At 43.8% G+C, this 288,358-nt stretch overlaps 2 protein-coding genes and 1 long non-coding RNA gene across 17 annotated transcripts; 2 read left to right on the forward strand and 1 right to left on the reverse strand.

Annotated features, from left to right (window-relative positions):
* Nucleotides 1-6,195: 6,195 nt before the first annotated feature.
* PTPN14 (protein tyrosine phosphatase non-receptor type 14) lies at nucleotides 6,196-155,894 on the reverse strand. Of its 11 annotated transcripts, XM_036342262.1 has the most exons (22): nucleotides 155,755-155,880; nucleotides 144,775-144,889; nucleotides 141,262-141,356; nucleotides 111,381-111,481; nucleotides 96,793-97,118; nucleotides 83,411-83,580; nucleotides 54,548-54,645; nucleotides 51,109-51,176; nucleotides 46,741-46,811; nucleotides 45,254-45,341; nucleotides 41,778-41,866; nucleotides 38,728-38,815; nucleotides 37,594-37,676; nucleotides 35,009-35,066; nucleotides 33,059-33,137; nucleotides 29,551-31,025; nucleotides 26,782-26,925; nucleotides 25,472-25,690; nucleotides 22,295-22,423; nucleotides 20,568-20,802; nucleotides 17,821-17,984; nucleotides 6,196-13,498 (listed from the first exon to the last, which is right to left on the reverse strand). In XM_036342262.1, exons 5-22 carry the CDS (start codon nucleotides 96,964-96,966, stop codon nucleotides 13,370-13,372), a joined length of 3,561 nt encoding a protein of 1,186 aa, XP_036198155.1. In that variant the 5' UTR covers nucleotides 96,967-97,118; nucleotides 111,381-111,481; nucleotides 141,262-141,356; nucleotides 144,775-144,889; nucleotides 155,755-155,880; the 3' UTR covers nucleotides 6,196-13,369. The 11 variants fall into 11 exon arrangements, with proteins under 11 accessions (XP_036198155.1, XP_036198152.1, XP_036198153.1 ...); XM_036342259.1 differs by lacking the exon at nucleotides 144,775-144,889 and having other exon boundaries at nucleotides 155,755-155,894; XM_036342260.1 differs by lacking the exon at nucleotides 111,381-111,481.
* Nucleotides 107,334-123,634, forward strand: LOC118672676. 2 transcript variants are annotated; one of them, XR_004973172.1, is made up of 4 exons: nucleotides 107,334-107,542; nucleotides 107,692-107,975; nucleotides 117,067-117,215; nucleotides 119,174-119,475. It is a non-coding gene; the product is annotated as an uncharacterized LOC118672676 (long non-coding RNA). The 2 variants fall into 2 exon arrangements; XR_004973173.1 differs by lacking the exons at nucleotides 117,067-117,215; nucleotides 119,174-119,475 and adding an exon at nucleotides 123,452-123,634 and having other exon boundaries at nucleotides 107,344-107,542.
* A 30,394-nt stretch (nucleotides 155,895-186,288) lies between the features above and the next one.
* On the forward strand, nucleotides 186,289-234,845 carry CENPF (centromere protein F). Of its 4 annotated transcripts, none has more exons than XM_036343411.1 (20): nucleotides 186,289-186,405; nucleotides 189,008-189,209; nucleotides 189,973-190,169; nucleotides 192,204-192,325; nucleotides 193,152-193,243; nucleotides 194,883-195,174; nucleotides 196,539-196,741; nucleotides 200,529-200,654; nucleotides 202,772-202,900; nucleotides 204,109-204,231; nucleotides 209,578-209,713; nucleotides 211,786-215,183; nucleotides 216,407-219,217; nucleotides 220,692-220,844; nucleotides 223,539-223,715; nucleotides 224,061-224,222; nucleotides 226,687-226,852; nucleotides 227,954-228,409; nucleotides 230,023-230,201; nucleotides 233,925-234,845. In XM_036343411.1, exons 2-20 carry the CDS (start codon nucleotides 189,048-189,050, stop codon nucleotides 234,120-234,122), a joined length of 9,282 nt encoding a protein of 3,093 aa, XP_036199304.1. In that variant the 5' UTR covers nucleotides 186,289-186,405; nucleotides 189,008-189,047; the 3' UTR covers nucleotides 234,123-234,845. The 4 variants fall into 4 exon arrangements, with proteins under 4 accessions (XP_036199304.1, XP_036199305.1, XP_036199307.1 ...); XM_036343412.1 differs by having other exon boundaries at nucleotides 227,978-228,409; XM_036343414.1 differs by lacking the exon at nucleotides 227,954-228,409.
* Nucleotides 234,846-288,358: the final 53,513 nt, after the last annotated feature.

Below are 288,358 nucleotides of genomic sequence, written 5' to 3' on the forward strand. Positions count from 1 at the left end.
GCGAGCAAGTAGGACGCATTCTCTTGTCCAGTCGAGTGCAATAAGACATTTAGTGAACACCTACTATATGCAAAACAGTCCGCATAACTCTCCAGGTCCAGCATAAGGAATATAGTCAATAATATTGCAATAGCTATGTATGGTGCCAGGTAGATGGCTGACCACCATCCTGTGCACCTGAAACGAATATAACACTGAATGTCAATTGTAATTGAAAAAAATCTTTTAAAGCGAAGCAAAATAAATAGTTAAATTAAAAGGGGGAAGGATAAAGGTACCCGTGAGGGGGAACAATTAAGTGAGCTGGGTGTCCCTCCCTGGCAGGAGCCTGCGTGTCTGTGTCGATTCTTGCGTCTGTGCCTGGTCTCCCTTCAATGCATACAGGTGTTTCACATGTGCTTCTCTTTCCTGGCTCTTTCCTCATCTGCCTGAAAGCAGACTTTCCATCTCTCCTTCTCTTCATTGGTCTGTGCAGTCCTCTCCTTGTCTGGAAACACTCCAGGGAAAGCTTAAGAAGGAAAAGAATTTTTCCTTACCAACTCGGTGTTGTTGAGCAAACACTGGTCTCTCCCCGAGCGCACGGCCAGCAGGAATCCAGCTTCCCCACGGCCCAGAAGGTAGCAACCTGGGGATTGTTTGTTAGCAACCGCTGCCGAGAAGCGCAGACCCAGAACCAGGCCGTTGCCAGGGGCAGGGATGTTTCCCGTAATCCAAAGAGGAACTTCCCCATTAGGTAATACTGAAGCCTGATGGAGTTGACGCCAGCTTTTTTATATGCATGATCATGCAAATGGCTTGAGCAGCCATAAACCTGCTGTGTTATCTTTCCTTCCTTATCTCCACACACCCACACGCATCTCTCACACACAGTTCACGGCACACAGTGGGCCCAGCAGGTGGGATGCATTCTCTTGTCCAGTCAAGTGCAATAAGGTGTTTATTGAACACCTACTATATGTGAAACAGTCCTCCTAGCTCTGGAGTGTGGAGATCTGAGGAAGGCATGGTCCTGCTTCTGGGTAGCGTAGGGTTTTAATAAAGCTAATTTACTCTGTAGCTAAGCCTAAAATAAGCATAGCCCACCATCTTGGCGTTTTATAAAAGTCATAACTGTTCAATAAATTTAAAATAAAACAAAGGGATCTGAAACAAGTGCGCAGTTTCTTCTCCCGCACCAGTCCCCCTCCCCAGGGGAAACCACTGTGAGCAGTTTGCGTATGTGATCCCAATTTTTCCATCTCCATATAAGTAGATTTCGAGAAACCAAGGCAGAATGGCACTGACGTATTTTGTCATCTCTGACTCAACAACAAGGACCTCTTTCCATTTTAGCTTCTGCAGATTTGCCCCATGCTTGTAAGAGGCAGAAGAATGTGCATGTTGTAATTTACTCAGCCGTTCTCCTCGCTATGGACCTGTGGTTTTTCCACTTTGCTGTTATTATAAACAATGCCACATTGAACACTCTTAAGACTAACAACTTTGCTGACGTGTGTGGTAGGTAGCATTTTGGGAATTCCTAGCAGTGGGATTTCAGAATCAAATAGCGGAAACATTTATGTGGAATAAATACAGCCACATTTTTATTTCAGGGGTAGGGGAGGAATCTGACCATTTTACTTATTTTTTTTTTAAATATATTTTATTGATTTTTTACAGAGAGGAAGGGAGAGAGATAGAGAGTTAGAAACATCGATGAGAGAGAAACATCGATCAGCTGCCTCCTGCACATCTCCTACTGGGGATGTGCCCGCAACCCAGGTACATGCCCTTGACCGGAATCGAACCTGGGACCTTTCAGTCCGCAGGCCGACGCTCTATCCACTGAGCCAAACCGGTTTCGGCTACTTATTTTTTAATGTACTTTTTATTGTATAGTATTACAGATACCTCTCATCCCTCTCCCCCTTTACATCCCTCCTTCCAGCCCTACCCAGCCCCTTCCCAGGTCTTCATTACCCTATTGTCCATGTCCATTGGCTATGCATATAAGCATATAAATTCTTGTCCCCCCAACCCCACATCAAGGTGTGTCAGTCTGTTCCAGGCCTCCATGCTTCAGGTCTTATTTTGTTGGTCAGTTCGTTTTGTTCATTAGATTCCACAAATAAGTGAGATCATGTGATATTTATTTGTCTTTCTTCCATTGGCTTATTTCAGTGAGCATAATATTTTCCAGGTCCATCCATGTTGTCCCAAAGGGTAAGAGGCCCCTCTTTTTTCACAGCTGCATAGTATTCCATAGTGTAAATGTCCTACAGCTTTTTTATCCACTCATCTACTGATGGGCACTTGGGCTGTTTCCAAATCTTAGCTCTTGTAAATAACGCCGTTATGAACATAGGAGTGTGTATATTCTTTCTGAATGGTGTTTTGGGGTTTTTAGGATATATTTCCAGAACTGGGATCACTGAGTCGTACGGAAGTTCCATTTTTTATTTTTTTGAGGAAATGCCATACTGTTTTCCATAGTGGCTGCACCAATCTGCATTACCATCAGCAGTGTACCAGTGTTTCCTTTTCTCCACATCCTTGCCAGCACTTGTTGTTTGTTGATTCGTTGGTGATAGCCATTCTGACAGGTGTGAGGTGGTTTTAATTTGCATTTCTCTGATGATTAGTGACTGAGAATTTTTTAATATGTCTCTAGGCCAGTGGTTCTCAACCTTGGCTGCACATTAGAATCACCTGGGAATCTTTTTTAAATCCTGATTTCTGGGCCTCCTCCTCTGGAAATTCTGTTTCTTTGTTACTCATGTTGTGGCCCCACCCCATAACAAAGAAACAGAATTTCCGGAGGAGGCGGCCCAGGAATCAGGATTTTAAGAAGATTCCCAGGTGATTCTAATGTGAAGCCAAGGTTGAAAACCACTGCTGTAGGCCATTTGTATGTCCTCGTTGGAGAAATGTTTATTCAGGTCTTCAACCCATTTTTTAAATTGGATTGTCTGTTGTTGAGTTGTACGAGTACTTTATGTACTTTGGATATTAACCCCTTATCGGGTGTATCATACGTTCTCCCGTGCAGTGGGCTTTCTTGTTGTTTTGTTCTTGGTTTATTTTGCTGTGCAGAAGCTTTTTATTTTGATGTAGCTCCATTTGTTTATTTTCTCCTTAGTTTCCTTTGCCCTAGGACAGTGGTCGGCAAACTGCGGCTCGCGAGCCACATGCGGCTCTTTGTCCCCTTGAGTGTGGCTCTTCCACAAAATACCGACTTCTGCGCATGGGCCACGAACTTTCAGTCGCACTGTACGTGCGCGCCGGCCCGTGGTATTTTGTGGAAGAGCCACGCTCAAGGGGCCAAAGAGCCGCATGTGGCTCGCGAGCCGCAGTTTGCCAACTACTGTCCTAGGAGATGTACCCGTAAACATATTGCTATAGAGATGTCTGAGATTTTACTGCCTATGTTCTCCTCTAAGACTTTTATGGTTTCATGCCTTACATTTAAGTCTTTTATCCATCTTGAGTTTATTTTTTTGTATGGTGTACTAGTAAGTTGGTGGTTTAGTTTCATCTTTTTGCATGTGTCTGTCCAGTTTTCCCAGTACCATTTGTTGAAGAGACTGCCTTTATTGTATGTTCTTGCCTCTTTTGTCAAATATTAATTGACCATAATGGTGTGCGTCAATTTTGGGGGTCTCTGTTCCATTCCATTGGTCTTGTGCCTGTTCTTGTGCCAGTACCAGGCTGTTTTTGGTTATAATGGCTTTGTATTATGGTTTGATATCTGGTATTGAGATCTCTCCTACTTCCTCCTTCTTTCTCAAGATTGCTGCAGCTATTCGGGGTCTTTTGTGGTTCCATATAAACTTTTGGAGTATCTGTTGCCACATTTTTTCCTAAAAAACTATCCGGTGCCAGTAGGATATAATCTTTGTAGTATTTGTTTCCCTCTACCCTCCTACCAGTACTATTAAAAACTTTTTTTTTGCCAATCCACTGTATGAAATACTTTGTTTTACATGCATTTGTTAATGAGATTGGGTACTTTTTCATCCACCTAGGAATTGTTTCTTCTCTGAGTTGTTATTTATGGCAGTTGCCGATTTTGCTATTCATGTCCTTTAATGTAATTTATAAGAGCGCAATGTGTATTGGGATATTAGCTCTTTGTCCTGTACTGACAATGGTTCCTCTGGTTGTCCATTAACTTTATTTTTTAAAAGTGTTTTTATTGATTTGAAAGAGAGAGGAAGGGAGAGAGATGCATCAATGTGAAAGAGAAACATCATTTGGCTGCCTCCTGCACACCCCCTACTGGGGATCGAGCCCACAACCCAGGCATGTGCCTGAACCCAGAATTGACCAGTGGCCTTTTAGGTGCATGGGATGATGCTCAGCCACTGAGCAACACCAGCCAGGGCCATTCACTTTATTTCTCATGACACTTCTGAACCCAAGCAGATTGCATCTTTAAATGAAGAAAAGAAAGAAAACCATTTTTTAAAATGTAAGTCTTCGCTCTATCTGCAATTGTGTTAATAGAAAGAGATCTGATGGTACTATTTAAAATTTTTAATGTTCACAATTGCTAGCTACGTATGCCAGCATCATTTATTGAATGGTTTATTTTCCCCTGCTGACGTGAAATGTTCCCATCCCATAAGACTTCGGTTTATTTCTGTACTATTTCATCCCATTGATTTGCCAGTGAAATACTCCTGATTTTTGTTGCACGCTAAAACTTTCAGTATCTCCTGGAGTTAATCTGTTGTGTTCTCTTGGATTTTTCTGACCATTATCCCATGTTTAACCCTCCAAAGTACTTGAGAGTTCTCTCTTGGCCTTTCCCCACCCCCCGTCTCCAAAAATGCTATTGTGATATTTACTAGAATTGCTTTGGAGTCAGCGATACAGAGAAATGACCTCTTCTATCCAAGCATGTAGTGTTTACCAGTTTGTCTATGTTTTGCCTCAAAGGGTTTAGTTATGTTTATGTAGGTCCTACAGATCCCCCTTAACACCTAGATTTCATGTTTCCATCGCTACTATGAATGAGCTTTTCTTCCATTATGTTTCGTGACTGGTAAGTCTGACAAGTTCTCCCCGTTTATTTTTATTGAAGAAAATAAAATGTAAAAACCAGAAAATAGGCATGTGTGAGCCCGTTTTTGTCATTTTACTGCAAATTTGTATTTAATATTTATCTTTTGTTCTACATTTTTTTAAAAAAGTTTCTTCTCCCGCTCTGTTTGGAGATAAACAGAGGTCTACTAGTGTTTTCTAAATTATATAAAACCACTTTTTCTGTTTATCAACCAAAGAAAATAAACTGAGTCTATTTACTCAGTCCATGAGAGAGAAACCAGATCAGTGTGTGTACCTATTCTTTTGCCATCTAGGCTGTTTTGGTTATAATGGCTTTGTATTATGGTTTGCCATCTACCGGACTTCTCTCCATTTTCATTGGCATTTTGCCTATTGTCATCTTTTAAAAATAGTATGTGGCTTTTCTCTCAAGAACTAGAATCGTATTGTTGTCACAGTCAACATATACAGAGATCTTTCCGTTTAATGAGACATTTGCCATCTCCTTCCACCTTTGCTGACCGTATTCTCATTTGCATCATGTGAAGCACGCTGGGACCTGTGTAGTGAACAGTAGCTGGTCTGGTGCCAGGGCTGTACATGGGTCACTCCCAGCCGTGGTGCTGTGCCCTGTTATGTATCAAAGCCCCATAGGGTCGGCCCTCATCACCAGGGCTTCATCGTGTGTGTCTATGGCAGCTGATGGGCTGGAAATAATAAGGGTGGGGCCGCCGCCTTAAAGCTAGTGATGAGTTGTGCTCTTAATAACGCTGAAAGACAAAAACTAAAAGTTGGGTCTCGTCTGGCAGCCTGGCGTCTGCCTTTTGCAGGTGCACGGCTGGGATCCGAGTAAAGGACAGTTGGGGGAAGGGACTTGGCGCCCACTTGTGAGAAGGGGGTCCGTTTCTGTGTCGTCTTCACTCCATCTGCCTAGCGATCATCCCGGTCAGATATTTTTTCTAAACGTGACAACTCTGGAAATGTCGAACTAATTATTTCGTGTGATCACGTTACACAGGAATAAAACGTGGGCAGAAATAAGTGGGTGTTAGAAAACTGAACAGTAGATGTTCCCAGGCCCTTGTGCTCGTGAAAATAACCCTCGACGAGATGGCTGCTTTCAACTAAAGCGAACACACATAGTACAGACGAGAGAAAATGCAACTGTTTTTCTCTGGAAAAAGAAACAAGTTTATTGCATATGTAAATCAATAGATATCTTTTATAAAAAAAAAAAAGGTTAGAATAAAGATCTCACATTTGTAAAGGCACATATGAAACATTTCACAGCCATGACATGGGCAGTGAGAACATACACAATAGCAACTAGGACCAGTATAATGTAAATAAGACGTTATAAAAACAGATAGGAAACAGTGCAAAAAATACTGTCAAAAGTCAGTTTTATACACCGCATAACTGTGTACAAAACTGCCAAGCATAAGCTTATTTACTGATATAAAAAAAGCGTAGGATAGCATGCATAGTTTTATTTAAGGCTTTCAATATTATTAAATTGAGAGGGAGTCTGTAACAAAGTCGAGCTGACATGAATATTGATAAACCACTTCCCCACTTAGGGAATGTCCTATGAACGTCTCACTCCTTCTCCCCCCTTACAAGATGGTGATAGACTGGACTTCCATTTGTAAGGTGGCAACTCAGGATCCCAAGTCCCAACCCGGAATGCGTTTCTCACAGCAACAACCTATCAGGCGGCTAAATTTCCAGGTCAGCCCTGGAAATAATGATAGCCAACCAGCTCTGGCTGACCCAACCCGAGATTTCAGCTGCGCTGCAAGCCAGGCTTCTGTGGGCCAACCCAAGAACCTTCAGAACCAACTCGTTTCTAAGCTGTCTATGCATCCTTTGGACTTGAAACCTATTCACTGTCAAGTGGTTTGGATGATACCACAATGCACAACATTTTATAAAACACAGACCAAGGAAAGCATCAAAATACTGAAGTCGCAGAACAACAGTTCAGTGAAACAAACTAGATAAGCCTGTTATTTGAAGCAACACAAGTTACATAAGGTTATAGAGTCAATAGTCATCTGCATATGTAACCCTTTCTTTTTCCACTTCAGACTCCTCAAAGGAGTGAGCTATTAGAGGAACAAAGGACATCCCAGGGAACCATCTCTACTGAAGAGGAACCTCACTCGTGAAAGGATGGAGTCGATGGATTTTGAAGGTCCCAAGCAGTGGCAAGGAAGTTCAGTGAAAGGGAAATTACGTTCAAGTTGGGAAAAATAAATGGCTCTGAGTGACAGCTTTCAGCTCTTGGCCGGAGGTGACTAATTAGCTACCCTGCAGTTGAGGGAGGAGGGAGGCCCCTGAGAAGTGCCCAGAACACCGGGCACCCCGGCCCTGAGAGCCACCTCCCTAAACTCAAAGCAGGGTTCCTGAGATTTCAGCAAAACAGCACCACCCCAGCGCACACACAGACCCCAATCCGATCTTGGCAGCTTTCTCCTTGAAACTGTGTCAGGTGAGGAGGCCTGTGCATTGCCCTGGAGGTTGGGGAAGAAGAACAGGGTAAGCTAGAGAGTTGGATGAGCAGCGTGCCCTGCCCCTCCCGAGGAGCCGGGCGCCATCCCTGATTCTGGCTAGGATGGAGGGCGCATGGGTGCAGGAGGAAGCTAGAAACAAACTCATCGGACCACAGACACCATGTGCCAAGTGCAGCCGCTGGGAATCCACGTAGGTTACCTTGAAAGGAACAGCGGGCGCTGCGGCAATCATCACTGTAAACAGGGCCGGCAACCGAATCCATCCTGGCTTTCATCTCTCGTGATGAGTGGGGGCATCGCCCAGAGTGAAAGAGTGGGTGGGTCGGGCAGCGTCCTGGCTGCTGACAGCTTCCTAGCTGTTTCCATTCTGGTTATTTCCATCTGTCAGATCTTACACTCCTTGAAACTACGTAACTTTTAAAAATTAAAATCCGATTTCCTAATTACATTGTTTGGAGAGGTTTAAGAGTGGTTCTCTATGACAGATGAAACCATTTGGTAGGGGTCACCCTGACAGGAAAGGGGAAGAAATGGTGCGCTGGTGCAGAGCAAGGCGAGGTCAGCACAGCCCTGGGTGAGTGAGGTGCTCTTGGAATGAAGAGGGTGACGTCACAAGATAGTCCCACCCAGCCCCCCAAGAAGACAAGGAACAGCTGCAGCCACTGTCCTGACACCTCCCAGTTCTGGGGCCCTGATCATAGACACAACTTGCATAAAGGGCAGGAAAGAGGAATGAAGATGCCCGGGAGCTGCGATTGCCAACGCTGGGAGCCGCACGGAGGAGCAGAGCCCCCTGCTCATAGGACTGCCAGGAAGGCATCAGCTACCAGCAAGCGAGGGGAGGCGGGATTCCTGAGCAGCAAACGCGGGCACCACCAGAACCCACACCATCAAGCGCTACGCCAACCGTGAAGACGAGGTTTAAAACCACACACAAGGGTGAAACAGACGCCAGCGTGACCGCCCGTCTTTCCCAGGGAGGCCACCGCATGGTTTCTGGCCGCACAGAAAGGGAGGTAGGGAGCAGGACAGACATTCTCGGGTCCAGAAAATTATTTGCGAATGTTTTGGTAACAACTTCAGGGCTGATCTAAAAGCCTCCCCCCTCCTCTTCCCCTTCCTAGCTCCGCTCTGGGCAAGCTTATGGCACTTTCTGGAAAGAATGATCCTTGAGGGCCCAAAGTGTGGTGGAAGCAGCAGTGACTTCTGCGCAGCTGCTTGTCAAATTCGGGCTGCACTTCAGCTCCAGCCCTGCGGCCTTACAATGCAGTGCCCTTGAATTTGCTGTTAGAATGGGAGGGCAGGCGGAAGCGGTGAACAGGAGGAACTGATGTACATCCTCCCCTTACGGCACCAGACCACACAATCCCAGGCTCATGGGCATTTTTACAGAGACCCTTTTAGTTTGGCCTTGAGAGCAGCATGCAGATGCATTAAGCTGGAAAAGATAAGAAAGGTGGTCTTATCTGGATAAAAATGCTCACCCACTCGAGTTTATGGGTTGGCTGAATTGGAATGGGTACAGCTCACATTTCTCCCAGGCACGTTGCTACTACTTGCAACCAATGGTCACTAAGGCCTTTAGCCCCCCCAGAGTCTTAGAAACAGGCAAAGACAAGAACCATTCTGCTTTCTCGCTCAGAGCTCAAGGGAAGTGTCAAACACAACTGAGCGCCCTAGCGATTTCCACCCGACAGGGCCAACTAGTTTGTCAGTCACAGAGCTGTGGGCCACTGGGACACGTGTTCAGTGTCCACGGAAAACCCCAACTTCTCCCCTTGGAGGTGGCGCTAGGTGGGTTGTTGCTTTGCTCACAGAATGGAATCGCTACTAAGAGCATGAGAAGTGTCTGATAAAAACCACAGGCAGCGATACAAAACAGCAGCGGCAGAATCTTTGGTAAAACGAGAGAAAGCTGAATTCCCACAAAGGGCCAGCCGACGAGCCCGACAGTGACCATTTGGTGCCTCTGGGAATGTCCTACACCAGGAGGCCACTATCCCTGACACAGAGGTGGAATGAGGGGTAGATGAACATGGGTCTGATCCAATCCCAACCCTTGAATCTAAGCTCCCTGCACCTGCCTCCCACCCCAAGTGGTTGACGTATCTGCCCCAAAAGAATAACTATACCCATTTCCCCTGCCAAACACGCATTGGAAGTCGGAGAGAGATTAGAAAACATTCTGTGTTCTGACAGGCCACCTTCGGGGGTCGTACATCCCGTTCCCTAACCACCGGGCTGAGGACAGCTAATCCTGATTGCACATCCAGAAAAGACGGCAGCGGAAAACCCCAGGGTGATGCGCCTGATGGCCAAGCCCACCCATCAGAATCAACATGTGCTAACATCTCTGCAGTGACTCCCAGGCCCCACGAGATGGCCCACTCACCGAGTGAGGCGAGAATCACCAGGGCAAGACGGCACGCCCACCCAGGGCCACGCTGCCCACTGCTCAGGCCTCCGTGAGCTACAGCACTTGCTTGAAAAAAATGGGAATAAACACTCTATAGACTAGGTTGATCCATGTTATTATAAGTAAAATATGGTCCAACCATTGGAAATTTCATCTGGGTCAACCTATGGTAAGCTGGGAAAGATCAGAAAAGGAAGCAACTGGATAAAAACGCTGACCTGCAGTACCCGCTGGAGCTTATAACGGAACCCCAGAAGCTGAGAGCAAACAGGATGAAGGTGAGGTGGGCACTGGGCGAGCCCGTGGTCAAATCTCAGAGAGCAGCCCACAAGGAAGGAGCCGAGATGGACAAGTGACCCCTAGGCAAACAGTGGCATTCATTACAGTTAAAAATTAGTTCCTCTTCTCAACCTAGGACCACAAAAAGTATAAAAGTGAGATGACCTGTACTGGGGCTCCTCGGAAGTCTAAGTATTCCATGTGGAGAAGTTTTCCCCTTCCCGATCTTACTGCTCCCCTCCACTGGAGGGGAGGAGCCCATTCCTCTTTATTGTCCTATGAGGAAATCAATGTGTGATACTTCCTGTCCGGGGAAAGAGGTGTCTGTCAATGGAAATGCTACTGAAAGGTGGTGTCTCCTTGGAGAAACCCATGAAGCTCACAGGCTCAGCTCAGCTCCAGGATGAAGACATCAAGCTCCACCCCCACAATCCAGCGACCGTACTGAACAAGGACAAACACGGGGCCGATGCATCCAAATGAGTGTGGATTAGAGAAACAAAACATTTCACCTGGAGAACTTCAAAACCAGAGGCCTGCGTGTGTTTGAGGGCTTTGCTGTTGAGAAATTTTTTATTTTCTCTTTTCAAACCCAACCCGCAGCAACAGACTCCGACAGCCCCTGCTTCAGACTTGGTACATCATCAGGAACTCATTCCAAAAGCTCTAACTAGATAACTAATTTAATACACTTTGCTTCAAGGTTTATTCCTTGGCAGGCTTCCCAGATACAAAGCATCTCTGGGCAATGATTATGCAGATGCCACTGGAAGAACTTTAAGTGGCGGCCGCTAATTGAACAGGAGAGGGGCTGGCATTTGCTGGAGATGTGAAAAGGAATGCAAAATGTGCTGAAGGACCCAAAGCCCTTGTTTTTCAAAAGGAAAGATGGGGCATAACTTTCAATGTTTGCCTTTGGGTTTCAACATAAACTTTGGCTAGGAAATTGGATATTAAACCCATTTATTTCCTGCATTCACAAATACTCCTGGAGCACAAGGTGGCAACAGCGGACGGGTTGAAGAGGGGACCGTGAGTGATGAGCGCAAAGAGACAGATCTACGGGCTGCCCACACGAGACCTGTCAATGGCACCCACGCTGGGGCCCACGAGATGAAAGAGACATACTGGCAGTCCATCAAACAATAAAGCAGGCAATTGTTTGACGTCCCTCACAGCAGAATATCCCAAGGATGGACTGTATCTAAGGAAAGGAAACCAATACCTCTCTGCCTGTGGATGATCCAAGTCCTGAGCGCCCGAGGGAGGGCTGTGAGCTCTGTTCCGCTGAAAATAAATGGCGTGCTAATAGCTTTCTTTTTCAGAATATAGACCCAAATCCCGGAACCTACAGAGCTCGGCTGAAGTGATTAGACTCCTTGACCGATTCTTTAGACTTTGGGGTAGAAGACAGAAGGCCCTCCATCACCAGAGACTCTGCGTCTAACGAAGAGAAAAATCATACCATCTGGCCAGATGTGGAACTGAATTGATTCCTAAGCCAAAGCAGTTCCTGGGGACCTGTGTCCACACCCGTCCGTTGGTGTGCGGTGACCAAAGTTACAGAGGCACACTCTTCTTTCTGGTTGATCTGATGCCTTCTTTCCTTGTATTTTCAGCGCAAGAATAGATAAAAAAGAAAATGAAAGCAGCAGTGGAAGAAGGCCTGGTAGAACACCATGGTGATCAATTCCGAGAACAAAACAATTTAAAAGTTACATTCAGGAAAAACTAGAGAAGAAAATCCCCCCAAATTCAGCAAGATGGAAAGTGTGTGGAATATCTGTGTACTAACCTAAGAAATTCCGAATCACAGGGACCAGTGAAGGCCAGGAAGAGACAAAGTGAGGACCGAGCTTCACTGAAGGCAGCGCTGACCCCACAAATGACCAGACTGAGTTGTATGGAGAAAGGAGGGACCACCACAGGGCTCTGTGCGACATGAACTCCACCACGTTCGTCATGGGGGCCAGGACCGAGTGGGCTGAGTTTTACTCTCACAGACCAAAGTCTAGAGACGGCACCAGCACAGCGGGGTCACACTTGGTGTGGCTCCTGGCCAGGGCCCCTGCTGAGTGTCAAAGAGCCCCCATCAGCTTTCTCAGGTGTCTCCTGTATAACCTTTCCAATGACTTGGTGGCTCATGGAGGGACAGAACACCCCCCAGCACCTTGACCTTCAGGCCCCCGTCCAGCACACCCATCCTAAACAAACACAGGATCAAGGGCCTTCCTGTCTCCTTTCTCCTCTCACTCCGGTCCATTAGCTTCTCTCAATCAGGCAAGAAGCCGATCTGCACAGATGGCCTGGCCCAGGGCCTCCAAGGCCACCAGCCTGGCACCCACCGAGCAAATGAGGAGAAGCTGCAAATACGGAGGGTGCGGCCCCCGGCAAGGAAACAAGCTCCAGAGCCCAGAGTAACGGGTGGTCAAGAAAGAGTCAAACAAAGCTCCCCATTCAGCCTGGGCAAGGATTACTCCACTGTAAATGCAGCCTTTCCTCTGGCTGCTCCGGCTGTCACTCAAGGTTGGAGGAGGGACTGGGGGAAGACTACTGAGGGTGAGGACAGATGGAAGCAGGGAGGAATCATCCTGTCCATCAAGGCTCCCGAGCCCAAAATATAAGAGAAGAGCGTTTTTTCCCTCAGAAAAAAAGATCTTGGCCCTAATCTTTACAATTTAGGATAAATTCATTTTCTTGCCATCTTTGATTTGGACATGAGCAATTAAGCTGATGAATTTCAGGGTTGGTTACCCAGCTGGCTGCAACTTCACCAGAGATGTGTTCCCTTCTGCCTCTGTCCCCCAAATGGTCCACCAGGCGACCTTTCCCTACCAACGTGTTACAATGCAGATCGGTCAAAATGTGGTTCAAATGAAAAGCACTACATTACTGTGAAAACTGCAATTACAATGATTCACACAAGTTATTCCAAAGGGGGAAAAAATAAATTATCTCATATAAAATAATACATGATGCTGATGAAGAATCTTGGCTCCCGTGACGAGGGAGCCCGTGTCCTGCCGGCTCCAGCCACCCATGCTCTGCTGGGGGAGCAGGCTTTGTGTGGAGGTGCCTCCCCATCTGCAAGATGGAGCTGGGTCCCTCTTCCAGGGGCTGGGTCCGGGAGTTAAATGAGTCTGGAGTTTTGGAGGAACTGAATGAGGACCTGGTAGACAAACTTGTACTGAGCGATGGTCTGGATCATGAACATCCTCTGCTCCCGGAGGAGCCGCAGCATCATGGGCACTTCCACCTTCTGCAAGAAAAGAGAAAAAGCACAAGGTCCTGAGATGGGGAGCTTCCCATGAGTGTTTCCTCATTCCTTCATCCGAGAAGCATTCCCTCACTGTGTGCAGGTACAGGAGACAGCAAAGGGCTCAGCCCCCTGTAGATTTTCCCAAAGACTCGATACCAGCAGTTGGAGAACCTGGTTGGCATGTACCACTGATGTGCTATTGTATTTTATTTTTAATACTAGAGGCCCGATGCATGAAATTCATGCAAGAATAGGCCTTCCTTCCCCTGGCTGTCGGCACCGGCTTCCCTCTGGCACCTGGGACCTGGGCTTCCCTCGCAGCCCTGGGTTCGTCTGGAAGTTTGTCCGGAAGGACGTCCGGTCTGATTAGCATATTATGCTTTTATTATTATAGATATTTTTATTTCAAAGAGAGGACGGAAGAGGGAGAGAGAGATAGAAACATCAATGATGAGAGAGAATCATTGATCGGCTGCCTCCTGCACACCCCATATTAAACAATAAGGCTACAACCCGGGCATGTGTCCTGACTGGGAATAGAACTGTGACCTCCTGGTTCATGGGTCAACACTCAACCACTGAGCCACACTGGCCAGGGATGTGCTATTTAAAATACAGACCAGTGTGTCAGAGAAAACATAGAGGCTAGAGTTAAACCCGACTGGTATTCTCAACTCTATCGTGGCCCAACGGTAGGATTTATGCTATCTCTTGCTCTTAGTTTCTTCACCTGTAAATAAGGATAATGGTGCTTTCCTCCAATGGCACAGTGGCGCTGCCCAGGTTAGTGATGTGTCCTGGGCACTGACATGGGGTATAAGCAGTACCCACCTCCAGGATCACCTGAAGACATGCATGTAAAGCATTGAGCACAATGTCTGCACACAGTTCTTAAGACCACGCATGATCATCTTATAATGTTATGAAATGAACAATCACCTGCTGAAGCCGCACTCTACCATCCCTTCATCACCTGTGCCTCTGTTTCTCTGTGTTACACAAGGGTGCTAACAAGACCCTTCCCACAGAGTTAACTGTAAAGGCTTCTCAAGTTGGAAAACTGCTAAAATAGTGCTGGCACATGGTAAACACTAAATACAGGTGAGCTGTTATTGTTATGTTTTCATTATTGTCATCATCACCACTATCACCTCCACCACCTCCACTTCCATCTCTGCAACCACCATCACCATCATACTACCTACACCACCACCTCCTCCACCACCTCCACTTCCATCCCCACCAGCACCACCCCCTCTACCACCTCCACTTCCATCCCCACCAGCACCACCCCCTCCACCACCTCCACTTCCATCCGCACCAGCACCACTCCCTCCACCACCTCCACTTCCATCCCCACCAGCACCACCCCCTCCATCCCCTCCACTTCCATCCCCACCACCACCATCTTAATAGCCTGTAAAACTCAGCCCCAAGGACAGATGATCTGATACGGTGCAGTTTGGAAATAAGACCAAGAAAGGTCCCTTGGTCCTCAAGGGAAGAGTGCTAGTTGCCTTGAAGATTCACTCGCACAGGCTCTGATGTCCACTGGCCCTAACGCAAGGAATCAGGAGGCAGCTGATGCTTGCTCAATCTTGCTTGGAAGGCATTTTCTCCTCCTCTACTCTATGAAGGAGGGACAGCCAACGCAGAAAAGCAGGAAGACCAAGCCATCTTGCTATTTGGCTGGGGATAACCTGGTATTTGTAATTAACTCATCTGGGACAGACAGCTAAATCCAGGGGCCAAGAGAGGGTATTATAAACCATAAAACGTATGGGCATTAAAACATAACAGGTAATATTCTGTGACCAAAAGCAACGGGCCACAAAGAGGCTTTTCGGAACAGCCTGGGTGAGTCCCCTCCCATCCCTCCCTCACAGGTGCTGACCTCACACATCTTTGTTTCAGGGAAAAGAAAAGGCATTTCACTGACAAAATTAAAACTGCATGGATTAGAGAATAAAACATACAGGGGGTTAATCCAGAAGCCATGGAGAGGAGGCAGGAAAGTTTAGACAGGAAAATAATAGGACATACAATTTCATATTTGTCAAAAAAACAAAAAATGAACGATCTAAACATGTTCCACCCTTCTCCCAAAATAAGGGCTTGGAGCTTACTCGTCAGGCCCGAAACAGAACAAAGTGGAGAACTTTTTTCGCCCTCACCAGCTACCAATAGCACTGATGGGAAACGGGCAGATAAGGCCAGCTATATTTGTGCTGGGGAAGGGAAGTGAAAAATGAGTCATCCAGCTATCTTTGAATATCAATGGGAACAGAAGTCCCTTTTGGACTGACCACGTTCCAGCAAAGAATGTTCTGGCGTGCGACTGGGCATTGAGGAAATCCGCTATGTTTGGACACACCAGAGAGAATTTAATCGCCCGAGCCCTCATCAAGTCCACGCGAGGCCCCAATGGCCGGGTCCCTCCCTCGGTGCCATACTGGCTGACATGTGCTGTGTACTGTTCTACTGGGCCAGGAACATCTGGTGATCAATGAGCCTTCGTGTCATCGCCTCGCTGAGGCTTGGCCTTTAATGGGTCTCTGAAGAGCTCAAAACGGAACAATCCTTCATGTCAGACAAGATGGACAGAATAGCTTCTCAAGTTGAAAAGTAGGACGGTGTAGCAGAGGTGTGCACAGGGGATGGAGAAGAGAAGGGGAAGAAAGTGATATGAGTGGGGAGAAAAAGACTTGTGGGGAGGGAGTAGATGATGAGGCCCTTCCTCTGCCCCTGGAGCCCATGGTTGCTCAAGCCATAGTCCCCTGGTTCCATTCCATCTTATCCCATCTCCCAGTACTGAGTGGATTTGGGACTTGGTGGCAAGCTATCCACTCTTCTAGAGACTTCCACTATTGACAGAAGCAAACAATCCAGAACTTCATGTGAGACAAAAGGATAAAAACTCACAGAAGATGATGAAACCTCTGTGACGCAGTCTCAACTGATTCCATGAGGGGCATTTTGCTCATCAACAGAACGTTTGGTGTTTTCCAACACCAGGCCACATTATTCCGAACTCCCCTCCTCCTCCTCCTCCTCCTCCTCCTCAGCAGCACAAACATGCATGCTACAGACGGGAAGCTTCCAAAATGAACTTTTATAGGCAGGGAGTTTACAATCCTCTGAACATGTTTACACTAACCATTTACCGTTTTCCTGCAAGTTACACTATAACAAATTTCATGGTGTAGTAGTTAGTCTGAATTTCAAGCCACGGATGGTAATGAGTAAATACGTATATTATTACATAAATTCCTTCGCAGAACGTGTGTTGTAACTTTCCCGAAAAACTACCGAACCACTTGGAAAGTGTCCTCGGATTCTCCAAGCTGTGTAATTTGGAAAAATGAACAAGAACCTAATGACACTTGAAGCTGGAGAAGGAAATAACAGGTCGTGGGGAGAGGAGGGGTACAAGATCTCGTTCTCACCGTGGCACCACTGCTTCGGAGCCATGTGGCTCCGGACAAGCCGCTGAACAGTGTCTGGGCCTCAGTTTCCCCATCTGTAAAGCAGGAGGACTGGCCTGTGCCCAGCCCCATCTACCTGGCTGCTATGAGGACCCCACTAAGACAAAAAACGTGACAGCCATTCTAAGCCCCATATAAACAAACAGCAGACGGTCTTTAGCCTCCACGGCTATTGTTTCATCTTGAGGAAATCAAAAGCCCCTCAGAGTAACGCCCTGGTTAGAGCAGGAAGGAGATGCCACGCACTGCGTGGGCGCCACATCGGCCACAGCCCCTTCTTCAGGAAGAAGAGCTGGGCGTGACCTTGGCAAAGGCACTCAGATGCCCACTTCGCTGTCACTCCAACCACTGCTCTAGACCGGAGCCAACAACAGCCCCCTTTAGAGAAAACCCCTCTGAAGGATGCCAAAGCTCTGTACGCTACACGCACTTTCACACAGGCTGGAGGCCAACACACATCCCAGACACGCCAGACGCATCGAAACTACATGTGGCCAAACCACGCACCATGGGAAAGTACCCACCATGAAGCCAGACTGTCTACACAACACTGCCGACTTCCGGAAGTCCATGCCGACGAAGATCAGACTTTCTAACCGGTCAGTCCCTACCGCACAGGCCGACCTCTCTCTATGACATGGGTGTCAGCACAGGGCAGTGACAGACGAAAGGTAACCAGGCCTGGGAATGTCAGAGCCCGAGCAGGGATCCGGGCCATGGAAAGCTCTCGTCAGGACAGAGGGAATCGGGCCCCGGGAAAGAGGGGTGCAGGCGAGACCCCGCCAGGGTGCAGCTCTGTCCCCAGGTGGAGGGTTCAGGAGGCCCCGGGAGACCCACCTCATTGTGCTCCAGGCAGTAGATCATCAGCTCGGAGAGGATGACCACGCCGGTGCGGCCCACGCCCGCGGTGCAGTGGACCACGATGGGCGGGTGCCGGCTCTGGGTGCCCTCCAGCATGCTGTTGGTGTGCCGGCGCACCGACTGGATCTCCTCCAAGTAGGCTGCAAGACAAAGGGCACGTCCGTCACGCGAGCCCCGCGTGGCTTTGCCTCCAGGAGCCGGGGGGGGGGGGGGGGGGGGCAAAACGGATGGGGAATCTTTTTTCTTTTTTTTTTAAGTGACAATGATTTACAGTTCTTACAAGACACTAATTATTTGGCTGGTACCCACGGTACAGTCCTGGAGCCAGAGAGGACCAGCTGGGAGTCAATTAGTCCATGGGAGAATTTGTTCTTTGAATTAAATAGTTCTTTTTTAAAAATTAAATTCGGTTTTCCCCTCTGCAAATCCCCAAGTCCCCCAAGCAGATGAGTCTCGACATTACTTACAGCAATTCCTCCTATTAACAGACGGGGATCAGAGCACCAGCGAGGTCCCCTTGAAACGCCCGCCTGGCAGCGCCAGTGTCTGGTGGGAAGAGCCTCCATCTGCCCTCTCTCTTCCCCTCCCTGAATGAGCGAATGTCAACCGAGGCTCAACTTCGTTTTTAGGTTTTAAAATAGACATCGGGGGCCTGCTTTACAGCTTAGATTCCAACTGGTTGAGTAGCTCAAGGTAAGCCACCCCCAGCCCCATTTCTGGAGGCCACATGTTTGGGGGGAGTCGTGCCACCTTCCCCATCCCTCCCAGCATCTGCCTAGCTCAGCAGGGCTAGGGGGAGGGGGGTCTGTTCACTACTCCATTGGGGCACAAGTGAAAAATTACACTGTCCTTCAGGACCGTAAAAAAATATGGGTATAAATGTACTTCTCCAACAGTCCAGGAAGTGGAGAAAGCGGATTAATAATTGAGATTTTTGCAGCGGCTGGCTCAGGGAGAAGCGGATTGGAAGGCCTGGGCACTCAGAAAAAGCTCACCCTGATGCAGCTACATACACGAGACTCGGGGAGATGCTCAAATTGGTGAAGAGGAAAAAGGGCATGCAACCTGATCTGGTTCATCTAGAAGCATCTGTTTTACATACAGTCAATAAGAACTCCTGTTTTCCTTATTCGCTTCTCTCATTACAAAGTCATTCTAGGACCTGACTCGACACACTTGTCTGGAGTCCCTTAGCAATGTAAATGAATGCACTCACACTGTTTAAAAATATTTTCTATATTTTTTTAGTAATTTAGATCAGCCTTCCCTCAGTGGGTTCTGAGATCAAACCCTCAACCTAGGTATGTGCCCTGACTGGGGATCGAACCCGCAACCTGGTGTATGGGACGACGCTCCAATTAAGCCACCCAGCCAGGGCCACCACTACCTTCCACTATCTTTTAGACTCAATCTTGTATTATCAGAGCTGTTAGTCCATCATCAAACTGGTCTATTTTTTTAAGTGATCTACTTTTATTGTTCCCATGTTCTGTGTTTTGTGTGTGTGTGTGTGTGTGTGTGTGTGTGTGTGTGTGTGTGTTTTGAATATATTTTATTGATTTTTTACAGAGAGGAAGGGAAAGGGATAGAGAGTTAGAAACATCGATCATCGATCAGCTGCCTCCTGCACACTCCCCACGGGAGATGTGCCCACAAGCAAGGTACATGCCCTTGACCGGAATCGAACCTGGGACCCTTGAGTCCGCAGTCCGACGCTCTATCCGCTGAGCCAAACCGGTTAGGGCCATGTTCTGTGTTTTGGAGAAAATTCTGATTAGTCAATTAGGGAAGGATTACTGGAAAGGACCAAAAAGAATACTACTGTGAGGAAAGCGAGTTCTGCGGAGGTCACTGCCCTCCCTTATTAGTATCTGAGCTACAAACCTCAGCAACTCACAAACCCTCTCCATCACGCTCTAGAGCAGCCGTGGGCAAACTACGGCCCGCGGGCCAGATCCGGCCCGTTTGAAATGAATAAAACTAAAAAAAAAAAAAAAAAAAAAAAAGACCATACCCTTTTATGTAATGATGTTTACTTTGAATTTATATTAGTTCACACCAACACTCCATCCATGCTTTTGTTCCGGCCCTCCGGTCCAGTTTAAGAACCCATTGTGGCCCTCGAGTCAAAAAGTTTGCCCACCCCTGCTCTAGATTCTTTGATTCCAATCACCTTTCTCTTCTCCACTTTCAGTGTCCAACTCTAGCACCATCATCACGTTAGTGGGAAACTAAACTCCTTTATCAATGTATAAGTATACATAGAAATCTTTCTGTTGGAATTTGTGAAATAGTACATTTAGCCTTTTAAAAACCTGTCTTCTCTCTCTTTCCCCCTCTGCCTCCCATTCTAAATGAATATCAAAATAAACTCAAGGTGGGACGATGCCCAATCAACTGAGCCATGCCAACCAGGGCTTACGTGGCATGCTTTCAAGGTTCAAACATGTATCCGAATAATTATGCATTCATGAGTAAAGTTCTAAATCAAGGTGGAATCAATTAGTTTACCACAGTTTTAGCAGCTTACTTGCATAAAAGGTAAAGAGAATATGGTAAGTGACATATATTTGTCTTCTCTGTTCCGCATAAGAAGGGACAGATACGTCCTTGTTATAATACTTTTGCCACTTAATAGAGAGCGTCCTCTCTTTCCATTTCACCTCCAACAGATCAGACCACTGACACAGTTGGTAAAACCCAGCCGGGAAGAGAACACTTACACAGAAACCCTTGGACATCCTCCGGGCAGCCGTGATCTGGCCAGTCAGTATACTGCAAATGCCACACCGTCCTTTCCTGTCCAGACAAAAGGTGCTTGACCTTCAAGCCGGTGGTTGCATAGCAACCAGAATCTGTTCGGAACTTTGTGGTGACCTTGAACTTGCCATAGGTGGCTGAGCTGTGCTTGGAACCCAGCTTGGGCCAGTATCGGTGGCTCTTGGTGCGTCCGCCCTCCTGAATCACACACAAAAGTAAAGTTGGAAATTAGTCAAGGGAAGCAAGCGCTTATCCTCTTAATCTTAAAATCTGAGGATAGGGGGAAATGTGAATAGCTTCTAAGTCACTAACTCAGTAGCACTGTGCAGTGTCTATCACAGATTAGATCCTACAAATCTTAGCTAAGACCCATAAGAAGATGTACAATGGCAGCTACATCAACGGAAAATTTAAAAGATTCACAACTGAGCTGCAGGTGAATGTCAGAGAGAGAAGAGCCAGAGCGGAGTCTAGAGGTGAGAACGCGCTTGGGTGTTAAAGAAACAGGAGGAAGGTGGTAGCGAGGAGGTCGGAAAGGCCTCCTGGTCCATGGGAGGCAGTTTGGGTTTCACTCCAAGGACAGTGGGAAGCTGTCCAAAGGGGATGGAGTGACCTCAGGCAGGGGAGTGACTGCATCTTAGTGGTCAATCCAGGTCACACTCTGCATTTCTGATGTTCAGCCCAGGGCTCTCTCTATTAGACCACACAGAGAGAAGAGAGAAAGAGAGAGAGAGAGAGAGAGAATGAGATGTGAGAGAGAAACACCAATTGGTTGCCTCCTGCATGTGCCCCAAACAGAGATCGAACCCTCAACCTAGGTATGTGCCCTGACTGGGAATCGAACCCGCAACCTGGTGGACGGGACGACGCTCCAACTGAGCCACCCAGCCAGGGCCACCACTATCTTCCGATGGGCCGTTCTGGAAAGCAGCTGATCGGAACAGTCCATGAATAAAATGTGACTCTTTTCAATGATCTCTGTTCTCCACCTTTAAAAATTGTTAGCAAAGGGGTAACCCCATAAGTATTGGTCAAAACCACATGAAGCTAGTCCCTTAAGTGGTTAATATAAAACACTGAGCAAGTGACAAGAAAAGAAACCTAAAACGTCTTCCCCCTCAAAGACAGCAACCCCTGGTGAACTGCTTGGTGGTATGTGCCCATTTTCATAACGTAGACGTTTCTATTACAACAGAACAACTGTGTGACTTGGCAAAGGAAGAACACACATTTTTTTTCTCTCCCTAAAGAATAAAGACCTCTACAGGCCCCACAGCTCCAGGCTCCTTCTGTGATAAGCATGAGGTATGTCAGCTGGCCATGGCCGTGGTTGGAACATGTGCCGATTCACCCACAGCAGCCCAGGTTCTCGAGTCCCAGGGCAAAAACTATGGATGGTGTTGTCTGGCACACAAAAAGGAGCTGGTTCTTTTTGGTTTAATTTTTGTTCATGGCAATGCAGGGAAAAGAGTGAAAAGTTGATGAAAATGGAAGCCAACAGATTATCTTTGGGAAACAAAACCCATATACGTGGAAGTGAGAAGAGGAGACACGTGCAATGCCAAAGGAAGAGGATTTGCAGAGAAATGGTGCCGCAGGAAGCAGCACGGAACAGCCTAGTCCCCGACACGAAGCCCATTTTCTGGCCACCCCTCCCCCTGGAACAGGGGGCTGCCGGCCACTCCCTTACCTCCTCCGCGGTGACCATGGCGATCACGTTGGCTCCCTGCTCCCACACCATCTGCCAGAAGTCATGGCACGTGTGCGGCAGGGGCCCCTGCGTGGCGATGTAGTGCCATTCGGCCCCGCCAACCACCACCTGCAAACCAAAGAAAGCATCGATGAGGCAGCCCCCAATCCAGGACCAAGTTACCTGCTGACCACAGGGGGCACATGACTCTGTGCCAACATCAGAACCCCTGCAGCCACAGGGGGCGATGGAGACATTCTCACATGAAAATGCTACTAATCTTTTTTTCTTACTGCAACCCCCAGGGATTATGCACAAACCAGTGCATTTTTTAAAAGCACACATATACATAAACATATCCACACACACATACACACACACGTTAGAGGAATACGCCCGTGTGTGTGTGTGTGTGTGTAGCCTAACAGAATTTATTACAGAAACGAGAGTGATGCTTGTATGCAATGCACTTGAATCATTTCCATTCTTTTCTCTATTCTAGTCTATTTACAAACAAAAAGAAACACCACCACCACCCAAACTGGTCCTGACTCTAAATGGACTCTACACCCCACTGCTATACCATGACCCCCAGTTTGAGAAACAGTGCTCCGCGGCGTCCTTTCAAACAATAACGACGTCCACATTGGAATAAGACCCTCCAGGAGGAATGTCTTTCTGCTGCTGCGGACCTGATGCGAAGAGCGTCATGAACCTCAGCTGTACCCGCCACTCCCTGTGCCACACACGGTGGAGGCGTCATGAGGGCACTTAGGTCAACCACACATGATGTTCTGCCATTCACAGCGTCCAGCCAAACTTTGGAGCTGTGAGATGGTTTTAGATAATCAAATCGTTACCCCGGACAGCTCAGGGTGGCCTTGGGAGGAGAATTCTGCAGCTGGTAGTTTCAGCGGCGGACACCGTAAGTAAGTTGTGAGCTGAGTGCTGAAGGCCGTGCCATCTGGGGGAGATGGCGGCCTTTGCGAGGACTCTTTCATGTCCCCTTCCATTCCTGTGCCTTGGCATTGCAAAGCCAGGCCCCTACACTCCACCACTTGCAGATCTCTACATAGTTCTAGGAGCAATGAAGTGATCATTGTTTGAAACTTTTCCCCCCTCATTTGTTTTATGAAACTATATGCTAACTTGATTCAAACAAAAAACAGTGTCAGTGAATTGTCTCATTACACAAGGCATGTTCAGGTCAACGCTGGCAAGCCAGATCCATTTTCCAAGTTCCGGGGGGAGATAGCATCCACATAGCTGCCGGCTGGCGAGGCGCTGGGTTGTCTGTGGAGCTGTGATTTTAAACATTAGCCTCCCTGGCATCCAACATATAGGAACCGTAAATACTCGCAGAGGCGGCTGCTGCTGCCTGGGGCCTTCAGCAAATTCCAAGTATTGACAGGAGGGTATTAAAAACGGCATTAAAAACACAACCAGCAAGGCTACGGAGGTGGATTTCACAGATGTGATTCCACCTCTGGAACAAATCAATCTGCTCTGTTAACGGCGACTCAGAACCCGGGGAGCAAACGTTGGCAAGGTACACCGCTCGATTCCGACTGCACCGACAAGTTCTTGCAAGCTCTGCGGGTCTATGAAACGCACCCATGTCTAACCCAGATCCGCAAGATGAAATGTGGGCCCCGGAGAACACTGAGGAAGGGAATGCCTCTGCTCAGTGCACCCCGTGGGCACGGCTGAGGCACAGGGACAGCTTTTTCCAGGCAACAGATGGAAAACGGGAGGGGAGACTGAGCCACTGAAGAAGACAGTATAACATCGCCACAGAAGCGTTCCATAGACTTTCTATCACGAAGCAGCTGTGGGAGCCGCATCCTTGTTTGACCACATTATTTTGGCCACCGTTTGTCAAGCCTGACGAAGCCCATGACACACACCATCGTCAGTTTACTTAAGACTCGTTTCCTGGGGCTCATGTGTTTTTTTTTTATTGTTTTCCTTCTCATTCTCAAAAATGAGAGTAAAATATGCAACCTGATCCAGGATGATGCTCTTTCATATTTCTTTTGACAGTACTTCCTGACACATTAAAAAAATACACGTGGTTATCTATGCCCTGTGTGCAAAAACACTACACCCCACACCCTGGTTCACTTTTCATATTTTGATTCAAAACTGTTAACACCGATACAGGAGCCAGACATCTGGCTGTGTTTTGGAGGCTCAAAGGAACCTACCAAGGATCTGGCTACAGTTGAAAAGCCCAATGAGGAAAGGAAATAACCCTGGACGAAGCCAGAAACAGGTTTCTAAGGTTACTGATCATACCGGACTCATAATGTGAGCCTTCTCCTGTTTAAAAACGTCCTGTAACAACTGCTTTAACAGCGGTATGTGCATAAATTCTTCTATTTCAGACGGCAGAGCAAATGGTGACGATCTAAACACGTATGTTCTGTTATCAGAGACATTGAGGAAGGTAAGTGATTTAGGAAACATCTAACTCGAGCATCCTTATCTCTGAATTCTAACCGGGGCCAAACTAAGCTGACTAATTTTCAAGTCTATGAAATACTGAGATAAAAAGGTTTAAGTTTCTGAAATATTAACAGAAATTGAATGACCCTAACGCACTGGATAAGGAGGCAAATCTTGCAAGTCACTGGCAAGCACACCTCCATGGTTTATGATTACACTCCCCCACTCTTCTAAACAACATGCAACTTGGGGACAAAGTCAGGTGTCAAACGCATCACCTGTCGTATTGCCAGGGAGAATGGTGCGTTTTGTGACTCCTGAGCATCACAAAAGCTTCAGCGACAGTAAGGTAATGCCTGTGACTTCCAAAGTCTCCACGTCCGCTCACTACAAATGGAAAAGGACAGTCCTTGGGTTCTCCTGGGAGTCTGGGGGAGAGTTATAACCCACATAGAGGAGAAGAAGTTAAATCCTCTGTAAAGTGCGAGCTTCAGAAATAGCTGACCCTCGCGAGCTTCTGCCAAGGCCGCCAGCTTCCTTCTGTCTGCAGTGCTGGGCATGCCCTTCCCGTTGAGTCAGAAAAGCCCAGAAGTTCAAACACTTTCCCTCGGGGTCTGGGGACAAGCCAAGATGCACAGTGGCAGCCGTCCTACATTTTTCTCTCCCTGCATTTTTACCTTTAACCCCCGGCATCTTCCACAAACCTTCCCAGCACGCTCCCCGGCTCACCTTGATATGGGAGGCGTTAATGTAACCTGTGTTATTTTCTTTGGTCGGTATCAGCTCCACGCGATTCTCCTCGTAGGGGACAACCTCGCGGATCCGGCTGCGCTCGGCATTTTCTGGCAGAGCCGCTGTGCTGAAAATGCCGTTGGCCTTTTTCTTTGGGATCTGCTCGTATTCTGTGAACACCATGCCCTCTTCCAGCTTCTTCTTCAGGGTCCTGAACTGCAACAGAAATGAACCTTCAGCTCACTGACCGATCGCACCCCAAAATCCCAACAAAACAACCGGGTCTCTTTAAATATTGACAGTGAGGCTGCTAGTGTCAAGATGCCCAACGAATGCTTGATGATTTGGTCTCATTAGTAACCACAGTGCTAGTTTCTCTTGTCCAACCACCAATTTCCTTCTCATTCACAGCTTCAACAGGACCAATCAGCAAAGCTAGGCAAGAGGTGAAGTTCAAAATTGGTATCTGTGTCACTAACACCTCTGTTTAAAGTCTTAATGTGAGGAGATTGTTACTCTTCATTACTCAAACCCCCTTTTCTCCACGTATACAGCCCATTTTACTGAGATGAATATTAAGATGATGCTAGTCCATAATCCTGCAGTTCTGGCGATTATACCCCCCTCTCGCTTTATTTTTCCCACAGCCAAACTACTAATTATAATAAAAGGTACTGATTGGATTAAACAATTCCTCTGAAATCCCTTCTGGCTTTAAAAACATTCTAATACTTCATATATACCGACAGGAATCTAAAACCCTGATGTTATGAGCACTCGAAGCCTGTTTCTTTAACCTCTGATTGCAATTTCAGGCGCTAAAGGAACACTTTCCCCACCTTGGAAATACCAACATGCACCTTATTCTGACCGTGGGTGGAGGGGATGGCGTTAGAGAATTCTATAAATGCTTGGGTAAGCGACTCACTTCCTAATAAATGCTGACCATTCATAAACATCACAAACCCTGAGAGCGACAGCAATCGTTTTTGCAACTTTCTCGGATTTGCAAAAAGGGAAAGAGGCCCGAAGAAAATGAGTGGCTTGACCCAGGCCCTACGGCCCATTAGCGGCTTTAGGGGCCGGTCTCTCGGTCAGCCATCACCACGCCACCTCAACAAAGGAACAGTAGGTACTTGGTCAGGACCCATTTAATACAACACAGTCAGACTACATCTTGCTAATCTCAACCTGAAGAATTGATTCATCCCATAAACCTCGGTACTGGCATGTTCGGGCAAAGAGAGAGCTCAGGAATCCGAAGAGCACAGGGAATGAATCACATGCTTGACACGCCCAGGGCTTACCCTCTCGTCCATGAGAATCCGGGTGCCATCAACTCGGCCGTCTTCCCGCCCCGAGACCCGTGCCACCGAGAGGCCATTCAACGCTGCCAACATCAGAGGCCGCTTCTGCGCCTCCAGGCCTGCCATCTTCTGCTTCTCTAGATTCTTGTGGCAAGAAAAGGCATGTTCTCATTGTTTACAATACCGGGAGAATTCTGGAATGTGTTTTAATCTCCCCAAATCTGTAACTCCCCAGCCAAGGAATGCAGACAACCACCATTAGTAGGGCGAATTCAAACACAGCCTACCCATTAATTCCCACCGTGCCTGAGGAAGCCCATCCCTCCGGGACTCCTGCGCTTTTAGTTTAAAGCAGATGAATGAACGAACACACAACAAATAAGAGCAAAGACTGCGCACAGCCCGGCCGGTGTGGCTCAGTGGTTGAGTGTCGACCTATGAACCAGGAGGTCACGGTTCGATTGCTGGTCAGGGCACATGCCTGGGTTGTGGGCTCGATCCTCAGTGTGGAGCCTGTAGGAGGCAGTCAATCAATCATTTTCTCATCACTGATGTTTCTCTCTCTCTCGCTCTCCCTTCCTCTCTGAAATCAATAAAAACATATTTTTAAAAAATAAAGCATACAAACAGATGCGTGTTACAGTTTGAGGTTTTGATGCAAACAGAAGTGGAACCAATGTGCAGACTCTTCTGGCCACCACAGGTGAGGGGATCATCTTACCCCTGGTTTCTTTTCAAACCTTTTAGGTATTTTTTTCTTAGTCTATCATTTATAAATTTATTCCCCAGAGAGCAGTGTCTTGATAGAACCATGGGTGCAGGGGATGGCATCACACTCATACCCTCAGTGCCCCCTGCAGTAGGAATGGAGCCCTGGTTTGTGAAGTTACGACACTTGCACCAGGGACTGGCTGGACCCCTCAGACCTACAAACGGAGCTTCTCAGAGGAGGATTAACTGAGACAGCGTGAGAAGAGGACCCATGAATTTCAACAGTAGGGGCCAGAGAGAGGAGCGATAGAGACAGCAGGCCTGATTCAACCATTCAACACACCAGCAGCTCCTGAGTTATGGAGAGTTGGCTGCAGGGCAAATTCTCACCATGCCTGTCCCCTCGGTTCCCATTGGGTGTAACTTTCTCATTGCTCTTACCCTGGAGAAGCCCAGGCAGCCTCCTCTTATCACCTATTCCTGAGAAGCCCAGCCAAAGCTGCCCATCGGTGCGGAGGGCAGAGAAGCATCCGAGATGTGGGGAGGAGGTTGGGGTTGTTTCTTCGTCAAAAGCCAGGTGCAGAACCACCTGGCACTGTCGCCATCGTGCCTGGCACACTGGTTTGCTAAAGAACCTCCTAAACCTGCTCTGAGGCCAGGACACCAGCCCGGGAGGAGTCCTTGAGCTCCTGAGTAGACAGGATTTGGGGAAAAGTTCGACGGGGAGAATGAAGTAGGGATGGGGTCACGATGATTCCCCTGGACGGGATGGGACAGCACGTGGGACACACATCGGAAACCCCTGCTCCTTGGTGTCACGCCTGAAGCTCCAGGTAGGGAACCAGCGCCATGGGGTTGGCTGCAGGCCTTTGTTTAACACGGGTAACAAGGGAAGTGGAGGGATTTGACCAAAATGAGGCAACGGGACCGTGGAGGCATCAGTAAGTATCAAGTGAGCAAAGTGCAGACTGACAGGCTGAGCTGTGTTAAAGGGGCCTGGGGCCAAGAAGTGCTGAAAACGCTTTTCTGCCAATAAATCACTTTTCCCAGCTGGGAAAGCTCTCCCCTGAGGCAGCCACACTCCATTTCCTCTCCCAGCCCAGAGGTTGTACTGCCAGAGGCCCAAGCACATCTTTCACAACTTCCCTCTGGGTTTGCCAACCGTGGGAACAGTTACACCTGGACCATGCCACGGATGGCCATCTGTGAGGCTGAAGATGCTCGAAGGTTTGAACGAAGTCATGAAGTCGTTGCAGATTAGATTCTGAACCCAGGAACTTGGGTTCCTTAAACATTGGCCCCTGACGGTTCTTTGCAGGTTAATTCCCACTGTGTGTGTGTGTGTGTGTGTGTGCACATGTGCATTCACATACATGTATCTGAATTCTTAATAGACTAAGGTTAATGGGGAATTGCAGCTCAACAGTAAACTTCCAAGTTTACTGTAACTTTCTTGGCTCTGTGTTAACCGTCCATTGAAAAAAAATCTGAAACTCAAGCTGACACGCTGCACGCAGGCCGGTCAATATTGGCGAGCCATCCTGACATATAGATTCATAGATACAAAAAACTCTCAGGGATGTTGTTCTTTTAATATCTAACTGGGTGGGGGGGAGCTTTCCCCTGGGAAAAAATAACACACCCACAAAACACCAACAGGTGCAGGAAGGTGAGCTCCTGGCAGCTCACACAGTCAGTCGGATCCTGAATAAACAGCAAAATACTGGCCACGACCTCAACCTGAACACCACCGGCCTGGAACATCCTAACTCCATGACTGCGCTTTGTACCAAGCGTACCCATCGGCATCCGTGCAGGAGAATGGAAGATGTACTTGAAGGGGCAAGCACGAAGTTTTGTGAAAAATGCCACCTGTTTAAATGCCAAGTGACCCTCGACATCCCTAACCTGTCCCTGAACGCGCCTCCCATCTTCTTCAGTGTCTGCGACAGGTGCTCCCGCTGTGAACTTTCTCAGGGACAAGGAGCAGAGGAGGCTGCGGGGGAGACCAGCGTGTGAACTGTCCCCCCACATGGCCCGGGAGGGGAGGACACTTACCCGGATCATCATCTCTCTTTCTATAATGCTGTCCTCCAGGGAAAACATTTCGGACACCGGCCTCTCCTTCACGGGCTCCTTCTTGACCCGCTCCTTCACGCTCGTCAGGTCGGGCTCCGAGATGGACGGCCCGAGGGAGGACCCGTTGACAGCCAGCTGGTCGGCTCGGGAGACGCTGACGGCCTTGGCCGGCCCGTGTCTCAGCACCCGGGCTCTGGCGATGGCCGGGGGGACGCTGACCTGGTCTTGCCTCAGCGCCCCGTTGCTGACACTCTTCCTGGGGCCGGGGTACTCGGGCGGGGGCTTCTTGGGGATCCGCGCTAAGGCCGCCTGCAGCTGGGCGCTGTACTCCATGTTCTGGCGCAGCCCGGGGATCCGGGGCGCCGGTGCCGCGGGCTCCTCCTCCTCCTCGCTCTCACTGCTGTGGATCAACATCGTGGCGTCCGAGAAGGTCTTCTTGTGGTGATACTGGGGCAGCTGGGGGACCTCGTGGCCCCCGGGCACCTCCTTGGGGGGCCCCTGCTCCCGGAGCGTGTTGCGGCGAGCCATGGGGATGTTGAGGGACTTGAGCGTCATGGCCTCCATGCCCCGCACCATGCTGCTCATCACCTCCAGGCTGTGGCGCTTGTTCACCGTGCCGTGGTGCTTGGTGGCCGTGAGCGGCTCGCTCACCTCCTGCAGGGACTGGTGCACCACGGGGGCGCTGTCCTCCTGGAAGGTCTTCACCGACAGCTGCACTTTGCGGGTCACCAGGTCGGGGCTGCTGCCGCTGACGTACTTGTGGCGGTGGCTGGCCAGGTCCGGGGTGCTGGTGGCGGGGCGGGGCCGCGGGTAGGGGGGCGGCGGCCTGAAGAGATGGTTTTTGAGCATATGGGCCGTGTTGTAGCTGTGCGTGCCCTGCAGCTGCATGTTGGCCAGCTCCGGGGTGCTCACCGTGTGGGAGATGGCGCTGGCCCCCGGCTTGCTGGGCACCGAGTTATTCTTTGGGTTTATCTGGTCGGACGGACCCACAAGTTTGCCGCCGTAGCCCCCCTGTGGCCCATAAGGGACAGTGTAGGGGTGCCTCTCCCGCATCTCGGGCTGGCTGTACACCAGGTCCTCCGGCTGGTTGTAGGCATGCGTGTTGAGGATGTTGAGGTTCCGCAGGGACTGGCTCTGGCTGTCCGTGTGCACGACCCCCCTCTTCATCTGGCGCATGACCGTGTCATAATCGGGGGTCGGCCGGTACGATGGCACGATGATGGCGCTGTGCCGGTGGCTAGGGATGTAGTCGGCCCGCATGATGTCACTCCCGGGGATGCTGAGGTTGGAAGAGACGGGCGACGCCTGGATGAAGCTCTGGGAGCAGTTCAGGGAGTTGATGCTGTGGACGCTGCACACGCTGCCATTGGTGATGGTGCCGTTTAAGTAATTTAAGTCCAGGCTATTGTGGGAGTTGCAGTAGAAGGCATCTTCGTTCCCATGGAAAATGCTGTCTGCAAAGGTCAAACAAAGGCCCGTGAACCACCACGCCATCCTGCTTTGGTCAAGTCTATCCTCATCTAAGTTAGAGCTTAGGTTATGTGACATCTGACCTAAAGAAGTCCTAGCAAGTGCACACCCATCGGCTCCACCCACATTCCATCAAACCTGGACATTGCTTGGATGAGATGCCAATATACAGAAGGGACATTTTAAAGCATCCTGAGAAGGAAAAGCGAATCTAAACAAAGAAAGCAATGAACGTTTGAATAGATGGTCCCTTGGTAAGTTCTCGATTTTGCCATGAGCGTTGAAATCAGGCAGGAAGTGTGGCCTCCGTTTGGGTTGACCTGTTCTCTTGTTCAGGGGTCCGCTTCAGGAAGGCTATCTGGGCCAAGAAGCCAAGAACTTGAACCCGTTCGTACGCCTTAAGTGTCTATAGACGCAAGCGGCGGACCTTTTTCCATTAAATTCAAAATACCGTGGCAGTTAACTAGTTAACAGGTCAATAGACCTGAAGTTACTGTGTACGTGGAACTGATCTACAATGAGAAAGGTCCCTTTACTAACCAGAGGGACTGCTAAGCCAACATAAAGACACAAGACAGATAATGTAGCCCGGAGGTCAGCAGGCAAGGCCAACACCTGACCAGCAATCAATTGAGGGCAAAATTGGAACCAAGAGTTCTCCCAGCTACTGCCGAACACTCTCCCCTAGACCTGATCTCATCACCGAGCCCAGGCCACATAAAAATCATGGCTTAAGGAGGTACCTAACGAGCTAGAACATAGAAAGTAAGAACCATTTCAGGCATCCAGTGTTCCTTACACACACACACCCTAGGGAGGCAACTTCTGGCCACTTTTCTGTGAGCAAACTACATGCATGATTCAGCCCACAGATGTAAGCATGAGCCAAGTAGAGAAACAAAGGCAGAAAAGGTGGCTGTAAATGCTCAGCCGCTGAGGAGGAGGGGTGTGGTCACAGACCAGGTGGGATGAAACAGTCAAGATAAACCAGGCGACCAGAGAGACAGAGGCTGCATTTCTCTGCCTCTACTGGTAGGTGGGGTCTGGTGCCTGCCCAGGGAAGCAGGGTTACTGTGCTAGTCTGCTTATACACAGTAATGTTTTATTACATTAGATAGTCTCTTAATTATCTTAGTTTTCATGCGCACACTGACAGTGCAGAGACATTAAAAATAGCCAGCATACGATAATGTAGAAAGACATTTTCCATTTCACACTGTCAATATTCAACATCTAATGCCATCCCTTCTTTGAGATGCAGGTGGTGTCACGATCAAGAGCACTGGCTTGAGGGTCAAGACACTGATTTTCGTATCCAAGCCCCTCCAATACCCTCCTGCATCCCAATCCTCTATTTGTAAATTGGAAATAATAGTAATCCCTATCTCATCTCCTAGGTTTATTTTGAGGATTATTGAAGGTACTGAGAACAGTGCCGAAGGAGACGACTTCCTCTATAAATGTTAATTATTATTATTACAACAATTATTGGAATGGTTTTTACCCCCAAATATTTTTCATATGAGTTAAAAGAGAGGAATATAACGGACTTCCTTTATAAGTGCTGGGAGAGAGGGGCTGGCAGGAGAGACGGGAAGCAACCGCTAATGTGAAAGATTGAGATTATTTGTATATTTCTTTCAATTGTTCTGGATGCCTGTATTCTCTGTCCACATGAAAACCTGACCGACGGTGACGGGCTTTGTGATACTGGCAGTGAGGGTCAGGGGTACCCCCGTGGGCTTTGCTGCCACTCTCTCTTCTCTACGGAGGAGAAGAGAACCCTGCTCGCTGCCTTCTCCAGCTCCCTTTTGCAGCCAATTCTGGGGCAATTCCTCTCTCAGGGGTAAACGCTATTCTATGCGTTTCACAAATCGAAGCTGCTGCTTGCTGCCATTCAGACAATGACAATATTAAAATTGAAAGCATCACTATCCCCTTTTTAAAAAGTCTTCTTTACTGCTTCCCTGTCCTCAACCGTTCACCCGAAGAAGGGAAAATGGCAAGCCAGCGTTACCTTGCGAAGTGTGTGTTTCCGAGTAGTGTTCTCCACACTGGACGTGCATGGGAGGCAAGATGTACGGCTGCTGCCGGGGCTGAAACAGAGAACAGCACAGGTGGGTGGGCCTCTCACAAAGGGCCCTCCGCTGCCACGGAGAGCCAGCCGAGCACACAACAGTCCCCAGCGTCTGCAGGGGAGCAGGCTGGGGCTGCTCTGCCGTCTACCCCTGGCCCACCCCTCTTCTCCTCCGTACCCCCTCCTCATCCCTAAGTCAGGACTGAAGAAACAAGATGGCTGGTTCAAGGTGAGAAAGACAAAGAGGCTATAATCAACATGAACATATCTATTTATAATCTATTTTCTAATACACGTGCAAAGCTCTCAATGTCTCTTTTTAATAGGACAAAAGTTTATATGTGAGTAAAATACATTAACAATGGCTAGAACATGCTGGGTTATCCAGAGAAGTTTTAGTGTGACCAAAGAAACCCACTCTCTCCAAGAAACAAATTGCTTTTTTTTCTCTAAGTACACGAGACCAATACTGATCTACAAACGACAGTCATTGTTGTTGCTTTTTAATCTTATTTCTCAATTACAGTTTACATTCAATATCATTTTGTATTAGTTTCAGGTGTACGCACAGTGGTTGGACCGTCAAATCAGGGGGAACACTGTGTAAAGTAGATGATGCCTTTCTTTAAGGAATAACACAGAACACATGTATTATTATGGTCCACGTAAGAAGTAATGAGAATAAGGGTGCACCCTGTTTCATTCTGTTCAAAACTGGCTCCCTCCTAGAGCCGTGAACTCCTACACATCATCACAGCTGCACCTATGACCCAGTTCACAGCGCCACAGCAACCTCGAAGAGGGACAGGGTAGTATTGGGCTGGGCCCAATTGCAAACTGATGTAAAAATCAGAACTGTGATCCACAACAATGAGCATGTAGTTCTTGGGACCACATATTGGCCCTCCCATTGCAGAACCAAATGTAGAGAATCCAACCATCTACCACCTACCCCTCCAGTGAAGAATCTTTTCCCAAGACTCTTAAAAATGGCCATTCAGACTCAGTTTGAATAACTTCCATCTGCAGAGGATGGTAAAACTTTTAAAGAACCAAAAAAAAACACACAACAATGCTAGATGAATTTAATATTTGGGGAGCCAGCAAAGGAAATAAATCATATGTTGCTCATGTGATTCAGAGCAAGTCATTTAATCTCAGTAGGTCTTAGCTTCCTGTCAATCAAATCAAGCCCTTCCCTCGCCCTACCACAAACATGATCCATTTTATTTTTATTCTAGAGGCCCAACGCAAGGAATTCGTGCAAGGGGCTCAGCACTTGCAGCCCCTCGCAGCCCCGGCTTCCTCTGGAAGGTCATCTGGACAGTCGTCCAAATGAATGGTCGTTTGGCTGTTCAGTCTAATTAGCATATCAGCTCTTTCACATCAATGTTTCTCTCTGTCTCTCTGTCTCTGTCTCTCTTCTTTCCCCCTCTCTCTTTAAAAAAAATTAGTAAAAAACCTGAAAAGCATTTTCTGATTAGTTTATTAAGCTCTATCTATGGCAATGAATACAGAAGAAATTATGGAGCTGATATCTAAAGACATGCCTACATGTAACAAGCAAAATCGGTGATAAAACAGCAGATGAGAACAAGTGGATTGAAACAGCAGGTTACATGCTGAAGGAACATGGTCTCATCCCCCAGAATAAGACTTACTCACGGGCTGAACCTTGAGCCACACTTAGAGAAGTGATGGACATGATGGGCACAATGGGGCAAAACGGATATGCGTCACACCTACTTGGAAGACTTACACCCTTCTGCATTCTCACCTGATCTCACCTGCCATAATGCACCAATCACCTCTCCTCTCAAATTAGCAACAAAAGGACACTCCATCCCCAGCACACAGGCTACTTTTGATTGCTGAATATTTTATACATACCAGAGAGGATCGGCTCCAGGTGGGCTGGCGTCTGATGGGGGGTGGAGAATTTGATTGTCTACATAAAAAGGTGAAAAGTAAGAATGGTTATTATTTCCTAGATACAAGACAGACAAGAGAGGGAGAAAAGGGGAAAGGAAACAGGATGGTAAGATTTGCAGCAAAACATAAATATTATTTCTGGGTGGTTAACAGTAAGAACAATTACGATTCCCTTTTTTATTCTTTTCCGTATTTTCAAAATGTTTGGAACATAATGTACTTTTACAAAAAGTTTTACAAAGCACTGTTAGAAGAGCAAGGCTTATTTCTACGGAAACATTATGAGGGAAATACGAAAAGCGGACATTTTGCCATTATTACATGGATTTTTAAAAATTGTATTTTTTGTCCCTTTGTAGATGTGTAAACTCTTTCATAATAAAAAAGAACAAAAATATTTTTAAATGCTGTCAGTAAAATGAAAAAATAAAAATCCAAAATAAATATTTTTGAGGTATCAAGGTATTTTTCATTAAGATCAGACGGATTGCAAATATTCATCTAATCAGATCCTTTCCAGACTGAGACTCAACATGATTTTTTAAAAATGTAGACTACAAATGAGCAGGGACTAAGAATATCATCAAACTCTGAATATATCTTCAGAACTGGAATATAAAAGGTGCCTTTGAGAAACAAGTCCCAAATTCCAGAATTACATTTTCCACTGTCCTCAATGAAAAATGCAATTCTTTAAAAGCAAAAAACAACAACAACAAAAAACAGGACACGTAGAGTTGGCCATCAAGCTAAAACTCTTTAATTTAAAGCACTCTCCTTAGTCTGATATTGATGGAAACAATATAGTAATATTGGACTTTATTTAACTGGCCAAATACATTATAATTAGAACCTTCTCTCTCTCTCTCTACATTTTTCATCCCCAAGTCAAGAAATATGGGAGCCACTCTCCAGGCTGTATCGGAGGTGACAAGCAGTAACTGTGAGAGAGGAGACAATATAAATGGCAGTCTTTTAGAAGTCAGAGAGTGGAGAAGGATGCTGTTACGATGATGCTAGTTTCGTAAAACTACAGAGGGATGTCCCGGGTTGAGACTCTGCAGCTGTACTCAGAATGTACTGTGTATGTGGGTGTATGGGTGTGTACTTTTAAGAGAGGCCCAGATTTTATCAGATATGAAGTGAGGAACCTCCCATAACTGGTTAGGAAGAAGAAAGGAATGGTTATTAACCAAAGTAGAAAGGGAAAATACAATTTCTTTAGCTTTTAGTCTAATATGTGATGTTTGTCGATATCCTAAGAGAAGTCCACAGAAGAAATACAAATAATCAGTAAATTTTATAGTAAATCCGCTTGCTGAGAAGTGGTCAAACCAGAATTTTATTACAGGACAATTCACTTGTCATCATATTTTGTAATTCACCCCACAGAAGCTGACTACAGGACTCTTGTTAATGTCAAGGACAACCCCCGCAAATGAACGGCCACAGCAAAGAAGACCTGAAAAAAAAAGAGTTAGCGGGGATCCCTGCCCCAGAGAAGAGCGAGTGTGCGCATGTGGGCTGGGAGGTAGCTCTGGCTGTGTCCTTTGCAGCTCTTTGGTCAACGCTCCTCTGATTTACATTTGCAAACTTGGCTGGCAGATCTGATACTACCACTACACCTCCAGACCCTGACAGCGGCCAATGGCAGCAACTGCTGTGAGAGAGCGTACATGGTGCAGGGAAAAGAGTCTGCAGGCCCCAGTGATGCAGCCGCCGTGTCAGGACCACACTCGCACGCCCTGGGATGTGTCCACTGGGGCAGTGGGAAGACAGTCCCTCTCTTGCATTTACATCCCTGACGTTCTTTGAAACGAAATTAAACACGTTGGGCGCCCCGACTGCGGACGTACTCTGTCGAGGAGCAACCTTTTGAAGGCAATCAAGGGAAAGGCAACACGAGCGTGAGCCCCAGCACGCGGTCTCCAAGGTCAGGTCACATTTAAGTTCCCTCATCAGACTCCCTTTATCATCTTTATTTCCAAATTAAATGTAAAACACACACGCGGATGGGTGACATCCATTAGTGTCCTCCAAGTCCTCCTCTAATTACCCTGGCCCCTCATTTACAGGGAGATGCCATGACCCACAGGCTCACGCGGGGTTACCCAACTGTGTCAGCGAAGCGGGGCCGAGGATGACAGGCGCGTCTTCTCTTTCAAGCGGGCTCGTCACTGTGTCACACGCTTCTGAACCTCCTCCGCGTCTGACACGAAGGGGCGCCCTGGCAAATTGGGAAGAGCTCAGCTCCTCCAAACTCATCGCAGAGCTTGGAACAGTGGGCCGAGCCATCCAGGCAGTCCAACACTCACAGTCAATTTGTGAATTATTTGCTCTCTGGGCATAGGCACTAACTACACCACACAGTCCTCATCATTAGAGCGCTCTTGGGCCCGCCTGGCGTGAACGTGCTCCTTTAGCTTCTACAAGGAATGAGGGGAAGGGAGGGAATGGGAAAAGCCATCTACAACATCCCCAAAGCACATGCATTTAATTGGGCCAAACCATCCATCCAGAGGGCAGACGGAACGTTTACTTACTCAGTGCAGATTTTGTTTTGTTTGTAAAACTTGTGCCGTGTAGCAAACAACCGAGAGATATACTTGGCATTTTCAATATCATCCTTGGAAAAGAGAGAGAAAAAACACACAAACATTCCTTTGATTATATACGCATTTGACAAGGACTCCCTAAACAGGGACTCGTCCCTTCCTCCCTTCCTGTCAATCACAAAGTAACACCCTGAGCCATACACCAACGTGCTGAAGATTCAGTGGCAGCCACGGGCATGAAGCCCATCAAAGGACAACAAGACAGGACTGTCTGCTAAAGAATCCTTTATGCCCAAGGCCTTGGGGGCACGGTGATTAACTGGCATGTCTTCACATAATTCCAAACTAAGTGCTTTAAAAATGAATGAATGGCCCTCTCTGGTTTGGCTCAGTGGCTAGAGCGTCGGCCTATGGACTGAAGGGCCCCAGGTTCCATTGCAGTCAAGGGCATATGCCCGGGTTGTGGGCTCAGTCTCCAAAAGGGGGCGTGCAGGAGGCAGCCAATCGATGATTCTTTCTCAACATTGATGTTTCCATCTCTCACTCCCTCTCCCTTCCTCTCTGAAATCAATAAAAATATATTTTAAAAAATAAATAAAAATAAAAATGAATGACTGGAGGCAGAGTGTGGGATGAGCACCAAGCATCATTAAATGAGAGGTGGGGAGCTGCACAGCATTGGCTCTGGAGGAGGCCCTCAATGGAAGGGCCATCGCTCAGCTGACTTCAGACAAGGTTGGGCGATGCTGGGAAAGAAAACCCAGGTCAGCCAGCAAAAGAAAATGCCAGGCAACAGAATCAGAGGTTGCTTGATGAGGGCTGTAACTGGAGTGCTGAGGAACCTGGTCTGCCAGACAGACAATGCGATCCATCACACAGAAGGCAGGGGGAGGAACCCCAATCCGAGAGTCAAACCTCCGCTTGGAAAGCAGGCGTTTTGAATGTGAAATCACTACCATTATCCTGGAGTGAGGAATGACAGCACTGGGCCCAGGGCTGGGAGTTTCGGTTCCATAGAATATGTATTCGCTCCAGGTGCGGACAGCAAGGAAGGACACTTAAGAGTTGAGAAGTGAAGGGGCGAGCTGCCGGCTGGACCCTGCCTGCGTGCGCTTTGCTTACCGTGTGGAAGAGCACAGTCTCTTCCTTGTTGATGAGCTCCACCAGAATGGTCGACTTGTTATGAGTGATATTCCCCATGTCGTTCCACCTGCGCAAAACAAAGGCAACCGTGTTGGCCCCCAAGACAGTCCATGCATTGATGAATCCTCACAGGCGGGTCCCTGGCGGATTTTATAAATGATGACGTAGCTATATTTTCAAAAGCAAAATGTTCCTTCTCTCAAGGCTGAGAGTATAGAAAGTGCAACCCGAATCTATTGAAATAGCTAAAAACTCCTATGCAAACAATATCTAGATACTGTTGTCTAGTAGGGGGGACATTTGCAAGGGACTTCTGCTGCCTTGTTAGTCCCAGTTCCAAACCGACAAAGGATCTCCCGTGATCCTGGCTTTAAATGATGGAGGAACACGTTATTGGGAAGTCCAATGTTCCCGGAATCTAGGCGAAGAATCCACGTGGATTCTGTGCTGTCATGTACATTACTGACACATCACCTAGGAAACATGCCTGGGAGGCAAGTATGTAATGTGCCTACATTTTTGTGAACTACACACACACACTCCTTCTCTTTCCTCATGAAGACCTTATCTAAAGGGTGATACACAGAAATAACCACCAGACAAGGGGAGGTAAGCTACTGCTTCCCATTCTACTTGGAGCCCATTTCTAACCGGCTCTCACTACTGCCTACCCTTCACCCTGTGCCCCAACCTATAACTCCTGCCCACTGACTGCTCTCCATCGCGCTTTTCCTCGTCACACTTCCCCCTCTGCCTGGATGATCCATGTAACTCAGCTCAGGAGTCACCTTCTCTTGGCAGCTCTTCCTCATCCCCAACCACCCACATGCTAGGAAAGAGCCTGGTGTCGCCCTCTCCTGGTTACCACATTGCATCATGACTGCTTACTTCTGTGACTAGCTCCCTGATGAAACCAAACTAGACCATAAGCTCCATGCCCCGGGTAGATTCTGCTTTCCGCATCTCTGTATTCCAAGCACGGAGCCGCGTACCTGGCACACAGCAGGCGCTCAATGTTTGCTGAAAGCATTGAATGTAATAATATTGCCTCCCATCTGTACAGAGTACGGTTCCTTGATCAACTCTCTACGGTAGACAAGGCAGCTATTATTGCTTCTAGTTTGGTGATGAGGCAATTTAGACGCGTGTGAGTACATGACTTAGCCACACTCACTCTGCTCACCAGGGATGGGTGACTTCTATACCTGGGGCTTCCAGATGTTCCTCCAATCACCTTTTCCTGACACCAGTACCAACTGTGTTTATGTACATCTGCTGGGGCCATACCGGCTCCAGGTGCTCAGCGTGGCTGTCTGCCAACCTACAATCCCATCAGATCACATCTATCTGGACACAAAGCTATATGCTTCTCAGTAACGGTTTCTAGAGAAGAGAGTATTTGGTTTCCTCTGGCTCCATTCCTTCAAGTCCACTGCCAAAACTCCGAATCCACTCCTCACTCCACCATATGACTTCACCTATGGCCTGATTCGCGTGGCATTATCGCAGAAATAAATTCCCACCTTGTGAGGAGTGTCATGATAAATACTAAAGGAAGCGGTCTGGAAGCAGTTCCCAAGGATACTGAACACATCCTGTGTGTGGCTTGTGATCAGCCAACTTTCAAATTGCTATTTTTCTTCTATTTAACCTCACTAGCTATAAGGCAAGACTTGTCTACGTCTCCAGGCTCAAGGGAAAAAAATAAAAATAAAGCATTGATTTAGCTATACAGAACTCAGCACCACTATCTTTAAGTGAGCACTCAGCAAGTATTGGAAAGTTTCCAGTTCAATAGAGTCTTTATTCTCTCGTGCTACGGAGAACTGTGTGGGACCAAATACCTGGATAGCTTCAGATATGCGTCAAATGTTATAGTTATAACTCTGCACATATTTCTATATTTTACTCAATTAATTTATAATTTCTTGTCGGTGTATGGGGTTGACTAAGTATATCCAAAAATCAAATATACTCAGTAGCCCCACAGATCTCTCTCCGTACTCATGCTTCAATGATGTCTCTAATCAAAGAGCAAGAGAAAATAAAGGACAACAGTAATGGCAGAGTGGAGACCTAGGGGGACAAAAAAGCCTGTTAGGGAGCCTTTGGTAGGAAAAGTGTCTCAAAATGACCTGCGGCAACCGCTGACCCAGAGAGCAGGTGGCTGGCCCAGGCTAACCTCCAGGGCTTCCATAGAATATTTATTCTCTATGTGTTTCCCTCCAAGACCTTCTTGGATCCTTTACCCTAGTGCACAGCTATGCCCGCCAGAGGCACACACACGAAAGCTGTTCTTCCAAAAAATAACAGGCCACATATCTTCCCTTGTAAATAAAAGCGAGCATGCCATTGTTTCAGATTGTTGACTAACATGGGATCTATGGATACAAAGCAAGCTCACTGGCATGTCATTGAGGGGACACTCGGACATACCCCTATATTAGTTCTACGCATGTTACATGGGAAAGAGAGTTAAAGGGTCAAAACAGTAAAAAGTCCCAACGTCCTTTAATTTGTAACAAATCGGGTGCTTTTTCAAAACACACCTTCATAACTAATCCTCTTTTGTGAATCTAGAAACTAGTTAGCGCTCTTCTAGCACCTGTGGTTAGGACAAGGGGAAGCAGTCAGTCTGAATGGAATGACTGGTCATGGAGATTCCAGCAAAGGGAACCAGCAAGAGACAACTGGAGAGCCTGTCTCCAAACAGACTCTTAAAATTTGATCCCCATTCTCCTGGGTCAGTGGGGTTCAATAATGCACTTCCTGGGTCAGGTGGGAAGAAGGCCTCCCCCACCCCATCCCCCCCACTCCCAAACAGGCCTCCAGGAAAAGTGAGATAAGATTCCCCATCACCACTTAAATCCCACAGAGGGTGGATCTTAACTGAGTTGAGAAGAGCTCAGCGCTGATCAACAGTGGGATCCAATCATTTGAATAACTTTTCTTTGTAGTGGGTTTTTGTCTAGTTCCTCAATGAAATGAAAGACAAGGGGGGGAGAGGGGGAGAAAGCAAATAAGACTACCTGTGTATTACAGCTTGTCTTCCAATTCTGTTTCTCACGAAAATCCCCATAAAGAAAATGCCCAGGTGCACACTGTTTCCATGATTGTCCTGTAGGAGATCAAGGAAAGATAGAGGTGATGAAACAGATGCCCAGCGGTCCAGCAGCACCCAGCACTGGGCCTCAGCCACCCGTGGGGACCACGCCCCGTTTCTCGCCCATTAATCAAATGAGTCGCAGCAGCATCACGGCAATCAGGCAACTAGATCCTGAAGGGATGCGCCCCACTGCACATCCTAACGTACGAGGTATACATTTTTCTCAATCCGTCACCACACCTTTCCTGTTTAAAATAATTTTAGGGTTTTCCTCAGATTTGTTGGCAGTTCAGAGGTTCTCTTTTGCAAACATCTATGAATATCGATGCTTACCCTGGTTTCTGTTTTCTAAACTAAAATTGTACATGCACATAGCTTGATTATATATGCACGTTACATACATGCAATGATATATGCACATAGTTGGAAGAACTGAATATTCTTTAGAGCTTGTTTAAAAGAAGCCAACAGCAGGCCGGGATGGACCCACAGTTTCCTTTCCCTTGGAGGCACCGACTTACATCAACTAACGCCCTAGTGTGTATCTTATATGAACCCACTAAGCTTGGCTTTTTCCTTCAGAACCTCACATTTATCAGTTCTGGGAAGTTTTCTCGAATTACTACTTCGTGCTTCCTGTTTACTCCCTGTAGAACTCCTCTTATTCAGATGTTGGACATCCTGCACTGGCCCTCTAATTTTATCTTCTGCCTCCCACGTCCCGTTGCTTTGTTTTTTGGTGAGATTTTCTGAATTTTATCTTCTAACCTATTACAGTTTCCATTTCTGATATCACATTTTTAATTTCTGATAGATGTTTTATTTTCTTTTTAAAAGCAATCTATCCCTATAAAGAGGTAGTACGTGTGTGTGTGTGTGTGTGTGTGTGTGTGTGTGTGTGTGTGTGAGAGAGAGAGAGAGAGAGAGAGAGAGAGAGAGAGAGAGAGAGAGAGAGAGAGATGAGATTGACAGGATGGTATTTTGGTCAGGGGGTTCTTCGTCCTACAGAATCTCTGTCTTCTAGGCTTTGCTCTCACCGTGTTGGCCACTGGGGTTCCTATTAGGGCATCATGTAGGGTGATGCTTCACTATCTATTCACAGTCCAGCGTGGGATGCTAAACGCTGGTTGAGAGCTTTATGAACATGGAAGAGGCACGTGGACTGTGGCTTCACTGCATATAATCTGCTTGGCCCCGTGTCCCCTCTCAGTGATCGCTTCTCAACCCACCTTCCAAAGCTAACACTGAATAAGAGTCTTCCAACCGGGATGGAGAAAGGTGAGACCCTGCTGGCAGCCAAAGTAGAAAGAGTTGGGAGAGAAAGAACTGGGAAGGGAAAAGGGGGTCTTGTCAGTATGAGAAATGAGGAGGGAAGTTATACAACAGGAAAACATGTGGGAGAAGAAGGCAGGTGACGTGGAGACGGGAGGAGAAAGGAAAATCCTGGGGAAAGCTGCCCCGGGCACTCTGCCAGCAGATGGGCCAGAGCCTGGTGGGGATGGGGACCCAGGAAGAGCAGATGACAGGATGGGAAAAGCTCAGAACGGACGCCTGAGGCACTGCACTGGGCAGAACCGCAGAGCTCGACCTTGAACTTCGCCAAGGACCAAGGCTCCAGACTCTGACTCACTCCAGAGCACCCATGTGCTCTGACTGTACAGGAGCTACTGAGGCAGCCGCCACACCTGTGTCTGTGGAGAGGCGGGCAGACCTGCTGGGAGCCGGACTCATCCTCCTCCAGCCTCGAGCATCTTTAAGGAGCCACTCATGGAAAAGTCCTCTCTAAACGGAAATGTCCTCCCCTTGGACGCCATCACAGGGTTTTATACTTTCCTTGGTCAATGGGACCTGCACGAACCCGCAGGGACTGCCTCCCCACAGTCTGTCCCTGTGTTCTGTCCTGTCTGCTTGCCCAGTCTCAGCGCTGACCACACCCCTGCCCCCACTGGTACCGCTGACCCGCCCCTCCTCCGCGGGCTGCCAGGAATCCTGTGGTGTGTAGGTGGTCACCTTAGTCATGCACAGAAATGTGGGGGGAAAGGAAAGAGGAAAAAGAAGCCCAGCTCGTTGACGCCCACGGGCAGTGAGTCAGCAATGCCTGTCTGCCCGCTCAGGGTAAGGTACGGTGTCCCCTTGGGCTTCGCCCACTAAGGAACATACTAGAAAGTGCATCAGAGCCAAGCACAGTGGATTCCACACACTATCTCCACTGCCTCTCCCTCCCACAATTCAGCAGCACTGAAATCAAAACAGGCAAATGACCACCACGACAAAACCCCCGACTCCCAGGGACTGGAAGTCAGTTTTCTGGAAGTGGAGAACAGCTTACTCTATTTCCGTGACCCAGAGCATCCTGACTATAGATGGGCTGCTGAAATGTAAGTGGGATGCAGATGGCGTCTAAGGCATTATGGCAAGGAAAATGGGTTCCAGCCCCACGAAGGGCGGCCATGAGAGAAGCAAAAGAAAATTAAACACATCTGAAAAGGAGCCATTTAGCCCTTTCCACAAGCTGCGGCCACCCCGCTCCATTCTGCTTGATGCACACGGGCCTTCTCATTACGGCAAATTGCAAACGCGCAGCAGAGGGGGGACGGAACACTTATAAAACAGCCAGCGGAGCCAGCCTGGAGCGAAATGTTTATGCCGAAATGGCAGGCGTCTCCCAAACTGCTGACACGTGCCAGTTGCTTTAGGTTTCTGATACAAAAACGCCATCTTTTGCAAAGCTGGTCAGCAGAGAGAGGAAAACGAGTTTGGCTTATGGGCTCAGCTGTATAAACGCCCTGTGCACCATGACCTCCCCTGCGCCGCCCGCCCCCCCCAACCACACCCACTTCAGGAGGTAGATTTTTTTTTGAAAAGGAGGTGACATGCTGTCACAGTTTCCTGTGCACAGTTTCCAGAGAACACCAGGGGGACTGGACACCCACAATGGAGGCTCTCTCGGACAGGAGAGAGAAAGCATGGGTGCATAAAGGACGCCCGAAACCATGGGTATCAGCTTAAAGAAGAGGAGAGGGAATACGGATGGGGAAGAGACCTGGGGGGGAGGGTCTTTATTAAGGCACATGCGACCTAGCTCCTTGTCCCGGGGTAAGACTGGATATGGGCCTTGCCCCCTTCGCTGTGCAGGATGGGCTGGTGTTTGGTACTCACTCATAGCATATAAACGAGATATTCTTCTCCTGAAACCCATCCAATCAAAACCTCTCAGTTACAAAAAAAAAAAAAAAAAAAAAAAAAAATCCGCTTTAGTAACGTAAACGGGACTTGCCAACTAATGCCACGTGGCAAAGAGAAAGCCAGGCCGTTCTGCCTGCTACTATCAACACCGGTTTCCCACATGCCTGTGCCCTTCTCAGAAGACTGACGCACGGCCAGGCCAGCGGACGCTACCTTCACGGGGAAGATTTCCTGTCCGAATCCATCCAGGCGCTCCACTTCGTTGATGTACAGAAGCTCAGCCTCGGCTGGCAGGATTCCACTGCGGTCAAGAGGCACGGAAGGAGGAAACGGTTAAGGGAGATCCTGCCCTCCCCATGGCACATTCCAGAGCTGGGGTTTAGCTGCAGTTCTGGGAAGAGCAATCACCACCCACCCAACCGTGAGGGCAGGTGCATTACGTGATGCATTAACATAGTCCCCAGGAGTCTGTATTCACCAGGGACTAGTAAGAGGAAGGTGAAGTATGCAGTGAAGAGCCGCAGCCCCTGTAAAGCCTAAATCACTATTCCAGACATCCCTAAGAATAATGCTGCTTGCTTCAAAAAAAAGCTTTTCTCCCACCTGGGGGGAAAAATCACAGCTATTAAAAAGGAAAAAGGAAAAAAACAATAAAAAGTTTATGAGGCCCTGGCTGGTTTGGCTCAGTGGATAGAGCATCAGCCTGCAGAATGAAGGGTCCCAGGTTCAATTCCAGCCAAGGGCACATGCCTGGGTTGCGGGCTTTATCCCCAGTGGGGGATATGCAGGAGGCAGCCAATCGATGATTCTCTCCCATCGTTGATATTTCTATCTCTCTTTCCCTCTCCCTTCCTCTCTGAAATCAATAAAGATATCTTTTTTTAAAAAAGTTTATGAGGATGGCATTTTGGGAGCCAAGCGGCCAAGAGGAGAGACCCTAGAACCCCTGCCTGGGTCCTCTGAGGTCGGAGAGAAGGACACGGTTTCCATCGTTCCCAAAGCGCCCCAAGCACTCAGGACCTACTCACTTTAAAAGGCGCCCTCCTCTTCCCTGTGATGTTGACTTTCCCACCCAAAGGAGCTCTCTTCCGTCTTCACTCCTAGTATGGCCAGCACCAGGCTTCCCAGGCCGGGCAACAGGTTTGTTTTTTGTTTGTTTTTTTTAGGAAGGCTCCAGAGAGGAACTCTCCAGGCCACCAACTTCACGTCTATGCAGGCTTGCTGGCATGGAAGCAAAGGTGTGGGGGGGGGGGGGGAAGGAGCGGGGAGCCCGGGGGGCTCAGTGGCTGAGCATCGACCTGTGAACCAGGAGTTCACTGGTTCTACTCCCTGTTAGAGCACATGCCTGGCCTCAGTAGGAGCGTGCAGGAGGCAGCGGATCAATGATTCCCTCTCATCATCGATGTTTCTATCTCTCTCTCCCTCTCCCTTACTTTCTGAAATCAAATATATTTTTTGAAAAAAAGGAGAAAGAGATAAGAAAACAAAGGGGAGGGAGGGGGGAAGAGAGAGGGGGGGAGGAAGAGAGGGAGGGAGGACAAGTAGCCCAGTCTACACACACCTCTGGGAGCAGAGCTGACTCAGGCTGGAAGACATAAAACTTGTGGACTCTGGCCAGGGGTGGGGTAGGGGCCAAAAGCCTCCTGCCGTGGACAGGACAGCGGCTGGCACTGGGCCCAGCCGGCAGCCTCCTGCCTTACCTGTGGGCTTTGTGCTCTTGGGCCACCTTCTGTGTCAGCTCCTCCAGAACAGCCTCTTCCAGGGCCAAATCCTATGAAAACAGACGGCAGCAAAGGTCATTTAGCATCCTGCTTCCAGCGTCTCCAGACGTCCTCATTCGCCTCCCTTCTCCCATCTCCCCTCTACTGCTTCCCACTCAAAGTTGTAGTTTTCAGGACTGGGGGTTCCTGATTACTTTTCTAACGTTCTCTCCATTATAACTTAGACTATTTTAAGGCTCATTTAGGGTTGCCACGTAAACGCTGTAGAGTCCAGGAATAGCTCTTTTTTCATTAATGTTCTTCTTTCCTACCAGACTCACTTTTATTAAAAACTAGAGGCCTGGTGCATGACATTCATGCATTGGAGGCAGGGGGGCGGGGGTGGGGGAGTCCCTCAGCCTGGCCTGCACCTTCTCGCACTCCGGGACTTCGAGTGCAGCATCGAGGCAGGAGCCTCTCCCACCTCCGTGGCAGCACTAGGAGCAGCGGGCCCTATGGGAGCGCACTGACCACCAGGGGGCAGCTCTTGTGTTGAGCATCTGTGCCCTGGTGGTCAGTGCACGTCATAGCGACCAGTCATTTCAGTCTATTTGCATATTAGGGTTTTATTATATAGGATGCTTTCTAAGTATTTACATGTTTTTAACCAAGGCAGATGAGTGTCCAGGCCATCATCCCATCAAAAGCTGAGCTAGGAAAGGACTGTGCCTGGCCTTTCTGTCCACCACCACCAGCAGCAAACCAAGTCAGAGCCACCTGCTCATCCCGAAGTTCCCTGATGGAGCCTTGGGAGCCAAAGAGGCCAGGACAGCTAACATGCCTCAAGGGAACTCTGGAAGATAACAACTGAGCAGCCGACCAGCTGGTATCCCAGCTAGGGTCCCGACCTACTGAAACCCAGACCCCTAGGACGGGTGGTGAGCCAGCTCCCATGGGATTAGAGCCGATTACTCACATCTCTCCCAGCTCCCCTCCAACGCTGGAGGGAGCATTTACAGGGCTTGTTAAACATTCACCAGCGACGCCTTGTCTGTGATGGAGAGATGAAGTCTGGAGGAGTAAATCCCAGACAGGGAGCCCAGGGCAATCGGTTCCTGAGACACCTACAGGCAGTGAGTGATTCTAGAGCTTGTGGGGTCTAAGGAGGCTCAAGTGGTGGGGCCTGGGGAGGCTCAAGCTATGGGGCCAGCTGCCTCCACCCTTCCCAGCACCGAGGAGGGCACAGATGCGCACCACTCCCCTCTGGGCTCCAGAGGGGGCGTCAGAAGGGGCCCTGGGCTGTGTGATCTAGTGAGGCCCTCTGGGGCTCCTGCAAATACTGGGGGTGGGGGTTTGTGGGCGATGTTTAGGCAGAAAACCTCCCTGATTCTAATATACCACTTACATAAAGATCACCTCCAACTTAATAACTCTGCATCAATGAAACACTAACCCCAAAAAGGTACCCCTCAAAACTATCTCAAATGATGAAAGTGCCACAACCCAGCATTTTCAGAGCTGAGGCATGGCAGCATGACCATCTCCTGGAAATTCTTTAGCTCTGCAGATGCTCGTGAGAAACCCCAGAGAAGGGAAGTTCTTATTTTTCATGTGTTAACTGGTTAATTTACTGTTTCCTGTTTAGCCATCCACTGAATTGGCTCCAGACTAGGGTAAGCAACAAGGCTCCACATTTCCAGTTTTACGCTGTGGAAACACAAAGACACCACATGGCTTAGCTTTAGCTGTGTGTGTGCATCTGGGCATTGAGCGGCAGGAGCAGCCCCATCCTAATTTTGGAAAGCTAGTAAGAGGCATGAGGCAAGAGAATAAAATAAAGAAAGATTAAGTGAAGATCAAAAAGGGCTCCATTGAACCTCCGCTTCCTTCTTTGAAAGAAGGGCACGTCCACAGGTACCCTCCGCTATTGTGCTCACTCAACGGCCTCCGCCTGGGCCCCGGCCTCCCTGAGGGGTGGGCCCGCAGCAATGACAAATGGCCGCGTGCATGCCCGTACACAGCCGCACACCTGTGGAGCGCCCTTGTGTACTTAACTTTGTTCTTTTCTCCACTGCAGAAATGCCATTTGACAAATTCGGTGACTCTCTCAGATCAAACACAGCCATTCATCCCATCTGCCCTCCCCCACCAAAAGGAATGCATTCTTCGCTTTGAAAGCTCTGGTGGAACCAAGCGGGAAGTTTACAACCTGCCGTGGCTCCCCATGGCCTGCTCAATTAGGTCAACACCTGGGCCTGGCATTCAGGCCACTTCCCTGGGACCCAGCCTGCCCTCCCAGGCCTCCTCTCCCAAGGGCTCAGGGCGCAGGCAAACCCCACTTTTACATCTCCGCTCGCACGGGGGCCGACCCTTCCTGGGAGAACCAGCCTGGCCCATCACATCGCATCACATCCTGGGAAAGGTCCCACCGGCCTTCAGGAGCCCTCTCGGCCATCACTCCCGTGGCAGGGCCTCCACATTCCCCGGCTGGATGTCAGCTTTTCCTCCTCTGGGCCACCTCTCCCGCTCTGTGTCTCTCATGGAGCCCTCGCCTCGTCTGCCTACGACTTCCTTACAGTGATTTAAACCCATCGCGTGCCCTGACTATGGCTGATAACTGCAGCCTAACTTCTCCTAAAACCTTTGTCACCAGACACCCGGCTTTCTCCCCGATGCCACAACCAGTGAGAAGCCAAGTTCTCCCCGTTTTACTTCTAAAATCTCTCCCTTGCTTTACTTTCTTGGTTTTATCTTCACTGCCCACACCTAATCCCTATCTCTTGCCAGGAACACAACAGGTTCTCATCTGACCTGCTCCCACGAACGGTCTCGCTGGTCTACACCAGCAGCTCTCCAATTCGGGGTCTGCAGCCCCTGGATGGAGCCCACACGGTCTCATTCCTCAGATGCTTCGGTCTCACCTGCCACCTTCAGGTCCCCTCCTGCACCCCTGCGTGACAGTCCGACTGGCCAGCTGACTCTGGCCCACCTGCCTCTGCTCCTTGTCTCTGTCTAGGCCATTCCTTGCTCCCCTCCTCTCTGCAATCCTGCCGGTCCCTTAAGATGCAGCTCATGCAGCCCTCTCTGCCCACATAAAACCCTGATGTACTTCAATACACTTGACTTTGCCTTTGGATTTTGCAAACTCCTGATTGACTCAACTGCTCTGTCTGCCTGAGAACAGGCACTGTTTCTTGTATACCTTCATCCCCAGGGGTTAGTTACCCAGGTCAGTGCTTTGGGCCAAACAGTGAATCCGAACAGTCAGTGTTGACTGATTATGATTTCCACTCAGAGCCACAACGTGGGACTGGGCAGAGACCCTCACTAGCAGGGCTCTCCTGCGGTCTTAATCCTGCCTTGTTAAAACTCTTCTCATTTATCCCGAAGCTTCCAAAAAACAAACCATCAAAAATTCCCCAGCGATGAAAACCTAGCCTCCCCCTAATGTGACCCAGGAACAGACATTTTATTTCACAACTCATTCAATGAGCTGGTATGAGCACAGGCCAAAGGCCAGACGACAGTGGACAAGACAGAGAGGGTTCCAGGTTGAGGACCATGGAGCTGACATTCTAGCTGGAGACAGAGATGGGGGGGGGGGGGAGGAGAGGGAGAGGAGGAGGGGAGAGGGATGGAAGGAGAGGGAGAGGGAGAGGGAGAGGGAGAGGGAGAGGAGAGGGAGAGGGAGAGGGAGAGGGAGAGGGAGAGGGAGAGGGAGAGGAGAGGGAGAGGAGAGGGAGAGGGGAGGGAGGGGAGAGGGAGAGGGAGGGGGAGGGGGGGAGGGGGGAGGGGAGGAGGAAGAGGAGGGGAGGGATGGAAGAAGAGGGAGAGGGAGAAGCCATTCAGATACTGAGATCTCTGAAGTACACACACCAAAGGTGATCTAGCAGGATGTGGCTTGTGGCTGAAGTGCATCACGCAGGTGGTCAGGGACAAAAAAGTCCTGTCTAAGGAGGAGGTGCTTCAATCAAGACCCGAATGACAAGTCACAGGAATATCAGGCAGAGCATTCCAGGCAGAGGGACCCACGTACACCGATCTGGTTTGGGAGTGAGTTCCATGTGTCCAGGAAGGCAGAGGCTATGGCATCGGCAGTAGCAGTGGCGGCACTGGCAGGTAGTGGTGATGGCTGTGTGTGTGTGGGGGGGGAGGGCAGGGAGAGGGGGCAGAGAAGTGCCTTGAGGAGGCGGGAAGAGGCATCTTTCCTTTTTCATCGCTTTATAAATCTTGTCCGTACTCCATACATTCATGGACTCTCCTCCCCAGGAAATGAGTGTGTGTCAAATAGCATGAGATTCCCAAAGGAAAGAATTAAACATCCAAAGAAGGTAGAAAATTAATTGCGAAAAAGGACATTACACTTACCATAGGAAATAGCACATATTCTCTGAGGAAATCTTGAGAATCAAACTGGTTATAGTCTCCAAAATCAGCTGAAAAGAAGAGAAGGGGGAAGAGGGATAATTTCACTTTTTATATGAAATGAAAGATGGAAGAAAACAGGATGCACGTATCACCACATTTATTCTTCCCGCATCATCCTATTTCTGCACCATTATGGGAAAAAAATGGTGCCGAGATGTGCTTGATACTGTTGCTACGTTTACCCAGCAATACTGGGAATGCCAGCGTGTGCGCACTGCTTGGCGATTTTCTAGAAAGAATGGGAAAATTTGAAAGTGGTTCTTAAGCTATTTTAAAACTTACACCCAAACCTATATTTATCTTCTAGTTAAATATGCATCAACACAGCCCGTCAGAATATGTGCCAAGGGGACTTTCTAACGCAGGGTTCGTTTGGGCAACTGAAGAGCCAAGCCCATCTCTAGCTCCTCATACACATTTGCAGCTGGAAATTCCCACCGTAAATCACCCTTGGCAGGCACCCTTGCAAATCCTGACACCTCCTACTAAGCATCTTCACAGGCTGCAAGATGCCAAAAATTCTGTTTTGTTCTGTTTTCATCTCACGGTGCTATGTCTGAGCCCATGCAAAAGGCACACAGTGAGCCTGTATCACAGATCTATAAACCTCTCACTTCTAGTCCCACCTACTCTCCAAAAAAAAACCAAAACAGAATGAAAGCAGCATGAAATTTTCTTTCATGTAAAAGATTTAACATCAGGTACTAATGGATGCAGGTAACTTCAAGGTAACAAGAGACAGAGAACGCCAGGATCCACACAGAAGGTCAGGGGAGAAGCACTGCCCAGAAGGGGTGGGTGGGAGGGAAGAGCTCACAGAACTTGTAAGCATATCTACATAACCCATGGACACAGACAATAGTGTGGCGAAGGCCTGGGGCGGGGGGGCTGGGGTGGCTAGAAGGGGTCAATGAGGGGAAAAGAGGAGGCTATGTAATACTTTCAACAATAAAGATCTTTTAATAAAAATTAGAATCCTATGATTCTAAATTTAAAAAAAGAATAAATCTATAAGTCCCTTGCTTCTAATTCCACTTACTCTCCAAAAAAAAAGAAAAAGAAAAAAAGAATCAAAGCAGCATGAAATGTAATTTCACGTAAAAGATTTAGCATCAGGTAGAAGTGGAGTAGGTCACTGTAAGGTAACAAGAGACAGAGAAGGCCAGCGGAGAGGCACTGCCCAGAAGGGGCAGGTGGGTGGGAAGAGATCAACCACAGAACTTGCAAGCATATGTGCATAACCCATGGACACAGACAACAGTGTGGTGAAGGCCTGGGGTGGGGGCAGGCTAGAAGGGGCCAATGGGGGAAAGGAGGACACAGAGGAGAAGCACTGCCCAGACACGTAACGATTACAACCACGGGAGGCCTCCAGGAAGAGCAAAGACCACGTGCTCTGCCTGTGTTCACGTTTGGCCATCAGTGATCGTATTTCATGCTGACATATCTCTACCGATGTGTCTTTCTAACTGCCCAGTCAGGCTCTCAGGAAAGTGATTTACAAACATTACACCCAGAGCAGCTTTCATCAGAAGGAAGAGGAGCCAAGGAGAAGGTTCACCAACTTCCTTCAGCCTAAAAGCTATCACCAGGGCCTTCACGAACCCAGGATGCCCGCAATGAGCCCAGTGACTGAAGAATGAGAGGAGGGGCCCTAGCTGGTTTGGCTCAGTGGACAGAGCATCAGCCCATGGATTGAAGGGTCCTGGGTTCGGTTCCAGTCAAGGGCACATACCTTGGTTGGAGGCTTGAACCCCGGCCTTGGCTGGGGCATGTGTGGGAGGTAGCCAATCAATGTGTCTCTCTCACATCAATGTTTCTCTCTCTCTGTGTCTCTCCCCCTCCCTTCCACTCTCTCTAAAAAAATCAATGGAAACATATCCTCAGGTGAGGATTAACAACAACATTAAAGAGTAAGAGAGATGAAAATAAAGGGGAGAAAATTAACAGAAAGGAAAGCTTTTTAAAGGAGAAAGAATGAATGTGAAGATGAGGCACATACTGGACCTTCTCTCTCTTCTCCCTGTGAAGGGTGTCTTTTTCCATTATTTCGTGATTTCCTGTTATAGCCACTGATTTTTCTGTTACACTGTTCTGGGCACTGTTCCTTCCTTTTCCGGTCTTTAAGTGGAGAGATGGGATACAGCATGTCCTCTGTCCTTCCATCCACAGGGTAACAATTGTACAGCCAACAGACACCACTAACCTGCTACCACCCCGAAGGAAAGAGGTCAAGGGAAGGCTGCCTCTGTAGACATTTCAGAGCCCAAAAGATTCAACTGCAGTTCAGAGTTTGGGATGGGAAGTCCCGTTCACAGCTTCTAAAATAACAGCCCACACAGCAAGGATGGGCAGGCTTACATTTGGACGTTAAATGATTTTAAAGTAAATGACTGAAAGGAAAACACATTTCTCTCCAAAAATTGTATCTTTATCTTGTGGTGGTGGTTTTTTCAATCCTTACCCTGAGGATATTTTTCCATTGATTTTTAGAGAGAGTGGGAGAGAGAGAGAGAGAGAGAGAGAGAGAGACAGAAATATCGATTGATGTGGGAGAAACACATCGATTGGTTGCCTCCTACACACACCCCTACCAGGGCCCAGGCTGGGAGAAGTCTGCAACCGAGGTACATGCCCTTGACCAGAATCGAACCCAGGACCTTTCAGTACGCAGGCCGATGCTCTATCCAATGAGCCAAACTGGCTAGGGCTGTATCTTGTGTTTAATATGACTCAAGATAATTAAGCTATTACTCAATAATGAGTAGAAATACATGTAAAAAAATTATGTAACATCTGTTATATAAACATATGTAAAAAAAATTTGTAACAACTTAGAGATGATAAAAAAATAGCTCTCTGATAAATTTAAGTGGGACAGGTCGAAAGATAAATTTAGTCCCATACACGTTTGCAGTTTCATATTACAGCTGTGCATTTTCAATTTCTCTCTTTAACTGTAAAGGAATACATTAGACTATGCCGTTTAAAGCTCTCACACTTGAAACGGATGTGGAAGTCACACAGCCATCGCATTGAGCCACAAAATATGACCACATTGGGCAGTGGAATGATTCTGAGAAAATGTTCCACAAACCCTGAAATGCAGCTTTAATTAAAGGCAGGATGAAAGCTGCTATTCTTTCATAAAAACACTGAGATTATACAAGCAGTAGCCATTTGCCTACAGCCCTGAGAGAGCCACCATCCTGCCACAAAAATCACTTTCTCTGAATCTTTAACTTACGCTATCACAAAATGAAAAGGGAGCATTCCTAAGGGATCGTAAAGTAAATTTCACTTTTCCCTCCCAGAGGCCGGCGACATCATAATCAAACAGACTGTGGGATTTCACACGCCGGTCCGCACCGTCTCTTACCTTGCACAGCTAAGCCGGCCAGCCGAATCACCTGTTCCAGCGTGCACCGCAATCGCCCCTCGAGCACGTCTTTTTTGACTTGCAGGTAATACTGATACCTGGTTCGTGGGAACAGAGAAACAAATAACCTTAAAAAACACATACTTGGAATATATTCCCGTAACATCGGTGTCTCCAGATATCAAACCCTGTGTTCCCAGCAAGATACGCAGGTGATGCTAACAGAGGTCAGCGCTCTGAAAGATGGGAAGTGACCCCTGCCTGTGTATCTTTGTTTGATGTGGCAGGTGCCACACCCCGTTCATTCTGAGGTTGAGAGCCTTCTCATCAAACCAGCCCATTGTGGGCCAGCAGCACGAACCACTGATAAGGGCCAGTTCCTCACAACAGAGACCGCAAGTGAAATCTGCGCTTCCACACCTGGGCGCCCGCAGCCACACAGCTGCCAGAACACATTCCACAGTGTGCTTCCTGAAAAGGTTCTGGAAACACACGATTTGTTTGAAGTCAAAAGTTTGGGTAGGGTGGATCACAAAGAGGCCAAATATTTGGAATTCTGCGAGTGGACGGGGTAAAACTCTTGGGAGCTAGGCTCGCCCGACATGTCTGTGACTCATAAAAATCGAATCGAATGCAACACTGAGCCTCCCAACCCCAAGTACATCCTCAAAGCAGCCAACTGTAGACGGACAGAATGTGTCCATACACAACCTCAGACCTCAGGCCAGACTACTGTTCTCAGCAGCGAATCCCGGCATTGTTTCCTCGCCAGTAAAACTGCACTCTCAGAATTACCCAAACACTTAGAAATCTCCTCACCCCAAACCTGTTTTTTTTCCAGGACCCCACTTCCTTCGACCATACTCTTAAGACACAGTCACATCCACAACAGTCAGTCTCCTCCAGCATTACTTCCTGGCAAACCTTTCAACCTTTCTGTTCCTGGTAACCATAACTCTTCCTCTTACCGTTGGCACGTTGGTTAACGCAAGTCTGCAGCGACCCAAACCCTAACGCCTTTGGAGAGAGGCAGTCAGAACTGAGAGCTAATTATCGCTGGCCCAGCTTGACATGGATAATCTTACATCGTGACCAAATGCCTGTTGGAGGGAATAACCAGGCTGCCCGCCCACTGCAGTGTCATCTCTATTGCTTCTTTCCTCTTGAAAGACAGGAAAAAGACAACCATGCCAGTCTCTGGTGGGAAAAAACTATACTCAAATCAGAAGAACCACCTTTAAAAATCCTTTTTAGTCAAACTCAACACATAGCCCTGGCCGGTGTGGCTCAGTTGGTTGGGTGTTGTCCTGTGCACTGAGGGGTTGCCAGTTCCATTCCTGGTCAGGGCACGTGCCTGGGTTGCAGCTTGATCCCCAGTCGGGGGCGGGGAGGGTGTGTGTGTGTGCAGGAGGTGGCTGATCCATATCATGCTCTCATATTGATATTTCTCTCTAAAAATTAATTTTAAAAGTATTTTTAAAAAATACATAATAGAAAAACAACCTATTTTTCCTATTTCCATTCTATCTCTCAGCTAAAATATTCATAATCTTTTTACAGGATCCACTCTCAGAAGGACTCTTTTACGTCCAGTCCACATCTAAATCCGCTCACGTATATCCCTAAGCACTTCCTGTGTGTATACGTGGGCTAGAAGCCAGGGCACATCCTGGAGAGGTCTGAGACAGGGATGCGCATCATCTCCTGGCCAAGCCCCTCACCTTTCTCCTTCTAGAGCCCTATTAAGGGCTCGATTTTTAAGAACCAACAAGTAAAACATTTTAAAAGGTGCTATCCTGGCATTATCTGCCATCGCTAGAGCCTTTTTACACTTCACCTCGGAGATGAAAATGATCGGCTGATACCGCTGGGAATAGACCACCAACTAATGAACCCATAGGATCCAGCAAAACAATACATCTAGTGTTCTCACCCTGCTGATCCCAAATTCCTTCTTCAACGATCACTTCTATAATGCACAAGCAAGTTCCATGACAGAACCATCCCATCCCAGGCAACAGTGAATGCCGCCTACTCACTAGCAAGGAACACCAGGATCGCTCCTGGTCCTGTAGGTTGGATGGAGGTTGTGGGATACAAAGCCGGGGAGCTCAAGAGTGCAGCACCCTGTCCTGGAAGTTGCCTAGACTACAGACTACGAGAGGAGCCGGGCAGCATTCACGATACGGTGCGATTACCCCACGACCTTGGGAATATCACTACAGGAGATTGCAGAAGTGAGAATGGAATTTGGACCCCCTTGGAAACCATCTGCCACATTTTTGCTCAAAAAGGTACTTTGATCAAATACAATAATTCAGACTAAAGTAGAGAATATGAGCTGAAATTCTATTTCTAGCGTGCTTGGCTTTTGCTTACTTTTGATCAGCAGCTCCATTCTAACAGCAGTAAAATATAAGAGCGGATCCTATTTTGGAAACATGCAATTTCATGGAAGTAAACTCCACCCTGTCACAGCTCTGGGTGGAGGGGAAAAGAAAAAAACCTGGTCCTCGTGCCAGGAAAGTCAGTGTTTGCCAACTTTCCAAAGGGACCCTCTTTAAAACTCAAGTTCGCAAGGAAAACTTGTTCCTATTGAAAGACCTGGAAGTCATCTGACTGCTGAGGTCCAAGCAGGGGTTTGAAGCTAGGACTCTGCCTTCCCTCTAAGAATTGGGGAACACCATGATGCCTGTTGAATAAAGGCAACATTTCTACTTTCAAAGTTTCTTGTTTTGTTCTTACTCTAAAGAGGAGATTAATTTCTGGAGGGAATGCAGGTTTCTGTGGGTGAGACAGAAAAGCCTTCGACAGCTGGTGCTGACATTACAACTGGAACTGGACGGTTTCTATGAACCAGTCTCCAAAGACCCATCTACCTGGACCATTTCTATCCAATCAAGAAATTAAGTGTCTTTTCTGTGTTCCTTCCTCCCCCTATGATTTTGAAAAGGCAATTTTTAAACTTCAGGTGAAGTCAATAGAGCATTCCGTCCACGTGACAGTGGTATCAAAAGGCTTCCAAATTCCACTCCCTCGCATCGCCCTCAACATTTGCAGTTGTACTGCTGGGATCTGCAGTCTCTCTTTTTAATTCGCACGTGAGGAATTTAGCTAAGTACTTACACAACCACGGTTTACTTGCAGGTCTGTTAATACTTCTCGGGCTGAGAAATTGCATGTGGTGTCCTGAAAGGTTTGGACTGTGTGAGCACCGAACCCCCAATAATAAGGGAAACAGCCCTCCCACGAGCGAAATATTCCTTCCAAGTCCCGTTCAGTGGAAGTGCCTCACACAGCGAATAGGCAGGAAAATATGAAAGCCTTCAGATCTGATACCGGTCATGCTTCCAGCCAAGGACCCAACATCCTGTGCACCAATCATAGGACAGTGGAGACAGGAGGGTGGGTGGTGATGAGTACTGTTCCAAATATTTGCTACTGCTCTCCATGGGCCTTCCCTCTGAGAGGGTCACACCTGCCTACCTCCTTCACTCTGACTAGCTTTGGGGTCCAGGAAATGGGGGTGGGAGTGACACATGCCACTCCCGTGCCCAGCCTTCTGCTGGAGTGCACTGGGTTTCCATCTCCATTTCCCCCGCCTGGAGACCTGCAGTGTCCAGACAGGGACCTCCACTCCGTTAGCTTGAGCCCCGTGGAAAGAAGGCAGTGGGCACAGCACACACAGAGGTGGACAAGGAACAAGCCTTTGTCTTTGAAAACAACAGAGGTCTGGGCATCATATATTGTCACAGCATGAGCTGGCCTCCCTTGTTTAATAAGGGGAGGATTTCAAAAAGCCCAACCCTTTTAGAGATAGGAACTGTGTTGAGGGAGAATGACTTGCCCAAGGTAACACAGCCTCCAGGGCGGGGCCAGACAGACCAGAGCATGGAGCTCTTTCTCTGCAGGGCAACCGCCCAGGCGATGAGAGTGGCATCTGAATCCCAGTCATCGCAGGCAAGTCATTGGTGTCACTGAAGTCCAAAAGTAAACATGGAAATATAAACACCACCACCGCCCGGCCGGGGTGGGCTCAGTGGTTGAGCATCCACCCAGGAACCAAGAGGTCGCCGGTTCAATTCCCCGATGTTTCTATCTCTCTATCCCTCTGTCTTCCTCTCTCTCTAAAAATCAATTTTAAATAAATATATTAAAAAATAAAAAACACACATCACTTCCTGGTGATTTTTATGATCCAATGCTTCTAAGGAAGGACTTGAATAACCAAACTGCCCTCCCTCCCCCATCAGGTCATCTGAGCCACAGCCTTTGAGGCAAACACTGGCATGAGAAATTGTTCTATAAAAACCCAGTACAGGACATGTTCCATAAGCTGGCCCATGGATTATTCAGATCTGTTTCTTCTCAAGGCAACAGCCTCTGGATTACTTCACTCTCCCCTCTCAGAGGCAGAGGAAGGGGAAAAAGACTGAGCTTTGTATTCTAACTACGTGTTAGCAACTTTATAAGACACATAGAGGACAAAATAAAATCTAGAGAGCAGGGTCTCTGATTGGAGGCTCCTATCTAGAAAGAGAGGCTGCTCGGCCAGCGTGGGTCAGTGGTTGAGCGTCCACCTGTGAACCAGGAGGTGGTTCGCTTCTTGGTCAGAGCACGTGCCCGGGTTGCGGGCTCGATCCCCAGTGTGGGGTGTGCAGAAGGCAGCCGATCAATGATTCTCTCTCATCATTGATGTTTCTATCTCTCTCTCCCTCTCCCTTCCTCTCTGAAATCAATATAAATATATTTTAAAAATAAAAGATTAAGAAAAAGGATAAGACTATTTTTATTGACTGATTTTAGAGAGAGAGAAAGGGGGAGAGAGGGAGAGAGAATAAGGGAGAGAGAGAAAAGAGACAGAAACATAAATTTGTTGTTCCACTCATTCATACATTCCGTGGCTAGTTCTTATATGTACCCTGACTGGGGATCGAACCCGAAACGTTGGCATATCAGCATGATGCTCTAATCTACTGAGCTACCCAGCCAGGGCACTTAGAGGGTCAGACTTTAAATGCCTGCCCCTCACTAGAAAACTTCCTACAGTCAGCAGTATCAGAAGGCTATTGCTAGATTCCCCAAGGACAGTGCAGTATGTACCCAAACACTCGCATTGCTTTCTGATTGATATTACATTGGGTGTGTGTGGGGGGGGGGGGGTGGGGGGTGAAGAATGTACATGCTTCTCTAATATAAAAGACAGAAAAAGAGGGGACTGAGGACACGCTGTCCTAGGATTTGGGGGCACAGGACAGCAACGGAGCATAATTTCAACTTGTAGATGGACAGAGGTACCAACAGGAGAGAAACAGCACATTCCAGCCATTCCAAAGGGTGTTCAGGGCTGTAAATCCAGATAATGGACAGGGAGGCCCACCCTGTTCTCTGGCTGCCAGGAGCAGATAAACAGTACGCAGGCAGGCATGCAAGCAGATAAACCCGGCCGCCTTCTTCCCTCCGTCCTCTCTCCTCAAAGCCCCTGAGCAGATTCCCAGTTTGTGATTATTCAGATATAATAAGGTGGTTGGTACCTGGCCGTTGCACTATCTACAAGCTTTTATATTTAATGAACGCTCATGTTGACAGGCAATACACACCGCCTGGTCACGCAAACGACAAGCCAACCCCCCTGCAACTCTGCAAACATTGAACTAACCCAACAGGGGAGAGAAGAAAACGAAAAGGCTAGAACTGTAACTCGACAAAGATCACCTTAAAAGGGAAGGTTTTGGGGTTTTTTTTCCCTTCTGGCCTTTCTCACACCACCAGCCAATACACGTGCCTCTGGGAAAACGCAAACACGTGCATGCACGCGAACACATCAAGACACGAGTTTTCAACATGCACCAATCAATACCCTATTTTGCCAAACACCCAGCTTCTCCCTGAGACTCCTTACGTTTCAGTGAGTCAAAGGATTGCAATTCTTTCCTTAAAAGGATGGTGTTTGTTTAAATGCACATAAACACACACGGGCCTTGACGACTGGTGGAGAGGGACCTGTGATAGCAAGGTGCTGCGAAAGAGAGAAGCGTGCCCCAGCCTGATCCTGGCTTGCTGCTCCTGAACTCTCGCATTAATTATAACAAATTACAGGGAACCCAAGTATAGTTTAGAAGTACGATAAACTCCCTAATAACAGCCTATCGTTTAATCAGGGGCTCTCTTAAAAAAGAGAGAGAGAGAAATTCATTCCCTACAATATATCAGAAAGGGCGAGGGGATAGATACCCTGACCTCCCCTGCTTCCGCCCCGTCCTGTGGAGTTGGGTGCAGGGTCCCAGCAATCCCACCGAGAGAATTTGAAAGAACCAACAGGTTTCACCGCTGTGGGCTGTGATCCCCTGAACTAGGAAAACCTGGCATCGGAAGCAGAAATACCTTCGCCTTAAAAGAAAACACTGTCCTTAAGATGATGATATTAGAATAGAATCTAAGTCTGTTTTGCTCTGTCTTAAAAATCTCCAGTGACTTGGAAAAACAGTCTGGCAGCTCCTCAAAAAGTTAAAACTATGGAGTTACCACATGACCGGGCAATGCCACGCCTAGGTATACACCCACAAGAATTGAGAACACGTGTTCACACAGAAACTTGTACACGAATAGTAACATTGTCCATAATAGAAAAAAGGAGAATCTAGCCAAATGTCCACCAACTTATGAACAAAAGTTGATCTAGACAATAAAATATTATCTAGCCATAAAAAGGAATGAGATATTGATACATGCTACAACATGAACTCCCCCTCCCCCCAGCCTGTGGCAACCACTAAGCTACGTTCTGTCTGCATGGATTTGCCACAGGCTGGGGGGGTGGGGAATGATTGCTAACGTTCTGAAAACAGACATGGGTGCTAGTTGCACAAACAACTCTGTGAATATACTAAAAACCACCAAACTGTGTACTTCACAATGGTGAATGTTCCATGGATAGTACCTCGACAAAACAAACACCTAATAACCCTCATCAGGAAAAAGTTCAGAGTCCGGATCCAGCACCCCACGGTCTTTACGACTCACTCAAAACTACTTTCTAAATTCTTGCCTCCCCCTACACCACATGCTTGAGTTGTAATAAATATCTGTGCTTCCCAATAGCTACCATGTTCATCCCTGCCTTCTCCGTGTTTCCTCTGCCTCATGCTTGCCCAAACTCCTCCATGTGCAGGGCCATCTACTCATCCTTCAAAGCCCAGATGAAATTTATCTCCTTTTGTAACGCTTCCCAAACCCTCTCCACCAGTCAGTCAAAGGACCCCTCTCCCAGGCCCCCCACATGCCAGCAGCATGGTACATGAATATTACCTCAACAAAACAAAACACCTAATAACCCCAATTAAGAAAAAGTTCCGTGTCCTGATTCAGCACTCCATCATAACCTCCTCCCAGGCTGGGAACTGGGTCTTAGCATTTAATGTCACCAAATAAACACTCAATAAGCATTTCCAAATAGATGAAATGCTGACAGAAACAGAGGAAGGGAGAGAGATCATCACCTCACAGTAAGATTATTAGATGTTATTTGTACAGTATGAAAGAGTTTCAGAAATGTAACCCATTGCACAACAAGCAAGAAGCTCTTTGTGTTTAGACAAAGGGTTAAAACAAAAAACTCCTTCAAGGACCTAGAACAGCGGTTCTCAACCTGTGGGTCGCGAACCCTTTGGCGGTCGAACGACCCTTTCACAGGGGTCACCTAAGACCATCCTGCATATCAGATATTTACATTACGATTCATAACAGCAGCAACATTACAGTTATGAAGTAGCAACGAAAACAATTTTATGGTTGGGTCCCAACTTGAGGAATTGTATTTAAAGGGCCAGAAGGTTGAGAACCAACCAATGACCTAGAACAGTGGTCGGCAAACTGCGGCTCTTTGGCCCCTTGAGTGCGGCTCTTCCACAAAATACCGACTTCTGCACATGGGCCACGAAGTTTCAATCACACTGTACATGCGCGCCTGCACGTGGTATACTTAGGGCACTGAAAATACTCTGTATGATATTATAATGATAAATATATGTCATACATTTGTCTAAGAATATACAACACCAAGAGTGAACCCTAATATGAACTATGGGCTTTGGGTGTGTCAACATAGGTCATCCTTGGTGAAAATTCTAGTGAGTGGTGTTGATAAGGGGGGAGACTATACCTGGGGGTGGGGAGGAGAATATGGAAAATCTCTAGAGCTCTCCTCAATTCTGTTGTAAACCTAAAACTGCTCTAAGTAAATGCTCTTACCAAAATAAAGAATAAAAAATACTGCTTCAGTGTGGACCATTTGTTTACCTGTGAATTATGTAAACTGCTTTCTGAGCTCCCAAGCAGCAAAGAAATAAGTTGGGGATGAATCACAGCCAAAGATCAACAATAGCATGAAATAAACCCTGATGGTGGGCAAATGGAGCACAGACCAAGAAGGAACAAGGCTCCGTGTGGATCCCCATGGCCAAAGCCATTCCTCTGCATTACCATGGTACCATACAGAGCCAGATCCCTTACCCTCGGAATAAATATGGCTTGATTCATCAGCTCAAACCACATACCTGTCTGCCCTGAACATCACATGTTCTTACTATTACCTACAATTCCACTGTGGGGAAGGGAGCTTAAACTACATCTGGAAGTTGGGGGAGTCAAATGCCTAAAGATCTGTCTTCCTGGTAAAGAGCCAGGTTCGTGGCTAAGATGTTTGCATAACATCCTTCAAGTTTTGGTGAGCTGGCAGATGGAAGAACAGTACTGTTGTTAGCAATATGTCCGGTCTGAAGGAGAAAATAAATAAAAATCAACAAATATGAGGCAAGAGGATCATCTCTGTAGACAGACATGAGTCCTTCCTTGTAATTCCTAATTAAACAAGTGAACAACTGCCAAAAGAAGCCACTTCTGCCCTGGCCAGGTAGCCCAGTTGGTTAGAGTGTCATCTTGATATGCCAACGTTGCAAGTTTGATTTCTGGTCGGGGCACATACAAGAATCAACCAATGAATGCACAAATAAGTGGAACAAAATATCGGTGTTTCTCTCTCTCTCTCAAATCAATCAATTTAAAAAAAAAAATTTTAAAAACCACACACACAACGAAGCCACTTCTTCTGTTGATGATGTCATGTCCTAGAAATGAGCAGGAAATACTGTGGGCTTAACAGATGTTTGACGAATGAACGATGGAATGAAAGTCAGCGATCAAATATATCCTTAGATACTATAGAGAAATAGAAGTTCCCAGCCTATATTAACCCCTAGAGTGCCGGGGAGGGCGATAGTGCTCCTCCTGTCTTTCGCCAAAAGTGCCAGGAGCACTATCGCGCTCCTCCTGCAGTGTCACTATTAGATGCTAGTAGTTCTCTCTTTGACAGGTGGCACCTAAGTGCAGATTACTTATGATGCCGAACGTTTGTAGTTCTAAAATTGACCACTGGCATTTATCTCCCTAATTTTTTACAGGTACTACGATTTTATGAAGTTTACTCAGATTTTGTAGCCCTAAAGCTTCGAAATGGCGTCCAGTTCTAAGTCTGCTTTTATTAGTGATGATGATATTGCTAAATATGTCAATCCTTGCTGTGAAGATGACGATTTTGTGGAAGATATTGGAGAAGGATGTCCCTCTATTTTAACATTATATGGTTTGTTCAAATTTTTTTCTACTAGTATTTTATAATACAATCAGCAAACAATATATGTTAAAGATGAAAACAAAGGTAGTAAAGGTTTCCTTAAGTTTTTGAATATGTAACTTCATTTACTTGCGATTCATAATTTTTTTCCTAAACTTCTGTAAAATCAGCAAAAATGCCTTGGCAATTTTAGCATAGTTCCTAGGATATTGGTTGGCACTCAAAGGGTTAAGTCAGATGGCTAGATATGGAGGGTATCTGATCACTGGTGGTGACCAGAAAACTCAGTATAGATGGAGGTGAATGGGGAGACCACTGGGTACTAGAATTCTACCTTCTTCAAGCCAGTTTCCTACCATCAGAGCAGGACAGCACAAAGAGGAGGCCTTCTTCAGCTCTTACAAATGGAATGTGCTAGTCTACCCAACCCTTACACACCTGCTGGACTCAAGAAACAACCTATGATTCTATATTGGCCAGAAAGCAAGTGATGAGCCAGGCCAAGGGGATATCTTCCAGCTGGGAGGACCTGCAGTCTAAGGTAAGTGTTGGAAGGGAATGATCTGTCATTGACTGTGATTTTTTTCTGTGCACAGTGGTGGGCTGAGAATCTTTTGTTTTCAGTACATCCTGTCTTTGGACTCTGACACCTCTGTACCCCACGTGAACAACCATCTATCTACATATTTCCCATTTTTATCAGCCCATGCATATCCTGAGGGCAGGGACCACTCCTTTTTGTTCAATAATTCACAGACCTAGTAGAAGACCTTAGCTTTGGTAACTACGCAAAAAGCATTATGATCGTTTACTGACTCAGAGAAACCCAGTGGGTAAAAAGAGTGCTTTTTTGGAAGTTAGCCACCCAAGTAGCTGGCATAGAAAAATACTGGACTCAGCAGAAAAAAAAAGAAAAATCCCCAAATCACATAAACTCCAGGTACTGCACAATAAAATGTCTTTCTCCAGCCACCGAACCAGAATAATTCATTCCATCCTCTGTGTTTCCACTGCATTTTTTTAACTCTAACATGGCATTGATTAGGTATTACTATGTAGATCTATTTTTGCTTCTTTGGCTACTTTAAAAGCTTCTTTTGTTCTGTATTCCCCCCTCAACCTCTAGCACACAGGAGGTGTTCACTGTACGTTTCCATTAGACTATTGTTACGTTTCCATTACATCTTGGCAGCCATCTATGATGTGGCCTTATTTATGTCCAGCCAGTTAATGACAGACTGGCTGGAAGCAACTTTAATTTGTTCCTAGGGCACTCTGAAAGAAATAATAAACACACACACACGTGTCCAGCCAAAGCTTGGCACACTTGAATTCTCCACAACTGAAATTTTAATCAATTTCTCTAGATGTTAAAAAACCAAAAGATTCAATAATCCTTAATAATAACAGTGCTTTCCATTTTGGGAGTTGTTTTCCAAGTGTTTTCATGGGTCATAATTCACATCGTTTTATATTCGCAACAACCCTTTAAGACAGTCGCTACCATTTCCCACCTACCCACAAGGAAGCGGAGGCTCAGAGAGGCGAGGTGACTTGCCAAGTCTTCTGATTTTAGTCAAAGGCTCTTTCATGACAACATGTGCCTATGGAGCAAACTGGCACTGTTGGCAGTTTCTATAAGTCGGGAGCATACATCTCAAAGGAAACATTGGAAGGAAGAAAAGAACTACAGAAGGTTGTAAACACATTCCAACATGAATCCGCTAACCACTTTCTGAATTTTTACTGCTGGAAACGAATACTTTCCTTCTGCAAAATCTTCAAAAGCAGTGGGAGACACAACTGCCAAAGATAAAAATCCCAAACCAGCAAACATCTCACGGCCCAAGAATCCAGCGTCTTCCTAGGCTGAGATTTCTGCCAAAATTGTGCTTGACAGTCTCAGGCCTGGAAAATGTCTCTACAATTCCTCCTTTCAAAGCCCTTCAGGGGCTGTGGGATGAAAGGACTCGAGTCTCCTCTGGTTGAGTACAATTTGAAGTAATTTTAGATGTCCTTCCTTCTTTTATAAAGTTGTACTTTTCTAAATGCCCCAGTCTCTGCGAGGCAGTCCTCTACAACCCACAACCCACAATAAACTTTAAGGTAGAAAGCGCAACTTCCTAGAGAGGAAAATGAAGACCCAAAGTGACAACTGAGTACACACAGGTAGAAATAAGCCCACTGTGTGGGTATGGGGACAAGGAAGACAGAGCTGTCAAGCAGAGAACTGTAATTCCCACATCAGAGAAAATCCCTCATTACCTCCATTTTATGGAAAAGGCTGCTATACACACATTTTTCCTTTTATTTTATGTTTAAGAATTTAAAAGGATTTCATTAGAATAGGAACACATCACATGCCTTCTTAGGAACCAAGAACTCGGAGGCATAAAACCAAGAGAGGACACCAGTTCCGGACAGTCAGTGATTGTGCCGGGCATAAGGCCATACTCAGAGGCCATGATTCCTCCAGAAAAATTCCCCCTTAAACAAAAAGCTCAGTAGGCTTCTCCTTAAAATGCTGACTGCAGAAAATATATGGCCTCCCATATCCTAATACGTTCATGAAACCAGCACAAAATCTATTGGTTAGAAATCATTACAAAACCTGTCAAATTCTATTACTGTGATGATTTCTTAACTTCTTACAAACTAAACCAACTTAGACCCAATGTGCTGGTAAAATATTAGAAATATATTAGTAAATACATTCAATGATTCATCCATCTGTTCAACAGAACTTAATGAGTGCCTGCTACCCGCCAGTTGTTCTCAGCACCCGGGATATAGCAATGAACTAAAAAACCCAGGCCCTGTTCTCGTCCAAGGAATTTACCTTCCAGTGGGGATGCCAAGCAATGATTAAGCCAATAAGTAAGTTTACTGAGATAAAATTAGAAAGATCTATGGAGAGCAGTGAAGTGGGAGGTAATCAAGCAGGGTCTCTGATAAAGTAAACTCTGAGGGGAGATCTGAAGGAAGTGAGGAGCTGGCCATGTGGGTATTTGGGGAAAGAATGTACTACTTCAGCAGATACAAGGGCCTGAAGGAAAGCATGTGGTGGGGTGGTGTAGAATGTTAAGGAAGCCAGTGTAGCCTGAAGTTCAGATATTTGTAGGGGACCATCTACTCTTCCCTAATAGACTGGAAATCCCATTCAGGACAGGAGTGACATCTTATCCTCTCTGCATTTTACAATGTGCCTTATACTTAGGAAATACTGTGTTGAATGAAGGCCCAGAAGTGAGTCTTCAAGGCAGAGGGGAGAAAGGAAGAGGGAGATGCTTCAAGAACTGCAAGGAACAGAGGGAGGGCCAAGAAACCCAGGTGCCAAGCAACAAAGAATACGACCAGTCAGACAAGTAGGAAGGGTTTGTGGAAGGAAGTAGAAGGCCCTAAGGAGGACAGAGCCTTGCAATGCTGCAAATGCCTCTGCATGTTGGTCTTTGCCTTCTAGGCAATGGGAAGCCATTAAACATTTTTGATAAAAGGACAATGATGAAGCAACAACCCTTAAGAAAGACGCTGAGAGTTGGTACGTACACCCTAATAAACAGATGGATAGGAGAGATACAAGTCATGAGGCCAGATAATAATAGTGCCAGGCACTGTAAAGCATGCCTTTCCATTTACTAACCAGTTTAACCCTCAGAAGATCTTTCTGATCATGAAGAAACTGAGTCTTAGGGAGGATAAATCACTCATCCAAGGGCACGCAGAGAGCAAGTGGTGGAGCTAGAATTCAAATCCAAGTCTGTCTGACCCAAAGCCTATGCTCTCCACCAAGCCACTGTGTTTCAGGCCGGAGGTGAGAGCAGAAAGCAGGGGCGGAGTCGGCGGGAATGGATTTGAATGGCAAGTGGTGCTGCCGAGTGTTCAATGTGTGCGGATGCTGCAGCCACACGGTGTAAGTTCCTATCACAGCTCTGTCACTCATAGGGTGATCTTGGACAAGTTACTCAACGACTCTGTGTGTCTGTTTCCTATTCTGTAACATCAGGGAAATAATGAGTTTTTCTAAGAGTTGTTGTAAGGACTAAATAGCCTAACGCACAGAAAGAGCTTAGATTAAGCCCTGCCATAAAATACTCAATACATGTTAGTAATCATCAATATTATTAAGAAAGATCAATAATCCCAACTGAGTAAGTGCTTGCTTTTGTGTTTACGGATGTCTCTTCAGGGCCTCAAACGTGAATAATGAATTGAATATACGGAGCAACGAAACCAAGATCAAGTACCTAAGGTGTTTCAGCCTTAAAATCTGCTTTTTATTTTTCTGGGAGTAATAAAATTTTTGGAGCACTGTTGGGTAAAACATACTCAGCAGAACTGAGTACACTCGTCAAAGCCATGTGCAAGAATGTCCACAGGATATATACTAGAATGTCCTTAATAATGTACTAGAAATGGAAACAGCAGCACAGTTCATAACAGTTCCAAAATGGAAGCAATCCAATGACCTTCAACAATAGAATGGGGAAACTAGTAAATTCCTGTGGTGGAATATTATGCAGCAGTGAAGGGGGAGGGGTGAAGTGGTGGCTAGAGTGTGTTAAGTGGAGGATGTGAGTATGGGACACACGCCAGACGCAGACACGTGGTGGTCTGCAAAGACGCAGCTCAAGCTCTGATCAAACTGGTTTCTTTTAGGAGACATTGGAGTTAATGAATTGTCATGCCCTTTACCATTACAAAGTTCTGTGTTTCTTAAATAAAAACCAAGGGTAGAATATTCCCAATGCTCAAATGAGCCTATGGTTAGCTAATCTTCACAAGATTAGCAAACATGACTCTAAACCAGTGATGGCGAACTCATTTTTTTGGTTGATTTTTCTTTGTTAAATGGCATTTAAATATATAAAATAAATATCAAAAATATGTCTTTGTTTTACTATGGTTGCAAATATCAAAAAATTTCTATATGTGACACGGCACCAGAGTTAAGGTTTTTCAAAATGCTGACACGCTGAGCTCAAAAGGTTCGCCATCACTGCTCTAGACAATTAAATACACATATATATTTAATTCTCCACCACCAAAAGCTAGATTGATTCTCTCACTTATTTTAATGTTCGCTAACCCAATTACTTACACATTGGGTCAAGGGTAAAATGTTTCGTGTGTGTGTGTGTGTGTGTGTGTTCCTAGGTAAAATGCAAGTATCACAGGATGACTCCCTCATTCAATTCTCTCATTCTACAGATCATCAAAGCTCTAAATGGATTTCTAATTGTACTGCAGTTATAATTATACAATGTTACCAGCTAGAAAATAATCATGTTAAATCAGAAAGGAAAAATGCCTACTTTAGGGTATAACAGTTAAATAATTTCAGATGCCCTTTTAAAAATCAACCAGGTGTAAAGAATACAGCCTTCCTGTATCTGGTATTTTCCAACTTCCTGTGGATAAACTACTTCCAAGCCAAATTTTTAAAAATAAGAGCGGAATATTTTTTGTGAAAAATTATCAGAGTATTAGCTCTCAGGATAATGCTTTCATACTCATAACAAGAGGGAGCGCATTAAATTATGGGCATGTGTGTGCGCATGCATCTCAAACACAAAAATCTCTCCGTCTATAGTAAGAAGGTAGTCATAGCAGTTTGTTTGGAAAGTTAGGATACCTGCTATCCAGAAATGAACCTTTCTATCTTTCAATTTTTCGCAAATATATTGTGCTTATGGTTAGTAGTTGGAATCAAGGATTCTATTAAACAGTATAAAAATAATGTTTTTATTTAAGAAAACTGATCATAAAAAGAAATCTTAATGTTTTCACAATTTTAGAATTTTACTTGGCTAAAATTTTATTTTTCTCAATTTACCTTTGTTTCATCTTACCTTTACCTAAATGCAGTAGAAATTGACAAATCAGAGAATGGAAAGAGAATTACTGAAGTCCAGTAATTCTCAGTTTTGAAAAATTCTCATGTTATAAAATTAAATCTAAAATTTTAAAGCCTGGGGGACTAACGAGGTCTTGTTTAAGATTTTAGGGTCCTAAAACAGCTGTTATGACTTTTCTTTAAAAGATGCACATGATGCTAAATTCTTATACAATAAACATATACCCTTATGTTTATATATGCATGTAAACATACATTATATTATGCATAACCTGTTATGCATTATTAAAGTTTCACTGAAAGGCTTAAATGTTATATTCTGAAATAGAGGAAACATAACCTGACCAATATCTTTGCAGAAACTTGTGTTAGTCCAGTTAGTTTATCCCATCACCACTACTCCCATTGGATATCTATTTTACTTACTTTGCAATTCTATAATTCTTTCCCAGTTCCTCGAAATCCACCCTGAGAGTCTCTAACATCTATTTCCTAACATCAAACACCAGCTGCAGCTGAAGGAACACCAGGATACAGTTGCATTCCACCGAACCAAAGGTAAGCGTACAAATCACGTAGGACTGATTAAAGCCAGATTTGATTCTGGAAGTCAGTACCAGAAACTGCATTTTTAAAGAATGCCATGGGCAATTCTGATACAGGCAGAGTAAAGACCACACCTAAAGAATCAAAGGGCCCCCAGCGTCTCAGTCGTTTTTCCTTTCACAATCCTCGCTTACCAAGAGTCCATCATCTCCTTAGATAATCTTTCCCTGGAATCTGTTTGCCTTCCTCAGAAGGCATCCTCTTCAAGTTACAAGTTCTGCAAGATTAGCATCAGGTCAGCCTGGCCGCTCCTGCTGCAGCTCACCTGTCCTCCAGACCCTGAACAGCTGCTCTGACCATCTGGGAAGCTGGTGGCCAGGCCTGCCTTATCCAGTTTCCTCGCTCTCACCTGATAACCTCAGCAGTAAGCAGACCGGCCTGGGTCCTCGGGTCTGGATCTGCCCCCTTGTATGGGACTGGGATGAGGGCAGGGCACCTCCTTAGGGAATACATGGTTATGATTACTGTAATTTTGGCAACTAAATTTTTTTGGCTTTAGTTAGTTTTGCAATTCTATCTTTGGGACGTGCCTGAGAGAGTAAGGGACAAATCTGAAGTCATCTTCAACATCATCAAGTCCTTTGTCTTTTGAGGGTGATTTTGATTTCTGAGGAAGGCAAACACCAAATCTGTACTCAACAGAGTTCCTCCTGAAATAGGGTTTACAGTGATTTGGGCTCTGCTAATCACCAATGATGCACTAAGCCCCTTGGTGGCACTGTAAAGTCTCCACTTAGCTAGACCAAACTATTTCCCAGAATGCTCTTCCAGGGGACGTTTTCAGTTAGTGACAACCAGGAGTGATCCTTCTACCAGGTGACTCCCACCTACCTGCACAGCTTCCTAAGGAATGCAGCAATTTCCCCAATACCTTCTGATAGGTCTTTTGTATTTAAAAAACAAACACTATTTGATCACCTACTATGATAGGTGCTTTCTGAATTAATCCTCATTAGTAGCCATGCTGGTATTTTCTCCTGATTGACTATCACACAAATGATGAGTTTGGGGAGTCTACAGAGCCTGACCAAGAAACAAATACTAAGACACAGGTCTTCTCACTTCAGGGCTGTGCTCCTACCATAGCAGAGTCTTGGTTTTGAACTACATTTTATTCCTAGCTATTATTTTCCTTGACAATTAGGCTGAATACCAGTTCTTTGCTGACTCCATCGATCATTCACAATAGACAACACAGTCCGACCGATACTACATAACTCCAATTCAAATGTTTCCATCAGTACCCATCTTTTCACAGTTGGTCATTGATTTCAAGGATCTAAACGACTGACCTTTCCGAGTTTCCCTCAGACACCTATGGGTTTCTCTCTTTAGTTAGCATTGTAAACGTCTTCTACATTCTTCCAAACATTATGTCCTGGCCAAAAAACATGTTTCCAACACTGTATCATCTCCATGATTTTCTATTAAAGCATGAAGTATCTGACTTGCCTTTTAGCTAAACTTGCCATGAAATTTGCTGAACTGGACTCTGAAAAGCATTGACACGTTTATGCTGGCGAAACCTCTACTCACTCTCCCCCAGCTGCGGGCACAAGAGTGACAGGCTGACCTTGAGAGAGAGAGTGCGGCTAGAACCTGCTGCAACACGCACGTCCCCTCTATGACTCCTCCTCCTCTACTCTCAGGAACAACACCATTATTCCATAGTCACACCTGGTAACTTGACACTTGCTGACACCTTCCTACTGTGTATTTCCAATGTCTCCATTTCCCACCCTTCTAAAGGGCTTAGTGTCATCTGAAAGCTTGGCAGTTCACTCTGTGCCCAGGGCTGCAGATCACTGATAAAAACGTTAAAGAAAACCCATCTTCGTTCCAATCTCCACATAATGCTCGCTATTTAAAGACTGTTCAAAGAAGCGCCTGTTTCCCCCTACCCTTTGTTCCTTCTGTCTAAACTACTTCCTTCCCTTTGACAAAACTCATCTCTTCCAATTCCACAGCCTGTCTCTTTGGTGTTGCAGGGGAAGGGTGGGGAGGGTGGGCACAGGCTTTTGGGAAGTTTCAATAAATCGTATCTATGGGTTTTCCCATGTCACAGGCTTGGTTCACTTAAAACCAACCATTCTAGTCCCATTCAATGTCCCTTTATCTCCCTGGTTCTCCATCTCTTCATCTATAAAATAAAGCAACTAGTCCTAGGTGGTTCAGCTCAATGGATAGAGTGTCGGGCTGCGAACTGAAAGGTCCCAGGTTCGGTTCCGGTCAGGGGCACATGCCTGGGCTGTGGGCTCAGTCCCCAGTGGGGGACTTGTAGGAGGCAGCCGATCCATGATTCTCTCTCATCATGGATGTTTCTATCTCTCGCTCCCTCTTCCTTCCTCTCTGAAATCAATAAAAATATTTTTTTTTAAAGCAACTGGCCTTTGTAATCTGTGGTGTTCCACGTCCACATAGAAAAACTGAAAGTAAACCTTAATCTGTCTTGATAGACAGCAAAGTGTACTTTCTCAAATAGGCTGTGTTGTTGAAGGTGGTGATTTTTTGTTTGTTTGTTTTTCCCTACAGGACATATGGTACCTCTCTGGTGGATGGAACTTTTCATAGGTAATCAGAGATGATGCAGATATTGACATAAATCAAGAGGAAATCTGAAAACCCTGAGCCACATCTCTGCCACATAAAGTACAGGGATGTGTCATTGGGCACTCTGCAGTGATTTCACATAGAAGCAAAGTTTTCCAACGGACTAAGGGAAATGACACATCCAGCTGTACCATCTACAGTCTTTGTGGGCGGCTGTTGAAGCCAGCTGGACTCTGAGGGCATCAATCTCATGGAGCCAGTGAGGGATGGGTTGATCCAGGGCTGAGAAGCACTTCGAATTATGTGTGCAGGTGTCCGAGGTCACCACCTAAATGCCCGCAGGGCCATGCAGCCTCAGGGAGGAGTAAATGCTGCTGACTGCATCACTGTAGGGCGTTGGGGACGTGGGGCAAACTAGTCAGTATATGCCTCTCTGTGAAGCATCCAAATTCAAGTCTTTGAAAATGGTCCAGGGGAAACAAAACCACCTACAGACCAGAATCAGCCCTCATGGGACCAGTTTATAATCTGACTTTACAGGTACTCTAGTCCTCTGAAATCCTCTGCACTTCAACAGAATCTAAACTTGCTAGAGGGGGTACAGGGGGATGTTTTTCCCTGGCAACATAATATAAAAGATTCCATTTATTTAATAGATGAAACCTCTACTTGTGAGTAACTCTTTTTAAAAAACAATCCTTTTTTTAAACTATTTTTATTGACTTCAGAGAGAAAAGGAAAGGGAGAGAGATACAAACATCAATGGTGAGAGAGAATCATTGATTGATTGGCTGCCTCCTGCACACCCGCTTCTAGGGATCGAGCCCAAAACCCGGGCATGTGCCCTGACCTAGAATTGAACCACGACCTCCTGTTTCATGGGCCTATACTCAACCACTAAGCCACACCAGTTGGGCAAAAACAATCCTTTTTTAAGAGAATAAAAACAGTGCCCACCCTGTTTCCCTAGGGTCCCAGTGAGGACTGAACATCACTGAGGACACGTAGTGCGGCAGCTACACAGAAATGCCGGCCGCTACCATCATTACTATTACTACACTGCGCCCGGTGATGGAATGTAGTTCTTCCACAGAACCACAGAGAATCATAATATCCTCAGGCTGGGGAGCGTTAGGTCTCGTATTGGTCAGACAACAGCCACACCAGAACGCACAGAAAAAGGATTCAGTGCATTCCAGCTCCTGCTGCCACTCCAGCACCGTGGACCAATTTCATGTGGGAATACGCAGCACATCTGTCCATTTCCTCCTCCGTCCCCACCCACTTCACTCCAATTCAAGGCCCCAGCACTGAGATTCCAGGAATAACGGGGAGCAAAGAATTCTACATCTACTCCCTGTGCCTCCCCTCCCCGCAAGGTGTGGTGGGGTTTTTTTTTTTTTTTAATCCATTATTGAAATTAACACGCCATTCCCAATCCCACCCATTATAATGATACCCCTCCAAATTCTAAGAATCCCTTATAAGGAAGTGGGTGTCTTTTAAAAAATCAGAAAGCACAGCTGGCGTGCTTCGACATGACAAAACAGCTCCTGTTTGTTTTCCCTTCTCCCCATCCCTCGGCTGAAGGTAAACACGGCTGTGTGGGATCATCATGTTCTACTCAGCTTTTGCATACATAGAATAATCTACATTTTTAATCCATGCTCTACTACAAATCTTTATCATTCCATGGGTCGAATGTTAAATCATTTGGAATTAATGAATGAGTGAATGAACAAATGAATGTATCTTTGTAAATCAAGGAATACACGTGGATAAAATTAATACCCTGGCTTAAGAAATTGTTATTTTCAGAATGGCTCAACAGCAACACATGATTTTTGTCTGCTTTTGAGCAGCTCAGAATAGATCATCAAATACTAGTAAACACACACTAACCATCTGGTTAGAAATGAGATCATTTTAACACTTTAAAGGCAAAGGTGTTTTCGGAAGTACTACTTAACCTAATTTTTTTTTAAAAAAAACGTTGCTTTACTTATTAAAACAGAAGTATATTTTGCTTTATAAAGGGTGAAAATCAAATGTCAGATGCATGGAAAACCCAAACATTCCGTGAAAGCGCCCTTTGAAACATAAACGATGCCCCTGATGCATGATTCCCTTGTGAAATTCTGATTTTTCCCTTCATTGACAGGGCACCTGAAGAATAATGTCAACTGGTAGTAAGTCCTACAGGATACTGATTTATTTCACTCTTTGTTTTCTCTCCCCTAAAGGGAACGAATACCAAAGCAACACCCAGGTTAGGTTTAAAGGTTAACTTCCTTTTATTGGTCTGGACCTCACTGCTCTAGTGCAGTGGGTTGCCTACACAACTCCCTACTTCCCTGCATATTTTGCAAACTGTAGCTTTTTCCTGGGGGGTGGGGGTAGGGGCAGGAGGGAGAAAAGCAGCAGCTCCATGCATCTGGAAGGCCTGCACCATGAAGCAGGCCTGGCACTCAGGCGTGCTCTTGGCTTAATTAAGACAGGTATACACTCTGCGCGGTCCTCTTCTTCGCAGTAAGACGTGGGGAAATCCTAGTGGAGGATTGAGAAAGCGAGTCAATCGGCTTCCCTACAGGAAGTTATATTGATCTTGTGACAGCTCCCCAGACTCTGTAGGATGTTCCAGTGAGTCAGGTCCAGGAGCGGTTACTAGGGCCACGTATCTACTTCCACATTTGCATAGGTAGGGAAAATTTCCCTTTTGTTCCCCTGCAGGCTTTTCGTATTTACTTTGTCTCTTTGATCGCACCCATCAGATCCACCCAGCTGAGAGCAACTCACAAGGCAACAACAACACAAGCAGAGATGCTTGGAGAGTCCAGTGAAAAATGAAAATGTAGGGTCTGTTGTGCAAAAATTATTAAGAATTTCAAGAGGGCCACAGCAGACCATTCAGCCGGGCGCAGGGCACTCCATGCAACTAACTGCCCGGGTTTCGGCCCACCGAGCTGGCCCAGGTCCTGGAAGACGCTTGCCGGGCTCCCTGGGTTCCAATAACCTTTAAGGACAAACTCAAATGAGTCTCCAATACATCAAACACTCAGACACGAAATCAAAGCTGCCTGAAGAGCCAGCCCTTGGGGGGAGCAGGGAGAGCACTGAAGTCTGCTCATTCGTCCCCTCCTGCTGACTAGCGAAACGCCCACCTTGCTTAATACAGGTTGAAATCAAAAGCCATGTGGATGGCGGCTACCATTTCCACCGACTAACCTCCTTGCGGGCAAGCCATTCTTCTTGCCTCCAAGATTGCTCTGAGGCTCACAGGCAGCCATTTTCCTCTGTCATCTCATCATACATTGCACGAACCACGCAGAATCATGTTGGAGATTAAGTCCTCGTATCAACAGCGTCTTAAAATATCTCCGCTATCCGGCAGGAACAACCGCGTCCTCAGTCACCAGCGGAGAGAGAACAAGCTCCCATTCACCAGATGGAGCTGCTGGGGAGGAGGATCTGCGATTCCCAGCAGATTCTATCCTCCCTGGGAACTCCGGCCGCCTGGGATGGGGCTGGAAGGGAGTCCCTAGTTCCCAGCCCACGGGGGCACTTTAAATAGCCATGAAGATGGCATTTCAAAATAATAACAGAACTCAAAGAACAGGAGGAACAGAATAAATGGTGTTGTAAAAGGAAATGGGGACATTACCATAATTAGAGCTTCTAAAAGGGACAGTAAACACTGGTTGGACGCTGACTTATTTCCAACGGCATTCAAGGCAGACGGCGAGAGCTGAAGTGGGGACAGCACCGGTATTCGCAAGAAAGGAAAGGTGAAGAAAGCCGTTGTGTGGGCTTTGGACTACATCCTAAAACCTATTATTAAAAATATGTATATATTCAAAACACCCTTTGGCCTTTATGAGGATGCTAGGCTTCACCTCTTCTGGCTTGACCATCAGTATGCCATTGGGCCCTGGCTGGGTGGTTCAGTTGGTTGGAGCACCGTCCCACGCACCAAAAGTTTACAGGTTGGATCCCAGGTCAGGGCGCATACAGGAGGCAACAGATGGATGTTTCTCTCTCCCGCCCACCCCCCTTCCTCTCTCTCTAGAAATCAATAAAGCATATCCTTGAGTGAGGATTAAAATATATATATATATTTGACCCAAAAATGTAATTGGAAGAATAGGGGCCTCCATCATAGTCTTAAAATGTAAGAACCTAACTCCTTTGCCATTCACCATCACAAAAAGATGCACACACCCTCTTAATGGTGCAGTTTTCAATGTGGAAAGACACCTTTCCAGTGAGTTCTTCCCAGACAGGAACAACATTTAACAGTGAAGAATGTCCCCATACAATCCCATACAGAGATTAAGCATTTTTTTTAAATCTTCCCGGGAATGAGTGGGAGGCAGCCTGGCCTAGCAGACTAGCACAGACTTGGGAGATGCACAGAAAACACGGGGGCAGCACCCACTAGATCAGTGGTTCTCAACCTTCTGGCCCTTTCAATACAGTCCCTCATGTTGTGACCCAGCCATAAAATTATTTTCGTTGCTACTTCATAACTGTAATGTTGCTACTGTTATGAATCGTCATGTAAATATCTGATATGCAGGATGGTCTTAGGCGACCCCTGTGAAAGGGTCGTTCGACCGCAAAAGGGGTCGCGACCCACAGGTTGACACGTATCTATGGGCTGCACTAGATGGAGGGAGCCTGGGACAGGTCCTGCAGACCAGGGCTTTTGGCCAGATGCACGAGAGGGCGCTGGGACTGTCCTCGGCGAGTGGAGTGGCTGCGCAGGGTACAGCCACGGTTCTGCTGCTTTGCTTCTATACAGAGCTCCCCACAAAGAGGGCAGGCAGCCCTCCCCCCCACCCCCCCCCACCCCCCGAACTCCAGGCTGCAAGCCCGTCCTAGAAAAAGGAAAGGTTATCTGCCCTCACTGGGACCATGAAAAGCTCCTTTGCACTAGGCAAACATACCATTCCACAGTGAGCAATGCAAAGACAAACACGTTCTGGTACAAGAAAAATGTCCCAGGATTAGATGTTTTTTTCAAACCACGCGCACATGGGGTCAGCAGCTTAAAATTCTGAAGCCTAGATTCCCTCTTCGAAAATTACTTTTTCGTTGAGAAGTTTTCCCTTTCATATTGGAAAAAAAAAACACACAAAACACCTCAAGAGGGACTTCCTCAACTGGAGAAAGACTTGGAGAAAGCCCAGAGCTAAACTCAAAGCAGTGATCTTGGCCAGGAGTTCCCTGGCTTCCCTTTGCTATTATTAAGTATCCTTCTGTTTGACTAAGAATTTCTCCACCTCTCACAAGCCATCTTTTTTCCTTCTGTGTCCAGAAAAAGCTGAAAACCATGTGTTTATAATGAGCCTGTTGCTATGCAAATGATTAAAACACATTACAAAAATCTTTCCTTTGAGTCAGGGGAAGATGAACTGCGAGTAAGAGTCCCTGGGCTCGACAGAAAAGCTGGCAAAAAGAATATGAGACGCTAAGCGAAGTGGGGAAAAAAATAAAAAATAAATAAATAAACCTATGATGGCCCCATCCCTTGAGTCATTTTAACCAAAGGTTTAGGGAAAACGAACGTTTTTACAGCCCCAAGGTAATGTGTCTTACAGTTTGGAGTGGGGTTAACAAACTTTCTTCTTAATCTCCTGGATTCCTATGGCTTCATGACTCACCCTCCATCTGTCTATGAGGGTGTCCTTTTCACCAGTTTCTTCACACTTCTGTGAGAATATCAAGAGATTTCTTTTTCCTTGTATGTGTACTCCTATGTGTATTCTCCTTTTAATATCTTTTGTCTTCTCCTTCAATTATCACCTAAAACTAGGGCCTGAGTGGTTCATTTCTCGCCCAACTCAATCATAGTATCTTGGCCAATTTCCCTCACTTATGAAGAGATTTGCTCTTCAAAGGTTATATCCAGGAGATGAGACACAGTATGTCAAAATTAATGTCAAAAAACAGAGCTTCTTAATTTTTTAATTTAAAAAAATATCTGCACTTGATCATTTCAATTAAGTCCACTGCTTTCTTAAACAGTTTGCAGCCAACAACATGTGCAAATTTTTGTTGTGTTGTTTTGTATAGTCCATTGTTTGTTGTTGTTTTTAATCCTCACCTGAGGATATTTTTCCCATTGATTTTTAGAGAATGGAAGGGAAGGAGGAAGAGAGAGAGAGAGAGAGAGAGAGAGAGAGAGAGAGAGAGAGAGAGAGAGAGAGAGATGAGAGATACATCAATTGGTTGTGTGTCTGCATATATCCCAACCAGGACCAGGGATCGAGCCTGCAACCCAGGTATGTGCCTTCGACCAGGAATCAAACCCATGAGCCTTAGGTGCTCGGGCCGACGTTCCAACCACTGAACCACACAGGTCAGGGCTGTATAGTCTATTAACCTGCAAGCTTTCAAGGGTGGGATTATCTGGGGATAAGAAATGAAATACATGCCTTTTAATTATAACTTCCTTTCACCCCTATGTGTCTTAATATGCATGGGTCAACACACATCAAACTAACAAACAGTTTACTTCTAATAAACCCTCTTCAGAGAGGAGAAATGCTGGTCCTGACGAATTCTATAGAACCTGCTTCCCTCTCAAAGAGAGGGAGCCAGACCACTGCAAACATGTGTTGGGTGAAAACAAGTTTGGTTGGCTCCAGACAAAGGCTTATTTTTTAAGCACAGATGGTTGAAGGGTTGCCTCCTCCAACGGGTTTGCCCACAGTGAAAGACAGATTTCTATTTCTAATCTATGCAAATATCTTTCTCTGTGGGCATCACAAAGACGAACTGTTTGGTGGCAGACACGGCCACTCCCAGGTGCTCGCAGATGCCAAAGCCCATCTCCCACCTGAGCCGCCTGGAAACTGGGGTAAGAGCAGATGGCTGCAGAGTTAGTCACCACCCTCCTCCTCCCGTGAGGATTCCTCGGGAACCCCGCCCCACCACTGCTCCTCCAGGCTGCTCTGCCTCAGGAGCTTCAACATTCAGATGGGACCCCAGATGCTTCTAAAACCTCCTCAAACTGCTCAAATTTCCGCCCCCCCCCCCCCACCCGCACAAAGGCTCCTAATGACTTTCACCTTGAATTCAGCTCATCTATTGGCCTCTAACACCAAAGCCAGAAACCCTGAACATTTAAAGATGCGATTCTGTCCAAACTATGTCTTCTTTATACTCTAGTCTCTGTGCCTTCCACCCACGGTAGGTCTCACTGAATCACGCCTGAGTCACTGTCGGTGGCCCTCAACCTTCCCACGTGTATGTTAGTCCCTTCTGCGTTCCTTTCTCCCTCTATAAATTTTTCCTTTCTGTACTTACAATCTTTCTCTCTTATTTCTCCATCTCCCCAGGTTAAGTCTTTGATTTGCTCTGACACCCCTTGAAGCATTCCAGTTCTAAGGCACCTGGGGGCAACACAAATTCCTGAAATACTCATTCTCATTCTCTCTCTCTCTCTCTCTCTCTCTCTCTCTCTCTCTCTCTCTCTCTCACTCACACACACACACACACACACACACACACAACCTCCTCCTCATGCTAACCCAGCTCCTAACTTTAAGCATCCTCCACCATCAAAGGTTATATCAGAAATCTACATAGTTTAGTTCTAATGTTCGAGCCTAAAAGTGTCCTCAAAGTGTTGCATTATTTCCTTTGTTAGTTTTTCTGAGCAAATGACAGTAATAGAGTTGGCTCCAGAAACTTGTGTTGGAAAACACTGTCCCTCCTTAGCGACTTTCATCTTAAACAGACCAAGCTAACTGAGCAAAAAGGAATTCTAAAGGAAAAGGAAAAACGTGCCCCCTCATCCCCAGCCTCAATAACCAGCACCACCAACAACTCTTACTCTTTACCTCAAATTTGAGATCTAAACACTTTTTGCTTTGTTTTCAGCTTAGGAATGCACATATTGACAACCAAATAATGCAGCGTTAATTTTACTTACCTGGAAAATCTAAAACTATAAAGAACTTTAGAGGTTAATTAATGTATCGATTCCCAAGTATGAACGAACACCAGAACCACCTGAGGAATATTATTTTAAACAATACATCCTTCTGATCCCCAGCCTTAGACACTCCAACGCAGACTTCCGGTACAGCCCTAGAATCCATATGTATAATAAACACTCTGGGTAATTAGGATATAGCAGGTCCTGGTCTGTTTAAGCAACTAGTCTATTCCAACATCCTACCTCATGTGGCAGTCTCCTCCAGGGACACCACATCACTATCTGCTCTGTGCCAGCAATTCCAGACACCAGGGACCTTGCCCTTCTATATGTCTGCTTGTTCCACGTTTTTATGGACTTAGCTATTAGAAACCATGTTCTTATGTTGAGCCAAGTAACCAAAGTCTTTCAATTCCTTGAACTTCACTCACTATCAGCCCTAATTTTGTGTCCCAGAGTGGACACAGAATTCCTTCCCTAGAAGTCTTCATATATCCCAGGGCAGCCACCACACCCTCACAAGTCTTCATTTTTCCAAACAAACTGATTTCTTTACCTTCATAAAGCACAATGCCCGAGTCCCTCGCCATTTCAACTGTTCTTCTGCAACAACAGACCTTATAGAATAAGTCTGTCTAAAGTAGCAGCACTTCTTTTTTTTCTCACGGATGCCTTTTTTCAATAGGCATTAATTTATCGCCCGTGTTTCAGTCTTGTTACTCATTACCTTGCAGTTAATGGTCCGAGAGCCACAATTGGCAAGTACTTATTAACCCAATGCTATGTTCCTAACTGTGTAAGTACTCAGCAAGGATTCATAAGCCAGCAGGTACCTTCCACATTTGAGGCGTAAATCATCTTGTACAGAAAGGGTTTAGCCCTAGCCGGTTTGGCTCAGTGGATAGAGTGTTGGCCTGTTGACTGAAGGGTCCCAGGTTCGATTCTGATCAAGGGCACATGCCCAGGTTGTGGGCTCAATCCCCAGTAGGGAGCGTGCATGAGGCAGCTGATCAATGATGCTCTCTTATCATTGATGTTTCTATCTCTCTCTCTGAAATGAATAAAAACATATTTTTAATAAAAACAGAAAGGGCTTAGAAAAGTGAAATAACTTGAAAATAATGGATGGCAGTATACAACCAAGTGCTTCAAACGAATGGCACCTGAAAGACCGAACACAGGTTTCCTGGGTCAGACTGTGAGCTATCTCATGCCCTCTGTTTACAGAAAAACCACCTACTTAACAACAGTTTTTATTTAAAAAAAAAAAAAAAGAAGCCATTACCTCAAAATGTATATATAAAAATGTCAAATACATTCTATTTCAGAAAGTTCAAATCTAAGAAGCCACACATGCACTCATCGAGGCGAATACCGCTTGTTCCTTCGTCTCAGTATGTCACTGGCACTGCTGCCACGCACTCAGAATGCCAGGATCCGGGGAAAAGGCAAAAATCAGAGAGTTCAAGCAATGCCTTTTATTACTGCAAATAACCATTTGACGAGCTAACCCCCCAACAAGGACATTTTAATGGAAAACTCTTACCAATAAGTGAACTATGCCACCACCAACAAAAATGCATTTGCATCATTCATAGAATCGCAGACTATCCGAACTTGAGGAACTTATCCAAATCCCTCTCTTGACAGATGAGGGGAAATATCACTTCAAAGACGGCAGGTGATTCTCTCCAAGGTTAAGCAGCCACTGAGCAGGAGGAAGGGACCAATCCCCGGGTGGGTCTCCCCTCATTCACCCTCAGACAATCCAAACTCTTGCCCCTTCAACATTTTCCTCAACTCGACTCCCATCTCCCGTGACCTTCTCAATCCTCAAATCCAAAGTCTGAAGGTACATTTTGTTTGGGGACATTTTGAGGGAAGGAGTGGACTACCCAGTAAATAGGAGGTTCATTTTTTTTATTCGATTCTAGCATATTTTCCCCACAGCCTCCAAGGAATACTGCCGTGCTGCTAGACGCAAGCTTCTACCTGATTCAGGATCACTGCTGTCTTACGAGCATTGTAGGGAACAGTTGAGTCGGAGTTAGCGACATGAATTCAAACAAATATTCTCAAGCTGAAAAGCAACTGGAAAAGAATCCCCATCTACTGCCCACTAAACACACGCACTTGTATACACACACACACACACGCACACACACACACACACACACACACGCATGCACCCTAGATCAACCACCAGCTCATGTCCTTCATCAGAAGCCTCGCCGCTCAGCCACGCCCTGACACGGAATCCGGGGAAAATGCACCTACCTCGTGGCCTCCTGCTGAAGCCATGACACATTTGGCACGTAGAACATGACTCCGAAGAAAAGCAGAGGCTCATTAGCGAATTTGTCCAGATGTTTCTTCAGCGGTTTCTCCAGCTCCACCCATCGTGCCTGCTGGCTCTTGCTGAGAAACCAGAGGCCAAAGTAGTGCGTCTAGATAAAAGGGCAAAACAACATCAGTTCCTGCTCGCAAGGGCCTTCCCAAGACCACACAGGAAACGAGGCTCCCAGCCTCCCGGCCCCCTCAGTTCCCCGGCCCATACACAAGCATTCAGCTGTCACTTTCTTGACGCTGGGACGACTTAAAAAGAAACCACATGTACACATGTATTGTGATCGACACTGAGTCCCCAGAGGCAGTATCCACACCCATGGCTGCTGTTTGTCTATGCGGGTGCCGATGCACCCATGTCAGGGAGAGGGGGTGGTGCAGGGTGGGGACCTCGCCGACGCTTTCCTTAGATCTCAAGGCTGACTTTTCCCGTGGCTCCTGGTGCCTCGTGCTCTCACACGGAACAGGCCAGCCAAGGCAAGCACAGTCCTTGCACCTGCTGCAAAGGAACCGATTACTCAACTCCTAGGACAGTGGTTCTCAACCTTCCTAATGCCGCGACCCTTTAATACAGTGCCTCATGTTGTGGTGACCCCCAACCATAAAATTATTTTCATTGCTACTTCATAACTGTAATGTTGCTACTGTTATGAATCGTCATATAAATATCTGATATGCAGGATGTATTTTCATTGTTACGAATTGAACATAATTAAAGCATAGTGATTCATCACAAAAACACTATGTAATTATATATGTGTTTTCCGATGGTCTTAGGCGACCCCTGTGAAAGGGGTCGCAACACACAGGTTGGCGACCCACAGGTTGAGAACCTCTGTCCTAGGACAAAGCCTTCTGCCCACGGCCAGCGTCCACAGTGTGGAATATTTCCATTCAGTCCCAGATTTTAACTGAAAATGGATTCTCTCCTTTGGAGCTTTAATGGAGTCCTTTAAACCACACTGCCTCGACCACTTCATTTTACATGAACTGCAGCAAATCTCTCCTCCACATCAAGCTTTCAGAGTGGTGGGGTCTCCTCTTCGCAGCTGCCATGGGGCCCCCGGTGGCTGTTCTTGGCCGATTATGGTGGGATTTGATAGATGAAAGTGAGATTTTTCAGCCTTGGACATGAAGCCTCACCCAGTTTAGTTTTGAACGACGGGCTCAATGATGAAAACGGGTGCTTTCAGGCATCCGATCATGTCTTCATATTAATTGATGCTCAGATTTCAGGATTAGCACAACAATCACCAAAAAAACAGATCACTCACTGCTTTGGAAGCATTCTTTTCTATTTCAATTACAGCCTCAAATACTGTACAGCACACCTGGAAACCTACCTTCAAAAGAATGTTTTCAGGACGATGTTTAATTTCCAAAGGCATTCCTGTGCAGATGTTCCCCGCCAGCTGGCCGCCCCTCCTCCACACTGGCTCACCCGTGCCACAGTGCTACCCAGATCTACAGGAAAGTTCTGACTCTGACTTTACGAGAAAACCAGACCTGGCCTCGCCTCCACACAGCTAGAGGCCCAAAACCTCTGCAGGGTGTTTTTAAGTGATACTTTCAGGTGGGAGCGGCAATTTGGTCCAATTTCCTCCACACTGTCCCAAAGGGCAAGTTCACACCAGAAGTCTATGCATTTCTTGAGCAACGAAATACCAACAAACGGAGCCAAGATTCTACTTCTATCGACTCAGACAAACTGGCTTGAGTGAATTCCGACCCTATGGTTCCTCTCCCAGCTTCGGGGAGTCTGTGAGCTGTTCCAAGTAGAGCAGTGGTTCTCAACCTGTGGGTCGCGACCCCTTTGGCGGTCGAACGACCCTCTTTCACAGGGGTCGCCTAAGACCATCCTGCATATCAGATATTTACATGACGATTCATAACAGTAGCAACATTACAATAATGAAGTAGCCTTGAAAATAATTTTATGGCTGGGTCACCACATGAGGAACTGTATTTAAAGGGCCAGATGGTTGAGAACCACTGACGTAGAGGCAGGGAAATGTGGCTGAGCTGAAGAAAACAGGCTCTGAAGTCACTCATACCCCAGCTGTTGCCCTCACTGCCTCGGGGGCGGTGGCCAAGCTCCGGGGCCTCCTCACGTCTCAGAGCTTCCTCATCTGTAAAATGGGGATGCTGATGCCGCCTCTCACCCATAGGCTCCTAGGGGTGCAAATGCGGTGACGCCGACCAACCGTGCCTGTGGGGGGCACCTGTTAAGTAACCACTTCATAAACGGTGTCTTCTGCGGCTGCTGATGCTACTGCCACCATCATCGTCACTGAGAAGAAAAGCAGGCAAGCCTCAAGAATCTTGTTCATCAGCACTATTGGCTACCCCATGAACCACTGAATCAGCAAACGGCAGTTGTCTGAACTACATGAGAAAAGGCAAGCCAAGTCAAAGCTGGGAAGCCTGTCTGTCCATCACACAAAAATCTGAAAGGTGTAAGAGCCCTGGCCAGTGTGGCTGAGGTGGCTGGGGGTCATCCCGTGCCCCAAGAGATTGCCAGTTCCGTTCCCCGTCAGGGCACATGCCCGGGTTTCAGGCTTGATCCCCGATCGGGGGCATGCAGGAGGCAGCCTACCGATGTCTTACTCTCACATCAATGTTTCTCTCTCTCTCCCTTTCTCTTCCTCTCTCTCTAAAAATGAATAAACACAAATGAAGTAAAATGTGTAAGAAAAAATAATAGTCACAGAGCAGTGGCTCCCACAGGGTTTTCTTGAGAGTCTCATTACGGATGTTGGCGGGACCCTGGCACATCACGCGGATGCTGTCCTGGGAGATCCATGATGGAGGCTCAGGTGAATCTTAATGTGAGGGAACCTGGGTACTTCACAAACTGCAAAAGGATCCAAGGCGGTTCTGCATTATACTGAATTCTGTTACGGAGCGCAGGGCCACAGAAGGGTATTCTGGACGGCCAGCGGCGAGTCTGCATAGCATCAATGAGGTAATACATGTAAACAGTAATGTGCTATGGAGTAAGTATTTTAGTTGGAAAAGAGCCCTTTTATAAGCATGGGTGGAGAAAGGGAGGGCAAACTTTACAGTTACTTAACAGGCCGCCCATGATTTAGTGTCTTTCGCTAAAAGTAGTCTTGACTTTTGGGGGTATAATTGATGGACCTTACTTCATTCAGAGGATAACACTCGCTCAGATTAGTAACATTCAAATTATAAAGGGCCCTCAGTCACTGCATTCACAGGCTATGATGGATTTTTCAAAAGGAAATTTTTTTAAAAATGTGTTTCCTGCTCCTATGCTTGAATAAAGGCCAGTATTTTAAATTTCCTTTTCTCATTCCCATCCACCCAATCGCTAAACCAGACCTGATCTCCTCCCAAAGAAAAACCTGAGACAGAATATTCCACAGAGTATATATACACACCCAAGAATATTCTATCGAGTACACATACACACCCACACACATGCACAGATAAATGCACACACAGGTGCATACACTGAAAGGGGGGATGATGAGGTACAAGAGAAACCATGGTAAGGTAACAGGGCTGAGCCACCATGGATAGCACAGAACTCTAAATAACAAGGCAAACCACTTCTAATGCAAAAAAACACACCCTAATTCATGGCATAAGATGTGTGTTGTTGTTGCCAACACATCCTTTTCCATAGGACACAGCATATTTCAGGGTGACTCGTTATGCATTTACCCCCCCCAAAAAAAAAATTACAGAAAACTACTCAAAATATGAGGTTTCCAATGCAGGGTAGAATTGGATGAGACAGGTAACCTATCGGACCCAGTTGCTACCTACTCACAGCCAGACAACCTAATTTTACAAGTGCTGAGTTCACTTGCCAAGTAAAAAGCAAAGTCCATTCATGAGCTCCCCATCCGCACACTGTTCAGTGAAGCTATGCTCAAAGTAACCTTCTCCATGCCCACACCACCGCCCTCCTTCCTACGCCAGCTGTATCTGGGCTCTGGGGTATTCAGTAGAGGAGAAAACCCGTCTCAAAGTTCCTACCCAGCCCTATCTGGTTTGGCTCAGTGGATAGAGCGTCGGCCTGCGGACTCAAGGGTCCCAGGTTCGATTCCAGTCAAGGGCATGTACCTTGGTTGTGGGCACATCCCCAGTGGGGGGTGTACAGGAGGCAGCTGATCGATGTTTCTCTCCCATCGATGTTTCTAACTCTCTATCCCTCTCCCTTCCTCTCTGTAAAATATCAATAAAATATATTTTAAAAAGCAAAAACAACAACAACAAAAACAAACAAAAAAAAGTTCCTACCCAGCTCTCAAGTTTGCAATGCGGCACTGGTGTGTTCTGCCACGCGTACACAGTGCCGCGCAGGAAATGGAATCAGAACCTAACTGCTCACTTCAATTAACATGGGCACCAACCAACTTCCTGTGTGTTAGCCAAGGGACCATCATCCCCTCAGGCCCAGCTGGGACCACAGCAGGCCTGTTCACAGCTGACTTGCCAACTTACACTCCAGCTGCATTCTGGAAGCTGAGCCTCACTGCTAAACACCGCCATATGGTTGAGGAGAACGTGGTGGATGAATCTGAATAGAAACCAGCTCCTCCGTGATCAAAGGGCTCCCACTGTGTTTCCCAAGTAAATTCGGGGAATACTTGATCGGTCTATCTCTGAGGCACCCAATCCCTTTTTATTCCTCTCGTTTTCTTGGAAAAATAGCTCAAGGGTGCTGAATTTGGCAATGAGTTCATTGCAAATGATGAGAAAAGAAGACAGGAGAACCAGCTCCCAGGAGAGGAACCGTACCTCTGAATCAGTTACGAAAAATGCACCACTAAGAAAAGACACAGGGGAGCCACATTACGTTGTCGTTTTCATGAGTAGTTTCCTGGTTTGCTTGGCTTGGAGCTTTGCATTTGAACAGAGGAAGCAAACGCATATGCACTCAAAAAATATGTTAGTTTCTTCAGTGATAGAGTGGTGTGTGACTATTTTAGTGTCAAAGTAAGGTCTCTCTCTCTTTTGGTATCATGAAAAGACTGTAGGGAGTCATGGTCTTCCAAAACAGTCCGGAGCATTGTTAGTTGTTTTTTTAAAATATGTTTTTATTGATTTTTAGAAAGAGAGGAAGGGAAAGGGAGAGAGAGAAACATCGATGTGAAAGAAAAACATCAATCGTTTGCCTCTGATGTATATACTCCCACTGAGGACCCGGATATGTGCCCTGACAGGGAATCGAACCGGTGATCTTTCGGTGCATGGCATGACATTCAACCAACTGAGCCACACCAGCCAGGGCCACTCTGGAGCACTTTTTTATTCATTTGTTCATTTATTTGTAGAGATGGTGTTATCCCTCTCCCCCTCCCCAGCAACACTGGCTATTAACAGGAAAATATTTCTTGGGGGTGTTAGTTTTTTTTTCTAATTTTTCAACCAATGGCACAGCTTTAATGCTATTTGTAAGGGTTACAGACACAGCCTTGGCAATTACTAGGAATTAAGTCCATGATCTTATCTCAAGCATTCTGAAGAGTTAATCATCCAGAAGCAAAAGTTTAAAATTTCTTGCACGAAGTTGTAACAGGTTGCATGCAGTACTTCAGTTGTAAAGTTAGAAACAGAGAGTTGCTCTGCCTCCACATAAAACATACAGGAATTAGGTAAAGCACTAAAACTTCCACCGAGGCTAGGGAAATACTTCTAAAGACGTACAGGCGGGCTCTGAAACGGCGCTTCATGCGATCACATTCCAATGGCTTTGGAAAATACGCCACTGGTCATCAGGTGGATAATTGTACTAAACAACTTGTGTGCAATCAACCTCTTCTCTAGGTACGTCTGAGGTTTCTAGAGCTGACACATCTATAATTTACTCCTGCACCACCTTCATTTTCCTGGCCGATCTCTTCATCACAGTACAGGAAAAGAAACTGCAGAGTAACATAGACCCAAGAAGCAAATCTCATAGCCACGAAAAAATCACTCCGAATAGGCAAAACGATGAAGACTTACAAGTTAAGACTAGGGGAATGATGTCACCTACAGTCTCTATGTCTAGAAAATAGACACTGGTGTTAATTTGCCTCACAGAGCTGACATTAAGCTAAAAAGATTATTATCCTTACGAAGACAAAAAGCAATACAAATTGGAAGACTGGAAATCTTCCGAGCTGACTACTTTTCAATTGATTCTTTATCGGTGTTGATTATTTTAGTCCACTGCACATACAAACGTACATGGCTGTGGTGAAGCAGTCTCTAAAGTGCAGCAAATGCCACTATTGTCTGACAGGGTCAGGAAATTAGGCGTTCCATTGAATCAAACAAATACTCCCACAATCACGCTTAAGTTACCAATTCTGAAAACATTAGCATACAAGCAAACCACAGAAATATCCTTGAAGTAAATTAGCTTTTCTTTGATGATAGGAAATGCATGTTTAAGATTCCATATCTTTATAAACTCCAGCCATGATGAAAATAGCAAAATGCAAGGCATCTTTCCTGCAGCCAATAGCCTTGGATAAATCAGCTTTTAGGAAAGACAAAAATAAAAATTTACAAATGAAAAGGGGGATACACTGGAGGATATTCACCTACCCTAGGAAATGATTATGGATTTTTTTCTTGCTGTTCTTTTAAAAACCAGTGTTCTTAGTCTAGCCTTGGAGAGGCCAGGAGTTACTGAATTCACATTCCCAAGAAGGATGGACTTCCTCATAGAACAACAGTTCTCTAAGTTGAATAGAGTTACTCAGGCACCTTGGTCCAAGTATTTACCCCTCCTCCATTTATTGTTTCCTAATTAAAACTAGAGTCAAGATTATCCCTAAAGGAAATAATGCTAGCATATTTTTACATTTTATTAGACTTCTTTGTATTATTTACTACTATTAGCATGGCTCCCTTGCCATGTTTAGTAAAAATAGGAGCCACATTTTTTTAAAATATATTTTATTGATTTTTTTACAGAGAGGAAGGGAGAGGGATAGAGAGCTAGGAACAACAATGAGAGAGAAACATCGATCAGCTGCCTCCTGCACACACCCTACTGGGGATGTGCCCACAACCAAGGTACATGCCCTTGACCAGAATCTAACCTGGGACCCTTCGGTCCACAGGCTGACTCTCTAGCCACTGAGCCAAACCGGTTAGGGCTGGGAGCCGCATATTTAATTTTAAATGTTCTAGTAGCTAGATGGAAAAGTACAAAGACATAAAATTAACTGTAATATCTTTTATTTTAAATGATACATTTGAAATATGATGCTTTCAACGTGTAACTAACATAAAAATGATTAACGGAATATCTTAACTTTTTTTCCATACTAGGCCTTCAAAATCAGATGCATATTTTACACTTACTGCACATCTCAGTTCAAACTAGCACACTCTAAGCGTTCAACAGCCGCACAGTCCTAAATGAGTAGTAACTGTTCAAGTCATTGAAAGAGTTTGGCTTCATGTAAGGTCAGTATGTAATAACAAAAGCCACCGATAAGTGGACCAAGCAGCCCAGCCAGTGTGGCTCAGTGGTTGAGAGTCAACTTATGAACCAGGAGGTCAAGGTTCGAATCCCGATCAGGACACATGCTTGGGCTGCAGGCTCAATTACCAGTGTTGGGTGTGCAGAAGGCAGCTGATCAATGACTCTCTCATCATTGATGTTTCTATCGCTCTCTCCCGCTCCCTTCCTCTCTGAAATCAATACAAATATTTTTTTAAGTGGAACAAGCAGACTTATAAAAGGGGGAGAGCCAGTTCCCTGAAAGCATAGGAGCAGAGCCCAGAGAGGATGTGCGGTGTCCTATCGAGGAGACCACCCTATTGAAACTGGGATGGTTCCTTCACCATCCTGTGCCAAGCACTGTCCATACTATGGCAAAAACGAACTCATTTAACGCCCCGACAACTCATGGAGGCTGTTACTATTACATCTCCACTTACAGATAAGAAAACTGAGGGACCAGCAGTTAAGCAACTGCCCAAGATTACACAGCTAAGAAGTGGCAGAGCCGGGGTTCAAACTCAGGTAGTTTGATCCAAGCTCAGCTTCCTAGCCATTCAACTCTGCTGCTTCTCCATGTATTTATTTTTAAAATATGAGACTCAGTCATCAGGCCGCATTGCTTTAACTATTTCTCTCTTAACCTAGGCCAGTGATTTTTCAAACTGGGTTGGGGGCAAAAAAGGACACAGGAAATGGAATTCCCGCCAGCCATCCCTTCTGCAAACAGAACAGATGCATTTTATACGTTAAAAGTGCCACTATTTCATTTGGGGGGAAAAAATGGGTGAAATCCATGAATCCAAATATGTTGTAACTATATTATCAGAATTCTAATCTTCTGAGCTTCTGTATCTCTTAAACCCCTTCCTTTAATGAAGTTCCTGGCCAGAAACTCCTACCTATTTTTTTTTTTTGTTCTGAACTTAAAACAATTAAAAACAATCCTGGCAAGGGGAATTCATTTTATTTCCTCTTGCCGGGATTATTGTTACGTCTACCTAATGGCCATCTCTGATGCTCCTGCCCCTCCAATCCCCATTCCTCTTTTGCTCTTTGGTTCTTCTCCTAAACTAGCGGTCGGCAAACTCATTAGTCAACAGAGCCAAATATCAACAGTACAACGATTGAAATTTCTTTTGAGAGCCAAATTTTTTAAACTTAAACTGTATAGGGAGGTACATTGTTATTAACTTAATTAGGGTACTCCTAAGGCTTAGGAAGAGCCACACTCAAGGGGCCAAAGAGCCGCATGTGGCTCGCGAGCCGCAGTTTGCTGACCACGGTCCTCAACCCAAGGTGATCAATGTCAGGCTCCGCCGTGAAATCCTTCCACGGCTTTCCATCTCAGGGCTGCGTTTTATTCCCCAAGGAATTCAGAGAGGATTTAATAGAAAACTAAAATAACTGTGAAACACTGAGTTCAGCATTCTTTTCCTAACCTATAGCGCGTCCAAGGGCGTTCCCCAAATCGCGGACCACGGCCCCTCTTCTGCCACTACACATCCCTGGGAATTAGAATGGTGGAGCCAGCCTGCCTGGGTGTGAGCCAGCGCAGCGAAAGCGGGCAGGGCAGCCTGAACTATGGTCCCACATCCGTAAAACAGGGGTAGCAGGAGAGCCACCTTCCAGGCTTGTTATGAGAATTAAATAGTTGACCTATGGAAGGTGCTCAGCACAACAGGTAGCACATTACCAGTAAAGGGTGGCGGTTGTTTTCATTATTTTGGTGACACGTTTTGGAAATGATCTCCTACAGGATCTGGCTAAAATTCCCTATCCAGATACGTTCAAACCTTCAAAAGCGGACTCCTCCCAGCCCTTCCACACTCCTGTCCTCCCCGCCGTGACCCCTCCACACACACACACACACGAACGGATCGGTGCAAACTGAACTCTGCCCTTCCCTGAAAATTCCATGGGCTTTCCTGTTTCTGTACCTCGGTACGGACTGTTCCCATTGCTTTGCTGCTTGTTTGTCCTCTTCTCTAAACTCTGGGGTTTCTGGGAGCAGGGACCCTATTATATTCAGCTTCCCTGGGCGGGACGGTATGTGCTGACCTAGGAACCAGGCCTGGGCCACCTGGATGCCATTTGACATGGCAGCACATCAGTGCATTCAGAACCAGACTTGACCCTCAAAAAGCTTCCCCTGTGGACACATGTCATTACACATCTGTCAAAATGCACAGGATGTACACCACCAAGAGGGAACCCTAATGGGCCCAGTTGGTTAGAGCATCATCCCAATACACCAAGGTTGCAGGTTCGATCCCTGGTTAGGGCACATACAAGAAGCAACCAATGAATGCATCAATAAGTAGAACAACAAAAAAAATCAATGTTTCTCTCCCTCTCTCTCTCTCTCTCTCTCTCTCTCTCTTTTTCTCTCTGTTCTAATGTAAACTGTGGACTTGGAGGGACAAGGATGTATTAATGTGGATTCATCAATTGTAACAAATGCTCCCTGTGATTCAGAATGTTGATGGCGGAGGAGAAGAGGAGAGCCGGTGGGGGCAGGTGGTACATGGAACTTTGCTTTCCACTCAATTTTGTTGTAAACCTAAAACTGCATTAAAAAAAATTATCTACTAAAATTAAGGGACGAAACACAAATTGTAATTAATGCAGATCTAAAATTAAATCAAAATTAATTTTCCTTTCCTAATATAACGCTATTACCAAGTTTAGGATACACCTAAACCACAGGGCACGTCTACTGGCAAAAGGCAATACCCGCCCGAATCGGGTTTCCAAGCCTCATCAAGACCAAACGTGTTGTTATATTTTAGACGGATGTCCACTTCCTCCTCTGAAGCGCCAAAGGCTCTGTTTGGAAACTGACCCCAATACAAAGTCAAGTGAGAGGAGCAGACCCCGGTCACCCCTCCGCCTTGGGCTCGGAGTGGAGAGCGCATTCCTCCTCCAGGTGTGGATGCACAAAAGGGGAACAAAGTACCGGACTGCTCTAGCTCACCCTCCAGTTCAGAAGTAGCTACCAGATTGTTTCTCAAAAGGCCATAGCTCAGACGCCATCTGTCACAGAACCAAAGCACACAATTAGGAAAGAAAGTGATGTGCTCTAATGCGGATGCACCCGCTGGGGGCACGTCAAAATAAAGCCAGCACTAAGCGCGCACCACTCCTGAGCATTAGAGGATCAGTCACCCTGCCACACACACCTGACAGCAGAATGTGACTTCCCTGCTTTGGCCTTTGTGACAACACGGTTGTGGGATAATCTGGGCTTGACCTTTGCCCTCTCACTACCAGGAACAATAGTTTGCGGAGAGTAATGACTAACCCTACGCATCTCCAGGCACGCCTCACCTTGCGCCTTCCGCTGTAGCTCTACCTGGTGATTGGCAGAGGTGGCTTTTCAGTTCCCAAGAATGTGCTGCTTTTTCACATCCCTGGATCTGCAAAAATCCTGTTCCCCACGCCCAGGGTGACCTCGCCTTCTCTTCCACCTGCTGATCTCCTCTGTCTCCTTCAAGTCCCTGCTCCTCCTTTCCCTGAGGCTTCCTCTCCCTGCCAGGGCTGCGGTGTTCAGTGGGGCAGGAGGGCATGGCTGTCCCTGCACTGCATCTCAGCATGGATCACATTCGTTCGCAGCTGTTCGTGTAAATGTTGGACTCCCTACTAGTCTGTGCACGTCTTTTTTTAAAATATTTTTTTTATGGATTTCAGACAAGAAGGGAGAGGAAAAGAGATAGAAACATCAATGATGAGAATCATTGATTGGCTGCCTCCTCCTATTGGGGATGGAGCCCAAAACCCTGGGCATGTGTCCTGTCCGGAAATCGAACCGTGACCACCTGGTTCATAGGTCAACACTCAATCACTGAGCCACACCAGCTGGGCAGTCTGTGCACATCTTAACAACAATGTCTAATGCACTCAATTGCTCAAGATTTTCTTCATTGAAAAAGACTCTCAAATTGGAACAATCACGTTATTATATTATTAGAGACAGCACTGCACATTTCCCATACTGTACCTCTTTTAATACTGACAACGGCCCTAAGTAAAGTGAGGGTCATTATTACCATTTTCCAGAAATGAACTTACTTTTCTAAGGTTACCTAACTAAAATGTGACAGAACTGTAAGTTGAACTCAAGTCCAAGACTCCAAAGTCTGCGCCTGTAACTACTTAGCCACATGCTCTATGCCTCCCAATGCGCGTGAAGAATACTTAATTACTCTAATGTGACTTACTGGGAATACCATACTCAAAAGGAAAATCACTGCATATATTTTTAAATGATCTGTAACTAAATGTTTGCCAAGAATTTAGACCAGCTTCCTGCCCAACTGATCTGCAGCATTAAGGTTCTTCCTTTATATTCATGCACAACCCTATGTTTAAATATATATTTCCAGCCCTAGCCGGTTTGCCTTAGTGGATAGAGCATTGGCCTGTGGACTGAAGAGTCCCAGGTTCCATTCCAGTCAAGGGCACATGCCTAGGTTGTGGACTCAATTCCCAGTAAGGGGTCATGCTGGTGGCAGCCGATCAGTGATTCTCCCTCATCACTGATGTTTCTATCTCTCTCTACCTCTCCCTTCCTCTCTAAAATAAATAAAACTATTTAAAAATAAATAAATAAATCTACCCAAATGAGTTACTAATAAGCAAAAAAAAGAGCCAGCCATAGACAGACAAGGTCAGAATTAGTTTATTCTAGTGTGTCAGCTACAGAGTTTGACAAGTCTGCTGGGCAGGACGGACTCCTACACAGGAGAATCAACTCCGAAGACCTGACCTCTGAAACCAGAGGATAAACATGAAGGCCAGCAGGAGGCAGAAGTGCTCAGGCAGAACAGCCCCTCAGGGGATAAGAGTGGGCCTGTGGAAGACGCCAAGGGGAGAAGACGACCTTTCGTGCGTGACCCCACATCCTATATGCACATGGAGAGAAGGTGGCTCGTGAGGGGCGGGGATCAAACACCATCCATCAATCACTTCCAACAGGCACCACCCCTCTTCTCCATCACCCTGAGGTCTTGGGCAAGGATGTCACAGGGCCTAGGAGTAGGGGTTGAATCTCAGGAGCTATAGCCATTTCAGCTCCGGCAACCACTCAACCATTCCCTTACCCACTAGTCGGTATGACGCATGGTTCTCAAGACAAATGCTGTGTGCAGTGCTCACCACGTCTCCTCTCCGGAGTGTCTGTAAGACTGGAAACCGCAGGGCCGGCTTGTTCAGAAGGACACGCTGCCCTGAGTAAGAGGCTCTCCTAGAGAGCAATGCCATGACTGACTGCATAGTCAGCCTGGGGTTGCTTACAGCCCAAAGAAGGCGCACAGACGGTACAAAGGAAACGAGGGTCAGCAGGAATCTTAGAGGGAACAAAACCCCATGTTCCAGGCTCCTACAAAAAACCTCTCTGCTCGCACTCACTCTAAATGCTTGTTCTCTTTTCTTTCCCTTTGAAGAGGGAAACGGAGACACAAAAGGGGAAAAAAGGAAGGCAGCTGCATCCCTCCCTACGTGGGCATTCTCGCCTTGACAGGCAGCCAGGATGCCACCCCAGCTACCACTCCACCCTTGTACAGACAGAAAATGACTTTGGCGAGGAGAGCCTCTCATTTCCAACTCCCCCTAACCCTTGCCATCAGTGGAAACCAAAGGGAGGCCGTCACCCCCTGGAAGCTCTAGGCGCATTCTCGCTTCTCTCCACTGAAGGCTGTAAGATCGAGCCCCTGCTAATATAACATGATTCTTCTAACCACCAGGCTGAGGCGGAAAAGCAAGGCAGGAGCCGAGACAGGTGGGTGGTCCCCTGGGTGAGTTCTCGCTGGCGCACCCGCCACACTCACACCCTTACCTCCCGCAGCTCCAGCCTCTGGGCCACAGCCTCCAGGCACTCCTGCCCCGTGCTTTCCACCGACAGCGTGCACTCGATGACATTGCTGTCCAGCAGGCGGATGCGGGTGACGAAGCAGTTCTTGCTCAAGACATTGTAGCGCCGTGTCCGGCGGAGCTTCAGGCCGAAAGGCATGGCTCTGGCCCTCGGGTGTTGCCCTCCTCTCCTGGCGCCCACGCCCCTGAGATGGCCTTAGCAGTTTCGGGACCCGGCGATGGCACTACCAGCCGTGCTCCTCCAGACACGGGAGAAGGTGTCCATGCCCGGGGTGGCACGCTGCAGGGTCGCTGCAAACAGAAAAAGAGCGAGGTCATTCGTGGAGGGGAAGCTGATGATACGGCACGTTTTTCACAGGCACAGACACCCTCTTCCCCGGATCAACATCCAGATTCCAGAACCTGCAAGACACCTGGGAGAGCCCATGCACTTTATCTTATCTTGCAAGGGTGACATGATAAACTCGGTTAGAGCCGAAGAAATGGAGATGCAGAGGGATGAAAAGAACTCATCCAAGCACTGGCCAGTGGCTCAGTCGGTTGGAGCGTCATCCCGTACACCAAAAAGGTTTCAGGTTCCATCCCCAGTCAGGGCGCATACCTAGGTTGTGGGTTCGATCACGGTTGGAGCGCGTACTGGAGGCAACCAAGATGTTTCCCTCTCTCTCTCTCCTTCCCTCTCTCTCTAAAATCAATAAATATATCCTCAGGTGCAAATTAACTAATTAATTAATTAAATAAAGGAACTCATACATGGCAAAGAATTCACACCAACGTCTGCAACCTCAACTCACATGCTTTTTTCACTGTACATCCTGTCTGCCCAAGAGAGCAATCGGAGTGGAATCAACACTGTTTCTTTAACTTCTAAATATATATTATCTCATTTCGACCCCATGGACAACCCTGTGGTGTAGATTTTATGATCTCTGTTTTGCAGAGAGAAAAAGCAAGGTTTTTGTGGATTTAAAAAATTCACTGATCCTAAAATTAAAATCTCAGCACTGCCTCTCTACTTTTAGCAACATGATTTGCCTTTATTTTTATTTTAATATTTTATCACTTATTTGCTTGTTTATTTACTGAGAAAGGATAATAGAATATGGAGGAAATACACAATTAATATAGGCGGCAACTTCCTACTTTTAAAAAAACATTTTTAAATTTATGAATTCTTTAATGTGCTTGTCCTTTTTTTTACCAAATATTTAGACAGTCAGATATGGAGAACCACCCTATCACCATTTTCTTCTTTTACAAAATGCTTGATGCAAAAGCCCTGTGACCAAATCACCGATAATTTAACTTACTAAAAATGAGATTTCCTGACACCCTGGTGGTCCACCAAATGCCAGTGATGACATCATTGCCATGGAGAACCCAACAATAAGACAACAACAACCAAGTGGCTTTTCCGTCCCACCCTGAGCCAGCAATGCTCTCACGGGGAGGCTCATACCTTCCAAAGAAGCCAGAGATGGCCAGATAGCCCCTCTGTTCAACCTTCTGCTCTCCATATCAAGCTCACAGGACCATCTCCTGTTCCCATGATCCCTCTGTTAACCTGATTCCCTGCGCTGGGCAGTTCAGCCAGCCTTCAAACCCTTCATCCATAGAATTACCTCTGAGCCCCCCTGACACTTAAATGGACAAGTATGAATAACTACTTGCCGGAATTCTTGAACTAATACATAAAATGGGCCCGGCGGTGTGGCTGTGTTTGAGCATCAACCCATGAACCAGGAGGTCACATGCCCGGGTTGTGGGCTCGATCCCCAGTAGAGGGCGTGCAGGAGGCAGCCAAGCGATGATTCTCTCTCATCATTGATGTTTTTATCTCCCCCTCTCCCTACCTCTCTGAAATCAGTAAAAACATAGAAAAAATAACTAAGTAAATAAATGAAATGGCTTCAACATTTAGCAACCACTCCGTGTCAGTACCCCAGGCCTCACGAAGGTTGTCAGAGCATAAAACTACAACACAGCAAAACACACTCCCCACACTCCCTCAGCCGGTCTTTGATGCCTGCCCTCGGCACATTCCTTAGCATGACAGGGATATGTTTTACGATGGCTTAAAATATACATGCCAGTAGAGACTGCGACTTGGTAAAATAGATTAACATTTCTAAATCACTTTATGTTGGCAGAGTATCATGTTTACTTCCAAGGTAGGCCAACCTGATGATCTCCTGATATTTACAGAAAGGAGGATGGAGGGACCCGCCCAGAAAAGACAAAAAGAGAGCCAGAATTCAAATACAGAGCCCTGAAGAGTTTACTACTCACGCATTCCCAGAACTTGTTGAAACACAGGACACAGAACACCAAGCTTCAATTCCTATATTAGCTGGGGAGCCTCACACAGAGGAAAATATTTGCACTGTGGGCACAAGCCACATAGCTAATCCTGGGCCAGGCACTTTACAATTTGGGTGTGTCTCGTCTTAAACACCGATGAAGGAATGTGGCTGGCTTGGTGCACATGTATCCCAGCCACTATTAAAAACAACCCTTGCTACCTATTCTGTGGGATTCCGTCCATAACGCGCAGTGAGTGGGGCAAAAAGTAAGCTGCACAACAACAGTTTTTATAATACATAAATAAAACAAAAAGACACAGAAATGGGAAAGAAGATAAGTTCACCAAAGCGATTAACTGTTATCTCGGAACTACACAGTGGCGACATTAAATAGAACTCTCGCTTTATAGTTTATAGACTTTTAAACTGTTCTAACATTTTATAGCTGCCTTATCTTATTGTTGCAAATAAAGAGTAAATGCATTAGATACTGAAAATGGTATCTCAGGAACAGCATCAGACAACCTGCCAAGGTATCTCCTACACAATACCTGACTATTTTAAGTTTTGCACAGCATTTTAAATCTTCAATTTGCAAGAAACTTCCCTGGTAAGGTAGCAACAAAAAGGTTATCAGAAAACTGGTCCGGTCCTTCTAAAGGTCCGTGTCATGAAACAAAAACTGAGCAGGTGGGATTAGAAGGCGGCTGCTCTAGGGTAAAAGAGGTTTAGGGGGTGGGGGCACAGAGTGCAGTATACAGACCTTGTACCACACAAACCCACACCTGAAACCTGTGTGTGTGATCACATTAACCAATGTCACCCCAACACATTTCATTTAAAAAGGAAAACAAAAAAGAGAGATATTTAGGAATGAGAAAAATAAAATGCAAGGTATGACCCTTCATCACACCGAGGTGTGAAAAAAAATAAAAAGATGTGGACAACTAGGGAAATTTGAAATAGAGAACAGGAATTGGATGTAATGTATTGTTGTTAAATTTCTTCCATTTTTTTGTAGTGGAATTAGGCTTATGCCGGTGAATGGCTTTAGGAGAAGCCAATGGATATACTGAGGGGTGAAATGTCATGATGCCTGTGACTAACAAACGGCTAAAAACAACACACGCACATAGGTACACACACACGTTCAGAGCTGAAACAAGTATGACAAAGCATTAACAGCTGTTGAATCTAGGTGGTAGGTGTCCAGGTATACATGGCACTATTCTTTTCACTTTTCTGTGTATCTAACAATTTTCACAATCCAAAGGTTAAAAAAAAAAAAAGGCAACCCTCCACACAGGTACTAAACAGATTCCAGCCACACCTACTCCTTACGGCTCCGTTTCAGTGGCACTGCCTCTCCCTGTGGACTTCTCTGATCCTGCCCTCAGATCACCTTGGCTGAACTCCCACAGTCATTTTCATGCTTATTTAACAGAGCAAACTGATTTATGTCAGAAGTATCCACACATCTTGACTCTAAACTCCTTCAAAGCTAGAAGCAGGTTTCCTCCATCTTTAAGACCCACACCATTGACCTCAATTAAAAGCTCGCAGCATTTACAGCCAGAACTGTGTGCTCACAGAGCTGGGCTTCTGGAAAGAACTCCCGGGCTGTCATTTACGACATTCCTTACCTTCAGGAAGGGCTACACCTGAAGTATCCCAGGTAAACAATCTGTGTGACACTAATATCTAACGAGAGGGAGGTCAGAGATGACCGCCCAGTCCCTTTCAGTCTTAGCATTTTAAGAGTCTATGAATTACCTCGCATATTTAAGCTCCTGAAGATGCCACAGCATCTGTCACTCATCCACCTCTGAACTCTCCGGAGGAGAATATAGTTCTACCTTAAACACAAGCCAGCTCCCTGCTGTGTGTAAGCCCAATTCTTCTGCTTTGTCCTTGAAAGACAGAGAGACAAGGGCTCTGATATCCCACCATATAACAGAGTCGACATGAAGTCTACTAGCGAGTCCTGTGTTACACAGCCTGGCTCCTGGCACCTTCCTCACTTTCCCCATGTGGTTCGCTGGGGACTCAACACATGAACATTATCAAGCCTAGGACCAGCCCGGCCCAAGTGGCTCAGTTGGTTGAGCATTGTCCTCCTGTGCACCGAAGTGTTGCTGGTTCAATTCCTGGTCAGGACACATACCTAGATTGTGGGTTGGATCCCATGTATGGGTGTATACAGAAAGTCTCTTTTCTTTCTTTTTCTCTTTTTCTTTCTTTCTTTCTTTCTTTCTTTCTTTCTTTCTTTCTCTCTCTGTCTCTGTCTCTGTCTCTCTCTCTCTCTCTCCCTCCCTCCCTCTCTCTCTCCTCTAAGAATGTCCTCGGTTGAAAATTAAAAATAAAGAAATACAATAAAACCTAGAACTAAATGCCATACTCTCATAGAAAGGTCACATGTTCATAACACTTCAGATTTTCTTGATGAAACTGGCTTTTCAAAAGAGATCAAGTTAGGCAGTTGTCTTTCTATTTACTACAAGGTGTTTCTTAAAACAGAAAGCTCTTTTAAAAATAAACACTCATCTAAAATACAGAATTTTCTTGATCCGCTCGTAAAGAACATATCTAATACATGATATGAGCTGCAGTTGTTGCTAATACCCAATCATGAAGGTTAAACAAGTCTCTTTTGTGACTATTGATGGTAAAACTAACAGTAAAGACTACTTTATTCGAATTTTAAAATATAATCTATTAATCCCCTTTTTCTTAGGTACACCTTAGAAAGAAAAGTAAGAGTTAGATGCTAGCCCTTTAGTGATGAGAGTTACTGGGAATAAGAAGCAAAGAAAAAAAACAAAACAAAACAAAAAAACAAGTGCCACACACACTGAGAACTCTCTAACTCAGGGTCTTTGTCTCCGTAAAGCAAAGGAAAGTGAATGTCAACGGCTGCACTGGAGAAAGTCACTGCAGAGGAGGGTGAGCTGAGTGCTTCTGAGAACCCAAGTTCACTCTTAAGGCAAAGAACACGGGCAAACCTTTGGGCAAGAACTGGCATTAACCAGAGAGGCCTGGGGTGAATGGTAGTCATTTATCCTCTCTCAGCCTCAGTTTCCTCATCTACAAAGACAATATTCACCCCACCTGTTTGTGAGCAGGAAATGAGAAAATGTCCCCGGGGCACTCAGTAGAGTGGCACAGTCCCTCCTTCTCCCCCCGCACTGCAACCTGGTCACTCAAAGGAGAGCAAAACAGGTGTGAAAAGAAGGCTTTGATACCCTACCAGCTACTGTGGAGAAAGGCTTTAAAAAAGAAAAGAAAAAGGCAAAGCAAAGAGCACAGAGTTTAAGATGGAGCTATGTGCTACGACAATTCCCTGCGGAAAGGGACCAGGCATAAAGACGAACCATGCGCTCTGGCCAGTGTGGCTCAGTTGGCTGGGCTTCGCCCCACATACCAAAAGGCTGCTGGTTTGATTCCCACTTAGGGTACGTCCCGGGGTTGTGGGCACGATCCCTAGTCGGGTGCATGCGGAAGGCAGCAAATGGATGTTTTGCTCTCACATAGATGTTTCTCTCTCTCCCTCTCTTTTTCTCTCTCTCTAAAAATCAATAGAAAAGTCTCAAATAAAAAATAAATGAACTTGGCATTCTCCCAGCCCTGCCACCTTGTCATCACCAGCCCTGACACCTGGAGCAGAAAGGAGTTGCTCACTCGATGGAAGTCTTACGCAGCCCATCCCGAGTGGGTAAGTAGCCTAGCCTTCTTCTTGACTCTCAACTACATGTGTATAGTGTCTGGGGTTAGCAACGGGTCTTTTGGGGGAGTAGGAACTTGCTTCCAAATTGCCTTATAACCTGTGTGGCTGTGTCTCTACAGCTGATGGCACCCCAGTCTCCCTTTCCTGGAGAAACTCCCGCATGTGTTTTAGTTCCCCACCTGGAATCCTGAAGGGCACATTCAGCTTTGTGGTCTCCTATAAACCTAAAGTGGAGCTAAATAAATATCTGTCATTATAATGAGAGAAAGAACGAATCCTGAAAAGGATTGAGTTTTTGCTGCCAAGATAGGGCAGGGCCCCCTGGCGAGCTCAGGGACACTTGAGGAATTTGGAGCTTAGAGAGGTCTGACTTTTGGAGGCCTCAGAGAGGCTTAAACTGTGGAGAACAGGAATGAGAGTTCATTCAGCTCACGGGTGCTCTTCAGGGGGACAGAAAGATGGAACTGAGGTTTCTACAAGAACATTCCCACCACCCAAGTGTCCCTTTTCTAGACCTGGGTGTGCCTGATCCTGGGGATGGTCTCAGAGGCCAGAGGGAGGCCACGTCCCAGGGAAGTTCTTTGCAAAAAAACGACACTGGACCTAGCAACATGATCAATGGTGTTATAATGCGCCGTGACTGCCGAAAGCAATTTGTTGGGGCATTTGCTCTGTAAGCACCACGCTGGTGAAGGCCTTTTACAGTACGCGCTACAGTGGGACAGACCTTCGGAAAAGGCCAGTCACTTCTAAACCCCACTGCTAACCAATCGGCTTCCGAAAAGCTCTCATGTGGAAGCTTCCCCTGGAACTCCCAGCTGTGGATTTCCAGCACCTTCTACAGTCCACTCATTTCTTTCCCTAAAGATATCACCAAAAAAACCCGCTAAGTTAAAAACACAAAGCAAAAACAGCTTTCTCATAATACAGAAAAAGTCACTCAGCTGACCTACTAAATCTCTGAATATGATGGGTGAGAAGTGGAGGGATCTTTTATATTGTCAACCAAATGCAGTCTACTCCTCGTTACTGAATTACTTGTGATGTCTTTAGGGACATAAAAGAGACGTGAAAATCCAAATCTCAAACGTGGTCATCACACGCTCTTTTTATTTCCCGTGCTAGGTTATGGATACCTGCCCTTCCCCCCCCACCCCCCTCAAGTTCGAAAATTGCCAATAGAAGCTAAGTGCTGTTCAGCTGTGTTCTATATTTACCAACAGACTCTGGGATTTTTCCAGCATTCCGCATTTTTACAACTCCAAGCACACCTCACAGAACTATGTAACCCTCGCCTGGGTGTGAGAAAGGAAAAACTGATGCAACTAGTCCATCCTGTGTATGAACCTGGGCACAGCTCAGCTGGGTTTTAAAAAATACTGTGTCATTTTCCGAAGGAGAATTTTAAAGACGGGTGGGGTGGGGTGGGAGGGGATGGGAAAGAAAGGCGTAAGGAAAATGTCTTCTCTGATTTCCTCCTTCAAGAAGAGCAGAAAAGAAGTCAGTTTTGTGCGGTGAAAGGTAGACTGTTCATTTCTTCTATACATTTTATTGTTATGGAATACCCAAATTAAATCCACACATCACATTACTTTTGGCCAAGTAAACGTGTTGTGCAAGGTTTAAAATGCAAGGCCCTACCTTTTAGCTGCTGAGTAACTACAACAACAAAAGCAGAATGGTCACATTGTTTAATCCCTTCATTTCTCGCCTCCTAACTCACTTTCCAAATGCACTGGTGAGATGGAGAGAAATTTGTCCAGAAACACATTTTCCAACTTTCCTTGGAGACCTGACCTTTCCAACATGACGTTTGGAGACCTCTTTAAGCTCAATTTGAAGTCAGAGGACAGATTCCTGCCAAACCGTGTCCATCAGGGTGATGGCTCATCTGCGTGAATGGTGGCTACACAACCACCTCATCCATGCAGAGGATGGCTGGAAACTGGGAAACAGCACCAAACATCTGCTGAGTAGTTCAACAATCACAAAGCTCTTCATTCCAACTGCACACACTGTGCTCAGAAACAAGAACGCCCGTACAGCTGGTGAACTCTGAGTTCCTGTGCAGCTCTGGGCCTTGCTTCGTAGCCCGTAGCAGATTTCAAGGAGACAAGGAAGACTACGTTTTCAGGATACAAAAGGCAAGGAGGCAGGTGACAGGTAAACTATAAAAATAAGCACTCCACAGCAGGGCAGACTGTGTCCCAAAAACTCTCTATAGTAAATGGAAACGAGTATTACCCAGCATATTCCGGTTAAAAGGGCAAAAACATATATATGTTTTTAAACAGCCCCCATCCATGGTGGTTAAAAATAACAAGTTGGTTCCTGCGAGGTAAAGTTCCCGTTACCTGGAATCACTTTTACCCGTAAGCAGTGGTCCCCTCGCTTTTATTCCAGCTCTAACACTCAGACCCAAACCAAGTCCACAGTGCATTAAAGGCTGAGATTTTCAACTGAGGGGGCCTGGGGGCCGCAGAAGCAAACTCTGAGAGGGCAAGTAGTTTGAAGGCTCCCCCAGGTTATTGTTTTAAAAAAAATCATTTCCCCCACCCCCAGCTTTGAGGCTGACCGCCTTGTCTAAATAGACAAGATCTTCCCACCAGACGGATCTTCAAATATGAAAGTCTCCATTTTTGATATTACTGAATCTTCTAAGGTCATCAAAGCCCACACTGAATATTTATGGATAAAATAATAGGTTGTCTGGGATTTTTCTCCACAATAATGGGGTGGGGACTGTGAGGGGGACAATACTGGCCATGTTGACAGCTGTTGACAGTGGGAGACAAGGGTCACACCATTCTCTAGCCTACAGTGTTGCGCATGCCTAAAATTTCCCATAGTAAAACGTTGGGTTTTTCTTAATAAAAAAAGTTTTTCTTAAAGGGTAATTTGTCAAGTAACCTGGTAACATAGATAACAGTGGGGGTCAGAACTTTCCCTCCAACTGAACCCCTTTGCCCTTCCAAACTAAAACGTGTGTTTAACTAGACCACTGGTCGGCAAAGTCATTAGTCAACAGAGCCAAATATCAACAGTACAACGATTGAAATTTCTTTTAAGAGCCAAATTTTTTAAACTTAAACTATATAGGTAGGTACATCGTTATTAACTTAATTAGGGTACTCCTAAGGCTTAGGAAAAGCCACACTCAAGGGGCCAAAGAGCTGCATGTGGCTCGCGAGCCGCAGTTTGCCGACCACGGAACTAGACCAAACGGACAGTGTAAGTTCTTCGTTTTTAAAAGATGGTGGGAAAAATTCCTTCTGGAGATACAATGACAAGTTGGATAAAATGCAAAGGCCGATCAATCCGACACAAGATATGGGAGTCTCCCCTGGCCCGTTGGCGTCAGGTGGGGTGTATCAGAATACCTGAGTCTGGCTGACTTCTCAAATGAGCCTTCTCTGCCTTTCATGCCAGGAATGCTTTGTCCCAAAGGACTCCATCCTTTGAGACCTCAGAAGCTGCAACTCTCCGATTCCAGCTCTCCTTGCTATCCGTGTCTACACCCACTGTGATGCGGGTCCGAGAATGCCAGAGCTGCTCTCAGCCAGGAACCAGAACACATCCCCTAGTGTCAGACACCAAGAAGGCGGTCATGAGCACCTCCATTTTTAGAGCAGATTCAAAGACGGGCCACTGCTGAGCAGTATTCCCAAAGCCCTATTGCCCTGAGATTAGTCCTCATGTCCCCATTTTACAGACGAGGGCACCTGGGCTGCAGAGGTTAACGACTTGCCCCTCATCAGACAGACACTGACATTATCTGACCCCATTTCTTACTCAAAGAACCGTGCTCACAATATCCAAAACGGGGGCTGAAACTACAACCTGGCGATGTAAGAATAACCCGACAACAGCAAGCTCCCACATTCTATTAGGACGACTGCGAGCCAGCCGCCACGGGCGGTGGACTTCATGCAGATATGGCAGACATGGACCCTGAGGCTGGTGACCAATTTTCCGCCCTGGGATGTCCTATCCAGAGGGCCTGGCACAGAACCAGAGTCCTGCCCCTGCCTCAGCACCCCCTCTCCTGCCCGTCCCCCTCCCCCCCCATGCCTCCTACCTGGACGCTTGCTTTCCTTCCACAGCACCAGTCTGTGCTGCAGAGAGAGAATCCCGGCAAGTCGCACGCAACCTCTTCAGAAACCAATTCCAGAAACACGATCACAAGGGCAGCCCAAGCCCAAGAGGCTTTCCAGCTTGGTCATATGACTCACTCATCAAAACAGAAGAAACGCTGCGGCGAACCTTTAACTTGCTTCGCCCTCCCCTGCGATGTGCGCCCCGAGGGACCACAGGGACCGAGAGAGAGGGGCTCCCCTCTCCCCGTGAGAGCCTGCTGCAAGTGGCCTCCCCAGCAGTTTCCACACCTCCCTCCCCCGTTTCCTTCCTGCCCAGGCCTGAGTTCCCTCAACGCCCCTCACAGGTCCAGGGCTCTGGGAGGAGAGGACTCATCTGTGTCACTTCCTCTCCAAACATAAGCAACAGCCAGCATCTCTGCCAAGTCTCGGCACTGGGCCTGCCGGTCCGGAGCTCGGTTCCCGGGGACAGCGCCTGGTTCCCTGGCTCCTCGAGCTCCACCAGCCAGCCTCACCCAGATGGGGAGTCATGTCCACACAGGAGCCACTTCCAAGCGGTAGAACCAGGCTCCGAGGCCACCTCACTTTCTGCAGGTACAACATGGGGGTGATAACAGTGTCCATCACTCACTAGGGTGGTCAGGAAGATTCCAGGAGTTAGGAATATCCAAGTGCTGGCACCATTCGCGCGTGTGTTCTCACTGCCCTTATAATTATTGGTGCCATTTCACCCAATGCTGCAGGAAATCCAAGGGAACCGAGCGCCTGCTAGTAGCACAAGGATAAAAACTGGTTTCCACAAACCAAGAGTCGGAGGGTTTTTGAAGTTAAGGAGGCAAAACATGAGTGCAAAACAAGCAAGTACAGGTCCCACCGCCTGGGAACCGTGACAGGGTGCCCGGTGGGTTTCAGGTATGTGACCACTCCGGTGAGTCAGGGGACAGCCAAGCGGGTTCGAAAGTGTTCCGGGGCAATCGCTTCTCCGGAGCCAAGACGCTGAATCAGAGGGGAGAAGGAATGAAAACAGGTACGAACTAGTGTCAGCTGTAAAGAGTTGCATAATCCCGACTGAAGTAACCAAATGTTAATTACTGATGGGAGAAAACAAAGCCTCTAAACCAGTGGTTCTCAACCTTCCTAATGCCGCGGCCCTTTAATACAGTTCCTCATGTGGTGGTGACCCCCAACCATAAAATTATTTTCGTTGCTACTTCCTAACTGTAATGTTGCTACTGTTATGAATCGTAATGGAAATATCTGATATGCAGGATGGTCTTAGGCGACCCCTGTGAAAGCGTTGTTCGACCGCCAAAGGGGTCGCGACCCACAGGTTGAGAACCGCTGCCTAAACCCAGTGGTTCTCAACCTTGGCTGCACATTACAATCACCTGGGAATCTTTTTAAAAACCTAATTTCTGGGCCTCCTCCTCCGGAAATTCTGTTTCTTTGTCACTCATGTTGTGGCCCCACCCCATAACAAAGAAACAGAATTTCCGGAGGAGGAGGCCCAGAAATCAGGATTTTAAAAAGATTCCCAGGTGATTCTAATGTGCAGCCAAGGTTGAGAACCACTGCTCTAAACACAGTCAGTCATGCGACATGCAGACACCTCCATGTAGATAGACTACAAACACCCATGTACACATGCAAAGCTGTGTCCTTTCTTCTCTCCATCCCCTGCCTAGCAGACACACACACACGCACACGCATGCACACTACCTAAGTGGAAACATGGGAAATCTTAGGTTGTACTAAGCAGCTCTCTGAGTGACATTACGAAGAAATGGCATTACCTGTCCAACCAAGTGCAGTACATTCACTGTTTTAAAACCCTTGTGTTAGCCTAGGACCGTTCCTGTCACCCTGGCTGACCTCAAGCTGAAGATTTGCTCAGCTGCCCTGCCTGGGGCAGAGCAAGCCTGGGCTACTGGAGACAAGATGCTGCGTGCGGGATGGCTCTCCAGGCCTGGGGGGTGCCTGCGGCCCTGTAGGGTATGAGCACAGCAGCAGGGACAGGAGGGCAAAGGTCAAGTGCTTCAGTTCCCAAGTTGGACTGAGCTCTTAAAAGCTGAAAAACTTAAACATGCAAAATTGCTGACAAATTCATCGCTAATGAACACAGCAAACTTTAAACCACTTAATCTCTGCCTTCCCTCAATACTCTATATAAGAAAATTTGGAATGAGTCTTCCTTCAGGAGTAGCATTGTCTCAGCTGTCGCTTATCATTTCAGCTATAAAATCATTTGAGTGATTTACATGCATGACATCATGTAATCCTCACGATCCCAATTTACACAGTGAACATAATGAAGGAGGCTTCCTCCGCTCTCTTGATTTATACCTGTTTCAGAATGTTAAGGACTTCAAACTTCCCTGGGGGGAAAAAAATCACTATCTACTGAAATCTTTGTACAGAACAAAAAAAAAGAAGAAGAAGGAAAGAAATCCCTGAGAAAAGAATGCACATCATCTGTTCTTCCACTAGATTGTAAGAGGGCAGGAACCAACGTTTAAAACAGCTTGTGTAACCCCAAATCCCTCCGCACTATAATTAACACGTACTCTGACTCAGCAATGCCACTTGTGGGAAACTTTCATAGGAAATAAAAGCAACGAATCTTCATGGTTATGTATAAGGGTCAAAAAACACCCTGAATATCCATAACAGAGTTATGTTCAAAGAAATCCTGGCATAGAAAATTATTTAGGGTCTTATGTAATTATTGGTAATTAGTTAGAACAGAATCTATTGGTTCAGAGTGACACCCAGGGTGAGTTGCAGAGTAATATGTAAGGCAAAAAAATAAAGCCAAACCAGTCATCCTATATGTGTCTGTGCTTACACAAGCTTGGAGAAACGGCATGGAACACTTCTGACCTCAGAGGGAGGAAGGCAGAAGCAGAAACATCTACTTTGCCCCTAGGTAATCTTTGGAGTATTAATATTATGTTAGACCCCCCCCCAAAAAAAAAAAATACTTTAAACCAGTTAATCTCTGCCTTTCCTCAATATTCTATATAAGAAAATTTGGAATAAGTCTTCCTTCAGGAGTAGCATTAAATCAGCTATCACTTATCATTTCAGCTATAAAATCATCTGAGTGATTTACATACATGACATCATTTAATCCTCACAACCCCAATTTACAGGTAAGAAAACTGAGACTGTATGGATCTGGCCAAAGTCCCAAAGCTAGCAGGTGGCAGAGGCTGCGTCCAAAGCACAGTCCTTCACCATGGGATTTCACTGTGAGCTGCACATTCACATATAGGCCCCTTCATAAATATCAGTACTTACAATACTGGCTCATTAAGCACGTGGCTTTCAGCACCATATACAATCATACTTTGACTAAAAGCAAAAGCAAAAAAAAAACAAAAAAACCACTTGCAATCAAACGTTCATTTTCAAATTAGAACTGATTAAAACAGCTTACATCCTGGAACTTGCTTGAGTTTTCATTCTTTTGAATTATTAGGGTGAGAAGGATCATTCTTTTTCTACCTCATCTAAAAATTTTAATAATCTTTAATACTTTCTGATTATAAATTCATTATAAATGGAAATTATAGAAAACTAAAAGGAAAAGCTAAAAATCGTGCATAATGTCGCCACCCAAGGGTAATCAATTTAAAACTTTTGCATATTTTATCCCATCCTTTTAATTAGGTATATTTTAAATTTGTTTACATTATTGAGATTCTACTACTTTGTTTCATATCTTTCAGTCTTTCTGATTACTACTTATCTTCCCAAGATGGGGCACACACACCCCGCAGGGGGGCTGTTTGGTTTTTAATGGGGGGCAATTCAATAATGAGTTATTAACAGTGAATTTTTGTATTTCTTATGGGGCCTCATATACAGTTCTAGGGGCCTCATCTACAGTATATAAATATATATTGTGACATATTTATGCATTTCAGTTCTCTAGTATATGTTCTTAAACTTTATTTGCTATTTTTTCATATTGTTTCATATTATTACTATTTTTATAACAATTTCTTAGTGATTTCTTCCTTAGTTCTTCAACTGTCCTTTTGTTCTTTTATTTTCCTCTTTTCATGGATGCCATGTTCTTTGGAAGCTTGTTTAGACCATGTTAATGGCCTTTTAGGCTTCCTCCATGTGATTAGGAGTTTGCTTTTTGAATAATAATTATATGTCACGAGGGGGGGGGCATCAGGATTTCAGAGATGCTTAGGTGGGGCGTGGCCAAAAAAAGGTTGGGAACCACTGCTCTATGGTATAGGGCAGTGGTCGGCAAACTCATTAGTCAACAGAGCCAAATATAAATCTCCACGTGCTAATTTTACCTATTCTTAAAGTCTTTCACCTTGGAAAGGGCCACTGGGACCCATCCTCTCTACATTACAAACTCATAAATTTAACGCTCTTATTAAGGCTCACAACATAACACTATCCCTACCGTTCTGGCCTTCTCTCTTGAGGTCCTAATTCAACGCCCGTTCATTTTCTCTGTGGTTCCCAGGAACTCTCACCTCGCCTTGTGTTCCTTTAGCTGCAGAACTAGAATGAGACAAGTTATCTTTACAACCTACCTCATTAAGATGGGCTTATTATTCACCAGAAAACACAGAGCTCACGACCTGGACTTTCCCATAAAATCTCCACTGGAAGGAAAACTCTCACTCGAGGAAGACACCAGGAGAAAACCTGAGCCCACTCTGGTTTGTATCAGACAATAACAAAGACCAGGACAAAGGGCAAATACATACAAAATGGGTCTGGAATATCTAGGCTTACGTCCTCACCCTGTCTGGTGACTTTAGCCCAGCCGATAATTAGAAATTTGGAGCTAGAGGCTGGGAGACTGCTGGATGTGAGCCACAAAATAATGAAGTTTTCACCTTTTCCCAGATGAAAAATCATTTCCAACTGAGGAGGGGAATAAAACACAAATGCTAAAAGCCCCACGCGTGACGAAACCAGGGGATTTCAGGAACCCCGCATCAAAATATATAAATACAGAAGGAAAAGCTGGGCGCGCGAGCTAAGTGACAGGTAAGCCTCTGGAAGTTCAACCTGAGAGGCACAGGTACCAGGTGTTCTGCTCTGTTTGGTGAGGTGAGGAGGTGGTTTGGTTTTGCAAAGTGTGGAGGCTGCGAGGAGGGAAGGACCTAAAAGCAGGGCAATGGTTTAAAAGTCTTTATTAGAAGTGTTACCTGTGCCAGTGCTTACCTAAGCGGAAGCTGGGGGGCTCCAGAGGGGAGAAAGAAAGGGAAGGGGGTGAAATTATCGAATGAGATTGGATCTCGTGGAAAGTTGGGCAGGAGTTTCATAAAGCAGTAGGAAGTGTGTGGGAGCACTTAGTCAGATGTTTATTAAGAAAACCAAGCAAATGAAAAGGTGAACACTGACCAGGGTGTTAGTGCAGCTAATTATACTGGCAGGATGGTGGCGAGGAAGATGGGGTATAAATGAGCTTTAGTCCTTATCTCTCACCACCACCACCACCGTCACCATTTAGCTAACATTCTTGAGCACTTGTGTTTTGTGATTTTTATTCTGAGCTCTTATAAATGGGCTTCATGCCCCTCCCAGGAGTCAAGAGGCTGCCACAACACACAGGGCACCACGAAGCCAACAGAATAAGAAATACCAGATAAATGTGGCAGGTGATGATGTGTTCATTACATAGAAGGGGGAAATCATTTCACTATATTCATATCAAATCACCACGGTGGACACTTTAAATATCTTACAATAGTTATACCTCAATAAAGCTGAAATTTAAAAGATTCCTTAAAAGAATAATCAATCCCAGAAATAAACAATATGCTTTTGCATCTTTTATATTTTCATGGGGAAGCACAGAAGTGAGCGCAAGCTGCACTGTGGCCTCTCCTCCCGAGAGTCTATAGGACGTGTGGCCTCTCGTGACATTGCTAAGGCCAAGAGTCACCTCTACACGAGTGGGTGGAAGAGAGGGAATGAAGGAAGGTGATTCTGCTCCTTCAAGTATAATTAGCAACGCTGACCATGTGTCATGTTCCCCACGAGTGAAGTTAAAGGAAGGAGATGCCTGCAAGACCTGGAATTCCTCTCGTCCGACTCATGAAACTAAACAGGTCTTGGAGGTCACTACTGTGGGTGAAGCAGCAACTGTCTGAAAATCAGGACCAGCCTGGGTGGCAAGATGCAGCCTCTCTTCTTAGCCTCAGCCCAAAGAGGGACGATACTAAGCACCAAAACTTATTTAGTACCTTCTGAGAAACAATGAAATACAGTTGACAGAACTGTACTGTTTTCTCTTCCTTATGGTTTTCTTAATAACATTTTCTTTTCTCTACCTTACTTTACTGTAAGAATACAGTATATATTACATACAAATGTGTGTTATGCAACTGAGTCAAAAGTTTTATGCGCATTTTGACTGTGCAGGATTTGAGGGAGGGGGGAGGTCTAACGCCTACATTGTCCAAGGATCAGCTATTCCATTAAGGTGAGGAATAAGAATTAAACAGTCAAAAAATCTGCAGTAACTCAATGGAGTCCAAATAATAAATAATGTGGCATTAATCCACTCCAAGAGAAATGTACTAGGACAAGACTGAAGTTATCAAATTAAGACAGGGCAAGAAAAACTCTGTTTGAATATAGTTATGATATGCTATTTTAATATATTTTTCACACCCACAGATAAACAACACTTCATGTTTCTTTTCTAAGCATAAAAATAAAACTCCCCTGGCATTCTTGGGTCTGAGTTTGTAATGTACTCAGTAATTTTCCATTTCACTTGTGTTCACGGATTTAGAAATGTGCTTCAGCTCTTAACAAAAATATTTATGCTCTGAAGTATTTATTGCTTCTGCCTAACGAGATCCCAGTGTACAGATGAGAAAGGTATCCAGGAGGAAATGGGGAATAATAGTGTGCAAAGTGTTCTAGAGCGGAAGGTCAAACTGCGGAACATACTTTAACTGTAACAGGATAGGGCTGGAAACAGAGCGAGGCCTAGCCTAGCCCTGCCCAGGGAGCTCTGCCCAGGTCCTCAAGGCAAGGAATTCTAGCTCCAAAGCACACTGACCACAACACATGACCCACACCAACACACTGGAGTCCCCCGGGGAAACCCTACCCAGCTCCCCAAACTTCAAATCATTGGTTTTCTGGTTCTTTTTGAAAGAAACACCTTCATTTTCAAATGCAACATTCCAGTAAAAGCAGAACTGAGTTGTACATCCTCCAGGACACCCTACTCCAGTGGTCGGCAAACTCATTAGTCAACAGAGGCAAATATCAACAGTACAGTGATTGAAATTTCTTTTGAGAGCCAAATTTTTTAAACTTAAACTATATAGGTAGGTACATCGTTATTAACTTAATTAGGGTACTCCTAAGGCTTAGGAAGAGCCACACTCAAGGGGCCAAAGAGTCGCATGTGGCTCGTGAGCTACAGTTTGCCGACCACTCCCCTAGTCCCAAGTCTTGAGATGCCTAAAGTGACCAGGGAACACAATTTGAAAAGCCAAACTAAATGAAAGCTGAAGGGAAATTTGAAAATCACCAAAAAATATTCATCTGTAACATATATACTTCCATCATTCAGTTTTAATTTGATCTATTGTTATATGAAGCTGCTTTGGTAAGTCATAAAAATACTATACAAAAGTATACCAATCTTCATGATCAAACTACAGGGCAAAAGGAAGAATAGAAGTCAATCATTCTATCAATCTAGCTCAGTCTAAATGTAAGAAAACAAAATTACAAAAGTGCCAGAAGAAAATATATTGCAGTTAGCCTGGAGGTCAAATCACCCCGGTATTGCCGACATCAATCAAGGCTTAAAGGCAACAAGACTGCGGACAAAGACCACTAGGGGGTGCACCAAGAAAGCATAAAAAATGCGGAGACAAAGAAACAGGACAAAACTGTCAATGGAGGATATTGAGTTCAGAATCACACTTTTAAGGTCTCTTAAGAACTGTCTAGAAGCTGCCGATAAACTTAGTAAGGCCCTCGAAAAGACTGGTGAGACCGCCGATAAATGTAGTGAGATCCTCAAGAAATCTAATGAGACCCTCGATGTTGTGATAAAGAACCAACTAGAAATTAAGCATACACTGACTGAAATAAAGAATATTATACAGACACCCAACAGCAGACCAGAGGAGCGCAAGAATCAAGTCAAAGATTCGAAATGCGAAGAAGCAAAAAACACCCAACTGGAAAAGCAAAATGAAAAAAGAATCCGAAAATATGAAGATAGTGTAAGGAGCCTCTGGGACAGCTTCAAGCGCACCAACATCAGAATTATAGGGGTGCCAGAGGATGAGAGAGAGCAAGATATTGAAAACCTATTTAAAGAAATAATGACAGAAAACTTCCCCCACCTGGTGAAAGAAATAGACCTACAGGTCCAGGAAGCGCAGAGAACCCCAAACAAAAGGAATCCAAAGAGGACCACACCAAGACACATCATAATTAAAATGCCAAGAGCAAAAGACAAAGAGAGAATCTTAAAAGCAGCAAGAGAAAGAAACCCAGTTACCTACAAGGGAATACCCATACGACTGTCAGCTGATTTCTCAACAGAAACTTTGCAGGCCAGAAGGGAATGGCAAGAAATATTCAAAGTGATGAATACCAAGAACCTACAACCAAGATTACTTTATCCAGCAAAGCTATCATTCAGAACGGAAGGTCAGATAAAGAGCTTCACAGATAAGGAAAAGCTAAAGGAGTTCATCACCACCAAACCAGTATTATATGAAATGCTGAAAGGTATCCTTTAAGAAGAGGAAGAAGAAGAAAAAAAGGTAAAGATACAAATTATGAACAACAAATATGCATCTATCAACAAGTGAATCTAAGAATCAAGTGAATAAATAATCTGGTGATCATAATAGAATCAGGGACATAGAAAGGGAATGGACTGACTATTCTTGGGGGGGAAAGGGGTGTGGGAGATGCGGGAAGAGACTGGACAAAAATCGTGCACCTATGGAAGAGGACAGTGGGTGGGGAGTGAGGGCGGAGGGTGGGGCGGGAGCTGGGAGGAGGGGAGTTATGGGGGGGAAAAAGAGAGGAACAAAAGTAATAATCTGAACAATAAAGATTTAATTAAAAAAATATATATATATATTATTAATGTGAAGGTATGTAAGTCTCTCCTAAATATTATCAGATTTTATTACATAATTTTAAATGCTTCCATGGCTAAAGACAATGTAAAGTGGATTATAAGACAATGACCTGAGAAAAAATACTTGCAATATACTTGCAATAGACAAAAAATTCAGGATCATAAAAATCCAATAAGAAACTTAAAAAAAAAAAAAAGACCAGACACTTTATAGCTAAAAGACATCGGATTAAAAAGCATATGGAGATACTGAACCTCGCCCTAACCAGTTTGGCTCGGTGGATAGAGCGTTGGCCTGTAGACTGAAGGGTCCCAGGTTCGATTCCGGCCAAGGGCATGTACCTTGGTTGCGGGATCGATCCCCAGTAGGGGGTGTGCAGGAGGCAGCTGATGGATGTTTCTCTCTCATCAATGTTTTTAACTCTCTATCCCCCTTCCTTCCTCTCTGTAAAAAAATTAAATATATTTTAAAAATTTAAAAAAGATACCCAACCTCACTATCAGTAAAATGTAAATTATACATGCATAAGAGGCAACTTTTTTCTCTCTTGAATTGAAAATAAATAAATAAATAAAAGACTGATCATTCCAGTGCTGATGAAAATATCACAGTGTTACTTGCTGGAATATACACCAATAGGACATTTTTAAGGGGAAATTTGACATTACCCTCAGTAAAAACTTAGGCATGCATGACCTTTCAACACAGTTGTAGTAATGCCACTTCTAGGAACCTATCCAAAATTCGACATGTATCTATGTAAAAAGAGGTTCACCTCAGCATTAATTATAATAGGGAAAAATGCATACAACGGAGATGATGTGTTGTATGGGTCATGGTACATACGTTTAAAAGAAGTAGACTCTGTACATACACACGAGGAGCTGACTACAGCTCTGAGTGGCAAAAGCAGGTGCAGCATTATGCTTAGTGTGATTTCGTTTCTAATTTATGTTCTAAAACTTTCTTTACATTTCACATTATGTATTATGTGCATAGAAAAAGCTCTGGGAGGACGTACTCAAACTGTCAACTGTTGGCAGGGTGACAAGGAGAATATAAAACTGCATCGGCATGTTGTTTCCAATTTAATTAAACACACGCACAGAAAAGGACAAAAGAATTGATGGGGTGATGATCTCTGGAAGGTAAAATTCTGGGTGATGTTTACTTTGTTGCTATATAAAATTTTCTATATGTTTTACATTTTCTACAATGGTCATTATTACTTTCCTACTCTGAAAAATATTAAGATTTATGCTTAAACTGTTATAATAAAGCACTTGAGAGGGCTTTTAAAAACTTGAGAAAATAGCATTTATTGAATGTTATTGTTTCTGTCCCAAGAACTAGAGAAAAAAATTAAAGGGCAAAGCGACGAGTTAAAGCTGCTCCTAACATCTGGTCTCCCGACATGGCTCATAAACATGATATAGATTCCTTTTAATGAAAGCATGGAACTGAGTACAGGGTGTAAATGCTGTCCCAGGCCAACAAGAGCTAGACTAATTATAGGTTCCATGGAAGAAGGCAACACTCAGCTGAATCTTAAAGAATTTTGAGAAGCATAGACAGAAAGTGAGGACATGAATCCAAAAGCTCCTCAAATTATCTCCTTGTTCATCTTTTCACAATCTGATAGATAACTCAATGTTGTAAACACCTAGCGTAAACATCTAGCCACTTAAACATCTGGCTTCCAAAGAAAGACGGTATTGTGACTACACAATAATGAAATACAGATCAAAGTGTATTTAAATATGCATACATTATGTATTTAAATATATATATTTTCAAATTACCTGAATATTTTCAAATTCTCTAATTCCCACCCCCAAGAGAAAAACTTAAAAGTCAACAGTCTACCAGGTCCCCCAATACACTGCTGGTGGTATAACTTCCATGGCAAGCATTTGGCAATATCTATTAAAATTACAAGGGCAGAAGCCTTTAACCTAGCAATTCTACTTCTAGAAATTTATTTTAACACTCTTACATGTGTGAAAAAAAATTATTGGTAATTACAAAACCCAGAAACAACCTAAAAGCTCATCACAGAAGACGGTCAATAATGGCACATCCGCATAAGAAAAAAATGAATAAGGAGGCCTTTCATACACTGAAATAAATGGCTTCCGGGATAAGAGACAATACTGACATAGAATAGGAGTGGTGTATGTACCAGATGTGTGGAAAAGCGAGGGCATGGATGTATATGTTAGTATGCACACAAAATAGCTCTGGAAGACTATCTTAAAAACTACTTACAATTCTTAGAGAAGAGGGGACCTGAGACTAGAGGTCAAGGGTGGAATGAAGACTTTCCATTGCATAATTTTTTTAATCCTCACCGAGGACATGCTTAGAGTGTGTATGTGTGTGTGTGTGGGGGGGGGGGTACGCATCGATGTGATAGAGTTACATCAATCAGTAGACCTCCGCACACAACCCAACTGACCGGGGACCAAGGACACAACCCAGGCATGTGCCCCAACCAGGAATAGAACCAGCAATCTTTCGGTGCACTGGAGGAAAAGCCACTCCAGTCAGGCTCTTGTGTGCTTTTTAAATTCTGCATTATAGCCCTAGCCAGTTTGGCTCACTGGATAGAGCGTTGACCTGGGGACTGAAGGGTCCCAGGTTCGATTCTGGTCAAGGGCATGTGCCTTGGTTGCGGGTGCGTCCCCAGTGGGGAGTGTGCAGGAGGCAGCTGAACGATGCTTCTCTCTCATCCATGTTTCTAACTCTCTATCCCTCTCCCTTCCTCTCTGTAAAAAATCAATAAAAAAATATTTAAAAAATTCTGCATTATATTCATCTTTCACCTACTCAAGCAAAAATTAATTTAACTTAGAAGTTTAAGTTTAATACGTTTTATCTCTGCCCTCAAATAAAACTTCAAAGCCAGCATTTTACAGAGAAAAATTATCCATTTACGTGAACTCAGAAAGTTTGCCAAAGTTCAAGTAACCGTAATTTTTTTAATGTTAATCTGTAAAGTTGTTATATTATTTCTAATTTAAGTATAAATTTTCTAAAAATGCCTATGAGACAACTCCTAAAAAAGAAAATAATACTCAGCTTTGTTTGATGTCCCTGAATATAGAAACACTCTTCAGGTCACATGAAACTCAACTTCAAAAGCCACTACATTTCCCACAGGGACTCTTGCTCCTGGCGACACATCTGGACCAGCCACCTGAGGAGGCGAAAGGGCAACTGGATCTCCCTGCAAGTGTTTCTGGCAGCAACTCCTGTGTGGCATTTCAGGCCATGAGTCACAATTCCACTGGATGCCATTTGGGCTTTATATTTAACTATAGGCCCGGTGCACGGATTCATGCACCGATGGGGTCCCTCGGCCTGACCTGCACCCTCTCGCAATCCAGGACCCCTCGGGGGATGTTGGAGAGCTGGTTTGGGCCTGTTCCCCACAGGCCAGGACGAAGGACACCACCGGTGCACAAATCCATGCACTGGGACAGTTTTGGCCTGATCCCCCCAGGCCAGGCCAAGGGAACCCAGGTACACAAATCCATGCACCCAGGTCCCTAATATGCATATAAGATCTTTGGTTAATCTCTTCCCACCTTTCCCCTGCCCTCCTTCCCTCTGAGATTCATCAGTCTCTTTCTTGTTTCCATGCCTGCACATTGAGCGTCTGTCCCCTGGTGGTCAGTGCATGTCATAGTTACTGGTCAAACAGTCAAACGGTCAACTGGTCACTTAGGCTTTTATATATAGAGATTCTAAGACATCAATGAGGATGTGCCCAAGAATGAAAGTTCTCTGCAGAATGTCCTCCCAAGAAATAATATATACTGATGTTGTCCATGGTGTCGATCGATGATTCTCTCTCATCATTGACATTTCTATCTCTCTCTCTCTCTCCCTCTCCCTTCGTATGAAATCAATAAAAACATTTAAAATAATAATAATAACAGAAAATATATATGAAAAACATAAATGAAATAGAAGTGGTGAGACTCAGCCATCCATCCAGCCTGCTATGTAGATGCCATCAAGTTCCTAGACATTAAAACCTGGTGGATAAACATTCAGCTCATATCAATTATTTGCATAGGATGTAACCAGATTTCCCTCCAAGTTTTTAAAGATTATAAGATAATTAAATCCGTTGCTCAAATTTCTAATTTAAAAAAACTATTAGTCTAGATTACTGATGATATATACATTAGCAGCTTAACCCTACAGAAGTACACAAAAGCATCTCAAAAAAAAAAAAAAAATCCAATCAAAAAGACAACATCCAATGGGGAGAATCTTGAGTTTTAAACCCAAGTTATGAAAATCATAATATTAGTTTACACTTGGAGAAACATACCATTCCAAGTAAAACTGAAATACAATTCTGTTAAAAAGTAAACAATAAAAAATTAGCAATAAAATGGCAAGACAAGTGTTTACTAGGACAAACATTTATTCTGAGTCCTACTCATTAAATCCTCAAAATAATCTCCAATGACATATAATCTGCCTAAACACATGCTGTGTTGGGGCTGGGGTGGGAAAGACACGGACAGACATTCCAGGCATGGCACCTGGACCCAGCTCAGTAATCAGGACAGAGAACCATTCAAACACAGCCATGCCCTTGTCATCAGCGGCCCTTCTTCCATTCCTACCTCCAATGTGCAGGTGTGTATTTGCAGGACAAGACAAACTTTAAAAACAGGGTTTAAAAAACAGAGAAATCACAATGAGTGGTCAATTTTCACTTCAAATCTCCATTCAGGGCAGTTCCATTCCCACCAGCTCTCTGGGGGCTCGTTTTTCCCTTGCTCAGAGCAAAGTGCAGCACTTTTACCGTGTGCTCTCATAACCCTACTAGGGTAATGCTAGCCTATAAACAACCCCTGGGGGCAATTAGAGAAAATCATGTGACATATTTAGCTGCAGAAGAGCACAGACTAACATCAGCAATAATTTAGGAGTCGTTTTTCTTTTATCTGCATAGGAAATATTTCTACCTGTCCAGCAGCAAGCATATATGACTTCACCTACTCTAATAAGCTTTTTAAAAAATTTTGTGCATTCATTTGAGAGAGAGAGACAGAAACATCAATTTGTTGTTCCACCTATTTGTGCATTCATTGGTCGATTCTTGTATGTGTGATGTGCCCTGACCAGAGATCAAACCCGCAACTTGGGCGCATGGGGCTGATGCTCTAACCAGCCAAGCTACCTGGCCAGGGGCGGTTAGGCCTTATGTCTATTTACTTATGTTATCTCACAGGTGAGCCTCTGAGCTTCCACAGTAAGGACAAGCCTAGAGCAACTGGTGGATCCCGGGACTCGAACCATTTTATACACAGAGTTTTCTGGTTATGAGGGTGTATGAGAAAAAGGACACTCAGGTACCTTCTCCAAACTGTGGAACTAGGACTTGGCCATTACAATGCTGCCAATGATGTCACCATTTCCCGACGCTTCCCCACTAGTCACAAAAATGGGAAAGTCCACTTAAGACTAAAGAAAAGTCTCCCAACTTACATTACGGAACAAAAGCTGAGCACCACCTCTGAGAAGACCGGCCTTCACACTGCACCAGGGAGTCAGAGAATAGGCGAGGACTGTCACCACAGCCAAATGCCACTGAACCTTTTGGTCCCTGTTCCATCCAAGCACCTAGCCCAGCCCCTGGGTGGTTGCCCCAAATATATCATTATTGAGAACCAGCTCTTACTAGGTGCTTCTCCTGCATTATTCTTCCCTAGTCCTTAGAGTAGAGTTCTGGAAATCAATGTTCTTCCCGCTGTGCCAAAACTGCCTCCTGCCCTCTATCACCTTCCCATATGACACATCCAACTCAAAACAAATGACAGAAATGGCTTTCGGGGCCAGGAAGCCCACAGCTGATGCCCCAGCCCCATCTCTGCATGAAAAGGGCAGCACACCCACCAGCCATAGAATAGTACTCAGGCACTTCCAGCAAATTACACATCTCCAAGGTCCCACTCTGCTAGCCCTGGGGAAACTACGCCATGACCTGGGCCACAGCTAAACTCGATCAAGTTTGGATCAACAGGTAAACAGGACGTACTAAACCCCAGGCCGAGGGGCTAGGACAGAATTCCTCCTGCAGGAGGTAAGGTGATACTGACTCTGAAGGACCGTGGGATTGGCTTGGATTGGGGGAAAAGCAGCCACCTTATAGTAAGGAAACGGGCTTGGTGCTTATGGGATAAGAAAAGTGAGGAAGAATGAGACGTTTATTTGGTTGCCTCAAGTCCTTTCTTTAACTCGATAGGAGGTGACACAGTCACCAAGGCAGGGAATATAGGAACAGGGACTGGTCTGAGAAGAAATCAAATGAATTCTGTTTGTGGCACTCTGAGTTTAAGATATTTGCGGTCCGTTGCATGGAAAACCCAGTAGGCAGCTGGAATGTGGGGGCCCTGAAGAGAGAGGGGTCTGAGTTACAGATGAACGCCCCTGAGAAAAGGGTCAGGAAGGCATGGAATCAGACGCTAGACCACACCTGCATCCAACAGTGGAGGAGCACCCTCAGAGGACAGTGAAGGGGAACACCCAGGGGAGGAGGAGGATCATCAGGGGGCGCCCAAGAAGGCAACGCTTCCAGGAGGAGGCCACGGTCAATGTCACATTCCACAGGAAAGTCAAATAAGATAAAGACAGAAATGTGCACTGCGGCTGTTAAGAAATGCCTGGCCCCTTGCCAAAGGCAGTGTCTGAGGAGAGGTGAGGATGCCAGCCACATGCACGGAGCCAAAGCCTGAATGGGAGACGCAGCCAGCCCTCGGAACTTTCTGGAAAACCTTCACTACAAAAAAAAAAAAAAAAAAGCCCAGTCTTTTTTGTTTGTTTGTTTGTTTGTTTTTAACTTAAGAGGTTGTAATAAGCAAGAAATGCTCCAACCCAGATCCAACTGTCAGTTCAGACACTGGCTGTACCAGCCAGCCAGCCATCCTCCGCCGACAACAGACAGATTCCTATGGAGAAAGGAAACCAAGAACAACTGTGTCCATGGATTACCAAGGAAGGAAGCGGGGACCCTGATAACGCGTGTGAAATCATTAAAGCCATTAGGGACACACGTCTCAGAACTGCAAACACTAATTTTCAGCCAAGCTTCTTCTTCTTTTTTTTTTTTTTTTTTAATGACATAAAGGCTATTTCTATAGCCTTCGGTTGGACATAACAGTGGTGAGCCTGAAGCTGCACCTGCAGGGCTGTGGCATTCTACCAGCTCAGTAGGCCGCAGTGAGGTGGCTGAGTCCTCTGAGACTGCCACCAGGTCACTGGCAATGCCCCGGCTCGAAGCAGCCCCTGGGAGGGGAAGGAGACTCATATCTTTCTTTGCTTCCTTTGTTTGATTTGATTTTTTTTTATCTTTTTCCAGCCCGGATGAGTGTTCCCATAAAGAAGAAAATCTCAGTCACATGCAGCACAGCAGACTTTTAACAAGACTCTTCTGCCCTGGCCAGTGTGGCTCAGTTGGTTAGAGCATCACCTGATATGGCCAAGGTTTCGGGTTCAATCCCCGGTCAGGGCACATGTAAGAATCAACCAATGAATGCATAAATAGGTGGAACAACAAATCTGTCTCTCTCTCTCCTCCCTTCCTCTCTATCTAAATCAATCAATCCATTTTTTTTTTTAATTTAAAAAGACTCTTCTGCTAACAAGAGCACTATTTGTCTTTTCATATTTGCACTGAGGAAAAGACTATTTCATATTGGCTGGTCTCTCACCAGACAGCTGGGAGAGAGTTAAATGAAAAATTGGTAGAACTATTCTACTAGTCCCTATAAGGTGGCAAACTATTCAGGGACACCACCTGCTCCTTTGCAAGGAATGAGTCATAAAACGTCTGTGCTATGTAAATGTTATTTGCAAAAGAAAAAAAAAAGTCCTTCACAGTGTCAGCTATTTAAGAGAACAAACTCTGGAAGGTATATGGTCTTAGTCAGAGGTAAGGAATGGTTAACCATTATTCATTCTGAGCAGTAGGTCTCATCAAAAGATTAGGTGTTATGTCTGGCGTGTTGTAGGAGTTAACCATTAACCGGCTGGCTAACAATAGCCCAGGGGAGTCCTTCCCAGACCTGGAAAAGGCAGGAATGCCTTGTTTCTAAGACTGCAGCTGAGGTTACCCCCATGAATGCGCTATCAGAAAAGGACATCAGGAGGGCAAGACCCCAACATGGGTACCTTTTTTCAATGAATCCTGAGTCCACAGGGGTGCACCCTAGAATATTAAATTCTAGAATGAAATTTTCAACAGGTGGGTATAACACTTTTTAACCCTAAAACTACTCATTAGCTGTCACTGAGTTAAATTTACTCTTCTCCAGGATCTGCAGGTTTTAGACATTACCCGTATTGTCACCAGACTGATTCAACTGACTTTCTTTTGTTCCAGTCAGTATCCTATATAATAAGAGCCGAATATGCAAATTGTCCCCTCAACTGGAAGTTTGACCAGGAGTCTGACCAGGGGGCGGTGCCAGCCAGCCAACAGCTCATGCCCCCCACCCCCAGCCGGCCCTGCCCCAACCGGTGGCAGCAGGCAGCCGGGAGAAGGGAGACCCCAGCTGGCAGCCGGCAGATGCTAGGGACCCTACCCGTGCACGAATTTCATGCACTGGGCCTCTAGTTATCTAATAACATTGTAGGAGGATTATCTAATAATATGGTAGATTGATTATCTAATAACATAGTAGGGGGATTATCTAATAACATAGTAGGTTTATTATCTAATAACATAGTAGGGGGATTATCTAATAACATAGTAGGGGAAAAGGATCATTTACTTTTCTTATATGGCTAACGTTAGCTTATCAATCCTTCCCACGCACACTAAACTCTGCCACTATGAGATGGTTCAGCATTCTGGGGAAAAGCTCAGTCACTTCAACTTTTCCTTCTTCGCCTCCCTCGCCCTCCACCGTCTCCCCTCCGAAAGCTTAATCACAGTCCACAGCACAGTGCTCTCAGGATGAAAAGTGGCCCCTCCACATGGGACAAACAGCAAGAGACCCTCCCAGTCTGCTTGCACTCTTCGTGGGGAGGTCCAAACATGGGCCAGGACACAGCAGGTCCTCGGCTACGTTCTCCAAGCAGTGAAAGCCAGAAGCAAGGGTTCTCACTTTAGAGTCTGGTTTCTTCGATGGATCCTCGAGTTAGGCTGGGTAGGTAAGCTCTTGTGTCTCTGTGCAGGAATATTCTCCCATGTTACCCCAAGGCAATACTAGGAAATACATTCTTACAACTCTTGAAAGCTCCCAGATTTATAGCTACTGAATAGTAAAACACAAAACAATGGCCTTAAGAAGCACATGAAAAGATGCTCAACATCACCCGTCACTGGAGAAATCACCACCAAAACCACAATGATATACCACCCCCACAGCCATTAGGATAGCTAGCATTAGAAAAAAAAGCGGGGGGGGGGGGGAGTTTGGCAAGAATGTGGAGAATTGGGAGTCTTATACACTGTTGATGAGAATGTAAACGATACAGTTGCTATGGAAAACGGTATGGAGGTTCCCAAAACAATTACAAAAAGAGCTGCCATATGATTCAGCAATCCCACTTCTGGGTATTTTTCCAAAAGAATTGAAAGCAGGATCTCAAAGAGATTTTTGGGCACCATGTTCACAGCAGCACTATTCCCATGAGCCAAGAGGTAAAAGCAACCCAAGTGGTCCACTGACGGATGAATGGATCAACAAAATTCGGTCTATACTTACCATGGAATATGATTCAGCCTTATGAAGGAAGGAAGTTCTGACAATGCTACAACATAGAGGAACCTTGGGGCAGTATGTTAAGTGAAATAAGCCAGTCACAAAAAGGCAAACACTGTATGATTCCACTTATGTCAAATTCACAGGAACAGAACGGTGGTTGCCAGGGGCTGGTAGGAGGAAAAATCAGTGTTTAGCAGGTTTAGAGTTGCAGTTTGGCAAAATGAAAACTTTCTGGAGATCCGTTGCACAACAGCGGGAGTCTCCTTGACACTACTGAGCTATACACTGAAAAGTGGTTAAAACGATAACTGTGATCTGCTTTCTTACTACAAATTTTTTAAAAAAGAATTTAAGACAAACAAAAACCCTAAAGAAATAAAAATAAAACTAAAAACACAAGGAAAGCTGGTCCGAACACCAACTCAAGCTAAAGGGATTTTAACCTTTGAAGTAAATCTGATTTATATATTTAAATTAAAAATGATCTGATCTGGGATAGAAAGCAGCAGAAAAACCTAAAAGATAGTGGGAGAAGGCAGTAGAGCAGAGGCTGAACACTGGCAGCCTATGAGTGTAATACGGTCACAAATATCAACTCATTCATCCGTTCAACAGCATTCACTGAGCATCTACTATATGCCAGTCACTGCTCTCGATGTGGTGCCTACAGTGGTAAACAAAACATGATAATCCCTGCCCACATTCTTATGTTCTGTGTGGCCCAGATAGTTTTTATTAAAATTTGAATTTGTTGCCACTATTTCAAAGTCAAGATGTTTCACACAAAAATACGGATTTCCATCAGCTCTTGAAAAGCAGATCTCCATGGCCGGTATAACTCAGCAGTTGAGCATGGATCCAGGACCAAGAGGCCACGGGTTCGATACCCAGTCAGGGCACATGCTAGGGTTGCGGGCTCGATCTCCAGTGTGGGGCATGCAGGAGGCATCCAATCAATGATTCTCTTACATCACTGATCTTTCTCTTTCTCTCTCTCTCTCTTTCTCTCTCTCTGTCTCCCTTTCTTTCTCTCTCTCTCTCTCTCTCCCTCTCCCTCCCTCTCCGAAATCAATAAAAATATTTAAAAAGTACCTTTCCTCCAGTCAACAACAGCAAGCACCCATCTCCCTCCAGTCTCCCTCCACCGGCCACGGCCATGCCCCAGTAGATCTAATACCAAGAAAAAATGCTCCGTCCAGTATGTCTTCTGACTCAATGAAATGGCCACATGGTCCAGGGAATGGAAGCCCTGCAATGCCTTGTGACCAATCAACTACCCCAAATCCCACAGAATTATCCTTCTATAAGTAGAAAAAGCCTTACCTCGGGGACTAAAAGACAATGACAAAATACCCTGGCCAGTGTGGCTCAGTTGGTTGGGTGTCATCTGTGCACTGAAAGGTTGCCGGTGCTACTCCTGGTCAGGGCACATGCCCGGGTAATGGGCTCAATCCCAGGTCGGGGACATGCAAGAGGCAGCAGATGGATGTTTTGCTCTCACATAGATGTTTCTTTCTCTCCCTCTTGCTTCCTCTCTCTCTCAAAATCAATTTAAAAATCTTAAGAAAGCCCTAGCCGGTTTGGCTCAGTGTATAGAGTGTTGGCCTGTGGACTCAAGGGTCCCAGGTTCAATTCCAGCCAAGGGCACATGCCCAGGTTGCGGGCTCGGTCCCCAGTAGGGGGCGTGCAGGAGGCAGCCAATCAATGATTCCCTCTCATCACTGATATTTCTATCTCTCCCTTCCTCTCCCTTCCTCTCTGAAATCAATAAAAATATACTTTAAAAAAAAATCTTTATAAAAAAAAGACAATGATAAATTCCCACACTATTTCAGAGTTTTTATAAAAACTGAGTTCAGCCCATTCATTGCATTTTCAATCCCCCAAAATGGCTTTTGCTTCCTTCTCTCACAAATGTGTTGCTCTATCACCTCCCTTGGAAATGGAACATTTGGCAAAATACAGCTTTCCTGGCCCAAGTCCCATGGGGCTGGCATTCTCACTTAGGCCTCTGTCCCATATCTGACAAAGAGGGTTGTATCCGACTTTTCAAAGAAGCTCCTGGTATCTGGGTAGAGCTCTCCTGAACCCCTCTTGCCAAGCCACAAAAGCAGGAAGTACACCTCACCCCAGAGGAGGCAGGCTCACCCCACCCACTCCACCCTCACCCCCAGCTTCACAGGAAAAATCTCCCTCTATTGGCACACGCATAGCAGACAAGCCCAGTCACTGAGAAGCGATCTGCCTCTGCAGTTCCCTCACCCTTTCTTCCCCACCCACCTCCAACAGGTGAAGCCGCAGTACCAAACAGGCAGAAATAACTTCTGTCTGCTGTTTTCTGTCTGGCTTGGTTGCTGTCTTGCATGCTGACCGTGGAGGCAGCGGAGAGATGTCTACAAACGGAAAAGCAATTCCCAGCACTTCAGACGATGCTTGGCCAGGACAGCAGTGTCCCCCCTGGGACACGCTTAAAAGAGTCATCACTGAGAAATGTGTGCGAGGCAGATATTACAGTTGCTGAAACCTAGCATTCCTGTAACACTGATGATTTCTTCGGACATGCTGGCTTTCCTGTGGGACATCATTCTTGCCAGATTAGCACCAGAGCAAAACAAACATAAAATGTGGTTTCGCTGAGTGTGTTTGAAGTTCCCCAGCACTGAAGGCCTGCCCAGGCCATCCACATCGCTACCAGCACTGTACATATTTGTTTTCTTTGGGGACAGAATCAGATGGATGTTTTGCTCTCACATAGATGTTTCTTTCATTCTCTCCCTCTTGCTTCCTCTCTCTCTCTCAAAATCAATTTAAAAATCTTAAGAAAGCCCTAGCCGGTTTGGCTCAGTGTATAGAGCGTTTGCCTGTGGATTCAAGGGTCCCGGGTTCAAACAGAAAGGCAATCTATCTTTGAAAACACTGGACTCACTTTGATCCAAGAAAGAGACCCAGTGAGACAGGCAGTTACTAAGTGTTCCATCTAGGTAAACTCTAATCTTTCCAAAGAGAAAACCCACACACATTCCTTCATCACGAAGGGTTCTGGGAGCGAGTGCCTGCAGAATGGGCCACCTGGCATGCAGATTATTTCCAAATGAAAACAATTAAAACCCAACAAAGTCAAGAAGAGGGTTGTGTTTTTTTTTGACCGGCCAGTGTAGCTAAGTGGTTGAGCATCAACCTATGAACCAGGAGGTCATGGTTCGATTCCCGGTCAGGGCACATGCCCGGGTTGCAAGCTCAATCCCCAGTAGGGGGCAGGCAGGAGGCAGCCCATCAGTGATTCTCTCTTATCATTGATATTTCTCTCTCTCTCCTTCTCCCTTACTCTCTGAAATCAATTTAAAAATAAAAATAAAAAATAAATAAAGTGAAAGTTTTCTCTACTGTCCACACCACAATTAGGAATCTGCCAGTAACTCCTCTACTTCAAGAGGAGTAATGGAAAGACCAGTTTTTAAAGTTAGAAAGAAAGACGCATGAGATGTTGCTGCTCAGCCAACTCACCAAATTTAATGAGGATAACACAGCTGAAATAGCTAAAGAAAGAAATATCAGTTAACCACCCACACTCAACAATCTTATCACAGCAGTAACCAGGAACCACAAGTGCAAATGTGCAAAAACACACCAGCCAAGTAAAATGCATCCTCCTTCTGAGATAAAATGGAAAGGAAAAAAACTAACGGCAGGGGGAGGAGGGAAGGAAAGAGAAACACTTAAAATATGTAAAGTTTATACTAAAGCCTTCATTAAAAAAACAGGGACTTAAAATACAAAGAACTAGCCCCACCCGGTTTGGCTCAGTGGATAGAGCGTCAGCCTGCGGACTGAAGGGTCCCAGGTTCGATTCCGGTCAAGGGCATGTACCTTGGTTGTGGGATTGATCCCCAGTAGGGGGCGTGCAGGAGGCAGCTGATGGATGTTTCTCTCTCATCCATGTTTCTAGCTCTCTACCCCTCTCCCTTTCTCTCTGTAATAAATCAATAAAATATATTCTTTTAAAAAAATACGAAGAACTTGTAATAAAATCCTCTAAAAATGGAACCTTGCTTTGGTATCTTTTCATTACCCCTCAGCTACCACCTGCACTCCATCTAGCACACAGTTAACAACGTTTGTCAAAAGATGGAACTGGCTATTGAAACCCCAGCACTGATGGACTTCTTTTCCCAAGAATGAAACCACCGTCATAGGGGGAATGAGGCACCACATGAGGCAACCATGTTCGAGCTGCTTCTCCCCAGTGAAAATGTGACTCCAGCCTATCAAAGCCACTCATCTCTGCTCCCCAGGACTCATAAGAGACACCTCCTAGGTAGATTCAAGACAACCTTCGTTAGAATGGGCTGAGTTACTTTCCAGAACAACAATATTTATTTCACTTCTGCATTCATTCAGGGCATTAAGTGGATTAAATGTTGTAGGACTCGAACTGCTCCCAATATAAGCTTTTTTTTTTTTCCTGGACTAGAATATTATTATTCTGCATCATCCATTGTGGTAGATGATGCATTTCACAAAGAATGAAAAACAGTAGACAATGATCAAGTAATTTATCTACACAGAGAGGCTGAATCTCCAAAAATGAATTTCTAATGGGTTCTGTTGAGCTGAGGACTCAAGAGAAACCATCCAAACCATCCAAACCATCCAAAATCCCACTGGACCGTTGGGTCAGCTGGGTCCAAGTGAGAGAATGAGGGCGGGTGGAGTCGTCTGTTATTGCCTCTATGTCTAAATACAATAGCTATTCATTTTATTTTAAGTAACGTTAAATTCAGCAAAACAGAAACAAAGTAGAGGCAAAATTATACAGCTGAACTACAAAATGTGTGTCGTCTTTACCTTCAAACAACAAAATAAAACAAATGGTAACCTGACAAAAATGTCCTAAGAATATCTGCCCTCTGTACTCTTTTATATTCCAGAAATGTTGGTTTTAAACTACTTCCCTAATTAGATCAGTGTGTTACTTTTAAAAGAAAAAAATCCCTGAAGAAGCTAGAGGGGAGCATGTTTCTACAGCAATACCAACTGTGTTCCTAAATCAAAGTCCTCACCATTGATTTAAATGATCTGACTCTGCTCTGGCTGGTGTGTCTAAGTGGTTAGAGCGTTGGCTCAAGCACCAAAAGGTCAAAGGTTCGATTCCTAGTCATAGGCACATACCTGGGCTGCATCAATTTCTCTCTCTCTCTCTCTCTCTCTCTCTCTCTCTCTCTCTCTCTCTCTATATTTATCTCTCTTTCCATCCCTCTATCCCTCCCTCCTTTCCCCCCCTTTCTCTCTCCCCCCTCCCTACCACTCTCTCTAAAAATAAATGGATATCCTTGGATGAGGATTAACAACAAAAATACAGTGACGATAAAAATGACAAAACTTATAAGGTATGAGAATGCTTCTGCTTTAAATCAATCCACTGGGAATGGTGGAAGAGAATGGTTAAAGAAAAAGAACTGGGAATTTTCAGCAAAGCAGAAGTCAAACACTGAGGCTGTCTAGATCCTAAAAGCAAAGTGTCCAGCAGTTCAGCAGCAGGTGGGAACAGAATGGGTGTCATTCCACTCCTCGCCAGAGCGCCTATGACCCTGCGCTGGAGATGCTGATGGTCTCTCCACAGTGGGGACAGAAGAGCATGCTCAATGCAAACCAAAGCCCCCCCCCCCCCAGCCCCCACGTTGACTGCTCTGCACGCCTCATATACTTTCCTCCATCACTGTGACTTGTTGAGTTTATTGGGATCAGTCTTGTGATTAAGAGTCTTGTAAATAAATACAAAACATTTCAGCAGTTCACTCAAATGTTTTACTGCCTGACCTCCTGCTGGGAGGTCACACATGGAGCTGATGAAAAGAATGTCATAAGCATTCTTTTCTGCCCACCTGGCCTCCATGGTTATTTACCCCAGGCTAGTGTCTCTTTAAAGAGGCCAAATGCCTCCCAGTGCTTCTGGTAACACAAGGAGGAAATCAAACACCCTCAACAGTGGCTGCAGGGTCCGAATGCCACTTCACGGGAGGAGCTGCAGGGAGAGAGGAATCTGTTCTCCTAAGTAGAAAACAAAACTGATCTTTGGAAGTGACAGTTAAAAAAAATGAAGCAAAAGAGGAGATAAAAAGGAAAAATAAATAATGAAGCAGCTAGATGCATTTTTTTTAAAACTTTTGTTTAAAAGGCATGAATCAGCCTGGCAGGCGTGGCTCAGTGGTGGTGTGTCGACCTATGAACCAGGAGGTCACAGTTTGATTGCTGGTCAGGGCACCTGCCCGGGTTGCAGGCTCGATCCCCAGTAGGGGGTGTGCAGGAGGCAGCTGATCAATGATTCTCTCTCATCATTGATGTTTCTCTCTTTCTCCTCTCCCTTCTTCTCTGAAATCAATAAAAACATATATTTAAAAAATAAAATAATAAAAGGCATGAATCATACAAGGTAATTGGTACACATGGCATGCTAATAGCATGAATAAAAAGACCTCTCATAGAAATGCATACACATGTGTGCCGTTTTTATAATGTATGTGACAATCCCTTAGGTCGTGACAAAAAGGACCTCTTAGCCCCCTACCCTGGCCCAGATACAGGAAAGAACTTTCTGAACAACACAACTAATATAATTAAAACAGCCGATCCCTGCCTTGTGAGAAAAGCATGCATAAATACAAAACTGATGACAGAGTAAATAAGAAGGCAAGAGAAAGAGCAAGAAGAGTTCAATAAGAAATCTATTAAAAGAGGCAAATTAGGAAAGTTTGGGCAATACTGATCCACTACGTGCTCTGCACACTGTCTGTCAGAGGCATCTAAAACCGTGCTTTGAGTTTCTTGTTTTGTTTTTATTTAATTTGCAAGAAAATAGAATTCAGAAGCTTCTTAGATCCCTACAAGTATGAGATATTTCAGATCAGTAATATAGCCCCTTAAAGATTCATAGGTAGCTTTAATAAAATACCGAACAGCCAATTTGGGGGTTGGATCAATCGCTACTAAGGCAAGCTGTTGACTAAACCAGTATCTCCTTTTCAAAAAAGATAACTTGTACGTGACTGACCAATAGTTCGCTAATTCAACAGACTCAAATAATTATCTATGTTCAGAAAAGGAACGAGCAGAATATAAACATCCAGACCAGTAAAATGAAACCAAAGGATACACATGCAATGCATGTTTGTTTACATCAGGTTCTGAAACAAACTCACTTTCCCAACTGCATTTGGCTTAAACCAGCATAAAAAAAAAAGTTAACATTCTTTGAGTCCAAAACACAAATAGTGGGAAATGGAGGGGGCTGCCTAGAGAAAGCAGTTAGCAGACTCAGGCTATTTTATTCAATTTTATTTTTCTTTGTGTTTTTTTTTTATCCTCACCCAAGGATAGGTTTATTGACGAGAGAGAGAGAGAGAGAGAGAGAGAAACATTGATTGCTTACCTCCTGTACACTTCACCAGGGATTGAACCCACAACCTAGGTATGTGCCCTGACTGGGAATCAAACCTGCCATCTTTTGGTGTACAGGACGGGACGATGCTCCACCTGACCAGAGCAGCAAGACTCAGGTGATTTTAAGTAAAGGACTGGAAAAGTATAAGTGAAGACAACCAGAAAAAAAAATATCAAGAAAGCTGTAAAAACTTTACTCGTAAACAAAGATAACCAATTGTGAAAAAAAATGCCACCATGTTTTTAATGATTTAATGTACAGCTTCACATTTAATATGTAATAAAATTGCAGGTTCTGTTACATTTCAAATGTTCGACCGATTACACAGAGGAAAAAGAAGGCAGCCACTAGGCCTAGTAAGAAGCAGAGAAACATCAATGCAAAATTTTTTTTTAAATTGCAATGGTGATCAGGAGCAAACTACATACCAAATACTGAAAATTATTCTGACTTTTAAGACTCGATCAACAGCTTATAGAAGGCTAATGAGCTATTAATCCTCGGGTGATCCTGACATTTTTACAGTAAAGGATCAGGGCCAGGCATGACCCATCTTTCTAGAAGCAGTGTGACCTTGGACCTTGCATTCAAAGGTCATTCTCTCAGAGGAGCACATGGACTGCCCACCTCCTCTCCTATCTTCCCATTTGCCTTACACATCCCTTACTGGTCATCTCTCCTAACCAAGAATGAACCGAGAGTAATTACTTTAACTGACTCATCGATGTGACTGACCATGGGAGACCTGCAGGCAGTTTCTGTGAAAGAGCCGGGCAGCATTCCCCAGGGGCTGGTCCTAGGAGCTCGGGCACAGCCACAAAGCCCCGAGCCTTCCCTCCTGCTGGGTCTGACCAGGAGCCTCAGGGCCCCTGCGGCTGAGCAAGCAGCTGGGAACCTCGCAGCTCACAACTTAAACACCAATTTGAACATCTTTCCACAGGAAAATCGATTCCTGGTTTGGGGCTAATTGATTTACAAACAAACTTCTGGAACCAACCCTCAATAAAAGTCAGCCTAGAAGTGAAAACACTACACATGTTTCAAGGCAGTAAAAGGGAAAGAATGGCGATTTGTATCAATAAAAACAAACTGTGTGTGTGTGTGTGTGTCTGTGTGTGTAATAATAATAAAAAAAGCTTTTTGGTTAAATTAAAACCCAGTAACTTATATAAGCAACCTAAGGCGTGCTTTTAAAAATATGAAAGGACTCAAAATATAATAGGATTTAAAACAACAACAACAATATGGACTCTGAAATCTATTTTTTCTGACAACTCTCCCATCCGGCTGGCAACCCCTCCACCTCAGCTAAGGCTCTCTCTGGTTGGGTATCGCTGACTCATCTCCCAATCTTCTCTCAGCTCTCTTCTCCACCACATACTGCCTTCTCTGAAACGCCCCTGAGCATCTCAAATTATTTTGAAATAAGTTATGAAATTCCCCAAACACCCATGTAATAAGCCCACGCTAGAAAGAAGTCTGCCGCGGAGGGTGTCAGGAAACCTAAAACCCGCAAGGTGATGTTGCAATGCCCCCGAGGATACAAATCACAGCTCAGGACGGGCCAAAGGGGCACATACGCCACAGACAGCAACGCATAGCACTGTCAAGACCTGCACAGTCACAGCAATGCCGACCATAAATCTCTGCGAAGAGTCTTGGAAGTTACGTCTGCACTGTCATAAAAGGTAATGTTTTGCAGAGGGCAACGGACAGACAGCAGGATATGAATATCCTCTCCCACAGTACAGAGAAACTTCTGCTAAATTCCTCCCGTCTTCTCACCCCAGCGACTTCCAGCCTTTGACAGGCCAACATCTAATACTGTCTGAAAATGACCTCAACGGCCAGGGTGAAGCTCTGAAAATATATCCAAAACAAAATTAATATTAACTTAAATAAATGCTGTAACAAGTATATTGCCTACATGACAGCCCCATTTTTTTCGTAGGACGGACCAGGGGTACATGCCACAGAGTCCTGCAAATAATAGGAGCTACCACTGCAAGGATTTTTTTTCTTTAATTGAGTATTTAAATGTGCTACTTGAATCTTTTCCCGGACAAAAATAAATCAGGCAACTAGTAGTTTCGTCTGAGAAGAGTAACGACACAGAGGTTTCCTTCTTTGCCCGGCCACAGATTCAACCACAGAGTTGGAGCAAAAAACTTTGGTAGAACTATTGAATTTTCAGAGAAGTGTGGAGCGAGGATCCTAAAGATCACATTCTACTGGACTCACCGAGAAGACAAGGAAACTGAGTCATGAGTGACTGAGGACCTTGCCAAAACCCAAAATAGCTAATTAGTGCCAGAAGTCGGACTCAAGTTTCTGAAATTCCACAGGAGTGCACTTTCCACCAGGCCACATGGGTGACGATGGGGGATGGTTGGAGAGTTTGCAAAAATTCAACATGGACTTGGCCCATTACACATCTGCCCGGAGTGGTTTCATCTTACATGGCCTGAGGGACTCTCCTGTAACAGGCTGGAGTCACTTCATTATGGGGCTGCCTTTTTAATGGGGAGTTGCTTTTTTAGACATAGGTGTGATCAAAGAGATTAAAATCAAGCTAGAGTTAAAGTGTACACATACCAAATACCATTCGAAGAAGTCACTATTTGGTTTTCTAGGTCAAAGAGTAAGACTACATGGGAAAATGTCCTTTTAATGTACTTAAATCACCAGTAAAATATGCACTATAGGAGATTACCTTTAGAATCTGCTTAGTAAGGACTCCAGATCCCCAGACACTATAAGACACTATATATATATATACACATATAAATACACACACATTATATATACATAGAGAGAGAGAGAGCGCGCGCGCGCGCTTTAGTAGAAAAGTTCTTTGAACACCACTCCCAGAAACAAAATATAGCAATGAAAGGAAACCAAGATTATAGTCCAGTATTGACTGGCCCAGACACAGCAGAGAAGAAGGGCCATTATTACTGGCAAAACATTTGAAAATCCAGGGATTTTTGAGGTGTGGTTTTTTCCCTTTAAGCCTGAGATGGGTGGGGGAAAAAATGATAGGTGATAGAAAAGGGAGAAAAAGTAGGAAATAAGAAAAGAAAGCACCCTGGCCAGTGTTTCTCAGTGGGTTGGGTACCTTACCCACCAAAAGCTTGCGGGAATCCAGTAAGATTCCTGGTCAGAGCGCATGCCTGGGTTGTGGGCTCGATCTCTCACATCAATGTTTCTCTCTCTCACTGGCTTTCTCTTCCTCTCTCTCTCTTAAAAAAAAAAAAAAAGTAAAAATCAATTAAATATCTTTTAAACTGTTGAAGGGTATTGAAGAAAAAGAAGAAAAGATAAAAAATATGAACAATAAAATGGCAATAAATACATATCTATCAACAATTGAATCTAAAAATCAAAATAAATGAACAAGGAATCTAATAAACAAAATAGAACCAGAGGCATGGAAACATGGAACAGACTGAGGAGTGGGGCGGGGGCAGGAAGAGATTAACCAAAGATCTTATATGCATTCCCTATGGATACAGACAATAGGGGGGCGAAGGCGGGGGGGGGGGTACCTTACACGCCAAAAAAATCCTATCAGTATAACAATATTTCCTTCCAGCAGGTGCATCCAGGATTCCAAATAGTCACACAGTTAAAAAAACAGACTGGATTTCATAGGAGCACAGAAACGCATGCTGAGGAACACCTCGCCAAACAACCAACCAGGTAAAAGAATCTAAATAGCAGTTGGGGAAAGTAGTTAAGCCAAGTTTACAGTTAGTCAGCCAAATGCAGTCTGGTGGTTTTTAAAACTTGTTCTCTTCATAGCTCCCTGCCCGCCCCCGACCCGCCTCCCCCAAGAATGAGGAGTCCTAATCTCTACATTATGGATACCTGATCACAGGCAAAGTATGTGTTGGCGAGACCAAGGTCATGAAAGAAGCAAAGGAGAGAAAATGATGGGCCACTTACAAGATGGCTACCCCCAAAAGGCACTTGTGTCTGACAGCTGAGCACACCAGCCAAACAGATGTGTCTCTGGGGGGCCTGCAGACCTGCAGCAAGAAGCATGAGGGAAGTGAACAGCTTTACCACTGCCCTCCTATAAACAGCCTCGAACAACTCATGGATGTCAACAAACACATACTAATTACAGTATCACAAACAATGGGTTATAAGAACCACAAACCTGTCCTAGATCCAAAAAGCTGCTGGTTGCATTTAAGAGTCGATGTGAGGCCGAAACCGGTTTGGCTCAGTGGACAGAGCGTCGGCCTGCGGACTCAAGGGTCCCAGGTTCCATTCCGGTCAAGGGCATGTGCCTGGGTTGCGGGCACATCCCCAGTAGGAGATGTGCAGGAAGCAGTTGATCAATGTTTCTCTCTTATCGATGTTTCTAACTATCTCTCTCCCTCTCTGTAAAAAATCAATAAAATATATTTGAAGAAAAAAAAAAGAGTCGATGTTTGAGAAAGAGTCAGATGGACACAGGCTACAACAGTCTAGTAGTCCTAGACCCGTGGTCAGCAAACTGCGGCTCGCGAGCCATATGCGGCTCTTTGGCCCCTCGAGTGTGGCTCTTCCTAAGCGTTAGGAGTACCCTAATTAAGTTAATAACAATGTACCTACCTATATAGTTTAAGTTTAAAAAATTTGGCTCTCAAAAGAAATTTCAATCATTGTACTGTTGATAGTTGGCTCTGTTGACTAATGAGTTTGCCGACCACTGTCCTAGACCTTCTTAGGTCAACAACGATAACGTTCTGCCAGAAAATGACCCAGCAGGTTAAGCTCTGTGTCTTATTCCATATGGTACTTGGAATAAGTACTGTAACAAAATACCACAGACTGGATAGTTGATGAACAGCATAAATGTATTGCTTACAGTTCTGGTGGCTGGAAGTCCAAGAGCAGGGTTCCAACACGAGTGAGGACCCTTTTCTGGGTCGAAGACTTCTAGTTATGCCCTCGCATATAAGACAGGGCTAGGGAGTTCTGTGGGGCTAGGGTCTCTTTTATAAGAGCACTAATCCCATTCCCAAAGGCTCCACCCTCATGACCTAATCACCTCCCAAATCTCACACACACACCCTCCTAATACCCTCACCTTTAGGGATTAGGATCTCGATATTTGAATTTGGGGTGGGGCACATTCAGACCACCAGCACCACAAAAGTGATTTCACAGGTAGGCCAACTTACAGTTCAGGAAGAAAAAAATGGAAAAGAAATGAGAAAGTCTAGGGGAGTAAACCAGGTAACACTATGATTTGGGACAACACTGGACAAGGTCCCACATTTGGGACCATCCACCCCAGACCTAAAAGCCACACGCACACACATTTTACACCCTTGCCTCAACTCCTGCAACATACAGAAATCAGTGAAGTGAAACACTCCACAGGGATAAGCACTTCTTTTGTCTTTAAACTATTAGCAGTTCAAGAAACATTTACAATGCACATGACAACCTTTGAGAGAGTTCAGTAGTAACCTTCTTTTTATACATTCATCCTAGATAGGTAACAACTGAATATGAACAAGCATCGTCCTTAATGCACTACATTCTAAAAGCTCCTGTTCCGAACTTACTTGGTTTCTTCTATATTCACATAAAGCATCCTCATTCTCACTTTGAGCCTCAGAATCCAGTTTTCCCCAACTTCATAAACAATGGGTCTTCATGGTCCAAAAAAAAATTAAAAAATCTGCAACAAATTCTAAGAAGACTTATACAAAATGATGTTTAAAGTGAAATAAGATAGCACTTCAGGAACAAAAATCTAAAGACTTCCATGGCAAATCAATCCAAACTCATAATTCCTCAACACTAATAGGAGTCTTAATAGTCATACCGTGAATATTCTAAACACACCGCTTAACATTCTGCCATCGGCAACTACTGTTCAGATAAACTCTGGTTCACACACTGATGTCTGGTTCATGCATCGACTTGCTTCTCACACACTTGGACCTGCTTCCCACTGAGCTGTAATATTTCTTACAAGCTTTACCAGCCTGTTTCACAAAACACAGAGTGGATTTCTCAGTTCCGAGGATTTCTGACATTCCTCCGCTAAGTGAGGTGGGAGGCATTTGCACTCCAATGGTACTTGCAAAATCCAACTGTCATTTCCAAAGACCAACACCACTTCCCCTCCGAACGCACACACACACACACACACACACACACACACGCACACACGCACACGCACGCACACCACTCCACCCCATTCTGCTTATAGGCCTGAAGATTTCTCTTCTCTCCCTTGCAAGTGTTTTTGCCTTCGCTGTGAAGTCTCAAAGCCTCACATGAGGAAACAGAACCAAGGATCCTTATAGGAACGTCAGCTACTACTCTTCCTAAGCAGAGGCCAAAGACAACCGCAGCAGCAGGCTACGGTTTGTAAAGTAAACCCACGAGAGGATACAGTTGGTAATAAAAAGTTTTAGTTTACAGTTGGAGGGGGAAAACTGGAGGAAAGACTGGTTCTTAAGTTTCAGTTGATCTTTTCTGCTATATAAACCACATGGCCATAGGTGAACCTGAAAACCATGAAATTAAAGCCATTAAATGTTAGGCAAGAGGACAATAAATAAATCTCCTTTCCTAAGACTTGAAAATAGGCAATAAAATCCAGCAATCTGAATGGGTTCAGTCACTGATCCAGGTCCATAGTAATAATTACTATGATTTGATTCAGATAAAAGTTATAAAACCTCACATCAAGCTTTGTTTTTACTTTTTTCACTGTTTTGTTTTAAAGTCGGGATTAAAGATCTATTTAGGAAACCGCAAACTGAGAAAAATACGGGGCCAAGGGAACAAAGAAAGGGTAGAAATGAATCATTTTATAAGGACTTTCAGAAACAACAAAAGAAAATTATAGGTGGCCCTTGTCTTATTCACTAATAGACGAATAACAATATAATTTGTTCTGATAGTTTTCATTTTAAAATACCATCATTACTAATGACAGAAATTAAGCTGTAAACAACGATGAAACGAACAAAATGGAAGTGGCAAAACCCAGCACCAGGAGGATATGCGGAAGGCTATATACTTAAATATTAATGATGGTACTATAAACCGATAGTCTTTGGAGAGAGCAATCTGGCCATGTGTAATGAGATCCACAAACAATTCATGCCTTTTGACCCAGAAAGCCAACTTTGGAAACCGTATCCCCAGAAATACTCTCCAAGTAAATACATGTAATTTGTTCAACGTTTAGAGCAATGCTACTTACACGTGTTAAAATTAGAAGCAATCCAAATACCAAACCAGAAGGGAATAGTTAGTTAAGTCAATGATGACATAAAAGATGGAGTTATCCCAACCCTTCCTGTCATATATCCCATCCATGTCCCTGTGACTGGCCTGGGAATCCTATGGGGTGAGTGTAGGTCCCTGACTCAGTGATTTCTGGCTTGGCCAGGTGATGCACTTTGGCCAATGAGATGTGAGCAGACAGCATACGTGCCACCTTCATGAAACGGCTTTAAATGAGATTGCACGCTTCTCACTACGTTCCTGCCATCAGCCATCAGAACATCAAGACCCAGGTAGGGCTGCCCTGTAGCCTGGGTTCCCAAATGAGAAGACATGTGGAGCTAACCAGAGTCCAGTCGAGCCACTAAGAGCTACGGCCCATCACATAAACAAAGAATAAATGTTTATGGTTGTAAGCTGCTAAGATATGGGAACTTTCTGTGTGTCCAAAGCAAAAACTAATACAATAATTATCAAAATACATCAAGTAATAGAGTAGCTGATATAAGAAAACGTATGGAAAAATGGGCAGATAGCAGTGACATATATATAAAATGAAGCAAGCAATTAACTTAGAATGATGTAATAATTTATAATTATTTCTTTTTGCCAATGAAGTATTTACTCACATGTATCTTTAATCCCAACTAAAATGCTACCTTTTTATAAATGTTTCAATAATTCGATGCATATCATATTCATAACTGGAATAATTCTACCCAATACACTTTTTTTCTGCTCTAAATGAAGTAAGGATTAGCAAACACTTACGCCAAAAGTGAACCTAGTTCGAGTGTCGGTATTCAGCCTCTGAATGTATGAATTTATGGCTCATCAATTCTCTTGGCAGACTATAAGGGAAGAAACTGTAAAAAAAAACAAAAACACACAAAAGCCAGAGTTATTTGCTGCGATAATCGACTTCCTAGTCACCAAAGCAAGATCTGACAAAGTATCAGCTACCTGAAAATAAAGTTATTGCTTTTGAATTTATCTTTATGACTTATGCTTAAAATTCTATTGCAATTGTATGATTCAAGAATAATAAAAATATTCATCATAAGAAGCTATCTCACTCATGGAAATGTATCCTAAAATAAAATCAACAACTATTAATGGGAAGATTCTCATTATCATCTATAGGATAGCAGAAATGCAAAGGTATGTATTTTCAGTAATAAAATAACCAGGGGACTTATATAATATCAGTCATATGCAAATATACTAAAATATTATTAAGACAATAAGTATGAAAAACATGCATATATGTGAAGTATATTAAACTGCAATTACAAAAATGTCTACATACAAACAAAGATTTAAAAATATGAAAAGAAATGTAAATAGCTAGAAACAGATTTGTGGGTAGACTTTTTTAAAAGTACTGTTGAGTATACTGAGGGGAGAGACTGATCTAATGCTTGCACTAACAAAATCTGAACTTGCCATGTAAGACATCAAGGTCTCTGTCAAAAAGCAACCTGTGCCCTGGCCGGTGGTGCTCAGTGGTTGCACTGGCCTGAGCACGGAAGGATCACAGGTTCAATTCCAGACACGGGCACATACCTGGGTTGCAGGTTTGTTTCCCAGCGTTGGCCAGGGCACTTGCAGGAGACAACCAATCGATGTGACTATCTCACATTAATGTTTTTCTCTCTCTTCTTCCTTCCCTTCCACTCTCTGAAGTCAATGGAAAAAAATATCTTCAGGTGAAGATTTAAAAAAATAAAATAAAATCCATGGGGGAAAAAATCCTCAGATGAAGAATAACAACAACCAAAAAAAAAGAAACTGAAGTACACCTAAAGTCTCTAAAATCGATGTCTGATAAATATCTCTCTAATTTAAGCAATTCAGGATTAGTAAATGAAGTATATCAAACATAATTTCCTCATTTTTTCTTTCCTCATATATAGTCAATGTTCTTTTAAATTAAACTTATTGGGGTAACACTGGTTAACAATTACATAAGTTTCAAGTGTACAATTCTGTAACACATCATCTGTATAACTGCAATTTCATCATTTTTTTTATAACTTGAGATCATTCTTAGGAACATCAATTATTGCACTATATTCCCTAATTCAAAGGTGGTATGTGCAGTGCTGGGGAGAAGAATACACAGCCTTCACAGACACCGAATGAATGAAAGGACTGCTAGTGAGTGGTCCCAGGTCTGCTCTCTCTTTCACCTTTGAGAGGCAGTGATGCCCAGACCTGACTCTCGGCTCCATCGCTGACTGGGGTTTGCATGCCAATGGTGTTACATAGTAAACTAGTATTTACTAGTTGTAGGATCTGAGGTGCGCCTGCCTCGGCCTTCCTAAGCCTTCATTTTCTCATCTATAGAATAAGCCTACAAAAGTGCTTACTTCACAGGGTTGTTGCAAGGATCAAAAAGCTAATCCACTTAAAGTGCTTGACAAAGTACTTGCACATGGGAGGTAGTAAGTACATGCCCGCTAATATTAGCCTCTCTCCGCTGGCCACCTAAGGTGACGTCATCAAGCTTGCTTCTCACCATCACCAATAACACTTTCTAACTGCCTCTCTATCCCTGTTCCCCCAGCCCTAGGAGGCATCACTCAGCGACCAGAGCTCCCAGGAATAGTTGGATAACCATAACAGTGTTGTCCAAGAGAAGTACAATGGGGACCACAAGTACAAGCCACAGCAGTAATGCTAAATTTTCCAGGAAACAAATTTAAAAAGCAAAACAGAACAGAAGCAATTAATTTTAATGACAGATTTTATTTAACTTGATATATCCAAAACATTATCCCAACACGTCATCAATCCAAACAACTGCAATGAGATATATTACATTCTTTTTTTGTCCTAAGTCTGTGACGTCTGGCGTGCGTTTGATGCTTACAGCATATCTCAACCCAAACTAGTCACATTTCCAATGCCAATGGTCACGTGGCCGGTAGGTATATTATTAGTTTATTCTTTTAAAGGTTATGACCACAGAATCACAACCCCACCTTCAAAAACATCAAAACACATTTATTAAACAAACCGATGGCTGGATGAAAGGAAAAATAAAAGAAAAAGAAAGGGGGGAAGAACAGATGTGCCTGGGCCTAGTGCAGCCGTGGGCAAACTACGGCCCGCGGGCCGGATCCGGCCCGTTTGAAATGAATAAAACTATTGAAATAAAAGACCGTACCCTTTTATGTCATGATGTTTACTTTGAATTTATATTAGTTCACACAAACACTCCATCCATGCTTTTGTTCCGGCCCTCCGGTCCAGTTTAAGAACCCATTGTGGCCCTCGAGTCAAAAAGTTTGCCCACCCCTGGTCTAGTGTCATGATCAACAATTTGAGCTGTGGGGTCAGAGCTCCATATAAATACACTTAATACAGACCAGCGGGTCCCACTTCCTCCATTTACTACCTGCCAGACTTCAGTGAATAACCTCTTTAACATTTATATTTCTCAAGAGTAAAACTACAGATAAAAATAACATCGCTTTCCTAGGACTGCTGGGAGTATACACGGTTGTAGAGGAAAAAAGGTTTCCAGACATGAAGCTCTGCTTTGTCAAATGTCAGAAATGGGAACGGGGGAAATTGACGAAGGAAATACTGAGCCGATTCGCCTGGGAAAATGAAGAAGCTGGAGAAAAAACTGTTCGTGCTGCCGTCATGATGCCTTTGTTAAAGGCCCAGTTATACACAACAATATCCACGGTGGCAGCTATTAAAAAAAAAATCATTGCAATGGCATTTCTCAAGCTCTCCGTGATTTATACCTCCTTGCCCTGCCTGCTTTCTTCTTGGCAGTATTACCAGTGAGGGGGGGAGGAGGGCAGATTGCCAGAACTTGGAGAACCAAGGTTTTTCCGTCCTGTATATATTAACCACAGCGTCTGGCCTCAATAAGACAGGCTACTGAATATAGCTGAGTCTTTCTTTGAAAGATGAAGTTCCTGTAGTGCCTCAAATTTAATCTGGACATTATTCTTCACTGTATTATAAATACATGAAGCTGGACTAAGTGTTTACTGTCCCTAACACTTTCCCTGAAAATTGACTTTGTGAATTTTAAGCTTACTCTTGTTCTGTGCTACCCTCCCCCAAAAAAGTCCAATTAATAAAAAATTTTTTTAAAAAGTTAGCCTGATATGCTAATGAAGACTTTAAATGTTTAAAGTCTCTCATACAGGAACCTTCTAAACCAAGTTTTTTCTAGAAAGTGTCTATATGCTGTGAGTGTCCCTTGAGATTATATGTGTTCCAGAAAAGCAAATTAAAACAAATAAAAGAGGTCCTTACTAAAATGAATTCGGTTTTCACACGCTTTGGTTCACTGCAAGATTCCTTGGAGTCTGTAATACGCTCACATACTAGTACACAGATTTCAAATTGCCGTGCTCACCATTTTATCAGTCTACAAATGAAAAGAAAAAAATAATAATAACGCAAATCGAGAAGCCAGTGACAGGGAAACCGTCCTGATTATCCCATGGAAACGAGACATCTTTATGCACCTCTGCTCTGCGTGCCTGGCGTGGTGCGAGGTGCACTGTGCATTTCTCCTTTTACCATCCCTAGTACCAACTTAGAATACATATACAGTAATTTACCTATCAGAACCCTCCAAATGAAGACAATCTATCATAGAGGAAGGGAGGGAGGAAGAAGGGAGGAGGAAGTAGGGAAGAAGGAAGGAAGGCGGCAATTTCCTTAAATAACTTGGTATCACTTCATATTCACCGGGAACGCTAAAACACCTAAAGGCATTCACAAGGATGAAGGGACACGGAATACACACTTGTACCTAACCTGCTGCTTGGAAACTAAGCCTCGTTCTGAAAACCACCGAAACAGCTGCTCAGCAGAAGCACGGCACAAACCATCCTTTCTAGCCTTTATTTTTAGCTGCCTCTTAAGTAAACAGTAATTTTCTAAAGAATATCATTAAGACGGGTAGGTGTCATTTCGTTATTTTGGAGTTTTCATTCTTTTCGCATCAGTCACACTCCCCCCCCCCCATAAACCTCATAATTATATAATATCCCATAACAAATTCTTGACTTTAGAATAAAAGAATTTATGCGCTCTTTTTAACATGAACAGAGTATTTTAAAGCACAATCACCCAGAATGTTAGTTAGTATAACCCACACATTTAAACACAGGGACTCTAAAAGTCAGCCTGGTTTGTCAAAGGACAAACCGGAGACTTGTGTGTGTCTAAAAAAAAAAAAAAAAGCGCATGCCTTCCTCGTCTACAGCACATCTGACAACATGCATAACGAAAAATACACTTAATAGAGGCCATCGGATTCCACCGGCAGAAGCAAACGCTAACTGCCCGCTGGAGTCTTTAACAAAACCTAACTGCTGGCTTGAGCTGCCACCACTGACCCTGGTAACAGACTAGCACACCCTTCATAAGCCTAATACAGCAGAATCCCCCTTCGTTACAGTTATTATAGCTCTGGGGTGGGACACGTCTCCCACAGAAATAAACTCCGCTGCCGCTGGGCTAAATGGATGTGCTGCCTCTCCTTCCCTCTCCATCCCTCTCCACCCCGGAGCAAGCAGTGCTGACGGCAGAAGCCACCCTTACAAGTGGTACCACTTCAGGTCCAGATCTACCTCCACACCTGGACTCACACACACCCTCGGACAACAGTCCAGAAACCACCCACACACGCCATGGTGATGGCGTGGGGAAGGGGGCTAAACAACAAAACACACCCCACCCCACCCCCACCCCACCCCCGGGGCCAAACCATCGCCACCACCATACGGGAAAGGTGGAAGAAATAATTTCTACAACAAATCATGTGTTTGAATTAGAAACTCCGTGTGTGAATCCATTCCATGTACAGTCTACATTTCAGATACTGAGATATTCCCTTCAATTTGAGTTGAAGTTCTTTTGGACACACCTTAAAAAAATGACTTGAGCCCGACTGGTGTGGCTCAGTGGGTGTGCCTTATCCAGGAACCAAGAGTCACAGTTCGATTCCCGGTCAGGGCACATGCCCGGACTGCAGGCTCAATCTTAAGGAGGGGGCGTGGAGGAGGCAGCCGATCAATGAAGTTTCTTGTGAATGTTTCTATCTCTCCATCCCTCTCCCTTCCTCTCTCTCTAAAAATCAATTTTAAAAAATCATATTTTTTTACAAAAATGACTTGAGCCCTGGCCAGATAGCTCAGTTGGTTAGAGCATCATCCCTACATGTCAAGGTTGCCGATTTGATCCCTGGTCAGTGCACATATACTAATCAGCCAATAAGTGCATAAATAAGTGGAACAAATCTCTCTCTCTCAAATCAATCATTAAATATTTTAAATTACTTGAATTAAAAACATTAATCTTACATTTACTACTCAACAATCCCCACTTATTGAGCATCTACCTGGCAGCAGGTGCCAAGAACTCAAAGGTAAATAAATCATAAAACAGGTCCTGGAAGAGCTTACAACTTTAGGGAGACAGATGAACAAACAATACTAATCCAATGTGAAGTATATCAGGGTAAAGAATGCAAAGTACCAATACGGAGATGGGTCAGGTGGCAATGACCTCTCCCTAACGATAAAAAGAAAGGTCAGACAAAAATATCTAAGAAGACATAAAAATCATACTAGACATTAAAGAACAAAAGAGGCGGTGATGTGAGCAGACGTGAAAGAGAATTCAAGGGAAAAGGAACAGTGACAGCAGGAGTCAAAACCACAGGTTTCAACCATGGGCAATGTTTGGAGCAGAGTGACAGGGCGCTAGGAGAGACCAGCTGAAGCTAGAAGTTCGGTTAGGTGGGAACAGGGGCTGTGGGGGCAGAGCCCTGAATGCTCTGCTGGGGAGCCTGCATTTAACCGTGGGCAACGTGGTGTGTTCCTAAAATGAAAGAGTTTCGACCTTTCAGAGACTTAGGGGAGAATATAGTAAACACCCATGTCCCCACCACCCAGCTTAGGAAATAAAATACCGCATCTCCATCTTTACCTCCTCCACTCCTCACCCCCTGTTATCTGGTGTTTATCCATCTGACAATTCCTTACAGCTTTTACTACAGACACATATGCATCTCTCAATAATATAAAATAGCTCAGTGGTTGAGTGTCGACCTATGAACCAGGAGGTTACGAAGATTCCCAGTCAGGGCACATGCCCAGGTTTCAGGCTGGATCCCCAGTAGGGGGCGTGCAGGAGGCAGCAATCAATGACTCTCATCATTGACATTTCTAACTCTCTCTCCCTCTCCTTGCCTCTCTCTGAAAAATAAAAATAAAAATAAAGCTTCCTTAAAAAATAATAATAATATAAAGTAGCAGTAAAGATTTCAAACAGGGGAGTGAAAATATCAGACTGTTTAAAACAAGAGTCTGTAGTGTAAGGGGTGGTCTGGTGTCCACACTGGCAGCCCTGGGACAGGAGGGAGCAGTGGGACAGGTGACAAAAAAGATAAAAGATGTTGAGATAGCTGGCATCACTGAAGGAGTGGCATAATAAAGGAAGAAAAGACAGCCTCGAAGGCATTCCTGGGGCAAGAAGGAGACAGGCCGGAATGAACAGCTACAGGTGACCCGCAGCAGAAAAGGGACAGTCTGGGAGGGAGGCAGGTGGCAGCTCCGGTGGCTGACAGGCTAACGAGAGGCCTGAGGCAGGTTAACCAGGACACCGAGCACAGAGAGTGAAATGCCAAGAGCACAGTGGCAGAAGGGCGTGGCCATGGAGCGAGATCAGGGAAGGCACCCAGAGAGGTGGCATTTACAGTGGGCCTCCGGGGACACTGCAGGGCAATGCGGAGTGTTAGGATCCCTGGGCGAGGAAAGAGCATAAGCAGAGGTGGGAAATGATTGGGTCTGTTCAGGAAACAGCGGCAGCTTGGCAGAGCCTGGGGAATCGTGGGACATAAATCTGTGGAGAACCTTACCTATCAAGTTGAAGTGTGTATAATGTGCACACGTGATTCACACCAAATTCACTTTCATGACCAGGAAATCCGCCCTGGTGCCTTTTACTTGAGAACTACAAAATGGGGAGAGCCCATCTTGTGACCTGGGGAAAACATGAATGATACCCGTGCTGCTTGTTATGGTTCTAGATGGTGAAGAGCAGGTTGGCAAGTCTGCGGGGACAGTGTCATGAAGGGTCTCTGTCTGTCTGTCTCTCTCTCTCTCATTCAAACACGGGTCACTCAGAGTTCGAATACTGAGTATTTCTGCAAAACACAATTTTGTTTCATGCCTCAACCCCAAATGTTCTTACTTATGAATTCTTCTATGATAGTCGCACTCCCTAGACCCGCAAGCTTTCCCAGGTTTGAAAAGTCAGGGGGGAAACGATCACATCTTTGAAAGTATCCAAGTAAAGCAGAACAACATTAAGAACCAGAGTACCAGCTTAGGGATGTGACTCATCTCCTCAAGGGAACAAATAAGATGCGTACAGTAAATAGCAATGATATCTGCTTAAGTTTTAGAAATCAATATAGTCATGAACATGATGTAATTTTCAGAGAGCACTGCACCTCCTGTAACAGAATCAGTAAGAAATACCAAACCAGACTGGGCTCTAGACCCTCCGGTCAGCGTTTCAGAAATGCATTCATCCATTGATCTATAAACACTTTTTAAAAAATCAACTCCATTTCACTCTCTGCAAGATAGCGGTAATAATAGTACTTTCTTCGCAGGGTTGTTGAAAGATTTAATAAAATCACCTAACGTGCTGGGAACACTGGGATAGAGTGAGCATCAGTAACCTTAAGACATGGCTACTGCTAACCAACCTCCATCCAGCTAGGGTGGAGATTCTGATTCTGAACCAAGTGAAACACGGCTGCTCTAGAGACACTTATAAGTTACTTAACAAAGGAGACAGGGAGCCCTAGCTGGTTTGGCTCAATGGATAGAGTGTCAGCCTGCAGACTGCAGGGTCCCAGGTTCGATTCCAGCAAGGGCACATGCCTGGGTTGCGGGCTTGATCCCCAGTAGGGGGCGTGCAGGAGGCAGCCAATCAATGATTCTCTCTCATCATTGACGTTTCTATCTCTCTCTCCCACTCTCCTCCTCTCTAAAATCAATAAAATATATTTTATTTAAAAAAAGGAGACAGGGAGGCAAACATATAATATGGCAAGATAAAACTTACCAATATAGGTAAGTGCAAAGTGCTATGAGACTATAAAGAAAGGAATGCTAACTGGTGGTCAGAAGGTGGACCTTTGGCGGAATGGGCAGCAAGGGGGAGAGGGCAGTCAGGGTAGGAATGTAGGTAACCGAGGAGAAGGGAAATTAAGCACCACCAAGTGTTCATGAGGAGAGGGGCGTGGGAGGTGGGAGGGAGGGAAGCAGATGAGAATGGGAAGGTAGTCTGGGGTAAAGAAGCCTTGTCATACAGGTAAAAAGAAGTAGACAAGGAATTTAAATAACATGAAAAACAGATTTGTGTTTTTTAAAAACTCTTTCAAAAAGTAGGTGAAGACTATATGGAACACTGCCTTTGAAACTCTTGAACCATCCCGAAAGGCAGTGGGGGTGGAGGGATAGGAGCAAATTAAAGGTATTTTAGAGACAAAAACTCAAAGGATCGAAGGGTTGGTTATTGGCGTCTGAGGGTAGAGGTTGGGGGTTTGCAAAGAAAGAGTGACAGGAAGAGAATTCTAAGGGCCTGGCTTGGGCAGCTAATTCAACAGCTGGCAGTGCCACTGACTGATACAGAAGCAGCCCTTTTTGTGGCAAGAAACTAGCGAGTTCACCTTGAAACAGGTAGGATGTGGTGTGTACATGGGATACCCAGATGGATGGGAGTACCAGATAAACCAAACTGTCTGGAACCAAGCGGTGGGGTCTGGATTGGGAGGTGACAGCCAAGCAGTTCCACCAAAATGGAAACCTCCCATTCGGGATCTCCACAGGCCTGGGTAGGCCTAAGTGCCCATTAAGTGACTCCGGGCCTCTCCAGAGCCCTACAACAACCAGGAACAGAACTGGTCAAACCAATGCGGTGAAAAACTTAAGTGACTACCTACCAAGCCTGAGGACAGGGGTGGATTCCGTAGTTCCAGGATTCCCAAAGTGCAGCTGGTCATGGACCAGCAGTGTGAGCACCACTGAGTTCCAAATTCTCGGGCCCCACCCGAGACCTACGGACTGAATCAGAAGCTGGAGTGGGTGTGGGGAGTGGCACTCTGAGCTTGAAGGAGCCCTCCAGGTGATTCCAGTGCTCACTGGCCTTTGAGATCTGTTGCCTTAGCTAATGCCCCAGCTACTCAAGGGGAATGGAGTGTGAAAGAAAGAACTCCCAGAAGATGGATTTCCAAACTCTTGAGGAAATGAAGTGTTAGTCAAGGCTATGTTGTGTGCAAAAGGAAGCATGAGGAACTTTTGCTAATTTTTAACAAGGAGTGATTTTTCCCTGGGAGCTAAAAAAAGGAAAGAAAGAAAGAAAGAAACTTGGGAGGCAAATTAGGAATATAATTCACTACTGAACTCTCCATCTCAGATGTGAAGAGGATATTATGCTTCTGTGAGGATGCAAGAGCACCCTTTCTCGTTGTCTCCCAGACACCTCCCTGTTGACCAGCATTAAGCACTTATATGGGATGGCCACCTCCAGTTACAGGATATGCAATAGGCCTCTGGGTCAAGCCAATTATAAGCCTAATTAAGTCCCCTAAGGAACTAAGCTAAATCAGCCACGTATCAAATTCTACACACAAGGTTGATCTAAGAATGGCCACAAAATGTTTTTTTCCGATAGCAAGGACCATGAAGCAAGCCAAACAAAAGCTTGACGGGAGAGCAAGACAAAACCAAGCCAAGGAATATAGAACCCACAGGAAAAAGGGAAAGGAAATTAAAACAATGTTAATATGCCATTTATAATCCAACTTAGACGCATAACCACCCCTATGTCCCAGAAAGGTACTTACAGTCCCCCTTACCTTTTATCTTCAGCCACTGTAATTCTTATCCACAAGTATTGCATCATATCCTTTCATTCAGAATTATAAATAATTCAGAGATTATTTATTTTCATAATCAGCATGCATGCAATGTATGGCAAAGGCAAGGCTGGTCTGGGTAGCGTAGATTTCCTCTCCCTTCCCATTGTGGCAAGCCCAGCCAGATCTGCATTTTACCTGGGCTTTCTCCCCCTGTCCTCCTGGCCTGCAAGCAAACTACATGCAGGTTAACCAGTTCTAGGCTACCGACAATCCACTCTGCTTCAAGAACACATACTACACACCTGCCCTGCTGATGTTTTCTGAGTTGTTCTTCCTTCTAACATTCCCTCCTCCTGGGAGGATGATATGAAGATCAAGGAGTTAATGTTTGTCAAATACTTTAGGCTGCTCAGATGAAAGGCAACATTAGAGCTCAAGCAACCTGAGGCTGGCATTCCAGGAGAGGTGTTGAAGTTGACTCTGTATTTGGGCTTCAAAGAAGGAAATCAGGTTGCAAAGACATTCCTTAGGGAAGCTTTTGCCTTCTTGCTAAAGGCGGATATATTTATTGCAACATTCTTTCATTAACTGGTTTTCAACATCAGAACTACCAGGATCCTGCCTAGCCAGTGTGGCTCAGTGGTTGATCATCGACCTATGAATCAGGAGGTGAGGGCACATGCCTGGGTTGAGGATTGGATCCCCAGTAGGGGGCATGCAAGAGGCAACCGATCAATGATTCTCTCTCATCATTGATGCTTCTATCTCTCTTTCCTTTCCTCTCTGAAATTAATTTAAAAAAATTTTTTTTAAATGCCAGGATCCTTCTATTAGTCCTGGACCCTGTTATAGTAAGTAGCACACAGGGAAAAGGACCCTTTTCTCAATCTTTCTCTAAGGGGCTTTCCTTCCTCAAGCTTCCCTACTGCCTGGTCTTGCAAATGTCAACCTCCTCCTACAGGAGGGGCCGCGTGGCAGCTGCCAGCCAACCCGTTTGCGTTGAGCCAATAGACCAAAAGTCAAAGACAAAGCTTTATGTGTATGTTGGCACGCATGTGAATTCAGGCTGCCGGGGGGGAAAAAGTGACACAAAGAGCACATTCATGGCCACAGAGAACTCCTGGAACATATAAATAGCCATCCTTAATCCAACACCTACTCTGTGTGAGGCACTATGTTAGGAAGGGGGCATATAGCATTACGCTGAATTCCCCACAAAGATTCCGCCAAGTTAGATACTACCGACCCCGTCATGTCGATGAGAAGAGATGGAGATTGAATTTGAGGTTCTGAATGGCTGCGAAGACCTTCCAACATCACACAGCTGAAAAGATGGCAGAGTGGGAATGCAAGCCTAGCTATATTCCTGCTCCTGGTTTCCTGATCCTTCACACTGATAGCCAGGGAAGCTGCAAAACTGGCCACCACCCCCCTAGACAGGGGAAAGGTAAATTAAGTCATGAGGAGGGATCACCGTCTTCTCTTAGACATTAATCATAACCTCCTTTTTACCAAAACGTGTTTGTTTTCCCGTGTTCTTTTTAATCAGCACAAGCAGCAGTAATTTAATTGGCTAATTAAGTGGTTCATCTTATCTCTTTTCCCCTGTCTTATCTCTAACAAAGTGACAGCACTGTTCCGAGGCTTAGAGTGAGTTCAGAAAAAATACACAGGCTTGGTGACTATGTAAAGAAGTTCAAATGCAGGCTAGGAGATGAACAAGGACAAGAATCTGAAACCCGGGTGGGCTACATACAATGTGCAGTCAAAGGGTTTATGTTCGCTCCCCATTTTAAGAACAACAACAACAAAACAAAAAAAAGCGCTTAATAAGGCTAGAAAGCACTAGGGAAAAAATCATCATACTTCTTGACCCCTGGCCCATCCATTCAGGACAGTAAGACCTCGCCTTAAAAAATCTGAAATTTTCTCTGAATTCTTTAGGTTCTTCCGCATTAAAATAATCTAACTGTTCTTCCCATCACCGCGGTCCATGCCACACCGTATGCGCGAGCCTGAATAACCGCAGCGTTCCCAGTAACTACGTGTTTGAGCCAGCAGTAGAAACTGGGAAGGTGCGTCGGGTTGGCGAGAAAGCTGCTCTTCAGCCATTTCTCTCATGCAGGTCCTACACCTTCAGGAAAGCTCCCATCAAGGGGCTGTTCTTGAGATAAGAGGTGTGTGGAGGGGCTTGGATAAACACCCCAAATTGTAGGAAGTCAGGGCGCTCTTCCCACTCTGCTGTACTGGCCTGAGGTCACTGGAAGCTGGCCCTCTGCCACCTCAGCCACTATGAATAATACTACACCGCCACTTCAGCCCGGTGAAGAGGCACCCTTGAAAGGCAAACCACGCAGAGAATGCCACTGCTCTGGAAGGAACTTTTCCAGGCAGGAGGCTGCTGAGTCCGGGGCCATCAGGCCACAACCACCTGCCAGAAGTGTTTATAATAAAGTTTCCAAGGAAGGAAAAGTAGTCCTTACGACGACGGTGCTGAAGCAGTAATGACTTTCTAAAGGAGAGCACACTCTAACAAACACAGAGACGCACACGCACGCGCGCTCTGCACAGCATGGCCGCGCATTCAGATCTGGGGAAAGTGCACCAGGCCGTTCAGCGCCCAGGCACGAAGGCCATCCGTTTTTTGGCACACACTTTTCACCCCGTCACCAAAAGATAGGTAACTTTCATCCTAGAGCAGTGGTTCTCAACCTTCCTAATGCCGCGACCCTTTAATACAGTTCCTGGTGTTGTGGTGACCCCCAATTTCATTGTTACAAATTGAACATAATTAAAGCATAGCGATTAATCACAAAACAATATGTAATTATATATGTGTTTTCCGATGGTCTTGGGCGACCCCTGTGAAAGGGTCGTTCGACCCCCAAAGGGGTCGCGACACACAGGTTGAGAACCGATGTCCTAGAGTGTGTACCTCTGCAGCATTATCACCTGTGGCCGTCAAACTGCTCTTTAAAAGGGAATCAATACCATTCTAATGAAGCCCAGTATGGGCCAACTAGCGCGAACTAAAATTTAGATGGTCGCACCACCGCGGCTCCCAGTAGGAACAGCCTCGGGCATGCAGGTGTGTCCAAAAGGAGGCTGCGCTCCTCCGAGAGATATCTGATTCCCATTGAGTGGGTAACATGCTTCCGGTTTAATTTCTGATACATTAAAACCCCCTCCGGCCTCTGGACAGGTATGACCTCTTGGTACATGTTTTTTGGATGACTGTTTCCTCTACCCACATCCTCCAGGGGAGCGCAGCCTCACACCCAGGACCAAGCTTTCCCTGGCCGTTCTCACAACACTGCAATTGCTCACTGGCCCGGGGGTTGCCTCCAGGAGGCTGCATTGAGATCTTCTTTCAGCATCTTTGAGTCCCTTGTTCCGAGCACAGAGTAGAAGTTCAATGCTAGGTTTGTTGAATGAATGAATGAATGAATGAACCCATGTATTTTAAGAAATTCGCACACTGGTGGAAACCCGGTAACCTGCAGTCTAGAGATTCCTCACCTTCACAAAGACCCTGCGACAGCCAGTTCCTAAAAACCCCACAATCCCCGTCAAGTGTAGGTGGGGGGGGGGTGACAGAAACGGAGGTAGGGGCAGAGCTACCTCCCTGCTCCTTCAAAAAGGTGGAGACCCCACTTACGAGTATTCAAAACCCAGATGTAGGAGTCATGCCAGGGAGGGAGTGTATTAACACCACCCTCAGAAGTTGTTCCTACACCGAGGTTTCAAAGTTGGAGGTGGTGACCTATTCTGAAATGATGTGGCCACAGGTTTTCCCTGGGAGCCAGCCTGACCACCCAAGTCGGGACCAAGAAGCCCAGCAGTTTGGTGGCACGGCGGGGCCTAGTGGGACGGCAGAAAAACTCCTCTCCCTCACAAGATCCTGTCCCCCTACGGGGCAGAGGAGGGTCGGGACGCCTGTCTGTCTCCGCTGGAGCGACAGCAATGTCCTTGTCTTTCATTCTCCTGTCCCCAGCCCCTGGGTATCGCCAGCTGCCCTTTCGAGGCCCTGTCTCCTGCCCAAAAGCAGGAGGGAATGAGGAGGAGAGGGCGAGGGTGTGGGTTAGCCACAAGCTCTCCAGACGGCTCTCACCTTCCCCCTTAACTCCCCAGACAAGCTGTGCGCCTCACAGCGGACGGCTCCCACCGCAACAGAGAAGTCCTGCGGCCCGGCCACCTCGCGCCCGCGCTGCCCTGTCCGCGTCCGGCGCCGCCGAGCCCAAGTGCGCTTTGCCAGCCTTTGCCCAAGTCAACCGCGAGGCGCCCGGGGCGCCCAGGCGGCCCCTAACCTCGGGCCCGACTCCCCCGCCCCAGACGGCGCTTACCTGCTTACATGGCCCGGTCGGAGCCCTGGAGTCCCGCGCGGAAAGGCGGACTGTCCCTCCACCGCCGCGGCGGAGCCCCAGCTCCCCAAGGAATGGGTTCCAGTGGCTGGCGGAGGAGGGGCGAAGGGAAAGAGCCGGAGGAGGCGAAAGGGGAGGGAGGGTTCCGCCGCGATCCGGGCGCCAGAGTGCGCGCAGGGGCGCACGGAGCCGGAGGAAAGGAGAGCCCCCTAAGCCCGAGGGTGTCCCGCGCGCTGCGGGCGGAATAGGGGCGCAGCCAGCAGGCCGGGGAGGATGGCTCGAGTGGGAGGGGAGGGACCGCCAGAGGCCACTGAAGTGTCTGCGGCTCCCCGAGGACCAGAGCTGGGAGAGCAGGCAGCAGAGCGAGCCCGAGCGCAGCAACCTGCCCCTGCCAGCGCCCGCTCGGGAGGAAAAGTTGGAAAGAACTTTTAAGGGCCAGAGAGCCCGAGTGGCAGGAAACGCGAGCAGCCGGGAGAGGAGGGAGGAAGGGGCCGTGCGAGTGGGAGGGGACGGAGCAGGCGCCGGCGGCCGCGATTCCCCCACCCCCGGGCCGGCTCGGTGGCGCGGGGGGCCGGGAGGCGGAGGGAGCGCGAGGCGCGCGGCCGGGGCGGGAGGAATGCGGCCGGGAGGGCGCGCGCCGGGGGGGACGGGCGCGCGCGGCGGGGCGGGGCGGGGGCGCCCGGGGTGCGCGGAAGCGGAGCCCGAGCTCGGGAGCGGGAGGCGCGCGGTCCCCGGGGACGTCACGGCGCTGGAATCCGAGGAATGCCGGGCTGCCCGAGCTCCTTCCGCAGGCCCCGGAGAAGTGGCGCACTTTGAACGCGGCAGGTTTGGGGAAATGTTTGTAAAGGTGGGGGCAGAGCGGGGAGGACGGGGTTCACCTCCCCGGAGTGAGAGTCGCAGGGTTGGCGAGGGAAGAGCCACCGTAGTCAGCCCAACCTCGCGGTGGGGGCGGAAAGCGGGAAAACGGAAAAATCCCACCGAGACCTCGGAAAACCGCAGGGGCAGGACCGCGGCGGCCACTTGCCCACTCGGGCCTGGAGCAGGCACAGTCCGTCCTCTATCGGGAAGCCCCCCAACCAGGACGTCCCCATGCAGCCACTGCACTTGGGGACGGGGACCAGGAGATAATGGGTGGCTTCACTGAGCAGCCAATCTCAGGGTTCTCTCTCCAGGACACCCGGCACCTCAGGCCGCTGGACCTGCTGTCTTAATCCACCCACCCCATCCCACACACACCCCTCTCCTGGAATCGCAAAAGCCGTTTCTGCGCGCCAGGAGTTGGTATAGTTCGTTTTCCCGGTTCTTTCCAAGCCACAAACTCGCCCCACCCTGCCAGGGCAGGCACTGGGAGGCAACTTCCTTAGCACTTTCGGAGGTGGAGTTAATGGCCCGCAGCCGGTTTGATGGGAAAAGCACGGAGCCTGGAGAGGGACCCAAGGCGTTAGGCCTTGCGCTGCTGGTGACCCATGGGCCGACTGAGTATTCCAGCCGAAAGCCTTGGCTTCCGTAGCTGTAGAATTAAAGTTTGCCTACATTTCCGTGGTCCTTTGCATTGCCTGAAACATGCCTTAGGAATCACTCTACCAGGACTCAAGGCCCAGTCCTTCCAACTTTTCTTAGATTGAAAAGGGTCCTTGAAGTCATTGTCACAAGATACTGTTCCGAATTACTTCCTGTCCCACGGTCACAAAAATTCTGGGCCTCTTGGGGAAGAGACTGGGGAAACCATAAAGCAAGACCTGTTATACCCGTCATGTGCAAATGTGTGGTGACTGTCTTTTCTAAGCATTTGACAGTCTCCAGAACCATAGGAAGCAGGGGAGACACCAAAGGGAGAGAGAAGGGGGAGGGTGAAGGGGATTAAGATCCGTTTCTCAAACTTCCAAGGAAACAGCTGGATAGCTTCAATGTGGACTTGCTGGCTTTCCAAAGAGAATTAGGGAGTGCCCTACTGCGGTCCAGGCCGTGTGGAAAGCACTGTGGCTCTGGTGTCATTATCCCCATTTCCGAGATAAGGAAAGTGAGGCATGGAGAAATTCCCTATCTCACCCAGTCACATCTGATAATGGAGCCTCGTCTGGTCTGGCCCAAAAATGCAAGCTACTTATCTCTTCAACACTTGAACCAAACAGAATTAAGGTTAAAGATACAGAAATACCTGCAGGCTTCCCAGGTAGAACCCAAGTGCCTGCTCTTTCCCTGAGATACAAATGCCACTTGGGGTCTTAGAGGACAGGCAGTGGCATTTGTGTGTTGTTCTAAAATCACTGTGATACCAAACTCCCAGCACGGCAGCTAAGACAAGTGTGGTGAAGAATGAGCAAAGGACTTACACAGAGACAGTGTAAGTCCTTTTTTAAATAGGAAGTCCAACTTGAAGTGACAAAGAGCCTTTCATTCTCTGGATCAGTATGTAAGAGCGAGCCACAGGCTTCTTTCAGAGAGGAAAAGAAGCACCCCGAGTCTGCATCGCACTCGTCTCCGAGTGCCGCAGAGTGAACGGGAGCTGGGTTGATGGGGTGGGTCCCAAGTACATCACTACGGATTTACTTTACAGCTTTGTAAGAGCCTGTCGATATAAATAACTCCCAGGGCATTTCAACTTGTTGCAAGCCTTATTTCAACTACAAAACAGGCAGAATCTCCAGGGCCTCCAGGATTCCTCCTACCTCAGTGTGTTCCTCGTATTAATGTATTCATGTTATACCTTCAAAACATCAAAATCACTGAAAGCAAAACAAAACAAGCTCCCCAATCAAAGCACACTGGAGAGTAGGCAGGCTCTCTTAGGAAAACTGAGGATCTCTAGGGATCTACTCATTTTTAAAGATATATATATATATACACACGCACACACACACACACATACATATATATATACATACATACATATATATATTTATGATTATTTTGTTGGTTTTTACCCTCAGTCTAATTCCAATTCTTAAATGGATATTTGGCAGGAATAGAGGGAAAGAAAATGGGGAGCTTTTTCAAGATGCACATCCTCTCTGTGCCCCCTGCTCCCATAGCTTATTCAGCATATTCCCTAGGTCTAAGGTAGAGACTTGGACGGGTGTGTACATGTGTGTATTTATAATATTTTAGACAGTATTGAGATGTAATTCACATTCAATAAAAAGACCAAATCTGGCATCCATAGAATTGATGGCTTTTTCATATGGATACATCCACCACCCAGATCGAAATATAGAAAATCCACCACAGAAATTTCCCTTGTGTGACTTCTCAGAAAGTATCACCTCTCCAGGTTGACTTCTACCACCGCAGAGTAGTTCTGCTAGTTCTCAAATGTCATTTAACTGGAATTATATTGTGTGTGTACATGTCACAACTTGCTTCCTCCTTCTCCTATTGATATATTGGGCAGGTATATTTTGAAACATTTCCCAAGTAATTCTGTTATGTCTCCTCCAATTCAGAACCACTGACTTATAGCAAAAATATAATAAAATAAGCCTAGATTATTCTACACCTACAAAAATTATTAAGTGACAGACAAAAAAAGGAAGAGAAGATTTTAGAACAAATTTAAGAGGGCTTTAATGGTCCTATATATTCAGAGCTTCTTATCAATAAAAACAAAGTAGGAAATTAACTGGAATATGAACTTATTAGCTCGTGATTTTTTTTTTAAGCTATCTGATTCTAAAGAATGGTCATGTGCAGCCACATACACATACACAGCACTATTCCAGGAGCTAAAATAGTCCACAGTGTGAATGGCACCCCCAGAGTTTTGCAGCGTGGAGTCCATGATACGATGAGTTCTCCCCTTAAAGAGAAGTTCATAGGATCTGCTTGGGAAGAATCACTCCTGACACAGAAGACAGCCCTTCTTCCTTCCTAGTTGCATCTTTGAGGCCTTTCAGTTTGGGGAATTAACAGGGTCTTCCAGCACCCAGCCTTTCCATAGGTTGACAAAGCCAGGGAGCCAAACTACTCTCAAATATTGGTAAAATGATAGACTTTTGTGGAGGCATGGATAAGATAAAAGTGCACAAGGTATATTCGCTCTCCAGGCTCACCTGTCTCCATTTCATCATCTTTCCTAATGTCTCAACTCTCATTCCTGAAGCCCCCTCATCTCTGGCCACCAAGCCTTCTGGCCATTACCTCTCCAGTTCATTTTTCTTTCTTTTTTCCATCTGCCAGGAAAAGGCTCCCTGTCTTCCAAAGGGCCTACTTCCTGACCTGAATCAAAGGAGAGAGGGCTCCCATATCCATACCCGCCAACCCAGGCCCCAAATGAATGATTTCCTTGTTACCCCCTTCAGGAAAGAATGCCGAAGGTTTTTAGGTTGTATTTTCTCAAGCTGCTAGGAGAAAGTTGGATCTGTTTTCCTGGACAGTGTGCCAGCTCCACGGGGCCATGGTCCCGGAGTCAGGTACAGTGGGCAGACTGGCTCTAGGCAGATCACAAGTTTTTCCAATAAAAATCTGCAAAATTAAACCAATTGTTTACTCTTTAAAAGTTCCACAGGACAGCAACATATATTAATCAGGTAACTCTGGAAAAGGTAATTCACACACATTATTGGTACTTTCAGGAAGTTGTAAAAGAAATAAAACCCAGGCCCTCTTAAGTATCTTTCCGTGTTCAGTGTATTCATTATCATTCTCTACTAATTTCACCTTAGGCCATAAGCACCCTTTGAATCATGTCTTCAAGGAATGAGTTTCCTGATCATATTCACCAGGTTCAGCTTGCTGACTTTCCCCCCCTCCCTCAGCACCAACCTTGCTTTCCAGCTTTTCCTGGCTTGATGGGAACACACACATCCAATCATATCCTCTTTGGGGCAAACTGCCAAGGTGGAGTCTACCCACCCCTTATTGCTGAAAACCATCTATTATACAGAAGAGGCTTATATGACTGAGATCTCTTCTTCATTTTTATGTAAACACTTTTAAACTTTGTAATGGAAGAGAGTCATTTTAAAAAAATCATTCTCCACAGTCATTTACATATGGTTGTTAAAGTCAAAAACATAATCTAATGTTGTGTGCAACTGATCTGGGAGACAGGAAGAATCGTCTTAGTACAAATCCTTCGGTTGACAACGAACAGACTCCACTTCAAATTGTTCAAGCCAAAAAAGAATATATTGGCAGGATACTGGAACGTGACATGAAATCCACGAGAAAGAAGGGTAGGACCAGAGAACTAAAAAAGGTACTCTACTTCTCTCCCCTGGCTGGGGGTTATATCCTCCTCTTGCGGGCATATCCAGGTTCAACAGCCATGCGACCCTCGGCAGAGAACTAACGCTCTCACACCTGGATGCCCTCGCCTGTAAAGGGGGAATGGTGAACAGATCTACCTCATGGGGCTGTAGTAATGATGAGTCCATGTGTGAAAAACGCTTAGAACAACACCTGGTACACACTGAGCACTCAATGCTACCTATCATTGACCTCATTCTGTGTCTGCAGGCTGGATTTCTTTCCTTCATCGGGGATTGTGTCTCAAATCCAAATTGCCAAGAGAAAGAATTTGGCTTGAGTTGTCCATCTAGTGTCTTGAAGAAGGACAGGCTGCTGTGGCTGAGCCTAGCTCTTAGGGTGGGAAGTCACTTTTCAAAGAGTGGCCGAGAGGGACATCAGAAACCACACCAATAAGAGAAAGGAGAAACTTCTTGTCAAAGGGAAGTCCTGGGAATCCCTCCATTCACTCTGTAACGTCCTACACCAGTGGTTCTCAACCTTCTGGCATTTCAATACAGTTCCTCATGTTGTGACCCAACCATAAAATTATTTTCGTTGCTACTTCATAACTGTCATGTTGCTACTGTTATGAATCTTCATGTAAATATCTGATATGCAGGATGGTCTTAGGCGACCCCTGTGAAAGGGTCGTTCGACCGCCAAAGGGGTCGCGACCCACAGGTTGAGAACCGCTGTTCTACACCATCTATGCAAAGATGATTTCTCTTGTGGAGAAGGAAGTAACCTATGGAGGGGAGTGACAGAGGGAGAAAGTAAGGGAACCAATGTCCAGTAAACACTTGCAATGCTCCAGGAACAAGGCTAAGTCTTGTATATGCATAATTGGAGGTAATCCTTGTGACAGTGTTAGTGTTACGACTGCATGTGTCTCTCCAAAATTCATATGTTGGAGTCCTGATATGGTTAGATTTAGAGATAAGGCCTTTCAAGGAGATCAGGTTAAGTGAGGCTGAGTCCAGGGGAGGCGCCAGGAAGCAGCCCGGTATTAGGGGAGATTTTGATTTAGTGATGAAGTCACACTTTCTGGGAGTGTAGAGTCATTTCTGTCCGCAACGTTAATCTCAAAAGGTCAGAGGTACCCCCATTTCTAAGAATAGTTATGAATCTGTCACCCATGGACTGAGCTAAACTTCTTCATCCCATTTATGTCCCCACCTGGGCCAGCTCTTAGGAAGGTACACACCTCTAGAATTTACCATGGCTGGCCAAGGAGCCATCAACACCTTCATGGACTTGCATGAGGGCAGGTAAATGATAGCTGTAATTATCCCCGTCTAATCTCTAAAATACCTGCCTGTTGCCATTTTGTGGCATGATGCTGGGAACAGGTGCCAGGTTGCAGAGAATAACTGGAAGAGAGAAATTGTGAGTGGAATCTTGAAATCATGGTTCATGGGAGATAACAGAAAGGATGGTTAGGCACACTATTGTAAGAAGCCAAGTAAGTAAACCATTTCTGAGTAAAAAGTCAATAGATCCCCCTTTTCTTTATGTACAGGGTGGGCAAAAGTAGGTTTACACAAAACCCAGAGTTAATTCTTTTTTAAAAATATATATACTTTTTTTTTATTGATTTCAGAGAGGAAGGGAGAGAGAGAGAAAGATAGAAACGTCAATGACGAGCAAGAATCATTGCTCGACTGCCTCCTGCATGCCCCACACTGGGGATCGAGCCCTCAACCTGGCCATTGCCCTGACCTGGAATCGAACTGTGACCTCCTGGTTGATAGGTCAACACTCAACCACGGAGTTATGCCAGCTGGGCTATTCCTGTAGTATTTATTTATTATAGCATTATTTGTCTTATTATTATTGTTATTATTTCCTATTCTTACTGATGATTGATCTTTTAGTTAATGATGGCTGGTTATTTAACCTACTTTTGCCCATTCCTGTACATTTTTCAGTGCTTTTCCACCAACTTTAGGAGAAAGCTATTTGGAGCTAGGGGTCTGTCTTTACCTTCTCATAATGACAGTGTTCAGAATAAAGGGGTCTGTCCAGGTATGGCCTACCTACTTTCTGATACTGTCTGTGTTTGCTAATATTTGTAGCTGCACTAAGCCTCTAAAACTGCATCTGAAATCTATCCAGCCTGAGAAAGCTAGATTCCAATCTTATGGGCCACTGACACCATCCTATATAATAAAAGGCTAATATGCAAATTGTCCCCTTGGGAGTTTGACCACTTGCTATGATGTGCGCTGACCACCAGGGGGTGGCGCAGAACAAAGGAAGGCCCCGGCAGGCAGCTGGCAGCCAGGGGAAGGAGGACCCCGATCGGCCCTGATTGCCACCCACCCGGGCCTAGGGACCTACACATGCATGAATTTCGTGCACTGGGCCTCTAGTATTTAAATAAAGCTCTGTAGGTGGCAGTTCATTAGTTTGTTTTTTCTTCATCTCTTTGGGTTCTGGGCTTATTTTTTATTTTTAAATGTAAATTAAACAGCCAAATGAAGTTGTCAACTAATAATAATGTAAATGGAACTACCAGATTTATGGAGGTGAAAACTGGACAGTCTTCCAAACGTATTGCAAATTCAGAGATGGCTGGGAAGTAAAAAACAAGAACGGGGTGCCTTTGATTCTGACACGGGCAGCTGTAGCCAGAACACCCCTCTGAGAGGTATGGGACATCAAAGGAATCTTCTGCTGTGATTAGCGACAAGGAACAACCTTTGCTAGGGGAGGGAGAGGTCAGGTCGTGTTTGGGATGCCTTTCTACAGAACATGGACACCCCAGCCCGCAGGGGTGAGGTAGGGTTACCTCGGGTATGGGCATGGCTGTGTAGGAGAGTCCAAAGCAGTAAATCAAAACCTCCCCTAAGACCTGGCTGCTTCCTGGATGCCTCCCCTGGACTGAGGGGTGACTCAGAATGTGACTGGCTCTGGGACTTCAAACATTTCTGAGTTATTCCCATGGGCCTGGACAAGGGCAATTAGAGGACTGGTTTGGAATGACTGCTGAGGACCGAGAGATCCCCACAGGGAAAAGCAATTGCCTAGGAAGCTCAATTCCGAGGTGTCTTCTACAACCAGGAGGCAGAGGTACCTTCTGACCTACTAAATCGTAGAGGCTAAGAAATGTTTACAAATGCAAGAAGGCACATGCTGGGCTTCCCTCCGTAATTGGCACCTCTCATTTTGTGGGACAGGCAAGAACAAAGTCTTCAAATGGCGAAAGAGAAACGGAATGTTTAGTAACATATGAGAACACACATGATCTGGCCACTGGCTATATTTCTGATCTGATTTGCAGCTACCCTTCCCTGGGTCACTCTGCCCCTGTCATACCCACACTCTGCCATTCCTTGAACATGCCAAGTACTCTCTCACCTCAGGACCTTTGCAACTTGCTGTCCTCTCTGCCAGGAACTCCACTTTCTGGCTTGCGCACACACTTCATTCCTTGGACGGCCCTTTCCCAGCTGTCCTGAATTTTTTCAAACCCTATTCTCTATTCCTTCACCCTGCTCTGATTTCCATGGCAGCACTCACGCTCCCTCATATTATATTATCTTTTTATGTTCTTTAGTTTATTACTTTTCTCTCCTAATACAACCCTCTGCCCTCCTCAGAAGTTCCATTACAGTAGAGATTTTTTGTTTGTTTGGTTCACCAGTGCATTCTACTGTATGGTGCATAGTATATTGTCAACAAATATTATTGAGTATTTGAATAAATTTTAAAAAAATATTTTTATGTGAGCATACGTGGTTATTTCCCTGTGCTTAGAATTCTACATGTATTATGCTATTTAATCTTTATAACCACCCTGTGAGGTAGGGGTTACAGTCTCCCATTTATTTAAAAAAAAAATGAGGATTAGCGAGATGAAGTAACTTGTCTGTTTGGGTTGTTATTTTTAGATTGTGATTTCTCTGTGTTTTTTTTGTTTTTGTTTTTTTGTTGTTTTTTTTTTTGGGGGGAGGGGCGGGCGATGATGTTTATTTAAAGGACCTTGAGTTGACATATCCAGACTTACTCTCACTCTTAACACACTGTCTTTCTCAGTTTTTGAACTGCCCCTTTCTACTTATTTTATAATTTTCCTCCCTTTAGGCCCTATTCCTAACTTAATTCTTCTTCTCCAAACTGACATCTGACATAGTAAGTCTAAGAAAGAAACTAATTGTTCAGGTACACACTTCAGCCACATTGCTGGCTGACCTCCTGGCCTTGCCATTGACTGACTGTGTGACCTTGGGATATTCTTGGCCATTACTGCTGGAGTGATTGCCCTCCTTCAACTTCCTCTTACTCTTCTGGTATGCCTAACAAATACACTTTGGCACCTGATTCTCCAGGTTTCTTTTTTCTTTCTTTTGTTCTTCACCCTGTCCTTTCCTGGGGTCTCCTGGGGGACCCCCTCAATCTAATCTCCAGCTCATATATTTACTAGATACTTTATTTAAGCAACTCATTGAAATCTTTATTCAATAACTACAGGATTCTTTCTTTTTTTATTTTTTAAATTTAATTTTTTTTTGCCCTGGCTGGGTAGCTCAGTTGGTTAGGGCATCATCCCAATATGTCAAGGTTGGGGTTCTAACCGCAGTCAGGGCACATACAAGAATCAACCAGTGAATATATGAATGGGGGGGGGTACAACAAATCAATGTTTCTCTCTCTCTCTCTCTCTCTCTCTCTCTCTCTCTCTCTCTCCCTCCCTCCCTCCCTCTGTCTCTCTCTTGCCTCCTCTCTGTCCCTCTCTTTCTAAAATCAATCAATAAATAAAACTCTAAGAAAATTTAATTTTTTTAACTTTATTGAGGTATAATTGACAAGACTGTAAGATATTGTAAGATACTTCAAACGTACAACATGATGATTTGAGGTTTGGTTTGGTTTGTTTTTTAGATTCCACTTCTAAGTAATACCAGGCGGTATTTCTCTTTCTCCATCTGGCAGGTTTCATTCTTAATATTTTTAACTCTTTTACTGAACTGCCTAGTCTCACTTCATGTTTCCAGTAGTATCTTCTGTCATGTCTTCAAGCATATTTATTATTCTGGTGGTAAATTCCTCTCCTGTTTTCCATGAGATCTGCGTTCTTTGGTATCCCTCAACCTTGCCATGCTCAGAATTTGCTCTCTGAGCTCACCTCTGTTCCTGTGGGACCATTAGCTGCCTTGATGAGTGAGACGCATCATGGAGCCGGAAGAAGTCTAGCCAGCTTGTGCTTCCCCAGGTGAAATGGTATGTGTTTATTGCTGTGTGCGTTGGTGGGAGAGATACCCAAGGAACTCTGAACCATCTTTTATTTGGAGGCAGGAGCTCTGGATTATAATGGATGCCCACAGAGGGGTAGGAGCAGCATGTGTGTGGAGGGGGCTTTCTAGTCACTGGACAGACCAGCTACACTGACTGCCATGTGTTCATAGAGATGCCAGTCAACGCTCTGCCTTGAAGCTGCCCACGGCTTCTAGCCTGTGCTCTGATCTCCTGTCTCCGCAGTACCAGGAGGGGGAAGCTGCCCACGGCATTGCAGGGGTGGGGAAAAGGCAGAACTAAGAATTGTCTTCCCAAACCTGGTTCCTATTTGTGACCTCAGGCCCTCCCCATCCCTGGCCACCTTCCCTGCCAATGGACTGAATCTACTTCTATCTGCTGCTGGTTACTGAGCACAGCTCTAGGACTCTCATCTCCTCTGACGTCCCTCTGCAAGAGAACACTCCTATTCACATAAACCAAGTCTAAAATGAAAAAGCTGTCAATGCCGCTTCCGAGGGCCTTTGAATGCTGAGTAGATATTAAGGAATAATAAAGTGTTTTAGACGTGATAACTTGTATTGTGTTTATGTTAAAATAAAGAGTTCTCTTTTAGAAATAAATACTAAAATACTTATAGTTGAAATGTTGTATATGGGTTTTGCTTCCGAATAAAACAGGAGGTGGGAAATGGATGGAAATATAGATAAAACAAGATTGGCAATGAGTTTATGATTGTTGAAGATGGGTGGTAGATATATGGGAGTTCATTATACTATTCTGATTAATTCTGTATAAGCAAAAAGTAATAACATTAAAAGCCTAATAGTAAAAAGTTTAAAATATATAGATTTCAAAAATAATAAGTTCTCATTTTCAACAATATTGAAATACATAATTAAAGGGTGGGTTGATGCCCTGGCTGGTGTGCTCAGTGGGCCTTTCCCCACACACCAAAAGATTGCCTATTTGATCCCTCACCAGGCTGTGGGATAGATCCCCAGTACGGGGCATGCAGGAGGTAGCCAATGTGTCACTCTCACAGTGATGTTTCTCTTTCCCTTCCTCTCTCTCTAAAACTCAATAAAAAATATGTTTTTAAAAAGTGGGTTGTCTGTTTTCATAACCCATTTTTATCTAAACATTTCCCGAAGATAATCACTATAATTTTAAACTGATACAGACAAGGTTTTTTGTGTTGCTACACACACACACACACACACACACATACATATTTATATGGGGTTTTTTTTAAGTGCAAGAAAAAGCAGAGGCTAAGCATAAGTTATTACAATATGTAGACTGTCAGTCATTCCTACATTTTGGGCGGGACACACACAGATTTTGTTTTTAAGTCTATAAGTATACATACCAAACTATTAATATAGGGGAGAAAATTACATTTTTATTTCTGCTCAATTTGGTATTTGAACCTATCAGAGTAAGTTCAAAAGTACTTCATGGAGAAAACACAAAATAAGAATTCCAAACTTAGGAAACACATTTGTTTTGGCGTGGGCAGAAGGAGTCTTCATAAAAACAAGTAATCATAAATATAACCAATGTCTTCATTGATTGTGAACACCACCTCAGACTTTGATTTTTAAATTTTATCAAATTTTTACGTAACTTTTCAAATGCACACACATGCACAAAGCTCATGGCCTATGACCTCGATTTGATGTCAGGTGACTTGAGTCTTTAGATCAGCTCTGTATAGGGCACCAAATAACTAATCAATCCTATCAATTCAGTTTTTCAACCATTCATTTCAGCTAGAATTATTTCATTAAAAGTAGCTGATGAGTTAACCACAGTAGACTCATTGAGGAAAGAGAAGAAGAAAGAAAGCTCAGCAAGCAAAAAATATAAATAGAAGCCAAGTATCATAACTACACGGACCTTACTTAAAAAACAGAGAAACACTGTGTGTGTGCATTGATCTTGTCTCTCTTGACAAAGAGCAGGAAGATGGACATTTAGGACCCCTCTGAGTGCCAGGAACCACCTACTCCCACCCATCTGCCAAGCCAACTCCATATGTTCTAGAAAACCAATGCAATATTTTTGTGATTTTTTTCCAATTAAGGAGAGCAGCTTTTCTTCCCAGTTTTTCTACAAACTCCTTATAAACACATGATGGTGTTTGTGTAAAATTTCATTTATTGAGGACTATACATAGATGGCTATTGACTAATGCTATTCTTTTCTATGTACATAGGTGATATTAACATTAATTCAAAAACATTTAATAACCCCCTACTATTTGCTAAGTGCTGATAATACAGATTTGAGTAAGATGTTTTGGGGGAACTTTTTAAACATCTTCCTTTTTAGACTGAAGCAGTCCTTGTTGTCATCTTTAGATACCTTCCTGTACTTAACGCAGAATTTTGAATGAATATATGGTTTTTGATAAAGACACAGGGTCTGTTTTTTTTTTTTTTAATTATAGAACTTGTGGAAAATGGTGCATAGCTAGTTCTCTTGAGAGAACATTATTACCGCCATTTTCTGTATTATTGAATTTAAAACACTGTTCAAATGAAATGACACTTGGCATAAAACTTCAAAAAATAATATGACATCATCGAATCATGAAAACAAAATTAAGATTTAAAAAAGTGATCCTCAGCACAGAAACAGCATTTTTGGCAAAAATAGAACTTTTCTGTAAATCTGTAAAAGGATAAAAATGGATTCTAACTTCAAAATTCCTAATATTTGAAAATTATACAAAGGAAGAAAACAATGTTAAAATAGGGAACAAAAAATTTAATGTAAATAATGTCTGTTCTGCAAAGTAAGTTACATTTTTGTGATATGTATGTGTGTGTGTGTATATATATATATATATATATATATAATATTTGTTTTTATTGATTTGTAGCCAGCAAAGTCATTGGTACAAATTTTAGTGCAGAAGACAAGTACTCTAGAAAAATCAGTTTGAGAAATCTCCCCTATATTTGTGGAGGAATAGTCATTTCTTAACCAAATTCTGTTACTAAGAAAGTAAATATTAACATATGGCCACACAAAACTATCAATTTCCTAAAAAATGCACAAAAATAAGCGAGTTGTAAAAAAGTTGGCAGGATGGGGATATATGATTCATGTATAAGAGACCCTCCACTCCAGCTGTTGGTAGCCATGCCTGAGCCACATGGCTCTGACCTCAGTGTTTGACACATGGTGAGCTCACCCAGGTCTTAGCAAGAGTTTGTAAGGGGAGAAAGTGACATTTTCACTTGAAATTGGGATTTCATCCGAGTAGTTCAACTGTGCCTCACTTTGGAGAAAACCTAATATAAAAATTCCAAACTTATGAAATAAGTATATTTGGGGGTGGTATCTCATTTAGGATAAATCACCAAGGCTATCACCATAGGCTTGTCTGTATTATGTGTACCAGTATTAATTATAAAAAAGAATTCGATATTTACACAAACTCAGTGTTTACACACACACACACACACACACACACTTTCTGATCTGGATCTGAGGTCAGACATTATTACAGGTTGTAACCACTGGGTATTGGCCTAAAGCCCCTTTTAATTCTAAAATTGTATGGTTCTCTGATAGTTCTCTAAGATGTTTCCTTCTGCACCAGTGGCATGAGGAGCTCACCGTTCCCTAATATGTCCCTTCCCCAAACCTCCTATTTGGAAGTGTAGTGGTTGGGCCAGGGCTTGAGGAACTACACAAGTAGTGGACTTCCCGTGGTTTTGAACTATGGCTATTGTACATCTGGATTTTGCTAGACATGTCAGTAAAAAATATAACCTTTCAATCCCCAAACACCAGTAGAGTACTGAGGTAAAATACCCACACAAAAAAATGTTGTCTTTTCTAAAATCTGAAAAAACTAAGTTACTACATAAAGTTTTCCCAATTTCCTGTGTTTCTCCCACATAGTTTCTTAAATTTCCAGTGCCTTCCAACATTATTTATTAGTGGAGGATAGCAGTGCAAACAAGTACCAACTTATATATATGGAAATACACAAAAGACCACTGACTCTAGTTCACTAATTTATTTATGCCTATAAATTTAAGCCTGTAATTTTTATTCTTGCATAAACTATCATCATTTCATTCAACACCTGTATCTTTTTAAAAATGCTATTTACTGATGGATGTTAGAGAAAGAGGAAGAGACAGGAGTGAGAGAAAGAGAAGTATCCATTTGTTGTTCCACTTATTTATGCATTCGTTGGTTGATTCTTGTATGTGTCCTGACCAGGGATCAAACCCGCAACCTTGGCCTATCAGGATGGTGCTTTAACCAATCAATGCATTTCAGTGATTTCTGCTCACCCTCACAGGCTCACCGCTGAGCCACGGGGTCAAGGCTCAACACCTATATCTTGAACTTTGTATGTGTCAGGGCTTGTGCTGAACACTAGAGACAAGAGGGTGCTGGACATCTCTTTGTCTCATGAATGTTAGAAGTAGTGCAGACAGAAATGTTAAATAAATTATTACGCCAAATATATTCACATGGACAAATTGTGCTAAATATAATAAAGGGGGGGAAATAATATTGAGAGAAAAATATGTCTCCTAACTTAGAATTTAGTATACTTGAATCTTCAAAATAATTCATCTTTTACATAAGGTGTTTCTTATCGATCAGCATGATCTCTGAGTCTAGGCTGGGGAATGTGGAACATCCTGCCCTTCCTTTTCCCATCTCTCTTCCTTCCTCTCCCCCAGGTGCCAGGTACCAATTTCTTTTTCCCTCTCCCTCCTTCAGAAAAGACAAACAGACACACAAACAAAAAAATAGGCCCCACTTAGATCCAGTTATGAAAACCAGACCCTAGAAGAGCCAGCAGTCGTCTAGAATTAGCCATGACAGTGCTCTGCCTGCTGTAAGCGGGTTGTGAATGTGAAGTGAGAACGCATTAAGTAAATAAGCAGACACACCACGTATCAAGACTCAGGGGGTTGGCCATGGGCCCAAACCCTATGTTCATTTTTCTGTTCTCATTTTGCTTGGCTCCTTGGCAGCATTTCAGCGTTGACTGCCTCCTTCTTGAAACCCAACGCCTCCTGGCACACTTATTGCACACCCCACCTGCCATCTCTCTAGCCACTCATTCTCCACCTTATCTCTAAATGTTGGAATGATTAGTCCCAAACAGCAGAGCCCGGTCTGGAAGGTTGGAGCCTAGCCCCAAAGAGCCAAAGCTAGCTGGGTTGTGGATCATGTGGGCCACGTGCTTGCATCCTTCTTCTGAAAATGAACATCTACCCCACTGACTGAGCATGGGGGGAGGAGGGGCATGGGACATTGGGCAGTGGGGACAGGATATTATCTTCAATTTGGTCTACCTTGCTTTTCTTAGCAGTACCAATAGAGGGGAACAGGGGTTGAAGTTAATGAAGTGGAAATGAGATTCTGGACGATCAATGCATTTCAGTGATTTCTGCTCACCCTCACAGGCTCACCGCGTGCAATTTCCTGTAGACTTCCCTGGGTAGAGCAGCCTAAACTCATGAGAAGAAATTACCTGTCTCTCATGAAAGCTCTATTCCCTCTACCTACCTCTATTATTTTAAAGGAAGACTTAATAACTTAGGGAGGCTTGGCACACCCTCCTCGGGGCATGCCTACTCAAATCCCCCTTTATTTTCTTTTTAAAATATATTTTTCTTGATTTCAGAGAGCAAGGGAGAGGAAGAGATACAAACATCAATGATGACAGTGAATCAGTGATTGGCTGTCTCCTGCACGCCTCCTACAGGGGATCGAGCCCAAACCCCAGGGCATGTGCCCTAACTGGGAATCCAACCTGGTTCAGAGATCGACACTCAACCACTGATTCACACCAGCTGGGCTTGAATCTCCTTTGCAAGTGATCTTTTTCTTTCTCCTCATCTCTAAGAGTCCTCACAAGGCTTGCAATCATGGAAGCATTGGGCAGCAGCAGCTTGTCCCTGAACTTGTCTCAAAGGCCTCCTTCTTCTCTAACTCTCCAGAGAGCTGACAGTAGCCCCGCCTTGGGTCCCTTCTTTCCTATACATTTTCAGAGAGTCAAACCAGCCCTGCCTACTCTCTCTCCTGTTGCTTCTATCCTAGTCCATTTCTCCTTTCACTGTCCCCAGCTTTAATAAACGTACTTTAAAAAAAAACACACAAGCAAATAAACAAAAAACTTAGGGAGGCCTAGAGTAGAAAACATTTCTACTTTCTGTTTCTTCTAAAAAGCCTTTAAGATATTTTTGTTAAGAGAGAAGGGATTTTTCCCTAGTGTCTTTGGACCCATGTTTCTGAAAAGTCCCTCCATGTTACTTCTCTGCATATGGAATGTAAGTAACGTAATATACCTCGTAGGAGCTAATTTCTTCCTCAGTTCCTCCTGTCCTTTTTGGAGAAGTAGCTTTCATTTTTTTCAGAATACTTTTAAATTCTAATGTCAGAGAACCTCTGCAAAAACCAAATACAGGCTTTGCTGACGTGCCGCGGAGGGAGAAGTTGAAATAACATCGAGGCTGGGTGTAAAGCAGCAAAAAGTCATTTATGTCTACCTTCATAGAACAGTAAAGAATAAAAGTCAGCAGAGAAAAAAAGAAAAAAAAAAGAATGAAAAGGATAGCCAGAAAAGACAAGAAGAGCTTTTGTCTTTAATTGACCATCTAGCTCAAAGGTTCTAGCAGAAGTAGTGGAAATTATAACAGCTCTATGTAGGGAGAGTGCCATGCGTTGAGGTCCTTTGTTGGATATTTTTTGAGGGCCTAGAGTTTGGCCTGGAAAGAGGTGAAAGGTTGGGCTGAAGAGAGGTGGAGAGAGAGAATTCCAAGCAGAGTTTGAAAGGGGACATAAAGGTTGGAATGAGCCCTAGCTGGTTTGGCTCAGGGGATAGAGCATGGGCTCACAGACTGAAGGGTCCCAGGTTCGATTCCAGTCAAGGGCACGTACCTGGGTTGCAGGCTCGATCCCTGGCCCTGGTCAGGGCCTGTGCTGGAGGCAACCAATCAATGTGTCTCTCTCATATCAGTGTTTCTCTCTCTGTCTCCCCCCTCCTTTCCACTCTCTCTAAAAATCAATGTAAAAATATCCTCGGGTGAAGATTAACCAAAAAAATTAAAAATTGTAAAGGTCACAGTGAGCACAGTGGTGTTGACCGTGGCGAGGGCACAGAGGAAGGTGGTCTGCCTTACCCCAGGGAGGGACTTCCTCAGAGGACAAGGATGGAGTCTCAGAAGCTTGAGGGTTAGGGACAGGCCTCAGTGTGACTGGGTAGCAGCCTGCTCTGGTCTGTCTGGTAGGAAGCCTTCATTAAGAGCTTTTGAACTGCCAAGGAAATTAGCTTCCAATTCCTCTGAGTTAAAGTTCAACTCCTTTCCCCTCCCCCACTCCTTCAAGATCCTGTCCTTTGGCCACAAGACCTTACCGTTGCTAAAATAATGAGGCAGAGAAGAAACGGTTGACATGTTTTCCCTAAGCAATTAATTTGAATAACTAGTGTTCTAGTATTCTGTTCATTTGTTTTCCACTTAAAATTCAAAACAGACTCATAACTGCTCCATACAAGGACAAGTTCTGCATTGTCTCTCTCTTTCTCTTTGTTACACACACATACACACACCACACACACACACACACACACACACATACACCACACACACACACACACACACACACGCACACGCACACGCTCACACACACACACATACTGCCAGAGTTACAACCTCTCTCCCTCCCTCAGTTTCCAGTAGGTTCTGATCCGGCCCCTTTAATAGCACTAGCTGGTAAGGGCAGCGGAAGAAATCTTAGCTTCTGACCTTCAGCTCATAAATAAATATGGCTGTGTCTATAAGTTGCAGAGGAAAGCAACTAATTGTCATACCCCTTAAAAATGCATGCCATCCTCCCTCCCCCGAAAAAAAAAGATAACATTGGCCCAAGAATCTTGCATTGTTCTTCTTTCCTGAAATCTACCAGGAAGATCTCAGAGAGTGATTAGAGTTGCACAATTCTGATCCTTCGTGAGGTTCTGAAATACTCCTTTTTGGGACATACATGGCTGTGTTGATCTATATTAGATATGGTCTTTGCCCAGATGCCTAACTCAGTCTGCTCTCCCACTCTTATCTTCAAGTGAAATCCAAATCTCCAGGAGGAACTTGAAAAAAAAAACAACCACACAAACACCTGGTCTGGCCCAGAACCTTAAGGGCAGAAAGCCAGAGTAGACTCTCCAGCTGTAAGAATCAAACCATTCATTATCTGGCCTCGGGTCTGCCAGCCCAGAGGGAACAGGAAGCTTGCTTGTGAGTCCAGGGCAATGGAATGCAAAACCCCAAGCAGTTATTGCTGTGGTTTTAAGCTTTGTCCTGGGAGTTAAGAACAATCTGAACTTTCTTCTAAATAACATTCTAGTCAATAAATACCTACCTAGCACCTAAGGTCTTTGAATTTACTCCAGTATGAACCCTTTACACAGTATGTTAACACCCTATTAGTTTTTAAAGCCAATCTAATGTGGGTACAGAGTGCCCAGGTCGCCTGGCTGATTAGGTTGCTATTTAAGACAGAGCAGATCAAATACCGTCCCTAAAAAGCCTTAGTAGGCATTTGAATGCCTTACGGAAACCTCAGCCAGCTACTGGCCAACATTGCCCCTGGGTCACACTTGATTTATAGTTTACAGATTCGTCTAGGACAGATTCGTCTAGGCGTGAAGAGCCCGTTTCAGAAGAAGGGTCTGAGTTTACCATCGTTAACATAGATGGGCTTTGAGACTCTGGGCTTGTCAGAAATCCAATTTAATAGCTCATTTCCAAATCCTTTCTTGGAAAAGGAATTCAGATTACATAATCATGAAAAACAAACCTGTTGCCACCCAGCATGAACTAACATGTTACAGTACTTTATGGCCTGAGGGTATCAAGCCCGCACCCAGCTTCATGCACCAAGGAGAACAGTGGGAAAATGAAAACCTGCCAATTTTAAGTTATGCCACTTAGTCGTAGTGACAGGGGCAATTCACCTTAGGACTTGGGGTGGATTAACTAGGTGCTCATTACTGCTGATTAGGACTGGATAGTCATTAGCAACCCAGAAGCCTATTAGAGCAGTACTTTAGATGAGCTCTACTTAGTAGGAACACCACCTTGGGAGTTTCTAGTCAGACTCAAGATTCCCATCAAATGCCTCCTCTGTTGGGCAGCCTTCCCTGACACTGTCCCCCTAGGCAAGTGAAGTAATGAGCTCTGATCTTAGAACATCTATTAAACTTAACCAAAGAATTCTGGGATTGTGGATTTTTAAATATTTCATTGAAGGTGAACTTGGAGATAAAAGACTCTAAATTAAAATTTAATCTGCCCTGGCCAGTGATGCTCTGTGGTTAGAGGGTCGGCCCCACGCTCTGAAGGGTCACATATTCAATTCCCAGTCAAGGACACATACCTGGGTTGCATGTTCAATCCCTGGCCCTGGTCTGGGCATGTGCTGGAGGCAACCAATCAATGTGTCTCCCTTACATATCTCTCTCTCTCTCTCTCTCTCTCTCTCTCTCTCTCTCTCTCTCTCTCTCTCTCTCTCTCTCTCCCCCCCTCCCTCTCTATCTCCTTTTCCCTCCCTCCCTTCCATTCTCTCTAAAAATCAATGGAAAAAATATCCTTAGGTGAGGATTAAAAAATTTATTTTAATCTACACTTCCTGGTTTAAGAGCCATATACAAACTCTGTCCTAAGCGTCCTGCTTCAGGTTCCCAAATGAAATCTATCAGCATGAGGCTGGGTAGACGACCGGACATTAAGGAGGTTACTTTCTCATTTCAGACAGGTAGCCAAATGAGAAGGCTTTTCTGCCTCAAGCAAAACTTTGACCTAAATTTCTATTTTTAACACAGAAGTGAAAAAAAGAAAACAATTTGATTCATCAAATTAGGCAAGCACCAGCTCAGCACATAACCTTTCCTGTGGCTAATACGCTTTATAAACTTACTGTGATGTGTAAAAACCACCTTAGTTCTTCCAGCAGAAATGGCAGGTGAGCGGATGACACAACCTAGCCAATGATAAGTACCAATAACTATCCTTTGACTACTTACCGTGTGGCATGGTGCCGAGAGCTTTACAGCTTCTCGCACTTAATCCTCACGACAGCCCCAGAGTGAAGACAGGTTGAGCAATTTGCCCAATGTCTCATAGCAGGTAGGTGGTGGAGCTAGGAGGTTCTTTGGTTTGACACCTACACCCCTGCACGGTGCAACCTCCTGGTTATCCGATGGCATTAGAATCTAGATGACAAGGAGCAAATACAGTCCTTAATTGCTATGATCAACAGGTCACCCTTATACATCCTGAACATCTATTCTGTCATCTTTGCCTTTTTCATGAAATAATACCCTTTCTCTTAGAAATTAAAAATCGCATGCAACCCTGAAAAGTGTGGATGGCCTGTTTTATAAATAGTCAAGGGTTCTTCCTGTTTTCTGGTTCTAGGATCTCAAAAGCAAATTCTCCTGGAAGGGAAAATATAAGGGATAATCTGGTTAGCAGATAGCAGTCGAGAGAGAAAAGCTAGGTTCCTTTAGCTGCTCCTCCTTCTCCAAATTGCAAAAAGCAAAGGAGACAGGAATAAACAGTCTTCTTCAGTTCCTCTGTGGGTCATTTGCACTTCTCCTCACCCACTGAGCTCTTGGGCGGGAGAAATGGTTATTCGCCAACGTTTTTCTCTCCCTTCCTGTCCTGAAGACTTTCTTTCACCAGGTAGCTGGGAGAGTACCACTTGATGGGTTTCTACTATTTGGGGGCCTTTTGCTCTCTCATTCACACATTCTACATATATCTATTAAATATTTACTATGTGCCAGGCATTGAACTAGGCCTTAGCGTTCAATGCCCAACTTTTTTGGTGGCTACTCAGAGAACTGGTTTCCTATGAAGTCAAGCAGGCCCCAGACGCTGTTGAGATATTGCATCTACTCTCAAAATCAGGAGTAGTTTCAGGGTTGGGAGTGTGAAGAAGCAGAAGTCCGGATCTCGGGTAAGAGGGGAAGGAAGTGAACCATCATAAGATATTTGTCTAGGGTCTGAGAAGTAAGGAATGTATGGGAGCCACAAAAGTTGCTGCCCAGTTATCTTGCATCATATTGAACATAAAGAGCACCTTTTCTGGAACCGTAGCTCAGAGGCTCAGTATTTATGACTTCCCTTCTCCACATGCCAACAGGCCTCACCTAACACATTGGGATCTGAATGCATGTAACAGATATAGGGAGACCATCAATCTCAATTTGTCTGAGACTGTCACACTTTAGGGCTGTTAAAAACATATATATCTAAAAAAATTTTGAAACATTTTAAAAAAATGTATTTTAGTTGATTTCAGAGAGGAAGGGAGAGGGAGAGAGAATCATTGATTGGCTGCTTCCTGCACACCCCCTACTGGGGATAGAGCACACAACCAGGGCATGTGCCCTTGACTAGAAGCGAACCTGGGACCCTTAAATCCTCAGACTCACACTCTATCCAATGAACCAAACTAGCTAGGGCTTAAAACATATTTATATTGATTATCTGAATATTAAAAATAATATAAGCAGAATAATTGTTTTATATATATATATATATATATAACTGTTATTTATATATTTATTATATACTAGAAGCCCAATGCACGAAATTTGTGCAGTAGACCCTTGCAGCCCTGGCTGTCTCACAGCCCCAAGCGCTGCCCCCTCTACCCCCGCCCCGCTCGTCCACTGATCATTCCGGGAGGTCATTCTGCCATCTGCTCTAATTAGCATATTAGCTCTTTATTATATAGGACAATACACATATTATATATATTATTCAGTTTCTTAGCATTTTCATTTGCTAGTGCTCTGTTACTGAGATATATCTGAAGAATGTAGTTTTTCAGTATGGTCTTATTATATACATATTTTTTTCATAAATTTGCCACAGTCTTTCTCACTTGGCACTTCTCTGTAGCCCACAATATTTTCAACTGAGAAATCTCTCTTCAGGTGGTGAGGCTCATGGTATGCTCAGAACAAATTCTACTAAGGAGGAGATCCCCAATTCTATTCTTTTTAGTTCAAAATGTGTAAATATTTCAGCTGAGATATTTTCACAGATCCCTTATGTTTGGCTCAACTCAGAATAAATTTTTAAAACAAATACATTTAAAAGGCAAAACTTGCCTATAAGTTGTCTCTATTTATATTTTTAAAAAATATCTATACATATAAAAGCCTAAGTGAACGACCAGTCGACCAGTTGCTATGACACGCACTGACCACCAGGGGACAGATGCTCAACGCACAGGATCAGGCTCCCTCCTGTCTGGATCAGGCCAAAACCAGCAATCTGACATCCCCCGAGGGGTACTGGATTGCAGAGGGCACAGGCCAGGCCGAGGGACCCCTAGTTTTGTATAATTCAGATGCTTCAAAATCGTTAGCTTTTGCAGTTTCATTCCATCCTGGGATAGAATATACATTTATGAAATAAAAACAAGGAGCTCCATCAAAAGATTATTCCACAAGTCAGGATATTTCAAGGCACAATTATATAATTTCATAATTAAATCCTGTAAATTGATTAAGTGCTCAATGTTTAATTTATTCAATTCTTCCCTTGCTCTTATAGGATAAATTTCAATATCTCCCCATTTCCAAATTTTGTTGTTAATCACTGCAGTTCTCTAAAAGCGTAATAGAGCCCAGCCCACATGGGTCAGTTGTTGAGCATCAACCTAGGAACCAGGAGGTTGTGGTTAGATTCCCGGTCAGAGCACATGCCGGGGTTGTGGGCTCGGCCCCCAGAGTGGGGCACATAGGAGGCAGCCAACTAATTATTCTCTCTCATCATTGATGTTTCTATCTCTCTCTCCCTCTCCCTTCATCTCTGAAATCAATAAAAACATATTTTTTAAAAAAGCATAATAGAACATTCTGCTCTATAGATTTTTTATTTAGCAAGAAATTTATTGATAACAGAATGTATGAAGAATTTGTATTTTATCTTCATTGTTAACATTTTTAACTGAATTTATGATAGCATTCATAATAAAGTCAGATGAATTTTTTTACTTTGATTCTATGAATTTTATGGAAAAAATTGAACAATGATTGGAATTAATTTTAATTAGAAGCATCTGTTGACACATAAGAACGGAGTCATTTAGCTGTCTGCAGAGTTCTTCTGTTAATTAAATGAAACACATTAATAGCTATTGCTTCATATTTCATGCTTATTTATGAAAACCTTAAAATAATGTCTAAGGTTTAAAGTAAATTCTGGGGCCTCTATAGTATATTTATTACTTATAGTTTTCATTACTACAGGGCCTATGGTAAATGGTAAATGTTGGCAAACATTTTATTTCTGTTATGTACTCATCATCAACTTTACTGAGAAATTAAAATTGTGTACTTAATTTTTCACTAAATATGCATTTTTGTTTTGGTTCTTGAACTCATTGCTGCTGAGATGGTTCATTAAAAAATCTTTAAAAAGATGAAATAGTAATGAACAATAAAGTAAAAAAATAGAGCAGTTGTAGATTTATACTATTTAGTATATAACAAAATCATTTTAGCAGGATTGTTCATGCTACTCTATATAAGCTCTATGGCAGGCATTCTCTCTTTTTTTTTTTTTTTTTTTTGTTAATCCTCACCAGAGGATATTTTTCCATTGATTTTTAGAGAGAGTGGAAGGGAGAGGGAGAGACAGAGAGAAGAACATTGATGTGAGAGAGAAACATCAATCGGCTGCATTCTGTGCATGCCCAAACCTGAAACCTGGGTATGTACCCTGACCAGGAATCGAACCAGCAACCTTTTGGTCACAGGACAAACCTCAACCAGCTGAGCCACTCTGGCTGGGCCTGTGTGCTATCCTTAAAGTGGAGGAGTTAGTTTCCTGTGTCAAGAAGGGTTTTGAAAAAGTGGGAGGGGTTATCACTGATAGTTTGGATTTAACCACTTGTTACATGTCTTTGCTTAGGCTATCTCACATACTACCAGAGAACACCATGGTAGAAAGGGGAAGTACAAAGTGAGCTACCAAACCAATCTAGCATTATTTTTGATACACCTATCCTATATAATAAAAGGGTAATATGCAAATTGACCAAACGGCAGGACGACCGGTCAGTATGATGTGCACTGACCACCCGAGGGCAGATGCTCAATGCAGGAGCTGCCCCCGGGTGGTCAGTGTGCTCCCACACGGGGGAGCGCAGCTCAGCCACAAGCCAGGCTGATGGCTGGCAAGTGCAGCAGTGGTGGTGGGAGCCTCTCCTGCCTCCACAGCAGTGCTAAGGATGTCCGACCTTACAGCATAGGCCCACTCCCCACAGGCCTAAAGCCATCAGTTGGACATCTCCAGAGGGCTCCTGGACTGCGAGAGGGCACAGACCGGGCTGAGGGACCCCCGAGTGCACGGATTTTGTGCACCGGGCCTCTAGTTAATAATAATATTCTGTTAAAAGCAGTAACAGCAACTCTGGGACACATTAAAACAGACAGATACCAGGAAAATAGAAATAAACCAGGAAGTATATTCACCTTATCTATTGACCACAGGAATGTTTCACAAATTTTTTTTTTTAACAAGCAAAAGTTTATTTAGAAAGTCACAGAGGTAGAAAAAGTGAGTCAGAATAAATGGGCTCAGGAAACAACTTAGAGGCAAAAGAAGAACCTATAAATGGATTTCTGTATTCCACCCCAAACCTTTTTTCTTTTAGTGTTAACGGTTTTATAGATTTTAGAGAGAGAGAGGGAGAAGGAGAGAGAGAGAAACATCAATTGGCTGCCTCCTGCATACTCCCTACCAGGGATTGAGCCAGCAACCTTTTGGTGCAAGGGAGGACGCTCAATAAACTGAGTCACAACCAGCCAGGGCTATACCCCAAATCTTTAAATCAGAACTGGGTATAGCCTAACATTTTGCATTTTAGAAAAGCTTTTAATGATATTCTTAGGGAATACTAAAATTTTATTCCTGGCTTAAGGGAATTTCTTCACCTTTCATTCAAAGGTGTCATAAATGTTGGGAGAATCATGCACTTTATTTCATGGTGAAACTAACACCTGGATCAAAACTATTATTGAAAATGAGCTGGAGACCAATTGAACTGTCATCTCCTTGAACAAACTTGTCTAGCAAGTTGAGAGATTGACTTTTGACTATATGTATATTGTCGTTTTGGAACCTTGGGCCTATACCAGCCACTTTCTTTCTTTGGGCATCAGGTTTCCAACAAAGGAATAGAAAATATAATAAACATTGATTTTAACACTTTGGAAGAAATAATCACCACGTAAGCATTTTTTTTCCCTAAGAAATGCTACTGAAAATTTAAAATTATCTAAATAATGCCACTTTATTCATAAAATTACTGCTTCAAGGCTCATTAGAGTGTGTTTTGAATTTTTATAAGGTAATTGATTGCAGAATAATGAGGGTTTATCTGTTTAAGCTGTTTTCTTTACTTGCTTTTTTTTTTTTTTTTTTTTTTTTTTTTTTTTTTGGCCTGTGAATTTTTGAAAACAGCTCAATCTCATTGACCTCAGCTACAAAATGAGGATTTCAGTCTAGAGGGAATTCAATGTTTGTTCTACTTTCCCAAGTTCACCTTTTATATCTTTCTTGAATGTTTGGAATTTCTTATTATGTGCATGTGTTCTTACTTTGTTAATAGGAAAGATTATATAAGCAGAAGGGTTATGAACCATTATTTTTTCTGTGGTTTTCCTCTACTCTAAATAAACAAATGTTATATTAAAACAAAGTAAACAAGAACATTAGATACATTGAAGGAAGAGAGAGACAGAGGGAGATAGAAAAGAAAATGCAGTGAGTCAGGGGGTGGGGCAGCAGTTACTTTTAAAGATTTTTCAAGGCATAGGGAATCACCTAGTGGTTGGAATAGAAAAAGCTTTTTAAAAGTTCAAGATCCTTTTTCTTGTGCTTTAGTTCATGTCACTGAGTAGTGTCCATATGGTTTGTAATCAATTTGCTTAAAACATATAGCCTTGGCTCACTTGGTTGAGTGTCATCCAGTGCACCAAAGGGTTTCCGGTTCGATTCCTGGTCAGGGCACATATCCAGGTTCCAGTTTGATCCCTGGTCAGGGTACGTGCATCGATGTCTCTTTCTTGACCCCTTTCTCCCTTCCTCTCTTTCTAAAATCAATTAAAAAACAACAACAAAATGTAGAATATTTTTTTGTAATCAACTTTATTTAAATCATATGAATATGTTGAATATGAAATATTTACCACCCTAAGCTTTTCTTTCCTTCTCAAAAATTCCTTAACATCCAGCTTTGAAATTCTTGTCCCAAAGAATGTGTTAAGTTCACCAGTACTTTAGTCAAAAGAAGTCCAGATATGCACAAAACAAGCATAACCCTTATCTACCAGAAAACCCTGGTCTAAATCCACCTGCTACCAAGCAGATCTATTATAATTACACTTCGAATAAATATCACAGGTGAGGTAGGTGAGGTTCCATCTACATAACAGAAGCTCCTGATACATTTGGGAGACCAAGATGGATTTTTCACTCGTGAAAATAATAAATCATATGTATAGTTTGGGTTCTCTCCAAAGCAGAGACTGAGATAAGGACTTAGACGGAAGTTAGGTTGGGTGATGATTCCAGGAAGCAAAGTGAGGAGAAGGGAGAGTGACAGGGAAGGAGGAAAAGCCAGCCGAAGGGTGCCGTTTCACAATTGTTGTGGTCGGTGCCAGGGGTTTGATTCTTCCGGGATCTCTCAGAACAGCCCACGTGAAAGGTGCAACACAAGGCCTTTATTTATCTGCTAGTTCCTGATCCCACTCATTGAGGATCGCCCCTGGAAGCTCTAACTGCCCTCAAAATTCCTGGCTGTTCTTGTATACTGGCTTAGCAGGCTTCCTCAGTTTCAGAGAAAGTTCTAGAGCAGGGGACTAGAGTGATCCATGGCTTGCACTTGAGGAGGAAACAGTCTGAGCCCACACAGAACTACCTACCTACCACAGCTGTGGCTGCAATCAAGGTGGGCCAAGGGGATGCCATCAAAGTACTTGCTATAGAACACACCTTAACCTACTCCACTTGCCTTTGTATTTTTTAAAATATATTTTTATTGATTTCAGAGAGGAAGGGAGAGGAAGAGAGCGATAGAAACATCAGTGATGAGAGAGAATCATGGATCAGCTGCCTCCTGCATGTCCTCTACTGTGAATCAAGCCCGAAACCCGGGCATGTGGCCTGACCTGGAATCCAACCGAAACTTCCTGGTTCATAGGTCTACGCTCAACCACTGAGCCATGCCAGCCAGGCTTTCTCTCTCTCTCTAGCACGCTGTCACCTTGTCCCACCCATTTCTTTTCCCAGGGGCACCCTCTCTGAAGCACGCCCACAGTTTTCCCCCTCGTCTTTCCTCAAGGCAGGTGACTACCTTTGCTGGGTCTGTCTCCGTCTCTCTGCTTCTCTCTCTCCTAAGCCCCAAGGACCCTTCTTTTGCCCCTGGAACTTATTTCCTGAGTCTATGCAGCCCAGCTGGCTCACTTCTACCTCTGTGAATTTCTAAATAAACTTTAAAAAAAAAATCAAAGTGTAGAAATATCACAGAAATTGCTAGAATAGTTTCCATCACATAACTGTTCAAGAAGTGAATGTATTTCTTCACTATTTATTACAGAAGATCATAGCACAAGGCTTGGCTATAGAGTGGCCACTCAGTAGACATCTAATAGCAAGTGTAAATTTCTCATTCAAAATTCTCTATTACATGTCTTTCTATTTCTGTTTTTTTAAAAAATATATATTTTATTGATTTTTTTTTTTTTTACAGAGAGGAAGGGAGAGGAATAGAGAGTCAGAAACATCGATGAGAGAGAAACATCGATCAGCTGCCTCCTGCACACTCCCCACTGGGGATGTGCCTGCAACCAAGGTACATGCCCTTGACTGGAATCGAACCCGGGACCCTTCAGTCCGCAGGCCACTGAGCCAAACTGGTGAGGCTATTTCTGTTTTCTTTAGGCAGCTAACAAATCTCTCTATATAAAAGACTAATATGCTAAGTGTCCCTCTGTCCGTCTGACTGGTCGCTATGACGCACACTGACCACCAGGGGACAGATGCTCAATGCAGGAGCTGCCAAGCTGCAGTGACTTGGCAGCGGCAGTTCTTGGGTGATGCACCCTGAAACCAGAGAGGAGGGAGCCCAATTCCTTGCGGGGCCATGCAGTTCCACCTTCAGCCATGGGTTATGTTGTTGCTGGGGCACTGTCGGCCTGAATCTGGTTTACTGCACACTTGCATTTGTGTTCCACACCCTGTATAACAACAACTTTGCAGAGTGCCCTCTCACATTCCGGGACCTCTCGGGGATGTCAGAGAGCCGGTTTCGGCCCAATCCCCACAGGCCAGGTGGAGGGACCCCACCTACTGGAGGGACCCCGCTCACTCTGCAGACGCAGAGGAGAAACCACAGAGGGTTGGCTCCAGGGTGTGTCCGGCCTGTCTAGCCCAGTCCCGCCGGCCAAATTCTAATTAATTTTCCTTCAATGTGCATGAATCCGTGCACTGGGTCACTAGTAGTTGAATAATAACCTGGGAAGCAACGGGTTTGTAATTGGTGTTGGAGTCAGAATTTGGTTAGAATCCCAGAATGACCAGATACTAGACTGTATGCGCGAAGTATAGGGAATTGCAAGAGACACAAGGACGAACTGAAACAGATTTTACTCTATAGAAATTTTTCAGTCTGGTGGGGAACCAGACATATAAATAAATATAATGTGTAAGCATTATATTTCTTGGAAGTAATTATTTCTAAGAGGGTGGGTGAGGATAGGAATGTTTTATGAAGAAAATGACATTTGAATTGGGTTCTGAAGAAGTAGCATTTCAGTGAAAGGTCAGGGGCAATATAGGTTGTGCTGTCTAAGGAAAGGTAGAGAGAGGTTTACACAAAATGTAGACTCTATTGAGGAGCATAACACCAGCAGAGATATATTAATTTAACTATTTACCCTAGCTGGTTTGGCTTAGTGAACAGTGTTGGCCTGTGGACTGAAGGGTCCTGGGTTCGATTCCAGTCAAGGGCGCATGCATGCTGGGGTTGGGGACTCGATCCCCAGTAGGGGGCGTGCAGGAAGCAGCTGATCAATTATTCTCTCTTGCCATTGATGTTTCTCTCTCTCTCCCTCTCCCTTCCTCTCTGAAATCAATAATGTACATATATACATATGTATTTTTTAAAAAGACAATTCATTGTTTTGCCCCTGCCTTCAGGAGCTTCTTTTTTAGTTGAATTAGGAAATGAAACAAGTACATAAACACACGCAAAACAGTGGGCTTCATAAAGAGAGATTACACCTTTTTGGAGATTCTTCTGGCTTCAATGCCCTCCTGTGGAATCCCTCTTTAGAATATAATCAATGCAGGGGAGGGAGGGGTTGCTACGAAGAGCAGAGGGGGCGGGGTTAAAACAAAAAAGAATATGATCCATGATCAATAAAGGACAGTAGTTAAGAGGTCCTGGGTTCAATGTCAAATCACATAGCTTTTATGTGCCTCGCTTAACTTTCAAATAAAATGAGAAGCCTTACCTAAAAGAATGATCCAGAATGACACTGGGTGAAGAATGCATGGCAAGCACAGCGCCAAGTATCGATGCCATACATTATGATGTGTAATAAACAAGTAGAAAAGCAGGTGCAGTATTAAATGTTTTCACCAGAGAGCACTCTCCCGCTGACAGCAGGTGATAGACCACACCCGCCTAATCAGAGGCCGGGTCCCCACGCTTTTGCGGAAAAAGCGGTTCAAAACTTCCTCCAGCGAAAGCACGTGGGCTCCGCCCCCCCTCTTTTCAACAATAACAACAAAAAAGCAGTGGAACTCCGGCGCCGGTACCTCACGTGGAGGGGAGGGGGGAGTCTTGATTTTTAAATCCATCCGAAATGACCAATCAAAGGCGGCGGCCCTAGAGCGCGGAAGCGGATTGGTCCACCGCTGCTTACAGCGACCAATAGCTTTGGACGCGGGTTTGGTCGCGACCGGAAGTGGGCGAATCGTGAACGGGTGGCGGCCGCGGGCAGTTTGAATCGGGGTCTGGGCTCCGAGCCGCGGAGGCTGCGCCGGCACCGACTCTGCGAGGGGATGTGTCTCCTTCCCGGCCGGTAAGGTGAGCGTCCTGCGTGGGTCCCGGCCCCGCGGCGGGCGTGGGGGACGGGGCGGGGATGCCTGTGGGACTGCGCTCCCGGGCCCCGGAGGGGCAGCGGACCGCCCCCTCCCACCTGACCCGCCTGGAGAAAGTGCTCGCACGAGGGTCCCGAGACCCCGCTCGGTCCTGAGCTCGCACTTCGGGGGTTCAGTTTCCAAGTCTGTGAGGTGAAGGAATTGGAGGTGAGCGTGCATTTCCTGTAACAGGAGCCAGGGGCTCCCATCTGATAGGCGGACGTGGGTCCGGGTGGCCTGGAGAGATGCGAGCGTGGGTTTTGGCCTGAGCGGCGGCGCTGCTGGTAAGTCCTGAGAGCACGTCCCGGTTGCCTTCCCCTTTAAGCGGTTCTCAACCTGTGGGTCGCGACCCCTTTGGGGGTCGAACGACCCTTTCACAGGGGTCGCCTAAGACCATCGGAAAACACATATATAATTATACTGTTTTTTGTGATTAATCACTATGCTTTAATTATGTTCAATTTGTAACAATGAATTGGGGGTCACCACAACATGAGGAACTGTATTAAAGGGTCGCGGCATTCGGAAGGTTGAGAACCACTGCTTTAAGGGGACGCATTTGTGCTCCGGGCTCTGCTCTGTTAGAGGAACCAGAAGTAGATGGCGTGAGTCCCGGCCGTGAGCGTGGTCCGCAGGAGCGGGTGTTTGCATTCTCCGGCTCAGCAGTGGCCCTGGAGGCGGGAGCTGGGGTTTCTTGGGGGAAACGGGGAATTCTGGTATAGAGAAGGCGTACCAATGGGCCTGCAGTGCTGGGGTCTGATGAGTCACAAGTCAGCTTCCTCGGGCACTTTTCGGGGTTGGGTGACTCGGGCATGAAGAGGGTCCTGCAAATATCTGAGATGGAGCATTTTTCTGGGAAGGACGATAGTCCTGCGAATCCTCTTTGCAGGAACCTTGACTTGCAAGGCTTTTCTACACCAAGCCCCCGCCCCGTTCCCCATCCTTTGCCCTCTACATTTTATTTTTAAGGTTTACATATTTTTTGTTCCCCCCCCCCCCCCCAGTGGCTCCATACAGATTCTTGATGCCTTAATGAGAAGAAGTCTGCTCTAATCACAATTAGCCCGGGTCTGGTAGTTGCTTTAACCCCTTTATAGCTGTATCTTAGATTTTTGAATTGGAAAGGCATCGGACATGCCAGCCTTCCTTGCTTATTTCATAACCTCATCTCTGTCATCCTTCTGAATTGCTCCTTAAAATTGCAATGTCTGCGGCGTCTTGGTGTTATGATTTCAGTGATGGGCAGAATTGTTGAGGTCAGTCGCAGCGAGTGCCTCTGGGATCCGTACCCCCATCCCTGAATGGGCAAGCCTATTGGGACAGTGTAAATTGTCCTTTGTTGGTGGAGAGGCTTGAGACTCCCTTCAGGAGTTGTTTGGGCAAATGGGAGGGGAGTTTAAGATGCTGCGTTCAAAGAACTGACATCTGGAAGCAAAAGAATTAATAAACAGGCAGAGAAAACACTGCTTTCCAAAGTGTGATATGATATCTAAATTGTTTTCCCAGATCTTTGCTTCTCTCTCTTAATAATCTTTTTTTAAAATCATTTTTACTACTTTCATCAACTATTTATTAGTTATTCTGATAAAAAATTTCATTGACACAGTCAATTGAAATAAAACACTAACATGGTTTTGGGCTTCATTTAGTAAAAAAAATCCTCACCCTGTTGCCAAAATAACTGGAAAATGAATGTTTTTTTCTTTCACTTAAGTACTAAAGACTAATAAAGAACAGTTACCATGCTTTTCCCCCAGCTGATTTAAATGTCCTAAGATTTGGCTGAGAAGGAGGTAGGCCACTTCCCTTTTGGTACCATAAGCTGAAATACAGAAATGTGAAATTGTTCTAAGGCTGTAGGAAGTTGCCGTCATTATTATCCCTTTTTTTGCAAAGGAGAAAACCTCTGCACAGAGCAAGTTAAATGACATGCCCAAGGTCACTGTTTCCTGGTCAAGGTCTGTCTGCAGCATGACTTGACTGCATATTAGTTCTAGTACTAATATGTAGTGATAGCTTTGCCAGTCATGCATTATTTCAACAAATGAGAGCTGGGAAGGTGAGGGGGGTGCCTGTGTCATGAGAAACTATGACCAGATTGTGGATCTCCCAGGGGAAGAGGGACAAAGGCAGTGGGAATTGAGGGCATGAAGAGGGGGGCGGGAAAGAGCATTTACAAAATAACTTGTGTATTTTATTTGCTTATAGGACCCACTTCACCCAAAAACATTATGGCAAAATATTCATATTTTATATAATGGAAACAAACAGCAGTAGGAAGCAGGTAGCAATCTAAGAAGCCAAAAAGGAGAAATAAAAACAGAAAGCAAGGGGATGCCAAACAAGCGTATTGTGTACTTTACAATCAGGTTTATTGGTAATCACCGTTCAGAGGGTGGGGAAGACAGATGTGATGCCTTGTCATCTTTTGCAGTGAGAAGTTTTCAGACTTGATTCTTAGAGTGGTTCTGTAGACTCATTAATCTCTGAGACTTCAAGGGTCCTTTTCCTCGCTATACTTAGATCAACAGTCCGGTTCTTCCCTTCAGTTTACTTACAGATGTTTGAATAACAAAGAAAGGAGTCAAAATGAGCTGGGCCTTGGAAGAATGGAAAGAAGGCCTGCCTACAAGAGCTCTTCAGAAAATCCAAGAGCTCGAAGGGCAGCTGGACAAGCTGAAGAAAGAGAGGCAGCAAAGGCAGTTTCAGCTGGAAACTCTGGAGGCTGCGTTGCAGAAACAAAAGCAGAAGGTACCCCTGAAACGCTGGTGTTTACAGCTGTGCACTGGTTCTGTGGGTGCATTGTTTCATCTTGGCCTGTTGGATTTTGAGCAAAATGATTTTGCTATATCTTTAGGTGGTAATGACCCCTCTCCTTTTTAGAGTCATTTTAATTTCAGTTACCTCGTTTTTCTCCATCCTCTGCCCTCGTTTCTGCTTACCTGCTTATATTTAGGGGGGACAGGATAGAACACTTTGTGATCCAAATAGCAACCACTTTTTGAGCGTGGGCTTTTCAACGTGATATTCCCAGACCTCTCTCTTCAAGGGCTAGTAAATGAAAACGTCAACAGTCTTTCTTTCTTATCTCTTCACTAACCAGCAAAGTGGTGATACAGTTACTGCTTCTAAAATGTTTTTGCCAGTGGGATAATTTTCCAGTTTCTTGCAATAACGGATTTTAGCAGTCAGATTTGAAAATGAGTTGCCAAGGAAGATGTTTAGGGCTTATTTTTGTTTGTTTGTTATAATTCTTGAGAGCATACGAAAGCTTTTCTAGGAAGGGAGCGTGTAGCCCCGACCAAAGGTAATGTAATGCATGACTTTGTAGGACTTTTCTTTCTAGAGGCTTAAAGGGAGGTCATTTAAATATCTGCATTCATCAAGCTTTGCCACTGGATTATTACAACCCTGTCTCAGAAAATTAGTCGTCAGAATTAAGCTCAGGTTTACAAATCCTACCCGGCAAGTTCACGAAGTAGAGACCTCTTTCCTTTTAAATAATCCCTGTTAGGTTGAGAATGAAAAAACAGAGGGCACAAACCTGAAAAGGGAGAATCAAAGCTTGATGGAAATCTGTGAAAACCTAGAGAAGGCTAAGCAGAAGATTTCTCACGAACTTCAAGTCAAGGAGTCACAAATGAATTTCCAAGAGGGACAGCTGAGTTCAAGCAAGAAACAAATAGAGAAACTGGAACAGGAACTTAAAAGGTAATTTTTTAAATGGTATTTATATAGATGTCTGTGTGTATTCATCAGATGTGTTTCTCTTTTCCTTTAGGGATGCAATTATTTTTCCCAGTGGGAAAAAAACCATGATCTCAGGAAAATTGATTCTTATATACTTCAGTCCTATCATTGCATAGCTCAGTACTATATAGATTCATTAAATGGTTGCTCATTTCGTTTAAAAATATTTTTTTTTTATTGATTTCAAAGAGGAAGGGAGAGGGAGAGAGAAACATCAATGATGAGAGAGAATCATTGATCGGCTGTCTTCTGCACACTCCCTATTGGGGATCAAGCCTAGTGTGCAACCAAACAGTGCACTGACTGGGAATTGAACCTTGACCTCCTGGTTCATAGGTCGATGCTCAGCCACTGAGCCACGCTGTCTGGACTATAACAACTATTAAGAGTATAGTTTTCCATAGTCTAGAAACCGTTAAGAGTATAAAGACTAGACTACGAGAACTATTAAGTATAGTGTTTAAATTCTCACTGATAACCTTCAAGTGCAGGGCAGGAGCTCAATTTCTCCATCAGTATCCACAGATGTTTCAGAAACATCTCGAACATGTCAGCTTGAACCCTGTGACATGTTGATCGGAAACTGCTGGCCACTGGCAGTCTCGTGCAGTTAAACTTAACAGGGAACATCCTCATTGAGAGCTGTTTTTGGTGGTGGGATGGTTTGTGCTTTGCCCTAAGGAAATGGAGAAACACAGGTTTATAAAGAATAGGGTACACTTTCATTTAATATTTGAAGTGATGGAAGGGTAGGGAAAAGTTGGGTAACCCCGACTTTTCAAGGTTTTTCAAAATTCACCTCTGGAATTACCAGCCTTGGACACTTAGGTAGTCTGTAGATACGCCTCCACTGTCCAATAAGGTAGCCACTGCTACATGTGGCTGTTGAGCTCTTGAAATGTGGTTAGTGAAAACTGAGATGTACTCCAGGTGCTGAAGATTTAGTAAAAAAAAAAAAAAAAAAAATAGAAAATACCTTATTAATAATTTATTGATTACAAGTTGAAATGACAGTCTAGAAAACATCGAGTTAAATATTGAGATGAAATCCACTTATTTCTTGTTACTTTTTTTTATGTGAATGGGACATTTCTATTGAACAGTACTGTTCTACCTACCGACAGTACAAATCTGAGCTCTGCTTTGCTGAGCAGTCATTTCCAGCTCTTACATTGCTTCTTCCCAGGTTGAAGTTGGGGCTGGGGGAGCTAGGGCACCGAGGCACTTTCTTCACCCTCTGCTTTGAGGAATGCGCCCATGGCAAAAAGAATGGTGCACATTGCTAGCCATCCTAATAGGATGTTCATTATATTTCTGTGTTAAGCGAAAGTCAGCGACATGAGAGACTTGCGAGAATTGAATCCTCTTTTAACTTAGGTTGCTTGATTCTGAAAGTTGCTCAGAACTGAAGTGGTAGGGAGACTTTGTACATATATACAATATATAGCTTACTTTCCCCATTTCTTTATAACTGTTTTCAGTCATATATTTATGCAGTATGTTAACTTGATTTTTATATCTGTCTTAAAAATACCATAAAGCACATGGTACATATATCACATCTTATGCTGTTGTCATGTCTGGATAACATATGCCATCCAGTTTTGTGATTTCAGCCCAAGCGTCAGGGATACCAGTTTTCTATGTTTCTGAAGTTCTGGGTTCTTTATATCCCTGTGACTTCAAATGTAAAATTTACTTGGAATATATCCCCAGCCTCCCAGTTCTTGCTTGTACTATATAGTGGGTATTACAGATCTTCTGTATAGCCTTTATGACATTGTATTTATTGGTTTATATTTCTGTTTCCCTGACTAGACTGAGTTTGTGTGTCTGTCACATAAGCCAGTTTAATTAAATGTCTGTTGGGTAAACGAAGAGGTTAGAATTCTTAGGGTGGGTTTTGTCAGGTTATTGCTCTCTGGGAATGTATGGTGTTGGCATTCTGTAGCTTTCGCTCTGATTTGGCGTCCCTCTTGGGTCCTTTTCTAACAGGTGTAAATCTGAACTTGAAAGAAGCCAGCAAGCTGCACAGTCTGCAGATGTCTCTCTGAATCCATGCAATACACCACAAAAAATATTCACAACTCCACTAACGCCAAGCCAGTATTATAGTGGTAAGGATTTTTTCCCTTCCTATAAATAGTTCTTTTATTGAGATTTCATTTCTGCCAAAGAAATGAATTAATTCAACTTTGAATTAAATTTTTATCTGGGCATTAAAAAAAAAATGCAGGTACTTGCTATAACATATACATTTGTTTATCTGTTGAATTATATTGAGACATTAGGTTAATAAGTCTTTATGCATTTTACTTAAACGTTTCTTTTTCTTCACCCGAGGATATGTCTTTTATTTATTTGAGAGAGAGAAACATCAATTCGTTGCCTCCCGTATGTCCTGACCAGGGATCAAACCCACAACCCAGGTCGGTGCCCTGAAAGGGAATCGAACCTGCCACCTTTCGGTTTGCAAGACAATGCTCCAACCCAACTGAGCCACACTGGCCAGGGCTTAAAAATTTTTTTTGCTGACATAGGAATTCCACCAAGTTGTTAGCACTAATTATAGGGAAGCTTTAAAGGAAGCTCCCATTTTCAGGGAACGTAATGACCTCAATGTCCACTGTTGCCATCTTCTTCTAAATTTCTGCAGAAACACACTCAGGTAGCAGACTTGTTGACTGGCTTACACTTTTCACTTTATCCTTCTATGGTGTGTTTCAAAAGTAATTCAGTTCCAGAATATTCAAAGCACCTGTGTTTCCATGGATTTTGATACTTGAGTAATTTGATCAGTATTTGTTGCCAGAACTGAAATGTTCTTTCTGGTGTACTAAGGTAGTCATTTCTCAGCTATCTATTACATTCATTATTGATCTGAGAATTCTTTCACGGAATCAATGATCACAGTAAAACTGTTATCTCCTTGTCTGTGTTTAGGTTCCAAATATGAAGATCTAAAAGAAAAATATAATAAAGAAGTTGAAGAACGAAAAAGATTAGAGGCAGAAGTGAAAGCCTGGCAGGCAAAAGTAAGTCAAGTATGGGCCTTATAACAGAGTATGCAGTCAAGAAAGCACTTTGATACAGGCTAGAACAAGGTTAGAAAAATCTGCTTCGTGTAGAGCTGGTACATTTTTCTTATACAAAGAAAAATAAAGTTCCTGGCTCACTGGTTATGATAGTTCTTAATTTAAAAATAGGTAAAGAGTGAATAAAATAGAGTGGAAGATTGCATTATCTCTAAATGTTAAATGTTCACCAAATGCCATAGAAACTAGCAATATGTTTATTTCCCTATTAAGGTCTAATGATAAGAGTCATGTTTGGAGAGGGTAGGACCAGTTCTTCCGACACTGGGGTTGTCACCTGGAGGAAGTGGCTTCATAGTCGGTTCCTCTGAAGGACTGTGGTGATTGCTGCCAGGGTCCTGGGGTTGAGGATCCTTATTTATGAAATGTTTATTTCAGAGGAGAATGTTTTCAATATCTCCCCCATTCTTTTAAGTAAGTTGCTGGCAAGGGTTTTAATCTTCATTTTGATATGTATAAATGAGCAGAGAGAGATGGATAGAGAGATTTGTTTAATGTCAACAAAATAAAAAAAATGCGTGTTTTAGAAACCCTTGCTTCTAGTTTAGGGACTTACTCTGAAATACCTGGTGTCTAGAATTTTCCTTCACCATTTTTCTCATGTGATATTATTTCTTTAAAAAGTACATTTTGGCACTTAATAGTGTATTGTATTTCTGCTAAACATAAGAACTTGATAAGAAACCACAATTTTGCAGATAGTTGAATGACAAATTTATAAGTAGATACCTTAAATATTGAGGATTGGAAGTTCTTAATAGAGATTTAACAATTTTAATTCTTTTTGTGCCTTTGTTTTGGAGTCACCAGAATTTTCATTCGTGACAGCATTGCTTATGAAGATGAATAATTATTAATAATTCTATAGTTTATCCTAGAAATAGCATATGCTTCATTATCTAGTTCAGTCATTGTTATCAATTCTGCCCCTGATTCCCAGCTATTCTGTGGGGGAGTGGGAGTCTCCATAAACATTAAACCTCTCCCTGTGGCAAGGAAAGCATTTGCTATAAAAAATGAAATGTAGCATCGACAGCCGTGTCTTTAATTGTCAGAGTGGGGCCTGAAAGAAGAACAAAAAAATCCAAAGCATTAGGAAAATCCATAGATGCCTATTGTATAACATAAAATATCTTTTGGACATTTTCGGGGGAGTGGTATGGTGGAAAGTGAGATTCTTGAAAGTTTTTTAGGTTAATTTTCATTCTCTTTGTGTAAAGCTACTGCGGGGGTAGGGAGAGTGGGTATGACCAAGGATGGGGAAAAAAATCAAATTTCAGAATTCAAAATTGCAGTGAATACTCACGTGTTTAATGGAATATTTGAGGGATGTAAGCTAAATACGAAAACTGAGCTCGTGTGAAATAGAATGGGCCTCAGTAGCACTGGCTTAACCCTTCAGTGCTGGCCTGACCTTTAGAAAATCTCACTGGGTATTGGAGCTTAATGGTTCCCTTGACTTGATGAATGTTCTTTCTTGGTACCTAGTGGAGATGATAACCTCTTGGCATGACTTTATGTTCTATTTGAAAATAAGTAGTCTTGAATATTGATTTCTAAAGAGTTTCTATCTTAACAGAAAGCGAGCCAGGCTATTCCACAAAACACCATGAATCACCGGGACATTGCCCGACACCAGGCCTCGTCGTCTGTGTTCTCATGGCAACAAGAAAAGACCCCAAGTCGTCTTTCTTCTAGTGCTCTACAAACTCCGAGTAGGAGAGATTTCTCTGCATCTCACTTCTCTGGGGAACAAGAGGTGACTCCGAGTAGATCAACTTTGCAAGCAGGGAAAAGAGATGCTAACAGCAGCTTCTGTGATAATTCTAGCAATTCTCATCTTTTGGATCAATTAAAAGCCCAGAATCAAGGTAAACTAAGTTTAAATTTTCCTGAGATAATTTTAGAGGTGATTCCAGGCATTTTTGGTCTTAGAAAGTGCTGATGTGTTTTGTTAGACACATCAGTGGTGAGCATCCCAGTCTGATGATGTTAAATACTGTCTTTTCTTTTCTTTTTTTTTTAAAATATATTTTATTGATTTTTTACAGAGAGAAAGGGAGAGGGATAGAGAGTTAGAAACATCGATGAGAGAGAAACATCAATCAGCTGCCTCCTGCACACTCCCTACTGGGTATATGCCCGCAACCAAGGTACATGCCCTTGACCGGAATTGAACCTGGGACCCTTGAGTCTGCAGGCCAACGCTCTATCCGCTGAGCCAAACCGGTTAGGGCTTAAATACTGTCTTTTCAATAATGAGAAAAGATATCACAGTTTTGGAGTGTATCTTGATTTGTACTAAAAAGCTGGGCCCCTGAAGCCTTCAGAAGTAGGATGAATGGCTTTGATTATCTTTCCAGAAGCCGGGTGAGTAGGTTGGTCGACACTCCCCACGCTTCTCATCTGGCTCCTTTGTGCCCCATGGAACAGCCTGTGTTCTGGCCGGTTTGGGCCAGAGGTGTGGCATGTGTCTGCAGAACAGCTTTGCTCTGTGCTGCCAGCTTGTCCATATGGGAGCAAACCTGTAACCTTGGCTGCTGCACCACGCTGCAGCTGACAGCCAAGGGTACCAGGTGGTGCTTTGGAATCTTCTCTGCAGACTACGATAATTTCCAGGGCTATGATATATTGAAAATCACCGTCAGTGTTCACTGGTGAGAGCTGTCACACTGCCAATGCCATTGGAACCAATAGTGTGTGTATGTGGGGGGAAAATGAGAAAAAATTACTGTTACTTTTGGCAGTATAGGAGGCTCACACTGTCTTGATCTTTAGTGGAGGTAAAGCTACCCCAGGATATGGGAGGGTGAATTTTTCACTGTTTATCACTTACTTGCATTGAAGTGGGCACAGAACACATATTAGTCTGCCAGTGTGTAAAACCAGGTGGTAATTTAAGTAAGGGTGTTATATGTGATGCACTTTTTGCAGCCTCGATTAGGTAACAGTCACGATTTTAGAAAAGCATTTTTTCTACCCCAGGTTTCTCTGATAGGAAGAAAATTTATTTCTCCTGCTTTTTATAAGTTATTTAATATAAGTAATAATAGAGACTAACCACTGAAATTAAATCCAATGAAAGTAGCTTCTGTGTTTAATGTGAATTGACTTGTGTTTGTCTCACCAAAGATTTCAGAGCCGAGTGACATAAATGATAAATTCTGAATTGAGTTGTAAGTTTTTTGTGGAAAGTATATGTTAATTGAAGTATGGGTTTTGTTTGTGATTTAAGAGCTAAGGGGCAAGATTGGTGAGTTGGAACTGCGTCTACAAGGACAAGAAAAAGAAATGAAAGGCCAAGTGAATAAATGGCAAGAACTACAGCTCCAACTGGAGAAAGCAAAGGTGGAATTAAATGAAAAGGAGAAAGTTTTGAATAAAAGCAGGGATGAACTGGTGAGAACAACAGCACAATATGACCAAGCCTCCGCAAAGGTACGTGACTGTTTGTGAGTTACTGAAAAATCTCCACTTTTTGTGCAATTATTTGGGAAGTGCACTTCACACTTAAATTATGAAATAAATGATAAAATGAACCTTATTAATAAATTCCAGGCAGTATCGATGCCCTTGAACTAGTAAGTTCTTTAGAGTTGGGTATGTCAGGGCTCAGTTCTGGACTGCCCGTTTTCCCAGCCGAGGGACTTGAGCCAGTCACTTCTCTCCACATCTCAGAGGGTGAAGAATAAAGATTATGTATGCACAATACCTGCCACAGTTCCCGGCCCATATAAGAGACCTAAAGTAATGGAGCTTTGAATGACATTTAGGAATTATGATAGGATGTAATTGATCTATTCCAGTATCCATTTACTCCTTAAGCTCCAATTAAGGCTTGTTGTTTGAGGGTTGCTTTTAGGATTTTGGTGGTGGTGTGTGGCGGGGGTTGCTTTGGCCCCAACCTATCTCTCTAGTCTTCTGTTATTCACTCATTCACTGACTCATTTGACAGGTATTTGTAGACTGCCTACCTATGTCAGCCATTGTTCTAGACTTGGGGATGGAGCAGTGCGGAATTAGACAAAAATCATTGTCCTGTGGAGCTTCATCCTAATGGGTGATGTAACCTCAATGTAGAAATCACAGGTAGTGTGGTATATGGGGACGAGTGTAGAGAAAAGTGAATTATCTTCTAGAACCACCGGACTTATTTGATGTCTCCTCGACGTAATCTTTATCTGGGCTCAGTGTCTTTCTGCTTCGCATACTCTCCTCTTGGAATACTCTTGACATGCTCCTCTTTTCATCCTTTTATCTCGCCCCACTTTTATATAATTTTAAGTGTTTTCTCTGCATATATTTAGAACCATATCTGACCATCACTGTTATAATTTTTGCTTCAGCCCTAGCTGGTTTGGCTCAGTGGATAGAGTGCCAGCACTCAGTCAGAAAGGTCTCCAGTGAGATTCCAGGTTAGATACCTTGTTTGTAGGCTTTATCCCTGGCCTGGTCACAGGGATGTTTCTCTCTCTGTCTTCCCTGCTTCCCGTCCACTCTCAAAAATAAAAAAAATTCTTGGGTGAGGATTAATAAAAAAATATTTTTTTTCCTTAAACTGTCAAATAACTTAGAAAATTAAAGAGAATGAAAGCCTATTTTATATATATATATATTTTGTAGCTTTCCTTCCTCCTCTTTTCTGGTTCCTTTCACCATTTTCTTTTTGTTTAAACAACTTTTTCTTTTTAAAAAAATATATTTTATTGATTTTTTTACAGAGAGGAAGGGAGAGAGATAGAGAATTAGAAACATCGATGAGAGAGGAACATCGATCAGCTGCCTCCTGCACATCTCCTACTGGAGATATGCCCGCAACCCAGGTACATGCCCTTGACCGGAATCAAACCTGGGACCTTTCAGTCCGCAGGCTGACGCTCTATCTACTGAGCCAAACCAGTTTCAGCTAGACAACTTTTTAAAACCATTTTTTTAACATTGGTCTGTTGGCTATGGGTTGTTTTACTCTACCTTTTCTGAGGATGTCTTGGTTTCCTCCTCATTCCTGGAAAATACAGCCCCAGGGTATAGGATTCTGGGTTGACTGAAGTTATTTTTTCTCAGCACCAGCATGTTTTTCCCTTGGGTCCCAAGGTCCCCAGTCAATCAGTCAATCAGTCTAATCTCCTTTTAGAGCATTCTTATGTCTGTTTTACTATACAGGGTTTTTAGTTGTTCTTGATGGGAAAAATAGGGAAGTCTACATCTGTTCTGTCTTCTTGGAAATGGTAGTCTAGGTTCATTTTTAGATATTCTCCAAGTGCAGGGCCTTGCACAGAGAAATTCTTGATAAATATTGATTACATCTCTCAAGGTAAAGTGGAGGGTCAGTGGGACCATAGCCTGCCTTGATCCTTATATGTATTCTCCTTGTGCAGTCTGAGTTGGTTTTTTAAGTTAGAAAGACTTGGATTTGAGTTCTGGCCTTGCCACATCTCAATTGTATTGCTTTTGGAGCTATTTAATTAACTTCTGAGCCCAGTTGTCTAATCAATAAAATGGTGTTAAAAATGCCTGTGCCATAGGGTTGTTGTTATTATTAAAGTAATTTTCATAAAGGCTTTAGCATAGTACTTGGCACATGTGAATTATATTAATATTTGTAATAATTTTTGTTGCATAAAGTTCTTTGTCAATTAAGCTCATTTTCAGTTGCTTTTCTGCCAGCTCAGGTCTTCCCATATATAAGAATTATACTTACCCTTTCACATTATATGCTGTTGATTTTCGTGTGATAAGATCACTGAATCCTCATTCCATCTGATACATCTGATATAGTGTCTTCTACCAGGCCCAGGCCATGATTGAAATATTTGACTGGATGGTGCCGAGTGCTGAGGACACAGTTCTGGCTTTCTTTCTATTAGTCGTCCCTCTGGGTTCTTAAGAATTGTTTGTTCCATGCTTTCTGAATTCCATTTTCCTGTGAGCTACAATCCACTTGACTGAAAATTCAGTCTACCTCTCTCCGCTTGCCTCTAAGGACAATATAACCTTGTCAGATACGTAGCTGAAATCAAATTATGCATTGTTTATGCTCTTCCCTTAGAATTACCTATTAAATAAAATGGAGCTAATTAATCAAGATCAATACCATGTTCTTTAGTGAACATACGCTGTTTCTAGTTTGCTTCTTTTCCAAGTATTTGTGAACCGTGTGGCATATAAAGCTGTTGAAATCATGTAGAAACAAAGTGTTGGGGCTCGCAGCAAACCCGGAGTTGAGCACCCACATTTTAGAGATGAAACACAGGCCAGAGCGCTGAGTGCCAGGGTCATGTGCTGCATATTTTCATGGACTTGAGCTCTGAACGCTATTTTAGAATATTATGGAACATTCATGACATCTAGTGGTAAGTTACTTTTACATGGACTGTGCATGAGGATGTCATTCAAAAATTTTTACAGAAAATATAAATATCTCCTGAAAGCTCTTTTTTAACCTACTGTTTCTAGTAAGAAAAAATTACTGCTTCTGAGAACCTTTAATGGAATGAGTTGCAGATTGAAGAAGGGCCAGCAGAGGGCGCCAAGGGTTCAGTCATCTACCATGCCTGCCAAGTGTGGGGGGTTTTCCCATGATTGTCAACTATCAAAATTTTGGACCATGTGGGCAGTGATTTTTATCTGAATTGTTTACTCCTGTATCTCCAGTATCTAGCACAGTGCTTGACATATAGTAGGTTTGCAATAAGTATTGAATTCATATTATAAATAATTCCTATAATACTTTTTCTTGGGGATTCAAAAATTCAAGAACAGTTAGGATAATGACAGAGGTGTCTTAAGGTCCAAGGCAATGTATTAATTTTTAAAAAATATAGTTTTATTGATTTCAGAGAAGAAGGGAAAGGGATAGAATGATGAGAGAGAATCATTGATGGGCTGCCTCCTGCATGCCCCACACTGGGGATCAAGTCCATAGCCCAGGCATGTGCTCTGACCAGGAATGGAACCATGACCTCCTGGTTCGTAGGTCATAGTGTAAATGATGAAGTATTAAATGGTCAAAGGCTTTACATCCTTGCTACTATTTCCCAAACATAAATTTTATGTGTCCTAAAATAATTATAGTGCTTTTGGTATATGGCTAATAGTTTTAAGCCCAACTTTTTATGAAATATAAATGTCAAAGCACAATGTTAAACTTGGTACTAATTTTTCTAAAGTTCAAAATACTCTTTCCTTGAATAGTTTTATATTGCACATTTTTATTTGTTGTTAGTGTACTGCATTGGAACAAAAACTGAAAAAATTGACTGAAGATTTGAGTTGCCAGCGACAAAATGCAGAAAGTGCCAGATGTTCTCTGGAACAGAAGCTCAAAGAAAAAGAGAAGGAGTTTCAAGAGGTAAGGTGGATAGATTCATTAGGAGTTTGTCGGGATGTCACAGGTCCCTCATCGGAGAAGAGTCATTTGTCATCGTTTGGATGTTCTACTAGGGAAATGCTCTCGGGGGGAAAAAAGGTCGCTGCGTTTTCCTTCAGTCTTTTCAGTCTTTCAGTTTTTGATCAGAGAAGGAACTCAGTAGTCAGAAATGTTCTTTTGTATCCATATTTTCAGGTTAGTTTGAGATTATTATTCTGAGTAGGAAAGGGTCATATTCTTTTTTCAAACACTCTCCGTTGTGAAAGAAATTGAATTACAATCTCTGGCTGTTTGTAAAGCCTGTGGGTTGGCAAATACATTAGAATAGTAGCTGATGAAGTGGGGAAAGGCTTTGGCAGGCAAGTTAGAGCTGAGGATGCCCTTATGTGAGTACAGCTGCCAATGTGAGGCGAGTTAGCCGGGAAGTGTGTGTGTCATACGGATTGAGGGTCTGCAGACTTCCAATAGGAGTGACTGCAGACTGGAGCTCATCTTGGTCAGACACCGCCTCATACATTCGTTAAACTGTTTATTCCTTTATTGTTTATCTCACCAGAACTACTGTATACAGCAGGCATGATAGAGACAGTTACCTAGAAGGAAGTAATTGCGCCTCCTGGGGAAATTATAACCAATTGTGTATTTAAATATTTTTTTAAATTTAATTTTTTAAAATATATTTTTATTGATTTCAGAGAGGAAGGAAGAGGGAGAAAGAGAGATAGAAACATCAATGATTAAAGAGTATCATTGGCTGCCTCCTGCACTCCCCCTACTTCAGGTCAAGCCGGAAACCCCGGGCATGTGTCCTTGACTGGAATCGAATCTGGGACTCTTTAGTCCACAGGCCGACACTATCCACTGAGCCAAACCAGCTAGGGCTAAGTTAATGTTTTAATTTCAGTTGATGTTTAGTATTCTATTAGTTTCAGGTGTACAGCATAGTGTTAAGACATTTGTAAAACTTACAAAGTGATCCCCTGATAAAACAAGTATTTAAATATTGTGTCTATTATTTATTGACCAAATAAGATACCAGGTGCTTTGCTAGTTCTGGGTGAGCGGGGTGATTAAGACCATGGGTTTTATAGTCTAGAACGGTGGTTTTCAACCAGGGGGGATTATTTTCCCCTTCCCAGGGGATATTTAGCAATATCTGGGGACATTTTTTTTAAAAAAAATATATTTTATTGATTTTTCTTACAGAGAGGAAGGGAGAGGGATAGAGAGTTAGAAACATCGATGAGAGAGAAACATCAATCAGCTGCCTCCTGCCCACTTCCCACTCGGGGTGTGCCCGCAACCAAGGTACATGCCCTTGACTGGAATCGAACCTGGGATCCTTGAGTCCGCAGGCTAATGTTCTATCCACTGAGCCAAACCGGTTAGGGCTCTGGGGACATTTTTTATTGTCACAACTGGGTGGAGGAGTTGGGAGCCACTACCAGCATTTAGTGGCTAGGAGCCAGGCCTGCTGGTAAACACCCTGTAATTCGTGACAGTCCCTTAGATAAAGCATTGTCCCCAGCCCAGAATATGAGTAATGTCAAAGCTGGCAATCCCTGGTGCAATAGTGGGGTGATAGGGAGAACCACCCCCCGCAAAACAAACAAAACACACACAAGCACACATACATATAAAAAAGTAACCTGCAAATGTTACTCTGGTTTCCTTACCTGGTTATCCAAGTTCATTGGTGACATTTACTTTGTGCTATTCTCAATTATAAGTGGTGGATGGTATTTGAAATTTTAAACCCCATTTTTGAGTGCCTTTGATTTCTCAACTCAATTCGATGGTTGAAGCTCAGCTCTCCTCTCTTTTGCCCCTGGATCTTTCAACACAGATGATTGACTTAAGAGTGGGAATGAGGTGGACACAGGGTAGCTTCCATGTGGTCAAGTGGCGGGCTCCTTCCTAGGACCTCGGAGACCTGGATTTGAATACCAGGACCATGCTCTGGCTGATTATGTTCATCATCATGTGGATGGTCCTCTAGGCTCCCTATTGTCTCTGGCATTTCCTGTGGGTTGCCTGTGTCACCCTGGTCTCAGCCTGGGAACCATCGGCAGTGTGATGCATGTGTTCTTGCTTTTCAGGAGCTGTGCCGTCAACAGCGCTCCTTCCAAACACTGGACCAAGAGTGCACTCAGATGAAAGCCAAACTCACCCAGGAGCTGCAGCAGGCCAAGAACGCTCACAACATCCTGCAGGCTGACCTGGACAAAGTAGGTGCTCCTTCTCCCCTTTTCCTCGTACCTGTTATTTCTGTGCCGTAGCTGACGCAGGCTGCTTGGAAGGAAAAAATGCTCTATCCTCACTTTCCTTTTCAAACAGGAGAGCAAACGGAGCCTGCCTGGGTCTGGATTCTCTCATTTAGAGAAGAGGACAGTGAATGAGGGGGGTTCTTAGATCTGGAAGTCTGTGGAGCTCTCATATTCTGGTTCTTGGTCATGTCACTGGGTTCCCATCCCAAGTAATTTATGCCCTCAAATCGTCAAAGCCCTGAAAATTACAATCAGTTTACTTACGTAACACTCACTTCAAAAATGATGTCCAGTGCTGAGGCTTTGCGTTTCATCTGTGTGGTGAAGGCTCCCATATTTATATCTCCAGCTTGGACATCTGTTCTCAACTTGAGACTCATGGGTCTGTATCTGACATTGCCACTCGCATTTCTAACGCATCTTACTTGTTAATAATGAAACTCCAGTAAATACCTCATCCCAGTAAATATCAATTCTGGTCTTCACATTGCTCAGGCCTAAAGCTTCCTGTTATGTGCAGGTCTTCCTTTTCTCTCACACCTCAATGTCATCCATTAAAACTGCCAACTCTGCCTGTATTTATTTACATGTACACACATGTGTGTATTTGTATATATCAGTGTGTGTGTGCATATGTATATTTGTGTGCATTATATAGAGAGTGCATTTAAACTTTTTGTGTTAAAAAACAAAATCTGTATAGGATAAATTTTGATGAAAAGTCATTATCAGGCGTGCTCTCTTATAAGCATTATCTGTGTTGGGATAGAATGTTATCAGCCACCCCAGAAACCCTTGTACTACTTACCTCTCTGCTTAGAAGAAACCTGACTTACATTGTCTGTCTGTGGTTTATATTGAATATGACTGCTATTTTCGGTGCTGGTCTAAGACCACATCGTCTCCCTCGGATTACTGTTCTAGCCTCCTAACTGTCTCTGTGCCCCCCACTTCTTCCTCAGTCTGTTTACAACCAGCAGCCAGAGTGAGTCTATTAACCTGATGTCACTCTGCTCTGAGCTCCGCAGTCTCTCTCAGAGTGAGGGTCTTGGCCAACATGGGTGGCATCAATTCTTTTATTCCATGACTTCCTTATTATTGGAGAAGAAATGACTATTAAGGAAGTAAAGAACAGGAAACTGAACCCTGACCTTATTTTCTCTCTGTAGGTCACATCAGTAAAGAACCAGCTAGAAAGCAAATGGGAAGAGTTTAAGCAGAACGCCTGCCGAACCGAGCAGGCGTTACAGGCAAGTCAGAGCAAGGAGAATGAGCTGAGGAGGAGCTGTGAGGTGAGTGAGGAGCAGAGACGAGTGTCTGCCAACTTCCGTTCAGGATGCGCTGGGAAATGCTACACCGATTTTCAGTAGTTTATCATGGTCATTTCATTGTCTATTTTATTTGCCAGAAGTATGACGGTGTATTTTGTATATAACCTATGGCACAGAACATAGTGCTTTTTTTTCACTTTCTATTCTGATACAGAATCTAATATGCATGTAGCAATTATAGGAAAACTTGACTTGTATGTACTAAGGACATATACTACTCTTTTTTTTTGAAAGATTGTTTTAGACCTTTCGGGAGGTGAAGAATAGAAGAAAACGAGGGGTTTTCGAAATGGAAAGAAACAAAATTGGTGAAGGGGTAAATTGAAATCCCTTTTCCAAGGGTTGGCTTTTGAATCATCAAATATTAAAAACCTGGTGGAAAGTCAATGATTTAAATGAGCAGAGTAATGACAGATGAAGAGTTCCTAGATTTCAAATTCTTGTGAAAACATCAAGTAATTGTAAATTATGTTACTCTGGCTCCAAAAGTCAGCATGAAGTTCAGTGTTGAGCACGGTTGACAGTGTTTTCGTAGGTTCGTGCTTTGCTGGATGATTTCCCCAGTGGTGTGAGTATAGAACTACCTTGACGTTGCTTCTACTGATAGGGTTTTCTCCATACTTATTTAACTTGGTTTCTCCCCGAATTTACTTAGTGGCCTGGAGTTTATGTTAAAGGGCTTAATGAAGAGCCATTTAGGGGAGCTTACTAGCCTGAGACAATTTGAATAGTGACATAAATCAGCGTGGCATCATTACAAAGAAGCACAGCAGAACAGAAGTTTCTTCCCCATCAAATGTCACAGGAAAGAACTTGTTCCACTCATTCTTTAAATATTTTGCAGTCACTTTCTAGATTGCAAAGATTCTCCCTTTGAAATTCTCTGTAAAGAGCAGTCATTTATGCAGGTGAGGAGAGTCGAAAGGTATTTATCCCCCAGCTTTGGAGAGTTAACACGGTTGTAAAATCCGAGCATCTGTCAGTAGCACAGGAGCATGCAGCCAGCCTCAGGGGTAACACGGCTGGAGACAGGCGGCCCCAGTTCCAGCCACTGGAGTGGAAGGAAGCTTCGTATCAGAGGATGGTTTCAACAGCGAACGTTTTCAAATGGAAGTGTTTTGTTTCAGCAAAACAAATGTTTGCCTTTTGGCCAGTGGGGACCAACCAGCAGATGCTTCTGCTAACATTTCCACAGGCAGACTGGCACCGAACTCTTCCCTCTGTGAGCTCCCCTTTCAGCCAGGAACTCTCCCGCGACGTCGCTGGCGGCCTGGTGGAAGCGTTTTGTAAAAGCAGTCATCTGGTTAAGAGGCCACAAACGCTTTTAAAACAGTCTCCTTGGCCAAGGCGCAGTAGTGGGCTGGGTGTTGTCTTGCAGGTGTTTCTGAAGACTTGGGTGACCCCACAGGGTCTGGTGTGTCAGCTGAGGAGCTGTCCTCTACTGTGAACGCGCCCATACTGAGCTAACTGCCCACCGTGTTGCACTAATATGTCATCGATCTCTGTGTCCAGTGAGGGCAGTTGTGTGCAAGGGCCTCGCACAGGGCCAGGGAGTTCATTTAGCATCTGTCTTCATTTATGTGTGTGTCTTCTTTTGAAGATGAGAAGAACTCACATTTAGCTGGCTCTTGCATTTTGAATTGGGATTGGGATCAGAAAAGTGATTTAGCCACTTAGAGCGGTACATAACTTAATGGTATAATGTTGGCGGCTTTAGTGTGAGCGAGAGCTGAAATTGCATTGCTTTTCTGCCACCTACCTGCTGAATGACCTTGGGACAGTGACTTTCCTCTTCTGAGTCTGACTTTCTTCATCTGCATATAGGGACAAATAATACCCCTTCCTTTTCAAAGCTTCATCGATGATTAAATTAAACCCCGCCCAGTACATAAGTGCTCAGTAGATTATTGCAGTCCACCTGCTCATTGCTTTGGTCTTCACAACTGTTATGGCCTGATTGCTGTCACCCACAGGCACAGAAAGCGATGAGCCAGGGGACAGTGCATTTGAGATTTTACACGTTTAAAATTTGCCTGTTCTATCCTATCACTGTGGGTCTCTTTCTGTATCTAATTATAAGTATTAACAAGTTTAGCACGCCGATAGGTTTTGGATGCCGAAATAATGTGACAGTTGTACTGAAATTTTCCTTGTTCGTGTTTAGCAAACTAATATGCCACTCACAATGAGAAAGCATCAGTAATGGAAATGTGATTTAATGGTCCAATCAAGGGTAAAGTTAACGTTTAGTATCAAAGTGAATGGAGGGTTTAGATACACTGCTCATCCAGCATCGGCTGCCAGCCCCATAGCATTGTGTTAGGCAATCATTTACCATCATTTGACAGCCAAGGTAGGGGGAACACTTGCTTGGGGACCTTTCTGAGCACAGGATCTGTATTATACCAGATCCTCTAAGGGGCTTGGTCTGGCAGACAGGAATGATGAGGTGGAAGGGAAAAACACATCCTTTGCATCCGTCCCTTGTTCATGATACAGACTTCGCCTCAGCAGGGGACGTATTAAGCATCATTCATGGATAGGATCATGAAATAGTGCACAGTAACTGAAATTTGTTTTGTCTGGCCCTAGGAAAGGATGCTTCCCTTGCTGCTCCTAAACCGAAGTTGATTTGGGTGGAATAGCTTGCTAAGCTCAGATGCTGGCTTGTGTTTATAGGGATTTTTGTTGCGTTTATTCAGACTTGTGCCCAATTTTGCACATCATGTCAGGATGCAGGAGATGCCTAGGAGAACGTATCCTTGTATGCTTAACTCGTTGTTGATAATGAGCTACCCAATCAAGTCTTAAGTGGCTGTAGCCTTGCAGAAAACTAATTGCTGATGGATGGCAGTTTACAGCTCGATTTTCAGATGTTCATTTTCTAGATTCTGGCTTTTAAAAATCCTTGGGTTGGTGTTAGCCATAGCATTAGAAGCCTGCTGGGTCCCAGGATTGGCTGAACGTTTCTTTGTTAGAAACAAATATTTACGGAGCTAATGCCAGAATAGAGAAAGACATGCTAATCTTTTCATTTCACTTACTATTCCTGTAAATGTCTCCAGTTACGGACAGAGGCTGTGGAGATCAACAGACATGTTGCCCCCCTCCCTCTCTGGGATGCACCCAGCTTTAGCTTTGCACATGGTGTCTTCTCAGCTTTCTTGTCACCTCCAGATGTAGATGCCATTTAGTTTGATTGATTTTTTTAGGGTAAGAAAATATTTTATAGGTTGTAAATTAAAATGCTACGTCAACCCAGGCGGGTGGGTAAATGCTAGTTCCTCTCTTATGTTGAACTCATTCAGCTGATCTTAGCACTGATCACGCAGATCTCACTGCTGTTAGATTTTGGGAAGAAATACTAATAATGCTCCATTCACTTGTTAAAGTTCTTCAAGGTATTTTTCCTTTCACATTTGTGATATCTTTTGATGATTATCCTGTGTTTGAAGAACAAACAGGTGATTATAGTGTCTATAGTTTAATGATGTTAAAGTCAATAACACATTTCAAACAGGATCTTTTGTGCTTCAGCCCAATTTCCCATAGTACTTGCCACCTCTCTTTAGAGAAGAAGTGAGAGGGATAGAGAGAGATAGAAACATTGATCTGCTGCCTCCTGCATGCCCCCTACTGGGGGATCCAGCCTGCAACCCGGGCATGCGCCCTGATTGGGAATCGAACTGGCAACCTCCGGGTGCAAGGGATGATGCTTGATCAACTGAGCCACACTGGCTAGGGTACACTGTTGTATCTTAATGATCATTCTTTGCAGACTGAACACTGCCCAGTATGAATGTCAGCCTCAGTCTTGAGATCAGTTGGAGCGGCCCTTTAGTTCTGATTGATGTCTTAATTTGCCAGCAAGGAAGGGAGGCAGGATTAGGACAAAGACAGGAGTTTAACTACAATGGGTTCTGTCTTATCTTGATGATGAAATGAGCATATATATATATGAGCACAGCAGCTGCCAGCAAGTTTTCAAGTACTTCCTCCTAGCCAGATTCCCCCTCTTCTTGAATTTGGCTTTGCTGCCTCGGTACCCATCTGCTGGTAGTAACCAGACTGATAATTGAAGGCAGCTTTCCAACACAGCACTGCCAGGGCCATCTGTTTTCTAACGGTGCAGTAGGGTTTTGGAGGCTGGGTCTTAATTGTTTCTTTAAGATTCAGAATTTTCTCCTTCTCAGAGGGGTATTTTTTAAGTTGTTATTTTTTTTAAAGTTAACCTTATGAATTCCCCCTCCCCCAAGGATGTGAGACCCTTAATTCTGTCAGTATATGCCAATTCTTTGTGGTCTAGAGGGTGGCATATCATATAAGCTGAGATACTTAACAGCTATAAAATCATTAAAGGTTGGCAAACAGGTTGAGGAAGTAGAGGATTTGTGATATTGTGTGTCTTATGTGGTTAATAAGCAGTATCACTTTTCTTTGGCATACAAATATTGCTTGGTTTTAAGATTCCCGCCCCCCCCCCCAGTATGTCTCCCTAGATAATACAGTGGGGCTACACCTGCGTCTCTGCTACTTTATTTACATGGATACTTCATTTAATCAGGTGCCCAAAGAATCTGTTTTTACTGTGAAACCTCAGTTTCCTCCGTCTAGCATGAATTCTTCCTTTTGTGCTTCAGCCCAATTTCCCATAGTACTCGCCACCTCTCTTTAGCAGTTAGTACATCCCCATGTGTATTAAGTGACTGGTAGCACATCTTCCCTCACTGGGTTACTTGCCCTGAGGGCAGAGACTGTCTCACTTAAATTTACATCTTTTACAATGTTCATTTCAGCATGTGGTTCATTGTAGATTTTTTGATAAACACTTATTAAAGGTAATTTACTCATAAAGACATCCCCTTAACAGTGAACTCAAGATGTAGAGTCAACATTTGTAGTGTGACTTTTTTTGTTCCTTAGTACATCAGGTATTTGTAAAAATATATTTGATATGCATTCAGATATGATAAGAACTTAGAGCTTGTGTCCTTGAGGATCTTTTAAATAGGATTTTTCTTATGAGCTAACACTTTAACAAGCTTAGGGACAACCAGAAAGCTCAAAGAAATATATTTTTGAAGGAAAATGATTATCGTCAGATTTAGGTTTTTTGATTTGTTTTAACTTCTATTCATAAACTCATTTGGTTCTATAATGTCTAACTTTGTTAAGCACTCAAAGGGAACGTGTGATTCCTCCCCTAGTGAGATACACAATCATTTCCATTAGGGCCTTTCCTAAGGCAGAAGTCGTAGTTTGCTTGAGCATTTGTTTTGATTATAACCAAGTAAATGTGCACTTTAGGAAATGAAGAAGGAAAACAGCTTCCTTAAGAGCCAGTCTGAGCAAAGTGCCAGAGAAGTCTGCCATCTGCAGGAGGAACTGAAGAAGACCAAGCAGTGTTTGACTCATAGCCAGAATTTTGCAGAAGAAATCAAGGGTAAGAAAAACTTGGTGTTTTAGAATTATTTCTCTAAGCTACCATTCCTGAGAGCGAGGATGGATAGCATTAGAAACTTTGCTTTTTTCCATATATTCTCCCAGAAAGATGTCTGCATTCGATGTGGAGAAAGTTTTCTCTCGTCCACTTTTTAGTTTCCAAAGTGATAGTTGGACATTGTTTTATTGGAGCACATTGAGTCCCCAAACGCCTGGTTTTCAGCACTTTGAAACCAGAGGGGTAAATATTTCCCACACAAAAGTAAATTGTCAGTGCTGTCTATTGCCCGAGAGTACTATTGATTGTCTCAAGTGTGTTTGTTAGTTACATTCAGACAGCTCATCTCCTCGCTCATTACCATTTCCCACATAATGGAAAATCACTTTATGAAATGCATGTGCCCCAGCCCTTAATGACCATTGATTTTTGATGGCTAACTTGACTGAATGATTTTATTTCCTTACTTTAGAGCTACAGAATTATGCTATACACACTAAATGAATCCACTGCTAGTTTCCCATTTATCAGTGTACCATATGTCTTCTACTTCATTTATTTTTCTCACCTGGGGTATTTGCACATCTGAGATTTATTTTAATCCTCAACTGAGGATTTATTAATTTTAGGGAGAGAGAAAGAGTGAATCATCAATGTGAGAAACATTGATTAGTTACCTCCTATATGTGCCTCAGTGGGGAATGGAACCTGCAACCTTTTTTTGGTGTGCGGGACAACACTCCAGCCAGTTGAGTCACCTGGCCAGGGCTCTAGGATTTCTTTTAACCTGACCTGTGGATTATGTGTCACACTTGCTGGTGACTGTTTTCTTCTTAAAATTTCCATCTCCCGAAGATAGCTTTTAATTTTTCCACAGCAGTGGTAAAAATGTCAGTTTCTCTTGAAAGAAAACCATGGCAAAAGTGAAGGGTTCCAGGTGTTTTCCAGTGTTAGTTATCAGGGTTATTGTCTCAGGTCCTTGTGAGCAGAGGTGATTAATGGCCCTTGTGGTCAACTGAGAAACCTCATCCAGTAGGTAGAATGAGGTTAGAAGATTAAATATAGGAGCTGTATTGTAACATCTGCATTTAGAATACATCCTGTCCTTATCATCTACTATTAAGTTTCTCAACTTATAGTCTCCCTCAGTATATTTGGGGTCTATAAAACCTTCCCATCACTGTTGAATGAAATCATTGAGGTTATTCTCAACTGGGTGGGACCAGTGGGTAGAAGTGTGTTGTTAGACAGAAAACAAGATTTTAATGGAGTTTGCAAAAGCTTCCAGAGAATTCTTGGGTTTATAGACACCACCCTTACTGCAAGGGGCTGGGATGTGGGTGACATTGTTCCTAAGTATTCCTATATAGGCTTTGAGAGTTAGTGATTATAGGATTTTTTACTCTTTTGTATTTAATCCTATATACTTTGGCTAAAATGGTGGAGTAATTATTTTCCTGGAAAATCAGTATTACTCCATAGTAACATGAGTAATTCCATTTCAATGCTGCTTTTGACATAGTTTTCTCTCTTTAAATAAATATATCAAAAGAGTTGAAAAATATAGTCAGAGATGTGGTGAGTTTGTATCCAACCATTGCAAAAAAGCAGGTATCGCAGTAAAAGGAGTCATGATCTTTTACTGGTGGAGGGTCTTGCCTTTAGTTTATAAAACATGCAACATCATTGAAGCACAATAAAATGAGTATTGCTGTACACCTATACATAAACATACACAGAAGAAGAAGAAAAGAAAGTTGCAATGGCTTAGGAAAATAATCTGTTGGTATTTTATATATGTTATGCAACAACCCTTTATTAAACTGCTTAGAAAGAAGATGACCAAATGTATTACCACTTTTAAAAGGACCATGTCTCTCCTTGCTCTAATTGACTTTATATAAGCTTAGATGATTGTTAGGTGATATACTTTACAGGAGGTACCTGGGCAATAATGCCAGTTTTTACAGTGCTGAGAAGTTGTTAGTTTGTTTAGATTTTTTTTTTTTCAGTTTAAAATTTTTATAAAGTATCAAAAACATTGACAATGCTTTTTATTATTTTATTTTCAAAAGCTAAGAATACTTCCCAAGAAACCATGTTAAAAGACCTTCAAGAAAAAATAAACCAGCAAGAGAATTCCTTGACTTTAGAGAAACTGAAGCTTGCCTTGGCTGACCTGGAAAAGCAGCGTGATTGTTCTCAAGATCTGTTGAAGAAAAGGGAACATCACATAGAACAACTGAGCGAAAAGTTAAGCAAAACAGAGAGAGAGTCTGAAGCTTTATTGAGTGCTTTGGAGGTAAAAAAGAAAGAATTTGAAGAATTGAAAGAAGAGAAAACTCAGTTTTCTCATTGGAAAAATGAAAATGAACAACTTATAAAGCAAATGGAATCAGATAAGGAAAGCTTGCTGAGTAAGATTAATCAGTTGGAAACTTGTCTTAAGACACAAAAAATAAAAAGCAATGAATACAACGAGAGAGTAAGCATATTGGAGATGGAAAGAGAAAACATAAGTGTTGAGGTAAGAAACCTCCACAATATGATTGATAGCAAGACTGTCGAAGTAGAGGCTCAGAAACAAGCTTATGCAGAGCTACAGCAAAAAGCCGAGTTCTCAGATCAGAAACATAAGAAGGAAATGGAAAATATGTGTGTGAAAGTTTCTGAGCTTACTGGGCAAGTTGAAGATCTGAAGCACAAGCTTCAATTACTTTCAAGTGAAATAACAAACAAAGACCAGCGTTACCAAGACCTGCATGCAGAATATGAGAGCCTCAGGGACCTGCTAAAATCCAGTGATTCTTTGCTGGCAAATGAGGCTCATCACAGAAATCTTTTGGCCTTTGAGCAGCAGTCTGCAGTGAATAATTCCTTTGCAAATATAGGAGAACAAGGAAGTATGCCTTCAGAAAGGAGCGATTGCCATGTAGAAGCAGACCGAAGTCCAGAAAATTCAACCGTCTTACAAAATAGAGTCATTTCTCTTGAGTTTTCATTAGAGTCCCAAAAGCAAATGAACTCAGATCTGCAAAAGCAGTGTGAAGAGTTGGTGCAAATCCGAGGAGAAATAGAAGAAAACCTTGTCAGAGCAGAACAGATGCATCAAAGTTTTGTGGCAGAAACAAGTCAACGCATTAACAAGTTACAGGAAGACACTTCTGTCCATCAGAATGTTGTTACTGAAACTTTAGTTGCCCTGGAGAACAAGGACAGAGAGGTCCAGCTTTTGAATGGAAAATTGGAAAGTGAGCAAGCAGAGATTCAAGAATTAAAAAAGAGCAACCATTTACTTCAAGAATCTTTGAAGGAGCTACAACTTTTGTCTGAAACTCTGAGCTCAGAGAAAAAGGAAATGAGTTCCATGCTTTCTCTAAATAAAAAGAAAATTGAAGAGTTGACCCAAGAAAATGGGACTCTCAAGGAACTTAATGCCACCTTAAATCAAGAGAAGATGGATTTACTCCAAAAATGTGAGAGTATTTCACAGTGTATAGTCGAAGGGGAAAAAAGTATTTCACAGTTATCTAATCAGTATGAGCAAGAAAGACTTATTTTATTACAAAGATGTGAAGAAACAGGAAATGCATTTGAGGATCTCAGTGAGAAATACAAAGCAGCACAAGAAACGAACTCCAAATTAGAAAGTGTGCTAAATGAATGCACTAGTGTGAGTGAAGATAGAAAAAATGAGTTGGAACAGCTAAAGGAAACATTTGCAAGGGAACACCAAGCATTTGTAGCAAAGTTAGCTTTAGCTGAAGAAAGAAACCAGAATCTAATACAAGAGTTGGAGTCATTGCAGGGAGATCTGAGAGCTGAGATTGTAGAGATTCAAAACAATTCCAAGAGCGAGGCTGATGATTTAAAGCAAGAGATCATGACTTTAAAGGAAGAGCACACCAAAATGCAAAAGGAAGTGAATGCCTTATCACAAGAGAATGAGCAGCTGATGAACTTAATGAAGATGAAACATGAGCATCAGAATCTAGAATTGGACCCGATTAATGACTCTGTGACAGAAAGAGACAGTGAGAAGAGTAAATGTCATGTTCAACTTCCAATGGAGTTTGAAGTTAAAGATACTTCTCAAGACAATTATGTTGCACAGTTAGAACAATTAGAAGCTAAGATAAGAAATATGGAATTACAACTTGAGGAAAGTGAGAAGGAAAAGAAGTACCTACAGCATGAATTACAGAAAATTAACAGAGAATTAGAATCTAGAAATTTGCTGCAAGGCATTCAATCACAAGAAATTAGTGGCCTTAAAGACTGTGAAGTAGATACAGAAGAAAAGTATATGTCCATGCTTCATGAGTTGTCAACAAGTCAAAAGGACAATGAGCAGCTGCAGTGTTCTCTACAAATGGCATTGAACAAGCTGAATGAGCTAGAGACAATGTGTGGACTGCTGCGCAGTGAAAAGTTTGAATTAATGTCTGAGCTCAATGACTCAAGATCAGAATGTATCACAGCAACTAGTAAAATGGCAAACGTTGAGAAACTAGTCAGTGAAGTTAAAATATTAAATGATGAAAATGGTCATTGCCAAGATAAGTTAGTGGAAGAAATGCTAGAAGGTGAACATGGTGAACAACAAAATTCAGAGACATCTGTGTCCTTAAATCCTTTAGATAATAGTCACATCTATGAGCACTTGACATTGTCGAGCAAAGAAGTTCAAACGCACTTTGCTGAATTGCAGGAGAAATTCTCATCTTTACAAAGTGAACACAAAACTTTACATGATCAGCACAGCCAAATGAGCTCTAAGATGTTAGAGCTACAGTCCTATGTTGACGTGTTGAAGGCTGAAAATTCGGTTTTGTCAATGAGTCTTCGAAACTCTCCAGGTGACTTGGTAAAGGAAGGGAAGATGGAATCCAGGGAGAGGCGTTCACTGTCACTGTCATTCTCTTGTGTGGCTGACAGCCCTAGTCTTACTAGCCTGGGGGAATTATCATTTTGCAAAGATCTTTTAGAACAGACAGGGGAAACATCCCTTTGGAATAGTTTGGAAGGGAATCTTTCTACAAACCAGTCCAACCTAGAGGAGGTATCTTGTAGCAGTCTGGAGGAGGAGGATCTGCCCAAGACGACTGTCCCGTCAGCCTCAGAGAAGAGTGTTGAAGAACTCGAGATCCTCTGTCAGATATACCAGCAGTCCCTTAAGAAGCTAGAAGAAAAAATTGAAAGTCAAGAGGTCATGAAAAAGAAGGAAATTGAAGAGCTCAAACAGTTACTAAATTCTGAAATGGAAGAGCTCGACTGTCTTCGGAAGCAGTATTTGTCAGAAAATGAACAGTGGCAGCAGAAACTGGCAAGCGTGACGATGGAGATGGAGTCCAAGTTGGCAGCAGAAAAGAAGCAGACAGAACACCTGTCACTGGAACTCGAAGTAGCACGACTCCAGCTACAAGGTCTGGACTTAAGTACCCGGTCTTTCCTTGGCACCGACCTTGAAGATGTAAGTACATGGATTTACATGCTATTTCTCTAATTGCATGTCTAGCAGACACTCAATAAATGTTGAATGGAAATCAATGTTGAATTGACCTTAAAAATAGTTTTAGGGTTCAAGGGCATTAAATATCCCAAAGTTTTTATAAAAAAACCATCCAGAACTTTAGGAATATGAGTAAGTAAACCTTTTTGGGAGCTAAATTTCCACAGTTATTACATTTAAACACTATTATATGGGAAATTACTAAAGAGGGTTTTTAAACTCTCCTGGAAAAAATTACATGGCATCAGAAAGGTGTCTTCAGGATGTGTATGTTGCATATTTTCATTTCTTTGTGAGTTAATAAAGCAGACTTACATAATAAATTAGAGCTTAGGAATGTTATTGTGATATGAATTTTAAAGTCTTTCTATTTTTAATGTTACAGAGTTAAAGTCATGAAACTAATAAGAGTATATTATATGTTACTGAATCATTTTCTAATAATTTGCTCTGATACAAATCTGTAATTTGGTATCAGTCATTTAAAAAGATCTTTCTTTATAGAAAACGAAATTGCCTAATTACTTATAACTTTGTCCTTCTAGTCTGCCAGCTACACTAATAATTCTGTATGGTTGACGAGTCTCACTTTGTTCCTTCTGCCTCTGTAAGATAGGAAAGGCAAGTGGTGAGTCAGCAGGAGTAGTCATAGCCGCTGATCCTCATTTTACAGATAAGAGGAAGGTGATGTTTAGACACGTGATTTTTCTGAGAATGTTAAGCTCTTGGGCTGGAATTCTGGTCAGAAAATGTTATTGCCTTCTCTTATCAAAGAATATCAGAAATGCTGAAGATGGAAGCTGAGCATTTCATATGGAATTTAGCCTCTTGTTTGATAATCACAGAGATATTTTATATTTAGGCTATCAGGACTATTTCTAGCAAGAAAAACAATATATGAAATTTAAGAGTATGCCAATATAGATGATTAAATAACTGGAGGTTTGTCTTCATGATAAAGGCCTTGCCAGTGCCTTGCCCAGAGAGAACACTTACAGAATGTTTGTTTAATTGTGTGGAGTATTTGGATGGAGAGAAGAGAATGTTGTAAGAAATATTTCATTTGAAGCGATGTATTGAGCCAAGGCAAGAAGCCAGTTGCTATAAAATAATAATTAAGCCTATTTATTCTATTATTCTTCCTGAAACATAAAAAGCATTCTTGTTCTGTATTACAACTGCAGGCTATTCAGGGTGGAAATGATAACTGTGACACCAAGGAATCAGAAGAATGTACTACTTCAGAAACTAAAGAGAGAACACCAAAGCAGGACATGCATCCAATTTGTGAAAAAGAAGCTCAGCAGGACCTCAGTCTAGAGGAGGAGAAAAGCACCACGCCTGGGGCAGTTCTGCAGACAGGAGAAAGTTCTCAGGAGCTGTCCCCAGAAACCAGTTCTGATTCCCCACTGGAAGACAAAACCCAGGACTTTCCAGAATGCATTTCTGAGTCATCACTTTCTGGTCCCAATCCTTTGGTACCTATGGATTTTCTAGAGGCTCAGGTAACCACTCAGAATCTCCAACTGCAGGTAAAAGAGATATCAAATGAAAATTTGAGATTACTTCATGTCATAGAGGAACGGGACAAAAATGTTGAAATTTTGATAAGCGAAATAAAAGAGTTAGATTCAAAACTCAGTTTACAGGAAGTACAACTAACTACCAAGATTGAAACATGCAGAGAATTGGAGGAAACAGTTGAGGAACTTAAGAAAGAAAAATCCGATTTAATGGAAAAATTGGAATCCTTTTCTTGTGATAACCTGGAGTTCCACCAGAGAGTAGAAAGTTTGGAAGGCCTCAACTGTAGTTTAGAAATGGACACAGCTAAATTGTCACATGAAATTACTGAAGATAATGTAGCCAAGGTGAACGACCACTGGAGAGAGAGGTTTCTTGAAGTAGAAAATGAGCTGCAGAGGATCAAGTTGGAGAAAGGCAGCATCGAGCATCATGCCCACTCTGTGGAAGCTGACATAGAGAGAGTTCAAACAGAGAAGCTGCAATTAGAAAAAGACTATGAATCTAAGCAGCAAGTTATAAGCCATCTTGAGGAAGAACTCTCTCTGGTCACAAGTGAGAGAAGCCGGCTTCATGGAGAATTAGATACTTTGTCAAAAGAAAATAAAGAATTGGACTTGATGTCTGAAAAGATGAAGGAGAAAATTCGAGAGTTGGAATCTCATCAAGAGGAATGTCTACAGCACATTGAGGTGGTGGGAGATGAGCTGAAGGACAAAACTCAGCTTCTTCAGAATCTATCCTCAGATAATGCCCGTCTGCAGGAGCAGCTGCAGAGCTTGGAAAAGGACTCACACATGCTGTCTTTGGGAAAAAGTGAGCTGGAAAACCAAATTGGACAATTGGATAATGAGAAAGAATTGCTTTTAAGGGAATCTGAAAGCCTAAAGACCAAGTTTCATGAATTGGAACAGGAAAAGCTGACCATTGCCAAGGCCTTGGAGGCTGCAGTAATGGAAAAAGGCGAGGTCGCCATGAGGCTGAACTCAACGCAAGACGAGGTGCATCAGCTGAGAAGTGGCATTGAGAAGCTGAGGGTACGCATCGAAGCTGATGAAAAGAAGCAGCTCCGCGTCTTAGAGAAACTGAAAGAAAGTGAGCGTAAGAATGATTTGCTTCAGGATAAACTTGAGAATCTTGAAAGAGAATTGCAGATAGCAGAGGAAAACCAAGAGATGGTAATTCTTGATGCTGAGAATTCCAAAGCAGAGGTAGAGACCTTAAAAACACAAATAGAATTGACCACTGAACGCCTGAAAGCTTTAGAATCAAACCTTGTCACAATACAGTCCGAAAAAGAAAATCTGACTAAGCAGCTACAAGAAAAACAAGATCAGGTGTCTGAATTAGACACGTTACTCTCTTCATTAAAAAATCTATTAGAAGAAAAAGAGCAAGAAAATATGCAGACAAAAGAAGAATCTAAAGCTGCAGTGGAAATGCTTCAAACAGAATTGAAAGAGCTGAACGAGGAGGTGTCAGCCTTGTTTGATGACCAAAAAACCAGGGAGGTCAGAGCACAGAGCCTGGGCTCCCCAGTGCAGGTCGTGCACCAGCTGAGAAATAGCATTGAAAAACTGAAAATCCACCTAGAAACTGATGAAAAGAAGCAGCAGGAAAGTAAGCATCATGCAGACTTGCTTAAGGATAGAGTTGAAAACCTTGAAAGAGAACTAGAGATGTCGAGAAAAAACCACGAGCTTGTGATTCTGGAAGCTGAGAACTCCAAAGCAGAGGTTGATACCCTAACAGCAAAAATTGAGGAGATGGCCCCAAATCTGAGAGATTTGGAATTAAATCTTGTCAATATAAGGTCAGAAAAAGAAAATCTGACAAAAGAATTACAAAAAGAGCAAGGACGAGTATCTGAATTGGAAACATTAAATTCTTCATTTGAAAATCTACTGCAAATAAGAGAGCAAGAGAAACTTCAGCTGAAAGAAGAATCTAAACTTGCTGAGGAGAGGCTTCAGGCTCAATTAAAAGAGCTAAAGGAGAAAGTGGCAGCCTTGTGTGATGACCAAGAGACCTGGAAGGCCAAACAGCAGGATCTGAGTGGTCAGGTAGATTATCTTGAACATGAGAAGTCTAAGTTGCTGCAAAGCCTTGATGAGGCCAAAAGTAATTACACTATTTTGCAATCTTCTGTGAATGGCCTCATCCAAGAAGTCGAAGATGGCAAACAGAAACTCCAGAAGAAGGATGAAGAAATCCATGTACTCAAAAATCAAATCCAAGACCGAGAGCAGCTTGTCTCTAAACTGTCCCAAGTGGAAGGAGAGCAGCAAGTTTGGAAGAAGCAAAAAGCAGACCTGGAGAATCTGATGGTAGAATTGGAGCAAAAGATCCAAGGGCTGCAGTCCACAAATGACACTTTGCAGCACACCTTCGAAGCGCTGCAGACTTCTTACAGGGACCTGGAGAAAGAGCTGGAATTGACAAAAATGGAAAAAATATCCTTGGTTGAAAAAGTAAGTGACGTTATCTACATTTTCATTTGTTGTCATGAGGGAGGGAAACCACTGGGTGAGTTGTATTTCCCTGTGGATGGTGCCTGCAGTATTGGACCAAACTTTGTAAAGGTCTTGAACTTGGGGGACATTGAGTTGGCTCCAGTAGTAGTGACTCTTTTGCTTTGGGACACATTTGTCTGGGACTCATCTAAGGATTGGCCCAGGTTTTCAGTATGGCACCTGGACATGGAAGAAGCTCTGGGTCATGCACAGTTCCTGGCTCATTGCACTTCCCTTTCTCACAATGCATCAGAATAGTACCCTCCCATACCCAGGTGAGAATCTGCTAGAAAGGGTATAGCACATACTAGTTAGAAGGGATCCCCTTTGTCCCTGGGCTGCCTTTACTGCCTTTAGGAGAAAGACCTATTAGGATGGTGATATAATTGTTACAGCAGGACCTTCATGGCTCCCAGTGTGTGTCCTGGGGATTTTGTCCTTTCAGTTCCCCTCTCTTTTATCTTCTCCTTTAGTCTCCTGTTATCTGTAAGCTGATGATTAAAGGGAAGATCTGCTGTCAGGAGGCTCACTTACTAATGAAAAATTAAGTTTTTTGCCTTCTTTGCTTGCTTACTGATCTAGCAAAGTGATTCTATCAAATCACATTTTTACTGGACAAATATTAAAGGAGAAAGGGTGTGTTGAGAAAATGTAATCACTTCATAGCTTTATTTTCCAAGAATTTCAAGTTTTGGGGTGGCTAGCAAGAGATGGCGGTTCTGGTAGAGATGATTAGAAAAACTATAGCAGGCTGTTTCAACGTCAAGGAGCAGATGCAAACAAGAGAGCTTTAGCTGGCCGTGACTGATTAGAGCAGGGGTGGGCAAACTTTGTGACTCGAGGGCCACAATGGGTTCTTAAACTGGACCGGAGGGCCGGAACAAAAGCATGGATGGAGTGTTTGTGTGAACTAATATAAATTCAAAGTAAACATCATTACATAAAAGGGTACGGTCTTTTTTTTTTTTTTTTTAGTTTTATTCATTTTAAACGGGCCGGATCCGGCCCGCAGGCCGTAGTTTGCCCACGGCTGGATTAGAGCCATGTTTCTTGCAGAGCAGTATGGCATTGGAGGATTCGTAGAGATCCAAGAAATGATAAAAATCTAAGACACTGCCTCATACAGTAGTCTCTGAGGTGTAAGTTTAATTCAAATTAATGCCTTTATGAAGGATTTTAATACTGAGTAATATCTTTTGTTGTCATTCCTTTCCTTATTGTTGTCTTTTATTAAATTTTTGCTGAGAAGAAAAGGTAAGCTCCCCAGTGGGATTTGAGCATATTAATTGAGTGGATTAGTGAAAGGAGGCTTAGCTGGGTCCCATTTTCTTACCGAAGTCTGAAATGATGTCATGAATATGTTGTATGCAAGGGATTAATTTGATCAAAACAGAAAACCAAAAGCATGTCCTGATGAAAGATTGAATTCCAGGTGGACACTATGACTTTGAAGGAAACTGAGCTGCAGAGGGAAGTACACGCGATGATGCAGAAAATGACGGGTTTGGAAGCAGAAGTCAGTGGGGAGAAAAACAGGCTCACTGAAGAATTAAATTTAATGTCGGAAGAAATAAAGACCAGCAAAGTAAGCGTCTCTGTGACAGATTGACAGTTCAGTGTGCACGCCCTCCTTGTTTGTTTTTGTAAGACCTTCTGTAACGTACCAAACTTTTTTAGCTTTTGAGAAAAATAACCCCACGCATATGTCACGATCAGGCTTGCAGTCATCTCCACCAGCCAGCACTGTCATGAGCCCAGGAGTCACCAGAGGCCTCTGAACACGTGACCAGACCTGTCACGGAGCCCAAGTACTTTTTTTTTCATGGAAGGGGACTCTTGTACTGTATTAACTCGCATCAGAAATAGATTTCACGCAGCTTTCAATCGGCCGCTTTCCTAGCCTGCCACAGATCACAAGCCAAAAGGTTGCTAGAGACAGATGCACATACACTGATCTTGCTAAGAACTAACAAAATACCAGAAAGAAAGCTCAGTAAAATGTAAAGTTAGAGCAGTCTTAGGTGCTATTTTTCTTAAAAATGTTTTTTTATTGATTTCAGAGAGATAAAAGGAGAGGGGGGGAGAGAGAGACATCACTGATGAGAGGGAATCATCAGTTGCCTGCCTCCTGCATGCTCCCTACTGGGGACCTAGCTAGCAACCTGGGCATGTGTCCTGGAATCGAGCTGTGACTTCCTGGTTCATGGGTCGTTGCTCAACCACTGAGCCACACCAATCGGTCGTGGATGCTATTTTAGAGCCAGGTTAATGTGGCAGATCTATAGCATCTGGGCTGCCACTCGTCACTGCTGTTCCCATAGCAGACACTGCTGATTCATGCTGCCTCCCTCCCTTCTGAGTTTAACTGAGTCCCAGGTAGCAGCCACTGTGCGTGCAGAGCTGGCCGATGTAGGGAAACCTGTTTGCCACGCCCAGATGTCCATATAGTCCTCATGCAGCTTCATCCATAAGGAGTACTTAGGAAAGGATAGCGGAATGGAGTTGTGATTATAAACCTGAATAATCACAAAAAGTTGAAGTGACATTTGTAATAGCCTGTGTAAGAAAAAAGTTGAGGAAAGTTGTATTTTTCTTTAAAGTACTACATTCAAGCTAATGAAAATTTAAATCTTTTGGTGTTTAATCTCGGAAATTGACAAGGAATTTTCTGGCAGTGCTGTGTAGAAGGAGTTCCTAACTGATGATAAGTTTGAGTATCGCACCTGCTGAAATCTTTGGCACTGAACATCTTGGGGCTATCCCAAGTATATTGTTATTCATATTTCACTTATAGGTGTTTAACCTTAAGTGTATACAGATGAGAGTGTTGGCTTGCTATTGCTTCATTCCCTCAATTTATTCATTCTATAAATAACAAGCACTGGTAAGGTTAGGGGATAGAATGTTGAACCGTTAGCTCTCCTGTGCTGCTTGTACTCATAGAGCTTGCGGTCTAGACACACAATAAAGCATTAAACAGGAAACATGAAATAATTATAAACTGTTAAGTGCTATAAATGAAAGAAATAAGATTCTTTATTGTCGAACAATTGGGACTGGGCTGTGGGGGTAGGCAACAACCTAATTGAGATCGGGTGGTCAGAGAATGTTGCCTGTAGGATGAGGAGTCAGATCTGCAAAGAACCAGCTAGAGCATGGAACCTTCTGGGTCTAGGGAGCAGTATGGGAAAGTCTTTGTGTTTTTCAGAAATTGAAGCCATTGTGGCTGAAATCAGATGGAAAATGATATGAGAAAAGATTAGGGAGGAAGGCAGGCCATGGTAAAGTGTTCGAATGAAGTCTGAAGTGACCAAATACACGAGGTTGGCTTTTAAAGGAAAGGTTTGGAGTGGATATATTCATTTGGCTAGTTCAGAATATAGGTCAGATTTCAGAATTATGGCCGTGGTAGAAAATACAGACCAAGCCCAGAGATCCCCCAGTGTGCAGTGTGATGTGCAGGTGGGAGAACGAGCCGGGAAACAGAGAAGCCGTGGTGAGGCCAACCAGGGGCGGAGTCGTGTCCCAGCAGCCAAGAGTGGAGGCTCTCAAGGCAGAAGGGTCAGAGCCTCAGATCCTACTTACAGGTCAGATAGATGAGGACTTAAGTGTGTCCCTTCGATCTACAACATGGAGGTGGGCGATGCCATGAAAAGCTATTTCAGAAGGAGGGGGGATGAAACCGGGCTGGAGCGGGTTGAGTGAATAGGAGATGAGGCAGTGGACACAGTGTGTATATAGAGGCAGCTCTGGGATCAGGCACAGGGGAGGCAGGTGCCTCCAGGGCTGTGGTTCTGCCTGTCCTGCACAGAGGAGAGGGGCTAAAGAGTTCAGGTCATTTGGAAGGAAATTCTTAAAGTGATAGAACATGGACTCTAAGCTGGCCAAGGAAGAAAACTGTAAGTCTGGAATGTGAAGGTCGTCATGGTGGTGCTGTTGATGAGGTCAAGGAGTTACTGCAATGGAAACACTTAAATAAGCGAACCTGGTAGCCAGGAGGGTATAGTCTCAGAGTGGTTTAGTGGAAGTCAGGTTTTGGAGATTCTGTGGTCCCATTGGATGTGACCTAGGAGGTGGCTGGGCTAGAATGGGGGAAATTGTTACTGTAGATGAAATTGCAATTTAAAGTGAATACACTGCTAAGGATTATAGCATTGTTCTGTATAGGTTTTTGTCTTGCCTATAAACTATTTCTTCCCCCTCAGTACTCAGTATTTCCTGAAGACGTATATCAAGGTTCTTAATTATTTTCCCATGCTTGCATAACTTTATTCATTAGGGTCAATTGAAGGAATTCATGCTAGAAAATAGTGAATTGAAAAGGAGCTTGGATTGCCTACAAAAAGACCAGATGGAAAAGCAAGAGAAAATGAGAGAAGAAATAGCTGGATACCAGCTACAGCTCCAGGAAGCTGAAAAGAAACACCAAACTTTGCTTCTGGATACAAACAAACAGGTGATCCGCGGAGTTTGGTTACTGGGGGAGCTGGAGAGTGTGTGTTGACCATGGAAGTGAAGCATTTTTTTTGCAAGAAGGTCAAAGTTCTGCATCATTATTATGCTGTATGACCTTAGGAAGGGTGCCATCATATTTTCCTCACTACCTTTCCCTCCATTACCTGCACATGTCTCATTCATAACTGATTTTTTAAAAAATACCTTTCCATCTCGGGGTAGAGTAGTAGGAGAGGCACAAAGACCGTTGGTAACGGCCCTTGAAACAGCAGGTCTATTTTTAGTTCATTTTGCTTGCAATGTTTTTACCTGAGCCTTCTGGCTAAAGTAGCATTTTCTGCCCCAGCATGAAATGGAAATCCAGACCTATCGGGAGAAGTTGGCGTCTAAGGAAGCGTGTCTCAGCTCCCAAAAGGTGGAGATCGACCTCTTGAAGTCCAGTAAAGAGGAACTCAATAGCTCTTTGAAAGCAACCACCGAGCTTTTAGAGGAACTGAAGAGAACCAAGGTATGTTTACTCTTTTTTAAAAAAACATATTTTTATTGATTACAGAGAGGAAGGGAGACATAGCTGAGAGAGAATCATTGATTGGCTGCGCCTCCTGCACACCCCACACTGGGGATTGAGCCCACAACCCAGGCCTGAGCCGTGACTGGGAATCAAACCATGACCCCCTGGTTCATAGGTTTACGCTCAACCACTGAGCCACACCAGCAGGGCAATATGTTCACTTTTCATTGCTTCATGACCTCGAATGGCTTATGCAGAATCACCATGGTTTTAATGGTATTGAGTTATGAGGTTTCATTTTAATTTTTGTGAAAAAGGTTTTTGCCGTTATAAATAATATCACTCATCAATTCTCTGCTGAGTTATTTTTAAAAGTCAGTGGATGGCCTACAGTCTCATGGCTTATATGAACTTTATCCATTGCTCAGCGAACCCTCTCAAACTACTTCAAGACTTCTTGAGATGGAGGTGAAGGTTGTACCACTGACAGATTAGGGTGGGCCCCTAAGTAATAATTTGGTGGTAATTCCAAATTCTTGCTTGATGGGTCTCCAAGTTCATTGCTGTCATCAAACCCACTTTGGCAAAGGTGAGGCAGGGCATTTGGTCGGGCACAGGTAGGTGTACATTCTCCTCTTCCTCTCCACCCAGGGATCCTAAAACTGTGTTCTTCAGAGAAAAGGAGGTGAACCCTAGTCCCAGGGTTCTTAGACTAGAGGTGGCGCTTTAGGAATTCTACTTGTAAAGGGAGGCTGTTTTGATTTCTACAGATAATTTTCACAAAATGAATACCATTCAGAATGTATAATAATGAAACTGGATAATAAATATTGTCCCATAAAAGTCTTTACTGAAAGATGATTTAAATTTTAAAGATTATGGCAACTAATTGTATATTGAATATATTCAAACAGAAAACTAGGTATTAACTTCTTAGGTTTATTGCTCATATACACTTATCAAGGTGAAGGGAATATACCAATAAAATACACACTCCTGCCTGGCTGGTGTAGCTCAGTGGTTGAGCATCGACCTATGAACCAGAAGGTCACGGTTTGATTCCAGGTCAGGGCACATGCCCGGTTGCAGGCTCAATCCCCAGTAGAGGGCATGTAGGAGGCAGCTGCTCATTGATTCTGTCATCATTGATGTTTCTATCTCTGTCTCCCTCTCCACTCTGAAATAAAAATATATGTATTTTAAAAATTATACATACTCATAAAATTTAGAATAATTTTAATGTTCAATGATGTTCTGTTACAAAATGAGATATGTTAGTTTTAATAATGGAAAGATGTAGCTTCAGGTCTACTTTTTTATTCACTTTCTGCCTTTTTAATCTTTGACAGTTTTACTGTGGGGAATGTCTGTGTACGTACCATGTACAAAATGGTACATTGTTGAGTCTATTCAGATCACATGTAATTTCGGTGAGGTACCAGTTGATAAGCATTGTTGAAATGGAATTAATCCATCTCCAATCCAATTATGGTTGGATTCAGAAATAGAAAATTTCACAAGTGCAGATGAACTGTAACATTGCTAATACAAGATCTCAAGGTGAAATACACAGAGAATTAAATTACTAGCAACATGATTATGGTGCTCAAGTTCTTTTATTTTAATAGTTTGGTTTGCCTTTATATATTCATGATCTCTTACCAGAAACTCTTAAAGCTAATTTGTTTTAGAATTATGCATTTTTTAGATGTTACATAATACAATGCACATGCCACATATTACATAATATGCTAGCAGGCTCTCTGGTAATATTCATACCAATCCATATTTCTGTAGCAAAATGTGTGACTCTTCTCACAAGGTGGAATAAATAAAGATTAGAAATACTTTGCTATCTGGTCAAGTTTTGCCTCTAAATCATTTTCAGAGCTTTCTTTAGGATGTTGCAGTTGTGGTGAAAGAGCTTGAACTTGCATTGCTGAGAAGTGCATGATGCCATAATTCTCCCACCATTCTATTCACTTTCTAGTTGAGCTACATATCAGATTTAAATTTGTATTGTGAGCCATAATGTTATTTAGCCTTCACTTGGTGTGACTAAGACAAATGCTGTTTTAGGTATTGATATTTTTCACCAGCAGGAGATTACAAATGGGAACATAATTCTCAGAATTTTTGACCCCTAAGAATATGTCCGTGGACTCTTATCCCTGCCCCGTGTTGGATAAACACAGGCAGGGTGAGCCACTTAAGAGAACATTATCTTAGCACCATGCTGTATGCTTGCTGATGCTAAGACGGGAAGTGACAAAACCAGCGTCCATTGGGGAGCCCTGGAAAACAGTAGAAAAGGTGAATTGTTTGATTCATCTTTAGATGTTTCAGTTTGAACATAATCTTAGATTTACAATACATGATTCTTAGTTATATCTCATGGTTATTTTTCTATGTGCTCACTAGAAGAAGTTGAAGGTTTTAAATTCAAGGTTTTGCCTTGTAGACGGACAACCTAAAATACACCAGTCAGCTGAAGAAGGAAACGGAGCGTGCCCAGGGGAAAATCAAGCTGTTGATCAAATCCTGTAAGCAGCTGGAAGAGGAGAAGGAGCTGCTGCAGAAGGAGCTGTCTCGCCTGGAAGATGCCGCGCGGGGGAAACAGAACTCAGGTGGGGTCAGCTGGGCATGGCCAGGCCAGCGCTCGCTGGTGCGTGTGCGCCAGGCATGGTTTTAGCTCCGTTTGGCACTGCCCGCTGATTCTCAGCAGATGTTTATTTCCAGTTTTTGAACATTGTGCTCGGCTTGGGGTCATTCATAGGATTCAGAATGAACCCTGCATTTTGAAATAGGATTGTCACATCTGCTGTCCCATGAAACGTACAAAAGACTGGCAGCACTTTTTGCTAGCGAGCCATTCCAGGAAGAGTTTTCATGTGATGATGCCCATCTAAGTAGCTCCTACGTCACAGGCAGATTGGCCTCTGAGCTGGTGCTGGTAACTTACAAACAGCTGGTTCTGGTGGTCCTGGGCCCATCCCCATGGCTCAGCCACGTGGGAGGGTGGGAGGTTTATTTTTGGGTGTGGAGATAAAATAAAAAAGAAAAGACAACTTTTTTCCACTTATGCCCGAGGGGAATGCTGCTTGCCTGTGGAAAGATGATGGCGAGCATTGTATGCAGGGGGGTCTTCCCGCTGACAAGAGTCCCAGAGCATATGGGGCTCCAAGGAGGTTTTCCAATGGCTTCCATGCCAGCTGTGGCAGCTACAAGTTGTCCAAGACTCCCGCTTCATAGCCTCCCCCAAGCTTTTGTCCATCAGGCTCTCCTTTGCTTACAAATGGTTTTCAGAGCCTTTGGGGCCTGCCTTGTCACAGGTCCCCTTCTGCCTCCCAGAGCCGTCACAACTGGGACCTCATATTCTTTACCAGCTTAGGTTGTTCATTCACGTATGGTGGAAAGAATGGACAGGGATCATAAGGGATGCGCTAAATTAATCCACTTGCTCTCATATGAACAACTGCAAGAAAGTTTGATAGGCTGGAGGAAATACAAGCTTGAGATTTGGGTATGTCAGCTGTCCTAATAAGAATATTAACCTTGATGTGATCCCTCCCAAATGAGGGTTGTTTAAACTCTAAGAACATGTATAGATATATCTCCCCAACTTGTAAGAAAAATAAAAATAAAAAACACAAGCCCAAGGTTTTCTGCTTTATGATGTCCAGTGTCAACTAGAGGAATGTGAAGTGACGCGGTACGATTTCTGACAGGTCCTGTTGTGGATGTTAATGTAGATGAATTAAAGACCGAGGTGAAAGAACTGAAAGAAACCCTCGAAGAGAAAAGCAAGGAGGCAGACGAGTATCTGGATAAGTACTGTGCGCTGCTTATAAGCTATGAGAAGTTGGAGAGAGCCAAAGAGATGCTAGAAACACAACAATCTCAACCCAATGTCCGAAGTTCTCCTTCGCCGAAGTCAGTTGTCCCGGGATCGTCTCCAGTCCCTTCTGTCACCGAAAAGCAGAAGTCGTCCGGCCAAAGTAAAGGTTCAGGCAAAAGGCAAAGGAACAGTGGGATTTGGGAGGATGGGGGAGGAGCAGCCCCGTCCACCCCAGACTCGTTTCCTAAGAGAAGCCGGAAGGCGGTCCGCAGTGGCGCTCACCCTGCCGGGGACGCAGAAGACACCGAGTTTGAGCTCGAGGGGCTTCCAGAAGTTGTAAAGAAAGGTACGGCATAGGTGTAGAACAAGATTATCTGTGTTCTTTTGAAAGTCCACAGGGCATTTCCCATGCAAAAGAGAAGCATTGAGTTTCAGTTACTGTGCAACTGTACTAAGTAAAGTTAAGAAGCGGTTGCCTACTTTTAAGGCATGTGTTTTCCTTTCTGTCAAATAGGACCAAATAGGACCTAGTCCCTCATGTCCCACTACAGAAACGCCTGGTCCATTTGTGGAGTGACTGTTTGAAAGCTGTTTGGAATTTGACATTCCTGTGCGGGAAAGTCCCCAACTCGAGGACACCCCCCTAGCTTTCCTGTCTGTAGTCAGGGGCTGGAGGGTGGGCCTGCAGATGCTGCCCCCCTGGCTGGAGCCACGTACCACTTCTTTTTTTTTTTTTTTTGGTTACCCCTTACCCAAGGATATTTTTTCATTGCTTCTTTTTTTTTAGAGAGAGAGAGAAAGTGGAAGGGAAGGGGAGAGACACAGAGAGAGAAAAACATTGATGTGAGAGAGAGACATCGATTGTTTGCCACACACACACACACACACACACACACACACACACACACGGACTGGGGCCGGGGATCAAGCCTGCAACTGAGGTACGAGCCCTTGACTCTTCAGTCCTCAGGCCGATGCTCTATCTACTGAGCCAAACCCCTTGGGCAAGGCTTTTTTTTTTTTTAAGTTGTCCTCCAAGTGTGGTTCATGACCCACCCCCTCCCCAAAACAAACAAACGAAATCAAGAGTAAGAGTTTCAAATTTTCATAGCAGTTTGACATTGTCACAACATCCAAGCACATAATCATTTCTCTATTGATTCATTCTTAGTGTATTATACAACAGTGTCATTCCATAGCAGATTTAGAAATTATGCACGGCAGCCCCCCCGCCCCCCTCATTATCAAAACTGATTCTTTGCCATAGATGGGTTGAGAAGCACTGTTCTAAGTAACTCTAGCCCTTAGGAAATCTAACTCCAAAAAAGTGAGATATCGCTTTCTTACTGGTTTTTATTTGTAGTTAAAGGGTTAAAAACAAACCAAACCAAACGTTGCTTTAGTTAGTTTAGTTTAGTCAGTACCATTCCATAGTGTGTGTGATAATCCTATCCATTAGTGTCCTTGGGTTGACTTTCTCTTGTCATCACAAGTCCCATGGGGTCCTTCTGTGGAAGGAGGGGATGTCTGCAGAGTGAGATTGAAATCCTGCTTAGCAAGATCAGATCTCTGCCCGTCCTGGTCTTTACCTGAGGGGAGTCACCTGAAGTAGCTGTAGCATTTTACCCTCTTCCTCCCCACCCCTTTTAATCCAAATTTTACAGGAGGGCTTACTTGGTGTGTTCTTTCGATCTTAGAAAAACACAAGAATAGAGATCCTCATAGAAGAATATTTTCTGTTTTCCCCTTTTTCCATTGTGGTTTTTTATGTTTCTAATAAGAGAAAACCTGTTAGTTAGTTATTCAGTGTGACGACTCCCAGGGTAACTGAGAAGTTAATCTCTGTTCTCTGTGGCTAGGAGAAAGCGTTTATCTGTTAAATGTGACCTAGTGCATATCTTTTCCATTATGGATAGAATTGGACCTAGCAGTGTTGACAGGCAGCTTTTTTGTCCTTAGGGTTTGCTGATATCCCAACGGGAAAGACAAGTCCCTATGTCCTGCGAAGAACAACCATGGCAACTAGGACCAGCCCCCGCCTTGCTGCCCAGAAGTCAACTCCATCCCCATCCAATATCCACAAAGAGAACCAGGCCGAGGCCTCCAAACCAACAGCTGGTGGCAGCAGATCACAAAAGGTAAACGCCTGTGAACAAGTATCTGCCTTTTGAAATCTAGCAAATGACAGTGCCCCCCGGGCGAGGGTTTGACACTGCGCCCACTGAGCTCTTAAAATTCAGGGGTGAGGAGGAAAGGTCTGAAACTTCTTTCACTCGTTCAAGTCTGTATTAGAAAAAATGTGTCATTTTGTGCAAGGATTTCCCCTCCTCCATCAGTTACCCCCATTCCTTCCTCTCCCTCTCTCTCTCACATTTAGATTTAACTTTTGGGTGCTGGTAACAACAAAACACTGCAGAGAGCATACTGCGATAGGCCCTGGCCCTCCAGCGACCATAACAACAGCTTTTCCATAAAGCAACCAGTGCTCTAAAGAGTGAAGCTTCCGAGCTGGACCAAAGCTGTTACCTGTAAGATGACCCAGGAGTCAGGCTTAGGTCCTGACGGGGCCAAGGCTGGCTGGCAGCTGCTCCTTCCTCAGTGCACACGAATACCCATCCTGCTGGTCCCACATTTAGGGGATCAAGTGAAGTATTTGGCTCCTAAAGCAGAAAATCATGACTAGGTAGTAAGTACTCCCATTATGTTATGCCAGTCCACTTTATTGTAATTGCCTGCTTGAAAATCTGCCTTCTGAATTGCAGAGTGAGTTCTGTAAGCTTCTTTTTTTAAAAAAATATGTTTTTATTGATTTCAGAGAGGAAGGGAGAAGGATAAAGAGATAGAAACATCAATGATGGGCTGCCTCCTGCATGCCCCCTACTTGGGATTGAGCCTGCAACCCGGCCTGTGCCCTTGATCGGAATCGAACTCAGGGCCCTTCAGTCCGCAGGCTGAAGCTCTACCCGCTGAGCCAAACCAGCTAGGGCTGTGAGGTTATTGATTATGTTCATGCTTTCCCAGTGTCCCATGTCTAATGCAGCATCTCACATTCAGCAGATGTGTGTTGAGTGGGTGGAGCTGTTGCTGTTGTCCTGAAGGGACTGCAATAATAAATAGAGGCTTTAAAGATGTGCTAGGAAATCATCTCATGAAATCACCACACGGGTCACTTTTCCCTCCTCTGATGAGGAAGTGATGGTATAGCAGTTTGCATGTGGAGTTCAGACTTATCTTGGAAAACAGGCTTTGCACACTAGGGGGCCTGCTTTCCACACTGCTGTTGAATCTGCTGAGCGCAAAGTCGTAACCATGGTTTCCTGCAGCTCTGCAACCCGTGTGTGTTCGCTACAGGCGGCGGGAGGCACCAGTGGTTATGAATTGCTAAGCAATTTTGTGCACGTGTGCAAATGAATGGGGGGAGTCCCTCTTGAGAGGAGGTTATAGGAGACTTTGTGATTAGATGAAAACTTCAAAACCCAGCCTGCTGAATTTTAATTTAATTCGGTATTTTCCGAGTTGCCTTATAAAATGCTTGCCTCATCTGTTAAGCATATTTCATTATTCAGCTTGAAAAATATAGAGCAAGGCATCATTTTCCTAAAGCGGCTGCTCAGAAACCCAGGATTACAAGCCTTCACCTGAAGTGACTGGCTTGAGTTTTGAGCGAGATGACTCCCTAGGTCAGGGGTGGGCAAACTTTTTGACTCGAGGGCCACAATGGGTTCTTAAACTGGACTGGAGGGCCGGAACAAAAGCATGGATGGAGTGTTTGTGTGAACTAATATAAATTCAAAGTAAACATCATTACATAAAAGGGTACGGTCTTTTTTTTCAATAGTTTTATTCATTTCAAACGGCCCGCGGGCAGTAGTTTGCCCACGGCTGCCCTAGGTCATTTAGCAGGACCCTCAGTGACATCTGACAAGTTCAGAGGGGATGGTGGCTGAAATGCAGATTAGGTGAGGGTCAGTCTCTGTTATGTCTCTGGATGAGTAAACCCATGCGCTCCTCATTTCCTGGGGACCAGGAAGTCTGACGTGTGCGGACTTGATCTGAACCTGGGGTTGTTCGGTGCCGGTGGGTGGGCCACTGAATTGTGGGGGACAGTGAAGCGTCACCGCAGCATCAGTCAGTCACCACTTTAGTGGGACTTTGAGTTTTTTTCCTTCTGATGAGTTCCCTTTTCACCGAGCCGTCCGCATCCTCGCTCTCTCCCCCTCGGGCTGCAGACATAGCTTGTAAGACAGTCAGGGTTTCTGTGCCCTTAGGAGTTTAAGTACTTGGTGAATTTGACCTCATCTCATTATTCACAATCTGAGGCTAACTGACCAACATGAGGATCAAATCTATGGTTTAAAATGATCACGGACTCTAATTTCCTCAACCCAGTATCAGAGAAATTGCACCTAGAGGTGGGGGAAGTCCAGGGATGGACCTTGGCTATTGAACTGGGGTTAAGAAAGAATTTTATTAGCTCAGAAAAGAGAATCAATGTGATCTCTCTCTCTCTCTCTCTCTCTCTCTCTCTCTCTCTCTCTCTCTCTCTCTCTGTCTCTGTCTTCCATGATGGACCTAGAAATTTGAATCTTCTGCATCTGATGGGCTCAAGGGAAACGCCTGCCTTTTATATCACTTTCTACTTTTTAAAAAAGTACCATAAAACTGTTTTCCGTTCAACTTTCCATGACGGTGATTTTCCACTGAGTCCTGGTCCTGGCCCTTCAGGGCTGCTGCTCCTTTTACGTGTCCTGCACATAATCTGAGGTCGGGGCGAGCTTTCCAGGGATTTGATCTGTTGGCCAGATTTGCTATGTTTTCTGTAATGAAAAGTATTTAGCTGCCTTTTAAAGCCACATACTTCCTATGGAAAGAATATAAATGGAGACATAATTTCCATTCTTCTTACTGCGGCAGAGGGAGGTCCCTGGTGGCCACTGACAGGAAGTGACAGTCACTGAGCTGCTTCTCGGTCGGTGCTGGGCACGCGTGGCCCTTGTCAGGGCCTGTCCTCTTGTTTTTTTTAAAGATCTTCCTACCTGACTCTCCCACCCGTCCCTTAACTTTGGTTTAGTGGAGTTTTGGTGCATGTCGGCTGTCTTGCTCCTCTTTCTCTTCGACCCCCCCCCCCCCCCCCCCCCCCCCGTCTTCTTTTGCTACTGTGTAACCCTCAGAAAAGGTCTTGACTCTGCTTGGCTTCTAAGTCTCATATTTTCTGAGATCCTTCTGGCTCTAAAAGGCCAGTCATCAGAACGAAGATTTACTGTCACCAGACGTGATTATTAGATGGCTGCCCTTCGGCTCCAATCCAAACCCAATATGGAAGCCGAACAACGATGCAGGGAGCAGGAGAACAGTGCCGTTATCTGAGGAATAGGTGGTGGGTCGTTGAAATGTTGTAGATAAGGCTTATACCCGGTGGAGGTGGTATTTCTCGTTTGGATTTTACTCATTTGAATAACAGAAGTGGTTCAGTTAGGGTAAACGGAAGCTGGTTTGGGTTCTCTGAGGTGTATATTGAATGTTTGCCAGGTAGTCAAGCATATTGTGGGCACAAGGGATACGGCGGTAACGAGGACTAGTCTCTGCCCTCAGAGAGCTGCCCTCCAGGCTGATGGTGTCACACTGGCCTGGGAGCACGTCTCTGCCCATCAGAGGCGTCGAGGACAGTTTGCAAGGTGACTCATCGGAGGTCACGTTTGACATCGTCCTCGCTGGTAGGTAGGGCCTGTTCTGAGGTAAGAAGAAATGGTAAAACTATGTACAACTCCTGGGGAAGAAGAATAGCCTTAAATCTGATGACAAGGGATTGTTCATACTGTAGAAATGTGATTGAAACTCTAACAAAGGTGCTTGTGTTGCAGGTCAAGGTTGCTCAGCAGAGCCCAGCGGATTCAGGCAGCATCTTCCGAGAACCCCCCGCAAGACCTCTCTCGGTCAGTAACCTTCCTGAGAGACGTTCGGCTGGCAGCCCCAGGGAGGGCCTGAGGTCCAAGCGAGGCCAGCCCGCCCCCAGCCCAGAAGCCGGTACCAAGCCCAACGAGAACTGTCGGGTCCAGTAGAAGAGACTTGTGTGTTAGGACCCTGGCAGGTGGCCGACAGGGGCTTGTCAGTGGGAAGAAAACAGTTCCTTGTCCATCTCACTACATTGAACTCTTTGGATCCCCCGTTAGAAGTATTAGAAAAGTTTGGAAGCCCCGATCACCTTCCTCATTACACTCTTCAGAGCTGGAAATTGTAGTGTAGAAGGGAGGCTTTTTGTAATGTGGCATTGAGTGGCAAGCGCTATATCATATAACTTCTGTTTGTGTGTGGATTTCATACTAAAAAAATGCGAAACATTTTTCCAATGAACAGCTCCCAGGAAAATGGAAACTTGCCTTACGCTGTTTCCTATGTTTAGTGTTGGGCATGAGATAGTTTCAGATGGAGAATTCCTTTGAGCTGAGTAAAATGAAGGAAAACCATGTTACATGTTCCTAAGGAAAACATGCTCACATATACACATATCGCTGTGTCCACCCTTCTCTTCCCATGTGTTTTCTAAACCTTTGCTTCTACAACATGTACATATTTGTGTGTGGTGGCGGTGGGAGCTGTATGTTTATTTCCAAGTGGCCTGGTTGCAGGCTCCTCAAAGATGTAATATTTCAAATTTTCTGTCATTGTGATGTTTTTTGTTTTCTTAAGACCGGTTTGATGTACATTCTCACAAACAGTGGTGTTATATTAAAATAAGGCTTTTTTTCTTTCTAATAAAAAAATCACCTTTGTTTCTATCAAAATGATTCCTAAATATAAATGCATTATGAATATTGTGACCACTTCTTGCCAACTTCAAAAACCTCTTACAAAAGTGAAACCAGTCCAGCAAGTAATACTAGTGTATGTAGTGGGTTAACATACTCAGTTATAGTAAAAGGTGATTCGGAATATAGGCCATGAAGATTATATGGGAATGTACTGTGTCCAGCCAGTATCTACCATATTGTATGTCCCCATTAAATCATATCTTGATATGAGTATGTGGTATTTTCCAGCTCATTTTGATGACAGGTTTATTTAAAAAATATATTTTTATTGATTTTAGAGAGGAAGGGAAGTAGAGAGAAATATCAGTGATGAGAGAGAATTATTGATTGGCTGCCTCCTGCACACCCCACGCTGGGGACCAAGCCCTGACCATGAATTGAACTATGACCTGGTTCATAGGTCGATGCTCAACCACTGAGCCACGCCAGCTGGGCTGATGACAGGGTTTTGAAAATATGCAGGCATTATGAGCCATACCAAATCTAAAAACTTTGGACCGAGACCTAGTGTCCTTGAATCAGGGTAAAAAATTTTCCAGGACATGAGTTAGTAAAAGATCATTTGCTCTTGGCTTTCGGTTCAGATTGATGTATAAACCTTGACCAGTGTTCATTTGTATTTTAACCTCGTCCTTTGCAAGGTGGCCTCTGTTGGATAATGCTGCTGTGATACTAAACTGCTTGGTATTCATGTACTGAAAGCTGACACCCTGACTTTCCTCCCGTTTCTCCAATTGCTCGAGGTTGTGGTCCAGTGCAGTGTCCTTATCACAAATCATCCTGAGGCTGCCATGTGCTCAAGGGCATGGCCCCGAGCAGACCTCGCTGGGGCCAGCCCATCAGCTTCGTTGGCTGTCCTCAGTGACTGGAAGATTCCACTCAGAAGGGCTGGATGAGTCGTCCTGTGGGTCCTTGAAAGCCTCTTCACCTTTTCCTGGGTGGGTCAGGGCTGTGGCTCCTTCCTCGTTGCAGGGAATACTGAGCGTGCCGGCCATTTTCATGTTCATAACCCTATGAAGGGACAGCCGGGACATTGTTCTTTCCCTTGGCCTAACAGCACTCGTAGACTAGGAGCTGAGCTGCATGTAAGATGAAAAGTAAGGCCTGGCCAGTGTGGCTCAGTGGTTGAGAGCTTTGATCTATGAACCAGGAGGTCAGGATTCGATTCCTGGTCAGGGGAACATGCTCGGATTGCGGGTTCATTCCCCAGTGGGGGTGTGCAGGAGGCAGCTGATCAATGATTCTCATCATTGATGTTTCTCTCCCTCTATGAAATAAAAAAAAAAATAGTGGTTTTTTTAAAAAAAAAGAAAAGTATGCTACAGTCCCAGCTTTGAAATACCTCATAAACAGCCGATTCACAGGTAAGATTCCAGCTGACAAATCTATGAGGAAATAGACCAAGCCCAGAAGTCTAGGAATTGAATTCTCATCTGCACTGTATGGGGGTTGGCTGAGATGATTCTTTCGTCTTGAATATTCTGTAGGCACTGAGATGGCTGTGTTTTAGGGAATTATCAAGAGTCCAAAGGGAGCGCATCTTCAAGGAGAAGGGAGTAAAACCACATTTTAACGAAGCCTGATTTCCTAAGAGTCACCCCTCCACCCCTGCACACACGCGAACCTTTGAGACTTACTTGTGGTTTTTCTCATTTGACGCCAATCTATTTTGTTGGAACCACAGTATCATTTTCACACATTCGTTTGGACCTGGAAGGATGTCAGGGCACATCTTCCCAGGGCCCCCTCACTCTAGGAGGGGAGATGTATTCCACTTCCCAACAGTTTGAATCCCCAAAGATGCCTAACTGCTCTTAGCATGACTCAGGCCATTGATCTCCAGTTCTTCCAGAGTCATCCAGACAGTGTCTGTACATCTTGAAAGTAATTTAAATGAGAGATAAACTATGGTCAATTATTTTTTAAATATATTTTTATTGATTTCAGAGAGGATGGGAGAGGGAGAATAGAAACATCAATGATGAGAGAATCATTGATCGGCTGCCTCCTGCACACCCCCTACTAGGAATTGAGCCCACAACTCAGGTATGTGCCCTGACCAGGAACCAAACCATGACTTCCTGATTCATAGGTCACCATTCAACCACAGCCATGCCAGTCGGGCCCACGGTCAATTATTTTAAGTCAGAAGTTGTACTAATCATTGGTTGGCCTCTATTTTATATTTCTCTTCTGTGGCTGAGAAAGGGGGTAGATGATTTCTTGGAGGACACTAAGTACTGGAGCAGGTAATTGAGGATCGTTAAACTCTGCTCTCCCTCCCACTTCTATTCCCGTCATAGAATAGAGGAGGGAGCGCTGCTGGGTCCACTGACGAGAGAGAACGGAACTTGGAGTACATCAGGGCACCCAGGCTGTTCTCATTAGAAAAGCATGAGGGCCTCAGGCTAGCATCCTATCTCCCGGAAGAGCCAGGTATCTAATGCCACCTGCGCTAATGGCTCAACTCAAAACACTGTGCAGAGTTATAGACACTTTCTAAAGTGGTTTCACATGTTGCTCAAACCGTTCACCTTTGCATCTAATGGAGACATTAGGCTCTCCATTGTATAGGCTGGGATGAGGTAAGAAACACAGAACTGACTCATATGTCTGGGGACACCGTGTTAATAATTATAACAATGTGTCTCACAACAATATTGCAAAATGGAGATTATCTTCATTGGATAAAAGCTGGAATAGGATCAGAGTTACAGTACAGATATTCAGGTGACAGAAGAATTTCTACTTTTCTCTGTGCAGTGCAGACCTCAAGTCTAGGGCGATGGCCTCTGACTGTTCCCTTATATTACAATTTTAAACATAAAATTAAAACTACTAATTTAATGCATAAGCATTATTTACTTTAAATAAATCCTTTTAAAGAGTGTTTTAGAAAACCTTGCAAAATCAAAAAGATTTGTAAGGCTTTGGATATGAAAGTTTAGTATAAAAGACATTTAATATATATGTGTATGTATATGTATATATGTGTATATATATGTGTGTGTGTGTATATATATATATATATATATATATATATGAAAGGGAAAGGGAGAGAGAGATAGAAACATCCATGATGAGAGAGAATCATTAATCGGCTGCCTCCTGAACGCCCCTTACTGGGCATCGAGTCTGCAACGAGGACATGTGCCCTGACCAGGAATCAAACTGTGACCTCCTGGTTCATAGATCGATGCTCACCCATTGAACCACACCAGCTGGGCTGATATTGAGTAATCTTGTGAAATGGGCCCTATTTTAGCACTCAAGAAGAGACCCAAAGAGGTTATTAAGTTTGTGGCTCTCGTCTTCATCCCCAGTCCACAGCTCCTCAACTGTTACCACTAAGCCCCCAGGGGAGAGAAAATGGATCCAGGGCCCAGGAAGCCAGACAGCAATTTGACAAGTTCTTTTAGAATCCCATTCTGAACCCAGTGGGAAAACTTTCCTTCTTTTGGGGCCTTGGACAACTCCACACCTAAGGAAAATGTGCTTTATTTAACTTCATTTAATCCTTTGACATAGTGTTTGGGCTTCCAGCTAGAGTTCCTCTATTGTAACAGTAGGAAATTTCCCTTCTTTTGCTCTTCCCCAATGCCCCTTTTACAAGCAGGTTGGAAAATAGCAGCTTTCTATAGACGTTTTAGCGAAACACTGGGATATCCCTGAGTTTTAAACGTGAACAGATCTTGCGAATGAAATTGCAGCTGTGTTATCTAACAGCACTTGCCCGCTGGGAGCCCACCCCCTCCTGCCGCATCTTGGGCAGTCCCTACGAGGGTGTTACTTGTCCTGGTTACCACCTGCTGGTTGCTTGAACAGTCACCTTGGACTGAGGCCGGCAGTGGGTCCTGAGGTGCCCTCAGTTAGCCCACAATGCTTGGTCTCCTCTGTGCTATTCAGGGCAGCCTATCTCGCATGCCTACATGGTGGGCTGCGGGCACTTCCCTTCGAAGCACAGACACGTGGGGAAGGAAAGAAGTGCCCTGCTGTGGTTTGTACTCAGCTGTTTCCTTCTGAAACAGCCACATTCGGAGCAGATAGGTGAGCTGCCTCAGTACATTCAGAAGTGGGCATTCACCTAGGAGACGATCGGGCTTCTTCCATGTGGGTAGAACAGATGATTACAGACTTGCTTTTAACATATTTTAATGGAAGAATAAATGGAGGAGACCCATCATTCCTAGAACTTAAAACAAGTTCTTACTGAGAAGATTTACTGCACACTCCACTTACCAATCTGTTGTTTTGAAAACCAGAAGCCCAAATTAGCATCCTAAGCCTTGTCCAACATGTATAACAAAATTAGATTTTTTTTCCTCCCTGGAGGTTGTCATAAACTCATTCAAGGAGAGAATATGTTGCTTTGTAAGAGTCACACTGATGTCCCAAATGTGCCATAGACTGTAGTCAATAAAGTCTTACTTTTTAACCAAATTCACTCAATATTTTTGTTTTGTTAATCCTCACCGGAGGATATTTTTCCCATTGATTTTTAGAGAGAGTGGAAGGGAGGGATGGGGGGAGAGAGAGACATGGATGTAAGAGAGACACAATTGGTTGCCTCCTGCATGTTCTAGGGATGGAACCTGCACTGCAATCCACATACATGTCCTTGACCGGGAATTGAACCTCCAACCCTTTGATATGTGGGCCAGGGCTCTAACTGCTGAGCAACACTGCCAGGGTCCAAATTCACTCAATTTTTAAAAATTATTATCCACAGACAGAACATTTTGGTTGCTGTGGTTGAGATGATTGCCTACCCAATTGTCATTCCTACTTTCTTTCTTGCCAATAAAACCCATTTTTGTCCAGGCAGCATTTGCTCAAGAAACATGGCCTTATCACCAGGGAAGGCACATACTTAGCATAAGCCAGTTGTGGTCACACCATTCTCTGGTTATGATGACCACCTGCAGTAGCCAATGCTGAGACCAGAGAGAAAGCATTTCCAAAACACAGGGTGTCTGATCAGAAAGATGGGTGTTTGTTAAGCCTCTGGACCAACCGTGGACTTCTTGTCTTATCAAAAAATACACCATTATTTTTTTTAAAAGCAACTTTCATTTGGAAATTCTGTTACTTCACCCACCACCTTCTTGATTCAATTGCAGAGTCTGTTCTCTGCTTTTTTGTTGTTGTTAGTTGACAACTACACTCTGTACACTTCCTTTGAGTTTGACCTGCTACCTGAGCAAGAGAGCCCTTTGAAACCCATTTGCTTAATAATCTTCCTTTCTCTGTCGTGAAAAGCCATTCTGCTTAAATGGGTACAGGGCATCCTCTGAAACCCAAGTTACACAAGTGGAGACATGAAGAAAGTATGTAATTTTCTAATGACTCCTGATGCACTCCCTAAGGTCAGTCATTATTCTGCCTATTGTGATTTTCTAAACATCGGGTATTTAAATTATAATAGCTACCAATCCAAAATCAAATGGCTTTAGAGCACCCATTATAACAATACGGTTTGATGACCTAGGTTTTCTTTATCACTTTGAAGATGCAGAAGTTGAGATCCTGAATAAGAAATCATTTTCTCTGCATCCCCCACTATACCCTAAAACCTAGTCACCCACACATCACTTTACATTTCCATCGCTTCTCTTTTTCACATCCGCTCTCTCCAAATAGCACTTATCCTAAAATTCTTTGTAAGCTTGGGAGTCCCTAACACAGTGCCCTGCGTGGAGAAAGCTTCAGTAAGTAGTTATTAATCAATCTATAGCTGAATGATTAAAAAAGCAGAACTATAATTGCTCATAGATTTCTTTTTCCAGTTGGAAAAATCAAGAATGTAATTGTGGTCTTAGATTGTTATAAAAAGAAGAAAACCCTCAAGTTAAATAACTGTTATTTCTAAGGCTGCCATAGCCATGATCACCTCACCAAACATTTTTTCACTCTACTTCAGACTAAACATCAAGTCTGTCCAGATTAAGGGTCTATAGTGCCTTAACCCACCATTCCTATTCCTGCTTCCAAACTACTTCTCACCACTCCTTGGGGTCAGTCCTGACCCCTAGTTCTACTGAATGAATCCTCCAGGGCCCAGGTAAGCCTGCCTTTTCTGTGCAGTCTTCCCTGACCATACTCCCTGGCCCTCACCTCCTCCTGGGAGTGCCGGCCTCTCTGGTTGGCACTCATTCACAGCAATGGAACATATGCTATGCTTTTATGTATATTCATGTTTCCTATCTGAATTTGAAGATTCCCTGGGGACAGTAGAGTGTTTTATGCCTTTTTAAAAAAAGTCTTTATTGTTGAAAGCTTTACACACACCCCCGCTCCGCCCTCCTCCCCATTGACCCTAAGCAAAAGAAGCCTGCCCTATGCCTTTTTATTCTCCTAGCCCAGTGGTTGGCAAACTCCTTAGTCAACAGAGCCAACTATCAACAGTACAACGGTTGAAATTTCTTTTGAGAGCCAAATTTTTTAAACTTAAACTATATAGGCAGGTACATTGTTATTAACCTACCTATATAGTTTAAGTACTGTTAATATTTGATGCCTCCCCCAGGCTGCCTATCCCGGGGGCCCGCCTGCGCTGCTTCTCCCGTCGCCCGACCAACCGACACCCCCAGTCGCCCGACCAACCGACACCCCCACTTCTTCTAACGCCACTTCTTCAAAATAGACTCGCCCAGGCCGAAAACCGACTTCTGCGCATGGGCCATGAAGTTTCAATCGCACTGTACGTGCGTGCCCGCACGTGGTATTTTGTAGAAGAGCCACACTCAAGGGGCCAAAGAGCCGCATGTGGCTTGCGAGCCGTGGTTTGCTGACCACTGCTGGGGTGGGGCCACAACATTAGTAACAAAGAAACAGAATTTCCGGAGGATGAGGCCCAGAAATCAGGATTTTAAAAAGATTCCCAGGTGATTCTAATGTACAGCCAAGGTTGAGAACCACTGGCCACGCCTATAAGGACTTACTGATGATTGGCACCTTGATGGCAGTTGCCCTCCCTTCTATCAGCACGTGGAGGGGTGAGGACTGGACAGGTGCACTGACTTCTCAGCCTTAACCGTGGCTGGTACTAAGAGCCGTCCTCCTGGGCTTTTGACAAAACAAGACCAAATGGTTCTTAATAAGCAATCAAATCTTCGCCCACAGCTGTTTCAACTGATGGACTGGTGAGTGTCTTATGGGAACTTTCCACGTAATTAATCGCTGCCTCAGAGTCCACAGAGGTAGTCCTGTTATCCAAGAGAATGGGGCACTTTTCTCTCATTAGTTGGCTCACTGTTTACTCCTGGTCCAGCTCATTTTCCATCTTGCTCCGAGATAAATAAAGATGGCCTATAGTTCAAGGATCTCATCGCCGAAAGGTCAAGAGATGGAAGCCCAGGAGGTTTGTATGCACTTCATCTTTTCCCTTCTAATAAGGTGACCTTACCGGGCTCCCCAAGTACAGTACAACCTAATGTATCTGTTCCTCCTTGCTTGGAATTGGTGAAAATGTCTTATGTACTTCAGATCTCCATCTGTCTGCCTTGTCAGGGAGAAACAGGTTCCCAAAGGAATGTTAAAAAGTGTGTCCGGTCTCAGGAGGAATGTTTCACCTATTTAACGTTTGAACTTATTTTGTAACATCCTTTTTTTGACTTACATGAGCTTTCCTCCCGTTCCTCAACGGTGATTTTCTCTTGGCCTCAAAAATACCTTCCTTTGTGATGCCGCTGCGGGCACTCTGGAATCCATACTATGCTTTGCCATCTGATTCCCTGATGGCTTTCGGGGGTCGTGGGTGCTCAAGAAACCTGGAGAGTTGGAAGCTGGAGTCAGCGGTTCTCAACCTGTGGGTCGCGAACAATGAAAATACATCCTGCATATCAGATTATTTACATTACGATTCATAACAGTAGCAAAATTACAGTTATGAAGTAGCAAGGAAAATAATTTTACGGTTGGGGGTCACCACAACATGAGGAACTGTATTAAAGGGTCGCGGCATTAGGAAGGTTGAGAACCACTGGTTGCTGGCCTCCTCCCAGCATCACCCTTCGGCTCACTCTCCGCTCTGGCCCTGGCACTTCATTTCAGTAGCAGCATCGGGGTTCAGTTCAGCATTTTCCCAACAGGCACCAGCCTCCTCACACTCCCTCAGAGCCCCAGCCCAGCCGGGCCTTCCCCAGGTTCTCTCATTCTAGTAATTTTCACGCTCCCCTCTGTTCCTTTGGCCTTAAGCAGGGCAGCTGCTTATTGCAGTCACGGCCTCTGTGACTCCTTGGGTTCTTTTTTTCTTTTTTCTTCTCTTTCAGTTCTAGGATACTTAATTAACAATATTTGATTAAATTCACTCTGTTTAAATAACTGGTGTCATTTCTGTCCCTTGATTGGACCCTGCCTGACACAGATGACGGAGGTGGTTTTATGTGTTTGGTGGTAATACAACTAATTTTAAATGAATTCTTTAACCCATATTTTTCCACCGAATGTGTTGGGATGCATGACATGTTCCAGAAACCATTGTTCTCTCCACCAAAACCTACTGACCGGGCTTTCTGCTAATACTTCAGGACTTAAAACAACACCACCACCACTACAAGTATCCATTTCCAGCAAGTGAGAAGCGATACTGTTCTGTGTTGCCCTGTCCCCCCAGATCCCAGAAAGAGGGGCGTATCCAAGTCAGCCCCACTCTTGTGACTCCTTGCAAGTCCCAGGAGGGAGCAACACAGGCCGCCCCAAGACTTGTCGCCCCCAGGAGGCTGAGGGTCATGGGCCATTCCTGCTCCTGGCAGCGGGAGGAGCAGCCCCGGGAGGAGCAGCGGAATTGACTTAAATATTCCTCCCACATTGCGCAGCAGGCCTCGCGGGCCTGAGGGCAGGTGCTGTCCTTGGAGCGGCGACTGTGAGGTCAGGGAACTGTCCCCCTGGAGAACTCTGTGCTGAGAGGTGCTGATGCCATTACTCATTCGGTAGCTACTTCTGTTTATCATATTTTTATTTTTTTGTCATTGGGGAATGGAATCTCTGGCAGAGCTGAAGTTTTTAATTTTAATGAGGTCTAATGTAACAATTTTTTCTTCTATGGGTCATGCTTTCGGTGTTGCATCTAAAAACTCGTCACCAAGCCCAAAGGCACTTTCTCCGATGCTTTTTTCTAGAAGCTTATAATGTTGTGTTTTATCTTTAGGCCTATGATCCATTTTTGAGCTGATTTTTTGTGTGAAAGATGTAAGGTGTCTGGATTTTTTTTTTTATATGAGCGTCTACTTCCTCCAGCAGCGTTTGTGAAAAGGATATTCTTTATTGAATTACCTTTACTCCCTTTTCAGAGGTCAGTTGACTATATTTGTTGGGCCGATTTCTGATATTTCTGTTCTGTTCCAGGTTCATTCATTTTCCGATAGTGTTTATGTAAGCACCCACAACAAGAATGGAGGGCCATTCTCTTTAGGCACAAAGACGGAAGACAAAGGCGCTGCACGTAGGCAGCTCTTGCTCCTCATAGTCAAAGCAAGAGCTCACAGTAGAGCTTGGTAACTGCTACAAGGATGTATGCGCAGGTACCACGAGTTTCCAGAATGCGCACAGAGCATCCCGCCATCTCTTCCCACCTCTGTCATGACTGTTTCCATCAGGGCCCAAACGCTGTCATCTTTTTTTTTTTTTTTAAATATTTTTTTATTGATTTCAGAGAGGAAGGGAGGAGAGAGAGATAGAAACATCATTGATCAGCTGCCTCCTGCACGCCCCCTACTGAGGATCGAGCCACAACCCTGGGCACTTGCCCTTGACCGGAATTGAACCTGGGACCCGTTGGTCTGCAGGCCGACGCTCTATCCACTGAGCCAAACCAGCCAGGGCAGCACTGTCATCTTTTACTTGGATTTGCTCAATCATCCCCTAACTAGGTTCTCTGATTCTGTGCTTGCCTTTCCTTTAGAGCAGTGATGGCGAACCTTTTGAGCTCAGCGTGCCAGCATTTTGAAAAACCCTAACTTAACTCTGGTGCCGTGTCACATATAGAAATGTTATGATATTTGCAACCATGGTAAAACAAAGATTTATATTTTTGATATTTATTTTATATATTTAAATGCCATTTAACAAAGAAAAATCAACCAAAAAAATGAGTTCGCGTGTCACCTCTGACACGCGTGTCATAGGTTTGCCATTACTGCTTTAGAGTAAAGTGGAACTGTGTCGTTCCTCTGCTCAGAATCAGCAGTGGACTCCCTTCCACCTTGGAGTGAAAGCCAGTGTCCTCACAGGAGCCTTCACACGCTGCTCCCATCATGTTCCTGACTCAACTAATAATTTCACCCCATCATTCTGTCCTGGCCTCTGCTGTCCCTCAAAGGTGCCAGGCAACCTTGTTTCAGGGCTTTGCACATGCGTGGCACTCTGCCAGGGAGAGCTGGCCAGGTGACTGCATGTCCTCTTTCCCACAATTCCTTTCGGTGTTGATACTCTGTACTATCACCATTCATGACCTGCTCAATATTTCCTTTCTTTTTTCTTTTAATATCTCTCTCTTTCTCTCTCTCTCTCTCTCTCTCTCTCTCTCTCTCTCTCTCCATTAAGTTTCGGGAAATTATGGAATTTTGTGTCTCCTTTCTTTCTTTCCCTTCTTTCTCCTCATCCTTTCTTTCCCTCCATGTGGTGCTTAGAATAATGCTTGGAATATAGTGTGAGCTCATCAGATATTTATGAAATGAAAGCATGGAAAAGAAATAGGGATACTTTGGGGTAACTCCAGAGCAATCTCAAGGAAAGAGGAGCTTATAAAAACCATTATGGGCATGAGAGCCTGGACATGAAATAAATGCTGAATAAATAAAAAACAACTATTTACTCAAATACCCATTTTACAGTTGAGAACATTGAGGCACAAAGCCTTAAATGGTTTCCTACAATCATGCATCCAAGTAGTGGCAGACGTGACATTTGATACTGTAGAGACATTGTGTTGTTTTCTCATTTCCTCATTATAAAACCATAATCACTAAAGCAAGATGCACTAACTGGGTCAAGGGGACTCATTAGAAGCCAGGAGGAGGCTTCATGAGTTAGAATACTTCTCAGTAGGACTTTGAAGGAAGAGAGCTTCAACTGAAAGACAAGGGAAAAGAGTTCTCTATCTTGCTGGGATGCCTGAATACAGGAGTGTGCACCAGAGGGTCCTGGTGCAACCTTGACAAGTAGGCTGGTGACTTCTTCTTACCGGCTAACAGAGGCCACGGAAGGAAGGAGGGAGTGGAATGGCTTTAACATCCCAGCAAGGCCTTCTTCCATTTGCACCACAAGCCAAATGCTGGAGGATTAGGAACACCTGCCGTAGCTGAGAGAACGACACGCTTCTCACTCCAGGGCTTGTCCCAGGGCGCACCGGAGATGACCTGGAGAAAGCCGTCCTCATCCGAGCCCTTCACAGAGCATCTCTCTGGGACCCCAGCCGGAGATCCCCACTGCAGCACAGGCCTTCAAGGACAACGTGGGGAAGAGGTGAGTGTAGCTGACCACCCGTTGTTGTCCAGTGGAGAGGTACGCACCGGGTGTAGGCATGTCTGCATCCACACCTCACTCCGAGTTCAATTCAAAAGCCAGTGGCCATTGAACTGCTATCATGGTATCACCTGTGCTCTCCTTGGTTCTGGTGTCGGTCACTGGGTGTGGTCTCGGCAGGCTCTCCATCCATGGTGTTCATAGTCCTTCTTGGTTGGTATGACCTGTTTTACTGAAAACTAATACCCCTAGAAAACAAGTAATACTAACTTGTATTTCCAGGTTTATATAACTGATTCCATGGGGCTTTGATAATCCTATCATATCTTTAGACAGTTACAAAAGATATTTTTCCTCATGGAGTGTCAGAATCATAACTTGAAAAGTTGAGGGCTGTCTTAAGAGGAATGTAGAAGATTAGAAAGTCAAAAGACTAACTTCAATTTTTTTTTTTTTTTTTTTAACCAAAACTGATCCAGGAAGAAATGAGGAGAGAGATTCCTTTTGTACATTCCACAGAGTAAAAAATGTGGCTTTCTTGTTCAAGACTGCTGTAAATTTGTTTCTTAGTTGATTATCTATCAGTAAATCATAATGTGTTTTAAATATGTTCAGAGATTTCCTCTTTGAATTTGCCATGCTTCTCATGATTCAGTGAACTGGATTGAAAGTTTGCTTTTGGAAATTTAGAAGCTCGCACTGGATTCCTCATTCAATAAAGTGCAACCAAGAAAGAATGGGAACTTTTTTTTCATACTTTACAGTTTCCAGTTCTGCTTTCTTTTGTTATGGTTATTTTTGGACATTCATTATTATTTTGTATTAGTTTCAGGTGTACAGCTGAGTGTTTAGACAATCATCTACTTTCCATAGTGTTCCTCCCGATAATCCAAGTGCCCACCTGACACTGTAAGAACGGAGCATTTTTTAAATTAATGTATTGCCTTGTAATTTTACACGTTTATATCCATTATAAGAGAAAAAAGAGTTTTCTCTGTAATGAACGCATCATGATACCAAATCTCCTCATCCAATGTTTCTATTCTTAGGACCACGTCAGTAAGTCAACTGCTCTGTAAAATCAGTATTAGGCCGGCCACAGTGGCTCAGTTTATTGAAGTTTCATCCTGTGCACCAAAAGGTTGCTGGTTTGATTCCCAGTCAGTGCACACACCTGGGTTGCGGGTTTGATCCCTGGAAGGCAACCTATCGCTCGATGTGTCTCTCTTTCTCCCTCTCCCCCTTCCTCTCCCTAAGCATGTCCTTCCGTGAGGATTAAAAATTAAAATAAAAATAAAGTCCATTTCAGGGATGGAAAGAACAACTTCATTTGCACTGTTCAGGGTCTGACTGACAGCATCGAATTTTTTCTTTGCATATGGCCACATCTTCTTGTACTCACAGAGAGAGGGAAAAAAGTGTGGAACTCTTTTTTTATTCCCTCTGAGGGTTCTTCTCTTTCTCCTCCTCCTCCACTCGGCTGAAAGGAGCAAAGATAAATGGGAATGCTTATTAAAGGATCACTTGTTACAAATAACTGATTAGGAGTTGGACCGTGTCAACAGTTGTTGCTCGCCAGCCTCTTGGCAGAGCTCTGATCACGTTAGGTTTTGTGTAATCAATTTCTTCTAATATGAACCATATTGGATGATTGGGATTTTATGCCTTCTTATTTCCTTTAAACAGCCTTGTGAACCAAGTGCTTATTATTTTGAAATGCAGCCAAATCCTGGCCACCACAGGAGTCCAGGATTAAGATGGAGAGCTTAGTCCTCTAGATATTTTCTTTAAAAAAAATATTTTTTCTATTGTTGACAGTATTATAGATGTCTCCCATTTCCCTCCCCTTTACCCCTCCACCCTGTCCACCCCTGCCCCAGATCTTCTAGATATTTTCTTATGCAGAAAATTCCATTTCTGATTTTATTTTGTATCTGCTGATTATTCAAGTTTTATTAGGAAAGTCACAGTAACCCTATAATCTATGGAACTTTTTCTATAATAAAGCCTTGCTCCTCTTTATTTTGCCTGTTTTAGGTAAACAGTAACCCAAAATTTAGTATTCGAATTCAGTAATAAACAGCAACCCTGGGGTGGGTGGAGGCCCAGAGAAAAGAGCATAGGGTTTTTTTTTTTTTGGGGGGGGGGGGAAGGGGGTTTTTTTTGTCATGCAAATTGACAACCAGCAATGCAGAGGGTTAGATAAGCTGAGAGATTGTGCTTAGAAGTTGTTTGGGCCCTCCATGGGAATGGAGCTATAACAGAGTCATGTTCTAAAGGTTACAGAAGCTGCCATAACCGGTTTGGCTCAGTGGATGGAGCGTCGGCCTGCGGACTGAAGGGTCCTGGGTTCGATTTCGGTCAAGGGCATGTGCCTTGGTTGCGGGCACATCCCTAGTGGGAGGTGTGCAGGAGGCAGCTGATCGATGTTTCTCTCTCATCGATGTTTCTAACTCTCTGTCTCTCTCCCTTCCTCTCTGTAAAAAATCGATAAAATATATGTTTAAAAAAATAAAGGTTCCAGAAGCCAAATATTTTGAGAAAAAGGGGGGAGCAGAAGAAAGAGAGGAACTTCATCTGAGCACCTAGGGATGAGGTGGAGAGGCAGCTAAGATTTGACAGAGGTGGCCAACTCAAATGCCTGCATTTGAGCTATGTCAGGCGCAGGCAGGCAACCTACATGCAGGGATGCTATTAATAACATTAAACAACTGATATGGTACCAACACTGACCAATCTGAGCGGACACTGGCCACATCCTTTATTTCCTGGATCTTGGGGAGATTTGGAGGATCCTCAGGGAAGGGTCTGGGGCAGCTGGAGAGGATACATCTAGAAGGCACAGGGTAAGTGCTGACTGATCAAACAATGTAAAGTACTTCAATAGTCTAACAACTCATTGGGATAAACTGTACTGTGGATTATCAACCCCTCCCACAGGGGTTAAGTGGGCTCTCTGGAGAGACAGCAGAGAGTGGTGTGGACTGCGGTAAGCTTGAGTCTCTCTTAGTTGCAATCCAATGGATTTTATGTTCATTGGAAATGTCCTTTGTAAAAATAGTTCTTTAACTCTGTGAGGGTAAAACAGCACATCTACAGGGTGATTGTGCGCTTTCGTCATCATATGAGACTTTCTACACAGGTTCTGTCTTCATAGCAGATATAATAAAATACCAATGTTTCAGGTAAGAAGCTTCAGGTCTTTTTGACCCCTTCATTCATTTCTCCATCTCTTCGCTTATTGACTCAACGCTACTAGAACATTATTTCCGTTCTTCATGCTTTTTCATTTACTTACTAATACCTTGGCTATTCATCTCCATCTCCCAACAAACTTCTTGGAATAGTATCTGAGCCCCGTCTTTCTTGAACCTTGACATCATGCAATAATTCATTTGCTTTTTTGTTTATGTATTTAACATTTATTGGACAACATCCATGCACCAGGCACTGTATGAGGTGCTGATAAAGAAAGACTAATAAGGCAGTCTTTTCTTATTGCTCTCAGGAGCTCACTGTCTATCGCAACGCAACTATCCACTGACAAAGTATTATTGAGATTCTGGTTGACATCATCTTCCTCAGTCCTCTGAGATGTTGATTGAATGGCCTTCTCTCTTTTTTGTGTCCCACTCCCTTCTATTCATGCTACCAGAGTGTTTTCCTCAACATCTCATCTCACCTGAGGGCTTCATTCTTGTTTAAAGTTTTTATCGAGCTACCTTGCTTTGCAAACCTCACCTCTCCAGGCCCTTCACACCCTTCTCCCTTTCCTTTGTGGCTTTCAGACTTGCTTGCTCAATGCCAAGCCCTCCTAGCTGCCTCAGGTCTTCACCAGGAACACTTGCAGCAGCCCAGTTCCTCAATGCCAATGGCTTTCTCTGAGCTGCTACTGAGATCTCACTTCACCCTTGCTGCGTGGCTGGTACATAACGTCACATGTTTCTCATGGTCCGGCTGAAGGTGAAAAACTATGCCCAGTAGTGGAAGGATGCCGCTTGGCAAAAAGAACCAGTAGACACTCAGACTGACTTAGCAGAGGGAAATGGGAGAAAGACAAAAAGAGAGAAGGGCAAGTACACTTTTTTTTTTTAAGGAAATGTTTCCTTCATCTAAACATCTAAATGAGTCGCTGTGAATAGTGTGAGTTTTTTTTTTTTTTTAAATGTATTTTATTGATTTTTTACAGAGAGGAAGGGAGAGAGATAGAGAGCCAGAAACATCAATGAGAGAGAAACATTGATTAGCTGCCTCCTGCACATCTCCTACTGGGGATGTGCCCGCAACCCAGGTACATGCCCTTGACCGGAATCGAACCCGGGACCTTTCAGTCTGCAGGCTGACGCTCTATCCACTGAGCCAAACCGGTTTTGGCATAGTGTGAGTTTTGAAAGCAGCGCTGTGCAGGCCAGACCATAGAGGCTGGTCTGGTTCCATTCAAAGTTGCGTGCTCCTCACTTTACTGCCAGACCTGTGCCAACCCAAAGCGGAGAAGATACTAGAGAGGGTTGTTCATGGGTGGATGAGGCTTCTCCCTTTCTGCTGCTCAGCGTTGTCTGGTCAATGCTGCTTATATGGACCTCTGGCCTGGTCCTGCTGCCTTTTAAGGATTAGAATAGAAGAGCTATGCCAGCTTCCAGAGATCTGCCTACTTCTATACAAGGAAATGACTGCTATATGGAATGCTATGTGTTGAACTAGGTCCCTCCAAAAAAGATATGTTGAAGTCCTAACCCTTGGTATCTCTGAATGCTACTCTACTTAGCAATCAGTCTTTACTGATGTAATCAAGTTAAAATGAGGTTATTAGGGTTGGTCTAATCCATATCACTAGTGTCCTTCTAAAAAGGGGGAATTTGGACATACAGACAAACACAGAGGAAAACGATGTGAAGACACAGAGGGAAAAGACAGCCATGAAACTCGAGTGACACATTCACATGCCAAGAAATTCCAAAGGTTGCTGGCAAACACCAGCTGCTAGACGAGGCCAGACAGGATTCCCCTCCAGAGTGTCAGAGAGAGCGTGGCCTTGCCAACATCTTGACTTTGAGCTTCTAGCCTCCCAAACTGTGAGACAATGCATTTCCATTGTTTTGGCATGGCACCCCTAGGAAACTCATACTCTTTACTTTGTCAACATTCCCACAGCAGGCGGCCTATGGTCCACCACAAGCCATATAAGAAAACTAGTGGCCCGGTGCATGGATTCATGCACATTGAAAGGAAATTAATTAATTAAATTGCCAGTGTGCATCATATGTACTGGCTGGTCGGTCAGTCGGTTGGAAATACATATGGTTGGTCACTTAGCCATATATATATATATATATATATATATATATATATATATATATATATATATTCCTTGTGGTATGGAGAGAACCACTGTGTTCTGCAGACTCACTTGCACACAAGGCAGTATTGTCTATAGGCTAATAATATACAGTACCTTCTTAGTTATTCTAGAGCAGTATTATCCATAATGCAGTAGCCACTGTCATATGTGGCTCCTTTTTTAATATATATTTTTATTAATTTCAGAGAGGAAGGGAGAGGGGAAAGAGAGAGAGAAACATCAGTGATGAGAGAGAATCATTGATCGGTTGTCTCCTGCATGCCCCCGCCCCCCCCACTGGGGATCAAGCCTGCAACCTGGGCATGTGCTTTTGACCGGAATCAAACCCGGGACCCTTCAGTCCATGGGCCAATGCTCTATCCACTAAGCCAAACCACCTAGGGCCACATGTGGCTCTTTCATTTCACTTATATGTGTAATCTAGAGAATACAATAAACAAGCAGAATAGAAACAGAATAGTAGATACAGAGAACATTCTGATGGTTACCAGATGAAAGAGGGATTGGAGGAATGGGTGAAAATGATGTGAAGGGATTAAGAAGTGCAAAATGGTAGTTACAGAATATCATGGGGATGTAAAGTACAGCATATTAAGTGCTCAATAGTCACATGTGGCTGGTAGCTAGCGTGTTGGACTATACAGTTACGGAACCTGTCCATCAATGCAGAGCCTTCTTTCTGCTGGACAGAAATGTGCCGGAGAAGGGGCCCTCCCAGTCAGTTGAATGTTCTGGTCAACAGAGACACTGCATATGCCTAAAAAAATAAGGATATAAAACAAGAAAGAGAGAAAAAGGAAAAAGAAGCCAATACAGTGAACACTGAAACTGTACTTTGATAATTATGAAAGGATGTTATAATCTTGAAGGGTTTTAGAGACAGGAGTGTAAATTTCACCACTCACTGTACTGACCAGGGCCATGATGCTGGCGAGTTGAGAGCTGGGTTGATTGAATGCTAAATAAATCAGCATTTGCTGTCTCAACTATGGCCCAAATATAAAACCTAACCAAGCCTGGGGAATAATTTAGGAACATTTAAAGTCATTAGATTCATTAGCTCTGACTCGAGCAAGACAAAATAAACAACCCTCCCAGCCTGACTTGGAACCAGTTCTTCCACCGCCTTCACAGTCAAAGCTAAACCCTCTGAGTTTAAATATTTTACAAATGTTTTTCTTTGTTTGGCTATGTTGACCCTCATTTGTATGTTGTTGTTTTTTTTCAGTGTTTGTTCCATTGTTTTCTGTACCCTAATTACTCACTGTCTCAGAGCTATAGGACTGCTAAGGACTGGGGAGTCTAGCTTGCCTTTTGCTTCCAGTCTGCATTGCAGCTCTACAGACTGTCTATCCCTCCTGTGTTCTGGGCCCCATCCTTCATGGGAGCAGCATCAGACCAGGAGTGGACCCAGCAGCTCGACCCCTGGCTTTTTTTCATAATGGAATTTTTACATTCTTTCCAAACCTTTGGGTCAGGGTGACATTTAGTTTGCCCCTCTGACCTCTAGCTGCAATTTTCTTTGTCTGGTCTACGGGGAGGGAGACTACATTTCCCTTTTTATTGTGGTTAGAGGGTTCACCAAGGAACAATGACAGGAATGCAACTTGGGATTCTTTGAATCATGGATCACTAGATAACACTTCTCAGAAAGAGGGGACTCCAGGAATACATCTATCCTTAAGTGACTGGTTGGCTTAAAGAAATGAACCCCCTTCTCTAAAGAATCATTTTATCTGGATTCAAGAGATACGTGGTGTTGAGATTTGAAATACATTCCTGGAGAAGGACTTCACCCCAAATCCTCAGGGAGAAAAGTCACTATATTCGGCCTCACTGATAACTGTGATTTGGACGTTTACTTCTTTTTTCTCCACCAGAAAAATGTTGTGTTAGTTATGTTGCCAAGAGCTACAGAGCTGAGTGGGCTCTAATGAAGGCTTATTAGAGTGGGATGACGGAGAGGCTGCTGGTAAAACAGGCTAATTGTCTGCTGGTGCCCTGTGTGCTCCTTAAGAAGACTTGGCCAATGGGCTGCTTACCTTCCCATGGCCAGGCATCTGATTATGTAATTGACAGGTTATGATGTCAGCCAAGAGGAAGGCTGAATAGATGAAGCAAGAGAGAGATGTTTAATGGGAGAACATTTTTTATGTTGAGGGTAGAGAGGTTCTACCACATTTTCAAGCCGTCCCCTCACCCCAGGCTTTCTATCCTCCCCCTGAATATGGAAGATACATGGTATTTCTCACCCTAAGAAATTCAACAAATAAAAATCCAACAAAAGGACCCAGAACATCTTTTGAAAAATAGCTATTATTGGGAAAAAAACTGTCAAAATTACCAAAGAATAAATACATATGCAGGATTTCTTTGAATAATGAGATTTGGCAGAAATCTGGTTTGATGCAAATTCATTAATTTTTTTTCTCCACTTGGCTTCTGGCCACTTCAGGATTCATTCATATTGGTTTATAATGAGATGCCTTTTCTCTTATCAGAGCCCTTCTAGACAGGCAGTTCTTGGTTTCTACTCCCACATTTGTAGCTGCAGCCCAGACCGCCTTCTTGGAGTCCAGATCTGTATACTCAATCATCGCTTTGGCAGCTTTTCCATTCGATCCCATGGACATCTCAGAATTAAGTGTCCAAAGCTGTCCTTCAACCTCAAATCTGTCAACCAAAATTCTTCCCATGTCCATTTTTATTTTTTAAAATATATTTTTATTGATTTTTAGAGAGGAAGGGAGAGGGAGAGAGAGAGAATCATTGATTGGCTGCCTCCTGCATGCCCCACACTGGAGATTGAACCTGCAACCCAGGCATGTGCCCTGACTGGGAATGGAACCTCCTGGCTCACAGGTTGACGCTCAACCACTGAACCACGCTGGCTGGGCCCATGTCAATTTTTAGTAATTCCCCAAATTCATCAGCTTAGGCCAAACACCTTGGATTCAACCTTCTTTTTGCTCCCACATCCCACATCTACCAGATAGAAAATTCTATTTGAAAAATATCTCCAGAATTTTACCACTTCCCACCTCCCCCACTGCTACCATCTGCCACCATGATCTCCCACTTTGGGACACTGTCACAGGGACTTAAATGACCCCATTTGATGTTCTACTACAATTCAGACCTTCAGTCAGATTTAAAGTGCTTCCCATCCCCACTTTCTGCACTGGGGAGGGAGAACGGATGCTTCTGTCCATACTCCCACCTTGTTCTACTTTTCCAACCCCTTGTTCACTATCCCAGGCTTTTGACTCCCGATTTGGGAAGAATAAATTAAGAAAATGGACAGCATTCAGAGATTGGTATTTTTTTACGCTCTGCCCTTGATGTTCATGAAGCTAGACATAGGTCTTCCCCTTGGGATGCATTTTGTGGTTTTTAGGAAACTTGCCCACTGGGAACCCCCAGGGACCAGTCCTGTGATGTGGGATGTGGCTGGTTATTCCGCAGCACAAGCTCTCAGCCCCTGACGTGGGGCCTTCACCCCATGACTCTCTGGTAAACCTCTAAAGCAAGGTCTCTTTGAAGATGGCTCCAGCCTGGCTCCCGCGAGGCCCATGTGCGGTGGGTGGGGACCTCTCCTACATCCTTGCCTATGAGGAAGCACAGTTCGCTCCCAATGCTGCTCACTGACTTCCTGTGAGTGCCGCTCCTTCGCACAGCTGAGCCCTGGCCTCTCCCCTTTAGATAGTTCAGCCGAGTCAGACACTAGTCCACAGAGACGCCCCTGGAGCCCCCACACTAGATCTCAGAATGGGGAGGAGGGCAAGACACCCCTCTTCTTCCCTTTGTCGGGGGCGGGGGGGGGGGGGGAACAGGGCAAGGGAGTGGGTACAGAGCCTAGTGAGAGCTTCTTCAGAGAAATTCTTGCTCTTGGCCTCTTTCAACTCCCAGCCTGTTGCACCCTCAAGATTGGTGCTAGGTTAGGGATTGACAAATGGGGGCCTTGCAAGGCCTGTGGGGCATGTGACAGCTACTATTTTGTTGTCAGTCTACGGGGCAGACAAACAGAACGAGCCCCAGTTTAGCATGCTCCACACTTTAAAATGACAAGAAACGAGTTGGGGTTGTCAGGGTGTCCCCTGATTCGCCCTCGCTCCCACCTGCGTCCTCCTCCTGGGCTCGGAGCCTTCGGGTGGCCCCTTTCTCCTCCATGTCAGGCCTCCGCTTAGACAGAGCTTCGCACAGAGACCTGCGTTGCCCGCCCAGTCTAAACCAGCCCCTCTCACACTCTCTCAGCGCCCTCTTCCTTTCCTCCATGTATTATGACCTTGCGTAATCGGCTGTGTATCCAGGTGGTTGATTTCTGTCTCTCGCACCAGACTGTTGGCTCCAGGACAGCGGCTCAGTTCCCTTGGTTCACAGCAGCCTCCTCGGGGCCCAGGACAGAGTCCAGCACGCAGCTCCCGCTCAGACACGGTGGGGACCTACAGCGCAGTTTCATGCCTCGTTGCCTTGGGTGACTATTGGCTCTGCTGCTGACTAGCCATGGCTCTCAGGGAAGTTCCTTTCTTCAGCTGTAAAGTTGGGGCAACAGTGATATCAGTTCTTAGGTGATATTATCTGGATGAATACACATAAGTGCTTAGAAGTGGGCCTGGCACATAGCAAGTACTTTAAAAGAATCTCCCATAGCTCTATGAGAGTCATGCAAATTGATAACTATCATTGGGTTTATAAACATTTTATTTTATTTTTTTAACAATTAGAGACATCATAGTCGGATGAACATTTTTCCAGAGTGATGTAAAGTTTCTTATAACTTCAAGACACCATAAAATAACTGATGTTTTACTAAATCCCATTTGGCTCAGTGGATAGAGCGTTGGCCTGCGGACTGAAGGGTCCCAGGTTCGATTCCAGTCAAGGGCATGTACCTTGGTTGCAGGCACAATCCCTAGTAGGGGGTGTGCAGGAGGCAGCTGATCGATGTTTCTAACTCTCTATCCCTCTCCCTTCCTCTCTGTAAAAAAATCAATAAAATACATTAAAAAAAAAAAAAGTGCCGAGGCCTGGCTGGCGTGGCTCAGTGAGTTGTATCTTATAGTGTGGAAGTGCACAATCTGTTTTCCCACTCACTCCTTGGAGGGCATCTGGGTTGTTATAGGAACAATTAAAATAGAAATATGACTGGCTAAAACTAGTATATGAAATCTGATATCAAGTTCAATTTGAAGCAAAATGATGACAGAAGTACTACAGATTTGATGATGAAAAGATTTAGTAAAACATCAGTTATTTTATGGTGTCTTGAAGTTATAAGAAACTTTACATCACCCTGGAAAAATGTTCATCCGACCATGATGTCTCTAATTGTTAAAAAAAATAAAATGTTTATAAACCCAATGATAGTTATCAATTTGCATGACTCTCATAGAGCTATGGGAGATTCTTTTAAAACTAGAGATGTAGAGAATGTTCTATTTTTTGTTATTTTTGTGAAATTCACAAAAGACACATAAAATTAAAGCACTGGAAGTACTTAGATAAGAACTCCTTTCAAAGGTGTAGAATTCTTGAAAATTTAGGTAAGATAAATTGTCTCGCTGAGTGGTAAATGATCCTTTTGGGGTATAACAGAAACATGCTATAATTTACTAAATGCATCAAATTACTGGGCCCCTACATAAAGAAAGAAATATCGTCTAAATATAAGTTTCCTTTTAGGGTAGTGGCTTACTTTTCCTGTTTCCCAAGATGCCTGCAGCTCTTATGTGCTTTTTATATGTAGCATTAATTTCGCAACACAATGCTCTTGAGAATTCACAGCATATCTCGTTTCCGCAGAAAAGTATTTTAGAGGATTACGTTGCTTGGTTTTGTGTTACTGGCCCCACATAATCTCATATGCTCTATTGGACTGGATGAAAATTACCTTGGACGGTTTGGGAAATTTTATGGATGATGATGTAGATATCTATTTCACCATCATATTTGCAATTGGCGTTCAGTTTTCTCCAAGGAAGGGGACGTAGGCACTGGTTAATCTCTAAACCTCTTGATCATGATAAAAAGTTAGCCGACTATCAGCAGTCAGGAAAATTAGTTTTATTAATACCTGCTTCCTGAGATTTCCTGCGACAGCTGCTAATGCAATATTAGGGGGGAATACTAACAAAATGACTAGATGAGCCACAATTGGCTGGGAAAATTCTCTTCTCAAGTGATGGAATCTAAAATACCAATCACATGTCTTCATGTCATGATGTAAGCACAAGATAAAAGTAATGACACGTAATTAATTAGTGAATTGTGGGAAAATGATGGCAAAGCAATCTTTGACAGCCTGGAAAAGGAATATTTCTTAAGCTGACAGTGTATTTTCACTGTACCAGAAGGTGTGTTTGAATAGAGCCATAAGGTTCATTTTTGTTGGTCAAAAACTGACAATTGTATATGGTCCGGTCTGTACAAACCACACATTGGACAAGACACTTCTACACAGCAGAATCGCAGCCTGCTCTCACTGTGGCGGGTGAGCAGGGATGAGATGGGGAGAGAAGGTGTAGCAACTGGATCACATGAGACAGGAGACAAGAAGTCAAGTCTTTCGTGCAGCAAGCTAGTGATTTTAAAATGTTGAGCAACTGTCAGTCCTTCAGCCTCATCAGCACCTCTGTGCAGAGAGGTGTTCACAGGTGCATTGAGGTATGAGTCTGGATCGGTCTAGAGAAAGAGGAACCAGCCATTCCCAGCATGACAGGGACCTGCAATCGATGCGAAAACAGTATGGAGAAAAAAACATGGAAAAGGCAAAAAAAATAATAATAAAAATCATGGAAAGATATGGAACTACAGTGAAAAGAGCAGTGCCTCGTATATATTTCTATCCTGGTGTGCGACATGTTTATTTGTTGCTTTATAAAATAGCTCCTCTTCCCCCCCCCGCCCCCCGACAGATCTGTGGGTTGTACTTGTGTCACTTGAGAACTGCTTTGGATTGATGAACTAGCACACTCCAGTGAGGAACAAAGCCACGCTTCTCTATTTGAAATGTAGCGGCATTTCCAGAATGAGTTGTTCCAGTTGTTGGCACAAGTAGCCCATGTCAGTTTTAAAAATCATACAACGTCCTGGATCTGAACTTCTGTTAGCCGCTCTTTGCCCAATCCCCTATCTTTGGTGCATTATCAGGCGTGCAGGGGAGACTCTCAGAGGCTCCTGGGTACGGAGCATTGGCTGCACACAATAGGAGATAAAAGGAAAGCAGTTGTTCTGTTTCGTGTGCAGGGCTCAGTAATGGTCTATGTTCTCTCTAGTTGAAGAGGGAAAACAAGGATATGAGGCCAGACAGAGTTTTGGAGTTATTCTCAAGGCACTTTCCCGGTTCCCCAGGGAGCATAGATGGAGAACAACCACCGCACAGAGTAGGTAAAATAAAAATTGAACGCGCAGTTATAAATCCTGTAGAAAGGGGCCGTGTTTATATCCTTGTCTGACTCTGAGTGACTGTGGGGCATTGACTGGCGCTGACTTTTAAGAGAAGACTCAGACAGCAACCAGTTGAAAATCCACACACATGGCAGAGAAGCTATTACAAAGGAGAGCGATGCTGAAGGGAGGCTAGGAGCGGGGAGGGGAAAGCTTGGGTCCTTACAGGCACCCTTTGCTTTCTACAAAGTTCCTTTCTGCTAAAAGATGAACTCAGTGCTCAAAGATTTCAACTCATTTTTCCTTAAGAGGCTATTTACAGCCTACTCTAGGTCATTCAAATTAAAATGTAAACAACCATGGAAAACGTCAATTCTATATGAATTGAGACCTCGTGAAGAATCCAAGTTATTTTTGCTTTTAGAGCACTTTCAACATGTGTAGATTGTAATTCAACGTTCATGCACTGTGCACATTTCACTCCCACGCATCTATCATGTGCAAGAATGTAACACCAGGCATCAGGCTGCTGACATTGTCTGTGTTTACAAAGATAATGCAGGAAGAAAAAAGTTATGGCAAATCTTCAAAAAAGGAGAGTTACCCCGATTCTTCCTCAGTCTGAATCACTTTAAAACCATATCACATTCTTCTCGGAGATGTCCTCTGCTTCTGATTTGGTTACCAGGAAATAGTTAAACTCACATGAGTATTATTATTATTTTTTTAAAAAATATTTTTATTGATTTCAGAGAGGAAGGGATAGGGAGAGAGAAACATCAATGATGATAGAGAATCATTGATCGGCTGCCTCCTACACACGCGCACTGGGGATCAAGTCCACAACCTGGGCATGGGCCCTTGACTGGGATCTCCTGGTGCATAAATCGATGTTCAACCACTGAGACATACAGGCCAGGCTCAAGTTAATATTATTAGAAAATTCCGGGGAAGCCAACATGACTAAGATTGGAATGTATCATTATAATTTTAGATAACATGAAATTGGCTGCAAACACGTTTTCTTGAGGACAGATTTCTGGTTTATTTCTTAGGTTTCACATCCCCGTGGCCAAAATAAGTGCAAATATTTATCATCCCACTGTATTTTACCAACCATCCCTCTCCCTTTGCAACGCAAACCCAGTCAAGATAGTGAAGCCTGTTTCCTTCCACGTGGCCTGCCATGGGCCTGCCAAGAAGCAGGCACACAAATGGCAGAATCTAAAAGGCTGCAGATTGAAAGAATAAAGCAGGTGTTTGAAAGATCAGATTAACAAATCGCACCATGCTAACCACGTGGTCGGATTTCATCCTCCCCCTTCATGTTTTTCTATTTATAATATTTATTTAAACATATCTCAGGGGTGAGGAAACACTGTCGGCAGTCACATTTCAAAACCTTTCTGCTTTTTTAATGTTTTCAACCATCTCTTGACCAATAACCTTGGCTTTAATTTTACAGGCGCGGCTGAGCTCCGTATCGCTTGCATGCGTTTACTTTCCTCCCGGTGACCTCTAAAATCCCTTTGTCCATTGACTGGTGTCGTTGTAAGAGAAATGGGCAGGGGACTTAGACACAGGAATACAGGCAAGAAGGCCACATGAACACAGAGGCAGAGACTGGAGTTGGCCTGTCACAAACCAAGCAAACCTAGAGCTACCAGAAGCTGAACGAGGCAAGCAAGGATTCCCCCAGGGCCTCGAGGAAAGGTGGCCCTGCCAGCACCTTGATTTTGGACCTCCAGCCTCTAGCATGGTTAGAGAATAAATTTCTGTTGTATTAAGCTACCAAGTTTGTGATAGTCTGGTGTGGCAGCCCTAAGCAACGAATACAGTTTGATTAGGTTGTATTTGTCAGTCTCTTGACTACCAAGTTACTAGTTTTCCCTCTCCATTCTCACCGCATGAAAGCAGTCGCTAAGTCCAGCCCACACTTTCAGGGCGAGGAGGTTATGCTCCACATTTTGAAGTGGGGAGTATTTGGCATTCCTCTATAGGAAAGATTTGTCTCTTCCCCCCCCATTTATTTATTCAGTTATTCATTTATACTATTATGGCCTTACATATGTTTACCTTAAATTTTGGTCAATGGGAGTTCTTCCAATTGGCTATTGTGTCCCTTTGACATGTCCCCACCTTTTTTTTTTTTTTTTGAGTATTCCTTTACTTACCGGTATCCCCATAGATTTTTGATGCCACTAATCACATGCCAAACTCCCAAGCACTTTTTATTCTCTCCATCCTGATGCATTAGTGTGTGTGTATGTGTGTGTGTGTGCATGTATGAGTATGTGTACGCCCATACCATGTTGTCATTACTATGGCTTTTTGGTTTGTCTTATTATGTGGTAAGGAGAGTTCCTTCATCTCCTCTGTACCTGCTGTTCTTTCTCAAAATTATCTTAGTTATTTGTATTAGAGTTCTCGAGAAGCGTGAACATTATCTGTGTCAGACATTATTGCTTAGATGACCCCAAACATTACTTCCAGCCTATTTTTGAGCTACCAAGGATTCCCTAATGAAATATTCTGAGTTCCTAGTTAGGGATGGTTCTGCCAGTGAAATGTAAGCTGGAGTCTGTTGTGGGGAGGGCTCCTGTGGGAGAAAATAGTTTTCTTGAAAAATGAGATGGATGTACCTGGCACAACCTTCCCCCTTCCATTTGTCCTTAAATGTGGATACAATGCCTGAAGCCATGGCAGCCACCTTGTACACAAGATGGAAAAGACAAGAGTTGCAGAAATGATATCCATGGTATTACTGCATCCATGAATGAACGCAAGCACTATTTGCCTTCAGATAGTGAGAAAAATAAACTCTCATTTGATTAAATTACTGTAAGTTGAGCTTTTCTGGTATGTGTAGCTGAACAAAAGCTTCAACGGCTATGTAGCTTGTTTTCTGATCTATTTCCTAATTGGATATTGCTGGCATAGGGGAACACCACTAATTTATGTAGTTGGGTCTTGCTTGGGTCTAATGATCTTGCTGAGTTTTCTGGTTAGTTCTATTGAACAACTAGGTTTGTCTGTTGGATTGATTTGCTCGAGTTTTCTATGTGGAGGATCAAATCATATAGAAGTAATGTGAGTCTGTATCTCTTCCCAATCCTAATCAGAATTCCTTCATTTCTTTACCTCAGTGTACTAGCCAGGACTTCACAGTCCCAACAGTTATTCATTCTACAAATATTTACTGTTTAGGCCAGACATTGTCCTAGTCACTGCAGTGACCAACGCCTCCTCCACTATGCTACTAAGGATACGCTTTTGTTGCTTATCTTAAAGAGAATTCAAGTAAAGTTTCTCTTTACCATGAAACATACTGTGGTTTTGGTAAATAGCCTTTCTAAGGTCAAGGGAATTCTATCTATTTCTAATTTCCAATAATTAGAAATTAATTTATTAAATTGTATCAGGACCTTTTTATGGACTAATCATGGTAGTGGTGTGATTTTTCTCCCAGTGTTAATTTGCTCTAGGACCCATTCGTTCATCTTTCTAACAGCCTAGAGCAGTGGTCGGCAAACTGCGGCCCCTTGAGTGTGGCTCTTCCACAAAATACCACGTGCGGGTGCGCACGTACAGAGCGATTGAAACTTCGTGGCTACACTCAAGGGGCCAAAGAGCCGCATATGGCTCGCGAGCCGCAGTTTGCCGACCACTGGCCTAGAGTATCCATAGAGCTCTCCTCCAACACCATATTTCAAATGAATCAATTTTTTTTTCTATCAGACTTCTTCACTGTCCAACGTTCACATCCATACATAGTAATTGGGACTCTATTGTGTGAACAATCTTAGCCTTGGTCTCTATTGATACATCTTTGCTCTTGATCTTTCCTGAATCTTCCTTTGTTGCCCTTGTGAGTCTCAGCTTTCTGTGGATTTCTTGGCTGCGATCCCCATGTCTTCATTGTCTATTTCTTCCGTAGTCAAGATTTGTTACTTCTTGATGTTCAAATGCAGTTCTGCTTTGGCGCTTTCTTTCACTCACTTCCCTCCGAAGTTATTTCAAATCACTGTTACTTTCTGCATGCAACCATTTCCCTTGTAATTTCTTCTTTAGCCCAGGTGTTATGTCTTAGAATATGTTCCTGTTTCCAAATATGCCAGCTGTCATACTTTTTTATTATCACCTCTGGCCCGGTCTGGTCGGTAAGTTCACTGAGACTATCTTTCCTTATAATACCTGCCACAGATATTTTATACCTCTATAAGGGCTCAATGCACTTTTATAATAGAACTGGTAGTTCTCAATAGAAAATTACAAAATTGATGTTTACACAGCATCGTTGTCATTGCAGGCTATGCTGATTGATTTTTTTTCTGCCAGACTGTAAAGAATTATCCTCTCAAGAAAGTCATATCCTATAAATCTCCCAGCTGAAGAGAGGACCATTGAACAAACAAAAAGCTTAAGAATTGCAAGTAGATGATTATATTTTTACTTTTGATGCAGCTCATGTATCAACCTAGCGATTGAGCAACTCTCTCCCTCCTTTCATTATGAGGGAAGCATGCCACAAAGCTGTAAAGGCCTGGAAAAATAATGACACAGTACTGTTTCCAGCTCTGTATCTATTTGTTTGCTCAACCCAATGAAGCCAAATGACTTATATAGAACTATAGATGCCATTTCTTGTTTTCATATCCCTTCACACATGTGGCTATTTCACTGTCTGCTGAATATATTTGAAACTCCTCTCCACCTTAAATAAATTGTTGGGGGGGGGGAGTTATCACTTTGCTAGAAATGATGAACTAAGAGTCATTATATGTGGGTCTCTGAAAGACATAAATATGTATAAATTTCCATTTAAAAATTCTCAGTTAATTTTAAAACACAGAGACCAAGATATGAATTACGGACACATCTTAAATCACTTACTGGCACAAGGCATTCATAAATAGTTTGATCAAACAGTCCTTCCATTGCTAGTTCTATGCTATTTATTATTCTGACCCTATTATTTATGGATGACAGCCTAAAGACACTGACCTCGGATGAACGACTGTTCTGCGGCATCTATTGGTCACAGTGAAGAAGTCACTATGGAAACTGTGGCCTCTTTCCCCCTCCCCTTGCCCACCCTCCTCCCATTCACTCTTCAAGAGCTCCTGGATACATTCACGTACACTGCACGGGCAATGAGAATTGTGGAGCAGATGACCTTAATTTTGAATGCAGAGCCAAGTTCCTTGGAGGAAAGAGGGATGTCTCTGATGTAGGGAGATGGACTGGGAAAGAGACACATCCTTGGCCAAATAGAGTCTATTTCAAAGAGCCCCGCCTAGTCCAAATCAGTTGGAGGACCTCCCACCTCCCCACCCCCAGATGTGTTTGTAAGGCACATCTGTTTCTGCTTTTTAATCAATTCTTTGGGTATGAAATGTGTTTCTAGATATGAAAACTCAGTTTGTAATATTGTGCCTATGGGGAATGATGGTTCAGCTTAAAACATCGTGACTTGTACCAGTAGTTGTCCAAGGAACCAATCAATAGGTTGTAGGTAGGGGATCATAGGCATCTGAATATTTCTGTGTTTATTTCTTTTTGTACAGGGGCATGTCTCATCACAAACAATGTGCTCTTTATCTCATGAGCATGTTCCATTCATTCATTCATTCAACAGAGGATGTCCATGTTCTCCCTCATATTTTTAGCAGAGGTGAATGCTACCCATCTCCTGCTGGGTGGGGGACTAGTAGAGTGAATACTTCAGTATCTTTCTCTTTGGATTAACCAATTTTATTGGTCAGTGCCATGGCCTGACAATGGGAAATTTCTCTCTTTGGAAATGCTTGTGGCCCGTGTTCATGCAAAACAGGCCCACATGACTATCCTCCACATCATAGCTTCCTGGAAGGGGCTTCTTAATGGACTAGGGATAGAGAAGGGGAAGTCTGACATTAGTCTGAGGTTCTGATTGTGTTGTCAATCTTGGTTCCTTCCTTCCTTCCTTCCTTCCTTCCTTCCTTCCTTCCTTCCTTCCTTCCTTCCTTCCTTCCTTCCTTCCTTCCTTCCTTCCTTCCAAGAACTAAAACATACTTACTACCTTTTGGACTCCTAAGAAACCTATCTGAATGAGAAGTACTTCTACTTGGTCTTCATCCATATTTTGTTGACAATTTGCTCAGCCTCAGATCAACTCTTTACAAAAACATCAACATCAGCTGTGGGATCAGTTTCCCTAAAGCCTCTCAATTATGTCCCACCCTGGAGTAGGTTACCAGACTTGCCTACTGGATCCAGAGATATGACTCTTTTGTGGGCACCGGAGTCATCTAAGTTTGGGTTTGCACATTTTACTTACATGTGAATCCCCGGTTGGGTTTTGTTAAATGCAGATTCTGACACAGGACCTCCGGGTGGGCTCTGAGAATCTGCATGTCTAACAAATGCTCAGGTGATGCCCATCTGCTGGTCTGCAGACCACACTCTGAGGAACAGCCCTAGGTTTTAAGGAACTGTGAGTAGTAAATTTCATGTTTTATTCCTTAGAACACGTTTCTATCTTTTTTTTCTGTATCCTCTCTGGTTTATTAGAGATTCAATCATTTATTTAGCAAATGTTTTTTCAGCACCTACAATATGACTGGCATTACTGTTCACAATTAGTGAACAAAACAGGTGAACACCCCTGCCTTTCAGGGAATACCATAGTTTAAGTATGACTTCTAAGTAAGAAACAAATGCCATATGTCTGTTATACTACCTTCCTTCTGTTCCTAGTTTCACAAAATAACAGTTTAAATTATTATCACAGGACAAAGACACATAGCCCCACTCTTTCTTACCCGTGGTTGTATGTGGTGGTCTCTACTTAATGCTGTTTTAATTTTAATAGGAGCTTTAAGAATACTCAAACTGCTTACAATATTATCCTTTTTTTTTTTTTTTTTTAAAGAAAAATCAGCTTGTATCTTCTGGTTGAAAGTTGTTAAAAGGATAAACCATGAAGAAAGAGAATGCTAAAACTTTTGCAAAATAAGCATTTTTTTATAAAAGAAAATTTGAGTTCCATAGCTCTACAAGTTTTCTTTTAGACTGACTTTCCCACACTTATTATTTTGCTTTTCTTTTTCACCACAGGAAGGAATCCTCAATAAATGTTAAAATTCAGGGTGTCCTGGTGCGCGTTTCTTTCCACAATACATTTCAAGGCAAAGCATTTGAAGTGGAGGAAACTTCAAAGTTGAACCCCAAGCTTTTGAAGTGGATCTCCCCGAGACTGACTTTTAAAACAAGAAACTAATGTGCTTACTCTCCCTTGTGCTTCACACATGACGGAGAAGAAATCTGTAGTGATAATCAGTGCCTCTACCGTGGCCTAAAGAATTTAAACCAAGATGCATGAGTAGCCAAATGGTAATTTAAGATTTTGGAGGTGAAATTAAAAAAAAATGTGTTTGAGAGTATAGAAGGAAGGTTGGAGGCTCTCTTTACTATCTGTGAACACTGGATTAAAACAACTTTAATTTTCAAGCTTGGTTTGGAAGATGTGAAAATGACTGTGAGGTGACTATAAAAATGCAAAATTAAGATATTTAAACTAATCCACCTCATAGAGCTCAAGCCAATCTGTTTTTAGTATGTGTTTAAAATGAGGTCAAATGTCCTTTGAAATAGAATAAAACAATAAAAAGAGATTTTCAGGAAAGTACAATAAAACCACAATATCTAATTCCCTTTAAAAAAAAAAAGCAAAAATATTGATAGGATAATTGGTTGTGATAAAATAGTTCTAATAGGTACAAATCATAATTATATGGCAGGTTCCCTTGTTTTCTAAATGAAGTTGTAATTCTCTAGAGCTTTCTAAACTCTAAATTTTTATGTTAATCAATGACATGTCATGCTGGGAAAGATCTCAAACTCGATGTCTTTTAATTTTGAATTTATCATCTCCAACAAGGGCTGAAAGAATTAAATACAAAGGACATACAGAAGCATAAATCTTACAATGCCAAACTATGACAAAAAGATACACGTTGAGAAAACAATGTGTGATTTCTATCTGAGCATCACCTTAGAAGCGAGGCCTCTGCTATGCATGTTATACGTATTAAAATGCTCAGTTTCCTAATTCCTGCTACCCCATTTCATTGGTGAGGAAACAGGCTGATTGAACTTGAGTCACTTGCCCAAGGTGACATGGCTGAAGACGAGGAACTGAATGTCGTCTGAACTCTGTTGATTTCCCAAATCCATTCACTCTGCCCCTGAGCAATCACTGTTTTCTCAACTGACCCGTGCCCCCCCCCCCCCCCCCCGCCCCTCGGTGAAGAAGACAAATTGTTACAATGTGATTTTATAGATAGAGAAACTAAGGCTCAGAGATGTATTTTTTTTCTATGAAGAGAAAAAGTTAAGAAAAACAAAACTAGTAAACAGTGGCAGCAGGACTCAGGCAAGTTTATAGTTCCATCTCTTTCTGCAAAATGGAAGTTCACAAGTTAATTCCTGCCCTGGCCTGTGTGGGTCAGTGGTTAGAGTGTAGGCCCACGTATCAAAGGATCAGGGGTTCGATTCCCAGTCAAGGGCACATACCTGGGTTGCAGATTCAATTCCCTGCTCCAGTTGGGGCATGCAGGAGGCAAACAATTGATGCGTCTCTCTCACATCTATGTTTCTCTCTCTCTCTCTCTCTCTCTCTCTCTCTCTCTCTCTCTCTCTCTCTCTTCCTCCCTCTGAAAACTCAATAAAAAATTATCCTCAGGTGAGGATTAACAAAGATAACAGGTAATTAATTGGCATAAACTGGGATAGTAATTTGGCACTATCAAAAATGTCCAATGGCCCTAGCTGGTGTGGCTCAGATGGCCAGAGCATCATCCCATGCACCAAAGGGTTACAGGTTCAATTCCTGTTTGGGACACATACTGGATGCAGCCAATCAATGTTTCTGTCTCTCCCTTCCTCTCTCTTTACAAATCAATAGAAACATATTCTCAGGTGAGGTTTAAAAAAAGAAAAAAAAGAAAAAGGTGACTAAAAAAAAAAAAAGTCGATTCCTTTTCTCTGTTTTTTTATCTCTACATTATTAAATGCTAAAAATTATTTCTTCACTCGTCAACAAATATTTCTTTAGTGCCTGGTATTTTACTTATGAGGAGATTAAAATATTCAAGGGAGTTAGAATATTTAAGATGCTTCTCACTAATTCTTGTTTCCGGGAAAGTAAAAAGAAAACTTGCATGTCACACTTTTCTTGTTGGAAGCAAACACCAACGAAATCTCAAGGTAGTCCCTGTCTCAGCTTTCATGTTTATTTTTAATTTTTATTTCAGGCCTCCAATAAGTTGGATCAAATTTCAGTCAGCTGAGACACGACTTAGTTAATTTTGCTGGCAAATTGCCTCCTTGACTCAGGAAAAGCCAAGGCCTGGTCGTGTCTGTGGCCGGAGTGATCTCTTTGTGTCCTGGAGGACATGCTTGCCTGCTTTAAAGTAGGAACAAACTCAAGTCGAAGGAGGGCTTTGGTGGGGAAGACTGTCTTTATGCTTGTGGCAGTCTGAAATTGAGGTGGGAGCAACAAGTGTGTTATTATCAAGAGTAAATGATACTTGGGATCAGGGCAATATTATTTGTCAACCTTTTCCAATTTCTTTGATTTTTAAATTTGTATTTGTAAACTAAGGCTTATGACAACACTTACGCTTAAGGCCCGTGTGACCTTTACATCCCCATGTCTTTTACAGCTATGGTCTGATAGTGGGGGGAAGTGTTTGGGGTGGGGTATGGGTTGGGGTAGAAAGTTTATGGTTAAAGTTTTATTAATGTTCAATGAACTAAGGGACAGCTACACAACTGAAATGGCATTTTGGAAAAATACATAGAATATGCTCATGAAATAATGAAAACTAAAAAATGAGAAGACTGCAGGTTGAGACCGCAGGCATAATAGAAAAGACTAGAAGGTAAAACATAAAATATTAGCTGTTATCTCTGGGTGGGGATGTTTACTATGATCTTAATGTTTTCCTAGTACTTTTCCTCTGTTTCTAAACTCCCTGTGGTGATCATGTGTTATGCCCAGATTTCAAGATTCCCAAGAGCCCACCAGGGAGCCAGCAAGTCCGATGCAAAAGCAAAGAGTCCTTTATTTTGAACTAGTTCGGCTCCCCGACCACACTCACCGATGCTACGGTAAGCCCAGTGGCAGAGAGAGCGAAGCCTGATGGGACGAGGAGTTTTATAGGGGGGTGGAGTAAGGGCAGGAGAGGGGACTGTGGGCCCCGCTGATTGGCCAGGCGCGAGTCGGTGTCTCATTACACAGGATGTGGTCATATTGATGGCGTGCACTTCCCTTGATTATCATTGGTTAGTCCAGAGAAATCCTGGGTGTGGCTGGCAGAGGCTTCTTCCGGGAAGAAGCCTTGCCGAGCACATGGCTCTGCCCAAAAATGGAGGACCCAGGGTAAGATGGAGGGCGTAGTCCTCACCCTTTCACATGTATTATTAGTTCAGAAAAGATTCACCAGGAGAAATCATTATTTTCTGGTCTTGGGGGTCAGTCAATAAGATTGCCATTATGTTTAGATCTAGTTAAAATCTGACTCACAAATATTGTTTACCTCACTGGCTTTCTGTTTATTTCTTTTTAAAATATGTTTTTATTGATTTTAGAGAGGAAGGGAGAGAGAGAGAGAGATAGAAATATCAATGATGAGAGAGAATCATTGATTGGCTGCCTCCTGCACTCCCTCTACTAGGAATTGAGCCCTAAATCCCAGCAAGGGCCCCTGACCAGGAATCAAACCATGCCCTCCTAGTTCATGGTTCTACGTCCAACCACTGAGTGACACTTGTGGGGCATGGTTTTCTGTTTCTTTATCCCATTAAAGAATGCTGTGTAGTCAAATAGTACTACTCAAGAAGAGATGGAAAACAGATGAGACACTTTAAATAATGTCCCCAAAGAGAGAAAGCAACGAAGAAATGGGACATCATAGAAAAATCAGAGGAATAACCAGGGCAAAGATTCAGAAATCTTGCATTACGGTTTCAGAAAAGTCACCCAATGATTCTCTTGACACCCTTCTCGATCTTTCCTCACGTGCGTCTTTCCTTTTTCCATTTTCCCTGTCTTCTTTCTTTCTCATATTCTTCCCTTCTCTTTCAAATCTCTGTGTTTTTGTTTGTTTGTTTGTTATGACAATGATACTAATTAGAACTACCCACTATGTACACTGCAATGTAAGTTTGTAAGAGGCTGAACCAGGTTTCCAATTTAGGTCCTCGGACTCCCAACCCCTACTTTCTTCTCCTTATTGAAATCCAAGGGAAGGAAATAGGGTTTGATTTTTTTTTTTCATAGCAGCACAATTTATAATAACTAAGATTTGGAAACAGCCCAAGTGCCCATCAGCAGATGAGTGGTTAAAAAACAAAAGCAAACAACAACAACAAAACACACCTGTGGTACAGCCCTAGCTGGTTTGGCTCAGTGGATAGAGCGTCAGCCTGTGGACTGAAGCGTCCCAGGCTCCATTCCAGTCAAGGGCACATATGTAATACTTTCAGCAATAAAGATTAACAAAATAAAATCCCCCTCCCCCCAATAAAAATAAAGGAAAATGCAGATTGCAAAAATGCTTGTGATGTTTCCAGATCCTTTAGATTTTCATTCAAACAAAAACGAAAACCACGCCAAAAGCAATCATATCTTCCAGCTTTTCCAATATCTAAGGGCAATGCAATATGTGCGACAGATTCAGATGCCATTTTCAAAATCGGAATACAAATGCAAGCTAGGGCAGCCAAGCGCACAAGCTGCTGAAAACAAAGGACTGGACCGCAAGCCACGGACATTTATATTCATGTTTCCAAATATCTCTCATTTATTATTCACTCAGATATAATTCTCATCTTCAGCTGAGAGGAAAGTAGGAGAAATTTCCACTGGTTATGGGTGCAGTGGAATCAAAAAGCAATTTGTTTTTTGTTAAAAGATAAAGGTGCTGCAAAGCTTCCCTGTACGAATGTGGCCGAGATTCAGCATCAACACTTCCTCCGGGTTCGTTCTCTTGATAATGTTTGTTTCTTCAGTAAATGGCAAACGAATTTGCAACGATGCTTTAGCAATGATGCCTGTCTTTCGCTGCGGATCTTATCTTTTGGAAGTCTTTCTGTCAAGATCTTTGAAGAAAATAAATGGTCTTAGTTACTACAAAGCTTAGTTACCATGCAACTAATTGGCAATTCACATCTAAAGCTTAATTGCCTAAGGCATCTCTGTTCGTTTTTTGTTTAACAAGTGCTTAAAAATAGCGTCATAAAGTGAAATTCACATTGTATACAGTGAATCCTTTTAAAGTGAACAATTCAGTGGCATCTAGTATAGTCACCAAGTTGTGCAACCACCATCTCTATGTAGTTCCAAAACATGTCTATCACTCCTGAGTAGACCCCTATCCATTAAGCAGTTTCTCTACATTCCTTCCTCTCTCCAGCCCCTGGCAACCATCTCTACATTTATCTTTTCTGGATCATTCCTATAAATGCAGTCATATAACATGTGACCTTTTGTGTCTGGCTGATTTCACTAAGCACAATGTATTTGAGGTTCTTCCACATTGTAGCATGTATCAGCACTTCATTTCTTTCCCCTACCCTCCAGCTTTACCGAGGTGTAACTGACTAGTAAAGTTATATTTGTACGGTGATTTCATATCCATCTACACTGTGAAATGATTTCCACAATTGAGTTAACACATCAATCACCTCCATCACTATATATATATATATGTATATATATATATTTTACCTTTGTGTGTGTGTGTTAAAACACCTATTGTCTTAGCAAATTTCAAGTATTTAATACAGTTTACCAACTGTAGTCACCGTGCTATCCATTGGTCTCGTAGAACTTATTTATCCTCTTTTCCTCATCCCCAGTCCATGGCAACCACCATTCTACTGTTTCTGTGAGTTCAATTAAAAAAAAAAAAAAAAGTTGTTTTAGATTTTACATATAAATGCTGTCATGCAGTATTTGTCTTTCTGGCTTATTTCACTTAGCATAATTTCTTCCTGGTTCATCTAGGTTGTTGAAAATGACAGGATTTCCTTATTTTTTTAAGGCCGAATAATATTCCTTTGTATTTTCAGGCCACGTTTCTATGTTTGCTTATTTATTTATTTTTCTTGTATTCTCTCTTTCTTTCAATGCCTCTTCTGCTGCCCAACCCCTAATGCTCTGGGGATCACCTAATCAATAATTAGGTGCTGTGCCCAGGTTAATTCCAGGCATAGCCTTTGTAGTTACAGGGCATCAGGTGCCTCCGAGTGCACTGTCTGCAGTGGCCTGAAGACGCTGAATGCCCCCATACTGCTCCGAGGGGTGATGAAGAGGAATGCTCTTATATATCACAATCTTTCTGGAACTCCTGGTGTGTCAAATTATCATCTGGGGACAAAATGGAGAATTCACAGGCCCCTAAAAGTATATTAAATGTCATCCTTAAATGGTAGAGTTTTAAGGAAACACCTATTAGCATGATAACCCCCCTTTTAAATCATCTTACCCCATCCATGGGACCTTGCAAGAATCATTACAAGATAAAATTGGAAGGTACTTCACAAACCACTTAGCAAGAATGGCAATAATTAACATTTTTCCTAAAGAAACACTTTAAACTTGAACTATCCAACTATCAAGTCAATCCATTGCTAACAGAGTAACCTTGAGACCATTTCACTCTAAGGAGTGTTACAAAGGGTTAGGCACCGTTTTGCATATCAATTCGTAGCAACTCAACTCTTAGCTGACCTTTGACTAGTTCTGGTCCCTGAATTAAACATAAAGATAAACTTGTGACTCATCTGGATTTTAAATTTTGGATGCTGCTAGGAGAAGACATTCAAGTAAATATTGCATTTTAATATGCTTATTTTTCTGAAGAGGGTGAATTGAGCATTTCAGATTTTCAAACCCATAATTCATTTCTCCATGTTTTTTCAAACGGAAATATGAGCAGAGGAAAAAACCCATCTTTATGACTTTAGCTCTTTGTATTATCTGACTTTGTGTTCAGTGAGATCATTTCCAAAAGGTTAAGTGGCTTGGAAATTTACAAGATGTTCTTAGTTTCATGTCCTATTCAGTTTGCCTCCCAGGAGAGGATGTTGAAGACACTGCCCATGTTAGTCATCAGTATTTCTGACCTGTGGAACCATTTAAGTAAAGCTGCACTCAAGGAGAAGGGACGAGAGTAATAAAGATAATATGTATCTGGAGCTATAGCAGTCAGAATGAAATATCATGTGATTCCTGTACATATGGTGCTTTTAATAAGATACTGTATTTCAGAGTGACATAAAAATTATAGAACAAAGAAGATGGTATATAATTAAGAGCTCAATCATGTGGTATAAATTGTAAATGCTAAAAAGATTCAAAGAAAGGAGACATGAGTGTGGGTTTGGAGGATGTGAGGCAGACAGCAGAACGATCTGGGACTTTGTTATTGAAGGGGAGGTAGAATTTGTTCAGAAGCCAGGAGGAAGGAGTACAGGCTCCCCAGCGGGAGAGTTGGGGAGGTGGCAGCCCTGGCCAGTGCAGCTCAGTTGGTTGAGCGTTGTCCCATGCACCAAAAGGTCACTGGTTCAATTCCCGGTCAGGGCACATGCCTGGGTTTTGGGCTTTATCCCCAGTAGGCGGTGTGCAGGACGCAGCTAACCGTTTCTCTCTCTCTCTCTCTCTCTCTCTCTCTCTCTCTCTCTCTCTCTCTCTCTCTCTCATCAGTGAAAACATTTTTTTTAAAAAAAGATGAGGTGACAAAGGAGTGTTTTTGCCCAGTGGGAACCTGCTGGAGGAAGTTCTGATTGGAGAAAAGCCATCGCAGGGGAATAAAGTTGAAGAAGATGCTTTCTCATGATGATATGGTAGAACCACTAAGACACCCAAGCAGCTGTTGGTTCTGGAAATAATTTTTTCCTACCATGTCAATTTGGGAATATATATCTGAAGAGAGAGTTGTGAACAGATAATGCAGCCATTTTGGTGGACTGCATCCTGGCCCGGGCTCTTCCTCGCTGTGTGATCTTGGGAAGGTTTCTTCATTTGTTGAGCCCTCTCACCTCTCTTCTGTCTACTTATCTTGCTTCACATTCTCCTATTTTTCAACACACACCTTTCACACATATGCAGCTGATTTCTGCCTCGGCCCATACACTTCTACCTTCTTATCTTTATACTGAGTCAAACTTTTTCATGAAAAAAATCCTCCTGTGGCTTGAGGCCTTTGCAGGCTATGTGGTCCTCTTTGATGGCCCTCTCCTCTAGACTCATGACATTTTGAATCTATATCATCCCCATTCAGTCCTGACTCAGAAACTCGCATATTATTTTTGGGTGTGTGTTTCACACTTGGTTACAATTTTTTTTTATAGCTGTGACCGTGATATAATATTAAATCCACAGGTGATGCTCATTGGGCACATGTCAGTGAAGTCGCTGGGTTGATACTTCTCAATTTTTGGTGTATTTTTTGGTTATTTGCGTGGACATTCTTAAGGATTGTGTACTAGAGTGTGCTTTTAGAAGCTGGGGTCAGGGGGAAGATGTTGTCATATCCACCAGAGTTTTTATTTCCATTTTTTGGAGATCTTTCATAGCAAAAATTGAAATAGGAAATAAGAGAATGAAATCCTGGAAATAAGTCTAGTGAAACATTTCATTAAAATCTATTTATAGTGTGGTTTTTATTTTTATTTTTTTTTATATTATGTTTTTAAATAAATATTTCCCATACGATGTTTTCATAATTTTAGGTGAATAGTCACACAGCTGTGTTTCTCTCCCTAAGAAATTTTACATTTTCATTAGATCTCCCAAACATTACCTTAACAGAGTTTATTATATTTTAATGTTTATTCTTTATATAATGAGCTTTGAGGATTATCAAATATTAAAAGCAATTGCCATCCCATTTCCTTAGGCATTTTTATGGAAAAAATCAAAATTTTGCCACTAAAATAATCATCATGAAGATAATTATGATCAACTCATAAAATTGTTCACATCTTAGTGGCTAAAACAGATTTAGAGGAATTTTGTTAATGAATATAGAGGTATCACACTCAGTACATATGGAACATCTTAATTGGTAGTTGGGTGGAATAATACATATTTTTCTTTTAATGTGTATTTTCTAAAGACCTGTAAGATTTTTTAAAAAGCACCTGAATTAAAATAATTTTGCTCTTCTATGTGATTTACCAAATTCTTCTTAAGAATCTTATTAGAACAATTGTTGCAAAATTATACTCAAATTACCAATGTGGCTTTAACAGTAGAGGAAATGGATTTATTTTCATTCACGTAGCATTTTACTCTTCAAAATCTGCGTATACTAGTAATGTTAATTTTGAATCCTCCAGTTGGCATAAATAAACTTCTCTTTTTGTTGCTGTTGTTAAAAAAAAAATGTGTAATACTTGAATTTTAGGGAAAAATCCTACAAGCCTTTCATATGGTTCTTCAGAGTGTACATGTTATCAAGCTACATGGCACAGCAAACTTTATTTTTTTGAGCAAGGCGATTATGTGTATTACCTTTAAAAATTAAGTTTTGAATAATTAATGCATATATTTGGTACATAAATTCAAGAGTTTCAAAAAGAGATACAAGTAAAATACTTTTCTACTTACTCTTGTCTACCAGCAACCCAATTTGCTGAGGTAACTGCAATCAGTTTATTATATGTCCTTCCAAAGAGCTTATGTTTAGAGATATTTTAATATATGCATATTCTATGTTTCACTCAAATAGTGGATAGCACAATTCTCCATCTTTTTCACTAAACAGTATTTAGTGGGGGAATGTTTAGTTTCAGAACCTGAGTTATACTTTTTAGTGGCTGTTAATTAATCTGTTATATGTATGTACCAAGATGTACCAGTCCCCTACCAATTGGTTAGCTTCAGTCTCTTTCTTAATCTTTTGCTCAACAAATAGCTTTGCATCTACAATGGGAATTCATTTTAGAGTATTTCCAAGGACAAATTTGTAGATGTCAGGTTGTTGGCACAAAGGGACTGTGCCTTTTATAACTTGGTGGACATTGATAAGCTACCAACATAAAAGTCGCACTAGTTTTGCAACAGTGAGAAGGATAAGGGCTGTTTATCTCTGTTCTCACCCAAAAAGTGTCAAATGTTTTGCTTTTTGGAGTTCTGATTTAGTAAGTTCATAAATAAGGTAATAAATGACTTCATGGTTTTATGTAGAATTTCTTTTACTATGAGTGGAGTTCAATATCTATTAAATGCTTGAGCCATTTCTATTATATTATAATTTATCTGTTTATATCCTCTGTCCATTTTTTTTCTATCAGTATGTTGTTGGCCTTAGTAGAAATGCCTAAGGTTGACCATTTACTAAGGCCTAAAGTTATATCTCTTCATAATGTTTAAAATATGTCTTCATATAGAGTTTTTACATTTGGATTAAGTTTATTTCTAATTTATTCTTTTGAGTGTGTGTGTTTTCCTCTCTAGAGTGTCTTCTAACTGGTTTTGAGTGTTTTTTGAATTAATTTTGAACTCAGTTATCTTTATGAATTCTCATATTTTTTTGCAGTATAGTAGTTTTGAAGTGGGTTATCTTGGATTTTCCAGGTTTATAAGCATGTAATTTTCAAAGAATGGAAATGTTACCTCCTTCTTTCTACTGTTCATACCTTGCATTTCTTTCTTTTATTTAATTTCATTGGTTAGTAGGTTGAGAACAATACTTGACAGTTGTGGTGATAGCTAACAGCCTAGTCTTGTCCTTGACTTAATGGAAATTATTGCTTTTTGACTCTTTTAGGAAGCAATTCATCTCGTCTATGTTTCCATATTTATTTGGACATAATTGAGAAGTCTGTTTTGATTTGTGGTCCCCCCCGCCCCACTTTTGTTTACTTTCTCTTCTCTTTATTAATTTACCGTTTATTTGCAAAAGGCCAACTACTAAAACTGAAAATTTATGTTCACCAGCGATAGGCAGCTGCTGGGTTTGGCCTTCATACCCATGATTTTACTTTATTTTTCACATCTGGATATTTGTCTTCTTTTCTTACAGCCTCAGCAATGCATTTACACGTGTTTAAACTATTTTATATAGCATTGGCAGGTGTTTTATGGCCAGTGGCTTTTAGTCTTCTATATGCAGTTAATGGAAATCCTATATATTTTTTATAAAAAGTTACCAATATTTGTGTTTTAGGAAGTACTTTTCTTTAGCTACTCTCACCCCTTTCTCTCTCACTGTATTTCTCTCTTCCATTCTCCTTCCCCTTTTATTACGATTTTCATCTTGTAAATATTGGCTTTTGTTTGGTAAGTACTGAATTTCTTGGATTTGAAACATAGTTAGGGAAGCACAGAAACCACAAGGCTTCACTGGCTACACATTGTGGATGAGCTGCAGTTGTATTTTGCAAGAATCCTGAAGAAACTGTTAGTGACAACACCAGACTCTAAGATGACCCTCAGCCAAGGAATGTGGATGCAGAGTTTTAGCTCATGGGAATGAAACTCTTCCTAATGGTCAGAACTTTCACAAACTCTGAGATGTGTGACACACACCCCACCCCCTGCCCCAGCATTTTTCTGCGAGATTGCGTGCTTGCTCTACAGTCTGTTCCAAATGTAACAGTGTCTAACATGTAGTATTGGGCTCTCTCAGCTCAGGAACCTTGTCTTTGAGGTTTAGCTAAATATGCCCCAGGCCCCTATCTCTACCTTCTTTGTTCAATGTTATCCTAAAGTTTTTATTACTATCTGGAGGCTCTTATCCTATAGTCCAGCGGTTCTCAACCTGTGGGTCGCAACCTCTTTGGGGGTCGAACGACCCTTTCACAGGGGTCGCCTAAGACCATCGGAAAACACATATATAATTACATACTGTTTTTGTGATTAATCACTATGCTTTAATTATGTTCAATTTGTAACAATGAAATTGGAGGTCACCACAATATGAGGAACTGTATTCAAGGGTCACGGCATTAGGAAGGTTGAGAACCACTGCTATAGTCAATTTTGACTCTGACAGTCATGTATCCCATTCTTGGCACTAACTGTATTTTTAATTTCTATTAATATTTGTTACTATGTGTTATTATTTAATTTCTCATTTAAAAAATTACTCAACTAAATGGTAAAATCTTTGAGGAAATGCATAGTCTGTGTACTTCCTTGAGTCACTAACACAGTGCCTTGCTCATTCATATTCATGATTATTTGACTAATGTTGGTCTCATCCTTGGCTTCCCATGTTCCATGATGGCAAGAGTCTTGATCATTTTTGTTGGATATTGAATCCCTAGGGCTGAACACAGGAGTTAAACCCCATAGCAAGTTCTCAAAATATTAATATTAATGTCAATACTCACTCTGCATTCTAAGGTATTAGAAAATACACTGACTTTTGAAACAGACTTTAGTTCTGTTCTTAATAGCAACAGGAACTTGTACAAATTAATTAACCTTTTTGAAACCAGTTTGCTCATTTGTAAATGAAATAATGATAGTGCCAGCCACACATGATTGTTGCAGTAATTTAGCACTTAGGATGAGCTTAATAAATGGTTTGCTTGAAATAGATATGGAATACAAATGAACTGTTGTCGAGAATTACTTCATGATCCAGAAAGTTCACTACAGAAGAACATAAAAGTGCGTTCCTTCCTGAAAGTCCTAGAACACCATAAATCAGAGGATCCTGGGTCACATCCTAAGAGGACTCTGAAATATCATCCATACAATCTCTGCCTAACTGCGCTGTACTCCAGCATTGCCCCATGGGCCGGCTCCCAACGATTGATGTTTAGAATCTGTAAAGATGTTCTGTGTCAAAACGGCTTTGTACTAAAGAAAAATTTACAAGATCTAAATTAAAAAGTTGTGTTCTTTAAGGAGTACTTCTCATACTTTTTAATATGCCTTGAGCATGCTATTACTTGTATCATTTTCCATTCTCATTTGCCCACCAATCCTTTTTTTCTTTACTTGCATCCTGTAGGATTACTTAGTGAGTGTTTCTCAGACTATCCTTGAAAAAATTTAGGATGGTTGGTTTCTAGTCTTGTGCCAAAATGCTATGAAAGTAACCCATTCCAGTGAACAAGATGCCCTTCTTTAGAATATAGAAGAAGGGGTTAAAATAGACTTATGGCTAAGTGTAACAGATATTCCTAAAATTCATGCTTTGTGAGAATAACCACTGTAACACTTAAATAATAAGGTAAGTTAAAAAAAATTGCCTTAATCTCCCTACAACCTTTAAGAGACTCAGATCACCACCTCCCCTTAAGTGTGGAAGATTTAATTGGCATGCTGGAGAGCAACAGAAAGCTTGTTGTCATTCTAAATGCATGCCTCTGAGCAGAGAAATTTAAGCATAACAACAGTAGAACCCTACAGGTAGAAGAACTAGATAGAAATGAATAAGAATATAACATCCTGCATTGCATAGCCAGGAGATTTTATTTTTGACTCTTTATAGGGGTCAAAAAATGACAAAACTTCTATTCATTGGAGATTATATGGTGAAAGTTGAAGTCTGGTTGCCATTTTTTAAAAGTTTTGAGATGCTTTTATGAAGCTGAGAAATTGCTTCTTTTTTTTTTTTCTTCACATGTCATGGCTGTGAATCTGTTGGAAGCATTACACAACACTGTGGCTATTGTCCTAAACCAACATCTTTTATTATTGCAGTTTACTTTTTAATGATTTCCAAGGGCTGATGTTGAAAAGTTGAGCTCTCTCCAGAATGTTTTGCTTGGACTCTCCATGTGATAATCTGAGATATTGGGAACAGTAATCCCAATAACATTCCCCCCTTTTTAATATTTTCATTTTTTAAGCAAAAATTTTCAACTTTGCAGGCTTTTCCCTCCAGAGGCAGAAACCATTCAATTTTTTCTGAATAAGAAGTTAAAAGGTAAAAAAAAAAAAATGGTCAGTGTGGTTCAGTGGTTGAGCATTGACATATGAACCAAGAAGTCACCGGTTCGATTCCTAGTCAGGGCACATGCACAGGTTGTGGGCTTGATCCCCAGTAGGGGGTGTGCAGGAGGCAGCCGATCAATGATTCTCTCTCATCATTGATGTTTCTATCTCTCTCTTCCTCTCCTTTCTTCTCTGCAATCAATAAAAAAAATAAAAATAAAATAAAATAGGCCTGGGGAGACAAGAGCTGAGGATCTTCTGTGACATTGTCCACACATCTTAAAATTATGTATGTATCTCAGAAAGGCAATATTCTATAAGGTAAGGAGGTCTACAGATATCTATTAATTTTCACATTTGCTTATAACAGGCAAAACAAAGAAAACATTCTCAAAACCTAATTTTTCTATCACGAAAAACATTTATTGAGAGTTTACCATATGTCAGACTTCAAAATAATGATCAAATCATCACAACAGAAAAGCCTGGATGTCTCCCAGGTGCTCAGAGCCTGGTTCTTACCATCTCCTGCCAATGCCTGGCCAGCTGCTGCCGCAGAAATCTATGTGAATTACTGGGGAACAGAGCCACACCTTCCGCCCCATTCCCCCTCCCACCTCTCTCTCTCTTCCACCCTTGCCTGTAAAGTAAAAGTACCCTGTTTCCAATGCAAATAAATTGGTAACCTTGAGTAGGGGGAAGGTGTATAATTGAGAATGGGGCACAGAGGGAATGCCTGTCTATTCCTCATGTTTGGACCCCAGCTCAGCCAGCCATACCTGCCTGGTTAATGATGGAATGCAGGTTAGCATCTGGCCCCCTCTCCTAAGAGACCTTTGCCAATGTCTTAGGGCAGTGGTTCTCAACTTTCCTAATGCCACAACCCTTTAATACAGTTCCTCATGTTGTAGTGACCCCCAATTTCATTGTTACAAATTGAACATAATTAAAGCATAGTGATTCATCACAAAAACAATATGTAATTATATATGTGTTTTCCGATGGTCTTAGGCGACCCCTGTGAAAGGGTCGTTCAACCCCCAAAGGGGTCGCGACCCACAGGTTGACAACCACTGCCTTAGGGGAAGAAGCTAAATAAGAAGTTAAAAGGAAATAATAAAATAAAATAAAATAAAATAAAATAAAATAAAATAAAATAAAGTAAAATGTGCACCATTCAGTATCTCTTTAAGAAATGGAGCTAAAATGCAGAGTTGGTTAATAGGATGTAACCCCAGTGAATTTCCTCCAGGTTAGCCCAGTGACAGTGAGAACGGAAGAGGATTCTGGCTGGGCCCTCAGCTTGGCACCAGAACCTCTTGAGAATGGGAGCATCAAGGGAAGGCCGTGACAGTCATGACCATTTGTGTGCCTGTGAGAGAGGCCCCTGAATGGCCCTGGACCTAGAGAAGCTGGTCTGGTGCTAAGAATTTCAGTGAGCCCTAACCGGTTTGGCTCAGTGGATAGAGCGTATTCAAAATGCCTGTTGCAGTGCCTGGCACAGAGTAGGCTTATTAATTGCCATTTCCCCAGGATGTGACTGTAGAAGGGGGTTCCACGGATGATGTTCTGGGTTCCAGCCATACTCTTGTCCTGTCCCCCAGATAGTATCTGCCTGTCTACTATTTTTGCTAGGCAGAAATAATCCCTAGTACCATCACATTCTTTCCCTCATTTTTACCCCCTTTCAGGAGGAGCCTGAAATTGTCGGCTTCCCATTGGTGGAACCCTTTGTTATTTTCCACAGATTTGCTTCTATTTCAGAGCATTTACTGCATCTTTGCAAGGCTGAGTCCTTGAGGGCACCTAACCAAGTCTCTCATAGGCTCATTATATAATGTCTGCTGCCTGTAGATGTTGTGGAGTACGATGGAACCATATTGCTCCTTTTACTATAATGTGTGCTTCATGTTCAGAAGAAATGTTTGGTATATTCTCACCATGAGGATTGTCCAGGCAGTTCTCAAGGGTAGTAGTTCTATGATTTAGTTGTAATTTTGATGTGGCGGTGGGAGGAGGCGAGGTCAGCGTTGAACTAACCTGCCATCTTGACCGGAAGTTACCATGAGGGTTAAAAGAGCAGGCAGAGCAGCAGGCGTAGGCAGGCTGGGAGGGGCCAGAAACCTGTTCAGGCTTCCTGGTGTCTCCCACACTTGCTGGGGCCCAGTTCCCTGTATCTCTTTTGCACTTGAAGCTGGATATGAGAGAATGTATGCCACCCCGGTCATATGTACAACTTAGATCTTGTGGTCACCTGCGTCCTGTGTAAGTCATTCACTCTGAACCCGGGCTTAATAGCCAGCCATGAGCTTCTAAAGAAGGCCCTCCCCTCTGCTTCTCCCGAGGAGCTTGTTACAGTCTCCATATAACATCCTGACCTACCTGTGGCCCTTCAGGTTCCCCAACATCGTTGGGTCCTAAGGTGATGGCAGAACTCCTGGCTCTACTGTCTATCCAGCCAGAGACCATTATCTTGCCCTTGGCCTCACTCAAGGCCAGTGGCTGTCAGGTCCCTTGGTAAATGTATCAGAGCATCTCCCCAAATGTGACTTATTTTGCCTTCCATATTGAAGAGACGCACAGTAGACTGTGCCTCTTTTCTTATTGGTGGGGTGAGGAACTTGTCTTTTCCTTTAGAGGGGATACCCAACACCCCTTACACCAATGAACCCTGACTTACCTTCTTCACTGAGTTACGGGGCCTCCTTAATCCTGTAGGATCTCTCCCCTGCTCTCTAGCACCTGTATCTCTATGGCATTAAGAGCAACTGCTATTTCCTGCTCCCCAGGACCTGTGAGCATGAGATGATGTCATCAAAGTAGTGACCCAGCATAATGGTTAGGTGGCCAATGTTCTGTAGACTCAGTTATGGCACAGGTCAGTCGGGTGGTTTAAGCGTGGGGCAGGACTCTGAAGGTGCACTGCTCTCCCGCCAAGTGACAGACATTGACTTCTGGCATCATCTGTACATTGGGATACAACGGAAGCACTTGCCAGATTAAGAGCGGCCTTCCAGGGGCCAGACCTCTATTGCTTCGCTTCTATAAGGAGACAACTTCCAAACAAGTCCTTTTTATTGTCATGCGATTCAGCTCCTCAGAACCCACTTCTGTTTCCAAAACCTGTTCGACACTGGCCATGCTGTAAGAATTAAATGGGGGGTGTATTGGGTCACCAATCCTGCATTCTTTTAATCTTCAATGATGACATATTCTCTACAATATCCCCCAGGGAGCCCCCAGGGCTCTTTAGGTTTGGATTTACTGTTTTGGTGAGGAGGAGGAGGAGGAGGAGGAGGAGGAGGAGGAGGAGGAGGAGGAGGAGGAGGAGGAGGAGGAGGTATTGACTTCTACTTCTCCTTTTTCCATCTTATCCCTTATTTTCATAGTCTAGTGAGCCAGTACAGGGGGACTTCTAGTTCCTAAAGATACCCATTTCAGTTCTTGGCTCCGAAACTGGGGGGAAAAACCCTTACAATGTGTTGGAAGATTTACTGAGATTACCATGTCTGGACTCCATTTATTGTTTGTCACATCAGGACTCTATTTATTAGGCTTGGAATATTTTCCCTTAAAAACAACAGTTACTATCTCAGTGAGCTATCCACATAATCTGTTTTGTGGATGCCCTGGTCGCTGCCAAAGAACTGGATCATCCGATTGCTGGCCTTCATACCTATTAGGAAAGGTACCCTACTTGGCTGCTGGAGTTGAAGGCATTTGCTACTCCAGGATCCTTCAAATCCAATTAAAATCAGAAGGCCCATTTCAGGATGGTATCTTGCCATGGAATCCCGAACTTACGCAGATCAGTGACTCAAAGAGCTTTTCATGGATACTGGCACTGTCCTCAAAGGACTCAGTGAAGGGTGTGCCTCCTGGATCACATTGGGGCACATAGTCTGAGAGTGAGTGGACCTGGGTCATGTGGTAGAAACACTTCAGAACTGCTGTCTTCCAAAGTCTTCCGGGCCCATGCACCATGTTACACCGAGGAATCCCTGACACTTCAGCTGTGCTCTGTGTGGCTCGACACAGAGGCGAGGGTTCTGTGAGCCAGCTGAGCACACTGTTAGAACCACTCCCAGCTACCAGGCAAGGACATCAGACCCTGAATTTCTGCTAAGTGTGCTCGTGTTGATAAATTCAGCCCCACTATCAAGCTACATTCTTTTCTTCCTCGGCCAGATACTTCAAAATACATTCTTGCACATATTTCCCAGAGTTTGGACAACATAATAAGCAAGCAACGATCTGAATTGTTTTTGCTGTATTTTAATTTTTTATTTTGGGGCTTGATATTTTTGTTGGCCTCTTGGGGCATGTTTAGATCTGGCTGCCATCATAGCACTGGTGTTAACAAGGTGCGTGTGCATGCGTGCATGTGTTTGTGTGTGCTCGTGTGTGTGTGTCCTGTATCTACATTCATGTTGGAGTAGAGCATGAGGAGAATTGACTTCATCTTTGCAGGTAGTTCTCTGAGGCAAGGAAGATACCTTAATTTTTTTCCCCACATATGAATATCCCATTTGAGTTTGCAGAGAGATATGTAAACTATAGAGACATAAAGACCACCCAGAAACCTTTGCCAAATTGTTGAAATCTAATTTCCCAAAGGATTTATTAGCATAACATCTCTTTTCCAGTCTGAGGTGGATTTCCCTGGGTCAGTGGGGTAGATTGGCTGGGATAGAACTGGTCTCTTACTTTCTAAATCAAAATCAAGACCCAAATTATTCCACCGAGACCTTGCCTTGAATCTGCTAGTCCTTGGCATCCAAAATTCCCTCCTGCTCTCTGTAACCTCGGTGTTCTCTTCCTTTCTTTTCTTTCTCTTGCATTGAAGCATTCGGTCTTCCCTGAGAAAAGGAGATGAACTTGTTTACCATACATATTACTATATTAGACTCAAACATGAACTTGACTTTTATATACTCTCATGGGCATACAAACATATAACTGCAAATTTGAATCAATAAGGAACTCAACAAACATGCTTAAAAGCAGAAACAGAAACCCTTATACATCACTTATAACAGTGCTTATTTTTATACAAAAAATGATCAACTGAACTATAAGAGAATATAATAAATCAGACATATTTTTTTAAGTAACAAATATAATAAGCAATTTAAAAATTCAGACAGGAACCCATCCTATGCAAATTTTACCAAATAGACGTCCCTCCCCTTCCCCCCGCCCCCCAAATAGCATTTGTGCTCACTTGCCTGGGGATCTGTGGAAACTGGCAGCAGAGACAAGTTCTTTTGATTCCTTTTGAGATTCTCATGATGCCAAGTCCCTGCTCCTGTCCCTGACCTTGGGCTGATGCCCCTCGGGAGAATGTTATTTACCTAAGAAAGAACAGAGCAGCCACCAGAGTTTACATTTTTATATATTATTTCTTTATTTTTATGAAGACATGATTAAGACAACCATAAAACATTGTGAAAGGAAATAACTCTGATTTCACCTCTAATCTGAACTCCGTGCCAGAGCAGCTGCTTCCATGCTCTTGAGTTCCCTTCATCTCTGGATCAGTCAGGACACGCTCAGGCTGCTCTCAGGCTGCTTGCTCACCTTTTGTGGGTGCTTAGCAAGCTTCACGTCCCTTTGATTCTAATCAATTTCACGTACCAACAGCCATACCGCAGTTTCTTTCTAGACTTCCATACTTGTATTCTCCTCTCTCTCTTGCTTTCTCTCTGCCCCCCTTGCTTCTCTCTCTTGACTAAATTGCTAATCTGCAGAACAATTATTTTTTAGTACTACATGTCCAAGGAAGATTAGCAGTAGGCTCTGCCCAACCTTTCATCTCTCTCCTCCCCCTCCCCCTCTCCCTCCCTCCCCCTCTCCCTATTCCCCATTAAAATGCTTTCCTGGACACCACACCAGTACTCCCTGGTACTCTAATCCATTCAGAGAATTATGCAATGAGTAAGATCCTTTTGACTTGATCCTTGCTTCAAGGCTGGGTTTTAACCAGCTTTGTGACTCCAAGCATTTCTACATTTTGCACTTTCCTGTTAGGGGATCTCTGAATTTATGGACTCCGTTACCTTTCTTTCTTTCTTTCTTTCTTTCTTTCTTTCTTTCTTTCTTTCTTTCTTTCTTTCTTTCTTTCTTTCTTTCTTTCTTCTTCTTCTTTCTTTCTTTCTTTCTTTCTTTCTTTCTTTCTTTCTTTCTTTCTTTCTTTCTTTCTAAAAAATATATTTTATTGATTTTTTACAGAGAGGAAGGGAGAGGGATAGAGAGTTGGAAACATGGATGAGAGAGAAACATCGATCAGCCGCCTCCTACACACCTCCCACTGGGGATGTGCCCGCAACCAAGGTACATGCCCTTGACCGGAATCGAACCCGGGACCCTTGAGTCCGCAGGCCGACGCTCTACCCACCGAGCCAAACCAGTCAGGGCTCCGTTACCTTTCTTTCTTGCTTTCAAACCGGGACAATTAGTTTCTGAGCTCATCTCGCTCCTGCGAACCTGGCCCAAAGCAACAACAGCACGAGGACACAGTATTACAATGACCTTTCCTCACCGCTTCCCCCAGAGCTACAGTTCAGTAGGCGTGTGATCTGCTCCCCAAGTTACCACCCATGACAATTTTTTTGCAAGTTTTTGCCACCGAATAACACCAATTACCACCTTTCCAATGGCTAATACAATCTGCTCACAGATGAAGCCGGCAGTGTTCTGGCTGTCTGCCAGCGGACCACTCGGTTAAGGGTTTTTATTTCGGTAGCGCTCTGCCTGTAGGTGCGAGTTTTTACCTCCGTCTGAACAACTCGGTTCTGGTGCAGCAACACACATCTCTAAAATCCTGATGACTTAACACAAGGAGAATTTACTTCTTGCTCCTGATGCTCGAAACAAGTATGCAAGACGAGTGTGGATGGGAGAGTTGGAAGGGGTCGACCTCAGCGAACATACCTCAATCAGATTGAGGATGTTTTTAGCAAAGGCCAGCTTAGGAGTACCCTAATTAAGTTAATAACAATGTACCTGCCTATATAGTTTAAGTTTAAAAAATTTGGCTCTCAAAAGAAATTTCAGTCGTTGTACTGTTGATAGTTGGCTCTGTTGACTAATGAGTTTGCCGACCACTGCTTTAAGAGGGTTGACTCTCACAGTGACTCAGGCCATCAGACTGATGGAGAGTGGCCTGAGCATGTCCCTGGGTGGCTGCTGAGACAGGAAAAGGGACTGTGCAGGGCCATGGGCTGAAATGACACACGTTTGTGCCGCTCACATGTCACTGGTTATGATAAATCACGTGGTCGGGCCTAACTTCGATGTGCAATCCTACTGTACTGGGTTAAATTGCACACCCCCTCACCCCCAAAAATATGTGGAAGACCTAACCCCCAGGACCTGGGAATGGGACCTTATTTTGAAATAGGGTCTTTACAAAGAGAATCAAGTTAAAATGAAGTCATCAGGGTGGGCCCTCAACCACTATGTCTGGTGTCCTTATAAAAAGTGGGAATTTGGACAGAGATAAACACGCATAGAAGGAAGACGATGTGAAAATACAGGGAGAGCATGATCTGTGAACCAAGGAATGCCCGAGGTACCAGAAGCCAGGAGAGAGGCCCCCAGCGGAACCCACCCTGTGGACCCCTTGACTTTGGACTTCCAGCCTCCAGAACTGGGGAAAATACATTTCTGTTCTTAAGCCACTCAGACTGTGTGTGGTACAGGAGCCCTAGCAAACTAATAACTGTGTCCAGAAGGAGGAGGAAGCTGGGATATTTGCGCACAGCATGAAGGACCACCAGAATGTCTTTATTTACATAAAATATAAGTAATTTTACTAGTTTTTAATCCAAGTTTATAGAAAAATTCCTTCACTTAACATCATGTAACATGTCTTTGTGGGGTTTTTTTTTATGCTGACATCTCATGTTCATTATTAAATTGCTGCATTATATAGTCTAAAGTCTTCAATTGACAACTTTTGTGCTGTGAATAAAGTGGTATTAATTGCAAAATCAAACATTTAAAAAGACTACAAAGTTTTCAGTTAACATCAATTTCCAATAAATCAATAACTATGAGTTACCTAAAGGGGAAATGCATTATACAGTATTGCCAGGAATATACCTGGTGCCGAGTCTTAGAAAGTCAGAGAATCATTGCCAGAATATGACTGAGTTTATTATTGTATAGATAACATGTACCAATCTGTTCTGTTACTAGGCTGCCTCAGAGCTGATAAAAAAAAATTAGAGATAAAAAATTTCTATCTCTAAATATTTCCAGCAGAATTTCATTTTTATCCCTTAATTCAGAGATAAATAAAGCAAGCCCTGGTTTTTCTAGGGA

Source organism: Myotis myotis, unplaced genomic scaffold (genome assembly GCF_014108235.1).
Source record: "Myotis myotis isolate mMyoMyo1 unplaced genomic scaffold, mMyoMyo1.p scaffold_m19_p_18, whole genome shotgun sequence".
Lineage (NCBI taxonomy): Eukaryota > Metazoa > Chordata > Mammalia > Chiroptera > Vespertilionidae > Myotis > Myotis myotis.

What these genes read in the sequence shown, in the direction of transcription:
- CENPF (XM_036343411.1), top strand. Translation starts at nt 189,048, where the DNA reads ATGAGCTGGGCCTTGGAAGAATGGAAAGAAGGCCTGCCTACAAGAGCT. An exon ending in AGCTGAGGAGGAGCTGTGAG is followed by an intron (nt 204,232 to 209,577) that starts GTGAGTGAGGAG and finishes TGTGCACTTTAG; the next exon opens with GAAATGAAGAAGGAAAACAG. An exon ending in TTCTGGATACAAACAAACAG is followed by an intron (nt 223,716 to 224,060) that starts GTGATCCGCGGA and finishes TTTCTGCCCCAG; the next exon opens with CATGAAATGGAAATCCAGAC.
- PTPN14 (XM_036342258.1), bottom strand. Translation starts at nt 96,966, where the DNA reads ATGCCTTTCGGCCTGAAGCTCCGCCGGACACGGCGCTACAATGTCTTG. An exon ending in CTTCAGCAGGAGGCCACGAG is followed by an intron (nt 54,646 to 83,410) that starts GTAGGTGCATTT and finishes CCCACGAACCAG; the next exon opens with GTATCAGTATTACCTGCAAG. An exon ending in GGATTCTCATGGACGAGAGG is followed by an intron (nt 25,691 to 26,781) that starts GTAAGCCCTGGG and finishes TTTCTGTTGCAG; the next exon opens with TTCAGGACCCTGAAGAAGAA.